The sequence below is a fragment of the Ambystoma mexicanum genome, chromosome 12, assembly GCF_040938575.1.
Source record: "Ambystoma mexicanum isolate Mex_15411 chromosome 12, UKY_AmexF1_1, whole genome shotgun sequence".
In the NCBI taxonomy this organism is placed as follows: domain Eukaryota; kingdom Metazoa; phylum Chordata; class Amphibia; order Caudata; family Ambystomatidae; genus Ambystoma; species Ambystoma mexicanum.
The window spans coordinates 1,208,744,626-1,209,032,983 of NC_090936.1; the positions used below are offsets into that span (position 1 = coordinate 1,208,744,626).

Consider the following 288,358-nt stretch of genomic DNA (forward strand, 5'->3'; position numbering starts at 1 on the left):
GCACTGTAGTGTGTATAAACATCCAGGGACAGCTTGTTGGCTATGTGGCGCTTGGTGGCCAGGGGTTTGAGGCAGTCTGGCTAGATGGGACTCAAGCACTGCAGTGTGTATAGCCATCCGTGTACAGCTTACTGGCTCAGTGGCGTTTGGTGGGCAGGGGTTTGAGGCAGTCTGGCTAGATGGGACTCAAGCACTGCAGTGTGTATAGCCATCCGTGTACAGCTTACTGGCTCAGTGGCGTTTGGTGGGCAGGGGTTTGAGGCAGTCTGGCTAGATGGGACTCAAGCACTGGAGTGTGTATAGCCATCCGTGTACAGCTTACTGGCTCAGTGGCGTTTGGTGGGCAGGGGTTTGAGGCAGTCTGGCTAGATGGGACTCAAGCACTGCAGTGTGTATAGCCATCCGTGTACAGATTACTGGCTCAGTGGCGTTTGGTGGGCAGGGGTTTGAGGCAGTCTGGCTAGATGGGACTCAAGCACTGCAGTGTGTATAGCCTGTGTATACAGTGAGAATGTGCAGAACTTTGCACAACTCTGTTGAGTCAGTTGGGGATGCTGGAGGAGGATCTTATTAGAAACCCATTGAGGGTTAAGAAGAGTCTCTACTTTAGGGACTGGACTCAAAACATTGAAAGATTTCACAGCTATGAATTGATGTATCATCTTAGGAATGACCACAAAAAACGAGGAATAGTAGCCCCGTGTTTGACCACTCATTGCAGTAGACTAATTAGAAAGCACTTTTTGAAGTTTCAATGGAATCTGCTCTTAATAAACACATTTTGGGGAGGTATGGCCTTACCTCCTGGGAGGCTAACGAGTGTAGATTTTGTGATATGCTTGATACTCAAGAATCGCTTAGACATTTAGTGATTGCATGTCCTGCTCTATATGTAGAAAGCCGGTGTCATTGTAGCAAGATTACACATTTACATCACCCCAACAGGGAGAATGATCTTTGGAATGAATGCTTAGCAGGTCAAACTATATCGTTAGTTATTGCAATAGTTGGTTTTATAAAAGATTTACAGCTTGATGAGAATGTCATAAATTAGTGATGGTCGTGCCATTAATTGGACTTGTGAAGATGATGAATTCTCATTACGATATGACTTATGTGTTCGGGTTTTAAATATTGTATGAATTGTAGTAGTTATTAGAATTGCGATGAGATTGATATATTAATGATATAAACACATTTTTTTGGTTTTATGATTGGTTTTACCACTGTTTTGTATTTGTTAAAGGTTATTTGATTAACCATAAAACAATAAAAAAATTTAAAAAATACTGTTCTGCTTATTCACCCATCTTGATGAGAGGAATGTGTTTGTGGATCTTCCACACATATAGGGAGTCCTGTGAAACTGTGGGTAGTGGCCCTACTTACCTATGTACCTCAATGGCCTTATGAACTTTTTCTGTGTGTTCAGTCCCCTGTTACTGCTTCGTGCAAGATGCCATATATGTAGTAGTTGGCCCTTTCTACTTGCCCACTGTCATGTGGGTGGTAGATGGTTGATTGGCTGTGCACTCTGCAGGTGCACTGCTGATACCTATTCATCTCTGTCAAAATTAATTGTACACCCCGGTCAGTAACATCACAGGGTTTTCCTCCCGCCTGAGGTTTTTGCTGAAGAAGACAATGTTTGTTTTAATTGGGATGTCATCTAAGAATTTTATTTGTATCCATTTAGGTGAGTAATCTACAAGGCCGAAACATGTCTGGGGTTGCTTGTGTTTCCGTTCAAAGGGGACCTGGCCTAGAATTTCAGGCTGGGTTTCTACCATTGGTGGCAGTAGTTGATTGATTTGCATATGGATCGACCCCTTGTGCAATGGTGCAGACGGGCTAAATAACTGTGGTGTGGAAGATTGCCCAGAGCAATGCCAGTGGTTGAGATTTATTTAAACCCTTCCACCGATCACCTTTTTGGTTGTAGCTTGTCTCTCTTTGTGAGAGAGGGTATGGCCAGACGTGGGTCTCTTGCCTGCTGCGGCATAGGGAACCAAGCTGCACTACACTGAGGAGGCCCAACGAGGCCGAAATATGTTAGGAGTTGCTTATGTTTCCATGCAGAGGGAACCTGGCCTAGCAGTTCAGGTTGGGCAGCTACCATTGGTGCAGTACCTGACTGATTTGCAAAAGGCTGAACCCCTTTTTCAATGGCACAGACGGGCTAAAAAACAGTGGTGTGGATGGTTGTCCAGAGCATTGCCAGTGGTTCAGATTTATTCAAAACCTTCCACCCATTACTTTGTTGGTTGCAGTTTGTCTCCCTATGTGAGAGAGGATATGCCCAGACGTTGATCCCTTTCCTGCTGCGCCATGGGGGACCAATCTGCACCTCAGTGCAGAGGGGACCTGGCCTAGCAGTTCAGGCTGTGCTGCTCCCATTGGTGGCAGTCCCTGACTGATTTGCATATGGCTGGACCCATTTTGCAATGGCACAGACAAGCTAAACAACAGTGGTGTGGAAGGTCCCCCAGAGCAATGCTAGTGGTTCAGATTTATTCAAATCCTTCCACCCATCACGTTTTTGGTTGTAGTTTCTACTCCCTATGTGGCAGAGGGTATGCCCAGACATGGGTGTCTTGACTTCTGCGCCATAGGGCACCAAGCAGCACCTCACTGAGGAGGCCCAACAAGGCTGAAACATGTGTGGGTTGCATGTGTTTCCATGCAGAGCAGACCTGGCCTAGCAGTTTGGAATGGGTTGCTGCCATTGGTGGCAGTACCTGACTGATTTGCATATGGCTGGACCCCTTTTGCAATGGCACAGACAGGCTAAGAAATGGTGGTGTGAGTGATTGACAACAGCAATGCCAGTGGTTCAGGTTTATTCAAAACCTTCCATCCATCATTTATTTGGTTGTAGTTTGTCTCACAATGTGAGGGAGAGTATGCCCAGACGTGGGTTCCTTTCTCGCTACACCAGAGGGAACCAAGCTGCACCTCACTGAGGAGGCCCAACAAGGCTGAAACAAGCCAGGGGTTGCTTGTGTTTCTGTGCAGAGGGGACTTGGCCTAGCAGATCGGGCAGGACTGCTACCATTGGTGGCAGTACCGGACTGATTTGCATATGGCTGGACCTCTTTTGCAATGGTGCAGACAGGCTAAGAAATGATGGTGTGAGAGATTGCAAAGAGCAATGCCAGTGGTTCAGGTTTATTCACAACCTTCCACCCAACATTTTTTCTGGTTATAATTTGTCTACCTATGTGAAAGAGGGTATGCCCAGACATGGGTCTCTTGCCCACTGCACCATAGGCAACCAAGCTGCACTTCACTGAGGAGGCCCAACAAGGCCGAAACATGTCTGGGGTTGCTTATATTTCCATGCAGAGGGGACCTGGCCTAGCAGTTCGGGCTTGGGCTGCTACAATTTGTGGCAGTACCTGCCTGATTTGCATATGGCTGGACCTCTTTTGCAATGGTGCAGACAGGCTAATAAGTGGCGGTGTGGAAGATTGCCCAGAGCAATGCCAGTGGTTCAGATTTATTCAAAACCTTCCTCCCATCCCTTTGTTGGTTGTAGTTTGTCTCCCTATGTGAGAGAGTGTATGACCAGATGTGGGTCCCTTGCCTGCTGCGCCATTGGGAACCAAGCTATACCTCAGTGCAGAGGGGACCTGGTCTAGCAAGTCGGGCTGGGCTGCTACCGTTGGAGGCAGTACCTGACTGATTTGCATGTGGCTGGACCTCTTTTGCAATGGTGCAGACGGGATAAAAAACTGTGGTGTGGAAGATTGCCCAGAGCAATGCCAGTGGTTGAGATTTATTTAAACCCTTCCACCGATCACTTTTTTGGTTGTAGCTTGTCTCTCTTTGTGAGAGAGGGTATGCCCAGACGTGGGTCTCTTGCCTGCTGCGGCATAGGGAACCAAGCTGCACTACACTGAGGAGGCCCAACGAGGCCGAAATATGTTAGGAGTTGCTTATGTTTCCATGCAGATGGAACCTGGCCTAGCAGTTCAGGTTGGGCAGCTACCATTGGTGCAGTACCTGACTGATTTGCAAAAGGCTGTATATCCTTTTTCAATGGCACAGACAGGCTAAAAAACAGTGGTGTGGATGGTTGTCCAGAGCATTGCCAGTGGTTCAAATTTATTCAAAACCTTCCACCCATTACTTTGTTGGTTGCAGTTTGTCTCCATATGTGAGAGAGGATATGCCCATACATTGATCCCTTTCCTGCTGCGCCATGGGGGACCAATCTGCACCTCAGTGCAGAGGGGACCTGGCCTAGCAGTTCAGGTTGGGCAGCTACCATTGGTGGCAGTCCCTGACTGATTTGCATATGGCTGGACCCCTTTTGCAATGGCACAGACAAGCTAAACAACAGTGTTGTGGAAGGTCCCCCAGAGCAATGCTAGTGGTTCGGATTTATTCAAATCCTTCCACCCATCACGTTTTTGGTTGTAGTTTCTACTCCCTATGTGGCAGAGGGTATGCCCAGACATGGGTCCCTTGACTTCTGCGCCATAGGGCACCAAGCAGCACCTCACTGAGGAGGCCCAACAAGGCTGAAACATGTGTGGGTTGCATGTGTTTCCATGCAGGGCAGGCCTGGCCTAGCAGGTTGGAATGGGTTGCTGCCATTGGTGGCAGTACCTGACTGATTTGCATATGGCTGGACCCCTTTTGCAATGGCACAGACAGGCTAAGAAATGGTGGTGTGAGTGATTGACAACAGCAATGCCAGTGGTTCAGGTTTATTCAAAACCTTCCATCCATCATTTTTTTGGTTGTAGTTTGTCTCACAATGTGAGGGAGAGTATGCCCAGACGTGGGTTCCTTTCTCGCTACACCACAGGGAACCAAGCTGCACCTCACTGAGGAGGCCCAACAAGGCTGAAACAAGTCAGGGGTTGCTTGTGTTTCTGTGCAGAGGGGACTTGGCCTAGCAGATCGGGCAGGACTGCTACCATTGGTGGCAGTACCGGACTGATTTGCATATGGCTGGACCTCTTTTGCAATGGTGCAGACAGGCTAAGAAATGATGGTGTGAGAGATTGCAAAGAGCAATGCCAGTGGTTCAGGTTTATTCACAACCTTCCACCCAACATTTTTTCTGGTTATAATTTGTCTACCTATGTGAAAGAGGGTATGCCCAGACATGGGTCTCTTGCCCACTGCACCATAGGGAACCAAGCTGCACTTCACTGAGGAGGCCCAACAAGGCCGAAACATGTCTGGGGTTGCTTATATTTCCATGCAGAGGGGACCTTGCCTAGCAGTTCGGGCTTGGGCTGCTACAATTTGTGGCAGTACCTGCCTGATTTGCATATGGCTGGACCTCTTTTGCAATGGTGCAGACAGGCTAATAAGTGGCGGTGTGGAAGATTGCCCAGAACAATGCCAGTGGTTCAGATTTATTCAAAACCTTCCTCCAATCCCTTTGTTGGTTGTAGTTTGTCTCCCTATGTGAGAGAGTGTATGACCAGATGTGGGTCCCTTGCCTGCTGCGCCATTGGGAACCAAGCTATACCTCAGTGCAGAGGGGACCTGGTCTAGCAGGTCGGGCTGGGCTGCTACCGTTGGAGGCAATACCTGACTGATTTGCATGTGGCTGGACCTCTTTTGCAATGGTGCAGACGGGCTAAAAACTGTGGTGTGGAAGATTGCCCAGAGCAATGCCAGTGGTTGAGATTTATTTAAACCCTTCCACCGATCACTTTTTTGGTTGTAGCTTGTCTCTCTTTGTGAGAGAGGGTATGCCCAGACGTGGGTCTCTTGCCTGCTGCGGCATAGGGAACCAAGCTGCACTACACTGAGGAGGCCCAACGAGGCCGAAATATGTTAGGAGTTGCTTATGTTTCCATGCAGAGGGAACCTGGCCTAGCAGTTCAGGTTGGGCAGCTACCATTGGTGCAGTACCTGACTGATTTGCAAAAGGCTGAACCCCTTTTTCAATGGCACAGACGGGCTAAAAAACAGTGGTGTGGATGGTTGTCCAGAGCATTGCCAGTGGTTCAGATTTATTCAAAACCTTCCACCCATTACTTTGTTGGTTGCAGTTTGTCTCCCTATGTGAGAGAGGATATGCCCAGACATTGATCCCTTTCCTGCTGCGCCATGGGGGACCAATCTGTGCAGAGGGGACCTGGCCTAGCAGTTCAGGTTGGGCAGCTACCATTGGTGGCAGTCCCTGACTGATTTGCATATGGCTGGACCCCTTTTGCAATGGCACAGACAAGCTAAACAACAGTGTTGTGGAAGGTCCCCCAGAGCAATGTTAGTGGTTCAGATTTATTCAAATCCTTCAACCCATCACGTTTTTGGTTGTAGTTTCTACTCCCTATGTGGCAGAGGGTATGCCCAGACATGGGTCCTTTGACTTCTGCGCCATAGGGCACCAAGCAGCACCTCACTGAGGAGGCCCAACAAGGCTGAAACATGTGTGGGTTGCATGTGTTTCCATGCAGAGCAGACCTGGCCTAGCAGTTTGGAATGGGTTGCTGCCATTGGTGGCAGTACCTGACTGATTTGCATATGGCTGGACCCCTTTTGCAATGGCACAGACAGGCTAAGAAATGGTGGTGTGAGTGATTGACAACAGCAATGCCAGTGGTTCAGGTTTATTCAAAACCTTCCATCCATCATTTTTTTGGTTGTAGTTTGTCTCACAATGTGAGGGAGAGTATGCCCAGACGTGGGTTCCTTTCTCGCTACACCACAGGGAACCAAGCTGCACCTCACTGAGGAGGCCCAACAAGGCTGAAACAAGTCAGGGGTTGCTTGTGTTTCTGTGCAGAGGGGACTTGTCCTAGCAGATCGGGCAGGACTGCTACCATTGGTGGCAGTACCGGACTGATTTGCATATGGCTGGACCTCTTTTGCAATGGTGCAGACAGGCTAAGAAATGATGGTGTGAGAGATTGCAAAGAGCAATGCCAGTGGTTCAGGTTTATTCACAACCTTCCACCCAACATTTTGTCTGGTTATAATTTGTCTACCTATGTGAAAGAGGGTATGCCCAGACATGGGTCTCTTGCCCACTGCACCATAGGGAACCAAGCTGCACTTCACTGAGGAGGCCCAACAAGGCCGAAACATGTCTGGGGTTGCTTATATTTCCATGCAGAGGGGACCTGGCCTAGCAGTTCGGGCTTGGGCTGCTACAATTTGTGGCAGTACCTGCCTGATTTGCATATGGCTGGACCTCTTTTGCAATGGTGCAGACGGGCTAAAAAACTGTGGTGTGGAAGATTGCCCAGAGCAATGCCAGTGGTTGAGATTTATTTAAACCCTTCCACCGATCACTTTTTTGGTTGTAGCTTGTCTCTCTTTGTGAGAGAGGGTATGCCCAGATGTGGGTCTCTTGCCTGCTGCGGCATAGGGAACCAAGCTGCACTACACTGAGGAGGCCCAACGAGGCCGAAATATGTTAGGAATTGCTTATGTTTCCATGCAGAGGGAACCTGGCCTAGCAGTTCAGGTTGGGCAGCTACCATTGGTGCAGTACCTGATTGATTTGCAAAAGGCTGAACCCCTTTTTCAATGGCACAGACGGGCTAAAAAACAGTGGTGTGGATGGTTGTCCAGAGCATTGCCAGTGGTTCAGATTTATTCAAAACCTTCCACCCATTACTTTGTTGGTTGCAGTTTGTCTCCCTATGTGAGAAAGGATATGCCCAGACATTGATCCCTTTCCTGCTGCGCCATGGGGGACCAATCTGCACCTCAGTGCAGAGGGGACCTGGCCTAGCGGTTCAGGCTGTGCTGCTCCCATTGGTGGCAGTCCCTGACTGATTTGCATATGGCTGGACCCCTTTTGCAATGGCACAGACAAGCTAAACAACAGTGGTGTGGAAGGTCCCCCAGAGCAATGCTAGTAGTTCAGATTTATTCAAATCCTTCCACCCATCACGTTTTTGGTTGTAGTTTCTACTCCCTATGTGGCAGAGGGTATGCCCAGACATGGGTCCCTTGACTTCTGCGCCATAGGCACCAAGCAGCACCTCACTGAGGAGGCCCAACAAGGCTGAAACATGTGTGGGTTGCATGTGTTTCCATGCAGAGCAGACCTGGCCTAGCAGTTTGGAATGGGTTGCTGCCATTGGTGGCAGTACCTGACTGATTTGCATATGGCTGGACCCCTTTTACAATGGCACAGACAGGCTAGGAAATGGTGGTGTGAGAGATTGACAACAGGAATGCCAGTGGTTCAGGTTTATTCAAAACCTTCCATCCATCATTTTTTTGGTTGGTTGTAGTTTGTCTCACAATGTGAGGGAGGGTATGCCCAGACGTGGGTTCCTTTCTCGCTACACCACAGGGAACCAAGCTGCACCTCACTGAGGAGGCCCAACAAGGCTGAAACAAGTCAGGGGTTGCTTGTGTTTCTGTGCAGAGGGGACTTGGCCTAGCAGTTCGGGCTTGACTGCTACCATTGGTGGCAGTACCGGACTGATTTGCATATGGCTCGACCTCTTTTGCAATGGTGCAGACAGGCTAAGAAATGATGGTGTGAGAGATTGCAAAGAGCAATGCCAGTGGTTCAGGTTTATTCACAACCTTCCACCCAACATTTTTTCTGGTTATAATTTGTCTACCTATGTGAAAGAGGGTATGCCCAGACATGGGTCTTTTGCCCGCTGCACCATAGGGAACCGAGCTGCACCTCACTGAGGAGGCCCAACAAGGCCGAAACATGTCTGGGGTTGCTTATATTTCCATGCAGAGGGGACCTGGCCTAGCAGTTCGGGCTTGGGCTGCTACAATTTGTGGCAGTACCTGCCTGATTTGCATATGGCTGGACCTCTTTTGCAATGGTGGAGACTGGCTAATAAGTGGTGGTGTGGAAGGTTGCTCAGAGCAATGCCAGTGGTTCAGATTTATTCAAAACCTTCCTCCCATCCCTTTCTTGGTTGTAGTTTGTCTCCCTATGTGAGAGAGTGTATGACAAGACGTGGGTCCCTTGCCTGCTGCGCCATTGGGAACCAAGCTGTACCTCAGTGCAGAGGGGACCTGGCCTAGCAGGTCGGGCTGGGCTGCTACCATTGGAGGCAGTACCTGACTGATTTGCATGTGGCTGGACCTCTTTTGCAATGGTGCAGACGGGCTAAAAAGTGCTGGTGTGGAAGGTCCCACAGAGCAATGCTAGTGATTCAGATTTATTCAAAACCTTCCACGCATCCCGTTTTTGGTTGTAGTTTCTACTCCCTATGTGAGAGAGGGTATGCCCAGACGTGGGTCCTTTGCCTTCTGTGCCATAGAGCACCAAGCAGCACCTCACTGAGGAGGCCCAACAAGGCCGAAACATGCGTGGGTGCATGTGTTTCCATGCAGAGGGGACCTGGCCTAGCAGTTCAGGCTGGGATACTACCATTGGTGGCAGTACCTGACTGATTTGCATATGGCTGGACCCCTTTTGCAATGGCGCAGATGGGCTAAAAAACAGCGTGGAAGGTTGCCCAGAGCAATGCAAATGGTTCAGATTTATTCAAAACCTTCCACCCATCACTTTTTTGGTTGTAGTTTGTCTCTCTATGTGAGAGAGGGTATGCTCAGACGTGGGTCACTTGCCTGCTGCGCCATAGGGAACCAAGCTGCACCTCACTGAGGATGCCCTACAAGGCTTAAAAAATGTCTGGGGTTGCTCGTGTTTCTGTGCAGAGGGGACCTGGCCTAGCAATTCGGGCTGGACTGCTACCACTGGTGGCAGTACCTGACTGATTTGCATATGGCTGGACCCCTTTTGCAATGGCACAGAAGGGCTAAGAAACAGTGGTCTCGAAGGTTGCCCAGAGCAATGCCATTGGTTCAGATGCATTTAAAACCTTCCACTCATTACTTTTTTGGCTGTAAACAATTACAATTGTTCTTTTATAATGGGATTCGAACCTGTGTTGCCCTGCGTTGTCTTGCTTCCAAGACGAGTGTGTTGTCACTGAGCTAAACTACCCATGCTAGTAGTTACAAGTACTATTGCATAACTGTGACCAGGTGCCATATATGCCAGAGGACCGATAAAATGGACTCCCACTGTGTGCCAACTCTCTGGGCCCCATTGCATGGAATATAAGGGTGCATCCTTGGTCTTTTGGTCTTGTGCTGTTTGTCACTTTCTTTACCTGGGACACCAGTATCCTCTCCAGTCCACCACATGGTCAGAATCATGCAGGATCCAGCCCTTATGCCCTAAGTCAATGGGAACCCTGCAGGCAAACCTCTGCACACATCCTCCTGTAACTCTGCAGGTCAGATCCAATATGCCTTTGCTCTGGCCACCTGTTCAATGTGTTGGGCCTCACTCTGTTAAGCATTTGATCTCGTAGTGCCTACTTTTCCCACTCCTATTGCGTGAGAGCTTTTATTTGATAGTCCATCCGGATCGGTTAGTGAAGCAATGATGCACTCGTCCTTGAGGGACATCTCTTCGACACTGATGTCGAAGAGATAGCCAGGCAAGACAAGCAGAGAGCTTTCAGGTTCAGCGTTGAATTGATTAATGATACTCTTGTAAATTTGGCGCTGATTGTGCCTGCTGATTGTGCCTGTGCTGCTTGTGCCCAGAATGCTCACAAGGGTACTTGTGATTTGTCCACAGATATTTCTGGGAGTGATTGATGGCCCACAAGCATGGACCCATCTCACGCTCTATGACGGAGTAGTGCTATTCAGTTTCTGTTCATGCTTTGCAAGCGAAGCCGACATGATTAATTTTGCACTGTGTTTTCTGTAATAGAACTGCCTCTAATCCATATGTTCTGGCTGCAACAACAATCATAGCGTAACTTCTGGGGTAAAAAAAGGTTTCAGAACAGGAGCATCTTGATTTGATCGAATCATTCTGAGCATTGGTCTGACCAAGTATACTCATCTGCCTTCCTCAGCAACATGCATAAGCAGTCGCTCTTTGTTGAGAAGGTTGGGACCAATTTGGAGTAAAAATTAGCAAATTCCATGAAGGCTTTTAGTCCCTGTTTTCAGCTTTATCGGGTTGCGTGTATACATTTGGGGTGCCAGTTGAGGGCTCGAAGACCTTTTGATGCTTGTTTAGAGTGTCTCCTAAACTGGTGCATTTGACTCACGTGAATTATTCGTTATTAGCATAAATGACCTAAAAACATTTGACCTAAAACATTTGATCGAATTTCTTTTACCTTTTTTTAGGTCAAATTTAATTAAATATATATATAGGTCTGGTTAAGGGTATAGATTAGGTTGAGGGGAAGTGGGGGTTTGCGGGTGGTCTCCACCCGCATTTTAGACTGAAAAAAAGGAGAAATAAATTCGATCAAAAGTGATTAGGTCAAACGTTTTAGGTCAAATAGACCCAAACCAATTATTCAGATGTGTTGGGGCTGAGTCTTATATCAAGCTTAGCTTGTTGCGTCCATTCCAGAACTGGGTTGCCTTTTGCTGTCCTATTCAGCTTCCCCGTAGTCATCCTGTCTTTGACCTGGAGTGTGCACCTCATATACCTGAGTGATGGTGCCTTGCCCCACCCCCATGCACTGGGTATTATGCATGGCTAGGAGGGCGAACACTTGCTTTTCCTCTTCTTGTATGTATCCTCCGAGAGTAATAAAGCCACAGTCAGCCATCACTGTCATTTCCTTTCCATCAATTTTAATTAAACATCTGGGCTTATGTTTGAGGCTTTTCCTAGTAGCATCTGTTGAGTCTGTTGGTTGTCTCCATGACCACCAGTCTGGCTTCAGAGCTGCCAGAAGCACAGAAACTGCTCTCCTGAATACCTGTGAAGACCTGCTCTCTAATCTTGACTCTAACCTTCCTTCTGTCCTCATTCTCCTCGATCTATGCTCTGCTTTCGACATGGTGTCATGATTCCTGCCCCTCATGTCCCCAGCCCTCCAAGATATCAGGCTGGAGCCAGGCCACGATCACCTACATGGCCCTCAAGGGCCTCTCCATCCCTCCAAAGACCCACTTGAAGTCAGACTTGGCGCTTGTGGCCCCAGAATCACTGACTCCCATAGAATAACATTGGGGATTGGACTTGTAGTGCATTGATGGGGACAAGATGGATGCCCCCACATATTTCAGTTCCCGGAACTGCATGTGTGGTCTAGTCTTTTGGGTGTGGTTCAGCCCAGAGGCACTTGGGATGCCCAGAGACTATTTAAGCCACGCCCAGGCTGAGAAACATGCTTTGCGTTTTCTGCACCTGCAGCGTGACACTCACCGTGTTCAAATCGGTCTTCAGTAGGCCTGCATCTTTCTTCTGCGCTCAGCTCCTGCAAGAACAAGAACGCCGTTAGGAACAGCCTTACCTTGCGGCACTTCTGCCCATCAGTCATCACTCCTTCTGTTCTGCGGGCATCTTCGGAGCTGTCATTCCCATCCCGGCACGCCGCTTCCTAAGGAAAAGGGAAAAAAACAGAAAAAGGGCATTAGTAAGCGTTCTGCAAATCTTCGCTTATTTTTAAATACTGTACAAGCTTCAAATGCTTACCTGAATCCCAGCCGCTCTGGGGGAAATCTGTCTCTGGAACTTCTCATCCATCTGCAAGAGGGAAAAGACACTCCAGGTTAGCGTGGAAACATCTAGAGGCGCCGCATACCGCGCTTACCCACCGCATTTGTTCTTCATAACCAGCATCCATGCTGAAAACGTCGCGGCACCTAAAAGACACAGAAAAAGAACTCAGTTCAATGCAATACGAAACGGGTGCATCGCGCATCGTGCTCTCACTCACCTTCAGCGCTACTCATCTCAGCAGCACGCCGCCATCCCCGGATGCCGGCCATTATCTAAGGAAGGAAAGGAACGAAGTTAGAGAACTGTTCAAACGACTCATTATACTTACCTGTCGGACTCTTGCCAGTGAAGTAACTAGGCAGCAACGAGCCCGCATCAATCAACACGCCCCTGCGCTGAAGGCAGGACGGAGAGCACACTATCCAAGAAAACAAGGTGAGCTGTGGATCAAAGGGAAGGGTTGGACCCCGGGGAAGAAGGGGTTCAAGCACACAGAGACAATAGGGAGTTAACTCTACCAATCCTGTGTTTCAGGCCCAGTCTCCAGTCGAATAGCCTCCAGGGAAGGGTTCAAGGTCGTAAGAGGTCAGAACAGGCTGAGTGACATCCCCGTGGATACCAGGTGAGCGTTACAGAATGCAAAGACTCACATCAAAATCCACCTGGGCGTCATGCAAACGTCAGAAACCGACCAGTTAGCCCACATGTTGGGGCAGCATCGTTCCAAAGTACATGCAGCCAGGCAGGAGACCAATACCCTGAGGAGAGAGCTGATAGTAGCCAAAGAACGCACTGATGATATAAGCCGGCAACTTCTCCAGTCACAAGCAGGGCATGCACCATTGCCGGGAAGCGTGTCCTCGATGCCAGCGCCATCAGCCAATCCCGTTCAGATAAACCTTCCTGGGGCAGTTCCCTTGGCCCCACCCGAACGATTTACGGGGGATCCCAAGAGGTTTGCAACGTTCATGAACCAGTGCCGCCGGCACTTCCTTTGTAGGCCAGGGGCCTATCCGAATGACCAATCACGGGTCGCTTTTGGGCTATCCTACCTGAGTGGTAGCACTGCGGACTGGTCTGTACCCTTTGTGGCCCAAGACGATCCTTTGCTGCATGACTTCAGGGGCTTTCAGCAGGAGATGGAAAAGCTGTTCGCCCGTCGTATTCATGGGCAGGCATTGGACAACAAACTTCTGTCCCTACACCAAGGGAATCAAGACCTATTAACATACATAGCCACGTTCAATAGACTTGTACTTGAAGCAGAATGGCCAGTGGAGAAGAAAACCACATTATTTCATCAGGGTTTGCGGGGGACTTCAAGGATGTTCTCGCACAAGTAGTGAACCTCCCGAAAGACTGCTCAGAATTCATTGACCTTGTTGTTAAACTGGATCATAGGTTGCAGGACCGAAGAGCAGCTCGAACCAGACCGGACCCTCGCCCTATGTATGTGCGTTCAAAGGACAATACTGCCCAAACAACGGAAGGTTCAGGAGAACTAATGCAAATCGGGGGGGTCAGATCCCCGTTGACTAAAGCGGAAAGGGATAAAAGGAGACAGCAGCAGTTATGTCTGTTCTGAGGAAGGTCAGGTCATTTCCTTAAAGAGTGCCCTGTGAAGCCACTGAGGAGGACGGTAGGGGCCACATACAAGGATGATACCATCAAGGAATCGGAAAACTGCCCAGCCTGGCAAGTGGAGGGGTCCACTTGTCGAGTGAAGAAAGTGAACTAAAGACCTCCCATTTTGCACTATCTGTGGTCTTGATCATTCACCAACAACCATCTCGGACGCACGCAGTAAGAGCGTACATAGACAGTGGAGCCGTTGGCAATTACATTGACCAGGATCTTGCGTTACGTCCTAAATCAACCACCAACAATGTTACCACAGTCGACGGCACGGAAATAACTTCTGGTCCAGTATCCCAATGCACTGCAGCTTTAACCCTTCTGTGCCAGGATGGACATCAAGAATCTATCGTTTTCGACTTCATTAAGACACCACAGTTCTGGTTTATTTTGGGAATGCCATGGTTGGTAGCTCACAATCCTCGAATCGTTTGGCGAGCAAAAGAGTTGGCCTTTCCCGAGACTTGCGCCCACACATGTTATCGCCAAGAGAAACAACCAATGGGCACCAGAACCTCCACGCTTGCGACTGTGGCAATAGGTACCCTACCAAGTGAATACCAGCACTTTCAAGATGTCTTTCAGAAAGAACAGGCTAATACCCTGCCACCGCATAGACCATACGAATTGCCAAATAGACCTGATACTCGGCGCACAAATCCCTTGTGGGCGAATTTATGCACTCACGAAACCAGAAAACCAGCACCTGAAGGCCTATCTTGACCAATACCTGGCCAACGGGTTCATCCGTCCCTCGAAGTCTCCAGCAGCCAGTCCTCTATTTTTTGTATCGAAAAAGGAGGGGAACTTGAGAACGTGCATAGACTAGAACAAGATTACCGTAAAAAATCGCTACCCCCTGCCACTGATCCCTGAATTGCTTGATCAAGTCAAAGATGCCCAAATCAACACAAAACTAGACGTGAGGGGGCATATCACCTTGTTCGCGTAAAACAGGGGGACAAATGGAAAACCGCTTTTCGAACCAAATACGGCTTGTACGAATATCAAGTAATGCCCTTTGGCCTTTGCAACGCGCCTGCTGCATTTTAATACTTCATGAACGATGTCCTACAGGAATTGATTGATGTCTGTGCTCTAGTGTACATCGACGATATCCAAGTATATTCCACATCAAAGCAGGACCACGTTAAACACGTCCGATCTGTATTGGAGAAACTCTGTCAACACCAGCTCAACGCCAAGCTTGAAAAGTGCTCATTCCACGTCTCCGAGGTGGAATTCCTGGGCTTTATTCTCAGCCCGAATGGAATCCGAATGGATGTACACAAGGTAGATGCTATCCTGAACTGGCCATTCCCAAATTCATTCAAGGGGGTTCAAAGTATGCTGGGTTTTGCAAACTCTTACTGCCAGTTCATCCCAGGATTTTCACAAATCGTACATCCCATCACGTCATTTCTAAGGAAAAGCAACAAAAAATTCCAGTGGACGACAGAAGCTGAGGAGGCTTTCCAGGAACTCAAAGCAAGATTCACATCTGCCCCAATCTTACGCCACCCTCGCCCTGATCTCCCATACCTGGTGGAAACGGCCAGCTCAAGCATGGCTATGGGAGCCGTCCTCTCACAAAAGGACCCCGAAACGGGCCAGTTACACCCTGTTGCCTTCTGGTCGTGTAAATTCACACCCCCTGAACTCAATTATCACAGACAAAGAACTCCTGGCCATTAAGTCAGCCTTTAAGGCATGGCGGCACTACCTCTTGGGCGCCAGACACACAATCACTGTGATAACTGACCACCAGAACCTCCAGTACCTAAAAACGGCAAAGGCCCAATCCTCAAGACAACTACGTTGGGCTCTTTTTTTTGCTGAATATGACTACGTGATTACATTTCGACCAGGGGTGAAAAACGGGAAGGCCGATGCCCTTTCCCGTATGGGGGTGGAAGAGCAAGGGTATCAGACCGCTGACCCAATAGCAATCTTCCCGAGTGAGAAGCTCCTAGGAATCACAGCAACCATAACTCAGAAAGAATTACATGAAGAAATCCAAAACCTGATGAGTCTGGAGCAATTACAAGCGTGGAGTGCACAAGGAGAACATTACATGATAAAAGATCAGTTGCCCTACTTCAGGAATTGTTTATTCTTACCAAACCAAGAACTAAAAGATCAAGTCATGTCCGGTTATCGTGATTCCTTGATGGAGGGCCACCCCGGAATCGCTAAAACCCTAGCCAAGGTAAAATGAAATTATTGGTGGCCCACGTGGCGTAAAGACATTATCCAATTAATCCTATCTTGTGGAGTGTGTGCTCAAAACAAGTCATCCAAGCAGAAACCGGCTGGGCTATTACAACCATTGTAAATCCCACCAGCACCCTGGCACACGTTGTCCCTCAATTTTATTACTGACTTACCACCCAGTGAAGGGTTTGACACTACTCTTGTGGTCATGGACCTATTTTCAAAAATGGCACATTTCATTCCTCTTAAGGGGGTCCCAAATGCTTCCACTCTGGCAAAGGTATTTCTTGAAGGCATCGTATGGCTCCATGGGTTTCCTTCAGTTTTGGTCTCAGACCAAGGTACTCAATTTGTATCTAACCTCTGGAGAAAATGCTGCTTTATGGCCCAGATCGACATCCAGCTATCTACCAGTCACCATCACCAAACGGATGGTCAAACTGAGAGGACAAATCAGATGCTCGAGCAGTATCTGCGTTGCATGTTACACCAAGCTGAAGGAAGCTGGTTCAACCTATAATGGATAGCTGAATATGCTTATAATTATTCCCCACACACCACCACTGGGCAGACACCTTTTTATACCATGTATGGCAGGCACCCACGTACTTCTGAGTTAGACGTTCCTACAACCCAGGAAATGCAGCATTCAAAACCTTGCACACAACCATTTTTCAAACCTTTAAAAGGCCAGCTGAACACCTACTTCAAGCTAAGAATCGCCAAAAGAAGTTTGCTGATCAAGACCGAGCAAAGGCCCCCAACTACCAAGTAGGAGACAAAGTATGGCTGGCGTCTAAACACGTGTCCATTAAAGGAGCCCGAACTTTCCGTCCAAGATACCTGGGTCCATTCACCGTCACCTCTGTGATAAATCTTGTGGCGGTCAGATATGCTTTGCCATCAAACATGCAGATTCATCCTGTGTTGCACATGTCTCTCCTTAAACCTGTTCAACCTGGGACCCGGGTAGCAAAGCCACCGCAGCCAGTAGTAGTCACCAGGGAGCCAGAATTCGAAGTCAAGGACATCCTAGAATCAAAGTACGTCAGATCCAAATGATACTACTTAGTAGACTGGAAGCGGTATGGTCCACAAGACAGGACATGGGAGCCTTGTGAGTACAACCATGCACCTCGCTTGCTTAGACGATTTCATCAAAACCATCCAACCAAACCAGGATCAGACAGAAGAGCCACCTTGAGAGGGGCCTTGGGGGGAGTGCTGTCAAGATTCCTGCCCCTCATGTCCCCAGCCCTCCAAGATGTCAGGCTGAAGCCAGGCCACAATCACCTACATGGCCCTCAAGGGCCTCTCCATCCCTCCAAAGACCCACTTGGAGTCAGACTTGGCGCTTGTGGCACCAGACTCACTCACTCCCATAGGATAACATTGGGGATTGGACTTGTAGTGCATTTGTCAAACTGGATATTAAATTATACCTCCTATTGTAACGATTGTATGTATATTGGCCTAAGCCAAGTTGCTTAAAATTGTACGCGAATAACTCTCTACGGCAAGGTCTTGACCTTAGAAATTGATGTAAGCTGCCATCTTGAATCAAACCGCCATTTTAGGTTCTCTTGCTGTGTAAAAGTCACCCTGTAGTCTAAAATGGCTGTCTCGTGTGCTCTTGTTCTTGCCATAACCTCTTCAACCTCTGTAGGGGTGTTAATGTCCAACCTGCCTTCAGGCTACATGTTCGGGTCATGTAGACCTTGTCCTTTGTTGACCTCGGGATCAGGGGATTACTTGAATTAGCAAATGTTAAACAACAAGAACAGTAATGCTATCCAAAATACGATATGCAAAACATTTGTTTAATCTGTATTAAAATGATACGTAAAGAGTAAAACGTTAAATTAAAGAATAATAGAGTGTGTTAGTAAATGTATTCAAAAGTAAAGCACATGCACGAGATATGTAAATTAGGAAAGTGATCCTGGCGCGCCCCTAACCCTATGTATTATTAACTTGTAACAGGCTGGTCATCATTATAACAAATTGTATAAATACTCTGATGTCCAGCTAGGAAATTCTGTTCACTGCTCACATTGAACCCTGCTGGTGGTCTCTGTGGTGTATTGACAGCCAAATAGATATTTGTGTGCTTTGTGCAATACTGTTCAGTTTTGTAATAAAGATTCTGGGAATCTTTGCAGGCCCGTGTCCGTGTATTTTCCTTTGCTTGGTGTAACAGCCGTAATATTGTATTTTTTCTGATTCCACAGATGGCGCCCGAATAGGGACCTTCAAGATTGACTGTGTCTCGTTGAAGGTTGGCTCGGCTATCGGACCGGGATCGGGCGGTGCCAACAGAAACGGCCACTCTAGACGAGAAGCGAATTCCTCGACGAAACTACACGATCTGATCCCTGAACGGTGTGCTGTAGCCTGAGACGACGTCTTGCCGAGGGTCCATATATTTGAGGTGGGTAAATTTGCTGAAAATCACCCGAAACGTGGGTCCTTAGCATTTTCCTTAGTAACCTGATCGGGCCTCCCAGTCCTTTGGTCATGTGAATCGTGTCCCGATTCTTAATTTAACCCTGACAATTTGAATTTGGAGCATTGTATTCGCGAGCAAAATTATTTAACCAGGTAACACCAGAACCTGGTGTTACCTTTGATATGCCTGGGAAATTGTATGCCTGCTTTAGGGCATTATTCCGCAGCGACAGACAATCTTTGGAAGATAGCCATCCCGCACCACAGGAGGGGTCGCCGGCATGTACTATGTACTGTAAGAAAGGCTTTGGCAGTATAGCATTTAATGACATTTGGCACAGACAGACCAGACATAATTCTAATCTTTGGTGGCCAACCAATGGTAGTTCTGAAATCCCTCGTATAGAATATTTAGAGTCTGTATTAGTAAAGAAAAAGGCTAGACCTGCAGCATTTGACGCGTTACATAGTTGGAAAACAGAAGCTTTGCAGCAACAGAAGAGTAGAGAGAAACATATGCGTAGACATATGACAAGTGTCGAAAAGGCACGGTTATATGACCAAAATAAACAATTGGAGTCAGTTAGGAAGACGGACTGGGCGTTTCAATTAGGCATTCAGAAAATCTACCCTTCAAAAGATTTTCATACGTCAGATGAATTGATTAATAAACTTTTGCATGACCGAAGGCCCGATGCCTCCGCGCCACCTCCGTACGTCCCTCCTCCTGGCGCTTTGCCCCTTCCCGTTGTTGTTCCCCCTCCTACAGTTCCTCCGGTCCTCCCTGCTGTTCCTCCTGTTGTTCTTCCAGCCGTCACTCCTTTGCCTGCCCCCTTGCCTTCACCTGTTGATATTCAGAATGTGCCTACTCTTCCTCTTCCAAGTGATTCTGCATCGCTTGTAGTAGACCAGGGAGTGAGACCAAGGGTCGTGACTCGTAATACTGTGTCCCCAGATAAAAAGAGTGAATTGATTGCTTGGGATAAACATTGTATGGAGAAGGGTGAACAAGCCGATGTTTTTTCCACACTCGAAAATTTAAAAGGCATTCCCGAGAAAAATGTTTTTATTGAAGGATAAGGGACTCATTTGAGTATAAAGTGGAATAGATTAAATGATGTAGATTTCCCGCAAGGGTTAAGGGATTTGAACACTTTAGCGCTGTCTAGAGATACTGCGGAGAAGGTATATGAGCATGTTGAGAGGATTTTTGGGTATAGGAAGGAGTTGGAAGAGTTACAGAATGAGGAATCAGATGGTGGTAGTTTTAGGTATTATGTATTTACAGTAACGGTTTTCTCCTCGCCGTGAATTAAAAGGTGAGGAAGCGCGAATTTGTATAAAGGATGCGATAAAATGGATTTCGGATATGTCGATAACTCCAGATGAAGTATATGACACATATAGTCAGTATACATTAGAAATGCCAAAGAAAGTGATACAGGTGATGGTAGCGCACCTGCAGAATGAGTGTGTAAAAAGAAAGATTTGTTGTCCCGCCGAATTGTTGAGTGATAAGAGAGCTTTTTCGATTGATACTTCTTCGATTGCCCTAGCGCTTGATTTGGCTCTGTTGCTTAGTAAGCGTTTGGAGCTGTCTACATTGCCTATGAGAGAGGTCCCTCTGACATTTGTCCCGAAAGTTGAGATTGCGGCCGATGCTGGACGAGGTATAGTCACGGGAGAAATTCCTGCACATTACGTATCACAGTTTGTTCACGTCCCGTTTTCAAGACAGGAAGTGAACACCATAAAACAATCTATTCCCGATATAAGAAAAAATCCGACCGGATTCTATAAAGAAATAGAGTCGGTCTTAAAGTTGTCGTTATTCACTTTAAGTGATATTGACCTATTATTTGCCGTACTCCTACCAGTCGATTTGTAGAAACAGATCAGGACTATAGATGACATACCTGGGTTGGGAGATACATGGGATAACATGGTTAGGCTAGATAGAGAAAGACCAGCTGGCGAACGACCGCCTCAAGTGATATTAACCTTGCCTGATAGAATTATTGTAAAATTGAAAACTATGGTTCCTGAAAAAAGAATCATTTGGTACAAGCTTACCACCTTTGTCCAAGGAAAGTCTGAGGGTGCTACCGATTTCTTCAAACGGTTCGAGCAGCTATTCTCAGATTTCAGTGGACAAGACTTAGGCACAGAGTCAGGGAAAAGGCTGTTTGTCGACAAATTTGCACGTGGATTGCTGCCTGACATCCAGTTACAGATTATGTCTTCTGAACGCGCTTGGCAGGCGAAGTCACAATAAGAAGTACTGCATATGGCTCAGTCCTATGAAAATCGGGTAAATACTGAAAAGGAAAAACTTGAGAAAAAAAAGGGTGACCTGAAAACAAAAGTTTTATTACAACAGATTGTCAGAAACCCTAGAGCGGGTAATCAATTTAGAGGTCAGTACATTCCACAGGGAAGTGCGCCCTTGGCTCCGGTAACCATTAACCAGTGTGACTATTGCCGGCAGGAAGGCCACTGGCCCGCAAATTGTCCGACCTTGCAGCAAAGGTCATTTGGGAACATGGGTAGACGATCCAGAGTGCAGGTGCAGGGGGCCCTGGTAGAGGTCAGTTTGTACCAGAATCACAGCAACCTCCTTCACAGGATAAGCAAGTTTCGAATGTGGATAATAGAAACATTTTTGATCACCCTTCTGCCACGTACCTTTCTGAAGAGCTTCCTTTTGATAATATTCTGTTTCGCTAGGATTGCCCGAAGCAGGATTTGGAACCTACGCCTATTCCCGTTCATCAGAAAGGCCCCTACGTTGAGATGGCAGTGGGAAATAGGAAGCATCTATTTTTAGAAGATACAGGAGCACAGAAATGTTCCATTGATCATTCACGGGTTCCAAATATTCCCATGTCAAGGCAGTCCAACGTTAGGGTTTTCAGGCACACCTGTAGTTTGTCCGGTCTCTTTGCCGGTACCGATAACATTGGGTCCCTTCACGGAACAGTGTCCATTTCTACTTACCACAAACTGTGGGGAGAACTTGCTGGGGCTAAATTTCTTGAAGGCATTGCATGCAGTAATACATTGTTCTCCGGACGGAGTTCGGTTAACAATTTCACCTCAGCAATCACTCGCCTCTCAGTTTTTGACTCGACCTTTACCGCCAGAATTTAGTAATGTTCCAGAATGCTTATGGCCAATTGATGATAATGATGTGGGCATTCTTCAAATTGAACCTGCTAAAATTATTTTGAAACATGGAGTAAAATTGCCTTGCATCCCACAATATAAGATCTCAGTTGAAGGCGAACAGGCTTTGAAATGTATAGTTTCTGATTTTGTGCATCATGGAGTAATTGAGGAGATTACGGGTAGCCTATGTAACAGCCCCATTTTGCCAGTATACAAAAAAGGTGATAATGCGATTCCCTTTTGTTTTATAATTGATTTACATGCTTTTAACAAAATTGTGTGTCCTCAATTTCCTATTGTACCTGATGTTACAACGATACTAACCATGATTCCAGCCTCTGCCACTAATTTTAGCGTTGTTGATCTTAAAAACGCGTTTTTCAGTATTCCCATACACAAGGATAGCAGGTATTTGTTCGCGTTTACCCTAGGTGGACGCTCGTTTACATTCACTCGTGCACCACAAGGGTACACTGAGAGTCCAAGTATTTATAGTAGGGCATTGAAAGAGCAGCTCGATACTCTCGAGCTGCCTACTACTTGCACATTACTACAGTATGTAGATGACCTCCTCTTGGTTGCTGATTCTGAGAGCGCCTGTAAAGAAGGCACCGTGTTGTTGCTTTGTCATCTAGCAAAACATGGCCACAAAGCTTCACTTAAAAAATTCCAATATTGTTGTCAGGAGGTCGCATATTTAGGCTACCTCCTGTCAAAGGAGGGAAGACGGTTAACACCTGAACGAATAAAGACTATATCTGGCATGTCTGTCCCAGATACGCAGAAGGAAGTTAGAGCCTTGATAGGTATGGCTTCTTATTGTAGATTGTGGATCCCTAACTTTTCGTTAACGATTAAACCAATGCTGGCTTTGACAAAGAAGGGCATTTCTTTGCCATTGCCATTGACTTTGGAACACCAGACCGCATTTGATTTGCTCAAATCCGTGCTGTGTTCAGCGCCGGTTTTAGGAACTCCGAATTATGACAAGGCCTTTATATTGTTTGTGCATGAACGTGATGGATGTGCTTTGGCTGTATTAACGCAGGAGCATGGAGGGAATAATAGGCCGTGCGGTTACTATTCCTCCGCCCTTGATCCTGTGGCATGCGCTTTGCCAAGATGTTTGCGCGCTGTTGCTGCTGCTGCTGCGTCTGTAAAAGAGAGTGAGGGAATGGTCCTGGGTCATGCATTAACCCTAATGGTACCACATTCTGTAAATATTTTATTGAATAGAACTCAAACGCAACACCTCACTTCTGTACGATTGACAAGATATGAACTAATCTTGTTTGCCCCCCACATTCAAATTCAGAGGTGTTGTGTATTAAATCCGGCTGAACTTTTACCTGTCTCGCAAGATACTGTTGATGGTGACGATATGTCAGACGATTGCATTTATATGACAGAACAGGAGACTAAAGGCAGAATCGATCTGAAAGACACGCCTTTGAATAGCCCACAAGGAGAGCTATTTTGTGATGGCTCTTGTTTTAAACTTCCAGACGGTACATCCACGGCTGCTTATGCCGTCACTACTTTAAACACGATTGTGGAAACTAAAGGAATTATGCATAATTCTGCGCAGGCCGCAGAAATTATAGCGTTAACTCGAGCTTGTGAGCTTTCTGAAGGGCTTACAGTAAATATATATACCGATAGTCAGTATGCTTTTGGGGTGGCCCACAATTTCAGTAGACTTTGGAAAGAACGAGGTTTCTTGACCTCGCACGGAACAAAAATCCAGCACGGCACTTTAATAATGCGATTACTTTCAGCACTCGCACTCCCTGTTCAGTTAGCTATCATAAAATGTTCAGCACATCAAAATGTTACAGATGATGTAGGAAAAGGGAATGATTTTGCCGATCAGATAACTAAACAAACTGCCACTGATTTCAGGTCAGAAATGTATGCTGTAAAAGAAATTGTAAATGTTTGCACTTTGGGTGAAAGTATCGATGCTGTAAAAGATATTCAAGCAAATGCTACCATAGAGGAAACTAAGAGATGTATTGAGGGTGCAGGGAGATTGGATGACGATGGGCGTTGGGTAGACAATATTGAAGGAAAATGGTTACTCCCTGACTCCTACATTACAATGATGGTTATTATGGCTCATGGTCCGACACATGTTTGTGCGCGAAAATTGACTAAAATTCTACACAATGTATGGGCCAATGATAAGATTTTCAAAACTGCGGAGCGTTTTGTCCAAAGCTGCATGGTCTGTTTGTAACAATCTTAAATATGTCTTGGTTGTCATTTGTGCCTTTAGTAAGTGGGTTGAGGGCTTTCCCGGTTAGAGATGCAACGGCCATAACCACAGCAAAAACTCTGTTGAAAGAGTTTTTTCCTAGGTTCGGGCTGCCGAGAGTCATCTGGTCAGATAATGGGCCACACTTTATCACTACTGTAATCCTACAAATTTGCAAAGGATTACAGATTGACAAACGGTTCCATTCGGCCAGACATGCCCAAAGTGCCGGATTAGTGGAAAGGCATAATGGCATTATAAAGAACAAGCTTGCTAAGGCGTGTGCTGGCACCAAGCTAAAATGGCCAGACACCTTACCCATCGTGTTACTATCAATGAGAACAACCCCTCAAACTAAGACTGGGCTCTCTCCCTTTGAGGTGGTAATGGGGAGACCTGCCAATATTTGGGGTTTGCCAAAAAGCCGCTCACTACGGGATATAGAAAATGTGCTTCTTTCAGATTACTGTAACCAGTTGACTAAAAATCGGTTTTCAATTTATCACCAGGTGCGAGAGGCATTACCTGTACGCTTCGAGGGTCCTGGTCACAGTCTACGACCGGGGGACTGGATCCTCACAAAGGTTTTTGAGAGGTAGTCTTGCCTTGCACCTTGGTAGAGGGGTCCCTACCAAGTCCTGCTAGTCACCCAGACTGCTGTGCGGGTAGCGGGTCGTAAGAACTGGATTCATGCGACGCAAACCGAATGGATCCCACAACATGTGCCATTCGATACAGAAGATACAGAATCCCTTCCCACTGCTGTAACTAGTGGGCCCGAAACAGCAAGAACCAACAAGGGAGAATCGGAGACCGCTTCAGAATCCGCAAGGCCAGACAAAACGGCCATCTTGTCTCCGCACTCGCCAACAGTGGAACTTCCGGATCAGTCCTTTTCTGATCCCATTTCCATTCATTCGCCACTTCCAGGAGGAAGTGACAACACTTTCTCCTCACCAGAAACTGCGAAATATAACGTGCGTCCAAGGAAGTAAACGTACAGCATGGTTTGACTGGGCGATTGAGAAAATCCTTTGAGGGCTTGCCTTTTGGCCCGACTGTACGAGAAGATTCTGTTGGCTAAGGGTTGTGGGAAAGACATTAAGAAGACGTGCGACTGGAGTCGCCAGCAAACAAACAATTGGTGTCTTTTTGGTTGAAAATTACAATGCCTGCACCCGCTACCACTCGTACCGAACTTTTAGATAAACATGTGACTAGCAGAGACAATGATCAAGCGTGTAAGGGGACCCCCAAAGTGTATTGTTGCCTTTTTGTGATAATAACTGGATTTTTAGTAACTGTTGGTTTTGGGTTATGGTATCTGGAGGAAGCATATCCGTTAGTGGACTTTTTACGTATTGAAAATGTATCTGTTATCCCCACTCCTTCCGTGCAATTGCATACTTTGTCGCCTAGAGATTCTTTGCATAGACGGAACTATCAGAATAATACCCTTTTGTTAATCATGAATGCCACTCATGCAATTTTTTATAAAACCGATTGTTGGATTTGTTTGCATTTACTGCAACATGGGGATAAGGGGCTAGGTTGGTATATTCATCCTTTACCTTTGACAAACTGCTTGTTACGCTTCCCTTAGAGCACTATTTTTTGGTCGATGGAATGACAGCATCTCAGGGAACTTTGATGGTACAAATTTAAATAACTTTGAAAAGCATGTTTTGATGCCCCTGGTTTGCTCGCTTTTCGCAAATAGAAGTAAGCCAAACTTTGCTTCTGTTAGGCCCTCTGAAAGATTGTCTCGTCCTTTTCAGTCTTTAATCTCTTTCTAAATGGCTCATACAGGCAATAAGGATGCCACGCCTCCATCTTACTCTGTCAATCATAGCCTCGATTCAGTATCCTTCTGCATACAGAGGAATGGAACACGGTCAATGGGTAATTTTAGAAAGTGCGCCAACATTGCGAACTTGACTAGTGAAAACAGACCTCTGTACGTAGGCGAACCTGTCTATTTTGTTTGCGATAATGTGGCATTTCCATGGTTGCCCAGCGATTGGCAAGGAACCTGCTATTTAGGGATTCTACTACCTGGGGTGTTTATTCCTAGTACTGCAGATGTTTCGAAAACTCGTCCACGACGAGGTGTGAAAGGGGATACTCCAGCGCAAACTCTAGGAGATATCATGAAATCCTTTTTTGCCATTTTTTGGGTAAATTACGAATTCAGAAGATATCAGGGGACTAGCGAGAGTATTGGAGAAAACCATCAATCGGACCACTGACATACTCTATAATATGACGTTAGAACAGCAAGCAATAAGGTTAGTGGCCCTTCAGAACCGGATGGCATTAGATGTCATTCTGGCTGAGCGTGGAGGAGTATGTAAATTAGTGGGGTATGCTTGCTGCGTTTACGTACCAGACTCCTCTCCGACGATCTTTAGGGCTATCCAAAATCTACATGTTCTTAGTTCAGAAGTACATGTTCCTGAGGGAAACTGGGAACTTAGTGCATGGTTTTGGGACCTCCTACGGTCATGGGGATGGAAGTTTTTTTCGGCCCTGCTGATTATCTTGGTAGGTTTTCTGTTTCTTTGCTGTTGTATATAGTGTCTCCCTGGTATATGCTCAGTATTAGGGGGATGTTGCACGCAAGCAACGAGTGTACTAGGGCATAAAATATACGCCCCAGAAAAGGTTTCCAAAGAGTATGTGTTAAAAGAAACTCTGGTGTCAGATCTAATGGCAATAGATATGTCAGACAATGATTCAGGGTGTATGGACGATGACGTATGGAGTTATTGCAAGGAGATCAGAAGTAGTGTTAGCACTTGGCATAGGCCAAATGGAGGGTTTGTCAAACTGGATATTAAATTATACCTCCTATTGTAACGATTGTATGTATATTGGCCTACGCCAAGTTGCTTAAAATTGTACGCGAATAACTCTCCACGGCAAGGTCTTGACCTTAGAAATTGATGTAAGCCGCCATCTTGAATCAAACCGCCATTTTAGGTTCTCTTGCTGTGTAAAAGTCACCCTGTAGTCTAAAATGGCCGTTTCGTGTGCTCTTGTTCTTGCCTTAACCTTTTCAACCTCTGTAGGTGGGTTAATGTCCAACCTGCCTTCAGGCTACATGTTCGGGTCATGTAGACCTTGTCCTTTGTTGACCTCTGGATCAGGGGATTACTTGAATTAGCAAATGTTAAACTGCAAGAACAGTAATGCTACCCAAAATACGATATGCGAAACATTTGTTTAATCTGTATTAAAACAATATGTAAAGAGTGTAATGTTAAATTAAAGAATAATAGAGTGTGTTAGTAAATGTATTCAAAAGTAAACCACATGCACAAGATATGTAAATTAGGAAAGTGAACCTGGCGCGACCCTAGCCCAATGTATTAGTAACTTGTAAGAAGCTGGACATCATTATAACAAATTGTATAAATACTCTGATGTCCAGCTAGGAAATTCTGCTCACTGCTCACATTGAACCCTGCTGGTGGTCTTTGTGATGTATTGACAGCCAAATAGCTATAGCTATTTGTGTGCTTTGTGCAATACTGTTCAGTTTTGTAATAAAGATTCTGGGAATCTTTACAAACCCGTGTCGGTGTATTTTCCTTTGCTTGGTGTAACAGCCGTAATATTATATTTTTTCTGATTCCACACATTGATGGGGACAAGATGGATGCCCCCACATATTTCGGTTCCCAGAACTATATGTGCGGTCTAGTCTTTTGGTTGTGGTTCAGCCCAGAGGCACCTGGGATACTCAGAGACTATTTAAGCCACACCCAGGCTGAGAAACATGCTTTGTGTTTTCTGCACCTGCAGTGTGACACTCACCGTGTTCGGATTGATCTCCAGTAGGCCTGCATCTTTCTTCTGCGCTCAGCTCCTGCAAGAACAAGAACGCCGTTAGGAACAGCCTTACCTTGCGGTACTTCTGCCCATCAGTCATCGCTCCTTCTGTTCTGCTGGCATCTTCGGCGGTGTCATTCCCATCCCGGCACGCCGCTTCCTAAGGAAAAGAACAGCAAAAAAGGCATTAGTAAGCATTCAGCAAATCTTCACTTATTTTTAAATACTGTACAAGCTTCAAACGCTTACCTGAATCCCAGCCGCTCTGGGGGAACTCTGTCTCCGGAACTTCTCATCCATCTGCAAGAGGGAAAAGACACTCCAGGTTAGTGTGGAAACATCTAGAGGCGCTGCATACCACGCTCACCCACCGCATTTGTTCTTCATAACCGGCATGCACGCTGAAAACGTTGCAGCACCTAAAATACACAGAAAGAAAACTCAGTTCAATGCAAATACGAAAGGGGTGCATCGCACATCGCGCTCTCTCTCACCTTCAGCACTACTCATCTCAGCAGCACGCCGCCATCCCCGGACGCTGGCCATCATCTAAGGAAGGAAAGGAACGAAGTTAGAGAACTGTTCAAAAGACTCATTATACTTACCTGTCGGACTCTTGCCAGTGAAGTAACTAGGCAGCAATGAGCCTTGCATCAATCAACGCGCCCCTGCGCTGAAGGCAGGACCGAGAGCACACTATCCAAGAAAACAAGGTGAGCTGTGGATCAAAGGGAACGGTTGGACCCCGGGGAAGAAGGGGTTCAAGCACACAGAGATAATAGGGAGTTAAACTCTACCAATCCTGTGTTTCATGCCCAGGCTCCAGTCAAATAGCATCCAGGGAAGGGTTCGAGGTCGTAAGAGGTCAGAACAGGCTGAGTGACGTCCCCATGGATACCAGGTGAGCGTTTCACATGGCCAACCACTCCATCCTGCTCAATGCCTCCGCAACATCCTGGGTATCACTAGTCAGGCCCTGTCCTGGTTGACTTCTTTTCTCACGGACCGACCCTCCCAGATCCAGCCTGAGCCTTTCCTCTCTTCTATCTCTCTCTCTACTTGTGGTGTTCCCCAGGGGTCTAACCTCTATCCCTGGCTTTTCAACAACTACCTGGCACCTCTTGCCCACTGCATCCCTACTTTCTGCTCTAACTTTCAGTGCAATGCGGATGACACCCAGCTCTCCTTCAGGCTCTTCTCAGCAACCTCTTCTCCTTCTCTCACACCTGACTTTCTGGCCGCAATCCAGGAGTGGTGTGCTGCCAATGATCTCTGCCTTAATACCAGTAGGACTGAGATCCTCCTCATCAGAACAGTTGCTCACTCCTTTCCTCTCTCTCTCTGGTCACCCACACAAGGCCCTCTTCCTGCTCCTTCCTGTAAGACCAAGAATCTTTTTGTCATCTTCGACTCCACCCCCTCCTTCTCTCTTCACATCTCTGACATCTCTAATAAGTCTCACTATCAGCTGCACCTCGTCAGAGGTATTCTTCCTTTTCTCACTTTCCCTCAGAAGCTCGCTGTCTCCAGAGCCCTGGTTCTCTGTAGACTGGATTATTGCAACAACCTCTTTCTAAATCTGCCTGCCTCTACTCTTTTCCCTATACAACTCATCCAGAATAGGGCTGCAAGACTTGTCCTTGGCCTGAAGTCCAGAGATTGTATCTCTCCAGCCCTGAAATCTCTCCACTGGCTCCCTGTGGCTGCAAAGATCAAGTTCAAGACCCTTTGCATCATCCACAAGGCTTTCTGGGGCCAGGAACCGTACAACCTCCAACTTTCTCTTCCTAAACAATGCTCTGAGGGTCAGTCGCTTCTCCAAGCAGAGAGTGGGGGTAGATCTCTTTCCTCAGCGGGGGCCTCCATCTAGGACAACCTCCCTGCCTCTCTAAAACTGAGGAGAACCATCTCTAGTTCCAGAAGAACTCAAGACCTTCCTCTTCACTTCCGCTTACTCTCTTCCTTGCTGATGTCCCCGACTGCTCCGTACACTGGTCACCTGGCCACCCACTGAAATTCGGGCCCAGGCTTCTGCATGCCCAGTTGCCTTTGCACTGCCTCTGGTGTCCCCCAGCACTTAAGGGTCTGTATCTGCAACCAACAGTCCCTGATCTGTCTGCGCCTATGAGCCACCCTCCAGCAGCACTTGGTGAGTTGCCTGCATTTCTCCCCTCACCACCCACCTTGGCACTTCTCCCCTCTCACCCTTCCCCGTACTTGCACGATATGAATGACACAAGGCCTAGTAAGATGGTTGTTTTGTCCTCCTTCTGTCCTCCCTCCTTGTCTTGTCGCACCTAGAAACACCTGTGCACAGACGCATTATGAATGATCCTGTTGTAGGCTTGGTACACTGCAGGCGGGTATTTTCTTGCTTGCATCCAAAGGTGTGCTGTCACTGCTGCGGCGCTCTGCTTCTAGCCTCTATAGTGTTGCACACTCTTATGAAATGCACTACATGTTTGTAGTTTGCTCATGTCTTCTTCTTTGTGTGGCAGTCTCTGGTTATTGTGTCATGGGTGAAGCTCCTGCAGCAGTAGCGTCCCTCTTTGTGCCTGCCGGCGTTTCATCAAGTGTTTCTGTCCTGCAAGGCTTTTGTCGTACTTTCTTTCTACTCTGTGGTTCTCTCTCTGCTGGCCCTCCCCTGAGTTCTTTAATTGTGGGCATTGCCACTTCTTCCGTGCTCTGTCCTGACTTTGCCCGATGTGCAGGGTCAGACTGGGCCGTAAAATTGTCACGGGCACAAAAAACGTTGCACATGGCCATTCATTCCTTTTGTGATGCTGTTTTAATAGTACCCAAGGGAGAGTTTTTTAATAAAATCTAATGCAAATTGTCCATTTTAAAGAATATTTATTCGTCAACACTGTTCATAACTATTAGCCATGTAATGAAGTAGCTCATCAAACTGGGCCAAATTGGCTAAAAAAGTGGCCAGTTTGATCCAAAAACCTGGCCGACACCAGCATTTTGTGTTTTCGCTTCAGCCATGGGCCTATTGCCCTATAGGCCAGTCCGAGCCTGCCGATGTGGGATTCATGTTTTCTCCACCACAAGTTCTTCGCGCAGCATCAGGTCGTCCCACCGAGATTCTGGCTTTGGTTTCCCTTTTATGTTGAATCACTTTTTTACTCTTATCATGGCCTTGTTGTACCTGCCAGCGTTTGTGGTGCACTTTTTTTAGCTTTTCTTCATGGTAAGGCTGTGCTTTAAGTGGTATCCAAAACTGAGCCGAGGCGCTTATGGAGGCGTGGCCAAAAAGGGGACGCAGCAATTAAGAGGCAACACTTCCCTGACCTGAATGCGCCTGATAGGCCACACCCCTTCTCAACCACGGCCCCTTAAGAGCCACGCCTCGATTTCGCATAAGGACAATGCCCTAACAGGCGGCCTCAGGTGAGGTAAGTGTTGACGCTTAATTACGGCTCTGACCTCCTACTTGGCACCCCTTTGCAGTGTGAGGTTGATGATCCATGCATCTCCATCTAAAGGGGTACTTGGCAGAGGTCTACGAAACAAAGGAAGAAAGGGTTGGGCTTATTTCTATTGCCTGAATCTCTCGAGTATACACAAGAGCTTCAGGCTTTAGAAAAAAATACCTTGGCTTACAGTGTGCTGTGGTTCCCAGGGGACTTTAGTGATTCCCAGCAGGTTCCCGTCTCAAACTAAATTCTCTGAGACTGCCAGGGCTCCACCCCAGCTAGCCCCGGCCCGCTTAAAGCCCTCTGTAAGGTAATACATGTCCTCTGGCCGTCCATACCCAGCGCATTGATCCAGATCACAGTTTTCCTGCCGTAGCCTTGTATCATGCAGTCCTTGAGCATCTTGGGCTAGTAACACCTCAAAGTTGTCTCTCTATTGCTGCCCCTGTATTGTTGACGTACCTGGAGTTGGCAGTGATCTGTTGTGTGCACTCGCTTCGCATCGATCTGGTGAGCAGAATGTTTAATCGCATCCTTACTGACATTGTTGCGATGTGAAGATGTTCTGGAATAAAATTACGCTACGCCAAGTTATTGTATTATACTGATTTATTTTTAGTGGAAATCTAGCCAGGGGCAGCACTCAGGTGAATATGGGCAGGACGCTCTGGTAGGCAGCTCCTACTCTTGATCTGCCTGGTTGCGCGCTCCCTGCTCCACACGTGCTGCTGTTCTTTCCTCATGCACAATGGACATTGCATGCTGTGGGCCGGATTCATGGAGTTATTTGCATGGGAAATACTGAACTTGCGCACCAAACTGGCTGCAAAATCCTGTTCGACCGTTCATGGAATCGAATGTGTGGGACTATTCCAGGACTTGCGCGGAGTTTGCGCAGGCTCAGCATGTCTCTGCAAGCCGGCGAGACTTTGGGCGTGGCTTGCACAGGGGGCTGGGAAGGGGACAGAATACAGAAAATGGGGAAGGACACGCAAAAAAGTAGGTGTTACGAGGGACGGCCCACAGGCAGTCACTCGCAAGCCCACAATTGCGCCAAACAACATGTTTTCATGGAACCAACTGTGCAGCATCTCTGCATAGAAATGGTCACACAAATCCCTCAATCTCTACTCCACCAGAAGAATCGCAGCGCGGAGGTGGGTTTGCATGTCAGATTTAGGGGTGCGTGTATTCAACCAGGGTTCCAATCTAACTTAGGTGTTCCCGTACACAGTATAGCAGGGTGAAGGAACGGTTTACGGGAGTTTGCACACAGATTTTCAGAGTTTAACCCAAGTTATGAGGTATCAATCATAGTTACGGGGGAGCTTGTATTGGGTCCCCAGGATGCAGACCTGCTTGCAGGGGACCAAACGCACTTTCTAAAGGGTGCTTGTATTTGTGCCCGGGGGAGCGTGGGGGCGTGTCGGGGGTGTTCCGGGCGAGACTTTCAAATGCGGTTACTTTGTGCAGTAAATTCCATGAATACACAGGGCACGCATTTTTTATTATGCACGCAGGCTCACACAGTGTCGTTCTCGGCACAAGGCAATTGCGGGAGAAATGCAGACTTTTCCATGAATCTGGCCCTCTGCGCTCAAGGGGAGCATAGGGAATTAAAAGGGCCAACACACAAATCCCTTGCCCATTGATAAGCATCCCTGGTGTCTTTACTGTGACATCAATCCACCGACTCGGTACAAGTCACTGGCCTGAGTATTTAAGTGTTACATTACTTCATCCTCACAATCATCACCACAGTTTGCGGTAAAATGATATAATGTAATTGCCACATAGATCCTAACATGGAATTGCTCCTATTCAGCACGGGCATTCACTGCCTTTGGGCTTCTTTTAGCATTTGGCAGTATTTCCTTTAGCGGTACCATACACAGTAAGCATGAGGGGTGTCGGGTGAGATCCCAGGAGGTGCTCGGGTGTCCAAGAGAGCCTGGCTGGTCATTAACAGATTGCTGATTGCAGAGATGCACCCCTCCCAGTGTGAATATAATGGTAGCCAATCATGACTCCAAGTTTTAGAAATGAATGTAAGGGCCACTGGCCGAAAAGTTGTGTATATTTTTTATTAGTACCATGCGAGGGGCAATCAGATTGTAACATGCAATCTGATTGGCCCTTGCCAGGGCTTTACCCGACCGGGAATCCCTCTCCGGACTTTCTTTTCCTTTGTCCCCAGCTGAGGGGGTTGGCAGCCCCTCAGCCAATGAGGAGGCTTGGAACAGGGTAATCCCTGCTCCGAGCCACCACACGGCTGGAGGCTGCCAACCTCCCCCGCTGGGGAGCGAGGTAAGTGTGTTCCCTCCCCCTCTCTCCTCCCCCCAGGCCCCCAATCCCCAGTGAGTCCGCTCCCGATCCGCGACAGGCCGTCATGGAAAGGAAAAAGGGATTACACGTAGTCCCTTCTCGCCTTTCCATGGCAGCCATTTTATTTGATTACCTTTTTCAATACACTTTAAATGGCCCCCATGGAAAGGGAATACGGACCCCGTTTTCCCTTCCCCACAGCCATTTAAAAAAAAAAATGTTTCTGTTCCGAAATGCTGGTGCTTTTCAGAACAAAAAACCAATGCTATTAGAACCCTGGTCCAGCGGGCCGGGGTACTAATAGCAATAAGCCACTCGCCGGGCCTGTAACTATGGGACCCAGCGTTTTACCGGACTCAGGCTCAGGGCCAATGTTATCTCTTCTTGCCTTTACTTCTTCTCTTTCACTTGTTCTAACATTCATATGGTCATTACAGGGGGAGCTCTGTCCCGTTGTTTCTAAACTGTATGTGAAGAGGTTACCGATCTATATCATTAATATTTTCCATCTGGGGAAACGTTTAACAATTAACAGTTCCAACTCATGTTGAGGAATAGTTAAAAATACCAATTGTATTCAAAAACAATTAATCGTTAAATGCAATTCAATGAATAACTTCTAATGTGTTTTTAATACATTTTACACAATTCCTAAAAACAACCACTTCATTCACCAAAAAAAACCTTAAAAACATTTAAAAGTGACTATGTTATCTAACCACTCTAGGATCTGGATACCTGTTGGGTGTCTTGACCCACGTGCAAGTAATCATGCTGCAACATTTGGTGCTGTGGGCTTAGAAAATTCAAGATGGCGGAAAACCCACACGTGCGCCGAAATCCAGGAAAGCTGCGCAGTTTGTGCGCCCACCAAAATGGTTGCCTCACTTGCCACCCACCAGTGCGAGAATGAAAGGCCGGGTTGCCATGAGGGAAATGGGTTGCCAAAGGAAAAACAGTAGCGCCGGTTAGCTTCAAAGCGCTTTAAAACCACCATTGGACTACCCGCACAGTAGTCTGGAACCATTGGGAATGGCAATGCTGATTGCCAAATGCAACTTAGAATTGTAGGGAATTCATTTGTTAAATCCCAAAAATGGGTGCAGTACCAGTACTCACCACTATCCAAAAGCCGGCGTTTTAAAACCACCCTGTGTTTCTCTGAAGGCAGGCTCAAAATGCCTATTTTCAAACATTACAATATGTGCAAAATATTCACTGAACACCAGCAGACATTTGGCAGAATGGAGTTTTGTGTGCCTACAAAATCTGGGAAATGAAGAGCCCAGAACAATGCTTATAACAAAACTGGCTGAGCTATGGAGTCAGCAGTTTAAGTTGCACTGGATTTAAAGACACTAAAATCGAAAATGTTTAGATTAAATGAGTGACCTATGTTTGGTGTCACATGCCTTTGTAACTGTTGAAATGTCATAGTTTTGCACTTAGAATCAGCATTCTAGCTGCATGTGTAAAATTGCAAGTTAATTTAAAAAGCAACAAAAAACATGACAGTTAGCTGAAAGTCTGGCTTAAGGAACTTGATTTTGCTTGACAACTACCCCCATCAGGAGTGAAACTTGAACAAATGCATTCCCAGGCTTAGCTGCCTTCTGATGCCCACACAAAAGGATATACCATCTATCTGATAATTGAATTACCTGTGCTCTGCAGGAGAGTGAACAATGCAACTCCCTTCACCCAGGCAGAGGGTTTATTGAGAGGATCATAAATGGCTTCCTCTTGAACAATAAGCCTTTCAGGACCCAAGCAAATCTTATATTGCAGGGGTCGTAAAAGTGGCTTACTCTTGGCAGAAACTGGGAGGGGGAGAAACTGGAGACAGAAGCTGGCTTGGCAGAACTGGATAAACCAGTATTTCTACCTTGTGCTGAGAGGAAACCACACCCCTTTGGAGCCAGAACATAACTTTAAAAAGATGGATCATTCATAGAGCGGACATGTGAAAATTTTATAAATGATACCATAATTCTTGTGATTTTTCTGCCCACAGTTTAAGAGGTTTTTAGAACCGGTGGTATGTTCAGGGGGGTGTCAGCGGAATAGTGGATATTACTCTAAATGTATGCATGTTAAAAATCTGAAACTTCATCAGTTAATGTCCATACTCCCTTCGCACATGTATGTAAAGTTGGGTCAATGTCAGAAATTGAAAAATCAGTTAAAAAGTCAATTATGTGCCATTTCTGAATGCAAGCTCTTAGAAACAACAGATTTGGACAGAGACATGGCTAAATTCAGCCACACCATGTATATGTAATTTCAAGCAACTGTGTAACTGTGAAATATGTCTTTTGTTATCAAATATAGAATGTGTGCAATCTGACAGAGGAGTGTCCTATCTGCAAGCCATAAAATGACATCACTCTGACACAACTTAGCTTCGCCAATCAAGTGAGGAATGGAAATTTGACCAATGACAAGTGAGAGGGGCAAGTTTAGTTATGACCAACATACCCACCCACTCTCAAAACACATAAAAGCAGACAGACAGGACAGATAGGGACCTTCAATTCCATTTGCTGCAACGCGCTCTGCCGGACCATACAACATCCAGAGATCCAGACTTCAAATTCATCAACCTCCAGAAAGCCAAACTAGAGGCTTCAATCTATCCAGAACTAAGAGACCAGACCAGAGAGCGAGCAGTTCCAGAGACCAGACGCTGTGCCCAGAGAGAGACCAGAGCCCAGTCTAAAACCCTGACCAGATCCGTGATGAGGCCCATTTAATTCAAGAATATAGTGTGAGTACCCAGCAGAACTGTGTAGAACCAATCTCTTAGTTTAAATTCATCTAATTCAATCTATTTAACCTAAGTAGAACTGCCTGATAGCTCCAAATCTGTCACCTGTCATTCTAGCTGCAAAATCTGTCACTTGTCATTTTGAGCTTTTAAAATTTCAAATCTGAAAAACGACCTTCACAAAATCGCTCATATCTCCGCGACCGTTTGTCTTAGAGACTTGCAGTAACTTTCATTTGGAAGCTGAGATCCTAGGCTTTCCTAGGACCCCAAAACGATAGAGATAGTGGTTCCTCTGTAATAGCGCTCGGCGCATCCGTGAATTTTACCGCGATTTGCAAATTTCTCCACATGTAAAATCAGCTGCTGCTTGCCTTCCATTTGCCAGAAATTCGTTTAACCTGCTAATCATTCCTGAATCATTGCAAGAGTGAGCCTGAGCTAATATTAACTAGATACCACTCACCCTGAACCTCTGAAAGGGAATTAAAAGCATTTCCAGCATATTTCTCATCCATTGCTAGCACATATAAAAGCATTTTGCCTGTGTTTTCAACTTCTGTAGTGTAAGCTTGCTGGGGTGAACTGAATTACAGTTGATTGCATTTCTGAGAACTGTGTGCTTCCTTCCATTTCCTTGCATTGCATCAAGGGGGGGAGGGGATTGCCAGAGAAAAGTGATTACATTGTTTTGTTGAAATCATATTGAGTATTTTCTATACTGCATTTCATTCATTCAACCTTGCATTTCCTTGAACCCTATAAAGCATTCTCTACCACATTATACTTCTGTACCTATTTACCAGTGTGCTACCTTATCCATTTCATCTCAACTCATTAGTGATTATAAAGAAGTGTGCTAGTGCCAGATTCTCCGTTGTTAATATTTATCATATCAGATTAAGTGTGATATTCAATTATTAATTTATTATAAGGTGTGATATATATATCTATTGTTTAAATTATCAAATAAACCTTTTAACTTGCAAAACAGAACTACTTCTTGGCTCAGTGGGGTCAGGAGGGTTCCAAGAGAGGGGTGTTATATAGGGGTAGTCATCCAGAACGCATGAACTGGATATAAAGATATATCAATAAGGGTTTTCATTCAGTATTATAGACTAGGCGTTGACTTAGCTGTAGTGTTGAATTGAATACTCTTACATACCAAGATATGGTAGGGGTAGAAACATAGATTAGTAGATTAACTTTCCTCTTTTCATGCTCAACATGTTTCAGTTCTAAAACCCTTTGTGATTAACTTTCTTCAGGAGATTTTCTTTTGGGCGCTTCTACACAAGTTATAATGATTTGTATTCATAAGAGGCTCCTCCTCATCAACTTAAAAATTAAATGGGCCATTCATTAGCACTGAGTGCTAATATGATTTGTTGGGGGTGTAAGGGAACTGCCCTTCCACTCACTTAATTTCCCTCACTGGTGTAATTACCTCTGGGGGGGGCCCTCTGGAATAATGCCCGGACTTTGCACGGCAAAAATACACTTTGCACGGTTCCATGAATCAGTTCCATGAATCAGGGCTTGTGTCGGCAGTACAAAGTCACTTTTCAGCAGTTCAAATTCACTTTGAACCAGGCAAATATTCCATGAATCGTGCCCTATGTGTTCATTTACACAACTCACAATAATACAAATGTTTTAAGGTAAACACCAGAACTCTAAAACCTATATTGTCATTAGCACTTAGCACTGTATAGACCGCAGTAGAGTTCCATACTGCCTGGTATAGTGCCCGTTGTCCGACATGGCCCTCAGCTTCACCTCAGTCCATAACTAAGGGGCGGGTCATTATCCCAAGATAATGACCCCTCGCTCAGTCTAAAAGGTTATATCATTGGTACTAATGGGTGAAGCATCATTATGATTCTGAGTGGTTCAACAGTCTATGATGAGCTTGTAATTTGCACATGATTTTTGGGAAATGTATTGGCTTCTGAAATACACGCATTTCCTACTACTGCCCACACAACTAGCTCTCTTACAAATCAGGTTGACTGATATCACACCCATCACAGCCAGGGTAGGCAGGATAAATGCTTTGAGTACACTAAATTCAGAAAGTGGTGGCATGAGAGGTGATCAAAGGACACTGAAAGGTACCACGTGGACTGGTTCCAGACAAGGCCGCCCTAGGATAATATCGCCTCACACAAGGGTTAGGTTTGCCAATGTCATCAAGCGGACTACGGAAATGCCGAACTCCTTACTATGTGACCACACTTCGATGGGGCGTGCATCTCCATGGCCCTAGGCTGGGCATTCTCAGTCAAGGGTAAGGAAAGCTGGAAGCAATTCATATTCTGGAATAAACTTGAGCCGAAGAAAGACTTCACGCTCTTCTCCTCCAGGAGTTTCTCCAAAGGTGATCGAGATGCAACAGTTATGGTAATCATTTAATTAACACCATGCATATCATTAACGCTTGCAAAACATAGCACTGCAGATATTCATTATATAGAGACTAATTGCTATTCCCCGGGATTTATTTCCAAACATTCAGCTATTTGGGGGAAGTTGTTCTTTCATTATTGCTTATAGTAATCAACACCAGGGAAGAAATGAAATGATATAGTTGAGTTGGTTCTTGACATTTGGTGCCTGTCTCCTTTGGGGAAAGTCTAATGAACTCCAAGTTGCAGCTTCGGGCTCAGGCAGATTCTATTAAAAATGCAGTTTGTCATTTGTCACCTCCACGCTACCCAGAAAAAAATGCAAGCATTTAATTCCCTTTTTTAAAATGAATTCTGAATTTACTGTTCGAAGGAAAGACCATCTATTTTAGAGTGTTACTCTTAAAAGGTGGTTTATGGAAACAGACTTCTCAAAACGGCAACACAACAAAAAATGATAATTCGGAGAAATTGTACATTTATTTATTTTATTTTTGCATTTGTAGGTAGCTCCTTAACCCTGGGGTATCTAGGCGCTGGTTACCATGGCGAAGTCTAGGTGAGAGGGCAATGGGACAGTATGCAGTAGACAATTAAACATGGGGCAAGAGAATCAGGTGATGGACAGAGTGTTTGTAAGTGTTTTCTGGAAGTGGATGTCCAGTAGGAGGGTTCAGAGTGAATAGTAGGTAGGAGGGAGTTCCAGAGTTTAGCTCTGGTGTCTGGGAAGCTAGAGCCTCCAGCTCATGTGCGTTTAAATCTGGGAACCCCAAGGCGGTGGGAGTTGGCTGAGCGTGTTGCTCTTAGTGGGTCAGATTTCCCAAGTCTTTGTGATAGGTAGAATGGGGCCGTGTTGGTGAGACAGTGGTGGGCGATGGAAAAAGTTTTGAGCTTGATGCGTTCCTGAATCGGGAGCCAGTGTAACTATTGGGGAGAACTCCAGGTATGCCAGAGGGACACTGGGAGTTTGCAGACTTGTAGGGCCCAACACCCTCCCCCTGGATACAGGGAGGACTCAGTCAACAGCAAGTTAAAACTATGGTTTATTACAGCCAAAACCAACAGGCATCAGCACAGGAACAGAGAATATTCATGCACATCGCGCTCTTCCTCGGCTCACAGTCCGGGTTTACCCGCAAACCTATCGGGCCAGGTGATTGGGTAGTGAGCATTCTAGAACCTATACAATACACTACATATGTTATTCTACCTGCCCTCGCATGTAAGGTGGCTGGCCTGTTCCATCCCCAATTCACTAACTATAACATTGTTGCAGTGTGGTGGATTTACCGTTGCTTATTGACCGTTGCTACCGACCACTAGGGTACTAAACTGTGATTGGCTAGAGCTGACGTCCCCACTCCTTGGACCCGAAATGGTTCTCAGCCCACTGTGCACCTTTTCAAGGTGATGAGAACGATTATGTTATGATATATTTACTTGTAAAGCGCATGAGCGCCCGATGACATCTTGGTGCTAACTAGCGGAGGGACAGCGGCAACACACAAAAACTCAGAATAACAGGGTTTTCAGAGAGCCAGCGGCAAGTCATTCCAAGACCTCGCAGCCACCACAGAAAAGGTCAGTCCGCCAGTCCATTACCGTCTGAAACGAGGGACAGACAGCAGAAGAGCAGACTGCGAGTGCAAAGAACCAGTGGGAACATACTGTACAAACTTTTTTTGAAGATATTCTGCTCCCAGTTTATAAAAAGCACTGTGGACAATACACATTGGGCCTCATTCCCAGACTGGAGGTAGCCATGGGTGCCTCCAATAACGGTACCGAGTCTGCCCTCATTCAATGGGGACTTACCGGTCTATTCGGACCTTTGCGGGACCGGTAAATCCCCATTGGAAATACCATTCCCCATTCCCATTTGAGCGCCCATAGGGCTCAATGGGAAAGGGGAAGGTGCTAATAACAGTACCGCAATTTGCGGTACCGTTATTTGCTCCCTGGACCCTTTGCGGCTCCTGCTAAGGCCGCCTGGTAAAACCAGGCAGCCTTAGCGGGACCCGCAAAGGGACCTCGGAATAGGGTGCAAAGCGATTACCGGCACTGGTGTCCTTACCGGTAATCCCTTTGTGGCAGCTTCGGAATGAGGCCCATTGATTTAAAAAAGAATCTGCTTCACAACCGGCAGCCAGTGAAGCTGTCTGAGAAGTTCAGACATGGGTGCCTGAGGCGCAGGGTGAATAATTGCTCTGGCAGCCGCGTTCTTGAAGTCGATTAATAAGGTAGCGCGGCTGGCCAAGATAAAGCGGGTTGCAATAGTATGCCGTGCTGAGAACAAGCGCAGAGACTACCGGGGCATGGAAATGACCAGGTATGAATGGAAGAACTTTCTGCAGGAAGCGTGGTTTAAAATGGCCAGATTTACAGACAGTCGCAACCTGTTTTGCCATAGATAAGGAGGGTGAGATCTGTACCCCCACATTTTTTACTGAGGATGATGGTAGAGGAAACGGCCCCAGAGAGGTGGGCCGAAGTTCGGTGTCCAGAGGAAAGAGGACTGGTGGTACCCACCACCAGGACCTCTGTTTTATTTCTGTTCAGTTTAAGAGAGTTGAAAGCCATCCATGAGCCTCGATCCTGCAGGCACCTCCTAAGCCGAGCCGCAGTGTCAGTCCAGGTAAGATCCAGAGGAACCAAAGTCTGCGTATCGACGGGCACAGAAGAATATCTAAAACCATGTGAATGGATTAGAAGAAGAAAAAGTCTAATATATAAATTGAAAAGAATGGGCGAAAGTGAGGATCCCTGAGGGACCCCACATGTCAATGACACAGGTTTAGTCAAAAGGATGGCAGAGAGACAGATTGGGAGCGATCAGCTCAGAAAGGCATAGAACCAGTTCAGAACTTGGCCCAATATACCAGCATTTGACAACCGGGAGATCTGAATGGAATGATCAACCATGTGGAATGCTGCAGACAGATCTAACAAAAGTACACTACCAGCTCTGATCAGCCAGGCAGGCAAGATTGTCAAGTACAGAGTTACAACATCGATTCAGTGCCCCTCCCAGGCCGAAAGCCAGACTGGAAGACATCAAAGAAACCAGAGGATTCAAGATAAGACGAGAGAATAGGAGAGATGAGGGCCTCCAAGACCTTCATCAGAAAAGCATTATGTGTCTGTATTGTAACTTGTGTGCAACACCTGTGCCGTGTGAGAATGCACTTCTGTCCAGCACAACACTTGTTGCATACTTGTTGCAGTCTATGACTGGCTGCCTGGGACTGGCTCTCCTTTCCCACCACCGATCACTGTCCATTGTCTGCTTCGGCGGCCTCACGTGTTCAGAGACCATGAAATTTGAATGTCATCTGAATCTCGACCTTGGTTGCGGGTCCTGTCTCACATGTCTTGCTCTCTGTCGAGCCTGAATCAGCTCAGCTCGACTCTTGCTCAGAGGCCTGAGGCCTGCTGTAATTTTCCTAAACCTTATAATGCGGTTTCTTCAGTGTCCATGCTATATAACATTTTCCATAGGTTAGTCACACTTGGCTCTGCCAGGTCCCATAGGTGCTCCTGTCGTTCCATAGAGCTATTTTCATTTAAGCATCTGCAAGATTTGCTCAGGATCTCTTGTGCCTTGCGGTTTCTGTGTTGCTGCATTTGGCTAATGGCAAAGATAGTAAAAGCAATAAAAGTATGTATATGTATCTGTCACCTAACTATAGAACTTTATCCTTGTGTTCTTCATGTATTTGAGTGTGTGTTTGTGTCCCGCAAGTGCAGATGGAACATGTGCTTCATGTCTAATGCTGCTAAGTTGTGGTGTCTCTATCAACGTCAGTAAAATGGCTTCTTGGTGCCCTAGACCAGACTGTCCATATAGGTGTCCCTGACCATGTCCTGTGACTCTTCATCCACGCATGGATAGATCTGTACTGCTCCTGGTCTGTATGGCTGGCTAAGGGGATACATCTCAATGTACTTATCAATCATTGGCCCGTTAGGGATTCGTCCGAAATAGAATGGATGATGCAGTGTTTTCTGGCTATTCATCTTGTCATGAATTTAGTGGTGGGGGTGGTGGCAGGATCCCGATTCCCTCTTCATAACTTACTTCTGGCCTCTGAAATGTGGTTTGATAAGCCAAGGGCAGCGTGGAAGGCATTGTTTTGGATGACTTGGAGTTTAAGTTCCGTTCGGTGGTGCCGACCAGGAGAATGTTACAGTAGTCTGGTCTGGATCCAATGTTGGTGAGGGCGATGGTGAGGCGGTTGTCAGTGGAGAGAAAATGCCTGCTGGCATTAAAATTGTTCATGGTGTGGGCGGCAGATGACACAATGGTGTTTACTTGCTAAGTCATATTGACGGTGGCGTCTAGGTAGACTACTAAGCTTTTTATAGATGGTGAAACAGGAATTGTGATTCTTGAATGAGGGGTATGCTGGGTCGAATTTGTTGAGAAAGGCTTGGCTGCCGACCAGAAGGATCTCTGTCTTTTCATCATTCAGACAGAGAAGTTGGGATGCCAGCCATTCTTGGATTATTTTGTAGATGGCGGGGAGTGGCGAGGGATCCGGTGTGTTGTCGCCTGAGAGTGGGAGGAGTATTTGTGTGTCATCTGCGTAGCTTGTGTAAGTGATTCTGAGGTAATCTAGGTGACCAAAGAGAGGTTTTGTGTATATGTTGTATAGCCTAGGGGATATGCAGGAGCCTTGTGGGACTCCACAGGTGACTGGAGTAGGTGGTGCTGCATGTTCCCCAGCAAAGACATGAGTTGTCCTGTTGGCGAGGCAGAAAGTAATCCATTTAGCTGCTTCAGGGGAGAAGTTGGCTGTGGTAGACAGATTGTGGCAGAGAGTTTGGTTGTCTAAGAGATCCAAGGCCGCAGGGAGGTATAGTAGAAGAAGAAGGGCTAGCTTGCATGAGTCCGTAATGTCATAAAGCTGTTTTTTGAGGTCTAAAAGAGCTGATTCTGTGCCGTGTTTTGGCAGGAGCCCGAATGTCCGAGGCCAAGGGTATGGTTTTCTTCCAGATAGCCTTAGATCTGCAAGTAGACAGCTTGGTCCATGTTTTTTAAGATAAAAGGGAGAGTGGTGATGGGGCGGTAGTTAGTGGGTATGGTAGGGTCGAGTGAGTTTTTTTTTTTAGTAGCGGGATGATCCAGGCTTCCCTGAGGCTGGTGGGGAAGCAGGAGGTACTCATGTCCTTAATAACTGGTGCTGGACATGTTTTGCTTTTTCAGCAAGAGGGCTTTAGGCCTTTTATGAGGTGGGCAACTTCTAATTCTGATGGGGAGTGAACATCTTTGGTAAAGTTGGCTGGCGCTGTAGCTGGCTTTCAGGTTCACAGAGGATGGTGAAGAGTTTGCACGTGTCAGATTATGTGCTGGCAATTCTGGTGTTATGGGAAGAGGCTTCGACAGTAAATATGGCCTTCTTATATTCTCTGGCTATGGTGGAAAACAGGTGTCTGTTGGGGTCAGATGGAGCTTTTCTCCAGGCTGCTTCTGCAACACTTTTTTTGGAGAGGGCTGCCAAGAGCTTAGGGTTGTTCCACGAGTTTTTGTGTGCGGCGGGATTGGCTCTTTGCTGTTTTTTGGGGGGGAGGGGCTAATGTGTTTATTGATTGTGATATGCTGTTGTAATGATCAACAAATGAGGAATGGTCTGTGGAGTGGACTGAAGTGTGTTGGTGGTCTATGAGCAATTTGAGGAGGCGGTCTTTGGTGAGCATGTTGGTGCAACTTGAGGGTGCTGCTGGTAGGCCGTTTGACCGTGGGGATAGAGAAGCGGATCAAATGGTGGTCAGTCCAGGGGCATGGTGTGTTTGAGACGATTGATATGTCGCAGTTTGTGTCTGCGATCCAGTTTAGAGTGCGTCCTAAGATGTGGGTAGGGGTCAGAATGTGCTGAGTGAGGCTTAGATGACTTAATGCGTTGGCTAGGGAGGCTGCATTTTGGTCTGCAGTATCAGTATCATTAAGACGTAGGTTGATGCTGCCCAAGAGAAGTAGTTTGGTATTTGGTGTGAGATTCAATGTGAGGAGTTGTATAAGGTCTTCTTCGAAGGAGACAGTGGGGCCTGGGGCTTGATAGATAAGGTGTAGTGTGATGGTATCTGTGGGTGATAGAGAGAGTTTAGTGATAAAAGGTTGCAGTTGGGTGGTGGATTGCTGTTAATGGCTCTAATGGGCAGTGTCTCTTTGTTGATTAGGGCGACTCTGCTGCCTTTGCTGCTAATTCTGTCACTGTGGAGGATGAGTAGCCTGAGGGGATAGTGATTGATAGGGCACTGCCGGCTGCCACGTGAAGCAGGATTTCAGAGATGGCGAGTATATCTAGGTTAGTTGTAGTTATGTGGTCGAGGATATCTGGGCCATGGGCAGGGATTGATCTGAGGTTGATCAGTATAAACTTGAGTGGGGGTGATGGTGTGGTGCGGGGGTTGCTAGTAGGTGGGGGTGCTTCTGTTGGGTGTGTGTGGGGGTAGGCAGCGGTGTGGTGTAGTCGCTGTTTATGTATGTTATGGTAGTTCAGGAGTGGAAGAATATGTTCCTTATGGAGGTTGAAGGTGGGAGGGAGCTGGATAGTGATGGCGTTGTAGTGCGGGAAGAGAGACGGTTGAGCCAAGCCAAACGTGGGCATGGTATTAAGGGTGTTGTGGGGTGAGGCAGTTGAGCACAGCCATATTTTGATGAGGCGTTTCAGTAGCAGGAGGTTTGCTGGGGCGAGAGGTTGGGTTCAATTCCTTGGCATGCATGGGCATAGATTGGTTGTGGTGCACAGGTGAGAGAGTGCTTTGGAGAGGGAAATGGTAGTGTAGCATGGTCAGTGCATAGGGAGGAAGCAGGTGACAGGAGGTTAGAGGGAAGATGGCATGCACCTGTTAACTTTGCTCTGGTGTGTAGTGACATCCATGCCCGGAGAGGGCCAGGCAGGCAATGGCCTTACATGGGAGCCAAGAGTGGGGGCCGGCTGTGCCTGCTGGCATATTTTCTCCTCCTTGTTTTGATGAGGAATGGCACGATCAGGCCTCGTGGGAGGCTGGCTCCCTGGAATTCTGGAGCGGTGCTCTGCGTTTCTGCCGGTTTTTGTGTGTCTGGTGAGGGTTCAGGGAGTATGTTGGCGGCATCCATCTTTAAATGGAGCGCAAACGCCAATGCATATTGGAGGGGCATCAATCATCTGTCTTTGTTGGGCTCCACAGTGATCTCCTGATTGCAGGCCTAGCAAGGCAAGCTCCTTACATGGGGGCCTTGAGTGGTGGCCGGCTGTGCCCGCCGGCGTATTTCTTCTTAATTGTGTTGATGAGGAATGGCCCAATCAGGCTTCATGGAAGGCCGGCTCATTGGAACGCTGGAGCGCTGCTCGGCGATTCCATGGTAGGTGAATAATGATATCACTCACTATCCTACCAACATCCACAAAAGCAATTACTTTATAGATTGTATGTTATTTTTTAGGATTGAATGCTTAGAAGGCGGTATTGCCTCCCATATACTATGGCTATACTGTAATGTTCAAGAAACATGTCTGAATTTGTTTCTTTGCAAGACAAATGTAATTTATTTCTGGGTCTTTAAGAGGATTAGGTCTTTTGACAGATTTTATTGTAGAATAAACAAGGTTTATGTTCGTTATAACCGCACCACATGATTGTGTTGCGTGTAATGAGTGGTTAGCGACTTCAAGCAAGTCTGGCTAGATAGCTTGGGTCTGTGGTTATTGTCCTTGATAGGTAGAGAGTAGAGCTCAGTTAGGCGGGTCGAGCCACAGCCCTTGCAGTGTTCATTGGAGTTCCTCCTAGTGGGTCCTCGGTGCACAGTGTATGTCCTGAATTACCAATAGGTTGACCGGCTATTCCACTATCTTTCTTTGCATGTACAGATTTGCTGCATTTTGGCCCGCGTACCCTAAAGAGCAGTCTGAGGATAACTCATTCTTTCGCTGAAGCGGCACACCTACTGGCCCACTGCGGCCCCATCTGCAAAGGATTTGTTTCAGCGGCTATCTCGCTTTGCAACCATGGCGAAAAGAAGCAAGCGATTGGAGGCTTCTTTGTGACTGGCTCATCCTGCATTTGTAGGTGTGCACCTCATTTGCCTTACCTGTGCCTCCGGTCTCCAGAACATTTGGAGCTCCAGAAAATGTTGGGCTACACTTCCCTTCTGCCCTGGCCACCATAGTCAGTGGTGTGGAGTCATGGGAGTTATAGTCTTGCACATCTGCAGAGCCAACCTTTGCAAACCCCTGCTGCACATGTTCACTTTTCCATTAAATGCAGATGTGGATTAGTGAGAGGTCCACCCCTCGTTCCTTCAATTCTGTGCACCTCTGTATCTACATTAAGTGTGCACCAGAGGCACAGTATTCGCAGACACAGTTTGGGTTCAGAACAAACATTATTTATTTTAATATGGCCAACATGTTTGATTTAACAGACCTGGTTTTTCCACATGAAAACCTTGCTTTTTGCCCATGCAAAGCATCTTTATAAATTGTGCCTATGGTACCTGAGCAGCCGGGCTGCATGCTGAGCTTGTATGATTTTTACAAGGCTGGCTGTCTTTAACATGGTTTGATAGTCTTTTAGGATCAATCAGACCTCTAAGTCTTGTCTAACAACCTTCTAAAAACCAGTCACATTCTGGGGTCCAGCTTAGAATGTACAATGGGCCTTTTAAAGCAGCTAAGTAGTTCCTGTTACAGACTCTGAAGGTTTCTCCACAGGACAAGTCTGCAGTTACAATACATTATAGGAATTATAAGAATGTTCTAAGAGCAGCCGGACTGAACACTGGGGAGACAGCATGAGACTTCCTAAACACTGTCATCCTCTGCATAGTTCATAATAATGGTGATGTTTGGTTGTAGCTGGACTTCAGATAATGATGTGCACCAGTCTGCTGTGGCAGAAATCCCAGAGTGCGGTAATGCAGTCCGTAGATGACATATTGATTTGCACTGAACCAGAAGATAAATGCAGACAAGACTCTGTTCGGTTAATGACTATATTGGCAAACAAGGGATACAAGGTGGACAAGGAAAAATGACAGTTTTGTTAGGAAGAGGTGTTGTACATAGGCCAGTTAATTTCACATGAAGGAAAGAAAGTGACACCTGAAAGAGCTGAGGCCATCATGAAAACACAACAGCCAAACACAGTGAGACAAATGCAGACGTTTCTGGGCTTGTGCAATTATTGCAGAGCCTGGGTGTTTGACTACAGCAGATATACCAAGCCACTTTTGCAAACATCAAAGTTGGTAAGGAAATAATAGAATGGACTGAAGAAATGGAGGAAGGATTTGCGGAATTAAAAAGAGCAAATTGTACAGCCCCAGTTTTGAGAATCGCTAGCGAAGAATTGTATTTGTTTTCGCACACCAACGGGTCAGTGATGACAGCAGTACTTACACAAAGGACGCCATTAGGAAATAGACCTTTGGCATATTACAGTGGGATTTTAGATCCAGTTATGAGGGGACATGTCGCAGGCGAACAATGTTTGGCTACAGCCACATTTGCAATTGAGAAGTCCACAAATATGAATCTCTACATGGAGCATGCTTTATTTGCCGTTTTAGAGACACCCAAGGGCACATTAATGTCACAGAGAGCTTCAGTTTATGAGGTAATGATTTACAATCCAGCCAATAAGGTAGTGGGGTGTTCAAAAGTGAACCCAGCCACGTTTGTAGCTGAACCTGTAGAAGAAGGTGAACATGTGCATGACTGTTCAAATTATGTTGAATTTTATGATGATATATCCAGAGTGAAAGAAAATACTCTAGCAGGAGGGGAAATTCTCTTTATTGATGGTTCTTTGAAAATTGACCAAACTAGTGCGGAGAGGCATTCAGGTTCCGCAGTTTTAAGAAACAGATTCAATGCTGAATTTGAGGTAGTGGCGAGTGCACAACCACGTCTAATATTTCATCACAAGTGGCAGAATTGGTAGCGCTTATTGTTGTGCTCGAGAAGCACAAGGACCAGGAGGTGACGTTGTACAGTGCCTCCGCCTATGTGACGTCAACTGTACACGCAGGGCTGTCACGGTGGAAAAGGAGGGGTTACCTCTGCGCAGACAGCACACCAGTGCAACATGTGTCTCCTTTGGGCAGGCTTATTAAGGCACTACAACTCCCAGTATTGATAGTGGTCGTAAATGGGCAGCACAAACTAAACAAATAAACTTTAAAACTTGCTGAAACAAAGCCACAGACATAGAAGCCAAAAGACTTGCATATTCTTCTAAAATGTCAAGTTTTGATACTGAAGATATTAAAGAAAAAAATTGAATATACACATGATAGTATGAGAGGGGTTTAATATGCTGTCAATCACGCAACTAAGAGAGATTCAGGGTAGAGCCCCACAAGAAGAGCAAGAGCTAACGAAATGTAGGGGGTGCTCCTTATCCCCCGCAGAGGCATTATGGAGACAGGAAAGCACTGGAAACCAGTGATGCCAGCAGTATTGTTGAAAGTCACACTTCAGGAGCTGCATTTCCCCGTGCATATAACCAGAGAAAGTCTTGCTGTCACAATTGCAAAAGACTGGTTTGTTCTCAATCTATTTGAACACGTTGCACAGTTTATGGTGAATTGCATCATGTGTGAGAAGTTTACTGCTGGGCATACACTAAGAACAATTAGAGGGGTAATACCACAACCAAATGGTCCTTTCCAACATTTGCATATTGATTATGTTGATATGCTACAGACATGGAATAGGTACAGGTATCTATTAGTGGTAGTGTGCCCTTCTCCAGGTGGATCAAAGCCGGCCCATGTACACACCCTGATGCCACTTGCGCAGCTAAGTTTTTAATGCGCAAATTATTTCCAAGATGGGGTGTGTGTGAAGTGCTAAGATCCGATAACAGACCACGTTGTGTTAATAAGCTATTTCAACAAATAGGACTTCTATTGTGCATAAAGCAGACATTTTCATCTGCTTACCATCCACAAGCAAATGAAATATGTGAGAGACTCAACGGCCTCCACAAAGAGAGGATAAAAAAGATCAAATTAACTCTGAAAAAGGGATGGCTATTGTTACACCTTTTCAGCGATGGCAATTGAGATGACAATGGTCTTAATGCAGTTCCGCCTTTCGCGGATATTTCAAGATGGCGACGTGCTCTGGACACGGGAGAAGTGACGGTCGAGCCTTTGCACATCTTCTTGGTACGCGATCAGAGGATCACATGACTGAATTTAAGGACCGAAACTCCTCTCGCTTGTGCGTCGCTTCTGTTTTCCAAGACGCTTTGTAAGTTCGCTACTTCAATCTTTGCCTCAGACCTTGTTCAATTACCTAGAACTCCACTTTAATCCTTCTTCTGTCCTCCTTCCCATTTAGCAATCCTTTGGAAATTTCCCCTCAAGCGGCGGTTTTTCTACCGGGCTCAGCGGCCTTCAGATCTCTGCCTATGCTGTTGCCCCTTCTCCGACCTAAGTCCCTCTTTGAGCCACCCATCCTTTTTGACCGAGTAAGTCCTGTTTCATGTACCCATCTTCCCTATTTCTCTTTAACCTTCTCTCTCTCATCCGTGTGAAATCCTTGTACATATTTAGGAATCTTTCTCGAATCCATTGGGTGAATCCTCCATGTCGACTAACAAGACCGGCATTCCCTAAACACAGATTCCCGTAGTGACTAGAAGAACTGTAAGTGTAATTCCTCTTCAACTGAATTCTTTCTCTGAGTCAGTCTATCTCTCCTTTACCTGTCCATACCTTGTTATATAGGCACCGTGAATCCTGCAACACCAGCCATCCTGAGACGAGCCAATCCTCCACAAGCACTCTCGAGAACTCCCAGGGTTTTCTTCCCCCCGAGGGTTTCCCTGGGGTTCCTGTCTCTCTCTCTTCGGTTTTCTACAATCTTCGGAGTAGGGGGAGCAGGGATCTCAGGGAGATCTTTACAGTCGTCCATTTCTGCTCCGGAGGATCGCCATCAATTCAGGTTAGTGACAGAAACTCAAATTTTCCCATGCCAATCATCAACTTTATAATAGCTATACTGCCTGCCCTAGCCTTATATTCCCTTCGAAATCAGCCAGGTTCTGAACACCATCTTACCCCCCTATGAGTTTGTGACAGGGAGTTGCATGAGAACGCCTCTTATGCCTCCATCTAGAGTCAGGAGTGATGCCCAGAGTGTGGTGAAAGACTTTAGGTGATGAAATGCATGATTATTTGACATGTATGACTAACAGTGTTTCTTTCATTGCAGATCAAGTCAAGCATTGGAGGGAGGGGTCAAAGAACACAGAAGAGGACAGTCCAGTAACCGATCCGAGCGAACTATTGCCACTGCCAAAATGATATGTTGGTGACCAAATCCTTATTAAGAACTTAACCTGTAACTGGCAGGAGCCTAGCTTCAATGGTCCCTTTTGTGTTGAGGAAGTCTCCCCTTCTGCAGTTAAGGTATGAGGAAGAAGAGCTTGGGTGCATTTAGGAGTTGGGAACATTTACAAAGGTGAGACCCTCCCTCCAACGCCCATTGACCAAGAAGCAAGACAATTAGAAGAATTTCTGCATGTGAAGGCACGATCGAATGCCAAGAACAAGGACGATAAAACAGTGTGTGATTAGCACGTATTTCCTTTTGGACTGGAATTCATTGGACACTCCTTAAACTTGTAGCAGGAAGTGCAAAGACTCGCAGAAAACTCCAGAGGATGAAAACGTACTTTTTAGAAATTCCTTGAAAGAGTAGAAATTGCGTTAGTACTATGCCTAAACGTCATTTTCTGATCAGGAATTGGAAGAGAGATTACATTTTTTGGAGAATATCTGTTTTAATGATAAATATATGATACCCATCGACAGTGACACACATCGGCTTGCATTTGCTATTTTTGTGTTTATTCTTCAGTTCTACCCTGCTTTTGTTAGGAGAAATTGTAACATTCACGCCTTTCTCAAAATCTTAAAAAATGGTCCAGTGATAAAGAGACTCTTGATCATGATTATTGAGCAGATTGTGCAGCTACAAATACAAAATTGAACTCCTGTATTAAAAAATGAATCGAGAAGAGTATAATGTGATTACAGAAAGAGCACAAGTTCAACGAGTATTGGGATGGCCCACCAAATGTTTCTCTAGACTTCTATGCCTGATATATAAATGCATGTGTATTCTCTTCATCTTTCAGTATCTCACATTTTGAAGTCTCTATCACCGTAATGGTGCAATTGAAACAAGGAACTCCTGTGATTTTTCCAAGTATGAGACACATGATGATAACTTCTTTAACCTCTATAGGCCTGTAAGGCGACATAAGAGGGGTGCAGAAGAAGAGAACCAGGGGATAAATACCCATCTTGATAACGCAGCTCAGCTGGGGAATAATATGTGGTATCAGCACATGAACAAAGTGGGGATAGAGCATCTGATGGGAATTGCTATGTCTGCACTCGGATCTACGTGATTTGTCCACATGGGAAATGTTTGCATGGGAAATGTACACATGGGAAATGCACGAATAGTAGTATAGTGAGTGGGATGTTGCGGGGATACCCCGCAGCCCCCGTTATTCTTTTTTGTGTTTTCTTTCATTCTGTCGGGAGAGCTGGGGTTGTTCCTCATAGCCCCCACTCACTGTAGTGAGCGGGGTGTTGCAGTGGGAGGCCTCCCAAACGCAGCCTTTTTCTTTAAAAAAATTCAGACCAACACCACCAAAACATCTAAACACATACCACGAAAAGTTCAAACTTTTGGTAGGTAGAACTTTTCGTGGTGTGTGTTTTAGGTCTTTTGGTGAGGTTGGTCATGATTGTGTATCCTTCTTCAGGAAAAGATGAGATGATTGTTGAAGAAATTAAAAGAATGAACTGTTCTGACATGACAGAAAAGACAGGAATGCTTGGATGCTGGGAACGTTCACAACAGCTTATCTATGGACATGTGAATATAAACAAAGGATGGGTAGATGGAATGATGTCCTGTTGTGATGATTCCTGCCCCTCATGTCCCCAGCCCTCCAAAATGTCAGGCTGGAGCCAGGCCACGATCACCTACATGGCCCTCAAGGGCCTCTCCATCCCTCCAAAGACCCACTTGGAGTCAGCCTTGGCGCTTGTGGCACCAGACTCACTCACTCCCATAGGATAACATTGGGGATTGGACTAGTAGTGCATTGATGGGGACAAGATAGGTGCCCCCACATATTTTGGTTCCCAGAACTGCATGTGCGGTCTAGTCTTTTGGGTGTGGTTCAGCCCAGAGACACCTGGGATACCCAGAGACTATTTAAGCCACACCCAGGCTGAGAAACATGCTTTGCGTTTTCCACGCTGAAAATGTTGCGGCACCTAAAAGACACAGAAAAATAACTCAGTTCAATGCAAATACGAAAGGGGTGCATCGCGCATCGCACTCTCACTCACCTTCAGCGCTACTCATCTCAGCAGCACGCCGCCATCCCCAGACGCCGGACATCATCTAAGGGAGGAAAGGAACGAAGTTAGAGAACTGTTCAAAAGACTCATTATACTTACCTGTCGGACTCTTGCCAGTGAAGTAACTAGGCAGCAACGAGCCCGCCTCAATCAACGCGCCCCTGCGCTGAAAGCAGGACGGCGAGCACACTATCCAAGAAAACAAGGTGAGCTGTGGATCAAAGGGAAGGGTTGGACCCCAGGGAACAAGGGGTTCAAGCACACAGAGACAATAGGGAGTTAAACTCTACCAATCCTCTGTTTCAGGCCCAGTCTCCTGTCGAATAGCCTCCAGGGAAGGGTTCGAGGTCGTAAGAGGTCAGAACAGGCTGAGTGATGTCCCCGTGGATACCAGGTGAGCGTTACAGAATGCAAAGCCTCACATCAAAATCCACCTGGGCGTCATGGAAACGTCAGATACCGACCAGTTAGCCCACATGTTGGGGCAGCTACGTTCCGAAGTACATGCAGCCAGGCAGGAAACCAACACCCTGAGGAGAGAGCTGTTAGTAGCCAAAGAACGCACTGATGATTTAAGCCGGCAACTTCTCCAGTCACAAGCAGGGCATGCACCATTGCCGGAAAGCATGCCCTCGATGCTAGCGCCATCAGCCAATCCCGTTCAGATAACCCTTCCTGCGGCAGTTCCCTTGGCCCCGCCCGAACGATTTATGGGAGATCCCAAGAGGTTTGCAACGTTCATGAACCAGTGCCGCCTGCACTTCCTTTGTAGGCCAGGGGCCTTTCCGAATGACCAATCATGGGTCACTTTTGTGCTATCCTACCTGAATGGTAGCGTGGCAGACTGGTCTGTACCCTTTGTGGCCCAAGACGATCCTTTGCTGCATGACTTCAGGGGCTTTCAGCAGGAGATGGAAAAGCTGTTCGCCCGTCGTACTCATGGGAAGACATTAGACAATGAACTTCTGTCCCTACGCCAAGGGAATCAAGACCTATTAACATACATAGCCACGTTCAATAGACTCGTAGTTGAAGCAGAATGGCCAGTGGAGAAGAGAACCACGTTATTTCATGGGGGTTTGCGGGGGAGCTCAAGGATGTTCTCGCACAAGTAGTGAACCCCCCGAAAGACTGCTCAGAATTCATTGTCCTTGTTGTTCAACTGGATCATAGGTTGCAGGACCGAAGAGCAGATCGAACCAGACCGGACCCTCGCCCTATGTATGTGCATTCAAAGGACAATACTGCCCGAACAACGGAAGGTTCAGGAGAACCAATGCAAATTGGGGGGGTCAGATCCCCCTTGACTAAAGCGGAAAGGGATAAAAGGAGACAGTAGCAGTTATGTCTGTTCTGTGGAAGGTCAGGTTATTTCCTTAAAGAGTGTCCTGTGAAGCCACCGAGGAGGACGGTAGGGGCCACGGACAAGGAAGATACCATCAAGGAATAGGAAAACTCCCCAGCCCCGCAAGTGTAGGGGTCCACTTGTCGAGCGAAGAACGTGAACTACAGACCTCCCATTTTGCACTATATGTGGTCTTGATCAATCACCAACAACCATCTCGGATGCAAGCAGTAAGAGCGTACGTAGACAGTGCAGTCATTGGGAATTACATCTGCCAGGATCTTGCGGCAAAGATCGGGGTTCCGTTGCGCCCTAAATCAACCACTGACACTGTTACCACTGTCAACGGCACGGAAATAGCTTCTGGACCAGTATCCCAATGCACTGCAGCTTTAACCCTTCTGTGCCAGGATGGACACCAAGAATCTATCGTTTTCGACCTCATTAAGGCACCACAGTTCCGGTTGATTTTGGGAATGCCATGGTTGGTAGCTCACAATCCTCGAATCGATTGGCGAGCAAAAGAATTGACCTTTCCCGAGACTTGCGCCCACACATGTTATCGCCAAAAGAAACAACCAATAGACATCAGAACCTCCACGCTTGCGACTGTGGCAATCGGCACCCTACCAAGTGAATACCAGGACTTTCAAGATGTCTTTCAGAAAGAACAGGCTAATACCCTGCCACAGGGGAGTTGCTAGGTCTGGAAATGACCCGGGGCTAAGCTGATGTTGGAACTGTTGGGACTGGGGGCTAGCTAGTCTTTTGGCTGTAGCTCCTGAGATTCTATCCGGGGCTACAACCAAAAGACCAGGGGCTATAGCCCCCTTAGCCCCCCCCTAGCAACGCCCCTGCCCTGCCACCGCATAGACCATACGATTGCCAAATCGACCTGATAACCGGCACACAAATCCCTTGTGGGCAAATTTACGCACTCACGGAACCAGAAAAGTAGCACCTGAAGGCCTATCTTGACCAATACCTGGCCAACGGGTTCATCCGTCCCTCAAAGTCTCCAGCAGCCAGTCCTCTATTCTTCGTACTGAAAAAGGAGGGGGACTTGAGAACGTGCATCGACTCTCGCGCACTGAACCAGATTACCGTAAAAAATCGCTACCCCCTGCCACTGATCCCTGAATTGCTTGATCAAGTCGAAAGATGCCCAAATCTACACAAAACTAGACCTGAGGGGGGCATATCACCTTGTTCATGTAAAACAGGGGAATGAATGGAAAACCTCTTTTCACACCAAATACGGCTTGTACGAATATCAAGTAATGCCCTTTGGCCTTTGCAAGGCACCTGCTGCATTTTAATACTTCATGAATGATGTCCTACGGGAATTGATTGATGTCTGTGCTCTAGTGTACATCGACGATATCCTAGTATATTCCGCATCAAAGCAAGACCACATTAAACACGTCCGATAAATATTGGAGAAACTCTGTCAACACCAGCTCTACGCCAAGCTCGAAAAGTGCTCATTCCACGTCTCCGTGGTGGAATTCCTGGGCTTTATTCTCAGCCCGAATGGAATCCGAATGGATGTACACAAGGTAGATGCTATCCTGAATTGGCCATCCCCAAATTCATTCAAGGGGGTTCAAAGTATGCTGGGTTTTGCAAACTTCTACCGCCGGTTCATCCCAGGATTTTCGCAAATCGTGCATCCCATCACCTCATTACTAAGGAAAAGCAACAAAAAGTTCCAGTGGACAACAGAAGCCGAGGAGGCTTTCCAGGAACTCAAAGCAAGATTCACATCTGCCCCAATCCTACGCCACCCTCACCCTGATCTCTCATACCTGGTGGAAACGGATGCCTCAAGCATGGCTATGGGAGCCGTCCTCTCACAAAAGGACCCCGAAACAAGCCAGTTACACCCTGTTGCCTTCTGGTCGCGTAAATTCACACCCCTGAACTCAATTACGCTATCACAGACAAAGAACTCCTGGCCATTAAGTCAGCCTTTAAGGCATGGCGGCACTGCCTCTTGGGCGCCAGACACACAATCACCATAATAACTGACCACCGCAACCGCCAGTACCTAATAACGGCAAAGGCCCAATCCTCACGACAACTACGTTGGGCTCTTTTTTTTGATGAATATGACTACGTGATTACATTTCGACCAAGGGTGAAAAACGGGAAGGCCGATGCCCTTTCCCGTATGGGGGTGGAAGAGCAAGGGTATCAGACCCCTGACCCAATAGCAATCATCCCGAGTAACAAGCTCCTAGGAATCACAGCAACCATAACTCAGAAAGAATTACATGAAGAAATCCAAAACCTGATGAGTCCGGAGCAATTACAAGCATGGAGTGCACAAGGAGAACATTACATGATAAAAGATCAGTTGCCCTACTTCAGGAATCTTTTATTCTTACCAAACCAAGAGCTACGAGAACAAGTCATGTACGGTTATCATGATTCCTTGATCGAGGGCCACCCCGGAATCGCTAAAACCCTAGCCAAGGTAAAACAAAATTATTGGTGGCCCACGTGGCGTAAAGACATTATCCAATTCATCCTATCTTGTGTGCTCCAAACAAGTCATCCAAGCAGAAACCGGCTGGGCTATTACAACCATTGGAAATCCCACCTGCAACCTGGCACACGTTGTCCCTCGATTTTATTACTGACTTACCACCCAATAAAGGGTTTAACACTATTCTTGTGGTCGAGGACCTATTTTCAAAAATGGCACATTTCATTCCTCTTAAGGGGCTCCCAATGCTTCCACTCTGGCAAAGGTATTTCTTGAAGGCATCGTACGGCTCCATGGGTTTCCTTCAGTTTTGGTCTCAGACTGAGGTACTCAGTTCGTATCTAACTTCTGGAGAAAATGCTGCTCTATGGCCCAAATCGACATCCGGCTATCGACCAATCACCATCCCCAAACGGATGGTCAAACTGAGAGCATAAATCAGACGCTCGAGCAGTATCTGCGTTGCATGTTACATCAAGCTGAAGGAAGCCGGTTCGACCTATTATGGATAGCTGAATATGCATATAATAATTCCCTACACACCAGCACTGGGCAGACACCCTTTTATACCATGTATGGCAGGCACCCACGTACTTCTGAGTTGGACGTTCCTACAACCCTGGAAATGCCAGCAGTCAAAACCTTGCACACAACCATTTCTCAAACCTTTAAAAGGGCAGCTGAACACCTACTTCAAGCTAAGAATCGCCAAAAGAAGTTTGCTGATCGACACCGAGCAAAGGCCCCCAACTACCAAGTGGGAGACAAAGTCTGGCTGGCATCTAAACACGTGTCCATTAAAGGAGCCCAAACTTTCCGCCCAAGATACCTGGGTCCATTCACCGTCACCTCTGTGATAAATCTTGTGGTGGTCAGACTAGCTTTGCCGTCAAACATGCAGATTCATCCTGTGTTCCACATGTCTCTCCTTAAACCTGTTCAACCTGGGACCTGGGTAGCAACGCCACCGCAGCTAGTAGTAGTCACCAGGGAGCCAGAATTTGAAGTCAAGGGCATCCTAGATTCAAAGTACGTCAGATCCAAATTATACTACTTAGTAGACTGGAAGGGGTATGGTCCACAAGACAGGACATGGGAGCCTTGTGAGTACATCCATGCACCTCGCTTGCTTAGACGATTTCATCAAAACCATCCAACCAAACCAGGACCAGACAGAAGAGCCACCTTGAGAGGGGCCTTGGGGGGAGTGCTGTCATGATTCCTGCCCCTCATGTCCCCAGCCCTCCAGGATGTCAGGCTGGAGCCAGGCCACAATCACCTACATGGCCCTCAAGGGCCTCTCCATCCCTCCAAAGACCCACTTGGAGTCAGACTTGGCGCTTGTGGCACCAGACTCACTCCCATAGGATAACATTGGGGATTGGACTTGTAGTGCATTGATGGGGACAAGATGGATGCCCCCACATATTTTGGTTCCCAGAACTGCATGTGCGGTCTAGTCTTTTGGGTGTGGTTCAGCCAAGAGACACCTGGGATACCCAGAAACTATTTAAGCCACACCCAGGCTGAGAAACATGCTTTGCGTTTTCTGCACCTGCAGCGTGACACTCACCATGTTCAGATCGGTCTCCAGTAGGCCTGCATCTTTCTTCTGCGCTCAGCTCCTGCAAGAACAAGAACACAGTTAGGAACAGCCTTACCTTGCGGCACTTCTGCCCATCATTCATTGCTCCTTCTGTTCTGCGGGCATCTTCGGCTGTGTCATTCCGATCCTGGCACGCCGCTTCCTAAGGAAAAGGGAAAAGAACAGAAAAAAGGCATTAGTAAGCGTTCTGCAAATCTTTGCTTATTTTTAAATACTGTACGAGCTTCAAACGCTTACCTGAATCCCAGCCGCTCTGGGGGAACTCTGTCTCCGGAACTTCTCATCCATCTGCAAGAGGTAAAGGACACTCCAGGTTAGCGTGGAAACATCTAGAGGCGCTGCATACTGCGCTTACCCACCGCATTTGTTCTTCATAACCGGCATCCACGCTGAAAACGTTGCGGCACCTAAAAGACACTGAAAAAGAACTGGTTTATAGTCAAAAAGTCGAAAACATAATGTCGAATAGCAAAAATGTCGAAAAAAAAATGTCGAATGTAAAAAAGTCGAAAACACATACATATAATAGGAAAAGTCATAATTTCGAAAAAAAAATGTCGAAAAAAAAATCGAAAACCCAAAACACTTTTTTTTTTTTTTTACCCAGATAGTAACATTTATTATGGGGGGGGTCCCCCCCAACCCCAACCCCCCCCAACCCCAACCCCCCATCCCAAACCCCTACCCCAACCCCCCCCTCCTCCCCATCCCCCCCACCCCCCATAGATATACCTTTAATTATTTAAAAAAAATCTTTAATATAATATTAAATAATTAATTAATTATTAAAAAAAACATCCCAAACCCCTATCCCCATCCTCCCCATCACCCCCACCCCCCATGGAAATACCTTTAATTATTTTAAAAAAAAAGTTTAATAAAATATTTATTATTAACACATAAAATCGAAAAAAATCGAAAAAAAGTCGACATTTTTGTTTTTCGACATTTTTGTTTTTCGACTAAATATTTTCGACATTTTTACTTTCGAAAATATTGTATTCGACATTATGACTGGATACCAAAAGAACTCAGTTCAATGCAAATACGAAAGGGGAGCATCGCGCATCACGCTCTCACTCACCTTCAGCGCTACTCATATCAGCAGCACGCCGCCATCCCCGGACGCCGTCCATCATCTAAGGAAGGAAAGGAACAAAGTTAGAGAACTGTTCAAAAGACTCATTATACTTACCTGTCGGACTCTTGCCAGTGAAGTAACTAGGCAGCAACGAGCCCGCATCAATCAACGCGCCCCTGCACTGAAAGCAGGACGGAGAGCACACTATCCAAGAAAACAAGGTGAGCTGTGGATCAAAGGGAAGGGTTGGACCCCGGGGAAGAAGGGGTTCAAGCATACAGAGACAATAGGGAGTTAAACTCTACCAATCCTGTGTTTCTGGCCCAGTCTCCAGTCGAATAGCCTCCAGGGAAGGGTTTGAGGTCGAAAGGGGTCAGAACAGGCTGAGTGACTTCTCCGTGAATACCAGGTGAGCGTTACACCTGTGCAGCTCATCTGCTGAGAAAGGAAGCAGTGCAAGGGTACAGAAGGTAAAAGACGAGTCTTTCAAGTCTTGGGCTAAGTACTCCAAATTGCTGACATGGGTGGAAGATGAGCCAGACCCGGTGTGTGTAGTCCCACTGATTAATGTGACAATGTGCTTTCCAAGCAAAGGGAAACATTATGTTGGATACAGCAAGAGGTGAAAGAACATCATTGAAGTTCAAGGAATGAGGAGAGGGACGGATCAATATTGGGCTTGAGGATCTAGAGGAAATATGAAACTGCCCAGGAATTGGGGTGGAGTGCGCTCTTTGGTATAGATCCATGTTCGAGCATTGGTGATGCCACAAAGTGACCTAAAGATTGAAGAATTTCCAAAGGAAGACAATCACATGAGAAGAAGTAGGGCCATAGAACTCCGCCGGATGAAGAGATTGAATTATTTCTCACAAAAACAGCTTATGAGGACATTCCTAACAAGAACAAATTTTTCAGCAACGCTGCAGTGGTGTTCACATCTATGTTCATGCCTGGAATCCAAACAGCAGTGAATGCCAGATGACAACAGATCACCAGGTGGGAGCTGCTACAAACAGTCAATGCCACTATGAATGGATTTAATGCCATAAAAGAAGAGCAAAGGACCATAAGACTGATGACCCTCCGGAATAGATATGTCCTCGACATGATTACCGCAATGGAAGGAGGTGCTTGCGCCAAGATTGGGCCATCATGTTGCACATTCACACCATCTCATGATGGCGAGAACAGGACCTTGACAGAGGCCATATCAATGTTGACAGAACTGCATATAAATATGGTGGATGAGGCAGAGGCATTGGAGATGAAAGTTGGTTCGCACTCCTTTTCTCATGGATTCCTATTGGATGGCAAACTTATTCAAGTTCCTTGGAGCAATATATTGGTTATATTTGGATAACCAAAGGTGGGGTTTATAAACGGACTTCTTGCGCCCTAAATTGATTGTCTAAAAATTATGAGTAATATTTGTCGCACTCAGGAATACGCTGAAGGAGAGCCCCCTCCTTCATCTAGAAAAGTGTGTTTGATTATATCCTAATGTGGTGTCAAACATTAATAACACAGATGAAATGGTATCATTCAAAATGTTATTGATTCTGCCCTTATTGGTTGAGACGTGTTTCAGCCATTAGGCCTTTCTCAAAACCGGCCTTTAATAGAGGTCAATCCATGAATTCCACATTGAAATCAAAATAATAAATAATGGAAAAATCAAAATCAAGAGTTAAAAACATTTAAAAAATTAATAGAATAGATAATCATATTAATAACGCCAAACAGATAATATTCAAGACAGAAAATTAGGGTTGGTGATAGGCAGGATTAGTAGGAGAGGAAACACAGTATAATCAATTAATAAATGTTTAACTTATTTCTTTTTTCGAATAAAACACAAATCAGTTGCAACTCATAAGTGACTGAGTTAGATTGAAATGATTTTGCTTCTTAAATTAACCCCGTTATAAAATAAAGGGACCGCTGTATTATTAGTTGCACCAGTTTTTAAACTAATGTGTTATATTAAGTTAATTTCTAACAATCATGCATAGTTTGGTTCCAGTGGTACGTACCTTAATTGGGCTAAGGTCTGAACAATACCCGCAGTGTTCTTAATTGATCATTAAATGTTCTTCAGATGCACTCAAATAACCAGTTAAATCCCTGCAAGAATGTTTTTTGTTTCTGTTTGTACATACGGCCCATATATCATTTAATTCATCACAACTTGTATTTAAGATTGATAATGTAAGTTAAGATTTCTGAGTTCAGGCCTAGTCAGAATAGGGTTGCTATTACAGCTTATATAACACCATAGGTGTTGAGTAACTCATATAGGTAATCATTGTTTTGCCTGGTAGGCTTGCTAATTAGAATTATACGACAGTGTGCACCATTGCCCAAAAGCTCTGCCTCTGTTCTTCTAAGCATGGGGTGTATAGTATGTTCATGATTCTGCTACTAGAATCTTAAATTCAAATAATACAGTCTACGACATCTTACCTTTCAGAGTCCACATCATGACCGCGATAACCAGCGTCTGCTCTCTCACATCGCGGTTGCCATTTTGTGTTCTATTTATATACCGCACTCGCGGTCTTAGTCACGTTAACCGTGTTGTCATTCACACGGCTCAAAAAGCCAGAGGAAGGCATGCCTTTTTTAATTTCACAACTTGAAATCCCAAATCTTCGCCTTCGAGATATGATTAAAGTAATCCTTGGGGTAGGGAAGGCCTTGCTTGCAATTCAATGAGTTTAGTTGAATTTGCATAGAGTCGGTTTTCGGCCTGTATCTGTTGGGCCGCTAATTGGGCAATGACATTGGTTATGTCAGTCATTTCTTCTGAGGGTGTAATGGTTCTTCTGTGGTATCTGAATCAGAGAAGAAACAACTCTCGACTCCTTTGGATAAGGTCTCAAAATCGTCTGAGTCCTCTGATTCTGAGTCTGTCCAGGGAGTGGACATGGATAGATTGATTTGTAAGCCTGATGCTCTCATCACCAATGAAGAATGAATACCCTGAAAAACAAAAAGTCTCAGATGAGGAGGATTCAGTGGACTATGTCTAATGAAAGAGAAGACTGGCTGAACCTTTTGAATTATTTGGTCCCAAGGTTGTATGTTATAATGAGAGCAGGGAAGAGTATCTAACAAGAATAAGTAATTGAGAGAACAACACCTCTTTCAATGTGGATACTGATCAGAGATAAGGAGATCAACTATTTTATTTTCCCCTCAGGTGGCACCACAATTATTAGCATGGGCTTACATTTTTATCAGTTGAATCACATCCCACCTCTGACACCACACGTAAGGAACTCATGGTGGCAACAGTAAAGACTGACACAAGTGATCACAGTTCAAGGTTTAAACGGTATGCAAGTTGGAAAAATGCTTATCTAAACCTAAATCTAAGATGAGAGCAAGTGTCGACCATTAAATGAAAAATAAGGCAGTCCTAGTGGCGTTGTGTCAAAAACAGACAGAACAAAACAAACAACTGAAAGTTATTTTCAACAGGTACTGGGTATGGTGATTCTTCACTCCCGGGTCCCCCTCTTATGGGCGTAGACCACTCTCAATTCTCAGCCTCCCTCCCTGTTCACGGTGTCTTTTCTCCTTCACAAATCTTAATGTCTTTTTAAACAGTTCACGTGGACATCCGTCTTCCGCATTCACATTTGTCAACACACTGTTTCTTGTGACCTTAGACTTTGCCCCTCTTTACTGGCATCCCTCCACCGGGTTCAGTCTTGCCGTTTTATGATCCTCTTTTACACAGTTCAATTTTGATGGGATCCAATTCCATTGTTTTCTCTCAATGCAGGATTCACTTCCCTTGCTTTCTTTCAATGCAAGATTCACTTCCCTTGCTTTCTCTCAATGCGGGTTTCACTTCCCTTGCTTTCTCTTAACAGTTTGTAGATCAAAGACTTTCAACGCTACCGGGATTTTTCTAGACTTCCTGTATGACCACTTTGACCTATCTTGGCAGAGCTTTGTTCCTTCTGGGAGAATGAGGCAACCAGGTGTGCAGGCCCTAGTTTCCACAGAAGAACTTAGAAGGGCCTGATCACTCTCTTCACTGGGGTACTGATCTGTACCTTTAATGTTTCTTCTCTTCGCCTGACCCTCTGTGACTTAATGCCACATATGCGTTCCTCTGTGGGTTCAACTGCTTCTCAATGGGTTCTTCATCCTACTGCCTACCTTGAACAATTCTTGACCTCTTGTTCGCTCGCTCTGCTTAGTAGCTCACTAGTGCTGATTCCTTCTCCTCCCCAGCCTTCTCCTGCTCCTTCTTTCCTGCCACCCTGCGATACTCTCCTCCTGCTAACTCATGATACTCGCCTCCTTCCACCTCGCAATACTCACCACCTGTCACCTCGCGATACTCTCCTCCTGCCACCTTGTGATACTCTCCTCCTGCCACCTCGTGATAGTCTCCTCTTTCCACCTCACAATACTCTCCTCATACCACTTTGTGGTGCTGTCCGCCTGCCACCTTGCGATACTCTCCCCCTGCCAGCTTGTGATACTCTCCTCCTGCTAACTTGTGATAGTCTCCTCCTGCCACCTCGTGATACTCTCCTCCTGCCCCTTTGTGATACTGTCCTCTTGCCACCTTGCAATACTCTCCTCCTGCCACCTTGCGATAATCTCCTCCTGCCACCTCACATTACTCTCCTCCTGCCACTTTTTTATGATGCTCTCCTCCTGCCACCTCGCAATACTCTCCTCCTGCCACCTTGCAATACTCTCCTCCTGCCACTTTGCAGTACTGTCCTCCTGCCACGTCGCTATACTCTCCTTCTGCCACCTCTTAATATTCATCTCCTGCCACCTCATGATACTCTGCTCTTATTGCTTCCTACCCACCTCTTGTCTACAGACTCCTCCATCCCTGCATCTCCCACTCCAACCTCCTTCTCCGCCTCTCTTCTGTATCACCAAGTTGCTACAATCTCTGCACATAACTTCCTTCAAACACCTACACCCCTCAGTTTTGGGCCAGTGCTTATATAACCTGATGGTCCCTCCCCCGGATCAAACTGATAATGAGGGTCTGTAGCTGTGCCACTTGCTTGTGCACCACAAGTATACGCACTTACCAGTATTTAAAAATTTTGCGCTATGAAAAACTAGGCCTTTTCTCCCCTTTCAGGACTCTCAAACTTAGGTGGCTTCTCCCCGGTTCTGTATTTGAGCATTGGGAGCTCTTTAACCCTGAGAGTCTGTCCTACTGTGCAACTTGATTGCCGTTCGCTATCTTGTATGCCTGCTCTCGCCTGTGTCTTCCCCTCTCCCCCACTCCTCTCCCACCTACTCTATGGTGCTCTCTATCTCTCCTATCTTCTCTAACTGCTTCTCTATTGACTATCCTGCTCTCCTCACTAAATCTGGTAGGAAAAAGTTTAAAAAGGTCATCCTGGCCTCCAATCCAGGCCTCCCTATCGCTGACACCTATTCCAGTGCCTCGTTCAAGGAAACTCTCATCGACATCCTCTTTGTCGTGCCTTCACCTGACTTATGGACCTTGCATATGGTCTCTGTGCTCGCTCCTTTCTCCTCTTCTCCCATCAATGGTGGCACCCGTTGGGATGTCCTCTTGGCCTCCTTCCACTCCTCTAAGGTCATCATTAATGTTTACTCTAATGGGACCGTCTTAGCAAAGGCCCTCAGGCCAACCTTCACCTCTTTGATAGACGCTTCTTGCACCTCATCAACTTCCTTTCTTCTCCTGCTGTCCCCCCTCCCCTTTCCTCGGCTACCTTGCCTTCCTTCTCCCTCTCTGCCCCCTCTCGGGCTCCTTCTACACCTCCGCAGGGCATACCTCTGATCTGTACCCTCCCCCGAATTCCTACAAGGATGGCAATCTTCTCCACATTGCCACTCTTAACTCTCGCTCTGCTGTCAAACACTCCACTGATATCTGCCGCCTTTTTGAAGAACTTGACCTCAATGTCCTCGGTCTCACTGAGACATGGTTCACCACCAGATCTGTCACCAGCTTTGACATGCTCCTACCTGACGGCTACAAGATCCTCTCCGTGCCCAGGCCCAACCGCTCTGGTGGGGGTGTAGCCCTTATCTTCCCTGAGTGGATTCCTGCCTCTGCCACTCCTACGCTGACCTACACCTCTTTCGAATGCCTTGTCTGCCGGCTCTCTCTCTCTCCTAGCCATTCCCTTACTGTGGCTACTATCTATCGGCCACCTGGTCAGATTTCTTACTTCCTCTCTGAGTGGGCAGACCTCTCCTCCTCACTCCTGGCTTCGACCACTCAACTCCTCCTTCTTGGAGACTTCAACATCCACCTGGAGGGCTCCTGTCCTCCCTCTGGACTCTTTTGTGACCTCTGCGACTCTCTCTCACTCACCGTTCTCCCCTCCGACCCGACTCATTCTGCAGGGCACACTCTCAATGCTCTGATCTCCTCTGACCTTCCCCTCTCTGTCCCTCTCTCCTCCACTCCTCTCTCCTGGAGTGATCACTTTCTCCTATCCTCCCACCTCACCCTCCCTACCCCTCAGGCCAAGCCACCTTCATCACTGCCACCCACCTTCTCGGTAATCCGACCCATGAAGCGCGTGTCAGTTGAGGCTTTCTCCGCCACCTTCTCCCCCTCCTCCCCCTGTGGCTGACTCTCACCGTGACACAGCCCTCTCCACTCTTCACTCTGCTATATCTGATACTCTTGATATCTTGCCCCTGTCATGAGAATCCGCCTAAAGCCCAAAGACAGGTGTAACTCCTGGTATGACTTAGATCTCGTCACCCTTAAACGCAAGTGCAGGGTGGCCGAGAGGAAATGGCGTGCTTCACGTTCATCCTCTGCCAAACTGGCCTGCCAGCTGCTGCAAAGGCAATACCGGCTCTCCGTTCTCACCAAGAAGAGAGCCCATATCCAAGCCCGCATCTCTGCGTCATCTAACAACCCGGCTGAACTCTTTAAAATCTGCAAGGAACTGGCCAATCTTGCCGCAGTCTCTACCTCTCCTATCCCTTCCCAGGCCCTCTGCACGGCACTGGCTTCTCACTTCATTTAAAAAACTCAGGACATCCTGTCCTCACTCTCCTTCTATCGCCTCCCTCCCTCTGTTCTCTGCTCTTCCTCTGGCCCTTCTGCAGCAACCCCCTCCCTCCTTCTCTGCCTTTGCCCTTTTCTCTGCTGATGAGGTTTCTAGACAAGTCCGATCTATGAAAGTCTTGTTGAAACAGGTTCACCCCTGTTCCTCCAAAAACTATCAAGGACCACATTGACTCCCTGGCTCCTGCCCTGGCAGATTTCTGCAATCACTCCTTTGCCACTGGAGTCTTCCCATCCCACCCGAAGCACTCCCTTGTGCACCCTCTTCTTAAGAAACCCTCTGCCGACCCCTCCTGCCCGGCTAACTATCGCCCAATCTCCATCACTCCCTTCCTGGGCAGCTCCTGGAAAAACTGGCCATCTCCCATCTTAATCTCCAAACCGAATCTGTTGGTTGTCTTCATGACCATCAGTCTGGTTTCAGGGCTGCCAGAAGCACAGAAACTGCTCTCCTAAACATCCGTGATGACCTGCTCTCCAACCTTGACTCCAACACCTCATGTGTCCTCATCTTGATTGATCTCTCTTCTGCCTTTGACACTGTCAACCATGCCATCCTGCTCAACAGTCTCCGTGATAACCTGGGTATCACTGGTCAGGCTTTGGCCTGGCTGACTTCTTTCCTCTCTGACCGACCCTCCCAAGTCCAACTTAGGTCCTTCTTCTCCGTTATCTTTTTCTCTACCTGTGGTGTCCCCCAGGGTTCTAACCTCTCTCCTTGGCTGTTCAACCAATACCTGGCACTCCTTGTCCACCGCATCGCCGCTCTCTGCCAGAATTTATAGTGCTATGCGGATGATACCCAGCTCATTTTCAGGCTACCCTCGGCCTCCTCCTCTCCTTACTTCATCTCTGACTGTCTGTCCGCTATCCAGGAGTGGTGTGCCGCCAATGACCTCTGCCTTTATGCCAGTAAGACTGAGATTCAACTCATCAGTACACCCACTCCCTCCTTCCCTGCAGCTCTCTGGCCAGCCTCTCTTGGCCCTCTTTCTGCTCCCACCTGCAAGGCTAAAAACCTTGGGGTCATCTTCGACTCCACACTCTCCTTCTCTCCTCACATCTCTGACGTCTCCAAGAAGTCACACTACCAGCTCCACCTCCTCAGAGGTATTCTTCCTTTCCTCTCCTTCCCCCAGAAGCTCACCGTCTCCAGAGCCCTGGTTCTCCCTAGGCTGAACTATTGTAATAGCCTCTATCTAAACCTGCCTGCCTCTATTCTCCGCCCTCTGCAACTTATCCAAAACAGGACTGCAAAACTTGTCCTTGGCCTCAAGCCCAGGGATCGTATTTCTCCAGGACTGAAATCTCTGCACTGGCTCCCAGTGGCTGAAAGGATTAAGTTCAAAACCCTCTGCATTGTCCACAAGTCCTTCTGGGGCCTGGGGCCGCAATACCTCCAACTCTCTTTTCCCAAATACCTTCCTTCTCAGGCTCTTCGCTCATCTGCCTCCAACTCCTTCAGGGTCAGTCGCTTCTACAAGCAACGAGCTGGTGGTCGATCTCTCTCTTCGGCATGGGCCTCCCTCTGGTACAGCCTTCCTGCCTCCCTGAAACTTGAGGAGAACCATCTCTGGTTACGGAAACACCTCAAAACCTTCCTCTTTGCTTCTGCTTTCTCTGCATCTCTCCGCTGCTGAAATTCCTGGCTGAAACTGCACTGGTACCTGGCCACCCTTTCTGATCTTAGGGCCAGGCACGGCCTTTTGCACACCTGCGCTGCCTCCCTGGCAATCGTCGCACCTGGGGACTGTTTTCTGTAGTCCCCCTACCAGCACTTATGTCTGCTCTTACCTTGCCACCATCAGACCGTCTTATTTAGCTTACATACTCTTTATCCCATGTACTGAACTTTCCCCTCTCCCATCCCCGAGGCACTTTTCCCTCTCTCCTTAACCTTGCACTTGCGCGATCTGAATGACACCTGGCCTAGTAGTATCGTTGCCTGTCTTCCCACTGTTTCCCCTCCCTTGCCTCGTCGCGCCTTGAAACACTTGGTGTAGGCGCGTTATAAATGCCATAAGATATCATATCATATCACAATGCAATTTGTGTACTGGGATCAGCTGTCAGCAACGGATATAGTGTCTCTAGCAAACACACTCCTAATAACGCAACTCGAACACGTTTATTTTTATTGATTTATTTATCTATTTATTACGTGCCGCAGCCTGAAGGCATCAGGCGCACAAAAAAGAGACAGACACGTCTGACCTGGAACCCTAATCACGACGGAGGATATATGGAGAGACAGGGAGAGAGAGCACAGAGAGAAAGAGAAAGCGGGGGAGGCAGCGCCAGATTGGCATATCATGCGCCAGGTGCAGCTAGCATAACATGCAATGTCACAGGGAGTAAAATGCGAAAAGGCAGACGTCACATGCTTCCTGGCTACAGTACACAGTCTCCTGCTCGCCTAGTCCTTCTGCTAACAGCCAAGCACAACCCAAAGACGACCAGTGATTGAGCTGGGCTTTGCATCAGGCCACCAATCATCCTCAAGGTTTCGCGGGCTGCAATCTGGTTGGCTCTCGTTGGCCAGCGGAAGTCAGGCCTGCATGCTGATTCGCTTGTTCGAGGTTGAGTATTGCTTTGGGCTTCTGGCACATCCCGCAAGGCTGCTTGGTGTGACGTCCTGAGTTATGTATAGCGCGCATGCGCGAGCCTCGTTGTGGCCCGCGCATGCGCGGCGGCAATAAAGTGCGCCCGTGCGGCAGTTCCCGCCGGGACGCGGACGAACCAACATCGCGTCCCGCGTACTCCTTGTGTGCCTGCATGGATGCCTGTGTGTGTGGGTCCCCGGGGCATACATAACAACTGGCGACGAGGCGGGATCACTGCCGCAACGTGCGCCCAGCACGTGGGTGCAGAGGAACAACAAATCCGCGTTGCTACGCAGTGACACGGAGCGGACCCAGCGGCAAAACTCCACGTGGAGTGGCAGTAGCGGCCTGAGAAGGTGCTCGTGCGCTGCCACTTCAAGAAAACACGACGAATTTTTGGAACTCCGACCGCCCCCAATAATCTGGGGACGATCACAACGACGCAGACAGCACAACACGGTTGCGCAGAGACCAAGGACCTGGAAAACAGCAGTCTGAGGTACATGGAACCCCACCCCAGTCAGGTTTGCGGCCTCCAAATTACTGAGAGGTGCCTGTGCGACCTGTGAGGATGGCGGAAAGTGATGGGGAACCAGAAACTGCGACACGAGTGATAAGGACTCAACAGGGGTCGCTACTGCCCATGCAGGAATTTGATACCTCCGGCCCCCCGTCCAAGCTAGGACCCCGGTGGCTACTATGGGTGAAGAAACTGGAAATGTATTTCACAGCCACAGGGACCACCGATGATGACTCGAAAAGAGCGACGCTCCTATATTCGGCGGGACTGGAGGTGATGCGCATATATGAATCACTCAACCTGCGTATAGTCACATACGCAACGGTAAAGACTGCATTGGAGAATCACTTTATTCCCCAGTCAAATGTAGACTATGAAAGATTCCTGTTTTCCAAGGAGAAACAGCGGGAGGAGGAATCCCTTGACCAATTCTGTGCAAGGCTGACACTAATGGCTAGCGCATGTTGCTGGGACAATGAAGAGTCGATGATACGACACCAGGTCATCCAGGGCTGCAGCTCAGGCAAGCTGAGACGGCAAATATTGAGGGAGCCAGGATGGTCACTGCAACAAATCCAAGACAGTGGCCGAACCTATGAGCTGGCAGAGTCCAGAGGGGCGACCATGGACGCAGCAGTTCATCCCAGCACACGGGATGTAGCATATGCCATGAACAAATGGCCCAAGTCAAGAGACAAATGGACCCCAAAGTCATCCGGAAACAACACCCCTACCACTTCTGGATCTTCCTGCAGGTACTGTGGATATGACCTGCCGCATACGGAGGAGTGCCCAGCCAAGGGTAGGTCCTGCGGAAGGTGCAACGAACCAGGTCACTATGCACGCATGTGCCGTGCCCCCGCTCCTGTGCCGGCGCAAAGAGGACCCGCGAGAGTACGAGGTAGCGGCTTCAGGAGACAGCGGAGTATCGCGGTGCTGGAGCTAGAAATCCAAAAGCTACAGCTCGCCGAGGAAGAGGAAGAAGACGAAGAAGAGGAAGACGAGGTCTTCTTCATCTCGAACATTGCATCGGCGAGCAAACGGAAAAGACAGCCCAAGTGCGAAGTGAACATACTGGGGGTGCCAACTCAAATTCTCATCGATACAGGGGCATCAGTGTGCGTCCTCGCGGAGGAACACTACTTGAGACTCCCAGGCCCTCCAACACTGGACAAGTCCATGGCAAAAATGTTCACGTTCGGGGGGGACACCCCGTTGCCTCTCAAAGGGGTATTTGTGTCACCAGTGTCAAAGGGGGAAGTCTCGATCAAGGCCAGATTCTTCGTCACAGATGTCAGCCCACACTCCATACTCAGTTGCGCCGCATCTGAGGCACTAAACCTCGTCCACTTCGCATACGAGGTGTATCAGATAGACATTGAGACGCTGTTGAACAAATTCTCAGGCATCTTCGAGGGAATTGGGAAATTGAATGCGCCCCCGGTGCGTCTCCACATCGACGAATCAATCAGGCCCACAGCCCTGAAACACCGGCGGATACCTTTCCACCTCAGGGAAAAGGTGGAGGAAGAACTCCGGTCTCTCGTCAGCATGGACATCATCGAGAGAATAGAGGGGCCGACGCCATGGGTCTCCCCGATTGTGGTGACGCCCAAACCGAAACAACCCGGGGCGGTCAGAATATGTGTGGACATGTGACTGCCCAATGCAGCGATTAAGAGGGAAAGACATATAACACCGACCCTCGATGACATCATTGGAGAACTACAAGGCGCCAAGGTCTTCTCCAAACTGGACCTGAGAGCAGGGTACCATCAGCTCGAGCTCCACCCTGACTCGAGATATATAACAACATTCACGACGCACGATGGCCTTTACCAATTCAAACGCCTAAGCTTCGGGGTCTCGTCAGCCGCCGAAGTATTTCAAAATACCATCCGAGGGGCCCTAGCAGGTCTCAAAGGCGTGTTGGACATGAGCGACGACATCCTGGTGTTCGCGGCCTCGGAATCGGAACACGTGAAGAGGCTGGAAAGCACTCTCCAAAGGCTGAAAAGTTTAGGCCTCACATTACATCGGCAAAAATGTGAGTTCTTCAAGGACCGTGTAGGTTTCTTTGGCTTCATCTTCCATGCAGCGGGTGTATCCCCCGACCCAGCCAAAATCAAGGACATCAGGAACGCTGCCACCCCACAATCCCCCACCGAGGTGAGAAGTTTCTTGGGGATGGTAACATACTGTGGGCGGTTCATCAAAGGGCTAGCGTCAACGGCAGAGCCGCTCAGGGCGCTGACGAGGAACGACACAGCGTGGAAATGGGGCACCGAGGAGCAAGAGGCATTCCAGACCCTGAAGACCGCCCTGTCCGATGGCGACACCATGGCGTATTTCAACCCTAGGGTGGAATCCGAGGTGGTGGTAGATGCAAGCCCGGTAGGGGTTGGGGCGGTACTACTGCAACCGGACGAGCGTGGCAATATGCGTTCTATTGCATATGCGAGCAAGGCCCTCTCCACCACTGAAATGAAATACTCACAAATCGAAAGGGAAGCGCTAGCCATCCTGTGGGGCTGCCGCCATTTCCGCCTATACATTTTGGGCAAACCTGTTGTGGTCGTGACGGACCACAAGCCGTTGTTACCGATACTAGCCAGTGTGTCATCGAAACCACCATCCAGGATCGAACGGTGGATGCTGGCGCTGATGGAGTATGGGGTGAGACTGATATACAGGCCAGGCACAAACAATCCGGCAGACTATCTATCACGTCACCCCAACAAAGAGGATCCGGATACGGACATTGGCGCGAGCGACTGTCACGGACTGCTGTGTCAAGTGGTGGAAGGATCTCTTCCGACGGCGATATCGAGGGCAGTCGTATCGACGGAATCGACCAACGACGAGGTCTTCGACATCGTCCGAAGGGCAATAAGGAGCGGTGACTGGAAAGAGGTGCTGCGGGACAATTCGCGCCGACAAGAAGCGGCCCAGAGAGATCTCCAAGCGCTCTGGAAGGTGCGAGAGGACCTCTCCATCTCAGACGACGGGCTCATACTGAGAGGCCACCAAATCGTCGTGCCAAGGATGCTGAGGTCTCGGATGTTAGAGCTAGCGCACGTCGGCCACCAGGGAGTGGTCAAAACAAAGGCACGATTAAGAGCCAAAGTATGGTTCCCGGATTTGGAGGCAATGGTAGAGAACTTTGTGAAAAGATGTCTAGCGTGTCAGGCCGCGACCCCCGGCGACAGAGCTCCGCCGATCCAGTCCATGGAACGCAGCCAAAAACCATGGGGGACGGTACATGTAGATTTCGGGTCAACAGGACAGGGCATGTACTTTCTGGTAGCGGTGGACCAATGGTCACGTTACCCCGAGGTTGAGATAGTTGAATCAACGGCGACCGAATTCTCAACTAAGGCACTAGACAAGATGTTTGCTACACACGGGTTCCCAGACCTCATATGCTCGGACAACGGCCCGCCATTCACGGGCAACCAATTCGCCTCCTATCTCAAAGAAAGAGGAATTCAACATCGCAGGGTGTCCCCACTCTGGCCACGGGCCAACGGGGAAGCCGAAAGGATGATGAGGACCCTCAATAAAGTCCTACGAATATCCGCCAGCAGCGGGGCTGACCTGGAGAAAAAGCTTGTGGAATTTCTTAGGGAATACCGCACGACACCTCACCAGTCCACGGGAGTGGCTCCCGCGGAAGCACTATTTGGACGATGCCCAAGAGGACTGCTACCGGAGGAGGAAGGTCGAACACCCGGAGTTATTGACAATGAGAAGGTTCGGGAAGAGCGAATCAGGCGCAACGAAAAAGAAAGTGAACGACGAGGGCTACAGGAAAAAGAAGTGCGGGTAGGGGACACGGTGTTGGTCAGGAATCGACACCCGGAAGGCAAACTGTCCCTCCCATTTGAGCCACGCCCGTGGAAGGTAACACACGTGAAGGGCACGATGGTAACGGCGGCCTGTGATCGGGGGACTGTTACACGCAACCGGTCATTCTTCAAGAGAGTTGAAAACCCCGTCGAGAATGGAGCACCGGAGGAAGACACAAACACGGAAGAACCACACACCGATCAAGGCGAGAGCGGGCACCAAGCCCCAGCGGGAGCCGGGCTCGGCTGTCCCACGCAGCCTGAGACCCCACCGCGATATCCAGTCCGCCGAGAGCGGAGGCTGCCAGGATATCTCAAGGACTATGTCCTGGACTCGGGAGACTAAGCCGAAGGGACCTGATGGGACGTAAGTGTAATTGCCAAAGGCTGTGTTCAAAGCCATCAATTGCATTGGGGACCAGGCACCCCGCAAGGTTATGTTCTATTTTAGTTAAAGTTGAAAAGGGATGTGACGTCCCGAGTTATGTATAGCGCGCATGCGCGAGCCTCGTTGTGGCCCGCGCATGCGCGGCGGCAATAAAGTGCGCCCGTGCGGCAGTTACCGCCGGGACGCGGACGAACCAACATCGCGTCCCGCGTACTCCTTGTGTGCCTGCATGGATGCCTGTGTGTGTGGGTCCCCGGGGCATACATAACACTTGGCATCACCAGAGTCTGAACATGTTAGTCGGCTGGGCCAAGGCAGATGTTTGCCCAGCCTTATTCAGAAACTGCTGGACAACACCATAAAGGAAAAATTCACATGTGCATCAACAACATTGTATATTTATGTGTGTGAAAAGCCTCAGAGCGGCAGGCATGGGAATCACTTTATCATAGGCTGGCAGAGCTTTCTCCGCGACTGACCTGCCGTGTGACTGACATCACCCTATCAGACAGTGCCCCTTCCTCTGCATGTCTCAGTGTGGGGCACAGGTTTCAGCCTGGCCTGGAGTGTCATGACAATGTTTCCGGAAATGACGTCTTCTTGGGCATTCCTTTTCTGGCAGCCGTGTAGCAGGCATGGAGTGCCTGGCCACAAATCCAGTACGTATCATCACTCTCAATCAGCCCACACACGAGCACCCTGGGCGAGAACCCGCAAGCACAAAGAATGCATTGCTGGTTTTATCATAATGGCCTCATTCCAAGTTTTCTGGTATTCCAGCGGTAAATCTGCTGTAATACTTGCAAATGGAATTGCAGTTACCAGCACTTGGTCTGCCGGAATAACTGGCAGATTACAAGTGCCGGTAAGGGCGATAAATCCCCATTCCATGGAGTCCAATAGGACTCCATCGGGGGGATTTTGCTACTATTACCGGCCCTGCTGGTAATGAAGGCAGTTTTTGGCTGGAAGGGTCAGATTTACCTCCAACTATTAGCTGGAGACAATTCCTTAACCCATACCACCAAAACTTTAGTTGACCAGTCTGCAGTGGTGTCTCTAAGAATCAAATTTAGGGGGGCATGGAAGGGGCCACAGACAAAAGTAGTAGGGCCGCTTATAAAAGAGCTATTAGTAGGATTTGCCAAACCGACGCGGGCACCTCACCTGGCATCCTTCCCCCCAGCACCCAGGCCCTATACCTGACATCCTGCCTCCCCTCCACCAGAGCCCTGCCCATGCTTGGCATCCTGCTTCCCCACCACCAGAAGCCAAGCACCATACCTGGCATCCTGCCTCGTTACCACCACAGTCCAGGCCCCTTGCCTGGCACCCTTCTACCCCCACCATGCAGAGCTCAGGGCCCTAGCATCCTGTCTCCCAAGAGCCCAGGCCCCATCCTTGCACCACCACCGCCCAGAGCCCAAGGCTCATATCTGGCATTCTGCATCCCCACCACCCAAAGCCCAGTCCCCATACCTGGCATTCTGCATCCCCACCACCGAGAGCCCAGGCCCCATACCTGGCATCCTTGCACCCCCACCACCCAGAGCCCTGTCCCCATACCTGGCATTCTGCATCCCCACCACCCAGAGCCCAGGCCCCATACCTGGCCTCCTTGCACCCCCACCACCCAGAGCCCTGTCCCCATACCTGCCATTCTGCATCCCCACCACCCAGAGCCCAGGCCCCATACCTGGCATCCTTGCACCCCCATCACCGAGAGCCCAAGCCCCATACCTGGCCTTCTGCATACCCACCACCGAGAGCTCAGGCCCCATACCTGGCATCCCTGCACCCTCACCACCCAGAGCCCAAGCCCCATATCTGGCCTTCTGCATCCCCACCACCCAGAGCGCTGGCCCCATACCTGGCATTCTGCATCCCCACCACCCAGAGCCCAGGCCCCATACCTGGCATCCTTGCACCCCCACCACCGAGAGCCCAAGCCCCATACCTGGCCTTCTGCATACCCACCACCGAGAGCTCAGGCCCCATACCTGGCATCCCTGCACCCTCACCACCCAGAGCCCAAGCCCCATATCTGGCCTTCTGCATCCCCACCACCCAGAGCGCTGGCCCCATACCTGGCATTCTGCATCCCCACCACCCAGAGCCCTGGCCCCATACCTGGCATTCTGCATCCCCACCACCCAGAGCCCTGGCCCCATACCTGGCATTCTGCATTCCCACCACCGAGAGCCCAGGTCCCATACCTGGCATCCTTGCACCCCCACCACCGAGAGCCCAGGCCCCATACCTGGCATCCTTGCACCCCCTCCACCCAGAGCCCAAGCCCCATATCTGGCCTTCTGCATCCCCACCACCCAGTGCCCTGTCCCCATACCTGGCATTCTGCATCCCCACCACCGAGAGCCCTGGCCCCATACCTGGCCTTCTGCATCCCCATCACCCAGGGCCCTGTCCCCATACCTGGCATTCTGCATCCCCACCAGCAGGAGCCCTGGCCCCATTCCTGGCCTTCTGCATCCGCACCACCCAGAGCCCTGTCCCCATACCTGGCATTCTGCATACCCACCACCCAGAGCCCTGGCCCCATATCTGGCCTTCTGCATCCCCAGAGCCCTGGCCCCATACCTGGCATTCTGCATTCCCACCACCGAGAGCCCAGGTCCCATACCTGGCATCCTTGCACCCCCACCACCGAGAGCCCAGGCCCCATACCTGGCATCCTTGCACCCCCTCCACCCAGAGCCCAAGCCCCATATCTGGCCTTCTGCATCCCCACCACCCAGTGCCCTGTCCCCATACCTGGCATTCTGCATCCCCACCACCGAGAGCCCTGGCCCCATACCTGGCCTTCTGCATCCCCATCACTCAGAGCCCTGTCCCCATACCTGGCATTCGGCATCCCCACCACCGAGAGCCCTGGCCCCATTCCTGGCCTTCTGCATCCGCACCACCCAGAGCCCTGTCCCCATACCTGGCATTCTGCATCCCCACCACCCAGAGCCCTGGCCCCATATCTGGCCTTCTGCATCCCCACCACCCAGAGCCCTGGCCCCATACCTGGCATTCTGCATCCCCACCACCGAGAGCCCAAGCCCCATACCTGGTCTATTTCCAACCCCCCATTACCCAGGCACAATCCCAATACCTGTCATTGTGTCTCCCTGCTGCAATAATCCACCCCTCATACATAACAACCTGCCTCCTCAACAGCCAGAGGCTAGAACGCAAGCTGCATACCAAGCATCCTGCCTCCCCGCCACCAGAGACCATGTCCCATACCTCCACACCCCATACCTAGCATCCTGCCTCCCCACCACCAGAGACCATGTCAAATACCTCCACACCGCATACCTAGCATCCTGCCTCCCTACCACCAGAGACCATGTCCCATACTTCCACGTCCCATACCTAGAATCCTGCCTCCCCACCACCAGAGACCATGTCCCATACCTCCACACCGCATACCAAGCATTCTGCCTCCCCACCACCAGAGACCATGTCCCATACCTTCACACTGCATGCCTAGCATCCTGCCTCCCCACCACCAGAGACCATGTCCCATACCTCCACACCCCATACCTAGCATCCTGCCTCCCCACCACCGGAGACCATGTCCCATACCTCCACACCCCATACCTAGCATCCTGCCTCCCCACCACCGGAGACCATGTCCCATACTTCCACGTCCCATACCTAGCATCCTGCCTCCCCACCACAGAGACCATGTCCCATACTTCCACGTCCCATACCTAGCATCCTGCCTCCCCACCACCAGAGACCATGTCCCATACTTCCACGTCCCATACCTAGCATCCTGCCTCCCAACCACCAGAGACCTTGTCCCATATTTCCACGTCCCATACCTAGCATCCTGCCTCCCCACCACCAGAGACCATGTCCCATACCTTCACACTGCATACCTAGCATCCTGCCTCCCCACCACCAGAGACCATGTCCCATACCTCCACACCGCATACCTAGCATCCTGCCTCCCCACCACCAGAGACCATGTCTCATACCTCCACACCGCATACCTAGCATCCTGCCTCCCCACCACCAGAGACCATGTCCCATACCTCCACGTCCCATACCTAGCATCCTGCCTCCCCACCACCAGTGACCATGTCCCATACCTCCACGTCCCATACCTAGCATCCTGCCTCCCCACCACCAGAGACCATGTCCCATACCTCCACGTCCCATACCTAGCATCCTGCCTCCCCACCACCAGAGACCATGTCTCATACCTCCACACCCCATACCTAGCATCCTGCCTCCCCACCACTAGAGACCATGTCCCATACCTCCACACCCCATACCTAGCATCCTGCCTCCCCACCACCAGAGACCATGTCCCATACCTCCACACCGCATACCTAGCATCCTGCCTCCCCACCACCAGAGACCATGTCCCATACCTCCACACCCCATACCTAGCATCCTGCCTCCCCACCACCAGAGACCAGGTCCCATACTTCCACGTCCCATACCTAGCATCCTGCCTCCCCACCACCAGAGACCATGTCCCATACTTCCACGTCCCATACCTAACATCCTGCCTCCCCACCACCAGAGACCATGTCCCATACCTCCACACCCCATACCTAGCATCCTGCCTCCCCACCACCAGTGATCATGTCCCATACCTCCACACCCCATACCTAGCATCCTGCCTCCCCACCACCAGAGACCATGTCCCATATCTCCACGTCCCATACCTAGCATCCTGCCTCCCCACCACCAGTGACCATGTCCCATACCTCCACGTCCCATACCTAGCATCCTGACTCCCCACCACCAGAGACCATGTCCCATACCTCCACACCGCATACCTAGCATCCTGCCTCCCCATCACCAGAGACCATGTCCCATACCTCCACACTGCATACCTAGCATCCTGCCTCCCCACCACTAGAGACCATGTCCCATACCTTCACACCGCATACCTAGCATCCTGCCTCCCCACCACCAGAGACCATGTCCCATACCTCCACGTCCCATACCTAGCATCCTGCCTTCCCACCACCAGAGACCATGTCCCATACCTCCACGTCCCATACCTAGCATCCTGCCTCCCCACCACCAGAGACCATGTCCCATACCTCCACGTCCCATACCTAGCATCCTGCCTCCCCACCACCAGTGACCATGTCCCATACCTCCACACCGCATATCTAGCATCCTGCCTCCCAACCACCAGAGACCATGTCCCATACCTCCACGTCCCATACCTAGCATCCTGCCTCCCCACCTCCAGAGACCATGTCCAATACTTCCAAGTCCCATACCTAGCATCCTGCCTCCCCACCACCAGAGACCATGTCCCATACCTCCACGTCCCATACCTAGCATCCTGCCTCCCCACCACCAGAGACCATGTCCCATACCTCCACACGGCATACCTAGCATCCTGCCTCGTCACCACCAGAGACCATGTCCCATACTTCCACGTCCCATACCGAGCATCCTGCCTCCCCACCACCAGAGACCATGTCTCATACCTCCACACCGCATACCTAGCATCCCGCCTCCCCACCACCAGAGACCATGTCCCATACCTCCACACCGCATACCTAGCATCCTGCCTCCCCACCACCAGAGACCATGTCCCATACTTCCACATCCCATACCTAGCATCCTGCCTCCCCAGCACCAGAGACCATGTCCCATACCTCCACACCGCATACCTAGCATCCTGCCTCCCCACCACCAGAGACCATGTCCCATACCTCCACGTCCCATACCTAGCATCCTGCCTCCCCACCACCAGTGACCATGTCCCATACCTCCACGTCCCATACCTAGCATCCTGCCTCCCCACCACCAGAGACCATGTCCCATGCTTCCACGTCCCATACCTAACATCCTGCCTCCCCACCACCAGAGACCATGTCCCATACCTCCACAACGCATACCTAGCATCCTGCCTCCCCACCACCAGAGACCATGTCCCATACCTCCACAACGCATACCTAGCATCCTGCCTCCCACCACCAGAGACCATGTCCCATACCTCCACAATGCATACCTAGCATCCTGCCTCCCCACCACCAGAGACCATGTCCCATACCTCCACGTCCCATACCTAGCATCCTGCCTCCCCACCACCAGAGACCATGTCCCATACTTCCACGTCCCATACCTAGCATCCTGCCTCCCCACCACCAGAGACCATGTCCCATACCTCCACAACGCATACCTAGCATCCTGCCTCCCCACCACCAGTGACCATGTCCCATACCTCCACGTCCCATACCTAGCATTCTGCCTCCCCACCACCAGAGACCATGTCCCATACTTCCATGTCCCATACCTAGCATCCTGCCTCCCCACCACCAGAGACCATGTCCCATACCTCCACAACGCATACCTAGCATCCTGCCTCCCCACCACCAGAGACCATGTCCCATACCTCCACAACGCATACCTAGCATCCTGCCTCCCCACCACCAGAAACCATATCCCATACCTCCACAACGCATACCTAGCATCCTGCCTCCCCACCACCAGAGACCATGTCCTATACCTCCACACCGCACACCTAGCATCCTGCCTCCCCACCACCAGAGACCATGTCCCATACTTCCACGTCCCATACCTAGCATACTGCCTCCCCACCACCAGAGACCATGTCCCATACCTCCACACTGCATACCTAGCATCCTGCCTCCCCACCACCAGAGACCACGTCCCATACCTTCACACTGCATACCTAGCATCCTGCCTCCCCACCACCAGAGACCATGTCCCATACCTCCACACCGCATACCTAGCATCCTGCCTCCCCACCACCAGAGACCATGTCCCATACCTCCACACCCCATACCTAGCATCCTGCCTCCCCACCACCAGAGACCAGGTCCCATACTTCCACGTCCCATACCTAGCATCCTGCCTCCCCACCACCAGAGACCATGTCCCATACTTCCACGTCCCATACCTAGCATCCTGCCTCCCCACCACCAGAGACCATGTCCCATACCTCCACACCCCATACCTAGCATCCTGCCTCCCCACCACCAGAGACCATGTCCCATACCTCCACACCCCATACCTAGCATCCTGCCTCCCCACCACCAGAGACCATGTCCCATATCTCCACGTCCCATACCTAGCATCCTGCCTCCCCACCACCAGTGACCATGCCCCATACCTCCACGTCCCATACCTAGCATCCTGCCTCCCCACCACCAGAGACCATGTCCCATACCTCCACGTCCCATACCTAGCATTCTGCCTCCCCACCACCAGAGACCATGTCCCATACTTCCATGTCCCATACCTAGCATCCTGCCTCCCCACCACCAGAGACCATGTCCCATACCTCCACAACGCATACCTAGCATCCTGCCTCCCCACCACCAGAGACCATGTCCCATACCTCCACAACGCATACCTAGCATCCTGCCTCCCCACCACCAGAAACCATATCCCATACCTCCACAACGCATACCTAGCATCCTGCCTCCCCACCACCAGAGACCATGTCCTATACCTCCACACCGCACACCTAGCATCCTGCCTCCCCACCACCAGAGACCATGTCCCATACTTCCACGTCCCATACCTAGCATACTGCCTCCCCACCACCAGAGACCATGTCCCATACCTCCACACTGCATACCTAGCATCCTGCCTCCCCACCACCAGAGACCACGTCCCATACCTTCACACTGCATACCTAGCATCCTGCCTCCCCACCACCAGAGACCACGTCCCATACCTCCACACCGCATACCTAGCATCCTGCCTCCCCACCACCAGAGACCACGTCTCATACCTCCACACCGCATACCTAGCATCCTGCCTCCCCACCACCAGTGACCATGTCCCATACCTCCACGTCCCATACCTAGCATCCTGCCTCCCCACCACCAGAGACCATGTCCCATACCTTCACGTCCCATACCTAGCATCCTGCCTCCCCACCACCAGAGACCATGTCTCATACCTCCACACCCATACCTAGCATCCTGCCTCCCCACCACTAGAGACCATGTCCCATACCTCCACACCCCATACCTAGCATCCTGCCTCCCCACCACCAGAGACCATGTCCCATACCTCCACACCGCATACCTAGCATCCTGCCTCCCCACCACCAGAGACCATGTCCCATACCTCCACACCCCATACCTAGCATCCTGCCTCCCCACCACCAGAGACCAGGTCCCATACTTCCACGTCCCATACCTAGCATCCTGCCTCCCCACCACCAGAGACCATGTCCCATACTTCCACGTCCCATACCTAGCATCCTGCCTCCCCACCACCAGAGACCATGTCCCATACCTCCACACCCCATACCTAGCATCCTGCCTCCCCACCACCAGTGATCATGTCCCATACCTCCACACCCCATACCTAGCATCCTGCCTCCCCACCACCAGAGACCATGTCCCATATCTCCACGTCCCATACCTAGCATCCTGCCTCCCCACCACCAGTGACCATGTCCCATACCTCCACGTCCCATACCTAGCATCCTGCCTCCCCACCACCAGAGACCATGTCCCATACCTCCACACCGCATACCTAGCATCCTGCCTCCCCATCACCAGAGACCATGTCCCATACCTCCACACTGCATACCTAGCATCCTGCCTCCCCACCACTAGAGACCATGTCCCATACCTTCACACCGCATACCTAGCATCCTGCCTCCCCACCACCAGAGACCATGTCCCATACTTCCACGTCCCATACCTAGCATCCTGCCTTTCCACCACCAGAGACCATGTCCCATACCTCCACGTCCCATACCTAGCATCCTGCCTCCCCACCACCAGTTACCATGTCCCATACCTCCACGTCCCATACCTAGCATCCTGCCTCCCCACCACCAGAGACCATGTCCCATACCTCCACGTCCCATACCTAGCATACCTAGCATCCTGCCTCCCCACCAGCAGTGACCATGTCCCATACCTCCACACCGCATATCTAGCATCCTGCCTCCCAACCACCAGAGACCATGTCCCATACCTCCACGTCCCATACCTAGCATCCTGCCTCCCCACCTCCAGAGACCATGTCCAATACTTCCAAGTCCCATACCTAGCATCCTGCCTCCCCACCACCAGAGACCATGTCCCATACCTCCACGTCCCATACCTAGCATCCTGCCTCCCCACCACCAGAGACCATGTCCCATACCTCCACACGGCATACCTAGCATCCTGCCTCCCCACCACAAGAGACCATGTCCCATACATCCACGTCCCATACCTAGCATCCTGCCTCCCCACCACCAGAGACCATGTCTCATACCTCCACACCGCATACCTAGCATCCCGCCTCCCCACCACCAGAGACCATGTCCCATACCTCCACACCGCATACCTAGCATCCTGCCTCCCCACCACCAGAGACCATGTCCCATACTTCCACGTCCCATACCTAGCATCCTGCCTCCCCAGCACCAGAGACCATGTCCCATACCTCCACACCGCATACCTAGCATCCTGCCTCCCCACCACCAGAGACCATGTCCCATACCTCCACGTCCCATACCTAGCATCCTGCCTCCCCACCACCAGAGACCATGTCCCATACCTCCACGTCCCATACCTAGCATCCTGCCTCCCCACCACCAGTTACCATGTCCCATACCTCCACGTCCCATACCTAGCATCCTGCCTCCCCACCACCAGAGACCATGTCCCATACCTCCACGTCCCATACCTAGCATCCTGCCTCCCCACCACCAGAGACCATGTCCCATACCTCCACGTCCCATACCTAGCATCCTGCCTCCCCTCCACCAGAGACCATGTCCCATACCTCCACACCGCATACCTAGCATCCTGCCTCCCCACCACCAGAGACCATGTCCCATACTTCCACATCCCATACCTAGCATCCTGCCTCCCCACCACCAGAGACCATGTCCCATACCTCCAGAACGCATACCTAGCATCCTGCCTCCCCACCACCAGTGACCATGTCCCATACCTCCACACCGCATACCTAGCATCCTGCCTCCCCACCACCAGAGACCATGTCCCATACCTTCACACTGCATGCCTAGCATCCTGCCTCCCCACCACCAGAGACCATGTCCCATACCTCCACACCCCATACCTAGCATCCTGCCTCCCCACCACCAGAGACCATGTCCCATACCTCCACAACGCATACCTAGCATCCTGCCTCCCCACCACCAGAGACCATGTCCCATACCTCCACACCGCATACCTAGCATCCTGCCTCCCCACCACCAGAGACCATGTCCCATACTTCCACGTCCCGTTCCTAGCATCCTGCCTCCCCACCACCAGTGACCATGTCCCATACCTCCACACCGCATACCTAGCATCCTGCCTCCCCACCACCAGAGACCATGTCCCATATCTCTACGTCCCATACCTAGCATCCTGCCTCCCCACCACCAGAGACCATGTCCCATACCTCCACGTCCCATACCTAGCATCCTGCCTCCCCACCACCAGAGACCATGTCCCATACCTCCACGTCCCATACCTAGCATCCTGCCTCCCCACCACCAGTTACCATGTCCCATACCTCAACGTCCCATACCTAGCATCCTGCCTCCCCACCACCAGAGACCATGTCCCATACCTCCACGTCCCATACCTAGCATCCTGCCTCCCCACCACCAGAGACCATGTCCCATACCTCCACGTCCCATACCTAGCATCCTGCCTCCCCTCCACCAGAGACCATGTCCCATACCTCCACACGGCATACCTAGCATCCTGCCTCCCCACCACCAGAGACCATGTCCCATACTTCTACGTCCCATACCTAGCATTCTGCCTCCCCACCACCAGAGACCATGTCTCATACCTCCACACCGCATACCTAGCATCCCGCCTCCCCACCACCAGAGACCATGTCCCATACCTCCACACCGCATACCTAGCATCCTGCCTCCCCACCACCAGAGACCATGTCCCATACTTCCACGTCCCATACCTAGCATCCTGCCTCCCCAGCACCAGAGACCATGTCCCATACCTCCACACCGCATACCTAGCATCCTGCCTCCCCACCACCAGAGACCATGTCCCATACCTCCACGTCCCATACCTAGCATCCTGCCTCCCCACCACCAGAGACCATGTCCCATACCTCCACGTCCCATACCTAGCATCCTGCCTCCCCACCACCAGTTACCATGTCCCATACCTCCACGTCCCATACCTAGCATCCTGCCTCCCCACCACCAGAGACCATGTCCCATACCTCCACGTCCCATACCTAGCATCCTGCCTCCCCACCACCAGAGACCATGTCCCATACCTCCACGTCCCATACCTAGCATCCTGCCTCCCCTCCACCAGAGACCATGTCCCATACCTCCACACCGCATACCTAGCATCCTGCCTCCCCACCACCAGAGACCATGTCCCATACTTCCACATCCCATACCTAGCATCCTGCCTCCCCACCACCAGAGACCATGTCCCATACCTCCAGAACGCATACCTAGCATCCTGCCTCCCCACCACCAGTGACCATGTCCCATACCTCCACACCGCATACCTAGCATCCTGCCTCCCCACCACCAGAGACCATGTCCCATACCTTCACACTGCATGCCTAGCATCCTGCCTCCCCACCACCAGAGACCATGTCCCATACCTCCACACCCCATACCTAGCATCCTGCCTCCCCACCACCAGAGACCATGTCCCATACCTCCACAACGCATACCTAGCATCCTGCCTCCCCACCACCAGAGACCATGTCCCATACCTCCACACCGCATACCTAGCATCCTGCCTCCCCACCACCAGAGACCATGTCCCATACTTCCACGTCCCATTCCTAGCATCCTGCCTCCCCACCACCAGTGACCATGTCCCATACCTCCACACCGCATACCTAGCATCCTGCCTCCCCACCACCAGAGACCATGTCCCATACCTCTACGTCCCATACCTAGCATCCTGCCTCCCCACCACCAGAGACCATGTCCCATACCTCCACGTCCCATACCTAGCATCCTGCCTCCCCACCACCAGAGACCATGTCCCATACCTCCACGTCCCATACCTAGCATCCTGCCTCCCCACCACCAGTTACCATGTCCCATACCTCAACGTCCCATACCTAGCATCCTGCCTCCCCACCACCAGAGACCATGTCCCATACCTCCACGTCCCATACCTAGCATCCTGCCTCCCCACCACCAGAGACCATGTCCCATACCTCCACGTCCCATACCTAGCATCCTGCCTCCCCTCCACCAGAGACCATGTCCCATACCTCCACACCGCATACCTAGCATCCTGCCTCCCCACCACCAGAGACCATGTCCCATACTTCCACGTCCCATACCTAGCATCCTGCCTCCCCACCACCAGAGACCATGTCCCATACCTCCACACCGCATACCTAGCATCCTGCCTCCCCACCAGCATAGCCCAGGCCCCATATTTGCTATTCTGCTGTCCCACCACCAGAACCCAAGTCCCATACCTGGAATACTGCCTCCTCAACACCAGAGGCCAGAGCAGAAGCCCCAATCTGTCATCCTTTCCCCCACAAAACCAGAGCCTAACCCCGATAATAAAGTGTTCCTTTGATATTAGCAAACAAATGACTAACCTTGATTTTTCCAAAGTGAAAAAGGTTTGCTCGCAGTTCCTATCAGGTGGTCCGTTCACCAATGTATGATAATAGGATCTACCTGAAAATCATTCTACACCCCCTTAACAAATAACCTATCTTCACATACAACTCCTCACCGAATCAATATGGATTACACAACAGAATGAGTACCACCTTAAGAAATTCCCTACATAGCACAATAACCTACCACAGATACACCAATGCAGCTCCCCACACTCCTTAAACACTACAAGGGCAGACCCAATAATCACATAAGCAAGTTAAGATACCAACCTGGAGCCCACATTAACCACTGCCCCAGACAACTCACCAAATATATAAAACTTGCACACCACAGAGAATCCTACATTTTCAGATCATGCAGAGATCAGCAGTGCAACAAAGCAAACTTGCCTGGCTTCTGCATTAGTCTCCTACCTCAGCTCTTGATGACCCTGAAAACCCAAGAAACCGCAAAAATGGTGTACTGTATACTATACAAACCTCAGTAGCAAAGCATAACCGAGCATAGCTAAATGTTTGACTCATTCTCCTGTGGGGCCCTACTATGGACAACCCACACCATTTTGGTGACTGACAGCAAACGAGGAAGAAATAATTGTTGTCTCTGTTGAGGTCAGTCCACTATACAAGAAGAGGATACATTATTTGCTCAGGATCACACACTTTGGTTAAACAGTAAAACTGGGATGTTCACTGAATCTACATTTTAGGAATTTGAACAAATAACTTTTAAGTTCAACTTGCTACAAATGTGTACATTTTCGATTTCAAAGCCTAAAATAATATTGTCCGATAGAGCAAAGTGCTCACGTTTCCCATGGCTATGTGTGAGAAGGCGACCCAGTCTTGTTTATGCATGTAATTGTGAGCCATGCAGTTTTCCTACATTTTGAATCCAGAAGGGAAAAAACATGACTGGATAACCTTCTCATGCCTGTCCACTGGAAACTTGAAAGTTCATTTGCAAAATACACACATCTCAAATTAAAGTAAGCTTACAATATGTAAATCCTTAGTGAAACATGTTAAGCCAAAATAATGTTGCTGTAGTTTTATTGTCCACATCCTGAAAGGAAAAATAGAAGTCGCAGAATGCAAAATGATGTAAGCTTGAAAAAAGCCTTCCTTTTACACAACTACTTTTCTCACTTTAAGAATCACTAAAAAAAGTTTGTGGTAAATTCACTTTGATAATGATTACATTTGTCACAAACCTCCAGCTTTTTGTGCAACTTTTTAAGAACATGTAACTATCCCTATGAAGCAATCCGATGTTTTCATGTTAAAATAGTAAACTTAATTACTAACTTTGAAAAAGTAAGCTCTCTTGTGTAACTTTAAATATCTTGTAAGTGTACACCCGCTAGGTAAGTCAGCAGTTAGAAATCTCTGAGATGGAATACAGAACCCATCAGATAAGACATAAGACATAGGAGTCATTGAAACACTTGTGTATAGGTGTGTTATAAACGTCATTTCATATCATTGCCGGCCATTGATTTGATTTGATTTGATGTAAACATTTGTATGGCGTATACCCTGAGGGGACCAGGCATCGATTGCATCTAGGCACTGATGTAAATAATTGGGTCAGTGGATTGTAGGTCTGTCGGGTCATTTACGACAATTTATAGAAAGAGATGTGTTTTAACTGTTTCCTGAAAACAGTCAGTGAGTTGATCCTCCGTAGTTCCAATGGAGAGAATTCCAGGGCCAGGGGCCAAATGAGGAAAACCGCCTGTCAGCCTAAGTGGTCATTCTTGTCAATGGGACTTGCAGAAGTTATTGATCCTTATAGTGAGGCTGTTGTTGAGGAGACAGTGCACCTGGATATATGCAGTCAGGTAGGCTGGTGCCAGCCGGAGGATGCATTTAAAGACCAAACAAACTACTTTAAACAGAATTCTCTGCTGAACTGGAAGCCAATCGGGATTCCTCCGATATTGTGAAATTGCTGTCTTTCTGGGTAAAGAAAAAATCAACCTGACAACAGAGTTCTGGGCAACCTGTAGTTTTTTCATTTTAAATGTTTAGCTCCCATAAGAAGAGCATTACAATAATGTAAGCTGGCATTGGTGAGTACACCTATTACCATTGGACGATCCTTCTCAGCAATAAGTGGTACAATAGGTTTTATAAGTCTCAATTGATAATATATAGATTTGGCTATCTGGCTAATCTGGGAGTTACAATACATATTCGACTGCCAGATACAATCCACGTTAGTCACTGTATAAGAAGATTTAGTATTTTACCGTCCAAGTGCACTGGGCAGTATTTTTTACCTGCCTCTTGGGCCAAGTACAATAACCTCTGCCTTGGAGGGATTTAACTGGAGTTTATTTGCCAGCATTCAATCTTTTATTTTATTGGCACATGCCAAGACTCAATTTATTTATTTTATTTATTTATTTGCACCTATAAAGCGTGCATCGGCCCTGGGGCATCGTGGCACTGCATCGATCTATTACTTCCCAAGGTTGCTTGAGTCTTACCTAGATCTGTGTATCGTCAGCAAATGAATGATATGACAGACCAAACTCAGAGAAGATGTTCAACAAAGTGCAGATTTAGATATTGAACAACAGCGGTGAAAGCTAGGACCCCTGAGGCATCCCACATTCTACAGGGATGGTGTTGCATAAAAAGGCTCCCATTTTCACCTGCTGGGTATAGGTGCTCATGAAAGACACATACCATCTCAGAGCTTCATCCGATTCCTGTGCCATTGGAGACAGTCTGGCCAGGAGTATCTCAAAATCGACTGTGTCAAAGGCCGCCGACCGGTCCAGCGTGTCAAGCATGCTGACATCCCCTTCGTCGGTAGCCCCCAGCAAGTCGTCCCAAACTGTCCCCAGGGCTCTTTTGGTGGCACGGCCCAGACTAAAACCTGACTGAAAGGAGTTGAGAATGTTGCATCCACGTAACTCAGTTGGCTCGTCACAACTTTTTCTGAAATCTTGATGGGCCATATCAGACCGGCTATTGGGGGGTAGTTGGATAAAACATTATGATCCAACATCGGCTTTTGTAACAGGGGTGTAAGGTAGGATTTCTTCAGGTCTTGAGGAACACAGCCCTGTCATAATGAGCCATTAACCATTGTTTGTATAGCCGTGCCAAGAGCAGCAGCATGCTGCTTTGTCAAATATCCTGGGATTGGGTCATAATCCAAGTTAGTGGGTTTCAATTTTTACAGCAGAACAATAATTTAATCGGTTCCTACAGGGGAGAAAATGAATTTAGGGCATGGCACTGCCAAGATTCGGGGGCCTGTTTTTTCTGGCACACTATCGATATCAATAGGGCAAATATTCATACTATTTCTAATGGTTTTGATCTTTTCCTGTAAGAAGCAATTAAACTTGTCGGCCATAACAGACTTCAATTGATGGAGTCAGGAATAGTGACGTTTTTTAAGGCAAGAAACAGAGACTTAGGCTTGTTTGCAGCCAACTCAATTTTCTTTTGCAGAGATGCAGACTTAGTGAGCATGATCTCTTGTTTATAGATCTCCAAGGTTCATTTTGCTGCCTGGTGATTGGTTGCGTTTTTGGATTTAAGACATATATTTTCTTTCTTCCTGTATTGGTGTTATAGACTTTTCAGATTTGCATTGTACCACTGATTATTATGCTTACAAATGTTTTTTATATTTTTTAGAGGTGCAGTACGATTGCAAAAAGTTTGCAAACCTAGCATCACTTTGGAATAACATTCAGTGCAGTCAGTGGTAGATTGCATAGAGGGTAAGTCCTGCAGTAAATCAGTACTGGAAATGCGATCGAGGTCCTTTCTATGACGACGCGGTTGCTCCTTAATGGGGATATTTTGTTGCTGAGAGCAATAGGGACTAAAGTTAGAAAAACCCACTATGAAATGATCAGACCAACTCACGGGAATACGTTTGAGTGTGCCTAGCCTTAGGCCTCTGTATATCACAGGGTCTAGACAGTGTCCCCCGGCACAGTGTCCCCCGGCATGAGTGGGTGGGTTAGACAAGAGGTGAAGATCGTGGATCTGCATAACATCAAGTAAGTGCTTGCAGTCAGAGTCTTCAGGCTCATTGCACCAAATATTTAAGTCACTCAGAATAATTTGTTTTCCCTGCTGAAGTGCTTCTCGTCCCATGTAGACATCCAAGATGTCCCAAAACAAAGTAGCCGAGCCAGGGGATTTGTAACAAAGTAACAGATGAATTGCTTCGTTAGGGGATGGGTGATAGGTACAAGCCAGAAACTGGGATGTAGCGTCCCAATCGGGGGAGTGAAAATGAGTGACTTCTAACGAAAGTCTCATCAAAATGGCCACCCTTTTTATCTGGTATTGGTCTGGTACTAACAGATGAAAATGGGCGATACTACTATCTGTAAACCATGATTCTGATATGAAACATATATCAACCTCCACAGTGCATATAATATAATTTAATACAACCACATTTTTTTATAGCTGAATGGGCATTAATTAATGCAACTTTCAATAATGCTGTCATAGGGCGGGTCTGAACCGGCAGTCCATTGAACGCTATATTGTGCAGTGTGGTCTTATTTAGGGTGCGTAGCGTTAGTGTACCAAGTGTAGGTTCCCTGAGGGATCGAATGACATCAGGCGTGTAAGTAATCCGCATAGCTAAGCGCAGCTACATTTACTTGTAAACTTACTTGCAGAGTGTGCCAAGATAAAACAGCCACACACCACCACGTCCGCCACAGACCTACACAGACCGACTGGTCTCTGTCACGCTGGCGCTGTCGCGCCTGGTGGCCAATAAAAGAAGGAAGGGAACTTCCTGGGAGTTGTAGTTCAGCCGTAAACAACACGCTAAATGGTTGAAAAACCTTTGCTTAACGCACTGCGTTTAAAAGGCAAGTAGGAAAGCCTGCTGCTGTTCTGGTCTAACCAAGGCCCAGCACCAACATGTGCAAATTCTGTTATTTTACAAAATTCAAATCTAGATATTTTTAAAAATATGTCTCAGACACTGGTGACTTCTCCCTCCGATCCTCCTCACCTGGGTCTTCAGTTGAACTGTCCTGTGTCTCCGTCTTCTTCTTTCTTCTGGTTTTCTTAGTCTCTTCATCTTTCCATTCCTTTTTCTTCTCGTGGAGGTAAGGGCTGCGTGTTGCTGGGGTATGGTACACCTGGCAATGCGGACCCCAAAGAGCTGACCCCAAACAGGGAAAATGCCTTATGGCTCAAAAAACCCTGGAGAGTTGTTGTAGGTAAAGAAGAGTAGTTGAAGAACTGATTCTTGATGTGTATTCCAGTTAACAGAAAACATGAAAAAACTCCAGGACTCAGCGCCAGTGTAGATTTGGATTCTTTAATGGCACAATCTGTTTGCACAATCTTATGTGCTAGCCCTCTACTCGATTACGCGTTTCGGCTCCCACGAGCCTTTATCAAATCAGGGCCAGTAGTAGAAAAGTCTGTACGAACATTGTCTGAAACAGTTATAGGGACAAATCCCAAGGTAAATATTTGTTCTGCTGTGTAGTCTCTCGCGTCGGCTGCTCGAATGTTAGATGCATTCCAGTTAGCAGTAACCCAGTAGGAATGAATTCCTTCCTGAAGGCGGCAATCCAGTAACCCCAGGAAATGCAACTACAGAACATGTAGGGTAAGTAGGCAGCATTGGTAAGTGTGAAGAATGGAGCTGTAGCCCAAATGTCTTCCAGGAAGGTGGAATGCAAAGAAGGAAGGGAATCAGAGAGGTAAGGAGAATCAGAGCGAGCCAGGCCGAGACCCGGGAAAATGGGAGCCACAGGAGGAGCGATAGCCAAAGGGAACTCAGAGAAGGCTCTGAAGCAGGTAGCGCTACGAGATGGAGAGATAGAGGGTGAACGGGAAACCGAACGCCGGAGTGAAGAGAGAACTGCAGTAGGACAGAGCAGGAGCAAGAGAAGCTCCGAAAAACAAACTAGGGTCTCACCGACTGCTTTTGGTTGCAGCGCATGGAGCTGCAAGCAGGAACCTGGTTAATAGTGGCAGCTGCCATCTTGAAGAATCACTAGACCGCTGGGTGGAATGCGGAACGGAGTGTGGTGAACACTCTAATGGAGTCTCCATCAGTGCCATTGTTTCCAGGGATGAAGCATGACAATAGGTTTGGCCACGATACAGGGAATGGGTGCGTGCAGGCCAGTCAAGGAGCTCTGTTGAGCTGCGAGCTGCAATGGGCTTTGCTGCAAAGTCAACAAACCCACTTTAAGCAGACTTGGTAACACTCCCAGGGCATGTCTTCACCTGTTCCTGGGGAGGTGTGATACACATTTTGGAACAGCATTTTGCAGGAGAGGTCAGTGCCCCCCTGGCCCTACACTAGCGATGCCTCTGCCAGTTTGGTAAAAGTGGCAGTAAACTTTATTACCAGGACTTTTATTATGCACCAGCCAACTTGGAATGAGGCCCCAAATAATTGGTCTGGGGTCGAGCAGAAAACACAAAAAATATAAATTGCACGTTGGGGACCACCAATGTTTGCATTTACATGCAGTTGGCGCCCTGGCATGCAATTTAAAAAATATACAAAACAGTGTTTCAAAGTGAAGTGCACAACCGGGTTAAATCACTTTGGCGCTCATTTTCAAGTTCTCCGTATATTTCGCAGAGAGGACCTGCTTCATTTACACTCTTGCAATTTACAACATTTGCACGGTGGAGTGCAAAAGTGAAGAGCAAAAAGGTGGTGTACACACGCGCAACACTCTTTTGCTCTCTGCCTGCAAAATGAGTATGTGCCACCTGCCATGTACGCATGGCAAGCAGCGTATACAATGGATTCCTATGGAGTTTGGCTGGTTTTGCTGGTGTAAAATGCAGGCGTAATCCACCAGAATCCACAGGATTTGCTCGAGCGTGAAATACATGCTGACGCAAACCCAGTAGTATTTACATGGCAGAGAGGAAGGGGGAGGCAGAATCATAACTGCCTACTTTCTGCCATGCAAACTGTGGAAAATTAGCTGTGGCATAAAATAAAATGCGTAAAGCCTTACACAGGGCTTTTATGCATTTTATTTACGTTCCGGCTCATTCAAAAAGAGCTCCTTTAACTCGCTGTTTTGTAAAAAATGTAAATTGCGGTTGCAAATTCCACTCTACACATAATGAATTGCATAGGAATCCGTTCTTCCAACTCCTGCATGAAAGTCTCGAGCAGGCGTTAAACCATACGCTCTTTGAGTTTGGAGAAGGAATGCAAGGCGAAAATATGAATTCCCTCCCCTGCTCCTTCTCTGCCTACAAATGGCACTTGGATGCCCTGGAATGCAAAAGTGAGGCGTAAATGTGTAACGCCTTGCGGTTACACCACACTCGTTAGAAAATGACCCGAATGTAACATTCTGCCCTACACTGGTTCCGCCAACTCTAGCTCCAGCTTGTCACACCATGCCTGGTAGTCATTAAGCATGTATTGCCCAGCCCGGAGCATGTACACAGTGACACACAGTGACAGTAAGCATAGGGCCCTTGTAGGCATAGGGCCCTTTCCAAGGAGACAGAGTGGATACAAATCTCCACACAGCCAAATGTATATTCTATCCAAGCCAGGCACGAGCATTAATGACTAGCAAGAGGACCATTGGGAGGTTTTAGAAAAGTACGATACAGCCAATGCCAGTGTAATTGCAGAAACTTAAGAAGGCTCACTTTAAGACACGTGCATGTGAGTAGAATTTAGATGGTATCTTGAAAGACTTTATGGTCCTCTATGCTGGGTGCCTGGGTAGATTTATTGGCCAAGTGTGAGATATTCGGACATAATCTTTTCAGGAGGTATAGCTAATCATCTGTGACTTTATTTCCATTCTATACTCTCTCCTCACCAAGCGTCCTCATTTGATGAAGAGAATTTACAATCATAATTTGTTCTTTCTTTTTTTCGTATAGTGTGTTATAGTTTACAAAGACACTTTTTCACACTCATCAAAATATAAAAAAAGCACACAGGGCAAATACATTATTCAAATGACACAATATTTGAAAACATGAAAAATTCATGATAATTCAAACTCAATTTAAAAACATATAATTTACAAAATTTACATTCTTTTCCAATCATAATAAAGGCCTTAAAATATGATGATTTTTTTTAATTTAAAAGTCTATTGACAATTCACTTATATCCCTGATTGTCTATAAAAACATGGGTTGGTTAATGTAAGTTCAGTAAATTCATGGTGTTTAAAAATGTAATCAATGCAATATTTACTGAGACTATTACATGGTACAAATATAGTGTGTATTTAACCATGCAACTTAATATACAAACCTATACAATGTATTACTTCATCATTCATTTATGGCCGGACACCCAATACCCAGGAGATATAACCCTTTTCTTTCTTTTCCTACTTGACAATATTGGCAGTTATCATTTTCTTCGACTTGTAACCATCTTAAAGTATGTATTTCGCCAGTAGGCTTTATATTGAACTTGAAACACATACATTGTGCATGTCAATATGTATGAAGAAATGTGGTTAGATATTTTGGAAAGACATCGGTATCTCTAATGTCCATTGAAAGATCGGTATATACCTTACATTTTAATAGCATTTCTCGTTTTTCACAGCAATTTTGTATAAACAATGATGTCTTTACCTCAGTCAGATTCATAACAGCCGTATTAATATCAGAGTCTATATTCTTCAAAATATTGAAGGCTAGGAGAGGACTGAGGTTGTCCTTTAGCATTTCAAGCTAGATATCTACATGTAGTGATGTATTAAAGGGGATTCATATTTGTCTATAAAGTTGTATTTTTCTCCAATGATGCTAGTCTTCTGGGGAGATCAAATCTAGTTTGTGTCTCATCATTGCTACTGGGACACAATTTGGGAAAAGTAGGCCCTCTCTCCAAATAATGCCTTCAACTTTATTTAGATCAATATTTTTTGCATGGTCATTTATTTCGAGACTGTACACAAGTGCTGGCATCATTTTGATTTTATAAAATGGTATTATCGGCAATATAGAAAATCTGCCATACTTAGAATTAATCGGCTTCATTTGGCTTATATAGGATTTTGCTTTTCCAACAATATGACCCATTGGGCTCCCTTATTTGAGTATGATCTCAATTTGAATCCCAAATATGACAGTTCTTCTGCTATGGTCAGGCAAGAATCACCTATTTTCCATGTGTATCCATGTCCTTTGCACGGCGATGTAGTGAATCACATGACTTTAGTTTTCTTGGTGTTAATATGCAAATCATTTTCAAAAGTGAATGCTCTGAAAGCCTCAATTAGTCTTTGCAGTCCTATTTGGGTATGAAAACCAATAGAGTGGACGGGGGCTGAGATCTATGACCAAGGAAAGGCCAAATAGAGGGATTGAACCTGGAGATTATCCATGACTGATGGTGGATTCTGCCCTGTACCTGTAGATGACCCGAGCTTGATGTCCTTTTTCCTGAGCACCAAAAACAGAGATTCTATGTAAGTAACTTGTCTAACCCAAACCAAATCTTGTGGGGATCCGTGTGATGTCATTTTCTCTTTATTGATTGGGTGGGCCGGTTACAATAAATCCTTAGTATTTCATTAAACAATACTTTAATTAATTCTCATGTAGCCAATCAACACAGGATGACTTTGTTGAACTTCAAAATTAACAACATCACTCCCAGTGTGAATACAAATATAGCCTGTAAAGTAATTGGGTACTCCTATTTCTGATTAACAACCTCAAAAGGCCCTAAACTGAGGGGTGCATTAAAAACGAAATTCCCTACTGCTTTCCATTCCCCTGAACCCTGCCTTAATGCAGACGGGTTCCAAATGATCAACTGAATACTTGTGCTTTTGTGTGCTGAGATAGAACAGTGTCTTCCCAAAGTTTAACAGAGTGAAGGCACTGATTTAAAAAGCACATCTTCTACTGAAAGTGAGAAAGTGGCTCATGAGGGAAGGCCGATTTCGCCGTGCAAACTGGTGGAAGAGAAAGGGGTTCAAATATAAATAAAAAGCGTGCTCTGAAAGGTTTTTTGTGTTATAAAGCCGCCAGCATTGCCAAGAGCGCAGCGCCAGTCCAAATTCTGTTTACATGTGATTCAATTAAACAGAACTGCTAGCATTTCCAAGTGTGCAGGGAGATTAAAAAGACAGAGAGCTGCTTGTGTGTGATTGTTTTGGACTTAATTAAAAGCATGGCATATTATTTAAATTAATCTTTATATAAAGCAGAGTGTCTAACTTAGGATATTGGTATGTTTCAAGGGGCAACATGGTATTAAAAGTGAACCTCCTGCAAAGCATTTTGACTGCACATGTTGTGGGGTTAAAAATAGTTGGTGGTCTGTATTATCCTGAACCGACTAGTGTTTCAATTTGTGTAAAAAATAATTGTTAAGAAGGAAAAACATTTAGCCATTTAGTGACGTGGAATGGTCGATATTCATTTTACTATTCTGTAATAAATATATATTCTTCCTGTACACCGGCATGGTTCTCGGCTTATCTGTGGCACAGTGGGACGGGTCTGTGTGGCTCTACATGAGTCATAGACAGGGCTAGATTGAATCTCATCATTGGTATATTATCTGTGGCACTTTTGATTGTGGTCGGCATTAAATCCCTATTCTAAGGGTGGCACATAAATATATGACTTCACCACTTGGTAATTTTATCTGCAGAACAAACAGAAGGTCATAGAAAATGACTTTGTAAGCCACATTAAGGTATCAGGGTGTTGTTTCCTTTGAATGAACCACACAGATCTATATCTATATCATTATTATTACTACGATATTAATAATAATAATAATGATAATAATAATAATAATAATAATAATAATAATAATAATAATAATAATAGAATATTACAAGCACACCCTTGGCCATCTACCCAAGACAGGAAGGGAAGGCAAGAGGTTTTCAGGGGTCTTCAGGAGATCAGGCGGTCAGGGCTGTTTTGGATCTGGGAGAGAAAGCGTTTCCAGAGTCTAACTGACAAGGGGTACAAAGGCAGGCCGGCTTGAGCACGGTATGGGATAAAAGGCAATACGTAGTTTATCATCGGAATTCTGAGAGGAGGAAGTGCAGTGTATATTGATTGGAATTCTAAGGCACAGCAGTGAGGTTCCAAATATGCACTTCTCTTTACCCCTTATCATATAGCAGAAAGAAAAAGAACAAAGTTTGAAGGTAAACACTACTGTTTCCAAGAGCCCACAGTCCATTCTCCTCCCCTCCACTTTGTCCTCCAATCCCTATTCTCTCTGTCATGTAACAGATTGCTGTCGGTATCCTGTCTTCCTCTGTTCTGTATGTTCCATTGATAAGTATGCATCCTTACTGTGAAACCACATTCTCCTGTGAATGGTTGTCTGTTGACATTTACAGTTTGTTATTGGGGTCGGGTTCCCCACGGGCTCTTGTTATGGGCATGTGAAAGCAAGGCGACAATTCAGCGGTGTGCAGTACACAGAAACATTGAAAGGCTGACCTGCAGCTGAGGTCACCTGTGTGAAGTCTGCGGGGTTTAGGTAAACCCCTCCACTGGTTAGTGTACCACTGACATGACTGCACGGTTCTGTGGCCTTTGCCGGGGACTCTGTCTCTCTGGAGTTCAGTTGTTTATAGCAGAAAGGCCCTCTGCATTGCTTTAGAGTAAAAGACCCAGCGATACAGCGGACTTGGCATTGACACTGAAAAGGGACTACTGTTTAGGTGATTAAGATATTGTTGAAAGGTTAGGCCACGCTGATCCAGTGGAATCCTATAGCAGTGGCTGCAGAATGCCTCTGCGTAAAAATAGGAAGGGTGCCACGCCCCTACCACTAACTCTTGAGACTGGTTTGGGCTATGCAGAATAAGCTACATTTATGAACAATCCTGTGTCTAAACCATGAGAACTCGCTGTACATGGAAATGGCGTAGCAGCCACTAAGGAATCTATGGCATCCAGGGCCATTAGCTTTGGGAAATCGATTGCCACAGCTGTTATGCAGGGTCTGACAGACAACCCCAATGAGGGAATGGAGGTTAGGTTTGATGACGTGGCATTTCTGCAGTGCAAAAAGCTGGCAGACTCCAGAAGAATTCCCAGCATCTGTCCATGTCAGCGCAAATTCTGGAGTATTTGTTGTATGATGGAGAGAAGGGTGCAGCAGAAACGTAAGGCAATACAGACTTTCCATCCCCACCAAGAAAAGGGCCCACATCCAGGCTTGCATCTCTGGTGCATCCAACTGCACGGCTGAACTCTTTGAAATCTGCAGGGAACTAGCCAACCCTCCCGCAGTCACCTCCTCACCTCTCCCTTCCTAGGCCCTCTGCAACGCATTGGCCATGCACTTCACTGCAAAAACTCAGGACATCCTGAGCACCATTGCGTCCCTCTCCCCCTCACCTCCTCCACCCCACAACATCCTTTGGCCTCCCATCCCCCCTCTGCCTTTCTCTCCTCCTTCTCTCCTACCACACCTGAGGAGTTCACCAGAGTTGTCCACTCCATGAAGGTCTCCTCCAAACAAGTTTCCTCCTGCTCCTCCAGAACCATTAAGGACAATATTGTCTCTCCTGCCGCTGCTCTTGCTAATTTCTACAACTACTCTTTTGCTACTGGTTCTTTCCCCTCCTCCCTTAAGCACTCCCTTGTGCACCCCCTTCTGAAAAAACCTTCTGCAAACCCTTCTTGTCCAGCCAACTACCCTTCCATATCTTTCACCCCTTTCCTTGGGAAAATCTTGAAGAACTGGTCTCCCCCCAACTGACCCAGCACACGGAACATGCTGGTTGCCTCCACAACCATCAATCAGGATTCCAAGCATCCAGAGGCACGGAAACTGCTCTTCTGAACACCCCTGAGGAACTGTTTGCATATCTTGATTCTAACTTTCCAGCTGTTCTCATTCTATTTGACCTCTTCTCTGCTTTTGATATGATCAACCACTCTATCCTCATAAAACGGCTCCACGATACCCTAGGTATCTCGGAGCGGGCACTGGACTGGCTGACCTCCTACCTCAATGACCGACCAACCCAGGTTATTCTGGGCTCTTTCTCCTCCCCAACCTCTATTTCCACCTGCGGTGTCCCACAAGGCTCCAACCTTCCAACCTCTCTCCCTGGCTCTTTACACCTATCTTGATCCACTTGCACACCTCATTTCCACCTTTTCCCCTAACTTCCAGTGTTACCCAGATGATACACAACTGTTCTCCTTACTTTCCACCATTATTCCTGACTGCCTATCTGCCATCCAGTCCTGGTGTACTTCCAATGATCTCTGCCTCAATCCCTGCAAGACTGAGATCCTTCCTATTGGGACTCCTGCTCTCTCCTTCTCCCCTCACTCTGGCCATCTTCTATGTGCATTCCCCTTTCTCCTTCTTCTGAAGCCAGAAACCTTGGATTCATCTTCGACTCCTCTCTGTCCTTCCTCCCTCCCATTCGGGACCTTGCCAAGAAGTCCAACTTTCAACTCCACCTCCTCAAAGGAATTGTTCTGATCCTCACTTTCCTCCAGAGGCTCAATGTCTCTAGAGCTCTGGTTCTCTCTAGGCTAGACTTCTCCAATAACCCTTTCCTTAATCTACCCTCTTCTTCTCTACTACCCCTACAGCTAATGCAGAGTAGGGCTGCAAGACTCATTCTTGGCCTCAAGCCCATGGACCACATCTCTCCAGCCCTAAAAACTCTCCACTGGCTCCCGGTTGCTGCAAGGATCATCATCCATAAGGCTGTCTGGGGGACCACGCTATCTGCAACATGCTCTCACTAAATACTCTCCCTCCAGATTTGTACTTTCCTTCGGCACAAACACTCTCTGTGTTAAGCGCTTCACTAAACAGCGAGCTGGTGGCTGATCTCGTTCCTCAGCAGGCTCCCTCCTACCAGCCTCCCTCTTCCTCTTCATCTTGAGCCGGATCTCCTCAAATTTCGGAAGCTCCTCAAGACTTTTCTTTTCACCTCCTCCTTCCCTTTCTTCCTCCTCTGCTAAACCCACAGTTGCTGAGATTGGTGACCAGGGCGCTTATGTGCATTCTTGGGCCCTGGCCTCCCACACCCAATCGCCTCCAGCCTCCGCCTGCTCCCAGCGCTTGCGTGGCACACACTACCCTGTGTCATCACATGCCTGCTCTTACTTATTTACTGGTAGATGACCACTCACCCTGGCACTTACAGCTGCTTACTCCCTAGCACTTTCCTCCTGGTATGCCTAGCACTTTCCCCCACTTTCTCATCCCTTCTCTCTCTCTCTGCACTTGCAGGTTCTGAATGCTCACAACGCCTAGTCGGACCGGCTCTATCTCACATTGTTATATGTTTTCATCCAATGTTCCCTCCCCGTGGTGCTTTGAAACACAACTTACTTGATGTATAAGCGCCTTACAAATGCACAATAAATAAAATAAATGATACCCTTGGCCATACAGATACATGTAAATGAGCGATACTGTAAACAAAATGAATAGAAGCCTTACGCAAGGCGTGTACGCATTTTGCTTACGGTGCCACTCAACAAACATGAGCTCCTATAAGCTTACCACTGTTTGTAAATTACAACTTAACTTGGGGTTAAAATGTCCAAAATATGCGTAAATTAGCCATATTTGAAATTACCTCCATAAACGGTAAATATGCACAAAGAAAGAGCACGTTATTGATTTTTTTCTTTCATTGAGCATTTGTAAGGCGCTTTATACAACAGAATTGTGTTTCAAAGCACCCACATGGCTACAGGGAGGGAACAGGTGAGAGAATAACATTGGCAAGACAGTAAATATACTGTCATGGTCCTGCTAGGCCTTGTGGCATTCGTTTTCTTTTTTTTCTTTTTTTTGCATTTATATAGCACTAAAAAACCCTCAGGCATCTGAGCGCTGCTTACCCACAGTGTGTGGTGCTCATTTATCGACCTCGGAAAGATGAAAGGCTGAGTTTGGCACTGGCTGGATTCGAACCTGCATCGGCAGGCTCTGCACGAATGTCAAAGCAAGTGCTCTACTCGCTGCACTATCTGACCGGCAAGGGCAGTGAAGTACGTGCAAGTGCAGTGAAAAGAAATGCAGGAGATAGGGATGGGTGGGGGGGCAAGGAATCGACAAGTGCTGGTGGGGGGACCGGGAGGGAAGTGCCAAGGGGGGGCCAAGGAGGAGGCCTCAGACTAAGTGCTAGTGCGGGCGACTCCCAAGGCTGAGATGTAGAGATGCCAAGCATAAAGCAGAATCCCGCAGAGTCAGTGCTGTGGTGGTGGTGGGGGGAGAGGGTCTGTGATAGAAGTGTACCAGAAAAGTAGTGGAACTGTGACTCCGGTGGAGGACAGTGTAGGAAAGAAGGGAGCACCGTGCAACACACATTTCAAGGGTTGTAGTCAGGCTGGTTCACAACCGATTGAGTTGAAATACATTTCAGTTTAGCTGTAACTGATGTCCGGTGGTAAGGTGGAGAAGTGTGCCTTAACTTCATAAAGAACAGTCCCGGAATGGTGAAAATGGTTGCAAACGTAGTGGAGCTGTTAAAAGTAGTGGAACCCCGATCCTGACCATTCCCGCTCACTACGACCACTGTGGGAGGTGCTAGTATCAACTGTGTAGAATGGCCTGGTATCCTGTGAGATTAAGGAGGACTAGAAAATGGAGCCGAGGTGGGCACTACTTTTTAATTCCGTTAATTTCCAATTCAATTAATACGCTAAATTCTGCTTATGCTTGTATATGGAGCTACCCGGTTGAAAAAGAGGCCCACTGACACACGGGCTCTATTGCAACACTAACAGAAAGAAAAACAGAGTGGGAACCACCCTGTAAAACCTTGTGCTCCTCCTTGCTCCTTGTTAGGAGCTCAATTCGTTTCTCAATGTTTCATGGACTTGTGCTAATATCCTTAATTAGGTATTTCACTCAATCTTGTAAGGTTAGAAATTCTTCAAACACTTCTTAAATTATGAAAAATATTCTTGTGTTTTATTCACACAATGTTTAAGGCGAAATAAGCAATTCCTCAATTCGAAGTGTAAGCTATTTTAGCCGATGCATTTTGGTGCAGTGCATTAACTTCAGGGCTTAGTTTATTTTCACAACAGGTGTCGCTTTACACTTGTGCACGTGTATGGGGATAGCTTCCCTCAGCGGAGCCTCCGTCTGTTCGTCTGTAGCCAAATGAGGACCAGACCACCGGTCACAGCGGCAGTGGGGTGATTACCAGGGAAGGGAAAGGGGGAGAGAAAAGCAGAGTTCTGAGCAGTTTCCGGAGCTTAAGGAGGTCCAGCTCAAGTCTGAGAGGGGCAGGGAGGCTGTTCCAAAGGGAGGCGCCAGCCGAGGAGAGAGACCTTCTCCCCACTCTCTGCTTGGAGAAGCGTTTGACAAAGAGTTAGAAGTTAGATGAGCAGAGGGCTCTAGCGGGAGAGTATTTAGGGAGGGGAAGATGGAGATAGCTGGTCCCAGGCCCCCGAGCAAGCATGAGAATAATTAAAACAAATGAGCTCAACCTCAGTAACTTTGATTTTTTCTGTTTTTCTACTGGCTAAACATATTTTGTCCATGACTGTGGCAGTTCCTCCACCGATGCCGGCTATTTGCAGCCAGATGCTGGCTATCCTCACGCTACCTGCACGACATACGCCGGCATCGCTCTGGCGTTCATGCAGACATGCGCTAGGTATTATTTAGAAACTTTCTGAATACACAAGAGGGGGGAAACTGTGAGGGCGATAAGCAACATTTGCAAGCCCCTCTATTTCGCCCCACTTAAAATACTCATTTCAAAGATCCTCCAGTGACTATGTTGGCATTATGAATGCATAAATGTGCACATTACACACGCATTACTGTAAGTTACACTCACGCAGGTGGGACTTGCACTGGGAGCTGCATTTGGTCAATTACCTGTACATTTCCCAGGCTTTCCAAAATATCTGACGTGGGGTGGTTTGTAATTCAATTACTTGTGTATTTTGCATGACGTGCCGCAGCTTTTCTGCCACTAGGTCCTGAGTATCTGCTTACAGGTTTGATTTCTCTTCTGGGCAGGTCTGAGCGCCTGCGTGCAGCCCAGGGTTTGTAAATGAGACTGCGCGGTAATTAGATATTCGCTATGCAGAATGCGCCATTGATTAGTAATCCCACTTTTGATTCTGACTGCCCTCATTAGTAAGCGCTGAGGGGTGCAAGGAGCGGAGAGCGTGTGCTCGGCACGCAGACGCCCTCGCTTTGATGGCGCGCGTTGGGCTGGTGGTGCCCCGGGGCTAGTGCGTACATTAAAGGGCATGCGAGGCTGGCTGACGCTAGCAGATCGGATCCCTTATCTACTGTGTCGTCAAGGGCGCCTGCACCCTTAATTAGCAAAATGAACCTTAATAATGAATTATAAGACCCCCAAGGTCCTTGATTTATGATAACTTTCCAAACATAATTGGCCATGGTGGAGCAAGGACAGCATCCAGTGGTCGAAGTGAGGGCGAACGGTCGGGATCGGAGTTCCACTACTTTTATTTTTTACTGTTAACAGTTCTGCTACTTTTTGCAACCATTTTCAGCATTGCGGAACTGTTCTTTGTGAAGTTAAAGCACACTTCTCCACTTAACTACTCATGGCAGTTACAGCTAAACTGAAATCTGTTTCAACTCAATTAAATCAGCATGCCTGCAAGCCTTGAAAAATGTGTTGCACAGCGCTTCCTTCTGCCTAATATGTGCCCCGCCGGGGTCACAGTTCCGCTACTTACTTTGGTATGCTCCGAACACGGACCACATCTATACAGCTTGCATCGGGGACCAGTCTCATTCACATACACATCTCAGGCATGACACATGTGCATCACTGGGTGAACACCTATTGTTACCACTTGGCCTTGTGGAACAGGTGACAATCCTGCCAGCATTATCCTTTCCATTGGGGAGATGGCAGGCCAGTCCTAGTTTGCATTCTGTGCGTTGTGTCCTTGGTTTATAATGGGGAAAATCAGAACTACAAGTCCCAGAATGCAAAGTCAAAATCAGGACTGGACTAGTGTCTCCAAATGGAATGGATAATGTTGTCAATATAATGTAACTCCACACAGTAACGTGGAATGTCGGTCCGTGGTAGTCTTTTCCAGGATTCTGGCAGGTCTATATAATCGGAACTCTATAGATGCCACCAAGGGCTTGCAATTATTGGCACTAATTAAAATGAAGGGCACTGGTTAACCTTCTAACTGATGACTCCCGGGCACCCAGTCACTGTTAAGAACTTGCTGGGAGATGTCTTCTTGTTGGGTGGGTGACACAGAACTATTCCCCCACCAATAGGATTTGGAGAAATATGTAAATCCTAAGTACAACATTGCCTTATGGTTGTAGGACATGGTTATAAATACCCATAGGGCAGGAAAGGCTTATTGTTCCACCCTATATAAGATGGGACTGCCTCCCCCCCTTTGTAAAGCATCTATGCTTGCTGCAGGTTGAGTACCCAGTGGAGTTTGGGATCTCACTGTTTGATTTTGTGTGCCCATCCAGATATGCATTGACCCCTCAAAAAGGCCTTAAGCGCATCCCAGCACGCGTACGTTTGGGATCTCGTACATTACTTACTGAGCACTGCTTTGCAAATGTAATTCAGCCGGATTAGTGAGAACCGATGGGAATGATGTCCCTTAATATAATAAGGCGAGTTTCAGCATAGAACCAATTGCAGTCCGGGGAGCAGATCTGTGGCGTGTGCCTCCAGCTAGCCTGCAGCATGGTTCACCATCATAAAAATGGAATGCTTCAAGTGGGAAATCAACTTCTTTCAGTTCAGATCTCTGACTATCCTGGGGTAATGGCATGCCCCCCGGATTCCTACGGCATTCTTATGCCCATGGGAGAAGCCTGTGGCGCCTGTCCTGGCAATTACATCAACGCCGGCATCATCGCCGGTAAATACTACATTTCCTGATTGGTCTTGAGCGTGGCAGGAATCCTTGGAACGCTTTTTCCTTTGCATGCGTTCCACGCCTCTTTTTCCTTACTTCCTATATCTAGCCACGCCCCCAGAAAGCTGGTGCTCCTAAACCGTTGTGTTACGCGAGCAGCGCTTCTCGGAAGAAGTTTTCCTACTTATTGTATACCTGGTTACTGACTTCTGTTTACCCTCTTTGACCTCGTTACCTGGTTTCTGATTCTGTTTTGGCGCCTATCTGATTTGTCCTCCCCTGCTCAACCACGGAACTCGTACCGGACTGTCTTGGGATTCCGCTTCTCATGTCTGGCTCCCGGCTACTTCACTGATCCCTAACGCTGTATCCCTTACCCGCTCCTGGTTACCCGCTCTTCCAACGAACAAGAAAATACCCTGCATTCCGGTGTTTGAGAAAGGAAACACCACGTCTTTTTCTTCCTGAATCCTGTTTTTCTGCACTGGGAAGAACAGTGCGGACCGCTTACACCTGGTGACATTCTAGCTTGGTTTGTTTTTGGATTTTGGGACGCTCTGCTGTTTGCATCACTTTCCTTTGGATTTTTGGGACGCTCTGCTGTTTGCATCACTTTCCTTTGGATTTTGGGACGCTCTGCTGTTTGCATCACTTTCTTTTGGACTTTGGGACATCAGCGACACTAACCTTGGCACTCTCTGTAAGTCGCCGTCTGACCCTTGCCCACATCTGGTCTTGTGTGTTATCACAAGTAGGTATTCCGCAGGAAAAAAGGAATACACAGGTAAGCTTGTGGGTCTCGGAGGGAGTAGAGGGGTTGGTTTTTGCCATCAACGAACGGTATGTAATATTTACCTTGTTTGTTTCTTCCCTCTAGCTCAGCTGTGCGTTCCGCCTTTTTGCCTGAGCCCTTGGCCTGACAGGTTTTATTACCCTGAAAGCTGTGCTCTCAGGAAGGAAGTCTGAATTACTTCAGTGGCATCTGGTCCAAGTGGTTTACCAGACTTACGGTGGAACATACGGAGTACGACAGGTAAACTTCCCAAGCCCTAACGCATATCAATCTCATATAGTTAAGGTTGGACTACGTATGAAAGAAGCCTGCAACGGAGCGTAACGCTTTGAAGGCAATATGGAGGCAGGGTCGTTCTGCCAGCCATAAAAGCTTATCAAGCTAGATCTTGGGGTATTGTGCACGAGATGAAGGTTCCTAATCGAAGTGTCAAAGAAGCTGCAATGCCCCAGTCGCCTCCAAATCCCCTCTTAGATGTGTCCACTTACTCCATGAATGATGGAATGGATGACCCCGCCAAAGTGTCTGTGGACCATCTACATAATGTGGTAGAGCAAGATGTCGGCTTACCTACTAGTCTTTACACTGGCCCTGACTCAGATGCACCGTTCTTAACGCTAGCAGAAAAAAGAGAACCAATGACCACTAAACTCAGATTCTCGGAAAAGGAAAGTGAAGATAAAAGGGAGCTGATTAGATGTAACAAACGTGAACCCCCCACAAGAGACCAAAGTACCTCGCCGATCAAGAAACAAAAACTAAATACAGATAGAGGGGGCTATTCTGGTCTCAAAAAGACGACGGGCAGACCAGTAAATTCTAATTCAAAGCATTGCACTGTCGAAAAAGGCTCTATCCGAGAAGACGACTGCACGTTTGATCCTCCATCCAGGCCAAGACAGGAGAAAATGCAAGGAGTAAACCTGAAATATAAAGAATCACGAGAGAAAGACTTCCCAAGATGCCTTAGACTGGAAAGAGTTGTGGACACAGAAGGAGACTTTATTCTTAACAGATACAATGTGCTGAGATTGTGCCATTGTATACCCCAATTACATGAAATCAATACAGATGATTTTACCATAGTTGAATTTAGGAGAGAAAACCGTATGGACCTTGTCCATTTGCATCTGAGGTCAATGGTGGTAAAACATCTACTGTTATCCTCGGTGGCAAACTTTTTCCTACTAGGCTTTGACTTGACTAACCTTTCAGAGCAGGCCTGGGAGGAGGGTCCTGAAACTGAGGCCCCAGAGAATAAAAGAGCTTAATTGAAAAATGTGGAGTGTGAGGGACTGCTTCTTGAACATACAGAGGAAACAGAGTGGTACTTCTCTTAGAAAGATCTAGGGACGAACAAGAGACAGAAGAACTAACTCAAAGCAACTGGTGGCCAAACCTAAAGTTAACAATAAACTACAAGAGAGAAAAAAGACAGGCGGGGATGGTGGAATTTACACGCAAATTCCTCGATAGGTCTTTGAAGAAAGACTCTTGGTCTTGGCTCCCATCAGTACTAGCACCCAATGTGCCCCAGTAGCTGAGCCCTAAGACGCCAAAAACAAATTGCCTATCCCTCGCCTCTTGGAATAAGAGGGGCTTCCTACATTTACTGGAGGAGGGAGAGCTACCTTGGGCTGACTTGGACTTTATTTGCCTCCAGGAAACCTGGCCAAGATCAGAGCCGTGCTTAGACGGCTTTGAAACCCTCATGAATCCAGCACTCTTGGGAGAGGATGGCCGCTCTAGGGCCGGGCTCCTAACCTGAATCAATAAAGAATCCGACTATGAAATAGCCAGCTACAAAAACAAAAGCCCATATATCCAGCAAGCCACTCTAGTAAAGGAAATTAAAAAGGCAAACTAAAGGAGGAGCAAGAAAAAGCCTCCTAACTCTGATAATCATCTATTGGAACCCCACAGGCCTAGGCACAAAGGAGATGATCAAATCATTTGCAGAAACAAATGATGAAGCATACAACTTGGATGATCCCTCTATCATTTTATAGCGGGATCTAAATCTGACCTGCATGACGGCGAACAGAAAATTGATAGAAGAAATCCTGGGACCCAGAAACTCTCGGGCACAGCGCAGATTGTTGTGGCTTGAGTTAATGGAAAGCCGAAATCTTCATATCTTGAATGGGTTTTATGAAGCAAACAACCGACGCCACCCGACTTTTAAAAGAAGAACCCAATCGTCGGTGTTGGACTACATTTTCGTGTCTAGAGACATGATAGAGGCTATAGACTCCTTCAAAATAATGTCAGCGAAATCCAGCGACCACAATTGGTTAAGACTATCACGGTTCACAGAGATACGTCGCCCACAGACAGACGCCCAACACAGGTAGAGGTGACAAACAATGGATGCAGACTAAAGTTGTCTAAGAGAGTGGTGGAACAAACAGTTGCCATTTATTCAGCGATTACAGGACAGCAAGACCTGTCGTCCAGGACTTAGTATCGACTATACTCCAATCCTTGCGCTCCTTCGTACTAAAAAGCGAACCTTCAATCCGCATCTTGCAGAAACACACGAACATGCCTTTGATTGTCAACTGGTAGAAAAACGATGCAAAATGGGGAGAGTCCTGCGGGCCCTAGGAAAATCAACAGACGTATACACTATTAAGGAGATAAAAGGGGTCAAAAACAAATACAAGTCCCAGCTTACTAACTATAAAAGCGTTCTAATCCAACAAGATGCGGAAAAAATGATGAAACCAATAATGAAGAAATCTTCAGCGGAAATCTGGGGTCTTATTAAGTTAACTGGTCAGACCTAACATCAATTACAGATAAACAGAGTGACCAAGGCCAAATGGACTACCTTGTTAGGAAACCTATTCAGGGAAATACCACTCAAGGCTCAATCTATATCGATGCCAACAAATCCCTGGACCCTTTTGAATGACCATGAAGACCTGGAGAATATGATTAAACAAGCTACCACATCACAGGCTCCAGGTCTCGATGGGTTATCCAACATGACCCTTAAATAAAATCCTGAGCAATGGGCGTTTTTGCTGGGTTTGATCTTGGACAATGTGCTATCATCCAGAACAATACCAGCATCATGGAGGACAGCTCACGTTTTCCCGATATTTAAAAATGGCAACAGAAACGACCCTCAACATTATCATCCCACTGCCTTACTGGACATGATGGGAAAACTGTACGCATCTCGGCTAATGAAAAGGTTAAGCAACTTGGCTAAGACGGAAAACAGAAATGACATCTTCCCATCAGGATTTGTAAAAGGCTTAGGCCCCCCACCCCCGGCCCTTCTGTTGGCTATTTTGAAAGCCAAAGCTCTGAAGACGAAGACCAAGATCCACCTGGCCTTCATTGATTTCTCAAAGGCATTCGAAAGCATAAGCAGGCAACAACTTTGGGAAAAATGAGCATATCAGAACTGCCCTGCAGACCTTGTGGAACACCTTAGAGGCCTACACATGAGCACCTCTATAAGAGTATGCCTTAATCCATCAGGGCTACTGAGAAAAGTGATACTAATGGGCAGGCGTGTCAAACAAGGATGCCCCTAGCTCCTTCACTTTTTAATCTATACATTGCAGACCAAGGGAAGTTTATGTCAGAAGTCAGATGCTTTCCACCAAAGATAGGTGGAGAGAAAATCAATCACAAACTCTACGTGGACGATCTAGTTCTTCTTGACTACACTGCGATTGGTCTGCAAAGGCAGTTGAACAGAGTACCTGAATATGCCAAGGAAAATAACATGCAAATCAATACAGAGAAAACCAAGATCTTAACCATAAAAAATGGCCCAAGAATAAGGAAAAATGTATTCAAGTGGATATCGGGGAGCACAGAAATTGCCTCAGTTGACTCCTTTAAATACCTGGGGATGCAAATTGCAAACAGAACATTGGAGACAAACACTGTCGTCTCCCTAGGAGGGAAAGCTTTGGCCCTTGCCAATCAAGCGATTATTATAAAACATAAGTTATGCCACTACTCAATGCTACCCATTATCGAATACTATAAAGTCGAGGTGGTCCCCGCCTTGACATATGGAGCTGACGCTCTATTGGTGTTGCCCCAAAAGAACTGGGGCAGACTGGAAGGACTATTTTGGAAAAAGATTCTGAGCCTACCAAAATCAGTTACGATACAGATCATCAGAAAGGAGCTGGGCTTAACATCACTAAAAGCTTCAGCTGAGTGGAAATCGTTGACCCTTTGGGGGAAATGCATGTGTAGATATACACCCCCGATGCTGGACCTCATAAAATCAGAACCAGAAGGGGAGGGGGTTCAACACCATTCTGGCAAGCGAGGCTGATGACTGCAGGTCTCTGCTAATGGAGATGGGCTTGACGGTTGCTAAATTACTATGGAACCCAAATGAAGCTAAGAATAAATTCTGGACGCATGACTGGAAACCACCATTGAGGAAGCCAACACATACAAACTACACTATTCCCTGTCACACGAGGTAAGAAACCATAGAAAGCCCTAGTATTAGAACACAATTGTTGAGGATAAGACTGACCTTGTGCAAAACAAAGTAGGTGACATCACTCACAACTGGACAAGGTCTAGACAACAGTACCTGCAGATTCTGGAAAATTGAAGGTTCGGTGGAAACCTTACCACACCTATATTTGAACTGCACTGGTCTGACCCTGGAGAGGACACTTTATTTGGGCCGTTTCCTGGAGGGATATAAAGCAATGTCAACAGAAAACTGGTGGCATGTACTGCTGAGAGGGTAGAGAACCTTGCTGATTATACCAGTGGTTAAATATTTTAGGACATGTTTGACCCTCGTTTATATGTAGGATGAATGCAAATGAACATAAATGAAGCTGATTGGTCAATTCGAGGGTGAGCAAACGGGGACATATTTGTCTTGATGTTATGCTAAAAGTTTACATGTTAAATTGAAATGCATTTTAATAAAAAATGAAAAAATAGTGAAGTTTGGGTCCACATTCCAATACTATCCTTAGACTTGATTGAGAGTCTCTTTAAAAGGTACTTATTTGTGGTCCGAACATTAATAGCCCAGGAACTCTTGCACAATTAGACTCACTGATTTCGCCAATTTCTCAGAAGCTTTATCTGTTCCCTCATTTTTGTGGTTGTTTATTTGGTAGAAGGAGAAGGCTATTTTAAATTTGGAGATTTTAATTGGTGGTGTTCTTAGTTTGGACAATTGTATTAAATAATGATATGATATGATATTTTATTTATTGCGTGCCTATACACAAGTGTTTCAAGGCACGATGAGGCAAGGGGGGGATACAAGGGAGGACAAGACAACAATCTTACTAGGCCCAGTCACTGTGAGATCGCGGAAGTGCAGGGGAGAGGGGAGGGCAAAAGTGCAGGAGGGAGGAATGGAAAGGGCTGAACACGGGATCAAACAACAAGTGGTGCGGCCAGCAGGTGGCAGTGCAAGAGTTAAGCGCAGACAACGGGTGTCAATAAGTGCAGGTAAGGGGATTGTAGGGTTGCAGATACAACACAGGCTTCAATTCAATCTTCTATATTAGCACCCGGGGCGGGGTCGCAGCCAATCTGGTTCGGAGGATTGTGGGCTGAAACCTCAGATCTCAGCCCGAGTTCCACTGAACCCGCCGACTGCCACCCTGACCACTCAGCGACATCTCCCCCACACCTGTTTATTTTTAGAAATGTGTTTCTACTATTTCCAAACCCCCTTACCGTGCCCCACTTATCTGATTGTTGCAGGGGAGGCCATCTTAGCAAAGTATTTTCATTCATTGAACAGGACACTCGCAGCGTCCTGTTTAATGATTGAAAATCCTTTTAACACCCCAGTTGGAATGGGGTGCAAACGCCATATTGAAATCCGGAAGTAATAGAAGCCCAGGCTCAGAGATTCCAACTTTACACTCTTCTGCTCTCCCTCAACTTTTGAAGCTATAGTTTCCAATTCCCCTCTGGAATTCTCTCATTAAGAAACATGTCTGAGGAAGAGGAATGAAAGAATGAGAGGTGTAGAGATGGGGAACAGGCTAGAGAAATAAGAGACAGACCTGGAGGAAGAGGACTGACAGAATGAGAGGTGTAGAGATGGGCGCGGGGCTGGAAAAATAAGAGACAGACCTGGAGGAAGAGGAATGACAGAATGAGAGGTGTAGAGATGGGCGCGGGGCTGGAGAAATAAGAGACAGACCTGGAGGAAGAGGAATGACAGAATGAGAGGTGTAGAGATGGGCGCGGGGCTGGAGAAATAAGAGACAGACCTGGAGGAAGAGGAATGACAGAATGAGAGGTGTAGAGATGGGCGCCAGGCAAGAGACAGACCTGGAGGAAGAGCAATGACAGAATGAGAGGTGTAGAGATGGGCGCCGGGCTGGAGAAATAAGAGACAGACCTGGAGGAAGAGGAATGACAGAATGAGAGGTGTAGAGATGGGCGCGGGCTGGAGAAATAAGAGACAGACCTGGAGGAAGAGGAATGACAGAATGAGAGGTGTAGAGATGGGCGCGGGGCTGGAGAAATACGAGACAGACCTGGAGGAAGAGGAATGACAGAATGAGAGGTGTAGAGATGGGCGCGGGGCTGGAGAAATAAGAGACAGACCTGGAGGAAGAGGAATGACAGAATGAGAGGTGTAGAGATGGGCGCCAGGCAAGAGACAGACCTGGAGGAAGAGCAGTGACAGAATGAGAGGTGTAGAGATGGGCACAGGGCTAGAGAAATAAGAGACAGGCCTGGAGGAAGAGCAATGACAGAATGAGAGGTGTAGAGATGGGCGCCGGGCTGGAGAAATAAGAGACAGACCTGGAGGAAGAGGAATGACAGAATGAGAGGTGTAGAGATGGGCGCGGGCTGGAGAAATAAGAGACAGACCTGGAGGAAGAGGAATGACAGAATGAGAGGTGTAGAGATGGGCGCGGGGCTGGAGAAATACGAGACAGACCTGGAGGAAGAGGAATGACAGAATGAAAGGTGTAGAGATGGGCGCCGGGCTAGAGAAATAAGAGACAGACCTGGAGGAAGAGGCATGACAGAATGAGAGGTGTAGAGATGGGCACGGGGCTAGAGAAATAAGAGACAGACTTGGAGGAAGAGGAATGACAGAATGAGAGGTGTAGAGATGGGCGCCAGGCTAGAGAAATAAGAGACAGACCTGAGGAAGAGCAATGACAGAATGAGAGGTGTAGAGATGGGCGCGGGCTGGAGAAATAAGAGACAGACCTGGAGGAAGAGGAATGACAGAATGAGAGGTGTAGAGATGGGCGCGGGGCTGGAGAAATACGAGACAGACCTGGAGGAAGAGGAATGACAGAATGAGAGGTGTAGAGATGGGCACGGGGCTGGAGAAATAAGAGACAGACCTGGAGGAAGAGTAATGACAGAATGAGAGGTGTAGAGATGGGCGCCGGGCTAGAGAAATAAGAGACAGACCTGGAGGAAGAGGCATGACAGAATGAGAGGTGTAGAGATGGGCGCGGGGCTGGAGAAATAAGAGACAGACCTGGAGGAAGAGTAATGACAGAATGAGAGGTGTAGAGATGGGCGCGGGGCTGGAGAAATAAGAGACAGACCTGGAGGAAGAGGAATGACAGAATGAGAGGTGTAGAGATGGGCGCGGGCTGGAGAAATAAGAGACAAACCTGGAGGAAGAGCAATGACAGAATGAGAGGTGTAGAGATGGGCGCAGGACTGGTGAAATAAGAGACAGACCTGGAGGAAGAGGAATGACAGAATGAGAGGTGTAGAGATGGGCGCGGGCTGGAGAAATAAGAGACAGACCTGGAGGAAGAGCAGTGACATAATGAGAGGTGTAGAGATGGGCGCAGGACTGGTGAAATAAGAGACAGACCTGGAGGAAGAGGAATGACAGAATGAGAGGTGTAGAGATGGGCGCGGGGCTGGAGAAATAAGAGACAGACCTGGAGGAAGAGGAATGACAGAATGAGAGGTGTAGAGATGGGTGCGGGGCTGGAGAAATAAGAGACAGACCTGGAGGAAGAGGAATGACAGAATGAGAGGTGTAGAGATGGGCGCCAGGCAAGAGACAGACCTGGAGGAAGAGCAGTGACAGAATGAGAGGTGTAGAGATGGGCACAGGGCTAGAGAAATAAGAGACAGACCTGGAGGAAGAGCAATGACAGAATGAGAGGTGTAGAGATGGCGCGGGCTGGAGAAATAAGAGACAGACCTGGAGGAAGAGCAGTGACAGAATGAGAGGTGTAGAGATGGACACGGGCTGGAGAAATAAGAGACAGACCTGGAGGAAGAGGAATGACAGAATGAGAGGTGTAGAGATGGGCGCGGGCTGGAGAAATAAGAGACAGACCTGGAGGAAGAGGAATGACAGAATGAGAGGTGTAGAGATGGGCGCGGGGCTGGAGAAATACGAGACAGACCTGGAGGAAGAGGAATGACAGAATGAGAGGTGTAGAGATGGGTGCGGGGCTGGAGAAGTAAGAGACAGACCTGGAGGAAGAGGAATGACAGAATGAGAGGTGTAGAGATGGGCGCGGGGCTGGAGAAATAAGAGACAGACCTGGAGGAAGAGGAATGACAGAATGAGAGGTGTAGAGATGGGCACGGGGCTGGAGAAATACGAGACAGACCTGGAGGAAGAGGAATGACAGAATGAGAGGTGTAGAGATGGGCACGGGGCTGGAGAAATAAGAGACAGACCTGGAGGAAGAGTAATGACAGAATGAGAGGTGTAGAGATGGGCGCCGGGCTAGAGAAATAAGAGACAGACCTGGAGGAAGAGGCATGACAGAATGAGAGGTGTAGAGATGGGCACGGGGCTAGAGAAATAAGAGACAGACTTGGAGGAAGAGGAATGACAGAATGAGAGGTGTAGAGATGGGCGCCAGGCTAGAGAAATAAGAGACAGACCTGAGGAAGAGCAATGACAGAATGAGAGGTGTAGAGATGGGCGCGGGCTGGAGAAATAAGAGACAGACCTGGAGGAAGAGGAATGACAGAATGAGAGGTGTAGAGATGGGCGTGGGGCTGGAGAAATACGAGACAGACCTGGAGGAAGAGGAATGACAGAATGAGAGGTGTAGAGATGGGCACGGGGCTGGAGAAATAAGAGACAGACCTGGAGGAAGAGTAATGACAGAATGAGAGGTGTAGAGATGGGCGCCGTGCTAGAGAAATAAGAGACAGACCTGGAGGAAGAGGCATGACAGAATGAGAGGTGTAGAGATGGGCGCGGGGCTGGAGAAATAAGAGACAGACCTGGAGGAAGAGTAATGACAGAATGAGAGGTGTAGAGATGGGCGCGGGGCTGGAGAAATAAGAGACAGACCTGGAGGAAGAGGAATGACAGAATGAGAGGTGTAGAGATGGGCGCGGGCTGGAGAAATAAGAGACAAACCTGGAGGAAGAGCAACGACAGAATGAGAGGTGTAGAGATGGGCGCAGGACTGGTGAAATAAGAGACAGACCTGGAGGAAGAGGAATGACAGAATGAGAGGTGTAGAGATGGGCGCGGGCTGGAGAAATAAGAGACAGACCTGGAGGAAGAGCAGTGACATAATGAGAGGTGTAGAGATGGGCGCAGGACTGGTGAAATAAGAGACAGACCTGGAGGAAGAGGAATGACAGAATGAGAGGTGTAGAGATGGGCGCGGGGCTGGAGAAATAAGAGACAGACCTGGAGGAAGAGGAATGACAGAATGAGAGGTGTAGAGATGGGCGCGGGCTGGAGAAATAAGAGACAGACCTGGAGGAAGAGGAATGACAGAATGAGAGGTGTAGAGATGGGCGCCGGGCTGGAGAAATAAGAGACAGACCTGGAGGACGAGGAATGACAGAATGAGAGGTGTAGAGATGGACACGGGGCTGGAGAAATAAGAGAGAGACCTGGAGGAAGAGGAATGACAGAATGAGAGGTGTAGAGATGGGCGCGGGGCTGGAGAAATAAGAGACAGACCTGGAGGACGAGGAATGACAGAATGAGAGGTGTAGAGATGAGCGCGGGGCTGGAGAAGTAAGAGACAGACCTGGAGGAAGAGGAATGACAGAATGAGAGGTGTAGAGATGGTGTCAAAACTGGATTCCTCTACCCCTTTCTCCTCCTCACCTGGGTCTTCTTGTATCTCCTCCAACCTTAATGCTTCTGTCTTCTTCCTAGTTCTTACGCTTTCTCCTGACTTCTTCTCCTTTTTCTGACGTAAGTAAGGACGCGCTCCCTCGGTGGCCACCTTGATCTGGGTGTTTTACAGATCTTGGGGAAACCCGAGGAGCACGCCCTTCGTGCTGGGAAAAAAGCCCAAAGGCAAAAAACCCTGAGAGATCGTAACTGTCCGTCTGTAGATGCGGTGAGTGCTTGTTTGAACGTATCTTTCAATTGTTCTTGGAAACAGTACACAAATTCTCCAACAATTCCTCCGATGGAGTTAATGATGGGTTAAATATAGAAATCAGAGTCCAGTAGTTTCCACAAAAGAAAGAAATAGGTAAGAAAAAGATAACGGGGAAGAAATAGAATAAGGTAAGACTTCCGATACAGTGGACGTCGGTAAAGTAAAGAGAAAAGGCTGAGAGAGATAGCCGATGTAGACACATATAGGGAAATAGCGGCAGACCCAAAGGGAGGTTAGCGCTATGTGTATGAACGAATAGAGAAACAGAACCAACCGCTACCTTACCTTAACCTGAAAACACCCACGTGAGGGAATAAGGGTGAAATACATACAGAGAAGGGAGACAGGGAGAGAATTAGCTCTGAACTGCAAGTCGCCTCTGGAAACGAAACTGGCAGCGAACGTAACGAAGTCGATACAACGCGCTAAGCGCCAGTTTGCATCGTTGTTTATAGTTCCCGGCGGCCATGTTGGAAAAACACTAGACCTTCAACCTGGAACAATCAGAACCATGTTAGTGGTATTTCCACCTATACATGAATTTCCAGGGCTGGTGCATGACAGTATGCCCCCTTCTATACCTGCTTCCTCCAGGCTTCCCCGGATTCCGTCGGTGGAACTGTTGAACCAGTCGAGGGGCATGTACATGTGATCTGGGTTCCCATGTTCTTTCAGCAATCGGATATCCCTTCCAATGTATCAGGTATTGAAGAGTTCCCCTTCTATAACGGGAATCAACCAATCTGGCCACTTCATACTCCTTTGGTTCTTCGGGAGGGGCAGTAATCGGGCTTCTTCTTGTCCTCTTGTAAGGATCGTCCTTATAAGCTTTTAGAAGAGAGGAATGAAAGACCGGATGAATTCTTCTTAAGGCGCTGGGTAGTTGTAACTTGAATGCAACTGGATTGATCCTGGATAGAATGCGATATGGACCTATAAATCTGGCTGCAAATTTACCCATATGGATCCAACGAGGTAAATACCGAGTAGAGAGCCAGACTCGATCTCCTGGTTTCCATAATGGATTGGGGCTTCTTTTTGTGTCGGCTGACACCTTGTACTTCCTCCTACTGTCTTCCAATGCTCGCAATGCTTCTTTGTGTGAGACCCTGAGATCCATTAACATCTCTTCAATGGCTGGTGTGGATATCTTAGATCCTGGAGCTATGATTCCTGGTAAGTGATGAGGATGGTACCCGTAGGTACATTTGAAGGGACTCATCTTGATAGCTGTATGATAAGTGTTATTATAGGCAAATTCTGCCATGGGTAGCAAAGAAGCCCAGTTGTCTTGCTCTCTATTGCAATAGCAACGGAGGTACTGTTCTAAATTGGCGTTCAGTCTCTCCGTCTGTCCGTTTGATTGAGGATGATACCCCGAGGAGAGAGCTCGTTGTACTCCAAGTTGATGACAAAGGGAGTCCCAAAATTTTGAGGTAAATTGGGTTCCTCTGTCCGAAATTATGGTTTGGGGTAAGCCGTGTAGTCTTATAACCTCCTTGAGGAATATGGTAGCCGTTTCGGAGGCAGAGGGTACTCCTTGTAACGCTACAAAGTGGGCTAGCTTTGTGTAAGAATCAATTGTTACCAAAATTGCTGTTTTACCATTTGAAGTTGGTAGCTCTACTACAAAATCCATCGAAAGGTCTTCCCAAGGACGTGTCGGTGCCTTGGCTTGATGTAAGAGCCCTAATGGTCTTTGACGAGGGGTCTTATTGATAGCACAGATGGGGCAAGTAGAAACATAGGAGGTGATATCTTTTCGCATAGATGGCCACCAAAAACTTCTGGATATCAGTTCATAAGTTGCCTTTTCCCCCTTATGTCCTGCCAAGGGTAGATCGTGACAAAAGTGGATGGCTTGGTTCTGAAGAGTTGAGGTGGGTAGAAATAGTGCAGACTGGCGGAACCATAATCCGTCAATGTCTTGCAATTGATAGGTTTCTCTTACTTCTTGTGTGAATTCTTCCAATCCACTATGAACTTCTTGTAGAAAAAGATTTGCGATCATATAAAAATGCTGCTTCGGTAGGATTCTTTCCCTCTGTAATCCTGGCTTCTCATTCTCCCAGCTTCGGGATAATGCGTCCGCAACACTGTTCTGAGATCCAGGGATGTAGGTGATTTGGAAGTCGAAATTAGAAAAGTAATATGCCCAGCGAGCATGTCTCGAATTTCTACACTCCATCTGTTGGAGTACCTTCAAGTTTCTATGATCTGTGCGGATCGTGAACTGTTGCGCTGCCCCTTGCAAAAGGTGTCTCCATTCTTGACAGGCAGCTCGCATAGCTAATAGCTCTCTCTCGAGCACAGAATAATTCCTTTCGCTTCCCGTCAGGGTGCGGGAGTAGTAAGCTATGGGGTGTTCTTCCCCTTCTTGATTCTCCTGTAATAATACTGCCCCCAAGGCACCTCCGGAGGCGTCTGTCTCCAGGACAAATGGTTTAGTCTGATCAGGTTGTAACAAAACTGGAGCCGAAGTGAAGCGTTTCTTGAGGTTCTGGAATGCCTCCTGTGCTTCTGTATCCCAGTGAAAAACTACTCCCTTTTTAAGGAGTGAGGTTAAGGGCAAAACCAGGTCTGAAAAATTAGGAATAAACCGACGATAAAAATTTGCCAGACCAAGGAAGCGTTGAATTTCCTTAACAGAAGAAGGATCTGGCCATCGGTCTATTGCCCGGATCTTGTTAGGATCCATTCGTACCCCATTGGCGGCCAATATAAAACCGAGGTATGAGACTTCGGAAGCGTCGAAGACGCACTTCTCTGGTTTAGCAAAGAGGTGATTCTCTAGTAGTCTCTGTAGAACCCTATTAACCTGAATTCGATGTTCTTCCAAGGATGGTGAGAAGATCAGTATATCATCCAGATATACTACGACAGATGTATATAGAAGATCTGCAAAGATCTTGTCCACAAATCTCTGAAATATCGCCGGGGCGTTCACTAATCCAAATGGCATCACGCAGTATTCGAATAACCCCATTGGTGTTCTGAATGCAGTCTTCCACTCATCCCCTTTTTTAATCCTTAACAAATGGTAGGCCCCTCTTAGGTCGATCTTGGTGAATACTCTGGAATTCTGGACCGCCTCGAGAATATCTCGGATAAGGGGCATTGGGTATCTGTCACGGATAGTCAGGCTATTTAAACCCCTGTAATCGATACATGGGCGTAACTCCTTTGAGTCCTTTTTAGATATAAAGAACAATGATGCTCCTCCTGAAGACCTTGATGGTCGGATCAGTCCGTTCTCCAAGTTGGTATCTAAATACTCTTTCAGAGTAGCCTTTTCTGCTAAGGACAAAGGGTACATCCGTCCAAATGGAAGAGAGACCTCCTCCTTGAGGTCTATGCTACAATCTTCTCTTCGGTGAGGTGGGAGGAGTCTAGGGTTTATATCTTCAAACACCTTAGAAAAAGTCTGGTACTGTACGGGGATAGAGGAAACAGAAATGTGGGACAGTCCTTTGGAAACGCTAGCTTGGACTTCAACCTGGAGTCCCTTCATGCAATGTTCTCCGCAATATTCAGAATCAAAGCTGAGTTTGTTAGCTGTCCAATCTATTGTGGGGTTATGACGTCGTAACCAGGAGATACCTAGTATCAGAGGGAAACGTGCCGCTCTGATGACATCAAAGCTAAGGTTCTCCGTGTGGTGTCCCATTCCCAATGAGATAGGAACCGTTTCCATCGTAATAACTCCGGAAGATAAAGGACGTCCATCTACACCTTCAACTGGGAGAGGGGTTGTCTTCTTTTGGAGTGGAATTTGGTTTTCTTGGGCCCAGTTGACATCAATGAAATTTCCCGCAGCTCCACAATCTAGCATGGCTAGTACAGGGATATTCTGTTTCAAGTTGTAGGAAAACAAGACCTGAAATACCATTAAACGGTTGTCTTCTATTCCTTCCTGACTGAATCTGGTAAGATTGCAAGGGTTTGAGCCGTTGTCCCCATGATCTCCCTTGCATAGACCTGGGGTCTGTCGTTTCCCTGTCTTCTGGAGGGAATTTCAGAACAGTCCTTGAGGCTGTGTCTAGAGGATCCACAGTACATACAGAGGTTCAGTTCTTGTCTTCTCTTCCTTTCAATCCTGGTTAAGGGTCCTCTGGTAGATCCTATCTGCATCGGTTCCTCTAGGGCTGGGCGCTCTCTTCTTCCTTGTGGAGGACTATACCTTTGGACATAGCCTCTTCCTCTCCTTCTCTCCAAACGTCGCTCTTGGATCCGAAATTCGATCTGGAGGGAGAGGGTAACTAGTTCACGAAAGCTGTTGGGACGAGCTACGCGGGCCAATTCGTCCTTCATTTCTTCGTTCAATCCCCTTCTGAAGATTGTTTGTTGTGCTGTATCTGGCCAACCAGCGGATACTGCTAGACTCTGGAATTGCGCAATGTAAGCTTGAAGGTCCTGATTTCCCTGCCTTACATCGAGGAAAGCTTCGTATTTGGTATACTGGACCTCCGGACGTTCAAAACGGTCTTTGAAGCCCTGTATGAATACAGCGTAATCATTGACCAAAGGATCCTGGTTAGTGACCAGGGGGGTCGCCCAGGCCAGAGCACTACCCGCTAAGTTAGCAATGATAAATCCTATCCGAGCCCTTTCAGACTCGAAAGCTCTAGGTCTGAAGGAAAAATATACTGCACAGGCATCTAGGAACTCCTTTATTGTCTTAGGGTTTCCTTCATATTTACCATATGAGAATGGCATAGGTGGTAGATCATCTCTACTCTCTGTTCTAGCTGCAGCCTGTTGACGAAGTAGAAGGTTCTCAGCATGTAGGGTTTGCATCTCCACTCTGAGTCCTTGTATGGCGTTGCACATCTCCTGTATCTGTTCCGGAGACGCCATAGGTTTGATTGGCGTTGTATACTGTCAAAACTGGATTCCTCTACCCCTTTCTCCTCCTCACCTGGGTCTTCTTGTATCTCCTCCAACCTTAATGCTTCTGTCTTCTTCCTAGTTCTTACGCTTTCTCCTGACTTCTTCTCCTTTTTCTGACGTAAGTAAGGACGCGCTCCCTCGGTGGCCACCTTGATCTGGGTGTTTTACAGATCTTGGGGAAACCCGAGGAGCACGCCCTTCGTGCTGGGAAAAAAGCCCAAAGGCAAAAAACCCTGAGAGATCGTAACTGTCCGTCTGTAGATGCGGTGAGTGCTTGTTTGAACGTATCTTTCAATTGTTCTTGGAAACAGTACACAAATTCTCCAACAATTCCTCCGATGGAGTTAATGATGGGTTAAATATAGAAATCAGAGTCCAGTAGTTTCCACAAAAGAAAGAAATAGGTAAGAAAAAGATAACGGGGAAGAAATAGAATAAGGTAAGACTTCCGATACAGTGGACGTCGGTAAAGTAAAGAGAAAAGGCTGAGAGAGATAGCCGATGTAGACACATATAGGGAAATAGCGGCAGACCCAAAGGGAGGTTAGCGCTATGTGTATGAACGAATAGAGAAACAGAACCAACCGCTACCTTACCTTAACCTGAAAACACCCACGTGAGGGAATAAGGGTGAAATACATACAGAGAAGGGAGACAGGGAGAGAATTAGCTCTGAACTGCAAGTCGCCTCTGGAAACGAAACTGGCAGCGAACGTAACGAAGTCGATACAACGCGCTAAGCGCCAGTTTGCATCGTTGTTTATAGTTCCCGGCGGCCATGTTGGAAAAACACTAGACCTTCAACCTGGAACAATCAGAACCATGTTAGTGGTATTTCCACCTATACATGAATTTCCAGGGCTGGTGCATGACAGTTGGGCGCGGGGCTGGAGAATGGGCGCGGGCTGGAGAAATAAGAGACAGACCTGGAGGAAGAGCAGTGACATAATGAGAGGTGTAGAGATGGGCGCAGGACTGGTGAAATAAGAGACAGACCTGGAGGAAGAGGAATGACAGAATGAGAGGTGTAGAGATGGGCGCGGGGCTGGAGAAATAAGAGACAGACCTGGAGGAAGAGGAATGACAGAATGAGAGGTGTAGAGATGGGCGCGGGCTGGAGAAATAAGAGACAGACCTGGAGGAAGAGGAATGACAGAATGAGAGGTGTAGAGATGGGCGCCGGGCTGGAGAAATAAGAGACAGACCTGGAGGACGAGGAATGACAGAATGAGAGGTGTAGAGATGGACACGGGGCTGGAGAAATAAGAGAGAGACCTGGAGGAAGAGGAATGACAGAATGAGAGGTGTAGAGATGGGCGCGGGGCTGGAGAAATAAGAGACAGACCTGGAGGACGAGGAATGACAGAATGAGAGGTGTAGAGATGAGCACGGGGCTGGAGAAGTAAGAGACAGACCTGGAGGAAGAGGAATGACAGAATGAGAGGTGTAGAGATGGGCGCGGGGCTGGAGAAATAAGAGACAGACCTGGAGGAAGAGGAATGACAGAATGAGAGGTGTAGAGATGGGCACGGGGCTGGAGAAATAAGAGACAGACCTGGAGGAAGAGCAGTGACAGAATGAGAGGTGTAGAGATGGGCGCGCCTGGAGAAATAAGAGACAGACCTGGAGGAAGAGGAATGACAGAATGAGAGGTGTAGAGATGGGCGCGCCTGGAGAAATAAGAGACAGACCTGGAGGAAGAGGAATGACAGAATGAGAGGTGTAGAGATGGGCGCGGGGCTAGAGAAATAAGAGACAGACCTGGAGGAAGAGGAATGACAGAATGAGAGGTGTAGAGATGGGCGCGGGGCTAGAGAAATAAGAGACAGACCTGGAGGAAGAGGAATGACAGAATGAGAGGTGTAGAGATGGGCGCGGGCTGGAGAAATAAGAGACAGACCTGGAGGAAGAGGCATGACAGAATGAGAGGTGTAGAGATGGGCGCGGGGCTGGAGAAATAAGAGACAGACCTGGAGGAAGAGGAAGGACAGAATGAGAGGTGCAGAGATGGGCACGGGGCTGGAGAAAGAAGAGACAGACCTGGAGGAAGAGGAATGACAGAATGAGAGGTGTAGAGATGGGTGCGGAACTGGAGAAATAAGAGACAGACCTGGAGGAAGAGCAGTGACAGAATGAGAGGTGTAGAGATGGACACGGGCTGGAGAAATAAGAGACAGACCTGGAGGAAGAGGAATGACAGAATGAGAGGTTTAGAGATGGGCAGGGGCTAGAGAAATAAGAGACAGACTTGGAGGAAGAGGAATGACAGAATGAGAGGTGTAGAGATGGGCGCCAGGCTAGAGAAATAAGAGACAGACCTGAGGAAGAGCAATGACAGAATGAGAGGTGTAGAGATGGGCGCGGGCTGGAGAAATAAGAGACAGACCTGGAGGAAGAGGAATGACAGAATGAGAGGTGTAGAGATGGGCACGGGGCTGGATAAATAAGAGACAGACCTGGAGGAAGAGCAGTGACAGAATGAGAGGTGTAGAGATGGGCGCAGGCTGGAGAAATAAGAGACAGACCTGGAGGAAGAGGAATGGCAGAATGAGAGGTGTAGAGATGGGCGCGGGGCTGGAGAAATAAGAGACAGACCTGGAGGAAGAGCAGTGACAGAATGAGAGGTGTAGAGATGGGCGCGGGGCTGGAGAAATAAGAGACAGACCTGGAGGAAGAGGAATGACAGAATGAGAGGTGTAGAGATTGCGCGGGCTGGAGAAATAAGAGACAGACCTGGAGGAAGAGGAATGACAGAATGAGAGGTGTAGAGATGGCGCGGGCTGGAGAAATAAGAGACAGACCTGGAGGAAGAGGAATGACAGAATGAGAGGTGTAGAGATGGCGCGAGCTGGAGAAATAAGAGACAGACCTGGAGGAAGAGCAGTGACAGAATGAGAGGTGTAGAGATGGACACGGGCTGGAGAAATAAGGGACAGACCTGGAGGAAGAGGAATGACAGAATGAGAGGTGTAGAGATGGGCACGGGGCTAGAGAAATAAGAGACAGACTTGGAGGAAGAGGAATGACAGAATGAGAGGTGTAGAGATGGGCGCGGGCTGGAGAAATAAGAGACAGACCTGGAGGAAGAGCAGTGACATAATGAGAGGTGTAGAGATGGGCGCAGGACTGGTGAAATAAGAGACAGACCTGGAGGAAGAGGAATGACAGAATGAGAGGTGTAGAGATGGGCGCGGGCTGGAGAAATAAGAGACAGACCTGGAGGAAGAGGAATGACAGAATGAGAGGTGTAGAGATGGGCACAGGGCTGGAGAAATAAGAGACAGACCTGGAGGAAGAGCAGTGACAGAATGAGAGGTGTAGAGATGGGCGCAGGCTGGAGAAATAAGAGACAGACCTGGAGGAAGAGGAATGGCAGAATGAGAGGTGTAGAGATGGGCGCAGGGCTAGAGAAATAAGAGACAGACCTGGAGGAAGAGCTGTGACAGAATGAGAGGTGTAGAGATGGGCGCGGGGCTGGAGAAATAAGAGACAGACCTGGAGGAAGAGGAATGACAGAATGAGAGGTGTAGAGATGGCGCGGGCTGGAGAAATAAGAGACAGACCTGGAGGAAGAGGAATGACAGAATGAGAGGTGTAGAGATGGCGCGGGCTGGAGAAATAAGAGACAGACCTGGAGGAAGAGGAATGACAGAATGAGAGGTGTAGAGATGGCGCGGGCTGGAGAAATAAGAGACAGACCTGGAGGAAGAGCAGTGACAGAATGAGAGGTGTAGAGATGGACACGGGCTGGAGAAATAAGAGACAGACCTGGAGGAAGAGGAATGACAGAATGAGAGGTGTAGAGATGGGCACGGGGCTAGAGAAATAAGAGACAGACCTGGAGGAAGAGCAGTGACAGAATGAGAGGCGTAGAGATGGGCGCGGGCTAGAGAAATAAGAGACAGACCTGGAGGAAGAGCAGTGACAGAATGAGAGGTGTAGAGATGGGCGCGGGGCTGGAGAAATAAGAGACAGACCTGGAGGAAGGGGAATGACAGAATGAGAGGTGTAGAGATGGGCGCGGGGCTGGAGAAATAAGAGACAGACCTGGAGGAAGAGGAATGACAGAATGAGAGGTGTAGAGATGGACACGGGCTAGAGAAATAGGAGACAGACCTGGAGGAAGAGGAATGACAGAATGAGAGGTGTAGCGATGGGCGCGGGCTGGAGAAATAAGAGACATGCCTGGAGGAAGAGCAGTGACAGAATGAGAGGTGTAGAGATGGGTGCGGGGCTGGAGAAATAAGAGACAGACCTGGAGGAAGAGGAATGACAGAATGAGAGGTGTAGAGATGGGCGCGGGGCTAGAGAAATAAGAGACAGACCTGGAGGAAGAGCAGTGACAGAATGAGAGGTGTAGAGATGGCGCGGGCTGGAGAAATAAGAGACAGACCTGGAGGAAGAGGAATGACAGAATGAGAGGTGTAGAGATGGGCGCCAGGCAAGAGACAGACCTGGAGGAAGAGGAATGACAGAATGAGAGGTGTAGAGATGGCGCGGGCTGGAGAAATAAGAGACAGACCTGGAGGAAGAGGAATGACAGAATGAGAGGTGTAGAGATGGACACGGGCTAGAGAAATAATAGACAGACCTGGAGGAAGAGGAATGACAGAATGAGAGGTGTAGAGATGGACACGGGCTAGAGAAATAAGACACAGACCTGGAGGAAGAGGAATGACAGAATGAGAGGTGTAGAGATGGGCGCCGGGCTGGAGAAATAAGAGACAGACCTGGAGGAAGAGGAATGACAGAATGAGAGGTGTAGAGATGGGCGCCGGGTTGGAGAAATAAGAGACAGACCTGGAGGAAGAGCAGTGACAGAATGAAAGGTGTAGAGATGAGCGCGGGGCTGGAGAAATAAGAGACAGACCTGGAGGAAGAGGAATGACAGAATGAGAGGTGTAGAGATGAGCGCGGGGCTAAAGAAATAAGAGACAGACCTGGAGGAAAAGGAGTGACAGAATGAGAGGTGTAGAGATGGGCGTGGGCTGGAGAAATAAGAGACAGACCTGGAGGAAAAGGAATGACAGAATGAGAGGTGTAGAGATGGGCCCAGGACTGGAGAAATAAGAGACAGACCTGGAGGAAAAGGAATGACAGAATGAGAGGTGCAGAGATGGGCGCGGGCTGGAGAAATAAGAGACAGACCTGGAGGAAAAGGAATGACAGAATGAGAGGTGTAGAGATGGGCGCCGGGCCGGAGAAATAAGAGACAGACCTGGAGGAAAAGGAATGACAGAATGAGAGGTGTAGAGATGGCGCGGGCTGGAGAAATAAGAGACAGATCTGGAGGAAAAGGAATGACAGAATGAGAGGTGTAGAGATGGGGGCGGGCTGGAGAAATAAGCGACAGACCTGGAGGAAGAGGAATGACAGAATGAGAGGTGTAGAGATGGGCGCCGGGCTAGAGAAATAAGAGACAGACCTGGAGGAAGAGCAGTGACAGAATGAGAGGTGCAGAGATGGGCGCGGTGCTGGAGAAATAAGAGACAGACCTGGAGGAAGAGGAATGACAGAATGAGAGGTGTAGAGATGGGCGCGGGCTAGAGAAATAGGAGACAGACCTGGAGGACGAGGAATGACAGAATGAGAGGTGTAGAGATGGGCGCGGGCTGGAGAAATAAGCGACAGACCTGGAGGAAGAGGAATGACAGAATGAGAGGTGTAGAGATGGGCGCCGGGCTAGAGAAATAAGAGACAGACCTGGAGGAAGAGCAGTGACAGAATGAGAGGTGCAGAGATGGGCGCGGTGCTGGAGAAATAAGAGACAGACCTGGAGGAAGAGGAATGACAGAATGAGAGGTGTAGAGATGAGCGCCAGGCAAGAGACAGACCTGGAGGAAGAGGAATGACAGAATGAGAGGTGTAGAGATGAGCGCCAGGCAAGAGACAGACCTGGAGGAAGAGGAATGACAGAATGAGAGGTGTAGAGATGAGCGCCAGGCAAGAGACAGACCTGGAGGAAGAGGAATGACAGAATGAGAGGTGTAGAGATGAGCGCCAGGCAAGAGACAGACCTGGAGGAAGAGGAATGACAGAATGAGAGGTGTAGAGATGAGCGCCAGGCAAGAGACAGACCTGGAGGAAGAGGAATGACAGAATGAGAGGTGTAGAGATGAGCGCCAGGCAAGAGACAGACCTGGAGGAAGAGGAATGACAGAATGAGAGGTGTAGAGATGGGCGCCGGGCTAGAGAAATAAGAGACAGACCTGGAGGAAGAGCAGTGACAGAATGAGAGGTGCAGAGATGGGCGCGGTGCTGGAGAAATAAGAGACAGACCTGGAGGAAGAGGAATGACAGAATGAGAGGTGTAGAGATGAGCGCCAGGCAAGAGACAGACCTGGAGGAAGAGGAATGACAGAATGAGAGGTGTAGAGATGAGCGCCAGGCAAGAGACAGACCTGGAGGAAGAGGAATGACAGAATGAGAGGTGTAGAGATGAGCGCCAGGCAAGAGACAGACCTGGAGGAAGAGGAATGACAGAATGAGAGGTGTAGAGATGAGCGCCAGGCAAGAGACAGACCTGGAGGAAGAGGAATGACAGAATGAGAGGTGTAGAGATGAGCGCCAGGCAAGAGACAGACCTGGAGGAAGAGGAATGACAGAATGAGAGGTGTAGAGATGAGCGCCAGGCAAGAGACAGACCTGGAGGAAGAGGAATGACAGAATGAGAGGTGTAGAGATGAGCGCCAGGCAAGAGACAGACCTGGAGGAAGAGGAATGACAGAATGAGAGGTGTAGAGATGGGCGCGGGGCTAATAAGAGACAGACCTGCGGGACGAAGGGGAGGGGGATAGGGGGATGGGAAGTGCGTAAGCAGGAGCAATGAGAGACTACACTTGAGGGGGTGAGTAGGAAAGGGACATTACAAGTGGCAATTCGAGAGAACAAGGGAATGTTAGTGAAGCTCAGAGAGGAAGAGGAGAGACAGAACAGGTGCAGTAGAGAAGGAAGAGAGAAAACAGCAGAGGGTCAAGGAAGAGAGGGGCCGTATAAGGAACACGAGTGAGACAGAAGAGACTTCCAGAGAAGGAGGCAGTGGCAAGGAGTTTATAAACGTGACACGGATGCGAGGCAGTGTCCTGCTGAGCTATGCCCTCTATATCCCACCCAGAGCAGCTGAATTTGTTACGCTGCCAATGGCCTCAGTGGCCGGGGGGCGGAGGGAGTGAGGGATGGGATTTGAAAACAGTCCCGTAAATGGGATTGGGATAGAAAGGTTTGGACGCGTTAGGAAGAGCTTTCGCTCCCTGGCAGAACTCGGGCAGCTATATATTTTAGAAGAGCTGTGGTGCCCAGCCGCTGCTGGTGATGCAGAGCGATTGCACCCTGGTGCAAGCAGTTACAGCGGTGGGCATTTGTAGTGGGCGTGAGTGGATCACTCTTAGGTGGGCAGATATGTGCATGAAGCGTTTAACATCATGTTTTGTTTCCTTGCAGCTTGGCACAAGAATGTGCGACACGTTATTTTTGCTGTTGATTTTAAAAAAAGACTTCTCTGCACCATAGGGCAAATAACACGTGCGTTTGTAAAGCCAGTACTATTGGCTGTGGCAATGCTTGTAGAGTGTGCCCCTCTGACCACCACAGAAGAGAGGCCGCTCAGGTTTACTTACCATATCAAAGCCTTACAGAGCCAGGAAGCCCCAGGAGAATTTCCACTAATGATACGATGTGTTAATTATATAGCGCCTTAACCCAAAGCGCTTTACAGAGCACATATTTACATACAATATCACCCAGCCGAAATTGGTACTCATTTATAGACCTCGGAAGGATCAAAGGCTGAGTGGGCCTTGCCGGGATTCGAACCTGCGACCAGATCACACTCAGATTGCAGCAGCAACGCTCAACCCGCTGAGCGATCTTACCGGTCGCTGTATATATCCGTTTGGCCTCCTGCTCTCTAAACATGGCTCCATACCGTACGTTGGCATTCTCCCATGGAGTCGCCTTCCGTTACAGTACCCCACCAGGCCCCCATGGGCCCATCACACAGCCCGCAAGCCATCGCATGCACCTGGTGCCAGCGTGTCCCTTCGCCACGGAGCCAAGCACAGCCGCGAGTCCCTCCCGCCTCTCCCCTCGAGTCTCTGAATAATGCAGTCTCCGGCTCTGCGGCGGTCTTCAGCCAACTGAACGCTCTCTGATGGGGCGAACTGAGGCGCAAATTCCCCCAGCCCTTAAAAAATCATGTTCTCTCAGATTGGAGCTGTGATGGCATTGCAGTCACATTACTTAACAATGTCCTCGTTTGCTGAACAAACTCTTTTGAATTGTGCATTCGTGTCCAAACAGCACACAGCGCGGGATTAATGAGACGTCGCTGGGCGTTCGTGGCCCATCGCCATTATGGCGCAGCTCGCCTGGCAGGAGGCGGCCTATTTTAAGATGGCACCTTAATATTATAGTCCACGTTTACTCAGGATGGATCGGGACGGCTTTCCTTTTCATTCCTGTAATATTTCAACTCCATTTCTCTAATGTATTTCAGATGGCCTCCACAATGGTGGGATCAAAACTGTCATTAGCGCAAACCTTTTTCCTTTTAAAAAACAAACGTAAGTGCGTCTGACGTACACTCGCTGCACTATCTGAAGGTTTAATGGGAGTGCATTAAATTGTCATCCTAAGCACAGAAATATTCAGAGGTGAGTGGGAGGTGAGTGGGACATGAAGGAGATGAACTGGCCAATCATTAGAAACCGCTTGTTCTAAAGTGTAATGCTCTCAGTTTGGCCTTTGGAGAGTAGAGGTAGAAAGTAGCATCTACTCAACGGTTCATATCGGTGTCGCCCAAAAGCGCATGGACTGCCATTGAAGGAGGTTAGTAGGGAAACCTCTGCCATGTCAAGACACCACCTAAAGCTGCAAAGACGGGAGCACATCACCCCGGCACTGAAGTAACGCCGCTGGCTCACAGTCAAAGGCAGAATTCAGGTAAATACCCTGTGTATCACCCACTATGCCTCCCACGGCTTCCACGAGGACCAACAATACACCACAAATAAGAACACCCAATGCGCAGCGGTCAGAACGCTTAGATCCAGCAACTCAGCTCTCGTAACAGCTCCGTACTTAATCTAGAAAATCCAAGGGGGGTCCTCTTTCTCAGGGAGCTCTGGAAAACCCTCCTCGAGTGACTCGCATCTTGAAAGACATAATGACCTGCGGACCTGCAGGTCTTATCAGAAGGGGAATCTCTCCTAACATTGGGATACCAAGTGGTGCAGACCTTTATGATCCCTAATTCTGCACCGAATTAGCACTTAGTATCCCAGCCATCTCGATCTCCTCTTGGCTCTGTTCAAGAATTGATCTCCTCAAACCCACTCTCCATAGTTATAAACTCTCAAACCCACGAAAAGCGAAGAACTATCGAGGGTAATCCAGAGAGACCAGCGACTGAGTATAACTGGTCCATGATCATGTCCGCATTACATGGAGGGGAACACGCACAAGCCATTGGAAGATAGATGATCAGCGGCACTCTCTCTGGCTTCGTGGAACTGTAGAGGTAACACATTCTTGCAGTCTGATTTTTCTAAACTACCTGAATGTGCTTTACTATGTTTACAGAAGTCTTGGTTGACATCATGTCCCATTATAGATGGCTACGTGGTTCAAACAGTAGATGCTATTCAAGGAGCACGGGGTCGCCCAGAAGGGGGTATCTTGTGTGCTGTAAAAAATGGCATAGGTTTGTCAATGTCCAAAGTTGAAACACATAGGAGAGACATTCAAATGCAAAACAATGATGGGTGACCAAAGAACCTTGTCAAACCGAACGTGTAACGTCTGCAATATATATTTTAACCCTAAATTAGAAAGGATTGAAATATTTATGGAAGCACTCTCAGCTCTAATTGCAAACGCTCTGAAAAAAGAGGATGCTGAGATTATTGTATTGAGTGACTTCAATAGTGAATGCCTGAACCCCAAATGTTATTCTGAAGGAACCAGGAGGGGGGGCTTCTGAAAACGCGAAGAAACAAGGGAGATTAATAAAAGCTGGATTGAACTTTTGGGACTTAACTACAGCAAATGGAAATTTAAAGGATGATAATCCTCCCGAATTAACGTGGGAAACTGGCCCTTTGAGATCCACTTCAGATTATATAATTTTGTCAGAATCTTTGTTCCAGAAACGTGATAGCCTTAGAGTAAAGCCGCTAAAATCTAGTGACCATCAGATGTTAGTGCTAAATATGCAGTAATCGGTGAACTATACTGTAAATAATAACTGTAAAGTAGTGGTGGAGGCTACCATAGGGAAAAATGCATTAGTGGGGAAGCCGGCCCTATCGCACTCGTTCAATGATCACATCGTTCATATGGGTTCAAATAATGAAGGTGATTTGTATTACCCAACCACTTATGATAAAGCAATCCAACGGGTTCTGGGGAATTTATACCGACCAAGCGTGCAGAGTGGAAAGCATGTTAAAAAGAAGCAGGAATATACCCAGTGTCGGATTGGCCCGTCGGCCGATCGGCCCATGGCCGATATGAAATTCTTAGAGGCTGGTGAGGGCTGGTTTTCAAGCCCATTCCTGGGCCGGTCTCGTGCTGGCTCAGGGCTGCCTGCAGTGCTGATCTTCTCTGCATGATCAGGGCCTGCGGGCAGCAAGTCAGCGCGAGACTGACACCACCGCGCTAGGTGATTGTGAAGGAAGTGTTACTTTTTTACAAAACACTGGTAGTGGGTCAGGCTGGACTCAGCCCGGCCCTCTACCAGTGTTTTGTAAAAAAGTAACATATTCCTGCAACTGCTCACCCTTGAAGGACCTGGGGCAGCAGCAGGCAGTCTGATGGAGGAGCCCGGAGGCCGCCTAGGGCTGGGCTTGGCCAGAGGTGCGAAAAGTTGCTTTCAACTTTGCAGGAAGCAAGCAACACATTTGTTGCACGCCACTTTGCAAAGTTGAAAGCAACCAATATTGGCCATGGCCAATGAAAATGCGGCGAGACTCCGTGCCGCCACCAGCCCTCACTCCAAGCCCCAGGTCAGGATTGGAGCTGCAGCCTGCAGGAAGCCGCGCACAAAGGAGGACCTGACCAGTGCCATGGGCGAGGTCAACGAGGCCCTTGTCTCGACACCGCAGCAAGTCCATCGACTCGTCTCCAGCAGTGGAGCAGAGGCCAGCACAGGAGGGCACACAGGCACTCGGGCATGGGCGAGCCCCGCCCCCTACCCACACAGTCACCAGCCCACAGTGGCAGCGGAGATGGAGAGACGCCCTTGGCTGAGCTGAGGAGGTAAGAGTCACCGGCCGTAAATGCGGTTATGGCCGGTAAGATAGCTCAGCGGGTTGAGCGCTCGCTGCTGCGATCTGAGCGTGATCTGCGGCGTTGGCTGGATGTCCCTGGTATTCCGTGCAAGGAAATATCTCATTCACCAGGGATTTACATGCAGGTGGAGCACTTGCTGCGAGTGCCTGTGACCCACAAGAAGCCCACCTATGCAATCCCATGATGTGTCATATCCATTCCTGGCACCTAAGTATGCGGAGGCTTGCTGCCCCCATCTGCGTGTGAGCAGGTGTCAACCTGCAACCATGTGGTTTCAGGAAGTACATTTGCAGTGATGGGTTTTAAAGAGCTTGTGGATTTACGGTGGATTTACTTTTTATATTTCCTCAAGTTAGACTGAAGTTAATGTGAAAAATAATTAGAAATGCTCATGCCAACCATGGACATGTCTGTTTTGGTCAGACAGTTCAGATTCCTGTTATCGAAAACGACCTCTAGCAGAGTTGCATGTTCCCATGAGTCTTCCCACAGTGCGGATGAGCCACATGGAGGGAGGCACCGAGATGCCCCGATCAAAGCGCCTTCCCATTTCAGCCCAGGATGCACTTTGATCTTCAGCTGCAGCTCCTACGGCATCCCACCTGCACGCATTCTTTGGGTAGACTGACTCAAATATGTCTATGCGGCCGTACAAAGACTTTGCTTGTGCACTTTTGGACCACCTGAATTTGACCACTACCCTCGCACCGACCACCCCACCCTCATACCCCCTGCCCCCACATACACATATATGTGTATATGTAATTGGTCGATTCAACCAAAAGTGCACAACCAAACTGAGACTTGTAAAAGGTAATTTAAAACATGGGAGACATTTTGCATACACTTTTCTGAATCAGCAGGTCGCAGGTTTGAATGCCGGCAAGGCCAACTCAGCCTTTCATACTTCCGAGGTCGATAAATGAGTACCAATTTCGGTTGGGTGATATTGTATGTAAATATGTGCTCTGTAGCGCTTTGGATTAAGGCGCTTTATAAATGAGACATCATTATCATTAATGTCCCCCCCACCTGTCTCACTTTGTCTCTCTTAGCTCCACACCCTGATAACCAAAGCTCCATTCTTTGTTGCCCTTCCATTTTCTCCCACTGCCTCCCCTTCACCCTTTTTGCTCACTACTCTTACAACTCCCTCTCCACCAGTGCCCACCACAGCATCATTAGATCCCAGGAGCAGCAAGCTATGCTGTTGGGGTGAAAGAGGAACATTCCTGCCATGCATGTGGGGCAAAAACATGAGATAGCGATCCCGCTCCTACTCACTGCTTGCCAGTGGCAAGCTAGTGGCTGGCTTGCCACAGCAATTGGGCGTTGCTGTGGAGAGTTGTGACTGGCAGCTAGGAGCAAGGAAAGACTACTATGGTTGGCCTCTAAATCTGGTTAATGGACAATGCAGATGAAATCGGATGTTTTTTTGTTGTTGATGATTTAGGCACATTGAAGTCTATGGAGGGGTCTTGGGTTTCACGTGAGGGTGTAGATTGTCCAGGGCTGGTGACACCCACCCAAAGAGAGTGAATTGAGGTATGCACCACAGGGCATCGCAACTTTACGTGATAAGTAGAGCGACAGACTGTGGCATGTTTTCCACAATGCATTCCACACTGCGCTCCGCATGATTGAGGAGACGGGCACTTCCTTGTTTTATGCTCAGACTAGAGCCCCATGTATCTGCAGTGCTGGATGGCAGTAGCTGCCGGTCTACGAGTTGGTTCAAAAACTTTGCAGACCCCTCCACTTGATGATGGCCTGCAATGGAAAAACATCTAGCGTGGTCTACATCATACACACGAGGGAATGCTTGGGATAATTAGCAGTGGACTGGGGTGGGGCCATTTACATCTCAAAGCAAATGTTCCACGTTGCTTTGGCACACCTTTGCTTGCTCATGTTGACTGTTTAGTAGTTTATGAAAAAATACTCTTATCACAAATTTCGCCGCATTTGGAAAGCGCCTGTGTGTGAACTCATTTCCAGAAAATGTTTTGGGTCATTGGCTGTCAGACTGTCCCATAAAAGGCCGAAGCTGACAGGACCACTGTGGTCACATGCATTCATGTTTGTTCGACAAATCGACGGGGCGGATGAGCACTGTGCAGGCACAAAGGGGGCCTGTGTGTTGCTGTTGGGTGAAGGAGGGGGCTGCCCTACGCTCTAGTCTGAGTGTAACATTAGGAGACACTCCTGGATTTTCCTTACTGGGGGTTGTTGTGTTCGAAGCCTAAGGTGTCCTTCATTGTTAGCTCTGCCTTCTTCGGTGTTCGTTCGCTCGCCGGGGTGGTCGGTCAGTGGGTTAGTGTGTGTCATCCATAAAAAGCGTGATTTATTACAAAGGCTCCTGAGTCCTCACCCTTTCTCCTCCCTGTTGCTTAGACAGACGAGCTCCAGTTTCCTGATTTTTACATCCACTTAACACTAACACGAGACGCACAGAGGAGTTGCTGAATGAATCATTGAGGACACACATGTGTAAATAGTAAACACACACCAGTATAATTGGGCCCAAGCAAGAAACATACCTTGGAAAAACGGCTCACATTTTTGCAAAAAACATGCATTTTACATATTTTAAATTAGCGAATGTAATGATAACTGATGACATACAGTATACACCATACGGACTACATGAGGGCCTGCTGCAGTCTTACGGATTGCTGCCCAACTGCCACTGCTAAAATGTGCCGATTTTTCAGAAATCATGCCCTGTGTAGCTATTAGCTAACCAACAAAAGTTCCATCCCAGTCAGTGTGGGGGATGGGAATGGAAGTAGCACATCCTATTATTTAGAATAATGCACAGTCAGATTTGTAATGCAGTATTACCACAAACCATATTCCCCGGAATGGAATATGAGGGGAATACCTGATGCTCGGTAATCAAGCAGTCCACTGCCTCTTTAGCTGTCGTCCCATGAAGCCAGGATGCCCGAGTTCATACTCCAGTTTACATGTCAGTGTGATTGAACCTATGCAAAACACTTTGCTTCCATTGCCCCATTACAGAAAGAATTTAAAAAAAGGTGCAACGGATGCACCTTCTTCAAATGCTGCCTGCCTCTTGGAAATGTGGAAATCCTTGTGCCTAAAAGCTTGTGCTCAGTGTAGAAATATTTGACCATGCACATCAAGTGGCCATTGACTAGTCTTCATTGTGCTGCAATGAATGCCTTGTTGTAATGTGTCTATTTTTCCCCATCTCACTGGCATGCTGTTCAGGATGTTTGTTTGCATGTATGAGGTAACGAGTGCTCAGAGTATGGGATGTCCTGTGAGTGTGCTGCTTTCCCTATTTTGCCAACCTCTGATCCGAAGCCTGAAAAGTAGATGCACGCAGTCTTGAAATGAGGCCAAATTTGCACAGACCTGCAGATGAACTTAACTGGTCTGCTGTTAAATCTCAGTTACCAGTTTAATGGTATCCACTACATAATAATTGCTCAGTTTACTATTGCTGATTTGATAGCTCAGTGGGTTGAGCACTTGCTACTGCGATGTAGGCCATCTCAGCCTTTCATCCTTCTGAGGTAAATAAATGAATACCAACACAGGTTGGGTGATATTGTATGCATATTTGTTCTTCAAAAATGAGCTTAAGAGTAAGTGCTATACAATAACATATTATCATTTGGCCTTGGACGTCTGCTTGCATTGACGATGACGATGGTTTGAGAGCCACTTTTCTTGATGCAAAGGGTGGGCCACTTTTTGACGTGATCTTGAAGGCTGGGCACTTTTTTGAGGTGAGGGTGGGCCACTTTTTTTTGGGTGTCCGGGCCTATTTCTTGTCCCAGTCCGACCCTGAATATACCCACAAATATGACACAATGTTGGTAGAGCGAAACTCAATAAAGCGTTGAGACAGCTAAGAAAAAGTTCCTCCAATTATTAAGATAGAGCTAGACTCTTGAGACTTGGATATAAATCCTGGGCAAGGTGCCACCGGTTCCAACTCTATATAAATGATTCGGAGGCAATGCTGTTCTCAATCACTACCAAAAACTCAGCCTCCTTTTGGAGACTGATTAAAGACCCAATAAACCAGTGTTCTCTATAATGATATGATATGATAGATTATTTAAAATGTGCTTAATACCCAGAGGTTTCTAAGCGTGGACCCATGGATCGAGCCTGTGTGCTCTGTGTCGTCTTGCTTCTAAGGCAAGCACCTTGCCCCTGAGCTATCCTCCCGAGACAATGTCAACCGATATCATCAGCTGTATGGGAAACCCACTTTCGCACTCTGTACTGCTCAAACGAGGTGAAATAGGGAATGCCTGCTCTAACCAGTAATTGTTCGGACGTTGTAAAAATTGATCTAAAGGATATAATGAAAGCCATCAAGAAAAGTAAGAATTCAAATGCCCCGGGCAAGGATGGTTTGGCAAGTGCCACATTTAAATCCAACCCTAACCTTTGGGCCGCCGCCTTTTTGTATTTCCTATTCTCTGAAATTGTTGATACAAAAATGTTGCCTCCATCTTGGAAAAAGGAAAATATCACTGTAATTCACAAGACGGGAGATAGAGCATTACAGTCTAACTATCGCCCTATCTCACTCCCAGACCTTCTAGATGCTTCAAGTAAAATCTTTGGGGCTATTATCCTGGAGCATTTACAGAAGTGGGCAAATAAAAAAAAATCTGTGATAAACTTCAATCAGGTTTTTGGCCAAGGTCTAAGCACTGCCCATGACTGTTTCATAATCAATCCTCTCCAGGTTCAGGCCAAAAACATTTATTGCGCTTTTTTGGATATCTCACAGGCTTTTGATCGAGTAAATTGACATCGCCTGTGGGAAAAGCTCAGTGAGATGGAATGTCCGGAGGCCCTGGTGGAAATCCTGGTGGCCTGACATGCAGCCACCAAGGTTAGGGTGTGCCAGATCAACAAGGTAACTACACAAAGTGGGTGCCCAGCTGCTGTGGGCTGAGGCAGGGGTGTGTGTTGGCCCCCTTTTTATATAGTTTGTACACCTGCGATTTGGAAAAACATTTAAAGAATTTTTGAAACTTCCCTCCCGAGCCTAGCAATAGATTATTTGGCATATGCCGATGATATCGTTTTGTTCGATTTGACACCCATAGGCCTCCAAAGGGCTTTGACAGCAACCAACGAATATTTTGCGGCACTCGATCTGCAATTGTACGGTAAAAAATTCAAAATTCTGGTCCTAAATTACGGAAAGAAAAACAAGCCAAAATTTAAGTGGGCCATAGCAAAAGAAGGTTTGGAAATTGTCCAATGCTTTAAATATCTAGGGGGCGAAATCAACTCAAGGAGATTGAAACAAAACAATATTGATCGGATGATGAAAAAAACTAAATTGAACATCTCTGAAAACTTGGTATTTGACAGGAAATTTGGTAGATTTTCAGCAATCTCAATGATCAAATATTATCATCAAAAAATAATTTCACGTCTTTTGTATGGAGTGGAATCGGGTGTACTCTTGGATTGCTGGAGTAAAATAGAGACTTTGATATGGAAAAGATTACTCACTCTCCCTAGGGGGACGCCCATATCAGTGATCAGTCATGAGATGGGCCTAATTTCACTACAAGCACGGGTAGATTGGAAATATTTGCATTTGTCAAGATCTCTTTTCCTCCCTCCTGTGGACAGTAAACTAGCGGAATTACGTTCAGTGCTTTTCTGTAACTCTTCGAGAGTTTTAGCAGAGTGGTTTGATTTAGCAATAAAACTATTAGCTAATTATGACCTGAATCTTAATAAATTGGTAGCAGTGTATATTGACAAAAATAATAGAGAACTGGCATTGGGCTATCATTTGTTTAAAATATGGAACTAGAGCATTTCATGTTATGCTGTTCCATTTGAAAAATCACCCGTCAAGAAAGAATTGTGGTGACATGCTATGGTTTCAACTGAATGAAATTTCAACTATAGAAGGCATTGGCTCGAGACAAGGTATTGAGTGTTCATTGAGGGTATGTAGCCAATGTTTTCAACACATCGAAACAAGCCGACATCTTTTGCTAGAAAGCTCGGTCCTCACTGAAATTCGCTGTAAGCTTTTCCTCTGCATTGTCCCTGATATAGCTCTAATCAACACTGAGTGGTTCGGGAGAAAGATATTGAATAGCTACGAATTATTTTTAGACGTGTTGTCAAACCGGATATTAAATTATGCCTCCTATTATAACAATTTGTATGTATATTGGCCTACGCCAAGTTGCTTAAAATTGTATGCGAATAACTCTCTACGGCAAGGTCTTGACCTTAGAAATTGATGTAAGCCGCCATCATGAATCAAGCCTCCATTTTAGGTTAGAACCGCCATTTTGGGGTTTTTGTACAAAGTCACCCTGTAATCTAATATTGGCTGTCTAGTGTGCCCTTGTTCTTGCCTTAACCTCTCCAAATCTGTAGGAGAGTTAATGTCCAACCTGCCTTCAGGCTACATGTTAGATTCATGTAGACCTTGTCCTTTGTTAACCTCGGGAGCAGGGGATTACTTGAATTAGCAAAGTTAAACTACAAGTATACAAGAACAGTAATGCTATCCAAATATAATAGGTGAAACATTTGTTTGGTCTGTATTAAACCAGCATGTAAAGAGTGTAAATGTTAAATTAAAAATATAATGGAGTGTGTTAGTAAATGTATTCAAAAGTAAACCGCATGCACGAGATATGTAAATCAGGAAAGTGAACCTGGCGAGACCCAAGCCCAGTGTATGATTAACCTGTAAGAGGGCTGGACATCATTTTACAAATTGTATAAATGCGTCGATGTCCAGCTAGGAAATTCTGTTCACTGTTCACATTGAACCCTACTGGTGGTCTCTGTGATGTATTGACGGCCAAATAGCTTTTTGTGTACCTTGTTGAATACTGTTCAGTTTTGTAATAAAGATTCTGGGAATCTTTACAAGCCTGTGTCGGTGTATTTTCCTTTGCTTGGTGTAACAGCCGTAATATTGTATTTTTTCTGATTCCACAGATGGCACCCGAATAGGAACCCTCAAGATTGACTTTGTCTAGTTAAAGGTTGGCTCGGCTATCGGACCGGGATCGGACAGTGCCAACAGAACCGGCCACTCTAGACGAGAAGCGAATTCCTCGACGAAACTGCACGATACGATCCCTGGACGGTGAGCTGTAGCCCGAGACGACGTCTTGACGAGGGTCCATATATTTGAGATGGGTAAATTTGCCAAAAATCACCAGACACGTGGGTCCTTAGCATTGTCCTTAGTAACCCGATCGGGCCTCCCAGTCCTTTGGTCAGGTGAATCGTGCCCCAATTCTTAATCTAATCCTGACAAATTTGAATTTGGAGCATTGTACTTGCGAGCACAATTATTTAACCAGGTAACACCAGAACTTTGATATGCCTGGGAAATCGTCTGCCTGCTTTAGGGCATTTTTCCGCAGCGACAGACAATCTTTGGAAGATAGCCGTCCCGCACAACAGGAGGGGTCGCCGGCATGTACTATGTACTGTAAGAAAGGCTTTGGTAGTATAGCATTTAATGACATTTGGCATAGACAAACCAGACATAATTCTAATCGCTGGTGGCCAACCAATGGTAGTTTTGAAATCCCTCGTATAGAATATTTAGAGTCTGTATTAGTAAAGAAAAAGGCTAGACCTGCAGCATTTGATGCGTTGCACAGTTGGAAAACAGAAGCTTTGCAGCAACAAAAGAGTAGAGAGAAAAACATGCGTAGACATATGACAAGTGTCGAAAAGGCACGGTTATATGATCAAAATAAACAATTGGAGTCAGTTAGGAACACGGACAGGGCATTTCAATTAGGCATTCAGAAAATCTGCCCTTCAAAAGATTTTCATACGTCAGATGAATTGATTAATAAACTTTTGCATGAACGAAGGCCCGATGCCTCCGCGCCACCTCCATACGTCCCTCCTCCTGGCGCTTTGCCCCTTCCTGTTGTAGTTCCCCCTCCTATAGTTCCTCCGGTCCTCCCTGCTGTTCCTCCTGTTGTTCTTCCAGCCGTCGCCCCTTTGTCTGCCCCCTTGCCTTCACCTGTTGTTATTCAGAATGTGCCTACTCTTCCTCTTCCAAGTGATCCTGCATCGCTTGTAGTAGACCAGGGAGCGAGACCAAGGGTTGTGACTGATAATACTGTGTCCCCAGACAAAAGGAGTGAATTGACTGCTTGGCTAAACATTGTATGGAGAAGGGTGAACAAGCTGATGTTTTTTCCACACTCGAAAATTTAAAAGATATTCCTGAGAAAAATGTTTTTATCAGAGGATTAGGGACTCATTTAAGTATAATGTGGAATAGTCTAAATGATGTAGATTTCCCACAAGGGTTACGGAATTTGAACGCCTTAGCGTTGTCCAGAGATACTGCGGAGAAGGTATATGAGCATGTTGAGAGGATTTTTGAGTATAGGAAGGAGTTGGAAGAGTTACAGAACGAGGAAGTAGATGGTGATAGTTTAGGTATTATGTACTTACAGAAACGGTTTTCTCCTCATCGAGAATTAAAAGGTGAGGAAGCACGAATTTGTACAAAGGACGCGATAAGATGGATTTCGGACATGTCAATAACTCCAGATGAAGTATATGACACATATAGTCAGTATACGTTAGAAATGCAAAGGAAAGTGATACAGGTGATGGTAGAGCACCTGCAGAACGAGTGTGTAAGACGATAGATTTGTTGTCCCGCAGAATTGTTGAGTGTTTATAAGAGGGCTTTTTCGATTGATACTTCTTCGACTGCCTTAGCGCTTGATTTGGCTCTGTTGCTTAGTAAGCGTTCGGAGCTGCCTACTTCTCAGTTGCCTATGAGAGAGGTCCCTCCGACATTTGTCCCGAAAGTTGAGATGGTGGCTGATGCTGCACGAAGTATAGTCGCCGGAGAAATTCCTGCACATTACGTTTCACAGTTTGTTCACGTCCCGTTTTCAAGACAGGAAGTGAATACCATAAAGCAATCTATTCCCGATATAAGAAAGAATCCAACCGGATTCTATAAAGAAATAGAGTCGGTCTTACAGTCGTCGGTATTCACTTTAAGTGATATTGACCTATTATTTACCGTACTCCTGCCAGTTGATTTGTGGAAGCAGATTAGGATTATAGATGACGTACCTGGGTTGGGAGATACATGGGATAACATGACTAGGCTAGACAGAGAAAGACCAGCTGGCGAACGACCACCTCAAGTGATATTAACCTTGCCTGATAGAATTATTGTAAAATTGAAAACTATGGTTCCAGAAAAAAGAATCATTTGGGACAAGCTTACGGCCTGTGTCCAAGGAAAGTCTGAGGGTGCTACCGATTTTTTCTATCGGTTCGAGCAGGTATTCTCAGATTTCAGTGGACAAGACTTGGGCACAGAGTCAGGGAAAAGGTTGTTTGTCGAAAAATTTGTACATGGATTGCTGCCTGACATCCAGTTACAGATTATGTCTTCTTAAAGCGCTTGGCAGGCGAAGTCCAATCAGAAGTATTGCATATGGCTCAGTACTATGAAAATCGTGTAAATACTGAAAAAGAGAAACTTGAGAAAAAAAAGGGTGACTTGAAAATTAAAGTTTTTTTACAGCAGATTGTTAGAAACCCTAGAGGGGGTAATCAATTTAGAGGTCAGTACATTCCAGAGGGAAGTGCGCCCTTGTCTCCCATAACCAATAACCAGTGTGCCTATTGCCGGCAGGAAGGCCACTGGCGCGCACAATGTCCGACCTTACAGCAAAGGTCATTTGGGAACATGGGTAGACGATCTAGAGGTCACCCAGGTGCAGGCAGCCCTGGCAGAGGTCAGTTTACACCAGAATCACAGCAACCTCCTTCACAAGATAAGCAAGTTTCGAATGTGGATAATAGAAACATTTTTTATCACCCTTCTGCCGCGTACCTCTCTGAAGAGCTTCCTTTTGATAATATTCTATTCCGCTAGGATTGCCCGAAGCAGGATTTGGAACCTCCGCCTATTCCCGTTCATCAGAAAGGCCCCTATTTTGAGATGGCAGTGGGAAATAGGAAGCATCTATTTTTAGTAGATACGGGAGCACAGAAATGTTCCATTGATCATTCACGGGTTTCAAATATTCACCTGTCAGGGCAATCCAACATTTCCGTAGGGTTTTCAGGCACACCTGTAGTTTGTCCGGTCTCTTTGCCGGTACCGATAACACTGGGTCCCTTCACGGAACAGTGTCCATTTCTACTTACCACAAACTGTGGGGAGAACTTGCTGGGGCTAAATTTGTTGAAGGCATTACATACAGTAATTCATTGTTCTCCAGATGGAATTCGGCTAACAATTTCACCTCAGCAATCACTCGCCTCTCAGTTTTTGACTCGGCCTTTACCGCCAGAATTTAGTAATGTTCCAGAATGCTTATGGGCAATTGATGATAATGATGTGGGCATTCTCCAAATTGAAACTGTTAAAATTATTTTGAAACATTGAGTAAAATTGCCTCGCATCCCGCAATATAAGATCTCAGTTGAAGGCGAACAGGTTTTGAAATGTATAGTTTCTGATTTTGTACATTGTGGAGTAATTGAGGAGATTACGGGTAGCATATGTAACAGCCCCATTTGGCCAGTATACAAAAAAGGTGATAATGCGATTCCCTTTCGTGATTTCAGCTTCTGCCACTCATTTTAGCATTGTTGATCTTAAAAGCACGTTTTTCAGTATTCCCATACACAAGGATAGCAGGTATTTGTTTGCGTTTACCCTAAGTGGACGCTCGTTTACATTCACTCGTGCACCACAATGGTACACTGAGAGTTCAAGTATTTATAGTAGGGCATTGAAAGAGCAGCTTGATACCCTCGAGTTGCCTACTACTTGCACGTTACTGCAGTACGTAGATGACCTCCTCTTGGCTGCTGATTCTGAGAGCGCCTGTAAAAAAGGCACTGTGTTGTTGCTTTGTCATCTAGCAAAACATGGCCATAAAGCTTCACTTAAAAAATTCCAATATTGTTGCCAGGAGATCGCCTATTTAGGCTATTTCCTGTCAAAGGAGGGAAGACGGTTGACACCTGAACGAATAAAGACCATTTCTGGTATGACTGTCCCAAATACGCAAAAGTAAGTTACAGCCTTGATAGGTATGGCTTCTTATTGTAGATTGTGGATCCTAATTTTTCCTTTACGATTAAACCAATGCTGGCTTTAACAAAGAAGTGCATTTCTTTGCCATTGCCATGGACTTTGGAACGCCAGACAGCATTTGATTTGCTCAAATCCACGCTTTGTTCAGCGCCAGTTTTAGGAACTCCGAATTATGATAAGGCCTTTGTATTATTTGTGCATGAACATGATGGATGTGCTTTGGCTGTGTTAACGCAGGAACACGGAGGGAAGAATAGGCCGTGCGGCTACTATTCCTCTGCCCTTGATCCTGTAGCATGCGCTTTGCCAAGATGTTTGCGTGCTGTTGCTGCTACTGCTGCGTCTGTAAAACAGAGTGAGGGAATGGTCCTGGGTCATGTGTTAACCCTAATGGTACCTCACTCTGTAGATATTCTATTGAATAGAACTCAAACGCAACACCTCACTTCTGCACGATTGACAAGATATGAACTGATCTTGTTTGCCCCCCACATTCAAATTCAGAGGTGTTGTGTATTAAATCCGGCTGAACTTTTACCTGCCTCGCAAGATACTGTTGATGGTGATGATACATCACACGATTGCCTTTATATGACAGAACAAGAGACTAAAGGCAGAATCTATTTGAAAGACACGCCTTTGAATAGCCCTCAAGGAGAGCTATTTGGTGATGGCTCTTGTTTTAAACTTCCAGACGGTACATCCACGGCTGCTTATGCTGTTACTACTTTAAGCAGGGTTGTGGAAACTAAAAGAATTGTGCATAACTCTGCGCAGGCCGCAGAAATTATAGCGTTAACTCGAGCTTGTGAGCTTTCTGAAGGGCATACAGTGAATATATATACTGACAGTCAGTATGTCTTTAGGGTGGCCCACAATTTCGGTAGACTTTGGAAAGAACAAGGTTTCTTGAGCTCGCACGGAACGAAAATCCAGCACAGCACTTTAATAGTGCGATTGCTTTCAGCACTTGCACTCCCTGTTCAGTTAGCTATCATAAAATGTTCAGCACATCAAAAAGTTACAGATGATGTAGGAAAAGGGAATGCCTTCGCCGATCAGATAGCTAAACAGACTGCCACTGATTTCAGTTCAGAAATGTACGCTGTAAAAGAAATTGTAAATGTTTGCACTTTGGGTGAAAGTATCGATGCTGTAAAAGATATTCAAGCAGATGCTACCATAGAGGAAACTAAGAGATGGATCAAGGGTGCAGGGAGATTGGATGACGATGGGTGTTGGGTAGACAATATTGAAGGGAAATGGTTACTCCCTGACGCCTACATTACAATGATGGTTATTATGGCTCATGGTCCAACACATGTTTGTGCGCGAAAATTGACAAAAATGCAACACAGTGTATGGGCCAATGATAAGATTTTCAAAACTGTGGAGAGTTTTGTCCAGAACTGCATGGTTTGCGTGCAGCACAATGTAGGAAAAGGTACCTCGACTCCCAGAGGAAGTTTCGCTCCACCTTCTGTCCCGTTTGAGGTTATTCAGTTTGATTTTATTGAAATGGAACGGTGTAACAATCTTAAATGTGTATTGGTTGTTATTTGTGCCTTTAGTAAGTGGGTTGAGGCTTTCCCGGTCAGAGATGCAATGGCCATAACCATGGCAAAAACTCTGTTGAAAGAGTTTTTTCCTAGGTTCGGGCTGGCGAGAGTCATCTGGTCAGATAATGGGCCACACTTTATTGCCACTGTAATCCTACAAATCTGCAAAGGATTACAGATTGACAAGCGGTTCCATTCAGCTAGACAGGCCCAAAGTGCCGGATTAGTGGAAAGGCACAACGGCATTATAAAGAACAAACTCGCTAAGACGTGTGCTGGTACCAAGCTAAAATGGCCGGACGCCTTACCGATCGTGTTACTGTCGATGAGAACAACCCCTCAAACTAAGACTGGGCTCTTTCCCTTTGAGGTGGTAATGGGGAGACCTGCTAATATTTGGGGTATGCCAAAAAAGTTGCTCATTACGGGATATAGAAATTGTGCTTCTTTCAGGCTACTGTAACCAGTTGACTAAAAATCTGTTTTCAATTTATCACCAGGTGCGAGAGGCATTACCTGTGCACTACGAGGGTCCTGGTCACAGTCTACGACTGGGGGACTGGATCCTCACGAAGGTTTTTGAGAGGTCCACTTGCCTTGCACCTCGGTGGAGGGGTCCCTACCAAGTCCTGCTAGTCACCCAGACTGCCGTGCGGGTAGCAGGTCGTAAACACTGGATCCATGCGACGCACACCAAGCGGATCCCACAGCCCGTGCCTTACGATACAGAAGACACAGAATCCCTTCCCACTGCTGTAACTAGCGTGCCTGAAACAGCAACAACCAACAAGGGAGAATCGGAGACCGCTTCAGAATCCGCAAGGCTGGACAAAGCGGCCATCTTGTCTCCGCACTCCCCAACAGTGGAACCTCCGGATCAATCCTTTCTTGATCTCATTTCCGTCAGTTCGCCACTTCCAGGAGGAAGTGACGACACTCTGTTCTCACCAGAAACTGCAAAATATAATTTGCACCCAAGGAAGTAAACATACAGCATGGTCTGACTGTGCGATTGAGAAAATCATTTGAGGGCTTGCCTTTTGGCCCTACTGTGCGGGAAGATTCTGTCGGCTAAGGGTTGTGGGAGACATTAAGAAGACACGCGACTGGAGTCGCCAGCAAACAAACAATTGGTATTTTTTCGGTTGAAGGCTACAATGCCTGCACCCGCTACCGCTCGTACTGAACTTTTAGATAGCAGAGACAATGATCAAGCATGTAAGGGGACCCCCAAAGTGTATTGTTGCCTTTTCGTGATAATTACTGGATTTTTAATAACTGTTGGGTTTGAGTTATGGTATCTGGAAGAAGCATATCCGTTAGAGGACTTTTTATCTATTGAAAATGTATCTGTGATTCCCACTCCTTCTGTGCAATTGCATACTTTATCGCCTAGGGATTCTTTGCATAGACGGAACTATAAGAATAATACCCTTTTGTTAATAATGAATGCCACTCATGCAATTTTTAATTAGACCAACTGCTGGATCTGTACACATCTACCGCAACATGGGGATAAGGGGCTAGGTTGATATATTTATCCCTTACCTTTGACAACAGCCTGTTACGCTTCTCTTAGAGCACTATGTTTTGGTCGATGGAATGACAGCATCTCAGGGAACTTTGATGGTACAAATTTAAATAGTTTTGAAAAAAATGTTTTGATGCCCCTGGGATGCTCGCTTTTTGCAAATAGAAGTAAGCCAAACGTTGCTTCTGTTAGGCCCTCTGATCAATTGTCCCGTCCCTTTCAGTCTTTAATCTCTTTCAAAATGGCTCCTATAGGCTATAAGGATGCCACGCCTCCATCTTATTCTGTTAATCATAGCCCCGATTCAGTATCCTTCTGCATACAGAAGAATGGAACACGGTCAATGGGTAATTTTAGAAAGGGCGCCAACGTTGCGAATTTGACTAGTGAAAACAGACCTCTGTACGTAGGCGAACCTGTCTATTTTGTTTGCGGTAATGTGGCATTTCCATGGTTGCCCAGGGATTGGCAAGGGACCTGTTATTTAGGGATTCTATTACCTGGGGTATTTATTGCCAGTACTGCAGAAATTTCGAAAACTCGTCCACGACGAGGTGTAAAAGGGGATACTCCAGCGCAAACTCTGGGAGATATTATGAAATCCTTTGTGCCATTTTTTGGACAAATTACGAATTCAGAAGATATCAGGAGACTAGCGAAAGTATTGGAGAGAACCATCAATTGGACCACTGACATACTCTATAATATGACGTTAGAACTGCAACTGTACATTAACCATGCTTGTATGTGTTTCTATGTGTAACTAAGTTCATGCGCTCTCTCGGTAACCAGCGCCACGATGCTCCCGGGCTGATGCGCGCTTAACAAATCCGAATAAATAAATAAATAGTAAGAATTATGTCTTTTGCCCCATTTTCTTTCAAACATTGTGCACTCAGATGTGCCTTTTCAACCTATTGCTACACTTGGTTGGTATTTCTAATTTGGGGAGATGGTAATGCCACTCAAGTGAAATTACTCACTAGCCGCCACTAACTTAGATTAATTCAGAATGTCACTGCCTCTCCAGGAACCACCTGCTACACCCACACAAAAAGCTGTCCCAGCCTCTGGTAGAGGCGCTTGGGCACTTTTAAACAACATTCTAGCCTCTGTCTGCCCATGGCCCAGCCAGGCTCAATGGCAGAGGTGAAAGACAGGGTCCTGTAAAAGATGCCTCCCACCCATCCTGGCCACACGCGTATACACAAAGGTAAGGACTAGGGTTAGAGTGGGCATTCAAGGACTGAGGGAGGCAGTACATGGAAACCCACGGCATCTGTGACATATCTGTCAGCTAGAGTGGTGAAGATTGATGGTCAGATGCCTGAAGTGCAGGCTGTGCTCAAATCTTAGCTTCACCTCATAACTAAATTGTGTGATCTTATACACATTTATTCTCAATGTACCATATCTGTTAACATTGGCATGTCTGATATCTGCCTCATTTTGTGAGGGTGTGGGGGGGATTTGCTTTAAAAGGCACTTTTTCGAGCCATTATTTAGGTCAATGGTGTGCTGGAGGTGTGGGTCGGACTACCTTGCCACGCTTGCTCTGTGCAAAACGGGGGCCATTTTGGAAATAATTTTCAGGACCACTTTTGGTGCCCAATCCACCCCTGCTTGACGTATTAATCAAAAATCCTGCCACTGTCCCAATTCAACCCAGATGGTGAGCCGGGAGGGGGAAGGATTCTTCAATCAGGACAGGTCATCACCATGATTCATTTATCACCTTGGATGTATACTAGTGCAGTCCCTTAGAACAGTGGAAAACAGGGATAACGATGAGTGGCCATTTTCTCCTTTTTGCCTGCAGTAGCTGAACATGACTAACGGGTAAATATTATCATTGATGGGATGCATAATTGTGCCCAAGGCAAAATGTTACAAGGGTTTTTAGTTCGACACTGCCCACTGCTTTGGTTAAAAGCCACATCAACAATATAATATTACTTAATTTCAGAGAATATCTTCATTAAATCCTGTCCTGCCTTCCTCATCACAATCCTGGGTGACTGCCGTCCCAGACAACACCACAATCATTCAGGACGTTATAGACGGTCCTGCAAGGGAGTATAATAGCCCTGCCCTCCCCTGCTGCTCGTGTTTTTTGTCTCCAGGTGGCAACGCCATAAGAAAGCTGTCTCTGGGCAAGGGTCAGGAGGAAGGAAACGGTAAGTATGTTAGTTGCTGGTGGCACTGTTGCGGACTAGTAGACCTTTTAATTAGAACTATTGTTAAAACGGTATTACCCACTTTTGCCGAATGACAATTTCGGACAAAAAAGGTTGCCGCATTTTTTGCTGCTTATTGTTACCACAGAAATATTGATGGTAAGTTTGGGTGTAGTTTATAGAAGGAGGGGGGTCTCCCCCCATTTTTTATGGTAACATCGGCCCAACAAAATGTGGTGAAAATTGACATTCAGCAAAAGAAATGCAAAAAATTTTCATAGATCCGTTAAAATAGGAGTGGAGCTTTGCTGCCACATGTGCCATTTCCTGGCTCCTTGCAGCTACACTCTTTCAGTGGAGGGGTGCATATACTAAAGGCAGGGGTGAACTGGATTATAGGGAACGCTGGAGATTTCCCGGTAGGCCTCTGCACCCTGTGATACTTTTGTGTGGTTACCTATTTTATTTCCAAATGTTCTCATAAGAAAAGGGTTGGGCTTGCTGAAAATATATAATATGGGGCCACTTTGAAAATTATTTCCAGGGCCTCTTTTGTTTCCCAGTCCAGCCCTGACAGTAACTGGTCATATTCCATTTGAGTGCTGTGTTTACAGTAAGCGGTAGACAGCTGGGCCACCTCATGTTCCTCGAAGCGTAGTCTGACCCTATTTGCTTCGCTCAGAACCTTGTATTGCCACCTCGCTGTTGTCTCCTTCAGTGACGTTACAAACTCAGTTGTTAACATATTGTGGTCACTATTCGGGTTCTTCTTGATCCTAAAGGATTTAATTTGGGCGTGCAGGTTATGAGACACAAACACATAGTCAATTGTGGTTGCTGAGTTAGCGCGGTGCCAAGTTGTTGCCGGTGGCATGTCGCCAAGTGTATTCCCATTCAGCAACAACAATTGCCTTGAGTGCATTTCTTCAAGCCATTCTTTGGCTAGCGGCTTTTTAGCTGACCCCACAGGTTTAAAAAGGTCAATATTTAGATTTCCACAGATCATAATATTCACCATAGGTGATCTATTAGTACTGTAATCTGCTCCAAAAATTCGATTTTGCCTGCCATCAGATGATTCCAATACACGTTTAAAAGTGTTATTTCGTCGGCATCCTCATCACATTGGGGGATCCTTATAATCGTTGTTACTTGAATAAAAGGGGAGTGGTTAACAGACTTTGCAATCCTTAAGCCTGAGGCCCTACTGACTAATGTTAACAGACCCGCCATTGGGCGCCCTTTCTCCAGTTTTATTGCAGGTTTCATAGTTGCATGAGATTGGTACTTCCGTTAGCCATGTTTCCTGCAAACAGACAATGGTCAGGCCACTCATCCAGTTCAGATTGAACAGGTGCATAAAGCTGCGCGTATTCCAAGAGGGGACTGTACATACGCCTGACGTCTGCTTTCCTAGCGTTATGGTTGAGCGTTCTTATTGAGTGATGCAGCTAACCATCCCCATTCTCCCTGGAATTCTTTTGCGTTTGAGCAACGCGTGCCACTGACTAGAGGCCCTTCTGAGCTTTTGTCTCGGCATATGGTGATTCTTATATCCCTATTGTTGGCATCTGATGAGCTCCCCTCCTTTTGTGTCTCTAGAGGTTTTTTTTTTCTGGCAGTCTGTGCGTTTTCACCCTTAATACTCGTGAAGAATCCTGTTCCAGCCTTCCTTGTCTCAGTGAATTGAGGGCGGGCTTTCTCCTCTTTATTTTGAACACGTAAAACCGTGTTCTGTTGTAGGCAGCTTAGCGTGTCATGGTTTGCCCCATCACCCAGAGGTAGTTGGTACATACGCAGTGCTTCCAACTTATATGCTTCGAACCCCAGTGAAAATAACGCTACGTTGGCATCAAGAATTGCAGTAGCTATCAGCGATGACGACACGTGAAGAATTACTTTATCGTTACGTCTTTCATTTGGAAATTCCACAATCCTTAATTAGAAGTTATTGCACGTAGACTAGGAATGAGATCAAATAGTCTGATGATGTTTGCAAGATTAAGAATCAACTTATCTTTAGAGTCAAGACGCCCAATCATTACCTTAATGTTAGGCGTCTTGTCATGCTCATTCCTGGCTTGACTTCCTTTGGTTGCTGGAGCTTTCTCGTAGATGTCTCTTTGATCACCTGTTTGGTTCTTAATCAAATTCTTACTGTTAACATCGCCTACCGCCTTACGAGCAGTGTGGATGCCGAGATCGTTAGCCTCCACTTTTCCATTCACATACGTTCAAAGGGTATCACCTCCTTCCGGCTGGACACTTTTTAGAGTGGAACATAGCTTTAGCCTTTTTTCGTGCATTGTCATAAAGGGTGGACTTGTAGGGACAGCCAGTCGAGTCTCCCGGCTTGCGATTTCATTAGCAAAGTGACAAATTCTCACTCTTTTGTGCCCGACAGCCGCTTGTAGCGCAACCCTATCTGCTTGACATGCTGATGTGACCTCTGTTTCAGGAGAGCACCCTTTCATACAGACATGGTCTTCAGTACTGAAGTGTTCAGGTGCAATTGTGGGGTTAACAAGCTCTTTTGTGTTTTTTGCATGTACCGTCAGTAGAGCAATATCTATAGACTCATATTGCTCCTTGTTATCATATGTAGACATGTTTAGGAGATCTGCTGATATATCATTGCTTGGTTTTTCGGCATCCACCACATCTCGAGGAGGGACCACTTCCTTTGTCAAGTCCACATGTTGTGTACTTTCTACTTGTTGGGGTTTAGTGGCCTCCTTAGTCACAGTATGCGCTAGTTTTATGTTCCTCAGGAACTTCCTTTCTCCTATGTTTTTATTGTTTTTTCGTGCAGGTAGGTTTTTCGATTTTTTACTGAGGTTCATAGATTTGGTTTTTGAGTCTGGTGGTTTCGCGATGGCCTGAGTACCACCTCCGAAAATGGTGAACACGTTAGGCTTTTCAACGCCTTGGCTCGCAATTGGTCAGTATTTCTCACCAGTAGACTGTGGTGCCGTATTGGAAGTTGTTGCTATTTGATCATCGTTAATCATTTGCCTCTTGCATGCTCTAGCCTGCTCAAAGGCAGTGTTAAATGAGATCTGGGCAGTTTTCCCGTACGTCGATGAAGTACTGTGGTCCCGGCCTTGGGTGGATGTGCGAAAGTTGTCCTCGGGTGTTTGAGTCTTAGTAGAGTACACATCGCACTCAAGTACTGTCACACTGGTCTCACAGCGTTGCGGGGTTGTCGTTGATGATACGTCAGCTTGGGAGGCAATCTCTACTTCGCTGTGTTCGCCCACAGGAGCTCCACCAGGAAGACGTGGTGTCGCCCCAGCACGTTCGGCTGAGGGCAACTTTGTGCCCCTTCTTACCATTTTCGCATCACTGAGGTCGTTACATTTGGGGTGTCCTGTTTGTCCATGTCCGTCGTGCTTAAATAGGGAAAGTGCTTCTCGTGCCACTTCTGCCAAAACGTTTTTTGTCGGTAGAGTCATTTTTCCTCTGATCACACAAGGATTTATTGGCTGCATCTAGACCTTTCAGCACTTCAATGTGATTGGGGGACGACTGACTACATATTTGTTCTAAGTAGCCCACTTTGGTGTTCATGAGAGCCATCAAAGTTGTAAGGTCCTTCATTGAGACGTTCAGGTTTTCATATAATTTCATGAAGGGGCTAAAGAGATTGCCAGGGAGGATATTATCGTGGCTTGTAACTCGGGTAGTAGCCTAGACTCATTAGGCTCAGAGATACAGGCCTGCAAGCCCCTCTTCATCCCATTCCTCTCTCTAAGGACTCTTCCCCGCCTTATTTTCGAAAAAGGCTGTTCTAAAAAGGAAGAGTCAGAAAGTGGACGAATGTCTGGAGCATTCGTGTCAGAGGAATGCAAATTATGTCCACTCTGATTCTTAGGTTCCTTATATATCCTTTTGGAAGTCAGTATTCACTTTTGTGAGTGCGGTTGGTTAAACGATGAGTCATTATGCAAGGTCTCGCTAGAGTTCCCCTCTGGTGCTTTTTCTGCCGGCTTCAAGCGTTTATAGCTTACGTTAGCCCATATGTCCTCATTAGGATCATTCAATTCAGCATTATGACGTTTCAATGGTATTTTATGTGTTTGATTACATTGTGGCAATGTGTTTTTCGCTAATTTGTTGGCGCGTGCCTTGTTCATAGAAATCAAACTATGCAGGACCTTATTAGCAACCTCTAGGGAATCACGACAGACATTACACCCATAATCAGTCGTCCCACCCTTAGATAACTCATTTGGCGTTCCTTGGGGTATACAAAATACATCGTCATTAAGTTCTTTGTTGGGTTGCCGTTCCGACAACATACCTGCTAGGTGAGTCGGCGAGCTTGTGCTTGGAAGCTTACCTAGATTTGGTTCCGTGCCCACAAATTCAATGAACTCATCTTCATCAGCTTCAGCATCTCCAACCACTTTAAACGATGTGGGTGCGGGAGCAGGGGTAGGAAACCATGTGTTTGGTGTAGAAATAGAATATGCTTCATGGGTGGGACTAGCCACGGGAGGCACGCCCCCAACACACCCTATGCAGCGGTCCGGCAGAACCTCCTCAATCACATGATCTGCCGCGGCAGCCGCCGGGAAGCCACGCCCCACGCCCACAAGCTCAGCCTCTGAAGCCGACCGCAACTGCATAGCCCCGGCAGCCGCCCCCGTACCGGGTAAGGTTATGTCCGACTCTATGCTAATGTACTTTGCATTCGGTGACGTTTGTTTGTCCCCTGTGTCGCCGCATGGTCTCCCAGGGATCAGTTGGTGCACAAGTGGCGCAAGAGTGTTATCGCTTATGAAAGTGTTGCCGTGAATGATACTCAGGTTGATGCTAGCGCCGATAGGACGCATAGCCAAATCAGCGCAGGAGTCTGGCTCGACACACACACTCTGCTCAATTCTGAAAGGCAGTCGCCATGAGAGACATCCTCCATGGCGAATTCGCTTCTTGGGGGGTTAGGTTCTTCACTCGTCGAATTACATGAGTAAAAGCGACTTACTTTCTCAGATGTTTTCCGCTGCATCGCACAGCTTTCTCCCTTGTCTCCAGGACGCTCACGTTTCTTCTGTGCTCGTGTTCTGAGCATAGGTGTTTCCTGGGCAGCATGCGCAAGCATTGTTTCAGAGCTTCACGCTCAGCGCAAGGCGCCACTCGCCAAACAGCCCAACAGCAATGAATCCAGCCCTTTCTCCACAGGGCTTATGCCACAAGGGCGCGGGAGGCGGCCTTTTAAGGTCAGCTGGTCAAAAACCTTAAAGGCACACGCACCTCAGCTTGCTGTACTGGATACCGGAGCTTAATTGACACAGTCCACTCGCCACAGCTCAACAGCAATGAATCCAGCCCTTTCTCCACTGAACCATGATTTGGAATATTCTTTTAAAACATCTGTTTAACTTGTTAGTATGTATTGAAAATAAAATGAAGTGTAAAAATAAATTATGTTTTTTATGTATTTGAAATGTTTTTAAAGGTCTTAGAAATGTATTGTTTAACAATTGATTATGGACTGATTATGAACTGTAATATTATGTGGAAAAATGTTTGAATTCATATGTATTTTTTGCAAAGGTTTGCATTAACCAAATGCAAATAAATACATTTTAAAAAAAACATAATGACCCGCGGAATGTTCCTTTAAAACACAGCTGTTCACGAGATACCAATAAACCAAATTGCCAGCGTATGCACTCTGCAGTGGCCAGACCAACTCTGCACAATTTCCACTGCGGATTCTGGACTCCAAGAGCTCCCCTTTAGCATGAGGGCACCAGCATGATTGCCGGTCTGTGCCATGTGTCCTCCTTTACAGGGCACCAACTACGATCACATGCACAGGCCACTGCTAGGAAAAACATTCCACAGACTCCGTTCCAATGGACTCACCCTGAATCACGCAAGCTCCTCCGTGGATACAGAATCTGAAGTCTTCTCTTGCACCTCAATGTCACTGTTCCTCCTTTCTGAGGTCTGACGCCTATTAGGTCACCCTTGCCAATCAACCATGGACATTGGATGTCAAGACTTTCTCCATAATTACTTGACACATGAAGACAAGGTAATTGGAACATGTCTGAATTACCCCACTCCAAAATATCATCATAAGATCAAAACCAACCACAGTCAGGGATCTCTGGTTTGATCAATAAAATTGGTCCAGCACGCCACTGCCACCTTTTACACAGATCCATGTACACATGGTAGCGTACAACCCTCATGACACGGATTTGTTCCAAACCAAACAAAAATTCTACCCCCTCAACTCTCATGTATCCTCTTAACCCACCTCTCATCTGCCTGCTAGCTAACATGTTCCCCGCACCTCTAACCTGCCTCTGTCCCTCACTTCCTCTGCCTCCACTCTGGCACTGCACCCATCATGGTCACATCTCGAGCACCGCTGCCCGTACCACCTACCTGCACTTAAACATTTCCAATGCTGGTTGTTGTTAATCTATGTATGTCCACTTATGTATTTTCCCCAGTGACTGTTCCCTTTCCTCACCTCTACAACCTGGGCAGAATGTCCCTCAAACTCACCCCATTGTAAGACGCTCACTGCTTCCCGTCAAATCTGATTTCTTATCTATTGTACGTTCTTTTGTGATCAAAAGAACATTGTTCCTCCTGTATATAAATAAATAAATGTCATGATTAGCCTCAGTGGAGCGAGGGAGAGCTCTCTTTGCACGAATTTACAACACTTCTGCAGCCTACCACACATAACCCCCTCATCTTCTAATCCAGTGGTTCTAACCGGATACCTTTTGATAGTAGCGAATCAAGCAGGCCAAGGTCACTGTGGATCTCCTCTTTGGATATGCAGATCACCACCACAAACCACCTAGAAATATCCTGGCACACGGGAACCAGGTCTTTTTGACTTGCACCCATCAATCCCTCAGGATAGGTACCTCTTCTCCCACCAACCTTCCTCTCTCCTTCTCTTTCACATCCAGCACCATCTACCAAGGGGTGACCAAAATTGAAGAAGTGCAATATATTACCTCTTTTAGTTACATTACATTAAATCCATTCAGATGTGGAGTTGTGCATCGCTTGTAACATTTGGTTGCAAATATGGTACTGCTTAATGAATTGCACCAAGGGTGCATGCATTCATTGACGAAGAAATGTTGCTGCGATACTCTGCTAGTTCTCTTTTTGATACTGGAGTTCAATTAATCTAACACATCCTGTTTTTTGTACTTATAAAATTCAGTCATCCATAACAGTGGTAGGCCAGAAATATCCAATCAACCATGTCAACCGTTGTAGAGAATGTGTTTGTTAACTTAATTAGATGCACTTTTGAGGTGAAAGAGCCTCAGACTATTTCTTGTGCAGGGGGTTAATGATGTTCCCTTGGACTGGGGGCCTGAACCCTGACTGTCGATCATGGAGTATGCCAATGTTCTCCCGCAGTTCACCTCACCATCTTGGGATACCATGGCAGCATTGAAGGGAAGAGGGCATCATCACTGCATCTTGAGTGTAGAGCCTAAATGAGGAAGTGCTCAGCTGAACTCTTGCACTGCTGCACCATAGCATAGAATCTGTAAAGTAGACAAGCAACTTTCCATGAGATCATTGGTGTGGCCATGCCCAGCCCCGGAAAACTAAAACTGAACATCTGCAGACGACGGTGCCAGATTCACAAATACGAGTGATGTGGATGCCCCTAGGACCTCAGGGTGATCCCACCAACAGCCTTCAGCTCTCACTGGCTGCTTGAAGCATTGAATTGATGATAGTTATAATGGATGTACGTGGCGCGGGTGAGCATGTGTGTTGTGTTCACCTGTTGTGAGAGGTATTGCATATGTGTATGCTGCCTCGTTCCACCATCCCCGGTATGATTGGGTATGAATGTACATGGTGATTGCAAGATGTTAGACTGTTTTTTGAGGTGATGAGTGATGGTGCATGAGCTGGGTTGAAGTTGGTTGGAAGTTGTGTTGAAATTGTTGGTTGAGATTGATGATTGTGATGGGGCCCCGGCTGATCTTTGTCCTGCAACCAGGGAGAGCAGGACTGTCATGAAACTAATTTAGGATTCACCAGTGGTCCAATGGGAGGTTCCCATTGCCTAATCCTCAGTTTTCCATTTTTCCTTCTTTAGTGCAGGTGTCTACGAGTTCAGGGGTACTGTGGCAGGTAGACTGTAGATCTAAATCATGGCTCAATTATTTGTATATTATTATTATTATTATTATTATTATTATTATTATTATTATTATTATTATTATTATTATTATTATTATTATTATTTCTATTTTTTTATTTATTTAGGGTATTTGGAAGGGGAAGGCTGGAAAGAGGTCTCCAAGCAATCAGGGGAGGAAACAGTGAGGAGCAGATCACCCAGTCACAGGTTGGATGCAGAGTGGAGGGTGCGTGGAGCTAGTTGTTAGCTTGGTAGATTTATAAATCAGGCCACGGCTATCCTCAAGGTTGAGGATATTTTAATGGGGGAGGGGGAGCATGCAACAAATTAGAGTAAAAGACCACGCGCATGATGCCACACAGGGATTCTTTAAAAAACAGAAAAGGTTTGCAGCATAAGCAGAGCGCCTCGGGGACAGTTGGTCTCAACCTTCACTGAGGAGGGTTGAGCAACACTCCTCACTGCACCTTTGCTGGTTATTTTTCACCTCTGCAGGCCCGAGCTGAAAGAGTGATTCTCCCCATACCAACGATTTGACCATCAGCGGTCGTTGGTCTCCATCGCAGTCCAAACTACATATCAACCTTTTAGAGCTGAGGGCAATCAGACTAGAGATGAAGGCCTTTCTGCCCTCTGTATGGGGAAGGAATGTCCTGATAATGACAGACAACAGTGTGGCCATGTACTACCTCAAAGAGAGAGGAGGTGTAGGGTCACTATCACTGTGCAGAGAGGCAATGCAGCTCGGGTGTTGGGCAAAACAAGAGGGAATCTCTCTATCAGCAGTTCACCTAGCCGGAGAGAAGAACACAACGGCAGACGCTCTGAGCAGGCAGAGCCAGTGGTCGAAGTGAGCGGGAGCGGTCGGGAGCGGTGCTCCTCTACTTTTTTAAATTACGTTTTATAGTTCCTATACTTATATTTTAAAAAGAAACCGTTCCGGAATGGTTTAGTTTTAAAATAAAAATGTAGGAAGACGTTGCAGCTTGCACTTTCAGTGAACTACACTGAACATTCCCTTAAATAGCAGGTGCAAGTGTTTGGGGGTTTGTATTGTGTATGGGAGGGAGAGTGGTGATGGGGTTCGTGGGGAGTGGCTGCAGGCCAGCAGGGAACATAGTTCCACTACTTCTTTTTGTACACTTCGACCACTGGGCAGAGCACAGTCTCCCACAAGTGGGAACTAACTCAGGAAGTCCTTTAGGAGATCTTCACCCGTTGGGGAAGAGGATCTGTTCACGGCCAGTGCCAACAGGAAGTGCAAACTTTACTGCTCAAGGGAATTTCCCCATAGAAGAGCTCTAGGAGACGCGTTCATGGCGGACTGGGAGTTTCCACTCCTATGCGCCGTTTCCTCCAATCCCCATCATTCCTCATGTAATCAGGAGGTTCAGAAGGTTCAGGAAATCCATGATCCTAGTTGCCCCAGACTGTGCCAGGAGGACGTGGTACCCGAACCTTCTGGACATGTCCATCTGCCCTCTGATTCGTCTTCACAATGAGATGATCTTCTCTTGCGAGAGGAGGTTCGGGTTCTCCATCCGGATATCAGGACTCTCAGCCTTCACGCATGGTTTCCGAGAGGCTGAGATACAAGTATTGGGACCTCCCGGATGACGTAATGGCGATTTTGCTTTTAGCCAGAAAGCCAGCAGCCAAATCTTTATACCGCTGCCGCTGGAGTATGTTCTGCAGCTGGTGTAGAGATAATAATGTTGACTCTTTCTCATGTATAACACCAATGGTGTTATTCTTTATATCACATCTGGCAAATCTGGGGCTCCAGATTGGTACCATCAAGGGATATTTGGCATTGCTTTCTGTATTTAAGCGCACCTCAGGGGAAGTCTCCTACATTAAGATTCCTCTAGTAGTACAATTTCTAAAGCGACTAACTCATCTTTACCCTCCAGTCCCATTTCAAGTCCAACTATGGGCTCTCAACTAGGTATTAAACTACTTGATGGGAGCTCCTTTCGAGCCTCTGCATTCTTGTTCATTAAAATCTCTAACTCTGAAAGCTGTCTTTTTAGTGGCAATTACATCAGCCTGAAGGGTGAGTGAGCTACAGGTTTTATCCTGCAAGCCTCCTCATACTGTCTTTCATAAAGACGGAGTGGTAATAAAAGTGAAGCCTACTCTTCTCCCCAAAATTGTTTCTGAGTTTCATATTACTCAGAAGATAACATTGCCATCTTTTTATCCTCCACCTCATCCGGGGATTGACCCTAGACGTGCACTGATCCTTTACATCTCTAGATTGGCAAAATTGCAGCAGAATGACCAATTATTTGTGAGCTATTCAGGTAACAAATTGGTACTGGCCATCACCGAGCAAACCATTTCCAGATGCATTATTCAAACTATATCGGAATATTACAAGCTGGCAGGTAAAGACCCTCCAGAACATCTAAGAGCTCATTCGACCAGGGGTGTTGCAACTTCATCTGTGTTGCAGAGGGGAGTTCAGAAAAAGGATATATGTGCAGCTGCCACATGGTCGTCTGTGCACACCTTTACTAAATACTACAGTTTAGACTCTTCCACGAGCCAAGATTCTGCTTTTGGAAAAGCAGTGTTGCACTCTGTGCATACATAACCACATTAATGTCGACTCCCTCATCTAAATTATGTAAACTGCTTTGGATTTGTATCAAACATAAAGAATATGTGGAAGGACAGAATCCATTCGAAGAACAAGTTACTTACCCACTGTAACGTTCTTTCGACTGGATGTTCCTTATCGCCCCTCCCAAACTACCCCGCAGTAGACCATCCCTTGCGGTTGCAATCTATGCTCTCTCAGGGGGAGTAACCGTTGAACACAAGGTAAAGCTCCACTCGTCAAAACGGAACTGGGCCCAACGGGTGCTGCGCATGCTATATATTTACCTGGGGTGACGTTGAGACGGAGGTCTCCGAGGGACATCGACTCGACCAGGCATCGACGCACAGCGCCTCCTGCTGAAAATAATTTTCTGAGGCAGCAAGCTGGATATTGAAAATATCTAAAATAAAGAATACGTGGCAGGAACATCCAGTCAAAAGAACGTTACCGTGGGTAAGTAACTTGTCATCTGTTCTGTGAGCCACCCCATGTTGCATTGCCACAATTAAACATGTTCATAAGATGAATCCTGTTAGTATTTCACGGAACAACACACCTATGGCCCATATGTTAACACAAAACCCTCATGTCCAACTCACTATGTATCTTACCAGCTCACAGAAAGCAAAGCATGTACATCCACATCTGTACTTATTAACACTTCAGGATTCACAGATCACATTTGCTCTGCTCCCACCTATCCCCACCTTCCTCTATTTCAGCACATAATGCCAAGAAGCCACCAAAATAGCTTAAGCCACATCATACAAGATCCATTTACCACACATTGTTATATCAAATCTATGACTTTAAAATTGTCGCACATCATCTCCGTGCAGATGGTATCATCATTATTATCCCACTCTACCACAAGACTTTAATAGCACTCTTATCAAACAAAGGATATGTGTGAGGACTAAAACATCAATATAATCAAACACCATCTCCGTGGGGTCTTCAAACTCATTTTTATCACACACCATCTCTGTGGTGTCTTGAGCATCCTTATAAACACACACCGTTGCTGGGGATACTTGAACATCACTATATTCAAACACCATCTCTGTGGGGTCTTCAACCTCACTTTTATCACACACCATGTCTAAGGGGAGTTTTACAGCATTATCCTCACACACCATCTATGTGGGGACTTAATCATCAACATCATCGCACACAATCTCTGTGAGAACCTTAAAGCCATTATAATCACATGCCATCTCTATGGGCCTTCAACATCATTTTCACACTCAATACATGAACTGAACGGTGGTCTTCCAGGGTGAACCTTTTGCATTTTGGTGCATACACATTTTCTAGAAAACTGGTGGGGTTGGGGTCTTAGTCGGTCAGAGTTAGAATCCTATTCAAAACCAGCATTGTTGATGTGTGGAGGCAAGAGGCAGTGCCTGAGGCCTCAATGCCAGTATGGTTCCGTGTGGTTTCTGACAGTGGCACTTGGATTTCTCTTTTATCCAGACGGGAGAACCCAACATCTAATATATGACAGCACTGTGATACTTGTTTTTCCTCTGCCTTAGGGGGTAAGTCAAATAAATACAGATGAGAGCTTTGGCAAGTCTGCATCAGGTTAATTTGGTATTAATAGACATAAGGCTGCCATGTGTGGGGTGGAATGTGTGTGTGTGGTGTAAGGTAGCAGGAGAAAGAGGGGTACATCATTTTAGAAGGGATGGTGATTGATTAGGAATACCACTGTGGAGTTGAATACTAGACTCAAATGTTTCTGTTCCAGTTGTTTGCTGACCTCTGTGTTGCCCCTGGGCAGACTGTAACAATATTTTTATCACACACCATCTATGTGGGGACTTTAGTGTTATCATTATCGCATACCATCTCTGTGGAAACCTTATTTTGTACTGGTCATTTTTTAGTATTTTATAAAGAACTCTACAGCGGCTAATGCCAAAGTGTTTAACATCATCATAATTACACACTGTCTCTGTGGGGACTTGAGTATATTCCTAATCACACACCATCTCTGTGGGGACCTTATTATCATTGTAATCACACACCATCTGTGTTGGGGCTTTAGTGTTATCATAATCACTTGCCATATCTGTGGGGACCATATTTGATATTTGTATTTCTTGTATTATATTTAGATTTATAGAGCGGCTAATGCCCAAGTGCTTATTAGCATCATAATTACACACTTGGCCTCATTACAAGAGTGGCGGAATGGGTTAACGGGTGCCGCAAAAGGATGCGGACCCGTTAACACCATTCCGCCACATTACGAAGTCCCCTCGCGGGACTCGCTATGCACGTCTGGTTTCACCAGATGTGCAGAGCGTGTCCCGCGAGGGGAAGAGGGAGCTAACAACGGGCCGTTGTTAGCTCCCTCCCCCATTCCCATTCAGCCCTCTGGGGGCTGAAATGGGAATGGGGAAGGTCCGGGCCCGGGTTCCTGGAGGGAGGAATTACCGGGTCCTCCGAACTCAGAATAGCCCGGTAATTCCCCATTCTGGAAACCCGGACCCGATTTTGGCGGCAGCCATGCTGCCAAAATCGTAATGAAGCCCCACTGTCTCTGTGGGGATTGGAGTATAGTCCTAATCACAAGCTATCTCTATGGGGACCTTATTGTAATCACAAACCATCTCTATGGGGATCTTATCATTGCAATCATACACCATCTTTGTGGGGACTTGAGTATAGTCCTAATCACACACGGTCTCTATAGGGATCTTACCATCATTGTAATCACACACCATCTCTGTGGGAACTTGAGTATAGGCCTAATCACACACCATCTCTATGAGGATCTTACCATCATTGTAATTACACACCATCTCTGTGGGGACATCAACATGAATGCAAATACACACTGGGCCTCATAAGGAGAATGGTGGTAAGGCAACAACGGTGTTGGTATCGCTACCGGCACTGTTGCTACCGTACCGCAATACTAGGACTTCTGCTCATGGGTGCCCTTGCAGCCACCCGCTCTGACCAGGTGGCCGTACCGGCACCCGCGAGCAGAACATGATGGTAGCAACCGTTATGAACGGTACCGCTGCTACCATCCTCCCCATTCCCATTTAGTCCTATGGGGGCTCAAATGGGAATGGGAACGTACCGGCTGCGGCACCCGTGCAAGGGGAATTACCGGGTACGCCGAGGTCGGAATGGCCTGGTGATTCCCCTTTCGCGGGTGCCGGAGCCGGATGCGAATTTGTGGGTAGCCATGCCGGTAAAACCGCCAAGGCTACCTCCAACATCGTAATTGGACCCACTGTCTCTGTGGGGACTGTTTCATGATTACCACACACAATCTCTGCGGAAAATGTAACTTTTCCATAATCCAACATGAGTCCTATAGGCAAGTTAATTCCACTATTATTATACACATTCCAAAAGACAAAAGCAACATCATTTCCATTCCACCATTTCTAAAGAGAGGATATGAATTTGCTAGGAAGATGATGTCTGTGAAAGAATGAAATCTGAATTTGAATTATTTATTTCTTTTTGCCCACAGTGTGCCAGCCTGGATCAATCAAGTCATGTCATGTGTCGGTTATCTTTTCTGGAACATTTTGAGCGTTTAATGCCAGAAAATAAGTGCCCTTTTAAGTTTCACATGAAAATTAAACATCTTGTGGGAAATGCCAAACCATCAAAATCCATCTGTGGTGATAGCCATAATGCAGGCAGGTACACACATGTATAAATACAATTGTATAATGTATAATGAGTACTATAAAGTAAGCATTTTTCCATTTGCTCATGGTGCAATCATCCCAAATACGAATAATAAAGTAAGTCCCCACAAGGATGGTAACACGCGTTCAAGTCCCTGCAAAGATAGTACCGAACATGCAAGTAAAAATACGCATTTTTGCAAATATGAAGTCGGATCCTGTATTATGAATTCTTTCTGGATATAGTTTTGCTATTAGCATGTGTGTGTGTGTGTGTGTGTGTGTGTAAGGCCCTGGGAGACTGGGGATCACTCGAGCATTTTTGACACATCCTTTATTGACTTTGCATGTTTTATGGTATTTTCCGACAAAGTCAAGTTTGTGTGTGTCATTACCTGACTAGATATGCATTTTGGTACTGCCAGTCTAGCCATTTCTTACTGTGGCATGACATGTATTACTCAGCATCTTTGATAAAGCAGGCATGATAAGTAGTATCATCTCGCTAGACTGACGCGTTGTTGTAGCGGGCTGTATATTTCTTACTGTAGCGAGACTTTTTATTAATTGAGCATCTATGATTAAGCAAGCATGATGTGTGTTCTTATGTGTCTAGACTGGCTTACATTGGGACCAGCGCCTTGGTGTAAGGCGCTCTATAAATAAATAAATAAATCAATCAATATGTTTTCTTATTATGGCATGTCACTTTTAATGGCCAAACCAAAAGGAGAATTTTTCTTTCATAGGTGTACTGGCATATATTGGCAGAGCCAGCTGTGTACCTAGTGCCAGTAATAATACTATAAAAACATCTCAAAGCGAACAGGAGTATGTTCTTATATGGGAATACTGGCATATGTTGGTGGAGCCAGCATGGAAATGTATTGGCATAGCCAGCATGAACATGTTTTTCATACTGGCATATACTGGCATATACTGAAAGGACCGGCATGACAATGCGCTGGGAAATGCGCCTGTGCACTTTTGGTGATTTGCATTTATTGTACTTTTTTTTCCTGAGTTTCCCTACACCCTACAAAGCAGATTGCAAGCTGGCTGGCCTTTTACCCAAATGTTCACAGAAAGGGTGCTGTGTAATGCACCATTGTAGCCCATTATTCTAAACATTTTCTCATGGGAGGGGGAAGAATCCCCCTGACATGCCCAAACCCTTTTTCGTTAGGCCCTCTTGCTATTTTCGTTGGTAATCGCATACTTGTGGCAAATATTTACACCTTCCAATAAAACAACTCACCAGCCACCACTGGTGGCTGCTATATTTGGGGACCAAGCAATGCCCCCTTCTTTCTACACTAGGTGAAACATTTAAGCTTTGATTAAAAAACAGATTTACTTCTTTCACTTGGAGTAGTGCATGCCCCTGAAGTGGCAAAATCATCATGGACATTGCGCAAACGTTTTGGTCCGGGCCGGCCCAGGGTGTGGTGTGCCCTGTGCTTTGTTAAGGAGCTTCAGGGGTTGGGGGCTCTGTATTGCTCACAGGAGGACCCCCACATTCTGTGCTACGTGACTCTTTGGGTTCTGCTCACCTTGAACGCATTCAAGTGTGATGTGAATGGTTGAGAGGGGGCTGCAAACTCGACCAGGACCCTGCTCTAGTGCAACACTGTTTAAGAAAATAAGGGCTGGACACAGAGTCTCAGAGGTGAGAGAGCCATGGAGTTACATATCCCTTCCCAATCAAACTCCCTCTTGGAAAGGGCTTTGTGGAAGCTTCATTTATGGGCCAGTCCTGGGGGTGTCATTGGATAACACACCCCGCATATAGAGCTCTGAAATTCGTAGATACATTGGCCCCACTTTTTAGTGAAGTGCAGACACTCTCCCCACACCTCACCCTGTTAAAAAAAGATTGAAGAAGAGTCATGTATCAAAGTCTAGGACATTAAGGTGTTACCTTTAGCTCTGAGTTTTGGGGTACAACATGTGGTTGCTTGTCACATAACTTAAAGTTAAATGCACACAGAGAGAGATGGCCTCAGCAGACACCAACACAATAGGTTTCTTTTATCGTAGTGTAGGGACTCCCCCTCGCAAGATCACAGCAGCGTGTGATCTGCCAAGAGTGAACGCGCGCGAAGAGCGGGAAGAGCGCGATGACAGGAGAGCGGCAGAACCTGGCTGGAAGCTGACCTAGTCAGTCAGCCCCGACGCTCCTCCTGAGTAGGACCTTGAGATTGTGACTGGGCCCACCTGACAGAGGCCCCAAGCAGCAGAGCGTAATTCCAAGGCCTCCTGGGTGCTCTTGCTGCTTAAGTGTGTCAGCTCCCCAGGCACCTCGTATGCAGTGAAGTCACTGCACACGTGGACAGAGCAACTTGGAAGAGAATCATGCCTAGGTCTATGCCTTCCACCCCAATATAGTTATGTGTCTGGTGTCTAAATAAAGACCCACTCAACTATACAGTGTTCTGTCAATCTTCCAGGCCACCACACGTAGTGGTAGCTGATTCATAGATACATTTATAATCAGGGAATTATGTTGATACTTAATCCTGGTCAATTATTAACATGTTCAGCCTTGCTCATGCAGCACCTAGCTCCTGGGTAAACAGACGGCGCAAGCCTCCCCAAGTCAGTGCTTTTCTGCTTGCTTAGCACATCAATGCCACAGATAACGAGTACTTCTGTGTCCATTGATCTATATATGTTTCATACACTAGCTGTAGCCTGCGTTAGAGATTTCACTTACCCTGATATAAGTACTGCATTATGTATGTATTACATATAGGCCCCACGTCAAATCTGCAAAATGGCATTCCCCAAATGTCTGATCATGAACAAATCACTCCTGCCACTGTGCCTCGGTTCTTATATCTGGCTGAAATAAGAGCGCCTGGAAACACGGGTGTTAGACTCATCTGAAGGTCATGTGCCATCACTTCCCGTGATGTTGCATGGGACGGGATCAAATGACATTACTTCCTGTGATGTCATCAGAGGTCAAGGGTCATATGATGTCACTTCTGCTACCCATGATATTTTGGTGAAATGACGTCCATGCTTCCAATCTTAAAACATCTACATCCTCAGATGAAGTGCCATCCTCCTTTGAAAGGGCCTCTGCATACTCTTCCACTAGACATGCCACAAAATCCCACTCCTCCTTTTCGGAAGGCTTCGTGCTCCTATAAGATAGGATGTTCCAGCAGTCCATCTACCGAAAAAAGAAAAATCACATCAGGGAATAGGTGAAAAGCAAAAGTCATTTTTGAGAAGGGATAAGGAAAAGGTGTCGCAAATTGTATTTATTTATTTTTTTATTCATGGACTAGGTAATGAAAAGTTTTTTTCTAAATGATTTCAGTAATGAGTTTATTTGTTTTTGTCCATTAAAGTTGTAGGAGCAAAGCCAAGGAAAAGGGTTTAAAAACAATCCAGAAAGGGAGTTACACATGATAAAGGGATTCTTTGTTGCTTTTTATGTGTGGCAAAAGGAACGTTAAGGACAATGGATGGAAATAAATGCTAAGGCTTTCACTAAGGTTTTCTTAAGGGTTTCTCAAAGGAGGAGTAAACATTTAAGAAACTTCACAAAACTTGCACTATAAAGACACATCCAAATGGTAAAAACAGGAAACTAATTGTTTGAAATACATTTTAAAAATCTGAAGTGGCTGAAGACCAAGCTCTTCTGTGTTCTCCTAGTGGGGTTCAGCCCTGCTCCTCACACTAACATCCACGCGCTGCTCCCAGAGAAACACAAAATGGTATTTATTTATTTAGTAGTGATTTGTACAGTCGCTTCACAGTGTATCCAAAGCCATGGTAGAGGGGTGCAGGACAGCTGATCTTTAAAAAGCCTTGGGGTTATTCAGAGCGTGTAGATGCCAAGCGCAGTGGCAAAAGGCACTATAAGTAACAGTAAAGTGGCACGTGCATAGGAACCAAGGGAACAATCAAGTCAAGGTGGTCCGATTAGACAAGTGATATGAGACTGTTGTAATATGGGTCTATTATAAGAACACCTCGCTAGAGAATTTAGAGGTCTGACTGGAAAACACATTTCTTTGGGGGGGTTTGGCAGTTTTGATGAGCCGGTCGAACATATTCCCCTCTTCAAGCTTGAACATGAGTCTGAGCAAGATGCCGGGCTACCGGCGCATCTTGTGTAGGCTCACGAGTCCACCGAATCCCTAATAGGGGAGTTGTTTTGACTCATGGGTTTGCTGGAAATAAGGAAAAAAGAAACGTCAACCAAAGTATGCAGTGCGCATCAACAGTACAGACAGCCCTGATCTCATCGACATGAGTGCATTGGTTAATGTGATGGCCGACTCTTATTACAGAGCTCTGTGCAAACCCCATTCACTGAACAGCACAAAAGTTGGCGCTAGAAAGAATGTTCATAATCTCCATACCACATGAAGGGGAGAGAATAAAGGCTCAATTCTACGTTACCAAGGTGACCGAAGAAACGCTGCTGGGCTGTTCAGCGGCCGAAGCCCTCAAAGTTGTGAATTTTGTGATTGGAGTTTACATTGAAGATGTGCAGTCACTAATTGAGCAAATCAATGACAAATTCTCAGGAATTGGAATGATGAAAGGAGTACCTATCCAGCTACATATTGATCAGACGGTTCAGCCTGTGGCCCTTAAACATCGAAGCATACCATTTCACCTGAGGAACAGGTGAAACAAAAGCTAGAAACATTGGTGCAAATGGACATCATTGAGCAAGTCGATGGTCCCACCCTTTGGGTGTCCCTGATTGTGGTAGCATGCAAGCCCAAACACCCAAACTCTGTCAGAATCTGTGTGGACATGCGTCTCCCAATCAAAGCCATCAAAAAGGAGAGGCACATCACACCAACAATTGATGAAGTTGTATCTGACCTGCAGGGAGCAGTGTTTTTCTCAAAACTAGACCTTCAAGCTGGCTATCACCAGTTGGTTCTTCACCCTGCCTCATGGTACATTACAATATTCATGACTCACAAGGGTCTCTACCGCTACAAGCAGTTGATTTTTGAAATATCCTCGGCCACCCAGGTGTGCCAGAATTCGGTAAGGGGCGCTTGCTGGTATACCAGGGCAATAAGCATTAGTGATGACACTCTATTACTTGCCCTTTCAGAGGTGGAGCACCTTGAACAATTAGAAAAGGTACTGGAGAGAGTGTGATCATTAGGCCTGACTTTGCACAAAGAGAAATGTGTGTTTCTACATAGAAGGCTAGAGTTCTTTGGATTTGTGTTTCTGGATGGAGACATCTCACTGGATCCAGCTGAAGTAAAGGACATCCTGAGTGCTAAATCGCCAGAAAATGTATCAGAGGTACAAAGTCTTCTGGGGATGTTTACATATTGTGGGAGATTCACCAAGGATCTTCCCACACTGTCTGAGCCCCTTTGTAATTTGACAAAAGAAGATTGTTGATTGCAGTGGACAACACTGGATTAAGCATCCTTTGATGACATCACAAGTGCGCTCACTGCAGAAAGCACCATAGTGTTTTTTGACCCTGACCAGAGGTCAGAGATGGTCATAGAGATGCAAGTCTGTTTGACCTGGGGACCTTGTTAACACAAACAAATGAGGAGAGGTTAAACGTGTGGCATATGCAAGCAGGGCATTGTCAGCTACACAGCAAAGGTACTCACTGATTGAGCGTGAAATGCTTGTAGTGCTAGGGGGCTGCAGGCATGTCCTTTGTGTACAGAAAACCGGTGAAAGCGATCACCGACCACAAACCTCTCATACCCATTTTGGCAAGCTTGTCTTCAAAGCCAACAGCACAAATTGAGAAGTGGATGCTGGCTCTTCAGGTATATGACTTGATGTTAGTGTATCGCCCTTGGAGTGAAAACAAAGCTGATTATTTGTCCAGACACCCTTCTCCTCATGAAATCAGGTCAATTGACAAAGAATGCATGGCCAAGGAGGAGTACGTCTGAATGGTTACAGAATCGTCCATTCCAAGCTCTATGTCTGTTGGCAAAATCAGAGAGGAATTAGGGGGCAATTTTCAGATTATGTGAGATGTGGTCACAAAGGGTGAGTGGAAAGGAGTACTATCCAACCTTGATAAGAGCACAAACAGTGCCAAAGTGGCGCTGGAACAATTGTGGTGAGTGAAGAATGAGTTTGCGTTTCCAACAGAAGGGTTGCTGTTGAGGGGATCACGGAATTCCCAAAAAGCTCATACAAAAGGTGATTGCATTGGCACATCATGGACAGCCACAACGTAGGCTCGCCGGAGGCTGAAGGTGTGCTTGCCAGGAACTAGTAGATGAGTTTGTGAAGGTCTGTGTCTGGTGTCAAGTGGCTGCCCCCGCACAGAAGGAGCCTCGCATTGAGCCATTGGAGAGAAACTGCAGCCCATGGAAGAACGTATGCACTGATTTTGGGTCTACGAGCAGAGATATCCATATCCTAGTAGTAATTGACCAGTGGTCAAGATACCCAGAGGTTGAGTTTGTGGCGCCTACAGCCCTAATGGATGTGGTTGCAGTCATGGAGAAAACCTTTGCAACTCATGGTTTCCCAGAGGAAGTATGCTCTGAGGAAGGACGAAGATATCCCCTACGAGAATCGGGAGGTCAGCCAGGATACCTACAGGACTATGTACTGGATGGCTGAACATTCCTTTCGAACCAGTACCATGATAATTATTAGTATGTCAGACGTTATACAGTTAATTGCTATTTGTTGTTAAATGTTATCAAAAAGGAGGAGTGTTATGGTCTCTTTAAGAGATGTTGCACTGTGACGTCAGTGTTTTCATCCAATAAAAGGATCCTCACGTTCAGCACGCAGTTATTTAATTTATTTAATTGTATATTTATAACATGCTTTATACCATACCTGACTTCTGTTTCTAAGAGGTGGATCCGAGTTTCAAACCTTTGTTGCTCTGCGTGGTTGTGATTCAAAGACCAGCGTGTTGCCCCTGTGCTATCCTCCGTACTATCCTCCATTCATATGAATGAGCGGAGCCCGAAAGCATAAGCACTGTGTGTGTGGGTTACTTTGTATGCCCAAGGTCCTGGCATGGAGCCTGTGCGCATAAGGACCCAACACGCTTCTGTGTGTTTGACCAAAATGTAAAATAAATATTAGTCACTGTTTCCAAAATTATTTTGAGTCTCCTGTAACAGAGGATAGTATCTTGCAGAGCTTAAAGGCATTTATTTTATTTTTCAAAATTGTGTTAACACACCTCCACGGTTTCATTATTCAGAGTATTTTTTCTATGTCTAATGGTATTGGGGTGGCCCATTAGAAAAAGAGAAAACATGCCTACATGCCAACAGACTCTATCCTTCCCTCCAGGAGTCCTGCATACATTTTAGAAGTGCTGATTAACTTTTCTATTAAGGCAACCAAAATGTGAAATACATTTTAATCAGCATTTCTAAAATTCTAGAATTGCTTTGAGGCCCACCATGCGCTCCCTATAACATTCATGGAGAATGAAGAGCCACTTGCAGAATGGTACTCTCCCAGTATAATTCCGGCTACTTCCCCGTCATATGTTATGTTACGCTATTGAGATTTATACTGCACACCGCCGCCATTTGCATGGTCTCCAGGTGCTCCGGCGTATCTGAAAATAAGATACGGGTTGGGTTTCTTAGTGGGAGGAGAAGGAGATCACAGGAGTGCTTTTGCTGTTGTGTTGGTAGTTTCTGTTTGTGTAAACCTGTTACTTCACTGTGTGGGTTTGCTTCTTGGTGGTACGGGTTGTCGGCGTGCGGGAGCCTGCATCGATAAGGGCACCCTTGTGTGCCCATGGCATATGTATGCATTGGCCTTCTTGATATCATGTAAGTTATTGGAAGCAGTGCGGAGATTTGCTGTTTGGTTTCAGTGGGGGCGGTGTTATAGACGCTGTGTACGCGTGATATGATATGGCATTTATAACGCACCTATACACAAGTGTTTCAAGGCGCAACGAGGCAAGGGAGGGGGAATGTAGGGAAGACAGGCAACGATCCTACTAGGCCAGGTGTCATTCAGATCGCGCAAGTGCATGGGAAGGGGGAAGGATGAAAGTGTGGTGGAGGTCAGGGGGAGGGGACAGTGCAGCACATGGGATAATAGAATAAATAAGCAATAAGTAAAAAGTACGGCCAGCAGGTGACGCGTGGCGTGTTTGGTTTGCATGCAGTGTATTTTCAGGACTATAGAGTGTTTCAGTTTGAATTAATGGGGAAAAGAGGGCGATCTCATGGCATATAGGTTGAGTAACAGTCAAGCATGTAGCTTGTAGAGTAACTGAAGCACAGCATGCCGTGGTCAACCATGTTGGGCCTCTCCTCATAGGACTGCGAGTAGAGCGCTGGCTTAATGTCTGTGCAGAGCATACTGAGCAGTTTCGAATCCAGGCAAGGCCAAACTCAGCCTTTCGTCCTTCCAAGGTCGACAAATGAGCACCACACACCGTGGGTAATAATAAGCAGCGCTTCGTTGCGCTATATAAATGCAAAATTATTGTTATTAATGACCTATGGCTTGGCGATTAAGCTCAGCATAACAAAGAGACATGTTTATTTCCACGGTCGTTTTAATAGCCCCTGGACACCATGAGACACCCAGCAGGCCTCCCTCTGCCCCATTTGTAGACAGATGAGGAATGTGCCCTCCCCATCAGATAGAAGGTTGCCTAATGACTCCAAGTCATGGGGACACACATTACTCCGCTCCAGGGCTTACTTTGAACTTTAGATTTACTCGAGTCTCCTTTATTCAAATTGAAGTGAGTGAACACTACAACTCCCAGAATGTAATTGAAGAAATGAAATCGCAACAGTGGGCGAGATGGCGGCCATTATGGCATGGAGTCTGAGTCCTCTGTTATGCTTAATACAAGTCCCATAAACATTTCAAATTATTTGAATTGTCGGTATGGTTCCAAAGACATAGGGCCTCATTACGACCCTGGCGGTAAGGGGTTTACGCCAGCGTTAGCTGCGCCGACCCCTTACCGCCAATTACGAGGTCCCCTAGCGCCATGGTGCTTTTAACACCTGCTTTTAGCAGGTGTTAAAATCCATGGCGCTAAGGGACCATGGAGTTAATTACGCCACCGTAATTTACGGTGGCGTAATTAACGCCTTCCCCACTCCCATTATGCCCTATGGGGCAAAAATGGGAATGGGGAAGGGTAAATGGGGATTGGGGACTTACCGCCCCACCAAGGTCGGAATGGGGCGGTAAGTCCGCCAACCACCATGGCGTAAACATAGTTTACGCCATGGTGGTAAAGTCACGGCCCAGGCGGTAACTTACCGCCTGGGTCGTAATGAGGCCCATAGGGGGTCATTACGACCAGGGCGCAAAGGGATACCGGGCACCGGTAATGACACCGGTGCCGGTAATCCCTTTGCGCGCTATTCCGAGGTCCCTTTGCGGGTCCCTTCCTTAACGCTTGGTTTTAGCAGGCGTTAAGGACGGGACCCGCAAAGGGGTACCGGGGTCAATAACGGTACCGCAATTTGCAGTACCGTTATTGCCGCCTTCCCCCTTCCCATTGAGCCTTATGGGGGCTCGAATGGGAATGGGCAATGGCATTTCAAATGGGGACTTACCGGTCCCACAAAGGGCGGAATGGACCGGTAAGTCCCCATAACACCACGTCGGTGACGGTACCGGTATTGGTGCTAGTCATGCCACTAATAGCGCTATGAGTAGCACCAACCTCGGAATGAGGGCCATACTCCTTAAAGTGTACGCTAACCATTTTGCATCCACCCCAGAATGGAACTCTTAGAAATCTTACTTTTCTGCGAATACCATATTATAATGGGAAGAAGCGAAATACATTTTGAGTGAACCTTAGCAGAAATTAAGATAATGAACAAGTCAGGACTCAATAAATACAGCAGATTGCCCTCCGTTCTGACAGGAGCGAAGCCATTTTGGTGATTAGTTTCACACAGGTTGCTACGTTTGTTCCTTTAAAATGGCCGCGCATGACATTGCATCAGCGCGGCAGCAATAATTACGGTGCAAAGACAATCAAAGGGCCATTTAAATCTTTTTTTAAATAAGCTTATTATATTTCTGTGACACCAAATCTTGCAGTAGTTACCGGATTGTAATTAAATATGCAGAACTTTCATTACTACAAATGACGCTGTAATTGTGCGTGGAGCCTGGTTGGCATAAAAACGATTCCTTATCATGTGCAGAAAATTGATACATATTCATTTCTTGAGTTTTTTGGCATCGATTTTTGGCTGAATAAAATCGAAATGCTTTTTTTTTATTTGCGTGGTTTTCCCCAATCTACCAATTCCTCACCCCTCTATCACTTATACCCCACTCCCCCACATATGTTTCTATTAGTTTTTTTTAGCAAAAAATTTGCGCCGGTGGCCATTATCTTGACATGTATAAGGCAATCAGCAAGCAGCAATTGCTCAATTTGCTGACCTTTGTTTTTAAAAGTCCATAACAGCAGTGCAAAGTGGGGGATAACTGATCTATTCAAACGTATTTAATAGCAAACAAGGTATTCCCTACTATTGGTCCTATCCTTTAGCAAGGGCCTATAACTAAGGGGTGGGCCATAATACAGATATATATGCCCTGAGGGAGGCCCACAGAGTGTTAAGGGCCTGAGCATAACAAGGGCGTTTAACAAGGTCTCACAATGTCCCTGGTGATTTATAAACTTTTTAGTCCACTCAGTTTAGGCTGCATGTGCCTTTGGGTACAAAATGAGGGGCTTGTAGGTGGGAGCCAAAGGTGGAAGGGGCGGAGCAGTAAATCAAAAAAGCTCTGCGCACTCAGCCTTACCTCTAGCATTACAAAATGTGTTAACTCCTCCTTCAATTTATGCAAAATACCACTTCTATTAAAGCAGCCTGGGTCAAAAACTCTCTGGACCCGCCAGTACCTACCAACTACAGGTCCATTACCACAGTACCCTTCCTGCTCAAAATCCTAGACTGCATTGCTTACTTACAATGACAGCAATTCCTAGAAAAACACTCTCTCCTTGGAGTCAGGCAATCTGGTTTCCGACCGGAACACAGTACTGAAATGGCCCTTATCGATCTAAAAAAGCAACTTTAACAGCATTAGAGATGCTGGCGATGCTGCCATCCTACTCTTTCTAGACCTCTCTGCTGCTCTCATGGAACATGACCTACTCTGCCAAAACCTTTCCGGAATCTTTCACTTCTTATCCGAGGCAGTCCAATGGATCAAATTCTTCCTACGTGACCGTACCTCCAGAGTCTTCATTGACAAGCACTCAGCCGACCCCATCCCTGACCCGCTTGGTGTCCCACAAGGCTCTTGCCTTTCTCTGACCCTCTACAACACCGACACTAAACCCCTTTTTGACATATTTGACACCATAGGCATCACCTACACCAACTTTGCGGACGACATGCAAATTCTCATCCCCTCTCCAGCAACTACACTAATGACGCTAACACCATTAACAAAGTCTTCTGCATCATTCAGTCTTGAATGGCTACCCATAACCTTTGCCTAAATTATGCGAAGACAGAGTAACTCACTGGAGGCTCTCCTGCTCGCCTCAAAGCTTTCAACCTCTTCTATGCCTCCTTCACCATTGACGGCTCTACCATCCCTGTCCCTCTAACATGCCAAATCCCTGGGAGTGTACCTCGATGTGGAATTAACCATGATGAGGCGTGACAATGCTCTGGCAACCTCAACCTCCCACACCGCCAAATTTATCTCATTAAGCAGACAATTCCTGCGCCCCAACAACTGCCTCACACTCTCCAGAGCCATTATCCTGAGCAAACTAGACTATTGTAATGCCCTACTCAAAGGCACATCTGCGTCCAGTCTAGCTAAGCTACAGCTGCTTCAAAACAAAGCCCTCTGGGCAGCTCTGGGCCTCCGCAAATCGGACTACATTTCAGAAACTCGACGAGAAGCCTATTGTCTACCAATAAAAGCATGGATTGACTTCAAAACTTTGACTATAACGCACTGATACATTTGCAATGAAGCCCCCCATGTACACGTACCATTGCATCACAAAGAAACAGCACTGTCGCGCACACCGCTCCTCTGATCTGCTCACCCTAGCTGTTCCACACTTTAAACTAGCCAGAACAGGAGGGGGTAATTTCAGCACCGCAGCCCCCTCTCGGTGGAACTGCTTACCTCCACACTTAAGAAATGAGTCCTCCTACCCAGCATTCAAGTGACTGTTGAAAACTTGGCTGTTCAATAAGTTTGACCAACACTCTAAGCATGAACTGTCACCTACTTTGCCTGCACTAATTCCTACTAACGCAATGATCTGTGAAGTTTTTACTCTGTCATTTACTATGTTATTTCCCTGTACAAACGCTGTGATACAGGTGGGTCTAGGCGTTACACAAATGTTAAAATAAAATAAAATAGTGTGTGGCCAGCGTGATGCAGGGTGCTGGTGCCGGGAGTGAGAAGTGGCAGGCCGGAGGAATTGAGACATGCTAGTGTAGCAAACCGAGCCAAGGCAGGGGCAGAGAAAGCTCTGTTAGGGGCAGCTGGTGTGTGGGCCGTGCCGGAGGAGCAGAACTGAGGGCAGGCAGAAATGGCTCTAAAGGGAAAGTGAAAATGAGTGGAAGTAATGCGCAAAGCAACCTGTGGGCATTACCAACTATTAGCACATGAAGTTCTTATCTACCTCCTCTCGTCCAATTAAAATGTTTAGAGTGCAGTCAATAACTACTGGCATTCAGTGCTTAATTTGTGCAAGTGGTTTCCGGAACTTATTTTGAAGGCGGGGCTGACCGGCACTTGCGACTTTCGCCATTCGGGACTGGGCTCCCGGGCCTATGATGAAGTTGATCCATGCAGGTGGGTGGGTGTGGAGTGTCCTCCTATTTGTGCAAGCGACAGGTCGCTATGTTCTGTGGGCGGCTACCTTTTTTCTCTCCAGTCTGGCAGGGATTGGCGTTACACCCATCTGTCAGTCAGATGGGTGGAGCTTGGTGAGGCCTGCTGTTTGCTCCTCACGTGCCCTGAGCCCTCGCTACAACGTGCCCCTTCTGAATCCTGATGCCGCATTTTACCCGAGGCCTGGTGGCATGTATTGATTCTGCAGCCTGTGGTCATGGCTGACCTCAACAGCTCCCCTGAAATCCTGCCATTTCGGGATCCAGTGAATCCGGGTCAGGAGTCACCATCTTACGTTCATCGAATCGCGCTGCTCTGCCTCTCTGTGCAGCGCTGGCTCTGAAAGTCTGCGACCTGCTCCCTCTCTCAAGTAAGCAGTGTGCCGCAGTGATTGTGTATATTTGAATAAACAAAGTCATAGGAAAAATATGAATGTAGTAAAAACCTGGCTCGCCCTTACCTGGAGGCACCCTTTGAATCCTCATGTGTGGTTTATCCTGGGCAGATGTTGCTGTTACCATCTCCGGAGGATGCATATTTCCGCCTAGTGTGCACTGGTAGATAACTGACCGGGACTGTGTTCCGCCATTTTGCGTCCCATGTCTGTGTGTCTCAATGGCTCAATGTTCAGAGCATAAAGAATATTTTCAACTGTGCACCTGTTCTTCAAGACCCCCGACCTACATTTGCATGTATGTTGCGACCCCGTGCTATTGCTTGGGCATTCCAGGGATAAAGCAGTGCATGGGGGGTTTTGAACAGGTCATGCTGGCAGTGCAGAGAAACATATTGGACTGCACACCTAATTGTGCTGGTTTCATTGTCTCTGACTCGTGCTCTTGCAGGGAAGGACTTGTTTGGGGTACTTGTGCTGGCACAACGTCCTTTCTTCGCGGGATGTGTTTTACTGCAATCTTTTTGCCGAAAAAACTCATCGAATATTTTGGGGGTTGGAAAAATATATATATTCGGTGTGGGTGTTCGGGGATACATAAAAAATGAAAGGGGGTGAGGGGTGTGGGGGGGGAACCTACCAAAAATAAAAAAAATATAAAATATAAAATTCGATTTGTTTTTTTCGTTAAAAAAATGTGCGGTAAAAAAGCCAGCGAAAAAAACATCCTGCGATGAAATGACATGGAACTCTCGAGGCTTAGGTGGTGTGGTGTTTATGATATTGTCTACAGGGTCATCTGCGGCAATTAGGGTCATTAATGCCATATTGTTGGTGCAATTCAGCCTAGGCATCGCATGATGTTGTGTCAAACTTTGTTAACAAGCCTATTATCCCAATCGAGATCCATAAATCTGCTGGAGAAGCAATAGCCAGAGAGAAATGTCTTAGGAGAAGAAAGCACATGAAATCCAGGTCCTGGTCCCTCTGATTTACCATTGATAAGGACAGACATCGTCATGTACCTTAACATACAGGTTTGTCATACACTGCTTAGTTTGGGGGTGGGGGGGTTTCGCCTGGGCTCAGTCCTGGCACTTATTGTCTCAGACTCATATTGATTATGAAGTGATGATGGCCAGAGCATCCATCCACCCCAATGAGCAGCTGTGAGCTGTAGCTTAAAGGCATGGTCTAGTAAAAATGTTTATTGTCCCTACGTGTCGGCCATGTTTTTTTAAGCCTAAGTGGCTCGATTTTAGAAAACTTTCCTATGGACCTTACCCGAGTTTTCATCCATTAAACGCACGCGAAAACAAGCACCAGGGAGCCGCCATTTTCTGATAATCCTATCTTTTCCCCGATCGCCCTGGCTGACCTGCTTTTGCAGCACTAAATCAATTCCCCCGCCCCTGAGCCTGACATTATCAAAACATTCATATTCCCCGCCTCTCCCCGTGACGTTACTGTGCTGCGTAGGCAAACGCGCCCAGTCGTCTTCTACGCGACTCCACACAGAACCCGGAAACCAACACAGATCAACTCACAACACAGCGCGCCACAATTCGGAATATGAACTGTACTTTAAAATGAAACAGCAACACGGTACATTTGGTAAAGTACATTTATTTGACATTAAATGTTTAGAGAATATTCAGCAATTGACATATGAACTCCGGAAGCCATTTATTTTCTTTTATCTGTATCCGCAATAACTGTTCCGTTTCATCTTGAGTCACGCGCTGTTCCTTTATGTTCCTTTCGTAAAAAGAATCACTTTGGAAGCACGGTGAACCGCAAGGCTGTTCCATCAACTAGGCACTAGTCCAGCCAAAAGGTTGATATGTTGCTTCTAGCCACTAGTACAGCGTAAGGGCATGTGGGCCCTTGGCGATCGTCCCATAATATGGTGATCGTGCTCCAGTTGTTGACACAAAGCTGCAGGTGTCTGCTGAAGAATCCATCCGCCGGTGTCTCAAACAGATGGCAGCGGCAGAAAGGGATCAAATACCTGTTATGAAAACAAAAAAATGATAATTAGTCTCGCTAGCCGAACTTCATTAATATTACTCATTTTATTTATTACGGCCGATCAAAAACTATTTGCTTGCAAGGATAGTTCAATGGAGTATGTTCGTCTCTAAAATCAATGTGAAAAGTAACGAGATAAATCGAGGCCAACACACAATGATAAACGACAGTCTACATGCGTGAGGAATGATATGATATATGATATGGCATGTGTAACGCGCCTATACTCAAGTGTTTCTAGGCGTGACGAGGCAGGTGGGGAACAAGGGCAGACAGACAACGATCCTACTAGGCCAGGTGTCTTTCTGATCGCGCATGGGGAAGGGCTGTATATGGTTGGTTGAATACAAATGAAATAATAGGGCCAGCTGGTGGCAAGTGCAAGGTAAATGCCGGGAGAAGGGGCTGAAGGATACAGAGACAGTCCCGTAGTGCAGGTAGGCAGTGCAGGGAAAAGTGGCTGGGCCAAGGACCGAGATCGGTGAGACCAGTGGACCTGCATGCCCATGTGCCCACTACGAACAGTTTTACTTGCTTTTCCTAGCTCTTCATTCATTCATTTATTCATGCATCCATTCATTAAATCTTCATTCCGGTATAAAAGCGTGTAAGGATTTACTTACATTATATTTGAAATTTCCATTGTGTCTCTTCGTAATGCAGTCTTTAAAACGGACCGTGCTCTTGACAACGATTTTTCGTATACTGACCTAAAATGAAACTCGGTCTAGTTTCTGAATTTTCTGCCTTATCGTCTCTTACGTTATTGCGCACTCCCTTCAAATGAAGTTCTTTCGGCATTGTCCCTGTCTCAAGGTCAAAAAACAATAGACCCTTATACTTCCAGTGCGACTTGTGGGCCTCATCTGGGCGCTGTCCTTCGCATTCTTTATTTGCAACATCACGTAGTATAGGCATCTGTGAGAACTTGAAGTTTAGAATCCGTCTATGTAGTGCGCCTCAATGTGCAAATGCGAACTGGCTTCTCTCCCAAATGCCACGGCCCGCTTGGCTGGCACGTTCTAAGTGCCCCAATTTTGTCCCCGTTGTCTGCGAGCTTTGCAGCCCAAATTGAGACATTTAATTTTTGGCAGAAGGTCAGGGAAAGTATAAAGTACCACAGAAGTTGAGTTAAAAGTGAGATTTATTGTTTGTATGTTTGTTTTATTATTTGCAATACGCAAGCCTCCCCTCCGTTAACAGTGCGAAGCATTTACATGAGATGAGACATGAGAAAAATATATACATACACATATGTGAGGTGAATAGAGAGAATTCAAAGACGACACCCACCTTGTTCGCCACCCATGATGGTGAAGGTAGGGGTTAGGTTTACAGGTACACTGTACAATAACATTTATTTACAAAAAGACAATCGTATTGCAATTATTTAAACCGGGATTTGTACTTCACAATCAGCTGTGCTTCGGGTGGGCATGGCACAGTCGCAATGTTCGGTGGCAATGGATCACTGCTCTGCACAGAAACGTCCAAAATTCCATATCTGTGCTTCTCTAACACAGCAACAATAAGGCCTTTCACAAAGTCGAACTGCATTTCATCATAGACTGGTTTGATCACCCATTGCTTACTTCGTTTTGAAAACACCTTAGTGTAGCGAGGCAACCTTACTTTACCCCTAGTACTAGATTGTTCACGTTCGACATTGCTGTTATGGGCCAAGACCGCTAGTAGAGTCCTATGTCTCATGCCCCGAAAGCTAAAATGCAAGCGCTTTGGCCTGTACTTTAGACACATATTGTGGAACACCTCCAAATCTCCTGTGTGACAGAATTCTGTCAGTCCTCTCAAATCTCTTGATAGAGTTTTGTCGAAAACAATCTTCTCAATGGCTTTGTGTGTCGGTGAAGATGGAATCAACCACTTCTTCTTCCGTGCCTCCTCTGGGGACAAAGGGCCATGTTCACATTGGTGGAAATGTTCATTTGCTGTCCAGCGGTGAACGTTGGTACAGTGGTGCATCAGTGACCGCATTTTTCAAGTAGTATTTCCACTGACCCCTCACAAGTTTTTGAGCTCCACCAAAGATGGTTGGTGATAGAATGTGACCACTGCAAAATACTTTCAAAACCTTTTTTTTTCCCTGCAGTCGAGATTTTCTTATTGATTGATTTAGCAAGCTGCCATACGTCAAATTGATGTTTAATATGTGGGAACTGCTCTCTCATTGTTTTGGCAATTGAAACGTGTCTTTCCGTGGCTATGAGGTCGATGTGCATTCCCCTCGATTGTAGATATTCCACTGATTTTATAAAACCTAGTTTCTCCATGGCCACTGAGTATGTACATTGTGTTACCTGCACGACCACCGAACTCACAATTTTCTTACTATCCATGTCCTGAAAGTGGTAGGTGCAGTACTTGGCAGAAAATCCAGGGCTGTCGCACTGTCCATCGCCGGCTAGCCTGAAACCTTTGCCTTCGAATGTACTTGCTAGAGACAATTGTTCAATTTTCCAAGCATCACTAATGGCCGGAAACAGATAATCACGTTGGTATGTGTAGTACAGCGCTTTAGAAATGAAATGGAGTCCCACAAACTGAAAGAAAGCCTCTAACTTTTTAAAACTGGAGCCACTAAAAAGTGATGCAGCTGCACACAGTAGATTGCCTGCTGGCAGTTTCCCCAGCATCGGTTGTGCAGACCATGAGAACCTATGATTTAATCTACAGGCGTCATTTATTTTGACGTTACTGCCTTTTATTTGACGAGTCACATTAATCAATGGCTTCCCACATACTTTCCCTCTAATGGAATGCACACATTTCAGCATACTTATAATTTCCATCAAACAACTGTCGAATACAATGTATTTGCTCTCTTTCATTAGACTGTCATCCTGCGTCAACGTTGTTTCGGCCTTTGAAGTTGTGGAGATTTCAACACATTGGAAAGTAATATCGCTGATATCAAGTTCTGATGCGTCTATGGATGCTGCGGCTGGTTCATTCTCTGTCATTTCAACATCTATTACTTCAACATTGATGGGAGAACACAACAATGTCGACAGGTTTCTTGGTGGCAAATTTTTGGCGGGTGTAGATTGTGTAAATTGATCTGCAACTACTTCAGAGCCATCTTCAATACATTCAATAACATCTTCTTGTGGTGGTGCGGTCGCACTGTAGCTATGGTCCAATGCAACTTTGCTGTAGTCTCCAAACACAATTAATTCATGTTCTGGCCATGGACATGAGCATCTCGAGCCTGAACACGCCTCGCCTCAATTAATAGTTCCTCCATAGTGTACACGGTCTGGCAAGCCACATCTCTCATTCGCTTCACTGTCTGTGTGTGTATAGTTCTGACACTGAAGGCAAGCGTCCCCAAACAGCACGATCCTCCCCGCAATGAGAGACAATGAAGGACTCTCCCAAAATGGGAATAAGGCCAAGACAGAGTGCGGGTGAGCGTAAATGGGAGTTTATCAATCAGAATTGGGCATGCAAAGAACTCTGCAAACTCCGAGAGCGTTCTGTCTGACAATAGCAAAGACAGGCGTATATATTTACAAAAAACGTCATCAAAACCTACATACTATAGGGGGCACAAGTTCATTGGGATTGGGTGGCGACGACTAACTATAGGTGCTGCTGCGGCGTGGTTGGTCTTGGCTGAAGGACGTCACTGGTCGCCCTCGTGGGTTGGGCTGGGCCTGGCCGGGTGGCGGAGTTCATCCAGGCGGTGTTGTGGGGCCATCGTGACCAGTGGCAGAGATGAATGTCTCTTCCTGACTTATTAGCCCTATGCCATGCACACCGCAATCATTCAAACATTTCTAGTACTATCTTCTTCAGTAAATCTTACAATAGGTTATGCAACAGGTTAATGCAACACAGGAAGAATGCACCTTGTGAGGGGACTGGAGGCAATACGTCAGGGCATAGTTACCAGTGTCCTGTTGACCGGGGCCATAGGTCGAGGGGCTAAGCTTCAGGGCCTGGCACGGGCGGTATATGTCTTTCTGCCTTGTTAGAAGTTGTTATGGATGTTCCGCTGTGTGTTGTCAACGTGTTGGGCGTCTTTATTGCACAGGGCCATAAGTCTAAGGTGGTCTGGTGGGCTGTGAGGTTTACGAGGGGGCGCGTACGTTCAGGCAGAGCTTTACTGCTGTGCTGTAAATAATGCAGGTGGCGGGTGGTGGCCTTGGGTGCTACAGTGGGGGTTACAAGTCTTTGAAGCTCCAGGCTAGTTTGGGGGAGGTAAAGCAGCGCGGCGCGGTCTCTGCTCTCATGCCTTTGGCAGTCTTCACAGGGTGGGAGGGGGAATGGCCTTGCAAGTATTTCACAAAGGTATCTCCCTCGTGCGTTGCTGAATACAAGTAAAAGACATTGCAAATATTTGAACACTTTCTATAATACTTATTTTAAACTCACGACAAAACATGCTTTTAACCTTTGCTGGATGCGTTTTGATTATACCTAGATCGAGCATCATATTTGTACATTACACTCTAGCAGCTACAGTGTTTCAGTTACATGCATATACATTTGCGGTAAATGAGGTAGTGGTTAGATCAGTGGGGTACACAAAAAACAATCCGCCGCCGTTTGTGACGGTGGCGGCATATGAGAGGCTCAAACATTCACACATGATACGTGCACTCTCGCGCATTCTGTAATGAGTTCATAGTATAGTTGCATCCGCTTTCTCGTGTACCCTAGCAGCATTAGCTTTAGTTATAGCGTGAGCCCATGGGGTGTAAGTATCTCAGCAATACGTGTAACACATAGTTTCTTGGTGTGCTTCTTTGTTATTAGCACTCAACTGCAATGGTGTGTGTTCATTGTTGTATACATCGTGGGGGCATGATCTCTTTTAGTTATACATCTTACAGGCTTATATACTGTAAGGGATTATATTAAAGGGAAGCATCCCTTGCAAGTAGTTTAAACATGAATATACGAAGATTGTCGGGCCTGTGACGACCATTTTTATTGTTCATTTCATCTTGCCTAAGCCTGCTGGCCGGGTCATGCTGGGAGCGAGGATACGATACACTACGGAAGGTGACTGTTACAATGTTGGTACATTACACTGGCTCATGTCCTTCTGGTTCGTGGGAACGGGCTCGCAGCGGATCTACCAGGGTGCTGCGGCAACAGAGATGTTCTCCAAGGGTGGGGGCCGCGCTACAGCGCGCTGAGCTCACACCATTTTTACTGGGCAGAGAATGGTTTCTGGGCCTAACTAAATTTGTGTTGTGATCAATAGATGTGGGCATTCGATACGTACGAGAAATTAATACGTGCGGGCAATGTCTCCAGTGGGCGCGCCCTCCACCACCTGGGCCCGGGTGGCATGAGGAGACGCCCAAGAGAGCCACAGTCCTCACCTGGGGAGAAAGTGCAGGCGAGGGGGGGTCGTCTTGGACCAGTCCTCCCCTACATTTCCCCCCTTTCGTTACTTAAGTAACGAATTCTTTAAATCTTCTATTCTCCTACATTCTGCCTCGTCCATCACTGCCTCATCCCATGCCGGAGTTCCTTTGATGGGCATCCATGCTCTGCACACTGCTCTTAAGCTCTCACCTCTCCGGGCATATTCATCTGGAGTACATGTTAGATATATGCACCCACCATCTGCTTCTAAATCTACCCAAACCTCCTCATACCATTCTAGTATACGAGGCTCTTTGATGGTGGTGTGCCACAACTTATCTACAATATCTTTATCGTGGTATATGGGCACCAGTTGGTACCTGGGCGAATCATCTACCCCTGTTTGTACTTGTGCTTCTTGCATTGTTTTCATTGTACCGTGTGAATTGCCCATTGTCACCATCATCATTGCACCGTTTGGTACTGCGTTAGCACAGACTCGAAGACCCACCTGGCACAGGCAAAAAAGTAGAAGGAGGAACACAACAGCTGGTATTAAAAATTTCACAGTTGTTCCAAGCCATGAGGGAACCCAGGAGAAGATGTTGTCGAACCAGGTGCTTGCTTCTGCTCCACCTTCCATTTTCATTTTTTCTCCTAGGTTGTGGACTGCTTCGATTACATGGGACAGGGAGCCGTTCTCTGCGTCTTCGGAAGGTACGAAAGTGCAGCAGGCACTTCCTATTTTTCGGCAAACACCACCGTCCATCGCTGTCAACAGGTCCAGGACATACCTGTTCTGCATTGTCATTAGTCGTAAAGCTCTTAGTTCGACTCTGATGATATTGAATCCTTCTTCAGTGTCGTTTGCCAGCTGAATCAGTTCCCAGCGTGTTATCTGAAGCCATTTTGCATTTGCCCTTGCTTGGACACTTGAGACTAGTGAGGCAAAGAATGTTTCTGCTGAGCTGAATAATCGATATTTGTCTGGGATCTGGGCCAATAGTTCTGATGATGCTTTTGATATGTAATTTGATGCTCGTCTTTTACGGGTCAGCACTTCTCCCTTGCTTCCAGACGACAGGACATATATTTGTGACTCTGCAGTGGGTTGAGCCACACTCTGCATGCGTTCCGGTGTCCTTTTGCTCCCATCGATGTGGCTTTCTGGTATCACCATTAGTGCTGAATGTAGAGTGGCCATTGAGCAGCTGCCACTCCATGACTGGGGGAGGTGTAGGTATGCTTGTTTGCCGCACACCCAGTACGTGTCCATGAGGGCCGCAGTCCCTTTCTTTAAGTCTGGGATGGTGAGGGTCTTGTTGCAATTCTTGTTTGCTCCCATGGGGGTTCTCCCTTCCCCTTTAAAGCACAGGTTATAGTCCATTTCGCTCTGTAGTTTGAATGGCTTTTCAATGGCAGTTACCCAAGTTAGCTTCGAGATGTGTTCTCTCCATACCGGTGTACACGTTTCCTCTATCCACTGTAATTTATCCGGCGCCACACCTCTTAGTGCTTCCGCTTTGCACAGCACTTCTTCATCCTTCTGCTTGTTGTCAGAAAAAAGTGTCCCTTTTATCACAAAAAATGGTTCTTTCAAACATACCACTCCTGTCGTTTTTGGGTAGCAGGTCTTCTCGTTCTGCAGCATTCGAAAAGTCACTTCATGTGCCTGGAAGGTGTTCTTAATCCTGCACAGCGTGAGATGAAGGAGACATTGGGCATCCACGATAGGCAACTCTTTGGGTAACAATACTTTGGGTGTACCTGATGCATGGGGGATGAGGGAGCAGACATAACAGCTTTCGTTTGTAGTCTGTTTAGCCGTGGCACTCATGTCTGCATACCACTTATTTGTTTGGTGGGGGTGTCGTGGGTCTTCCATCTTATCTAGACCTAGCCCATAATACTCATCGTACTTCTTCCTCCCTGTTTCTCTCTTTCGTCTGATGTTCTTGTTACTTATGTACTTCCCACCCCCCGGAGCAGCGGGCAAACTAGACCCCCCTTTGTCAATCCCGCCCCCCTGGGCCCATTCATCATATAGTATTTCGTGCATTTCTAGTAGTTCTTCGTTTTCTTTCCTGACGCTATCTGGCAGATTGTTTTTTGGAATGTGGGCAAGTTTGCTGGTGGGGGTGTCATACAACCATGATATAGCAGACGGGTTTCGATCATTGAGACTATGGGCATTGTAACTGGATACCCCTGGTGGAGGTACTGTGTTGTTCTGCATTTCACCATGTGGTTTTTCTCTTGGTGTGGTTACAATACTTGATGGTGTGGTATGATACCCCCAGACAAGTTTAGTTCCGTCCCATATCAAAAAATCACCTTCCCTGGTACTGACATCTGCAGTTGTGTTGGGTCCAGTGGTACTGTTAATTGGTCCAGTAATGTTATTACTCCCTCCCCCCTCGTACATCTCGATAGAGATGAACGCTATAAACCAATATGTAACCAAGCCAAACATCATCATAAAAAACAATATTATGCATACTGATAATCCACACTCATACGAATATCTACATCTTTCATATACTAATTCTCTCATTCTACTAATTCTATCCGTTGCAGGCTGCCCGTTAGATGCCATGGAAGCTCCTGTTTGAAATATAAAAGTGCATTAAGTGCATGTATGTAAACGTTTTGCTGGCACCATCTGTGCCAATACATTTGACGGGGAATGGAAGCGGGTGGGGGTGCGGGGGAGGGGTATTCACAGACAAGGGTATACACAAGTTATAATATTACTATTTCACTAATTATACATCACTCACCTAGATAAAAAAAAAGAAATCTCACGTACACACCCTTCTTTTTTTTTTTTTTTTGATATTCTTGTCAGGCATTATTTTCATTCAATCTCAGTGCTGACATTATTCCATTCAGGTCCAGCGGTAATACACACTCATACTCATGCAAGCAGATATTTAGACATCTTACTCATTTGCATTGTTTGCTGTTGTCTGTGCCTCCTCGTCTATTTCCTCGTGTACATTGCTGTATGCTTTGCGGACATCGGTTAAGTGCACCCAATATTTCAAACCCTTCACCTTTACGGCTGTGGGTGTGCAAAATATTACTTCGTATGGGCCATGAAATCGTGGTGCATTCCACCGACGCACGAAGCTTCTGACATAAATTGAATCACCTGGCATTAACTGTAGCTGTTGCTCTTGCTCCGTGACAGATCCTGTTACATTTCCCTCTTCTCTAGTGAAGGGTGGGGAGAGCTGCTTTGATATTGCGCGCGCTGCCCTTGTTAATTTTCTTAGGTAGTCTGTGAACTCATCCCCCAATATTGCGGCACTTCTGTGAGCATCTGAGTGTTCACGCAGTGGAGAGTGTGCTGTGTTCATTCGTCTCCCAGTCACGATCTCGTGTGGTGACAAGTGGTGGTCTTTACTTGGTTGATTTCTCAACTCAAATAGAGCCAGGGGTAGACAGTAAATCCAATTTTTCTTTAATGAGAAGCATAGTTTTGATAATCTGCCCTTTAACAGGCCGTTCATCTTTTCCACTACGCCATTACTTTGTGGATGATAAATCGAACATAATTTATGTTTGATACCCAATAACGTGGTAACTTCCTTGAAAAGTTCATTCACAAAGTGAGAGCCGTTGTCTGAGCGTATTACGTCACAAATTCCCAAGCGTGGGAACACTTCCCTTACTAGGAACTTGGCGGCGCTTTTGGCATCAGGTCGCGCACATGGTCCCGCTTCCACCCACCTTGAAAATGGGCACACTACCATGATCATGTACCGCGAGCCATTACACCTTTCCCCCATGTCTGCATAATCTATATGCAGTTCTCTAAAGGGGCCAATGGGTTTGGGAATTGTTCCCCGGAGTGTTCGTAATGTCATTCCTGAGTTGTATATTTGGCATGTTGTACATTCCATTGTCAATCGAGACACATGCTCCTGGAGACAGGGCACAAACCATTCTTCCTGTATCTCTGCTGCGATGTGCTGCTTGGTGTTGTGTGCAGGGAAGTGTAACTGTTGAAATGCAACTTCTAGTAACTGCAGTGGCATTACCACTTTCCCTGAGTTATTTTGCCGCCATAGTAGATCTGTACCTGATTGGCTGCATCCCCGTTTTGTCCATGTTAGTTTTTCATCTGCACTAGCTCCTTCCTGTAATTCTAGTATTTGTGATAGGGACATCATGTTGTACCCTTCGGACAGTTCTTTGGTTGTTGTGTTCTTGATCATGAACTCACCGGTGTCATATTTCTGGAAATAGGAAGCCTCCTTGGCGGCAGCGTCTGCTGCCGCGTTCCCTAAAGACACAACATCTGAGTTGGAGGTATGGGCCTGGCACTTCACTATTGCTACGGCAGTAGGGTTTTGTAGGGCCTCTATTAATTCTTTTAACAATTCTGCATGCTGTACTGGTGTTCCATCTGCCCTTCTGAAACCCCTATGGCCCCATCTTGCTAGACCTCCATGCACGGTTGTTGTCATGTAAGCTGAGTCTGTGTATATTGTGACTGCACAGCCCTTTGCTGCGTGTAGTGCTTCTATGAGCGCAACCAGTTCTGCTGCCTGTGCAGAGTAATGCGACGGGAGGCGGTACTGTACTAATGTCTCAAACTCACCTTCCTCTAATCTCACTACTGCCATGCCAACGTGTTTTTCTCCGGTGTCCGTATCAATTGATGCGGACCCATCCACAAAGTACACCTCCCCTTCGCTGAGCGCATTTTCACACACCACTGTGCCCTCTCCTCCTTCTCCTGTGTAGGTTGCGCAGTCGTGATTTTGCATATCTTCTACTGTGCATGCTTTTGTAATGAATGTGGCGGGGTTCACTGTTTTACATCTCACTATGTGAATGTTGGCGCTGGACAATATAATCTCGTATGCTGTTGCCCGCTGTGTGGTCAGTGTGCTTTTTGATCTTTCAAGTATTGCAAATAATGAGTGCTCCACAAACAATGTCACAGGGCATCCCATTACTATTGTGGCACTTTTTTCAATCGCAAATGCGGCTGCTGCGAGCGATTGTTCGCACGCGAAATGACCCTGCATCACGGCATCTAAAGTACCACTATAGTAAGCTAGAGGCTTGTGTCCTAAGGATGTCTTTTGTGTCAACACCGCTGTCATAAGTGTTCCTTTGCAATGGGAAAATAGGTAAAATTCGTGTCCATAATCAGGGTTTGCTAGTACTGGAGCACTTGATATTAGTTCTTTCAGTGTTTTGAACGATGTGCGCATTTCTTCTGACCACTTTATTTTTACATTCTCCTGTTGTGCTTCTTTCAGTGCTTGTAGGAGGGGCCGGGTGTATGCTGCATAGTCTAGTATCCATGCTCGGCAGTAATTGCACATCCCCAAAAATTTCTGCATATCTTTTACTGTTGTGGGTTCTCCTACCGATCTTATTGCCTCTACCCTGTCGGGAATTATTCTTTTTCCATCTTTCGATATGAGCTGTCCCAGGTATAGGACCTCAGGCAGACAATACTGTAGCTTCTCCTTGTCTACTTTGTATCCTTTGTTGGCCAGTAAAGTCAGGAGCGTTGTTGAATCTTTTCTACACGTTTCTTTGTCTTGTGCACACACCAATAAATCGTCCACATACTGAATAATCGTACTCTCTACTGATAGGTTCCCCAAATCTTCATGCAATATGCGATTGAATATGCTTGGGCTTTCACAGTATCCCTGTGGCAGTCTGCAATGTTCATATCTTTTTCCCCCCAGTGTGAACGCTGTAAGGTATCTGCTCTCTTCAGCCAGAGGTATTGAGAAAAATGCGTTTTTCAAGTCCACCACTGTAAAATGTGATGCTGTTTTTGGGATACTGCATAGTATGGATGCAGGGTTCGGGACTAGAGGGAACTCTTTTTGTATTACATCATTGAGGGGGCGTAAATCCTGTATCATCCGCCAAGATCCCCCCTTTGCTTTTTAGATTGGTACATGTGTTACATGGGGAGTTTGAAGGCACTATTATTCCTTGTGCTAGTAGTGCATTTATCGTCTCTTTTATCCCTTCTTCAGCTTCACGGGACAATGGATACTGTTTAACTCTTGGTAAGATAGCTCCTTGTTTTAGGGTTATTCTCACAGGTTGTATTCCATGCAACAGTCCTACATCATGTGGGCCTGTTGTCCATAAATTGTTTGGTACTAGCCTCATGTCGTCATCAAAAAACGACGGTGGTGCTCCTACCACTGCCATCAATTGGACGGGGATCTCTCTAGCTTGGATCAAAATATCACAGGGCATCGCTATTTCCATTACTATCTCACCATCTACTTCTGTGTCTGAAAAGAGATCCTCATCTGTTACCTCGCGTAGGGCAAGGTTGGCGTTTGTACACAGTACGGTGCGCCACTCACATCCTTCTCTGTCCATTCCAATCACAGCGATCCGTTTCGTTGATACCTGCACTGCGTGCAAATCCAACGACACCACTGATCCTGGTGTTGCATTCGGACACACTATGGGGCGGAAGAGGAATTCTGCTGGAATCCTCCAATCCATGTTTTTTAGCTCTGGGACTATGAGGGCCAAAGTCTTTAGCCCTGCAATAAACATCTCTTCTTTTTGTGGCAGCCCTCGTATTTCCTGTGTGGTTGTGTAGGCTTGCACTACCAACATTGCACGCAAGGGACATATCCCGGGTGTAGAACACACTATTCCTCCTTCGGTAAATGATATGGTCATGTTAAGTTTACTCATAAGATCCCTCCCCAGCAAATTTATCGGGGACTGTTCATAATACAGTAAGGGTGCCTTTACGGTCTTGCCCCCTACGGTTACATCCAAAACTTCTGTGTAAGGAACTTCAATTACAGCCCCAGAGAACCCCTGCGTCTCTAACTTCCTGTTAGATAACGGGAATCGGCCCTCTCTGACACATGATTTCTCCGCTCCCGAATCAACCATGAATATAAATTGCCTGTCTCCTATCTGCGCCCCCACCAATGGTTCCTCTGCTGCACTGTGGGTGGTAGATAGAACTGGACACGCAAGTGTTCTCTGTGGGCTGTCCTATGCGGGGTGTCTCATGGTCCCCCCGTCATTAAATACGTTACCTGAGACTACTGACATGCCGTTATAAGGTGCTGGTGTGGGGGCCCCGTTGGCTGCTGTCGCGAAAGGGTTGCCTGGTGTATATTGCATGCTGTCGTTGTTAGGCATGTTTTGTGGGTGGTTCTGTGTTCTGTATTGGGGTCCCTGGTGCTGGCTCGTATTACCCTGGCTTGGGTCTCTCAGCTGCTGCTGTCCCATCGGAAGGCCATATGGGCTTCCCGGATGGGGATGGCCGTACTGTTCTACCTCCTGGAACCCGTTGTTTTGTCTACTTCTGCACTCCCTGGAGTAATGTCCCCATCGCCCACAGTTCCAGCAACTCCCCTGGGGGCCCCGGGGACCTTGCCATCCATTTCCTCCCATTCCTCCATACCCCTGTGGTCCACCTCCTCTTCTGTTCCTGTACCCACCTCGTCCCCCTCGAGGGGTCCACTCTTGCCACTGCGGACCTCCACCCTGCTCCTGCTCGTTCCACTGCCGCTGTCCTGTTCCCGCCCAATTAGTTGCCATCCTTCCTTGTATTGCTATCAGCCCCTCCTCTTCCTCATCTCCCTCCCTACTGTGTGGGAGCGCGGCTACTGCTGCTGCAACCTTCACTAACTTTGACTGTACTAGCTTCGCCTCGTCTGCCAATCTTTTCTGCGCCACCTCCTTCTCCCTCTCCTTTATTCTTTTACAATGGTGTACTATTATGCTTTGAATTTCTGGCCATCCCTTTGCTTCAATACCTGCTATCTTGTCAAGTGCCTTCTGTACTTCCTTCGGGAGCCCTCTTTTTATAATGAAGTAAAATAAAGATGTCGATTGATACCAGGGCGTGCCCGTTTCTGCTCTCCACATCTCTTGGACCCGAAAAATGTAATCCATAGCCTCTTCCCCATCATTCATTGCACACTGCATCACCGACTGTAAGTCCGGCGTGTCTGGGAATGTTTCGCGTAAGGCGTCCCACACCCTGGCACGCACCGTGTTAAAGGATGCCCCATCATGGCGGTCGCAGTCTAACGTTACTCCCGGGAAACCGGCTTTAACCCATACCCTCTCAGCCTGGTCACCTACCGCTGATACCAGTAGGCTTTTCACATCTCCTATGGCTAGGGGTACCCCGGCAGTATGTTTCTCGAAGGCATATATCCACTTACTTGCCCCTCCTGACAACGGGGGCAGTAACTTCAATAAATTTGCCTTATCCATCTGTGCCCACGGGATATAGTTAGGCCTCCCTCCTCCCCTGTGTATTAATGGGAGCTGTAGTTTTCCTTTTGTCGTCCCGTCCGGACCTGGTTGATCTGTTGCTGTCCCTAGTGATGCCATTTTTCCCACTCTGTTCCTTAGTCGCCCCGTCCACTCATCGTCCAGGGTTCTCAGTGAACACGTCCCTTCCCCTCCTTCGCTTCCCCCTCCTATCGCCATACTCAACCTGTCACTTTCTTCTACCTCGTCCCTTATGTCACACAGCAATTCCTCTCTAATTCCCCCCCGCCTTTCTTCGCTCGCGCTATCTCCCTCTCCGGGTCCTACTTCTATTATTCGCGTCGGTTCTTCCTCAATTCTGAACAAAATCTCGCCTTTTTTCCAACCCTCTTCGGGCTTTCTATTTTCGCCTAGAGCTCTCGACGTGCGCCCTGATCTGGGTGCATCTAGTGCTGTCCGTTCACATATATCTTTTATCCTCGAGAGCTCATCCTTTGCTATCGTCAGTCTTGATTCTAAATCATCTGTGAGCTTCTCTATGTCCACCCTTTGTGTACCCGCCTGTCCTCGTTCCCTTGTACTCTCATAAGGTGGGGGTGCGGTGGGCCGGTGGGGTGTGGTAGTTGTCGGGGGAGGCACATACGGTGGGTCACTGTATCCTTCTGCGGGTACAGGTTTCTTTAATATCGGGTATAAACTTATTACCTCCACTGGTGGTGTGACACCTGGCAATTCTTTGGTCTCTTTCTGCAATATCAGTGGATTGTCTGTGGTAGACGGGAGATCAGGATTTGGTGCTGGCGCTTTAGGCGGTGGCACCTCTTCGAATAACCGCCAAAGATCTAATATTTCCCTCCTATTCTGCAGCTGTTTCCCTCGGTATTTCAAGAAAATGCATGTCATCACCATATCTAGAACGCTTTTGTCAAATGACCCTCCCTCTGGCCATATCTGGGGTAGCCCCTCTCCTTTCAGCTCGGTTACCCATTGGTCGTGGTATTTCTTGATCCGCTCTGCGTGCCCTGGAAGGCTGTTACAAATATGTAATAATGGTGTTTCAGGCCCCATCTTTTGTGTGCTCCCCTGGTGCTTAGGTGTCTCTGTATCTTTACACTCTAATGGTACTACAGTATAGATATTACTTTTTGTATTCTACCCCACTTCCAGTGTTATGCTCGCTTGGGCTTTCCCTCCCTTAATTATTCGATACAAAAACTGTCTGTACACAATTTCTACTTTGTTCTCTTCGGGGGACACATACAAGAGCAATCCATCAATGATTTTGACACTATTAACCCAGAAATCAAAGGGTACCCACTCACGTCACTTTCTCAGCGTTGCTTCAAAAAGAATTTTTATCCGGTCACACTTACCATGACCATTTGACAATTACACATTCATGGCCGTTTTACACATTCGCAATGACAAAGTTATCCCTTAACTCATACGAGGTGCACACACCTCTTGGTAACACTCCGTACACCAATCACGCTGCCCTCCCTTTCCTCCCTAGCCGGCTGTCCCTGTCTATCTTGCTTAGCACATGTGCATCTATTTATAGGTTTTAACCTTCTCTCCCCCCTTTAGTAGGACCCTTGTTCTCTTATTTTTCTCCCAAGTTTGTGCTAATTCCGTTTTTATTCTCCCCCTACCCCTAAAGAAAAAGAAAAAGAAGTAGTAGCGATCACTAATATATTCTCAGTGCCCCCTTTTGCTGAACACTTTTATCTTATATTTCACTTCGTCATATATTCCCAGCACTAGTCAATATAGCACTATGCGGCGCCGCCTTCCACCCCCTTTCGGAGCTAGGTTCCCGTCACTTCTATCTCTTATTTCACCTCGTAATCCTAATGGCCATATGCAAAGAAAAAGAAAGGAAATTGTAGAGTAATCCTTAGTATATCTTCGTACCCCCTTCACGTTCCCTGTCCTACCCTTCTCTCCCCACTCCCTTTACAATCGCTCACACTCAGTACTCACGTGCCCGTCTTGAACCGATAGTCTCCGAAACTGGGTCCGTCCAGGCAGTGTCACCGGTAACTCAACGGTCAGCGAGCGGCACTCAAAGGCGATTTTTTTCCAATCGGGATCCCGTACCCTTTCTCATTGAGTGCGCACTTCTTAGTGTGCCGGTCGCCGTTGGCGGGCAGCCTCCCGGAGCCGGCTCACCGTGCGTATCCCTTTTCGACCGGAGATTCTCGTGCCAAACGGGGACGGTTATAAGGAGTTTAGGAATAAAATCACGCTATCGGGGTCACCACTGAAGGCAAGCGTCCCCAAACAGCACGATCCTCCCCGCAATGAGAGACAATGAAGGACTCTTCCAAAATGGGAATAAGGCCAAGACAGAGTGCGGGTGAGCGTAAATGGGAGTTTATCAATCAGAATTGGGCATGCAAAGAACTCTGCAAACTCCGAGAGCGCTCTGTCTGACAATAGCAAAGACAGGCGTATATATTTACAAAAAACGTCATCAAAACCTACATACTATAGGGGGCACAAGTTCATTGGGATTGGGTGGCGACGACTAACTATAGGTGCTGCTGCGGCGTGGTTGGTCTTGGCTGAAGGACGTCACTGGTCGCCCTCGTGGGTTGGGCTGGGCCTGGCCGGGTGGCGGAGTTCATCCAGGCGGTGTTGTGGGGCCATCGTGACCAGTGGCAGAGATGAATGCCTCTTCCTGACTTATTAGCCCTATGCCATGCACACCGCAATCATTCAAACATTTCTAGTACTATCTTCTTCAGTAAATCTTACAATAGGTTATGCAACAGGTTAATGCAACACAGGAAGAATGCACCTTGTGAGGGGACTGGAGGCAATACGTCAGGGCATGGTTACCAGTGTCCTGTTGACCGGGGCCATAGGTCGAGGGGCTAAGCTTCAGGGCCTGGCACGGGCGGTATATGTCTTTCTGCCTTGTTAGAAGTTGTTATGGATGTTCCGCTGTGTGTTGTCAACGTGTTGGGCGTCTTTATTGCACAGGGCCATAAGTCTAAGGTGGTCTGGTGGGCTGTGAGGTTTACGAGGGGGCGCGTACGTTCAGGCAGAGCTTTACTGCTGTGCTGTAAATAATGCAGGTGGCGGGTGGTGGCCTTGGGTGCTACAGTGGGGGTTACAAGTCTTTGAAGCTCCAGGCTAGTTTGGGGGAGGTAAAGCAGCGCGGCGCGGTCTCTGCTCTCATGCCTTTGGCAGTCTTCACAGGGTGGGAGGGGGAATGGCCTTGCAAGTATTTCACAAAGGTATCTCCCTCGTGCGTTGCTGAATACAAGTAAAAGACATTGCAAATATTTGAACACTTTCTATAATACTTATTTTAAACTCACGACAAAACATGCTTTTAACCTTTGCTGGATGCGTTTTGATTATACCTAGATCGAGCATCATATTTGTACATTACACTCTAGCAGCTACAGTGTTTCAGTTACATGCATATACATTTGCGGTAAATGAGGTAGTGGTTAGATCAGTGGGGTACACAAAAAACAATCCGCCGCCGTTTGTGACGGTGGCGGCATATGAGAGGCTCAAACATTCACACATGATACGTGCACTCTCGCGCATTCTGTAATGAGTTCATAGTATAGTTGCATCCGCTTTCTCGTGTACCCTAGCAGCATTAGCTTTAGTTATAGCGTGAGCCCATGGGGTGTAAGTATCTCAGCAATACGTGTAACACATAGTTTCTTGGTGTGCTTCTTTGTTATTAGCACTCAACTGCAATGGTGTGTGTTCATTGTTGTATACATCGTGGGGGCATGATCTCTTTTAGTTATACATCTTACAGGCTTATATACTGTAAGGGATTATATTAAAGGGAAGCATCCCTTGCAAGTAGTTTAAACATGAATATACGAAGATTGTCGGGCCTGTGACGACCATTTTTATTGTTCATTTCATCTTGCCTAAGCCTGCTGGCCGGGTCATGCTGGGAGCGAGGATACGATACACTACGGAAGGTGACTGTTACAATGTTGGTACATTACACTGGCTCATGTCCTTCTGGTTCGTGGGAACGGGCTCGCAGCGGATCTACCAGGGTGCTGCGGCAACAGAGATGTTCTCCAAGGGTGGGGGCCGCGCTACAGCGCGCTGAGCTCACACCATTTTTACTGGGCAGAGAATGGTTTCTGGGCCTAACTAAATTTGTGTTGTGATCAATAGATGTGGGCATTCGATACGTACGAGCAATTAATACGTGCGGGCAATGTCTCCAGTGGGCGCGCCCTCCACCACCTGGGCCCGGGTGGCATGAGGAGACGCCCAAGAGAGCCACAGTCCTCACCTGGGGAGAAAGTGCAGGCGAGGGGGGGTCGTCTTGGACCAGTCCTCCCCTACAACACCCACGGGTAACTGGAGGAGAGATTGGAAAAGGGATGTTCAGTTTAAATACAAGATGGAGTGTAGTAGAATTGACTGGAAAAAAAACATAAAATAGTCCCCAGCACAAACATTTTTTTAAAGTTATGAACTGTTTGTAACTAACCTTTTTTTGTTTTTTTTCTTTGCAACTTTTTTGACTCGACCTTCAACATCTGCACGCTGTAGCTCCGAATCGTTTCCGCATGTCCTCCCTTCCTCTTGCGCTGCAACGACTATATTTTCTGTATCCGCATAGACAGCACGGAATGAGGCTCTATCGTCTCCCTGAAACATAGTACTTTCATTACTATTTATCAAAATATTGTTAGCATAAAACACGTGAGGACGAACACACAGGTACATCTCAATAGCCAAATATGATTTAAACATTGTGTGCAACAATCAAACGACAAGTATTCGACCAGTGATGATCTATTTCGATGGAACTGTCAGTATCCATACCTCTGGCTCTGCATGGACTGCCATGAATGGTTGTATTGGAGAGGAGGCATCCGTATCTCCCTGAAACACAGTACTTGCATTAGTATGCTTTTCAATATTGGAAACATAACACACACTTGGGGTCGAACGCATAGGTACACATAAAGAGATAACCGCGAAAGATGCATTGTCCAAAAGAATCAAGGAAAATCCAAATATGATCACATTTCATCGACTTATTTCAACGATTCCTTTACATCTGCATCATCTAAATGAGATGTTGTGATTGTGGTGGAAGCTCCGTCGTCTCCCTGAAACACAGCACTTGGATTAGTATGGTTTTCAATATTGGAAACATAACACACACTTGGGGTCGAACGCATAGGTACATATAAAGAGATAACCGCGAAAGATGCATTGTCCAAAAAAATCAAGGAAAATCCAAATATGATCACATTTCATCGACTTATTTCAACGATTCCTTTACATCTGCATCATCTAAATGAGATGTGATTGTGGTGGAAGCTTCGTCGTCTCCCTGAAACACAGCACTAGCGTTAATAGGGAAGAAAGTATAGCAAATGGAATCACGTTATATGATCACGCATGATGGAGCTGTCATTATCCATACCTCGTGCTGCTGAAGAATATCTATGGATGTTGCAAATGTAGTGCGCACTTCCGAAAGCTGTTGCGCCGATTCGTATACTTGAATGTCAGGCTCTGCATCAAGTGCAGGGGTTGACGCTCCATCAACTGCCTGAAACATAGTACTTGCATTAGTGAGGATTACAATTGTGAAAACATAACACACACCTGGGGTCGACAGCACAGGTACATATCAACGGCTAACCACGAATGAAACATTGTGTAGAACAATCAAATGACAAGAATTCCAGCTCTGATGATGATGCTCGATGGAGCTGTCAGTATCCATACCTCCTGATGTTGAAAAACATCTAGAAATGTTGTAGATGTGGCGGACGCTTCAGCATCTCTCTGAAAGACAGTACTTGCATTAGTATGGATAACACTAATTATAACTGAAAACAAACACCAGTGGACGATAACTAAGGTGTATATCAATTGGAAAGCACTAACCAATCATTCGGTAAAATAATTACACGATAGAATAAAACTATTACTTGACATGCATAAAACAAGTCTGTAGCGGATTAGCCAAGTAAGATTACCTGATACGCGCTAGAAGTGGTTGATAACTGCGACCACGTCAAGGATGTAGAATGTTCTTGCTTCAGATTCAAGGGATAGTCAAGAAGTTGTAAAGGTCAATTAATGATTGATAATGAAATGCCAATATTAAAAATGGCCATGTAAGCCGACAGAATACTTGAAAAATGCTCAATACAGCACAGTTCCCTGTCCCCATATATATATACATTGCATTTGTGGGTTGTGAAATCGAAAAAGAATATATTGATAAATGTCATTATTCAAAAAACTATACACTCATATCAATATCGAAATTATTACAAGGGATAGAACACCTACAATATCAATTAATCCATTCGGCTACCTACACTCTACCGCAAGGCCTAAAGCTAAATCCGGACACTTGACTCACCGGTGGCGGAATGTGGACGAATAGAGTGGGAATAGCGTTTTCGCGCAATTTCCGTGTCGTTCGCCGTTTATTCTTCTTTGTTACCCAAGAAGTTATGTACATGTCCAAGGAAAAGTGCCGGCTGCAGATGCGGTATCGATCACCCCTCTTGTCCTCTAAGATTTGTTGGACTCTACTTTCCAGCTCATCCAGTGGATATCCGCAATGTCTGACCCATTCTCTTATTCGATCAACAGTTTTCGGAAATACATGCATTGTAGTTCCTTCAGATTTCGCATGGGTCTTCGAAGGGCAACCGCTAATCGAACAGGCAGGCATTGTTGATAAATCTGAAAAGTAAATATCGACATTATTATACAATCTTCAAGAGTAAAGATTTGATACAAAAGTAAATGAATCATACAATGATCAATGCAAGGTTTGTTTTGGTCGCAGGAACTATACCAGTTCATTATGTGCTGCTTAGTATTTGCATAAGTTGCAGAAATGTATAATTGATGTGACTGAAATCTGAACATGTGACTCGTCCCTTGGATGTTCTGTCTTGCACGAGAAGGAAACATGCTTACATTATAGACTGGACCCCCGAAGGATGCAATTCAATGACAATAGACACAGATGAAAATAAATAGATCTATTGATAGCATAGCAATGGAAACTCAAGTCAATACCAATGAGACCAATGAACATAGCACTATTGTGTACTCTACTCGAAAATAGATAGAAATTTAAAAATCTGCAAAATATGACCAGGATACATGGCCTTACCTTGACCAACAAACAGTTGGATTCAGCAGGCCGAGCAGTATGTTGCGGGAGAATAGGTGGATGGCCACAGGTAGCGCACTGATGGGTATGCTCGAAGCGGTCACAGAAGTTCACGGATAGCACGACGACGAGCAGATTAGCGTAGATCTCAGTGGTTGCCAGGTAGCACGTTCAGGAGTTGACTTGCAAAGCACAAAGATGTTCTCATGAGACATATCGAGTGGTTTTTAAAGTATTAGAAACTGGGGTGTGTTTGTGAATGAATGACGTGTGTATGTCGTGGTATTAGGGGGGCGGCCTGCTTGAAGGGGAGGCCTGCCTGGAGACACGGGGTCTGAGGAGGCCATGTGACCGATGGCCCCTTGGCGTGGGACACCTTTTGAAGTGTACATGTAGTTTGGCACCTTGGCCTTTCGCGCCCCTGACAGCCCCCATGCCAGCGCTCATCCCCGGGTGCGAACCGCCTTTGATAGAGGGGGTGGGATGGATGGGCCTGTGGCATGCTGATAAGGCACAGGGAGACTGCTGAATGGAGACACACTTATGTGGATAGCAGGGGGGCGGCCTGCTTCAAGGGGAGGTCTGCCTGGAGACACGGGGTCTGAGGAGGCCATGTGACCGATGGCCCCTTGGCGTGGGACACCTTTTGAAGTGTACATGTAGTTTGGCACCTTGGCCTTTAGTGCCCCTGACAGCCCCCCATGCCAGCGCTCATCCCCAGGTGTGAACCGCCTTTGATAGAGGGGGGTGGGATGGATGGCCCTGGGGCGTGCAGATAAGGCACAGGAAGACTGCTGAATGGAGACACACTTATGTGGATAGCAGGGGGGCGGCCTGCCTCAGGGGAGGCCTGCCTGGAGACACGGGGTCTGAGGAGGCCATGTGACCGATGGCCCCTTGGCGTGGGACACCTTTTGAAGTGTACATGTAGTTTGGCACCTTGGCCTTTCGCGCCCCTGACAGCCCCCCATGCCAGCGCTCATCCCCGGGTGTGAACCGCCTTTGATAGAGGGGGTGGGATGGATGGGCCTGGGGCGTGCAGATAAGGCACAGGAAGACTGCTGAATGGAGACACACTTATGTGGATAGCAGGGGGGTGGCCTGCTTCAAGGGGAGGCCTGGCTGGAGACACGGGGTCTGAGGAGGCCATGTGACCGATGGCCCCTTGGCGTGGGACTCCTTTTGAAGTGTACATGTAGTTTGGCACCTTGGCCTTTCGCGCCCCTGACAGCCCCCCATGTCAGCGCGCATCCACCGGCGCGAACCGCCTTTATATCAATATACAGTATATCGCCTTTATATCAATGATAGTATATCGTTGCTTATCAATAACAAATGCCACATACCGGAGATTCTCGTGAGCACAGACCCACACTTCAACCGGTGTATTATAGTGGTCAAGACTTTATAATCCAATGGTAAATGTTAGTATAGATATATGTGTGACTTTTATAGAGACATAACCTACTGAAAGACTTTGAACAAGTGTGTTTTAGTACATGCATTATCGAGAATATGTTATGTTAGCTTAAATAGATAGTGACCACCCTGCTTCACAGCAACCAGACCTTCACCCATTCGGAGCACAGATGTCTCGCGTCCATCCTTGAATGGAGAGACACTTGATTCATTTAAAAAATCGAGACAACCGTTGTTAAAATATATGTGGTGTTTTATTTTGTATCTTATTTTCATGACACAAAAATACAAGACTTTAAAGATTATACAGGTCAGGTTGCAGCACAGCGAGAGAAAATCCCCTGTACTGACCGCTGTCACTCGGGAACGTTTCTGCACGAACGGCACAGGCGGGTATCACTCTTCGAACGCAGTGTCCAAGCCTCCCGTGAATCCACCATGTAAAGGAACGATAGGCCATCAGCCTGTACCACCTGTGAAAAGGAATGAAACAAACTGTTTTTAAATTACCAAGATAAGTTTAATAAACGTTTGTTGTCAATGACAATTCTTGTAACTAATGGCATTTTACACGGACAAATGCTATCTAGACAATGCACACTATTCAACGACTTACATGCGTTACAATGATATGTAGATGTAATTTTGGATATAGTAGAAGACCATGAAATAGGAGTGGCATGACAAGCAGAGTATACTTACTCGTTACTCAGATTACGAGGACGAACAGTTGCTCGAAGTTCGTGCATAAGCACCATCATTATTCTCAACACGGCCCGTGTGAGGCAGGCTGCCCTGAAGTCTGGCAGCTCGGTGATGCATTGCGGTCGTGGCTCGCCTTCCGAAATGTAGGCCAGGCATCCCGATTTTTCTCAGCAGCAGCAGTTCTCGTCCTCAGTTGGCATTAGCTCGCACCGATTGCATGTGCACCAGGTGGAGACGCCGTCCATTCGACTAGGCCCAGGCTCTTCATCTGTTGATTCGTCCTGCCAACTGCCGTCCGAATCCACATCGTTTTCGCGTGCTTCCCTTTCCAATAGTTCCTCCTCGGTATACTCGGGCTCGTACATGTAGGGCATTATTGTAGCCATTGTGTGTTAAACAAACTAAAATAATTGATAGCGGTGGTACTGGTATCTGTCCACACGGGCTACAAGCAATGAAGGTAGCTGACCAGAGCACAGAAACGAGTCACAGAATACTCAAAGTAACACAGAGAGAGGAATGGAATCGAAAATCTGCTGCTGTGTGTTGGGAAACGGTCTGTTTATACTTATTGAGGAAAGAGGCATCCTGCCATTTCCATGGCGACACGTCATTAGCTGAAGCGCAGCGAATGTTGACATGAGACGTGCTTTGGCGTTGGGAAATGGGCGGTACGAGTCTGCTGATGACAGGCTCAGGGGCGGGGGAATTGATTTAGTGCCGCAAAAGCAGGTCAGCCAGGGCGATCGGGGAAAAGATAGGATTATCAGAAAATGGCGGCTACCTGGTGCTTGTTTTCGCATGCGTTTAATGGACGAAAACTCGGGTAAGGTCCATAGGAAAGTTTTCTAAAATCGAGCCGCTTAGGCTTAAAAAAACATGGCCGACCCGTAGGGACAATAAAAATTTTTACTAGACCATGCCTTTAACCCCAAATGTGTCAACTCTGTGGCGACCAGCTGTGGGTGGCTGCAGCAATTGCAGGGAACTGCCTGCCCGTCAGTGTCACAAGTGTGCTGGAAAATATTTGGGTCCAGGCACTTATTTTCTTATAAATTAAGCACTGCTGCAATTGACTACATTCTGGGAAATGTCTTTCTTCGAAAGCAAACAAGAATATAGCGATGCAATTTCCAGACAAGAATTCTTTCAACAAGCCACGTCCTCTCTAGGAGGCCCTTTATTTGCTGCAACGTCATATTTAACCAACCAAAGAAAAAGCCAAAACGTGGCAAAATGTTATCACTTTATTATGGAGAACACGCTTTGGCATGAGGAATGAGGTAGGTACCACCCACTGGTAACATCCAGATATGGATCCCCGTACCAACAAACCATCTTGGATTCGGGAACATTTTGGAAACTTTCATCCACACCCAAAGATCCTCCTTCCCAATAGGATCGAATTCTGTCAGAAGAAAATTCAAGGGCTCTTCAATATGTTGATAACATTTCCCAATAATTGGGTCCTCATTGTGTGCAGTAATCAAATCGGCATCGGGTCTAGGCAGTGGAGAGTTCATTATTGGCATGGGTTTGGGACCTGGTGACAGCAGCACCCGGCAACCTGGATTTGCCCCAACAGGGATTCTGTTTCCATGAGATCCCCGTGAATGGCTCGGGCCAACTGGCCAGCCAAGTCATTTCCAGTTTTGTCTGTTCCCTTTATTTTGGAGTGGCCTCTGATCTTTTTTCCAAAAAATGGTCATCTCATGAGAGGTCACTAGATCATCAATTGATTGGATGAGGGGAAATGACAGATCCATCTTGGTAGAGGCAGACATTCCTACTTTCTGGGGTCATATGAACTGTTGGTTACTTAAACAAAAAGACACCTTGGGCATCTCTCTTTGATGTGGGTGTCACATCCTTACAGTAACTTCAAATAGGACACACATTCACCCACAAACCCTTTTTTCTTCAACCTCTAAAACCTGGGAGCAGAATGAGGGTGAATATTCTGTTTCTGCAATCCAAAACACAGAGGCTACCCCTTCTTCCTATACAGCACAGGTTTCCATACATTTCTGAAGTTAATGACTACAAAACTGAAAATATAAGGCTTTTTTCTTTCAGTTCATACTCACTGCTTTCTACTTTATGACCTGGAGCAACAAAAAAACATGAGACTAACTAAGTCTGCTGGATGCTAGAAATCTATGGTTTCGGAATGCATTTGTTCAAACACTCGTTCTCTCTTCTTGCGCCAATTGCATGGAATTCTCTTCCCCTGAACATCCAAGAAACAGTCCACCTGGATTTGTTCAAAACCAAACTAAATGCCTAGCTCATCGCCTCTGAGTTACCCTCTTAAATTACCTCTTATCTGCCTCCAGCTAACATTTTCCCTTGCCTCGAACCTGCCTCTGTCCCTCACTTCCTCTGCCTCCACTCTAGCACTTCAGCCGTTTTGGTCATATCCTGAGCACAGCTGGCCGTACCGTCTACCTGCACTTAAGAAATGTGCAATGATGGTTGCCCTTAATCTATGTAAATCCACTTATGTGTTGTCCAGGAGGACTGTTACATTTACTCACCTCTACAACCAGGACAGAATAGCCCTCAAACTCACCCCATGGTAAGAAGCTCTCTGCTTCGCGTCAAATCTGTTTCCTTATCTTACGTACGTATTTGGCTAAAGGTGTATGCCAGACCGCAGACAATGGGCATTGTTTGTACAATTAGACAGAACGTGATTGCTCAAAATAGATATGTGTGGAGATTCAGATCAGAAAGCCAGGCACAATGGGTACCAGGGAGAAACCTTCTGTCCAATGTAGTAAGCAAATCCAGAAAATGGACCAGACAGCAAGAGGATACCACACCCAACTGCAGGAGGATGCCAAATGTTTAATAAGCACCGTGTGTAAGTCAGAGAAGACCATAGAGGTAACAGTCACATAAGAACGTAAATAACTCCCAATACCTATGTAAGGTCCAAGAATGTCTGTGATGGAAAGTTCACGCAATGTCGTTGATCCCCGCCGACATCAGGCCAATTCACATGAGTTGTCGGATGAGAAAAGATGGGGCAATGTTCTTGGCAAAACAGGGGAAAGATCCAAGAATGTCCATTATGGAAAGTTCATGCAATGCCGTTGATCCCTGCAGATATGCGGCCAATTCACGTGAGTAGTCGGAGGAGAAAAGATGTGGGCAATGCTGGTGGTGAAACTGCGGAAAGATCCAAGAATGTCCATGATTCAAAGCTCACGCAATGTCATTGATCCCTGAAAAAGCCAGGCTAATTGACATCAGTGGCCAGAGGAGAAAGGATGGGGTCAATGCTGACAGTGAAACGGGGTACAGGAAGTCCAAATCCAGACACAGAAAATCAGCTTGACTAAACCATGGCAGCAACCATGGCAGATTGAAAGCATGCCAAAGCGGTGAGGAGCACCACAGTTTAGAGGAAAGATATCCCACAGAGTGGATCACATACCCGCAGGGGCACTGGGAAACGTAGTCCTAGCGTGAATGGGAAAGTCTCCATTCCTGAGGCCCATACACTGTGTGGTGGATAGACATCGCAGGCGGGTGCCTAACATTTGACAAGAAGAAAGTATTGAAGCTAGGTTAAGACGGGCCTCATTACAGGATTGGCAGTAATCTGCAGGCATTCATGTAGTCTGGTGGTCCAGAAAGGGTGCCCGTACCTAGCTACCACCACCCTTATATCCAGACGACCAGACTTGGAATGAGGCACATGGGGCCGTCACTGATGTCTAATAAAGGAATTAATTTAAAATGCTTTTATGGGTTGCTTTCGACACCCTAGTCACTGCATTGCATCCCCCTTTACTCAAAAATTATGACTACTCATGTTTTAGAAAATGATATCCGTATATGGCACGAGTGAAGGGATAGAGTTTCATTCCAACTCTTCTGCTTTTAGTGTATGTGATAAGTGAAAGGGCTGAGTTGCGTTCCAACTCTTCTGCATTCCGTATATGGGACGAGTGAAAGGATTGAGTTAGATTCCAACTCTTCTGCTTTCAGGATATGGAATGAGTGAAAGGATCAATTTGTGTTCCAACTCTTCTGCTTTCCGTACATGGGACGAGTGAAAGGATCGAGTTGCGTTCCAACTCTTCTGCTTTCCGTATATGGAATGAGTAAAAGGATCAAGTTGTGTTCCAACTCTTCTGCATTCCGTATATGGGACGAGTGAAAGGATTGAGTTAGATTCCAACTCTTCTGCTTTCAGGATATGGAATGAGTGAAAGGATCAATTTGTGTTCCAACTCTTCTGCATTCCGTATATGGGACGAGTGAAAGGATTGAGTTAGATTCCAACTCTTCTGCTTTCCGTACATGGGACGAGTGAAAGGATCGAGTTGTGTTCCAACTCTTCTGCTTTCCGTACATGGGACGAGTGAAAGGATCGAGTTGCGTTCCAACTCTTCTGCTTTCCGTATATGGAATGAGTAAAAGGATCAAGTTGTGTTCCAACTCTTCTGCTTTCCGTACATGGGACGAGTGAAAGGATCGAGTTGTGTTCCAACTCTTCTGCTTTCCGTACATGGGATGAGTGAAATGATCGAGTTGCGTTCAAACTCTTCTGCTTTCAGGATATGTAATGAGTAAAAGGATCAAGTTGTGTTCCAACTCTTCTGCTTTCCGCACATGGCACGAGTGAAAGGATCGAGTTGTGTTCCAACTCTTCTGCTTTCTGTACATGGGACGAGTGAAAGCATCTAGTTGCTTTCCAACTCTTCTGCTTTCAGGATATGCGATGAGTGAAAGGATGGAGTTGCATTCCAAATCTTCTGATATCCGTATATGGGATGAGTGAAAGGATTGAGTTGTGTTCCAACTCTTCTGCTTTCCGTATTTGGGATGAGTGAAAGGATTGAGTTGCTTTCCAACTCTTCTGCTTTCAGGATATGGGATGAGTGAAAGGATGGAGTTTTGTTCCAACTCTTCTGCTTTCCATATACGGGACGAGTGAAAGGACTCAGTTGGGTTCTAACTCTCTGCTTTCCATATACTGGACGAGTGAAAGGTCCTAGTTGCGTTCCAACTCTTCTGCTTTCCATATACGGGACCAGTGAAAGGACTCAGTTGGGTTCTAACTCTCTGCTTTCCGTATATTGGACGAGTGAAAGGTCCTAGTTGCGTTCCAACTCTTCTGCTTTCCGTACATTGGATGAGTGAAAGAATCAAGTTGTGTTCCAACTCTTCTGCTTTCAGGATATGGAATGAGTGAAAGGATGGAGTTGTGTTCCAATTCTCCTGCTTTCAGGATATGGGATGAGTGAAAGGATCGCGTTGTCTTCCAACTATTCTGCTTTCCGTACATGGGACGAGTGAGAGGCTCGAGTTGTGTTCCAACTCTTCTGCTTTCCGTACATGGGACGAATGAGAGGCTCGAGTTGTCTTCCAAATCTTCTGCTTCCCATATAAGTGACGAGTGAAGGATCGAGTTGCGTTCCAACTCTTCTGTGTTCAAAATGACCCCATCTTTGTGCCATGGGCCTCCAAATCCCTTTGCCTCTTTAGACACTGGATCTTCCCAGGGATGTTGTTCTGCTTTGAGGCCTTTTCCCCTTTAGTGGGAATCCTCGTCACCTCTCTATGCAGCTGCTGCGCTAGAGCTGTCCCTTTTTCCTGAGGAACAAGGAAGGGATAAAACCGCAGCGATAAAGTCTTGACAAAACTCCATATCACCAACATTGTTGAGTGATTTTGATATGTTTGAACAAACTAAACAATTGGGTGATTGCAAGAAAAAGTTCCTCCCAAGCCCTACATAGTAAGGCATGATGCCACAGATGAGTGCTCCATTTTATAAGGATCTGCTGGGGAGGGCGTGCCCAAAATATCAGTGCAGTGTTATTGTTTTCTTTTACAACCCTCCAAGACTACTTCCTGCTCTCTAAGCTATAGACAAAGCAGAAGGTAACTAGCGGAGAAAGCATGGTGCAGAAAAACAGCTGCAAGGTTCTCTGTGCGCAGCAAAAGAGTTGACTTCTGTTCTGTCTGTGCCTTAGAAAGCCTGAGCCGAAGACAGTCCATCTTCTCTGTCTACTGCGTTGGGCGGGAGTTCTTCTTTGAAAATAAAACACAGGGCCATGAATGGATTGCAGTCTTCCAGGGGACAAATGAATATGCATGCGTCACCCTGGATTTACTGGGCAGATCGGCAAAAATGTGCAGGTCACTTCTGAAAATGTTGATTCAGTCTTAATCGCCAACGTACTAGAAACTCCTCTCATCACATCCTGCCTTCAAAGCCCAGTGTGCCTGAGAAATTGCAATATTTGGTTGAGCACAACATTACCAGCTCAATGACTCTGCACATGCTCCCATTGCATCACCCTCAAGACACAGGTCAGCAATAAGGAGAAGATCTTTCAAGCACAGTGTGGGGACAGATAGTTCATTGAAAATGAGTGGCATTAGCGAGGCGCTCAACAAAGAATGTTGTATTTGCTCCTAAAATTGCCTTTTTGTACCACCATGGATGATTACAATATAATTCTCTAACTTCTGGATCATAAGCAATACACCAACATCATTCAAATACTCAATAACATATCATTTTCATTCAGAAAATGCTTTGTTCGCTTAAGCCATTAGCAAACATACAAAACATAGACGCGTCAATTCAGAGTAGAAATAATACTTGATTACCTGTTTCATAGTCTGACGCTCAGAAGTAAAGCGATGTGTAGAAAGTTGCTTATATACAGTTTCAAACATGATGGGAACCATGCGATTAACGATATCGGAGATCCATCTATAATACTCCATACGGGCTATTGAGAGGTGTGAATCGTAGCTGATGGGTATATCCTTCCCTAAGGGATTTGCAAAAGAAACCTTATCATACTTCTTCCACTGCTCTTTGGACTCCTCTTCATCTGGTCCCCTTGCACTTGGATCTTTTCCCAAACCTGTTTCCGTTGTGAAGGATCTAGGTTTTAAAATGTCTCCTTCTCTCTCAACAGAAGCCCAGGTCAGTTCTATGTATCAACTGCTTATTTCCAACTCGGGCTACTTCAGAGGTTTTGCCGTATATCCCCCTACAGTTACATGCCCCAGTTGCTACTTCTCTTGTTTTAAGTAGCATTGACTACTTTAACTCCTCATTCCTAGCCCAGCCCTTCTATCTTACATGCCGTCTTCAGCTTCTTCAGAATCCTGCGGCGGAAGTGGCCACAGGTTCTCCTTTTGGTTCTCTTATTTCCCCTGTTATTCGCTCTTTACATTGGGCCTCATTACACGGACAGCGGTAAGGGTTTACCGGTACCAGTAAGGGTACCAGTGCCGGTAAACCCTTACCGCCTTACTACGAGGTCCCTTTGTGTGATTGGTTTTACTGGTTTTACCAGCCGTTAAGGACGGGACCCGCAAAGGGACCTAGGAGGTAATTACGGTACCGCAGTTTGCAGTACCGTAATTACCGCCTTCCCCATTCCCATTGAGCCCTATGGGGGCAAAAATGGGAATGGGGAAGGGCCATGGTGAATGGGGAATTACCACCCCCACACACCTTGGAATAGGGCGGTAATTCCACCATTCACCATGGCGGACTCGGTAAAACACTGGCGGCAACTATGGTGCTACCGCCGTCCGTGTAATGAGGCCCATTGTCTTTCTGTTGCAAAACCCATCGAATGTAGGTCCTTATGTATAGTGCATCTAGCCTTTCATGGTCAGGGTGCCAAATACTTGCAGCTTAGGTTTCGGTCCTATATTCCGAGGCGTGCTGTTCGCTCTCGAGAAACACTCCTTGTTTCAGTTCCACGTTTCAGACTCTCGAGGACTGGTGGCCGTGCGTTCTCAGTGGCCGCGGTGAAGCTTTTCAACTCTTTGCCTCTTTCACTTACGGCCACTGAGAACCATCTGCTGTTTAGGCGTCTTCTAAAAACGTTTCTCTTATAGCAGGTTATGCTGCATTGGACGACCTCCCTTCTGTATATCTAGCGCCAAGATGCCTTCAGGTGGATGTGTGTTTATAAATACTTTTAACATAACAGAACATAACACTTGTATCCAATTTAACAGCAGGACTTCTGACTGGTTTGTAGCTGGTGGCCTTAAAATTAAACCAAGAATGGTTAGTCCATACTATATGAAGAATGTCCTTAATAGACAACAACAAGAGATTAGACACATTTGAGTCTGGTGCCTGCTTGTTGGGTTGGACCCAGCACCAACTGATGAAAATCTAGAACAGCCAAGGCTTCAAATAAAATGAACGAGATATTTGTTATGTCCTCTCCCCAAATAAAAAATAAAAAATTAAGAATTAAAGAAAGGTATACCAAATAAGAAAGGTTTAGCAACAAAATCAATATACTGTAGAGCAACTGGTGTCAGAAGTAGGATAGCGGTACACTAGCAAGACGGTAAGAGAAACAAGGGGGAGAAGGATATCTGAATCACGCTCCATTTCCCCTGCAGTGAAGTGGAATGGGCCAAATAAAGAGAAGCACAAAGAGTTCTGAATAATTCAAGCTACTTCTGCAGCAGGAGGTTTAGGGCACTTTGGATAGCTTGTAGGTATGGCTGCAGCCAAGCTGGGCCCGATGTATCCGTGAGCCAACTTTCTGTAACAGAAAAAATATCATGAATCTGGGAATCAATTAAATCACATTTCTCTAGTTAAAGTTTTACCAATGACTCTGTATTTACCTGGGCGCAGTCAAAAGCCAACGAGTCAAGTTCAGTGTTATTTACAAGGTATACCCAGTCCCACTTGAAAAGACTATATTATCTGTTTTCGAATTGATATTTAAGAGACTAATATTGTTAAAGGTCACTGTATCGAATGGAGGGTGTAGTTTAACCTAAGGCGGGTTTGCCTTAAGCAAAGCAATTCCATCTATGAATTATTTAAATAATCCTTGGGCAGCCTTACCCGGAAAAATGTAGAAAGATACAAAAATTCAGTGTGCAAAGTGTAAAAAAAGAGCGAACTGCGTATTCCACAAGCTGGGAAGTACCACCAGAGTACTGTCGCCCACAGCATACGACCCTAAATGCTGCAGCCCGGCCACGAGATGCACGTATGTAAAGGAAGGCAGGGGACATGGCATCTTGTGGTAGACGAAAGAAAAAAGAGGACTCGCGTACAGGCCCGCAGGAGGAAACACAAGTACGGACACATAAGTGAACCCCAACCAATTGCACGGCAAGCTGGGGCAGTCTCACTGCAAAAAGTAAACGGGATACACATAATCAGCGGCACGCTGTAAAATAAGAGTGCACTGCTGTATTCCACGGACAACTCCATAAAACGGATATGCAACCTCAGAAATGCCCCCAGTGTGCAGTCACTCACAACATACAATCCTCCAGTTTCCATCCTTCAGCAAACGCGTGCCTCTTGCTCCTGCAACCCACACTCAGTAACTGGATTCCTAGCCTGCTCCTTCCCCCTCTGAGGGCCTTTCCACAGAGGGTCTGCGCCAGAGAGGGTAACTTGTCGGCACCCTTCGGTTCAGTGACTAGCCTGTTGCATGCTTGAGGAAGTTGTAGCATTGTATCCTCTGCACGTGGTTTTTGTGCAGCTAGACAATGCTTTTCTAACTTGAAATAACTAAACTGATGCTCCAAACAAAGCATTAACAATATTTCATGCACACTTGCAATGTCTGGTGAAGGGAAAAATGTTCCCTTAAAGAGAAGTACACTTTTGTCTTCATTGGTGGAGGGGGTCTGTTTGCAATGTGATGCGGGCCCTCTTAGTTGGCCCTTCTTCATTACCCTACGGGGTCCGTCTGGGATGCAGGCTGGAGTAGGGTGCATAGGGTTAAGCTGCTCTGGTGGTCTGATGTCGTGAGGAGTGTCCAGACTCCCAGGACTGGTCCAGGCTGAGGCACTGTAACTGACCGCTGCCTAGCGACGCAGACCCTGGTATAGTGGGTAGAAGATCCACCGTACACATCCTCAAGCCGAACATCGACAGGCTCAAGGGTGCTGCCCGCAGCTTGTGCCACTTCCCCAGCAGTCCACAGAGTGAGGCAGGGGTCTTTGCCACAAAACACAGAAAAGAGGAGCAGACAAGTCTTCGCCACCTCTGCCCCCCCCCCAAGACCATGGCAATTCTCCCTCATTACCTGGAACATTGCTTCGGCTCGCTCTACCTTCCTGAAATGTAGACTGGCTGTCTTCTTTCAATGGTATCTCCCCGACTAAACCCCCAGCCAGTAAATTCACCTCCCTACTCTACATGTCTCTGCACCCAAAGGATTCTTGCACTGACCGCTCCAAAACCACCCTGAGATCCACATTTGATCAATTATATATTCTCATACGATCTTCATAAGGATGTACATCGGACTGCTCTGCGCGACGATTGGTCGATTCCTAAATCCAAGACCTCACTTAACAAAAACTTGATATACATTAAAAAAAACTTTTGTATTTGATTATTGTCCTTATTGACGTTCCTGAAAAACAGGTTTGGTGCAAGCACATTTGTTTGGTGTTTCGAATTAAAGACATAGGGCCTCATTATAAGACAGGCGGTAAGGGGTTAACAGCACCGGTAAAGGTGCCGGCGCCGTCAAACCCGTAACGCCTGATTACGAGGTCCCCTTGCGGGACCCACTCTGCATGTCTGGCTTTATCAGACGTGCAGAGCGTGTCCCGCGAGGGGAAGAGGGAGCAAACAACGGAACGCTCGTAATCGGCACGTTGTTTGCTCCCTCTCCCATTCCCATTCAGCCCTATGGGGGCTGAAATGGGAATGGGGAAGGTCCGGGCCCGAGTTCCTGAAGGGAGGAATTACCGGGCCCTCCGAACTGGGAAAAGCCTGGTAATTCCCCATTCTGGGAACCCGGACCCGATTTTGGCGGCAGCCATGCCGCCAATAGCGGCATGGCTACCACCAAAGTCGTAATGACGGCCATAGAGCCCGATTCATGGATTTATCTGCATGTAAAATCGGGACTTTGCGCATCAACTGCATGTAAAATCACGCTTGTTGATTCATGGAATCGACTGCGCTGTACTTTTTCACACTTTGTGTGCACCTCACGCAGGCTCCGCATGTCCCTGCGAGAGGCAGAGTGAACCTCAGGGGCATCAAAGTGGGAGGTGAATAAACCACCAGGATTCACTCCTGTAAGTTAATTTGTGTGGCTAATCACACCCTCTCCATTGCCACCTTGACAGTGTGAAGATGCAGATGAAGTAAATGTAAGAAGAAGTAAATGCATAAAGAAGTAAATGCCGGAGGAAGTGAATGTGGGTAAGTGTAGAAGAGGGTTTTTTAGGTGACATAAAGAAGTAGGACACAGATTATTGATTCTGGTTACCACCATTGGTACATTTCCATCTGGAAGTCTCCACAATATCTGACTTGAGCATTCGATTCCTGAGCAAGTGGTGCTTATATGAATCTTATTTATTTCAACAAAGAGTATGCATACAACATGCAGAAATTGAGAATATACAATCATAACAGGAAATACATATGAATACAGTTTAGCAGAATAGGTAGTAACTGCAATTTACAAATAGTAGAGGGTCTGGTCTGACATGCACATATCAAAATATTCATCACCAATTAGTTAGATCACAATTTGTGATTCAGTTCTTATACATAAAACAATAACTCCTTCAATGTCGCTCATCAATGAAGTGCAAAAGAAGAGAGGTGACCTTTTCCTTTTACTGAGTGTCAATATATATGGGGCACAATTACAGGAATTAAATCCTTACAAAAGCATTAGTTGACCATTTTGAAATTGTAACTGCTATTGGTGGATCTCCCAGCTGCATTTATGCAAATAAAAATGCATCTCTTTATATGCATGCGTGCATGCCCATGCTTCGTGCACATGCATAATCTGATGTGGAGAAGATTTAGATATTAGCACAAGTGAACACATGTATTTAATTTAAAGTTCTCTTAATATGTACCAGGCACTTTGATCTATGAGCCAAGTGGAATTTAGACAATTCTGAGAAAGGCACTTGCCTTTTGCTGGGGTGGAATGGGGGAACCATTCCTCTGTAAGATTATATGCCCAGTTATTTTCCTACTGGCCCGCCTACTTTCAATGAGATTGTTCTTGCTATTTGCAATAATGGTTGTGTCCTCTCTTTTGGGTGCAGCCCTAGTCATGTGTATTCATTTTGGTAGAGCCTACCTGCAGGAAGGGGGGCTGGAGATACTCCTGGTGGACTTCCACAGGCCACATGGTTAGGCATGCTGGTGCTTTCTGTAACTCAACCTGCAGGAAGGGGGCTTGGAGATACTTCTGCTGGACTTCCACAGGCCACATGGTTAGGCATGCTGGTGCTACCTGTAACTCAACCTGCAGGAAGGGGGCTTGGAGATACTCCTCCTGGACCTCCACAGGCCACATGGTTAGGCATGCTGGTGCTACCTGTAACTCAACCTGCAGGAAGGGGGCTTGGAGATACTCCTCCTGGACTTCCACAGGCCACATGGTTAGGCATGCTGGTGCTAGCTGTAACTCAACCTGCAGGAAGGGGGCTTGGAGATACTCCTCCTGGACTTCCACAGGACACTTGGTTAGGCATGCTGGTGCTAGCTGTAACTCAACCTGCAGGAAGGGGGGCTTGGAGTTACTCCTCCTGGATTTCCACGGGCCACGTGGTTAGGCATGCTGGTGCTAGCTGTAATCCAACCTGCAGGAAGGGGGGCTTGGAGATACTCCTCCTGGACTTCCACAGGCCACATGGTTAGGCATTCTGGTGCTAGCGGTAACCCAACCTGCAGGAAGAGGGCTTGGAGATACTCCTGGTGGACTTCCACAGGCCACATGGTTAGGCATGCTGGTGCTAGCTGTAACCCAACCTGCAGGAAGGGGGGCTTGGAGATACTCCTCCTGGACTTCCACAGGCCACATGGTTAGGCATGCTGGTGCTAGCTGTAACCCAACCTGCGGGAAGGGGGCTTGGAGATACTCCTGGTGGACTTCCACAGGCCACATGGTTAGGCATGCTGGTGCTAGCTGTAACCCAACCTGCGGGAAGGGGGGCTTGGAGATACTCCTCCTGGACTTCCACAGGCCACATGGTTAGGCATGCTGGTGCTAGCTGTAACTCAACGTGCGGGAAGGGGGCTTGGAGATACTCCTCCTGGACTTCCACAGGCCACATGGTTAGGCATGCTGGTGCTAGCTGTAACCCAACCTGCAGGAAGAGGGCTTGGAGATACTCCTGATGGACTTCCACAGGCCACATGGTTAGGCATGCTGGTGCTAGCTGCAACCCAACCTGCAGGAAGGGGGGCTTGGAGATACTCCTCCTGGACTTCCACAGGCCACATGGTTAGGCATGCTGGTGCTAGCTGCAACCCAACCTGAAGGAAGGGGGGCTTGGAGATACTCCTGGTGGACTTCCACAGGCCACATGGTTAGGCATGCTGGTGCTTGCTGTAACCCAACCTGCAGGAAGCGGAGCTTGGAGATACTCCTCCTGGACATCCACTGGCCACATGGTTAGGCATGCTGGTGCTAGCTGTAACTCAACCTGCAGGAAGGGGGCTTGGAGATACTCCTCCTGGACTTCCACAGGCCACATGGTTAGGCATGCTGGTGCTAGCTGTAACCCAACTTGCAGGAAGGGGGGCTTGGAGATACTCCTGGTGGACATCCACAGGCCACGTGGTTAGGCATGCTGGTGCTAGCTGTAACTCAACCTGCAGGAAGGGGGGCTTGGAGATACTCCTCCTGGACTTCCACAGGCCACATGGTTAGGCATGCTGGTGCTAGCTGTAACTCAACCTGCAGGTAGTGGGCCTGGAGATACTCCCCCTGGACTTCCACAGGCCACATGGTTAGGCATGCTGGTGCTTGCTGTAACTCAACCTGCAGGAAGGGGGGCTTGGAGATACTCCTCCTGGACTTCCACAGGCGACATGGTTAGGCATGCTGGTGCTAGCTGTAACTCAACCTGCAGGAAGTGGGGCTTGGAGATACTCCTCCTGGACTTCCACATGCCACATGGTTAGGCATGCTGGTGCTAGCTGTAACTCAACCTGCAGGAAGGGGGGCTTGGAGATACTCCTGGTGGACTTCCACAGGCCACATGGTTAAGCATGCTGCTGCTAGCTGTAACTCAACCTGCAGGAAGGGGGCTTGGAGATACTCCTCCTGGACTTCCACAGGCCACATGGTAAGGCATGCTGGTGCTAGCTGTAACCCAACCTGCACGAAGGGGGGCTTGGAGATACTCCTCCTGGACTTCCACAGGCCACATGGTTAGGCATGCTGGTGCTAGCTGTAACCCAACCTGCAGGAAGGGGGGCTTGGAGATATTCCTCCTGGACTTCCACAGGCCACATGGTTAGGCATGCTGGTGCTAGCTGTAACCCAACCTGCAGGAAGGGGGGCTTGGAGAGACTCCTCCTGGACTTCCACAGGCCACATGGTTAGGCATGCTGGTGCTAGCTGTAACCCAACCTGCAGGAAGGGGGGCTTGGAGATACTCCTCCTGGACTTCCACAGGCCACATGGTTAGGCATGCTGGTGCTAGCTGTAACTCAACCTGCAGGAAGGGGGGCTTGGAGATACTCCTCCTGGACTTCCACAGGCCACATGGTTAGGCATGCTGGTGCTAGCTGTAACTCAACCTGCAGGAAGGGGGGCTTGGAGATACTCCTGGTGGACTTCCACAGGCCACATGGTTAGGCATGCTGGTGCTAGCTGTAACCCAACATGCAGGAAGGGGGGCTTGGAGATACTCCTGGTGGACTTCCACAGGCCACATGGTTAGGCATGCTGGTGCTAGCTGTAACCCAACCTGCAGGAAGGGGGGCTTGGAGATTCTCCTGGTGGACTTCCACAGGCCACATGGTTAGGCATGCTGGTGCTAGCTGTAACCCAACCTGCAGGAAGAGGGGCTTGGAGATACTCATGGTGGACTTCCACAGGCCACATGGTTAGGCATGCTGGTGCTAGCTGTAACCCAACCTGCAGGAAGGGGGTTTGGAGCTACTCCTGGTGGACTTCCACAGCCCACATGGTTAGGCATGCTGGTCCTAGCTGTAACCCAACCTGCAGGAAGGGGGGCTTGGAGATACTCCTGGTGGACTTCCACAGGCCACATGGTTAGGCATGCTGGTGCTTGCTGTAACTCAACCTGCAGGAAGTGGGGCTTGGAGATACCCCTGGTGGACTTCCACAGGCCACATGGTTAGGCATGCTGGTGCTAGCTGTAACCCAACCTGCAGGAAGGGGGGCTTGGAGAAACTCCTGATGGACTTCCACAGGCCACATGGTTAGGCATGCTGGTGCTAGCTGTAACTCAACCTGCAGGAATGGGGGCTTGGAGATACTCCTCCTGGACTTCCACAGGCCACATGGTTAGGCATGCTGGTGCTAGCTGTAACTCAACCTGCAGGAAGGGGGGCTTGGAGATACTCCTGGTGGACTTCCACAGGCCACATGGTTAGGCATGCTGGTGCTAGCTGTAACTCAACCTGCAGGGAGGGGGGCTTGGAGATACTCCTGGTGGACTTCCACAGGCCACATGGTTAGGCATGCTGGTGCTAGCTGTAACCCTACCTGCAGGAAGGGGGGCTGGAGATACTCCTGGTGGACTTCCACAGGCCACATGGTTAGGCATGCTGGTGCTTTCTGTAACTCAACCTGCAGGAAGGGGGCTTGGAGATACTTCTGCTGGACTTCCACAGGCCACATGGTTAGGCATGCTGGTGCTACCTGTAACTCAACCTGCAGGAAGGGGGCTTGGAGATACTCCTCCTGGACTTCCACAGGCCACATGGTTAGGCATGCTGGTGCTACCTGTAACTCAACCTGCAGGAAGGGGGCTTGGAGATACTCCTCCTGGACTTCCACAGGCCACATGATTAGGCATGCTGGTGCTAGCTGTAACTCAACCTGCAGGAAGGGGGCTTGGAGATACTCCTCCTGGACTTCCACAGGACACTTGGTTAGGCATGCTGGTGCTAGCTGTAACTCAACCTGCAGGAAGGGGGGCTTGGAGTTACTCCTCAGGGATTTCCACGGGCCACGTGGTTAGGCATGCTGGTGCTAGCTGTAATCCAACCTGCAGGAAGGGGGGCTTGGAGATACTCCTCCTGGACTTCGACAGGCCACATGGTTAGGCATTCTGGTGCTAACTGTAACCCAACCTGCGGGAAGGGGGGCTTGGAGATACTCCTCCTGGACTTCCACAGGCCACATGGTTAGGCATGCTGGTGCTAGCTGTAACCCAACCTGCAGGAAGAGGGCTTGGGGATACTCCTGGTGGACTTCCACAGGCCACATGGTTAGGCATGCTGGTGCTAGCTGTAACCCAACCTGCAGGAAGGGGGGCTTGGAGATACTCCTCCTGGACTTCCACAGGCCACATGGTTAGGCATGCTGGTGCTAGCTGTAACCCAACCTGCGGGAAGGGGGCTTGGAGATACTCCTGGTGGACTTCCACAGGCCACATGGTTAGGCATGCTGGTGCTAGCTGTAACCCAACCTGCGGGAAGGGGGGCTTGGAGATACTCCTCCTGGACTTCCACAGGCCACATGGTTAGGCATGCTGGTGCTAGCTGTAACTCAAGGTGCGGGAAGGGGGCTTGGAGATACTCCTCCTGGACTTCCACAGGCCACATGGTTAGGCATGCTGGTGCTAGCTGTAACCCAACCTGCAGGAAGAGGGCTTGGAGATACTCCTGATGGACTTCCACAGGCCACATGGTTAGGCATGCTGGTGCTAGCTGCAACCCAACCTGCAGGAAGGGGGGCTTGGAGATACTCCTCCTGGACTTCCACAGGCCACATGGTTAGGCATGCTGGTGCTAGCTGCAACCCAACCTGAAGGAAGGGGGGCTTGGAGATACTCCTGGTGGACTTCCACAGGCCACATGGTTAGGCATGCTGGTGCTTGCTGTAACCCAACCTGCAGGAAGCGGAGCTTGGAGATACTCCTCCTGGACATCCACTGGCCACATGGTTAGGCATGCTGGTGCTAGCTGTAACTCAACCTGCAGGAAGGGGGCTTGGAGATACTCCTCCTGGACTTCCACAGGCCACATGGTTAGGCATGCTGGTGCTAGCTGTAACCCAACTTGCAGGAAGGGGGGCTTGGAGATACTCCTGGTGGACATCCACAGGCCACGTGGTTAGGCATGCTGGTGCTAGCTGTAACTCAACCTGCAGGAAGGGGGGCTTGGAGATACTCCTCCTGGACTTCCACAGGCCACATGGTTAGGCATGCTGGTGCTAGCTGTAACTCAACCTGCAGGTAGTGGGCCTGGAGATACTCCTCCTGGACTTCCACAGGCCACATGGTTAGGCATGCTGGTGCTTGCTGTAACTCAACCTGCAGGAAGGAGGGCTTGGAGATACTCCTCCTGGACTTCCACAGGCGACATGGTTAGGCATGCTGGTGCTAGCTGTAACTCAACCTGCAGGAAGTGGGGCTTGGAGATACTCCTCCTGGACTTCCACATGCCACATGGTTAGGCATGCTGGTGCTAGCTGTAACTCAACCTGCAGGAAGGGGGGCTTGGAGATACTCCTGGTGGACTTCCACAGGCCACATGGTTAGGCATGCTGCTGCTAGCTGTAACTCAACCTGCAGGAAGGGGGCTTGGAGATACTCCTCCTGGACTTCCACAGGCCACATGGTAAGGCATGCTGGTGCTAGCTGTAACCCAACCTGCACGAAGGGGGGCTTGGAGATACTCCTCCTGGACTTCCACAGGCCACATGGTTAGGCATGCTGGTGCTAGCTGTAACCCAACCTGCAGGAAGGGGGGCTTGGAGATATTCCTCCTGGACTTCCACAGGCCACATGGTTAGGCATGCTGGTGCTAGCTGTAACCCAACCTGCAGGAAGGGGGGCTTGGAGAGACTCCTCCTGGACTTCCACAGGCCACATGGTTAGGCATGCTGGTGCTAGCTGTAACCCAACCTGCAGGAAGGGGGGCTTGGAGATACTCCTCCTGGACTTCCACAGGCCACATGGTTAGGCATGCTGGTGCTAGCTGTAACTCAACCTGCAGGAAGGGGGGCTTGGAGATACTCCTCCTGGACTTCCACAGGCCACATGGTTAGGCATGCTGGTGCTAGCTGTAACTCAACCTGCAGGAAGGGGGGCTTGGAGATACTCCTGGTGGACTTCCACTGGCCACATGGTTAGGCATGCTGGTGCTAGCTGTAACCCAACATGCAGGAAGGGGGGCTTGGAGATACTCCTGGTGGACTTCCACAGGCCACATGGTTAGGCATGCTGGTGCTAGCTGTAACCCAACCTGCAGGAAGGGGGGCTTGGAGATTCTCCTGGTGGACTTCCACAGGCCACATGGTTAGGCATGCTGGTGCTAGCTGTAACCCAACCTGCAGGAAGAGGGGCTTGGAGATACTCATGGTGGACTTCCACAGGCCACATGGTTAGGCATGCTGGTGCTAGCTGTAACCCAACCTGCAGGGAGGGGGTTTGGAGCTACTCCTGGTGGACTTCCACAGCCCACATGGTTAGGCATGCTGGTCCTAGCTGTAACCCAACCTGCAGGAAGGGGGGCTTGGAGATACTCCTGGTGGACTTCCACAGGCCACATGGTTAGGCATGCTGGTGCTAGCTGTAACCCAACCTGCAGGAAGGGGGGCTTGGAGATACTCCTGGTGGACTTCCACAGGCCACAAGGTTAGGCATGCTGGTGCTATCTGTAACCCAACCTGCAGGAAGGGTGGCTTGGAGAAACTCCTGATGGACTTCCACAGGCCACATGGTTAGGCATGCTGATGCTAACTGTAACCCAACCTGCAGGAAGGGGGGCTTGGAGATACTCCTCCTGGACTTCCAAGGGCCACATGGTTAGGCATGGTGGTGTTAGCTGTAACCCAACCTGCAGGAAGGGGGCTTGGAGATACTCCTCCTGGACTTCCACAGGCCACATGGTTAGGCATGGTGGTGCTAGCTGTAACCCAACCTGCAGGAAGGGGGGCTTGGAGATACTCCTGGTGGACTTCCACAGGCCACATGGTTAGGCATGCTGGTGCTTGCCGTAACCCAACCTGCAGGAAGCGGGGCTTGGAGATACTCCTCCTGGACTTCCACAGGCCACATGGTTAGGCATGCTGGTGCTAGCTGTAACTCAACCTGCAGGAAGGGGGCTTGGAGATACTCCTCCTGGACCTCCACAGGCCACATGGTTAGGCATGCTGGTGCTAGCTGTAACTCAACCTGAAGGAAGGGGGACTTGGAGATACTCTTGGTGGACTTCCACAGGCCACATGGTTAGGCATGCTGGTGCTAGCTGTAACTCAACCTGCAGGAAGGGGCTTGGAGATACTCCTCCGGAACGTCCACAGGCCACATGGTTAGGCATGCTGGTGCTAGCTGTAACCCAACCTGCAGGAAGGGGGGCTTGGAGATACTCCTCCTGGACTTCCACAGGCCACATGGTTAGGCATGCTGGTGCTAGCTGTAACCCAACCTGCAGGAAGGGGGGCTTGGAGATACTCCTGGTGGACTTCCACAGGCCACATGGTTAGGCATGCTGGTGCTAGCTCTAACCCAACCTGCCGGAAGGGGGGCTTGGAGATACTCCTCCTGGACTTCCACAGGCCACATGGTCAGGCATGCCGGTGCTAGCTGTAACCCAACCTGCAGGAAGGGGGCCTTAGAGATAGTCCTCCTGGACTTCCACAGGCCACATGGTCAGGCATGCCGGTGCTAGCTGTAACTCAACTTGCAGGAAGGGGGGCTTGGAGATACTAGTCCAGGCCACATGGTCAGGCATGCCGGTGCTAGCTGTAACTCAACTTGCAGGAAGGGGGGCTTGGAGATACTCCTGATGGACTTCCACAGGCCACATGGTCAGGCATGCTGGTGCTGGCTGTAACCCAACCTGCAGGAAGGGGGCTTGAAGATACTCCTCCTGGACTTCCACAGGCCACATGGTTAGGCATGCTGGTGCTAGCTGTAACCCAACCTGCAAGAAGGGGGCTTGGAGATACTCCTGGTGGACTTCCACAGGCCACATGGTTAGGCATGTTGGTGCTTGCTGTGACCCAACCTGCAGGAAGGGGGCTTGGAGATACTCCTGGTGGACTTCCACAGGCCACATGGTTAGGCATGCTGGTGCTAGCTGTAACTCAACCTGCAGGAAGGGGGGCTTGGAGATACTCCTGGTGGACTTTCACAGGCCACATAGTTAGGCATGCTGGTGCTAGCTGTAACTCAACCTGCAGGAAGGGGGGCTTGGAGATACTCCTGGTGGACTTCCACAGGCCACATGGTTAGGCATGCTGGTGCTAGCTGTAACTCAACCTGCAGGGAGGGGGGGCTTGGAGATACTCCTCATGGACTTCCACAGGCCACATGGTTAGGCATGCTGGTGCTAGCTGTAACCCAACCTGCAGGAAGGGGGGCTTGAGATACTCCTGGTGGACTTCCACAGGCCACGTGGTTAGGCATGCTGGTGCTAGCTGTAACTCAACCTGCAGGAAGGGAGCTTGGAGATACTCCTCCTGGACTTCCACAGGCCACGTGGTTAGGCATGCTGGTGCTAGCTGTAACTCAAACTGCAGGAAGTGGGGCTTGGAGATACTCCTCCTGGACTTCCACAGGCCACATGGTTAGGCATGCTGGTGCTAGCTGTAACCCAACCTGCAGGAAGGGGGGCTTGGAGATACTCCTGGTGGACTTCCACAGGCCACATGGTTAGGCATGCTGGTGCTAGCTCTAACCCAACCTGCCGGAAGGGGGGCTTGGAGATACTCCTCCTGGACTTCCACAGGCCACATGGTCAGGCATGCCGGTGCTAGCTGTAACCCAACCTGCAGGAAGGGGGCCTTAGAGATAGTCCTCCTGGACTTCCACAGGCCACATGGTCAGGCATGCCGGTGCTAGCTGTAACTCAACTTGCAGGAAGGGGGGCTTGGAGATACTAGTCCAGGCCACATGGTCAGGCATGCCGGTGCTAGCTGCAACTCAACTTGCAGGAAGGGGGGCTTGGAGATACTCCTGGTGGACTTCCACAGGCCACATGGTCAGGCATGCTGGTGCTGGCTGTAACCCAACCTGCAGGAAGGGGGCTTGAAGATACTACTCCTGGACTTCCACAGGCCACATGGTTAGGCATGCTGGTGCTAGCTGTAACCCAACCTGCAAGAAGGGGGCTTGGAGATGCTCCTGGTGGACTTCCACAGGCCACATGGTTAGGCATGTTGGTGCTTGCTGTAACCCAACCTGCAGGAAGGGGGCTTGGAGATACTCCTGGTGGACTTCCACAGGCCACATGGTTAGGCATGCTGGTGCTAGCTGTAACTCAACCTGCAGGAAGGGGGGCTTGGAGATACTCCTGGTGGACTTTCACAGGCCACATAGTTAGGCATGCTGGTGCTAGCTGTAACTCAACCTGCAGGAAGGGGGGCTTGGAGATACTCCTGGTGGACTTCCACAGGCCACATGGTTAGGCATGCTGGTGCTAGCTGTAACTCAACCTGCAGGGAGGGGGGGCTTGGAGATACTCCTCATGGACTTCCACAGGCCACATGGTTAGGCATGCTGGTGCTAGCTGTAACCCAACCTGCAGGAAGGGGGGCTTGAGATACTCCTGGTGGACTTCCACAGGCCACGTGGTTAGGCATGCTGGTGCTAGCTGTAACTCAACCTGCAGGAAGGGGGCTTGGAGATACTCCTCCTGGACTTCCACAGGCCACGTGGTTAGGCATGCTGGTGCTAGCTGTAACTCAAACTGCAGGAAGGGGGCTTGGAGATACTCCTCCTGGACTTCCACAGGACACTTGGTTAGGCATGCTGGTGCTAGCTGTAACTCAACCTGCAGGAAGGGCGGCTTGGAGATACTCCTCCTGGACTTCCACAGGCCATGTGGCTAGGCATGCTGGTGCTAGCTGTAATCCAACCTGAAGGAAAGGGGGCTTGGAGATACTCCTCCTGGACTTCCACAGGCCACATGGTTAGGCATTCTGGTGCTAGCTGTAACCCAACCTGCAGGAAGGGGGCTTGGAGATACTCCTGGTGGACTTCCACAGGCCACATGGTTAGGCATGCTGGTGCTAGCTGTAACCCAACCTGCAGGAGGGGGGCTTGGAGATACTCCTGGACTTCCACAGGCCACATGGTTAGGCATACTGGTGCTAGCTGTAACCCAACCTGCAGGAAGGGGGCTTGGAGATACTCCTGGTGGACTTCCACAGGCCACATGGTTAGGCATGCTGGTGCTAGCTGTAACCCAATCTGCAGGAAGGGGGCTTGGAGATACTCCTGGTGGACTTCTACAGGCCACATGGTTAGGCATGCTGGTGCTAGCTGTAACTCAACCTGCGGGAAGGGGGGCTTGGAGATACTCCTCCTGGACTTCCACAGGCCACATGGTTAGGTATGCTGGTGCTAGCTGTAACTCAACGTGCGGGAAGGGGGCTTGGAGATACTCCTCCTGGACTTCCACAGGCCACATGGTTAGGCATGCTGGTGCTAGTTGTAACCCAACCTGTAGGAAGGGGGGCTTGGAGATACTCCTGGTGGACTTCCACAGGCCACATGGTTAGGCATGCTGGTGCTAGCTGTAACCCAACCTGCAGGAAGAGGGCTTGGAGATACTCCTGATGGACTTCCACAGGCCACATGGTTATGCATGCTGGTGCTAGCTGTAACCCTACCTGCAGGAAGGGGGGCTTGGAGATACTCCTGATGGACTTCCACAGGCCACATGGTTAGGCATGCTGGTGCTTGCTGTAACCCAACTTGCAGGAAGCGGTGCTTGGAGATGCTCCTCCTGGACTTCCACAGGCCACATGGTTAGGCATGCTGGTGCTAGCTGTAACCCAACCTGCAGGAAGGGGGCTTGGAGATACTCCTCCTGGACTTCCACAGGCCACATGGTTAGGCATGCTGGTGCTAGCTGTAACTCAACCTGCAGGAAGGGGGCTTGGAGATACTCCTCCTGGACTTCCTGGACTTCCACAGGCCACATGGTTAGGCATGCTGGTGCTAGCTGTAACTCAACCTGAAGGAAGGGGGACTTGGAGATACTCCTCCTGGACTTCCACAGGCCACATGGTTAGGCATGCTGATGCTAACTGTAACCCAACCTGCAGGAAGGGGGGCTTGGAGATACTCCTCCTGGACTTCCAAGGGCCACATGGTTAGGCATGGTGGTGTTAGCTGTAACCCAACCTGCAGGAAGGGGGCTTGGAGATACTCCTCCTGGACTTCCACAGGCCACATGGTTAGGCATGGTGGTGCTAGCTGTAACCCAACCTGCAGGAAGGGGGGCTTGGAGATACTCCTGGTGGACTTCCACAGGCCACATGGTTAGGCATGCTGGTGCTTGCCGTAACCCAACCTGCAGGAAGCGGGGCTTGGAGATACTCCTCCTGGACTTCCACAGGCCACATGGTTAGGCATGCTGGTGCTAGCTGTAACTCAACCTGCAGGAAGGGGGCTTGGAGATACTCCTCCTGGACCTCCACAGGCCACATGGTTAGGCATGCTGGTGCTAGCTGTAACTCAACCTGAAGGAAGGGGGACTTGGAGATACTCTTGGTGGACTTCCACAGGCCACATGGTTAGGCATGCTGGTGCTAGCTGTAACTCAACCTGCAGGAAGGGGCTTGGAGATACTCCTCCGGAACGTCCACAGGCCACATGGTTAGGCATGCTGGTGCTAGCTGTAACCCAACCTGCAGGAAGGGGGGCTTGGAGATACTCCTCCTGGACTTCCACAGGCCACATGGTTAGGCATGCTGGTGCTAGCTGTAACCCAACCTGCAGGAAGGGGGGCTTGGAGATACTCCTGGTGGACTTCCACAGGCCACATGGTTAGGCATGCTGGTGCTAGCTCTAACCCAACCTGCCGGAAGGGGGGCTTGGAGATACTCCTCCTGGACTTCCACAGGCCACATGGTCAGGCATGCCGGTGCTAGCTGTAACCCAACCTGCAGGAAGGGGGCCTTAGAGATAGTCCTCCTGGACTTCCACAGGCCACATGGTCAGGCATGCCGGTGCTAGCTGTAACTCAACTTGCAGGAAGGGGGGCTTGGAGATACTAGTCCAGGCCACATGGTCAGGCATGCCGGTGCTAGCTGTAACTCAACTTGCAGGAAGGGGGGCTTGGAGATACTCCTGATGGACTTCCACAGGCCACATGGTCAGGCATGCTGGTGCTGGCTGTAACCCAACCTGCAGGAAGGGGGCTTGAAGATACTCCTCCTGGACTTCCACAGGCCACATGGTTAGGCATGCTGGTGCTAGCTGTAACCCAACCTGCAAGAAGGGGGCTTGGAGATACTCCTGGTGGACTTCCACAGGCCACATGGTTAGGCATGTTGGTGCTTGCTGTGACCCAACCTGCAGGAAGGGGGCTTGGAGATACTCCTGGTGGACTTCCACAGGCCACATGGTTAGGCATGCTGGTGCTAGCTGTAACTCAACCTGCAGGAAGGGGGGCTTGGAGATACTCCTGGTGGACTTTCACAGGCCACATAGTTAGGCATGCTGGTGCTAGCTGTAACTCAACCTGCAGGAAGGGGGGCTTGGAGATACTCCTGGTGGACTTCCACAGGCCACATGGTTAGGCATGCTGGTGCTAGCTGTAACTCAACCTGCAGGGAGGGGGGGCTTGGAGATACTCCTCATGGACTTCCACAGGCCACATGGTTAGGCATGCTGGTGCTAGCTGTAACCCAACCTGCAGGAAGGGGGGCTTGAGATACTCCTGGTGGACTTCCACAGGCCACGTGGTTAGGCATGCTGGTGCTAGCTGTAACTCAACCTGCAGGAAGGGAGCTTGGAGATACTCCTCCTGGACTTCCACAGGCCACGTGGTTAGGCATGCTGGTGCTAGCTGTAACTCAAACTGCAGGAAGTGGGGCTTGGAGATACTCCTCCTGGACTTCCACAGGCCACATGGTTAGGCATGCTGGTGCTAGCTGTAACCCAACCTGCAGGAAGGGGGGCTTGGAGATACTCCTGGTGGACTTCCACAGGCCACATGGTTAGGCATGCTGGTGCTAGCTCTAACCCAACCTGCCGGAAGGGGGGCTTGGAGATACTCCTCCTGGACTTCCACAGGCCACATGGTCAGGCATGCCGGTGCTAGCTGTAACCCAACCTGCAGGAAGGGGGCCTTAGAGATAGTCCTCCTGGACTTCCACAGGCCACATGGTCAGGCATGCCGGTGCTAGCTGTAACTCAACTTGCAGGAAGGGGGGCTTGGAGATACTAGTCCAGGCCACATGGTCAGGCATGCCGGTGCTAGCTGCAACTCAACTTGCAGGAAGGGGGGCTTGGAGATACTCCTGGTGGACTTCCACAGGCCACATGGTCAGGCATGCTGGTGCTGGCTGTAACCCAACCTGCAGGAAGGGGGCTTGAAGATACTACTCCTGGACTTCCACAGGCCACATGGTTAGGCATGCTGGTGCTAGCTGTAACCCAACCTGCAAGAAGGGGGCTTGGAGATGCTCCTGGTGGACTTCCACAGGCCACATGGTTAGGCATGTTGGTGCTTGCTGTAACCCAACCTGCAGGAAGGGGGCTTGGAGATACTCCTGGTGGACTTCCACAGGCCACATGGTTAGGCATGCTGGTGCTAGCTGTAACTCAACCTGCAGGAAGGGGGGCTTGGAGATACTCCTGGTGGACTTTCACAGGCCACATAGTTAGGCATGCTGGTGCTAGCTGTAACTCAACCTGCAGGAAGGGGGGCTTGGAGATACTCCTGGTGGACTTCCACAGGCCACATGGTTAGGCATGCTGGTGCTAGCTGTAACTCAACCTGCAGGGAGGGGGGGCTTGGAGATACTCCTCATGGACTTCCACAGGCCACATGGTTAGGCATGCTGGTGCTAGCTGTAACCCAACCTGCAGGAAGGGGGGCTTGAGATACTCCTGGTGGACTTCCACAGGCCACGTGGTTAGGCATGCTGGTGCTAGCTGTAACTCAACCTGCAGGAAGGGGGCTTGGAGATACTCCTCCTGGACTTCCACAGGCCACGTGGTTAGGCATGCTGGTGCTAGCTGTAACTCAAACTGCAGGAAGGGGGCTTGGAGATACTCCTCCTGGACTTCCACAGGACACTTGGTTAGGCATGCTGGTGCTAGCTGTAACTCAACCTGCAGGAAGGGCGGCTTGGAGATACTCCTGGTGGACTTCCACAGGCCACATGGTTAGGCATGCTGGTGCTAGCTGTAACCCAACCTGCCGGAAGGGGGGCTTGGAGATACTCCTCCTGGACTTCCACAGGCCACATGGTCAGGCATGCTGGTGCTAGCTGTAACTCAAACTGCAGGAAGGGGGCTTGGAGATACTCCTCCTGGACTTCCACAGGCCACATGGTTAGGCATTCTGGTGCTAGCTGTAACCCAACCTGCAGGAAGGGGGCTTGGAGATACTCCTGGTGGACTTCCACAGGCCACATGGTTAGGCATGCTGGTGCTAGCTGTAACCCAACCTGCAGGAGGGGGGCTTGGAGATACTCCTGGACTTCCACAGGCCACATGGTTAGGCATACTGGTGCTAGCTGTAACCCAACCTGCAGGAAGGGGGCTTGGAGATACTCCTGGTGGACTTCCACAGGCCACATGGTTAGGCATGCTGGTGCTAGCTGTAACCCAATCTGCAGGAAGGGGGCTTGGAGATACTCCTGGTGGACTTCTACAGGCCACATGGTTAGGCATGCTGGTGCTAGCTGTAACTCAACCTGCGGGAAGGGGGGCTTGGAGATACTCCTCCTGGACTTCCACAGGCCACATGGTTAGGTATGCTGGTGCTAGCTGTAACTCAACGTGCGGGAAGGGGGCTTGGAGATACTCCTCCTGGACTTCCACAGGCCACATGGTTAGGCATGCTGGTGCTAGTTGTAACCCAACCTGTAGGAAGGGGGGCTTGGAGATACTCCTGGTGGACTTCCACAGGCCACATGGTTAGGCATGCTGGTGCTAGCTGTAACCCAACCTGCAGGAAGAGGGCTTGGAGATACTCCTGATGGACTTCCACAGGCCACATGGTTATGCATGCTGGTGCTAGCTGTAACCCTACCTGCAGGAAGGGGGGCTTGGAGATACTCCTGATGGACTTCCACAGGCCACATGGTTAGGCATGCTGGTGCTTGCTGTAACCCAACTTGCAGGAAGCGGTGCTTGGAGATGCTCCTCCTGGACTTCCACAGGCCACATGGTTAGGCATGCTGGTGCTAGCTGTAACCCAACCTGCAGGAAGGGGGCTTGGAGATACTCCTCCTGGACTTCCACAGGCCACATGGTTAGGCATGCTGGTGCTAGCTGTAACTCAACCTGCAGGAAGGGGGCTTGGAGATACTCCTCCTGGACTTCCTGGACTTCCACAGGCCACATGGTTAGGCATGCTGGTGCTAGCTGTAACTCAACCTGAAGGAAGGGGGACTTGGAGATACTCCTCCTGGACTTCCACAGGCCACATGGTTAGGCATGCTGGTGCTAGCTGTAACCCAACCAGCAGGAAGGTGCTTGGAGTTACTCCTCCTGGACTTCCACAGGCCACATGGTCAGGCATGCTGGTGCTAGCTGTAACCCAACCTGCAGGAAGGGGGGCTTGGAGATACTCCTCCTGGAATTCCACAGGCCACATGGTTAGGCATGCTGGTGCTAGCTGTAACCCAACCAGCAGGAAGGGGGGCTTGGAGATACTCCTCCTGGACTTCCACAGGCCACATGGTTAGGCATGCTGGTGCTAGCTGTAACTCAACCTGCAGGAAGGGGGGCTTGGAGATACTCCTCCTGGACTTCCACAGGCCACATGGTTAGGCATGCTGGTGCTAGCTGTAACTCAACCTGCAAGAAGGGGGGCTTGGAGATACTCCTGGTGGACTTCCACAGGCCACATGGTTAGGCATACTGGTGCTAGCTTTAACCCAACCTGCAGGAAGGGGGGCTTGGAGATACTCCTCCTGGACTTCCACAGGCCACATGGTTAGGCATGCTGGTGCTAGCTTTAACCCAACCTGCAGGAAGGGGGGCTTGGAGATACTCCTCCTGGACTTCCACAGGCCACATGGTCAGGCATGCTGGTGCTAGCTGTAACCCAACCTGCAGGAAGGGGACCTTGGAGATAGTCCTCCTGGACTTCCACCGGCCACATGGTCAGGCATGCTGGTGCTAGCTGTAACCCAACCTGCAGGAAGGGGGGCTTGGAGATACTCCTCCTGGACTTCCACATGCCACATGGTTAGGCATGCTGGTGCTAGCTGTAACCCAACCTGCAGGAAGGGGGGCTTGGAGATACTCCTCCTGGACTTCCACAGGCCACATGGCTAGGCATGCTGGTGCTAGCTGTAACCCAACCTGCAGGAAGGGGAGCTTGGAGATACTCCTCCTGGACATCCACTGGCCACATGGTTAGGCATGCTGGTGCTAGCTGTAACCCAACCTGCAGGAAGGGGGGCTTGGAGATACTCCTCCTGGACTTCCACAGGCCACATGGTTAGGCATGCTGGTGCTAGCTGTAACTCAACCTGCAGGAAGTGGGCCTGGAGATACTCCTCCTGGACTTCCACAGGCCACATGGTTAGGCATGCTGGTGCTAGCTGTAACCCAACCTGCAGGAAGGGGGCTTGGAGATACTCCTCCTGGACTTCCACAGGCCACATGGTTAGGCATGCTGGTGCTAGCTGTAACCCAACCTGCAGGAAGGGGGGCTTGGAGATACTCCTCCTGGACTTCCACAGTCCACATGGTTAGGCATGCTGGTGCTAGCTGTAACCCAACTTGCAGGAAGGGGGGCTTGGAGATACTCCTCCTGGACTTCCACAGGCCACATGGTTAGGCATGCTGGTGCTAGCTGTAACCCAACCTGCAGGAAGGGGGGCTTGGAGATACTCCTCCTGGACTTCCACAGACAGGCCACATGGTTAGGCATGCTGGTGCTAGCTGTAACCTAACCTGCAGGAAGGGGGGCTTGGAGATACTCCTGGTGGACTTCCACAGGCCACATGGTTAGGCATGCTGCTGCTAGCTGTAACTCAACCTGCAGGAAGGGGGCTTGGCGATACTCCTCCTGGACTTCCACAGGCCACATGGTAAGGCATTCTGGTGCTAGCTGTAACTCAACCTGCAGGAAGGGGGGCTTGGAGATACTCCTCCTGGACTTCCACAGGCCACATGGTTAGGCATGCTGGTGCTAGCTGTAACTCAACCTGCAGGAAGGGGGGCTTGGAAATACTCCTCCTGGACTTCCACAGGCCACATGGTTAGGCATGCTGGTGCTAGCTGTAACTCAACCTGCAGGAAGGGGGGCTTGGAGATACTCCTCCTGGACTTCCACAGGCCACATGGTTAGGCATGCTGGTGCTAGCTGTAACTCAACCTGCAGGAAGGGGGACTTGGAGATACTCCTGGTGGACTTCCACAGGCCACATGGTTAGGCATGCTGGTGCTAGCTGTAACCCAACCAGCAGGAAGGTGCTTGGAGATACTCCTCCTGGACTTCCACAGGCCACATGGTTTGGCATGCTGGTGCTAGCTGTAACCCAACCAGCAGGAAGGGGGGCTTGGAGATACTCCTCCTGGACTTCCACAGGCCACATGGTTAGGCATGCTGGTGCTAGCTGTAACTCAACCTGCAGGAAGGGGGGCTTGGAGATACTCCTCCTGGACTTCCACAGGCCACATGGTTAGGCATGCTGGTGCTAGCTGTAACTCAACCTGCAAGAAGGGGGGCTTGGAGATACTCCTGGTGGACTTCCACAGGCCACATGGTTAGGCATACTGGTGCTAGCTTTAACCCAACCTGCAGGAAGGGGGGCTTGGAGATACTCCTCCTGGACTTCCACAGGCCACATGGTCAGGCATGCTGGTGCTAGCTGTAACCCAACCTGCAGGAAGGGGACCTTGGAGATAGTCCTCCTGGACTTCCACAGGCCACATGGTCAGGCATGCTGGTGCTAGCTGTAACCCAACCTGCAGGAAGGGGGGCTTGGAGATACTCCTCCTGGACTTCCACAGGCCACATGGTTAGGCATGCTGGTGCTAGCTGTAACCCAACCTGCAGGAAGGGGGGCTTGGAGATACTCCTCCTGGACTTCCACAGGCCACATGGTTAGGCATGCTGGTGCTAGCTGTAACCCAACCTGCAGGAAGGGGGGCTCGGAGATACTCCTCCTGGACTTCCACAGGCCACATGGTTAGGCATGCTGGTGCTAGCTGTAACCCAACCTGCACGAAGGGGGGCTTGGAGATACTCCTGGTGGACTTCCACAGGCCACATGGTTAGGCATGCTGCTGCTAGCTGTAACTCAACCTGCAGGAAGGGGGCTTGGAGATACTCCTCCTGGACTTCCACAGGCCACATGGTAAGGCATTCTGGTGCTAGCTGTAAACCAACCTGCAGGAAGGGGGGCTTGGAAATACTCCTCCTGGACTTCCACAGGTCACATGGTTAGGCATGCTGGTGCTAGCTTTAACCCAACCTGCAGGAAGGGGGGCTTGGAGATACTCCTCCTGGACTTCCACAGGCCACATGGTCAGGCATGCTGGTGCTAGCTGTAACCCAACCTGCAGGAAGGGGACCTTGGAGATAGTCCTCCTGGACTTCCACAGGCCACATGGTTAGGCATGCTGGTGCTAGCTGTAACCCAACCTGCAGGAAGGGGGGCTTGGAGATACTCCTCCTGGACTTCCACAGGCCACATGGTTAGGCATGCTGGTGCTAGCTGTAACCCAACCTGCAGGAAGGGGGGCTTGGAGATACTCCTCCTGGACTTCCACAGGCCACATGGTTAGGCATGCTGGTGCTAGCTGTAACCCAACCTGCAGGAAGGGGGGCTTGGAGATACTCCTGGTGGACTTCCACAGGCCACATGGTTAGGCATGCTGCTGCTAGCTGTAACTCAACCTGCAGGAAGGGGGCTTGGAGATACTCCTCCTGGACTTCCACAGGCCACATGGTAAGGCATTCTGGTGCTAGCTGTAAGCCAACCTGCAGGAAGGGGGGCTTGGAAATACTCCTCCTGGACTTCCACAGGTCACATGGTTAGGCATGCTGGTGCTAGCTGTAACTCAACCTGCAGGAAGGGGGGCTTGGAGATACTCCTCCTGGACTTCCACAGGCCACATGGTTAGGTATGCTGGTGCTAGCTGTAACTCAACCTGCAGGAAGGGGGACTTGGAGATACTCCTGGTGGACTTCCACAGGCCACATGGTTAGGCATGCTGGTGCTAGCTGTAACCCAACCAGCAGGAAGGTGCTTGGAGATACTCCTCCTGGACTTCCACAGGCCACATGGTTAGGCATGCTGGTGCTAGCTGTAACCCAACCAGCAGGAAGGGGGGCTTGGAGATACTCGTCCTGGACTTCCACAGGCCACATGGTTAGGCATGCTGGTGCTAGCTGTAACTCAACCTGCAAGAAGGGGGGCTTGGAGATACTCCTGGTGGACTTCCACAGGCCACATGGTTAGGCATGCTGGTGCTAGCTTTAACCCAACCTGCAGGAAGGGGGGCTTGGAGATACTCCTCCTGGACTTCCACAGGCCACATTGTCAGGCATGCTGGTGCTAGCTGTAACCCAACCTGCAGGAAGGGGACCTTGGAGATAGTCCTCCTGGACTTCCACAGGCCACATGGTTAGGCATGCTGGTGCTAGCTGTAACCCAACCTGCAGGAAGGGGGGCTTGGAGATACTCCTCCTGGACTTCCACAGGCCACATGGTTAGGCATGCTGGTGCTAGCTGTAACCCAACCTGCAGGAAGGGGGGCTTGGAGATACTCCTCCTGGACTTCCACAGGCCACATGGTTAGGCATGCTGGTGCTAGCTGTAACCCAACCTGCAGGAAGGGGGGCTTGGAGATACTCCTCCTGGACTTCCACAGGCCACATGGTTAGGCATGCTGGTGCTAGCTGTAACCCAACCTGCAGGAAGGGGAGCTTGGAGATACTCCTCCTGGACATCCACTGGCCACATGGTTAGGCATGCTGGTGCTAGCTGTAACCCAACCTGTAGGAAGGGGGGCTTGGAGATACTCCTCCTGGACTTCCACAGGCCACATGGTTAGGCATGCTGGTGCTAGCTGTAACTCAACCTGCAGAAAGTGGGCCTGGAGATACTCCTCCTGGACTTCCACAGGCCACATGGTTAGGCATGCTGGTAGCTGTAACCAAACCTGCAGGAAGGGGGCTTGGAGATACTCCTCCTGGACTTCCACAGGCCACATGGTTAGGCATGCTGGTGCTAGCTGTAACCCAACCTGCAGGAAGGGGGGCTTGGAGATACTCCTCCTGGACTTCCACAGTCCACATGGTTAGGCATGCTGGTGCTAGCTGTAACCCAACTTGCAGGAAGGGGGGCTTGGAGATACTCCTCCTGGACTTCCACAGGCCACATGGTTAGGCATGCTGGTGCTAGCTGTAACCCGACCTGCAGGAAGGGGGGCTTGGATATACTCCTCCTGGACTTCCACAGGCCACATGGTTAGGCATGCTGGTGCTAGCTGTAACCCAACCTGCAGGAAGGGGGGCTTGGAGATACTCCTGGTGGACTTCCACAGGCCACATGGTTAGGCATGTTGCTGCTAGCTGTAACTCAACCTGCAGGAAGGGGGCTTGGAGATACTCCTCCTGGACTTCCACAGGCCACATGGTAAGGCATTCTGGTGCTAGCTGTAACCCAACCTGCAGGAAGTGGGGCTTGGAGATACTCCTCCTGGACTTCGACAGGCCACATGGTTAGGCATGCTGGTGCTAGCTGTAACTCAACCTGCAGGAAGGGGGGCTTGGAGATACTCCTCCTGGACTTCCACAGGCCACATGGTTAGGCATGCTGGTGCTAGCTGTAACCCAACCTGCAGGAAGGGGGGCTTGGAGATACTCCTGGTGGACTTCCACAGGCCACATGGTTAGGCATGCTGCTGCTAGCTGTAACTCAACCTGCAGGAAGGGGGCTTGGAGATACTCCTCCTGGACTTCCACAGGCCACATGGTAAGGCATTCTGGTGCTAGCTGTAAGCCAACATGCAGGAAGGGGGGCTTGGAAATACTCCTCCTGGACTTCCACAGGTCACATGGTTAGGCATGCTGGTGCTAGCTGTAACTCAACCTGCAGGAAGGGGGGCTTGGAGATACTCCTCCTGGACTTCCACAGGCCACATGGTTAGGTATGCTGGTGCTAGCTGTAACTCAACCTGCAGGAAGGGGGACTTGGAGATACTCCTGGTGGACTTCCACAGGCCACATGGTTAGGCATGCTGGTGCTAGCTGTAACCCAACCAGCAGGAAGGTGCTTGGAGATACTCCTCCTGGACTTCCACAGGCCACATGGTTAGGCATGCTGGTGCTAGCTGTAACCCAACCAGCAGGAAGGGGGGCTTGGAGATACTCCTCCTGGACTTCCACAGGCCACATGGTTAGGCATGCTGGTGCTAGCTGTAACTCAACCTGCAAGAAGGGGGGCTTGGAGATACTCCTGGTGGACTTCCACAGGCCACATGGTTAGGCATGCTGGTGCTAGCTTTAACCCAACCTGCAGGAAGGGGGGCTTGGAGATACTCCTCCTGGACTTCCACAGGCCACATTGTCAGGCATGCTGGTGCTAGCTGTAACCCAACCTGCAGGAAGGGGACCTTGGAGATAGTCCTCCTGGACTTCCACAGGCCACATGGTTAGGCATGCTGGTGCTAGCTGTAACCCAACCTGCAGGAAGGGGGGCTTGGAGATACTCCTCCTGGACTTCCACAGGCCACATGGTTAGGCATGCTGGTGCTAGCTGTAACCCAACCTGCAGGAAGGGGGGCTTGGAGATACTCCTCCTGGACTTCCACAGGCCACATGGTTAGGCATGCTGGTGCCAGCTGTAACCCAACCTGCAGGAAGGGGAGCTTGGAGATACTCCTCCTGGACATCCACTGGCCACATGGTTAGGCATGCTGGTGCTAGCTGTAACCCAACCTGTAGGAAGGGGGGCTTGGAGATACTCCTCCTGGACTTCCACAGGCCACATGGTTAGGCATGCTGGTGCTAGCTGTAACTCAACCTGCAGGAAGTGGGCCTGGAGATACTCCTCCTGGACTTCCACAGGCCACATGGTTAGGCATGCTGGTGCTAGCTGTAATCCAACCTGCAGGAAGGGGGGCTTGGAGATACTCCTCCTGGACTTCCACAGTCCACATGGTTAGGCATGCTGGTGCTAGCTGTAACCCAACCTGCAGGAAGGGGTGCTTGGAGATACTCCTGGTGGACTTCCACAGGCCACATGGTTAGGCATGCTGGTGCTAGCTGTAACCCAACCTGTAGGAAGGGGGGCTTGGAGATACTCCTGGTGGACTTCCACAGGCCACATGGTTAGGCATGCTGGTGCTAGCTGTAACCCAACCTGCAGGAAGGGGGGCTTGGAGATACTCCTGGTGGACTTCCACAGGCCACATGGTTAGGCATGCTGGTGCTAGCTGTAACCCAACCTGCATGAAGGGGGGCTTGGAGATACTCATGGTGGACTTCCACAGGCCACATGGTTAGTCATGCTGGTGCTAGCTGTAACCCAACCTGCAGGAAGGGGGGCTTGGAGATACTCATGGTGGACTTCCACAGGCCACATGGTTAGGCATGCTGGTGCTAGCTGTAACCCAACCTGCAGGAAGGGGGGCTTGGAGCTACTCATGGTGGACTTCCACAGCCCACATGGTTAGGCATGCTGGTGCTAGCTGTAACCCAACCTGCAGGAAGGGGGGCTTGGAGATACTCCTGGTGGACTTCCACAGGCCACATGGTTAGGCATGCTGGTGCTAGCTGTAACCCAACCTGCATGAAGGGGGGCTTGGAGATACTCCTGGTGGACTTCCACAGGCCACATGGTTAGGCATGCTGGTGCTAGCTGTAACCCAACCTGCAGGAAGGGGGGCTTGGAGATACTCCTGGTGGACTTCCACAGGCCACATGGTTAGGCATGCTGGTGCTAGCTGTAACCCAACCTGCAGGAAGGGGGGCTTGGAGAAACTTCTGATGGACTTCCACAGGCCACATGGTTAGGCATGCTGGTGCTAGCTGTAACCCAACCTGCAGGAAGGGGGGCATGGAGATACTCCTCCTGGACTTCCACAGGCCACATAGTTAGGCATGCTGGTGCTAGCTGTAACTCAACCTGCTGGAAGGAGGCTTGGAGATACTCCTCCTGGACTTCCACAGGTCACATGGTTAGTCATGCTGGTGCTAGCTGTAACCCAACCTGCAGGAAGGGGGGCTTGGAGATACTCATGGTGGACTTCCACAGGCCACATGGTTAGGCATGCTGGTGCTAGCTGTAACCCAACCTGCAGGAAGGGGGGCTTGGAGCTACTCATGGTGGACTTCCACAGCCCACATGGTTAGGCATGCTGGTGCTAGCTGTAACCCAACCTGCAGGAAGGGGGGCTTGGAGATACTCCTGGTGGACTTCCACAGGCCACATGGTTAGGCATGCTGGTGCTAGCTGTAACCCAACCTGCATGAAGGGGGGCTTGGAGATACTCCTGGTGGACTTCCACAGGCCACATGGTTAGGCATGCTGGTGCTAGCTGTAACCCAACCTGCAGGAAGGGGGGCTTGGAGATACTCCTGGTGGACTTCCACAGGCCACATGGTTAGGCATGCTGGTGCTAGCTGTAACCCAACCTGCAGGAAGGGGGGCTTGGAGAAACTTCTGATGGACTTCCACAGGCCACATGGTTAGGCATGCTGGTGCTAGCTGTAACCCAACCTGCAGGAAGGGGGGCATGGAGATACTCCTCCTGGACTTCCACAGGCCACATAGTTAGGCATGCTGGTGCTAGCTGTAACTCAACCTGCTGGAAGGAGGCTTGGAGATACTCCTCCTGGACTTCCACAGGTCACATGGTTAGGCATGCTGGTGCTAGCTGTAACTCAACCTGCAGGAAGGGGGGCTTGGAGATACTCCTGATGGACTTCCACAAGCCACATGGTAAGGCATGCTGGTGCTAGCTGTAACCCAACCTGCAGGAAGGGGGGCTTGGAGATACTCCTCCTGGACTTCCACAGGCCACATGGTTAGGCATGCTGGTGCTAGCTGTAACTCAACCTGCAGGAAGGAGGGCTTGGAGATACTCCTCCTGGACTTCCACAGGCCACATGGTTAGGCATGCTGGTGCTAGCTGTAACCCAACCTGCAGGAAGGGGGCTTGGAGATACTCCTCCTGGTGGACTTCCACAGGCAACATGGTTAGGCATGCTGGTGCTAGCTGTAACTCAACCTGCAGGAAGGGGGGCTTGGAGATACTCCTCCTGGACTTCCACAGGCCACATGGCTAGGCATGCTGGTGCTAGCTGTAACTCAACCTGCAGGAAGGGGGGCTTGGAGATACTCCTGGTGGACTTCCACAGGCCACATGGTTAGGCATGCTGGTGCTAGCTGTAACCCAACCTGCAGGAAGGGGGGCTTGGAGATACTCCTCCTGGACTTCCACAGGCCACATGGTCAGGCATGCTGGTGCTAGCTGTAACCCAACCTGCAGGAAGGGGGCCTTGGAGATTGTCCTCCTGGACTTCCACAGGCCACATGGTTAGGCATGCTGGTGCTAGCTGTAACCCAACCTGCAGGAAGCGGGGCTTGGAGATACTCCTCCTGGACTTCCACAGGCTACATGGTTAGGCATGCTGGTGCTAGCTGTAACTCAACCTGCAGGAAGGGGGCTTGGAGATACTCCTCCTGGACTTCCACAGGCCACATGGTTAGGCATGCTTGTGCTAGCTGTAACTCAACCTGAAGGAAGGGGGACTTGGAGATACTCCTGGTGGACTTCCACAGGCCACATGGTTAGGCATGCTGCTGCTAGCTGTAACTCAACCTGCAGGAAGGGGGCTTGGCGATACTCCTCCTGGACTTCCACAGGCCACATGGTAAGGCATTCTGGTGCTAGCTGTAAGCCAACCTGCAGGAAGGGGGGCTTGGAAATACTCCTCCTGGACTTCCACAGGCCACATGGTTAGGCATGCTGGTGCTAGCTGTAACTCAACCTGCAGGAAGGGGGGCTTGGAGATACTCCTCCTGGACTTCCACAGGCCACATGGTTAGGCATGCTGGTGCTAGCTGTAACTCAACCTGCAAGAAGGGGGGCTTGGAGATACTCCTGGTGGACTTCCACAGGCCACATGGTTAGGCATACTGGTGCTAGCTTTAACCCAACCTGCAGGAAGGGGGGCTTGGAGATACTCCTCCTGGACTTCCACAGGCCACATGGTTAGGCATGCTGGTGCTAGCTTTAACCCAACCTGCAGGAAGGGGGGCTTGGAGATACTCCTCCTGGACTTCCACAGGCCACATGGTCAGGCATGCTGGTGCTAGCTGTAACCCAACCTGCAGGAAGGGGACCTTGGAGATAGTCCTCCTGGACTTCCACCGGCCACATGGTCAGGCATGCTGGTGCTAGCTGTAACCCAACCTGCAGGAAGGGGGGCTTGGAGATACTCCTCCTGGACTTCCACATGCCACATGGTTAGGCATGCTGGTGCTAGCTGTAACCCAACCTGCAGGAAGGGGGGCTTGGAGATACTCCTCCTGGACTTCCACAGGCCACATGGCTAGGCATGCTGGTGCTAGCTGTAACCCAACCTGCAGGAAGGGGAGCTTGGAGATACTCCTCCTGGACATCCACTGGCCACATGGTTAGGCATGCTGGTGCTAGCTGTAACCCAACCTGCAGGAAGGGGGGCTTGGAGATACTCCTCCTGGACTTCCACAGGCCACATGGTTAGGCATGCTGGTGCTAGCTGTAACTCAACCTGCAGGAAGTGGGCCTGGAGATACTCCTCCTGGACTTCCACAGGCCACATGGTTAGGCATGCTGGTGCTAGCTGTAACCCAACCTGCAGGAAGGGGGCTTGGAGATACTCCTCCTGGACTTCCACAGGCCACATGGTTAGGCATGCTGGTGCTAGCTGTAACCCAACCTGCAGGAAGGGGGGCTTGGAGATACTCCTCCTGGACTTCCACAGTCCACATGGTTAGGCATGCTGGTGCTAGCTGTAACCCAACTTGCAGGAAGGGGGGCTTGGAGATACTCCTCCTGGACTTCCACAGGCCACATGGTTAGGCATGCTGGTGCTAGCTGTAACCCAACCTGCAGGAAGGGGGGCTTGGAGATACTCCTCCTGGACTTCCACAGACAGGCCACATGGTTAGGCATGCTGGTGCTAGCTGTAACCTAACCTGCAGGAAGGGGGGCTTGGAGATACTCCTGGTGGACTTCCACAGGCCACATGGTTAGGCATGCTGCTGCTAGCTGTAACTCAACCTGCAGGAAGGGGGCTTGGCGATACTCCTCCTGGACTTCCACAGGCCACATGGTAAGGCATTCTGGTGCTAGCTGTAACTCAACCTGCAGGAAGGGGGGCTTGGAGATACTCCTCCTGGACTTCCACAGGCCACATGGTTAGGCATGCTGGTGCTAGCTGTAACTCAACCTGCAGGAAGGGGGGCTTGGAAATACTCCTCCTGGACTTCCACAGGCCACATGGTTAGGCATGCTGGTGCTAGCTGTAACTCAACCTGCAGGAAGGGGGGCTTGGAGATACTCCTCCTGGACTTCCACAGGCCACATGGTTAGGCATGCTGGTGCTAGCTGTAACTCAACCTGCAGGAAGGGGGACTTGGAGATACTCCTGGTGGACTTCCACAGGCCACATGGTTAGGCATGCTGGTGCTAGCTGTAACCCAACCAGCAGGAAGGTGCTTGGAGATACTCCTCCTGGACTTCCACAGGCCACATGGTTAGGCATGCTGGTGCTAGCTGTAACCCAACCAGCAGGAAGGGGGGCTTGGAGATACTCCTCCTGGACTTCCACAGGCCACATGGTTAGGCATGCTGGTGCTAGCTGTAACTCAACCTGCAGGAAGGGGGGCTTGGAGATACTCCTCCTGGACTTCCACAGGCCACATGGTTAGGCATGCTGGTGCTAGCTGTAACTCAACCTGCAAGAAGGGGGGCTTGGAGATACTCCTGGTGGACTTCCACAGGCCACATGGTTAGGCATACTGGTGCTAGCTTTAACCCAACCTGCAGGAAGGGGGGCTTGGAGATACTCCTCCTGGACTTCCACAGGCCACATGGTCAGGCATGCTGGTGCTAGCTGTAACCCAACCTGCAGGAAGGGGACCTTGGAGATAGTCCTCCTGGACTTCCACAGGCCACATGGTTAGGCATGCTGGTGCTAGCTGTAACCCAACCTGCAGGAAGGGGGGCTTGGAGATACTCCTCCTGGACTTCCACAGGCCACATGGTTAGGCATGCTGGTGCTAGCTGTAACCCAACCTGCAGGAAGGGGGGCTTGGAGATACTCCTCCTGGACTTCCACAGGCCACATGGTTAGGCATGCTGGTGCTAGCTGTAACCCAACCTGCAGGAAGGGGGGCTTGGAGATACTCCTGGTGGACTTCCACAGGCCACATGGTTAGGCATGCTGCTGCTAGCTGTAACTCAACCTGCAGGAAGGGGGCTTGGAGATACTCCTCCTGGACTTCCACAGGCCACATGGTAAGGCATTCTGGTGCTAGCTGTAAGCCAACCTGCAGGAAGGGGGGCTTGGAAATACTCCTCCTGGACTTCCACAGGTCACATGGTTAGGCATGCTGGTGCTAGCTTTAACCCAACCTGCAGGAAGGGGGGCTTGGAGATACTCCTCCTGGACTTCCACAGGCCACATGGTCAGGCATGCTGGTGCTAGCTGTAACCCAACCTGCAGGAAGGGGACCTTGGAGATAGTCCTCCTGGACTTCCACAGGCCACATGGTTAGGCATGCTGGTGCTAGCTGTAACCCAACCTGCAGGAAGGGGGGCTTGGAGATACTCCTCCTGGACTTCCACAGGCCACATGGTTAGGCATGCTGGTGCTAGCTGTAACCCAACCTTCAGGAAGGGGGGCTTGGAGATACTCCTCCTGGACTTCCACAGGCCACATGGTTAGGCATGCTGGTGCTAGCTGTAACCCAACCTGCAGGAAGGGGGGCTTGGAGATACTCCTGGTGGACTTCCACAGGCCACATGGTTAGGCATGCTGCTGCTAGCTGTAACTCAACCTGCAGGAAGGGGGCTTGGAGATACTCCTCCTGGACTTCCACAGGCCACATGGTAAGGCATTCTGGTGCTAGCTGTAAGCCAACCTGCAGGAAGGGGGGCTTGGAAATACTCCTCCTGGACTTCCACAGGTCACATGGTTAGGCATGCTGGTGCTAGCTGTAACTCAACCTGCAGGAAGGGGGGCTTGGAGATACTCCTCCTGGACTTCCACAGGCCACATGGTTAGGTATGCTGGTGCTAGCTGTAACTCAACCTGCAGGAAGGGGGACTTGGAGATACTCCTGGTGGACTTCCACAGGCCACATGGTTAGGCATGCTGGTGCTAGCTGTAACCCAACCAGCAGGAAGGTGCTTGGAGATACTCCTCCTGGACTTCCACAGGCCACATGGTTAGGCATGCTGGTGCTAGCTGTAACCCAACCAGCAGGAAGGGGGGCTTGGAGATACTCCTCCTGGACTTCCACAGGCCACATGGTTAGGCATGCTGGTGCTAGCTGTAACTCAACCTGCAAGAAGGGGGGCTTGGAGATACTCCTGGTGGACTTCCACAGGCCACATGGTTAGGCATGCTGGTGCTAGCTTTAACCCAACCTGCAGGAAGGGGGGGTTGGAGATACTCCTCCTGGACTTCCACAGGCCACATTGTCAGGCATGCTGGTGCTAGCTGTAACCCAACCTGCAGGAAGGGGACCTTGGAGATAGTCCTCCTGGACTTCCACAGGCCACATGGTTAGGCATGCTGGTGCTAGCTGTAACCCAACCTGCAGGAAGGGGGGCTTGGAGATACTCCTCCTGGACTTCCACAGGCCACATGGTTAGGCATGCTGGTGCTAGCTGTAACCCAACCTGCAGGAAGGGGGGCTTGGAGATACTCCTCCTGGACTTCCACAGGCCACATGGTTAGGCATGCTGGTGCTAGCTGTAACCCAACCTGCAGGAAGGGGGGCTTGGAGATACTCCTCCTGGACTTCCACAGGCCACATGGTTAGGCATGCTGGTGCTAGCTGTAACCCAACCTGCAGGAAGGGGAGCTTGGAGATACTCCTCCTGGACATCCACTGGCCACATGGTTAGGCATGCTGGTGCTAGCTGTAACCCAACCTGTAGGAAGGGGGGCTTGGAGATACTCCTCCTGGACTTCCACAGGCCACATGGTTAGGCATGCTGGTGCTAGCTGTAACTCAACCTGCAGGAAGTGGGCCTGGAGATACTCCTCCTGGACTTCCACAGGCCACATGGTTAGGCATGCTGGTAGCTGTAACCAAACCTGCAGGAAGGGGGCTTGGAGATACTCCTCCTGGACTTCCACAGGCCACATGGTTAGGCATGCTGGTGCTAGCTGTAACCCAACCTGCAGGAAGGGGGGCTTGGAGATACTCCTCCTGGACTTCCACAGTCCACATGGTTAGGCATGCTGGTGCTAGCTGTAACCCAACTTGCAGGAAGGGGGGCTTGGAGATACTCCTCCTGGACTTCCACAGGCCACATGGTTAGGCATGCTGGTGCTAGCTGTAACCCGACCTGCAGGAAGGGGGGCTTGGATATACTCCTCCTGGACTTCCACAGGCCACATGGTTAGGCATGCTGGTGCTAGCTGTAACCCAACCTGCAGGAAGGGGGGCTTGGAGATACTCCTGGTGGACTTCCACAGGCCACATGGTTAGGCATGTTGCTGCTAGCTGTAACTCAACCTGCAGGAAGGGGGCTTGGAGATACTCCTCCTGGACTTCCACAGGCCACATGGTAAGGCATTCTGGTGCTAGCTGTAACCCAACCTGCAGGAAGGGGGGCTTGGAGATACTCCTCCTGGACTTCGACAGGCCACATGGTTAGGCATGCTGGTGCTAGCTGTAACTCAACCTGCAGGAAGGGGGGCTTGGAGATACTCCTCCTGGACTTCCACAGGCCACATGGTTAGGCATGCTGGTGCTAGCTGTAACCCAACCTGCAGGAAGGGGGGCTTGGAGATACTCCTGGTGGACTTCCACAGGCCACATGGTTAGGCATGCTGCTGCTAGCTGTAACTCAACCTGCAGGAAGGGGGCTTGGAGATACTCCTCCTGGACTTCCACAGGCCACATGGTAAGGCATTCTGGTGCTAGCTGTAAGCCAACCTGCAGGAAGGGGGGCTTGGAAATACTCCTCCTGGACTTCCACAGGTCACATGGTTAGGCATGCTGGTGCTAGCTGTAACTCAACCTGCAGGAAGGGGGGCTTGGAGATACTCCTCCTGGACTTCCACAGGCCACATGGTTAGGTATGCTGGTGCTAGCTGTAACTCAACCTGCAGGAAGGGGGACTTGGAGATACTCCTGGTGGACTTCCACAGGCCACATGGTTAGGCATGCTGGTGCTAGCTGTAACCCAACCAGCAGGAAGGTGCTTGGAGATACTCCTCCTGGACTTCCACAGGCCACATGGTTAGGCATGCTGGTGCTAGCTGTAACCCAACCAGCAGGAAGGGGGGCTTGGAGATACTCCTCCTGGACTTCCACAGGCCACATGGTTAGGCATGCTGGTGCTAGCTGTAACTCAACCTGCAAGAAGGGGGGCTTGGAGATACTCCTGGTGGACTTCCACAGGCCACATGGTTAGGCATGCTGGTGCTAGCTTTAACCCAACCTGCAGGAAGGGGGGCTTGGAGATACTCCTCCTGGACTTCCACAGGCCACATTGTCAGGCATGCTGGTGCTAGCTGTAACCCAACCTGCAGGAAGGGGACCTTGGAGATAGTCCTCCTGGACTTCCACAGGCCACATGGTTAGGCATGCTGGTGCTAGCTGTAACCCAACCTGCAGGAAGGGGGGCTTGGAGATACTCCTCCTGGACTTCCACAGGCCACATGGTTAGGCATGCTGGTGCTAGCTGTAACCCAACCTGCAGGAAGGGGGGCTTGGAGATACTCCTCCTGGACTTCCACAGGCCACATGGTTAGGCATGCTGGTGCTAGCTGTAACCCAACCTGCAGGAAGGGGGGCTTGGAGATACTCCTCCTGGACTTCCACAGGCCACATGGTTAGGCATGCTGGTGCCAGCTGTAACCCAACCTGCAGGAAGGGGAGCTTGGAGATACTCCTCCTGGACATCCACTGGCCACATGGTTAGGCATGCTGGTGCTAGCTGTAACCCAACCTGTAGGAAGGGGGGCTTGGAGATACTCCTCCTGGACTTCCACAGGCCACATGGTTAGGCATGCTGGTGCTAGCTGTAACTCAACCTGCAGGAAGTGGGCCTGGAGATACTCCTCCTGGACTTCCACAGGCCACATGGTTAGGCATGCTGGTGCTAGCTGTAACCCAACCTGCAGGAAGGGGGGCTTGGAGATACTCCTCCTGGACTTCCACAGTCCACATGGTTAGGCATGCTGGTGCTAGCTGTAACCCAACCTGCAGGAAGGGGTGCTTGGAGATACTCCTGGTGGACTTCCACAGGCCACATGGTTAGGCATGCTGGTGCTAGCTGTAACCCAACCTGTAGGAAGGGGGGCTTGGAGATACTCCTGGTGGACTTCCACAGGCCACATGGTTAGGCATGCTGGTGCTAGCTGTAACCCAACCTGCAGGAAGGGGGGCTTGGAGATACTCATGGTGGACTTCCACAGGCCACATGGTTAGTCATGCTGGTGCTAGCTGTAACCCAACCTGCAGGAAGGGGGGCTTGGAGATACTCATGGTGGACTTCCACAGGCCACATGGTTAGGCATGCTGGTGCTAGCTGTAACCCAACCTGCAGGAAGGGGGGCTTGGAGCTACTCATGGTGGACTTCCACAGCCCACATGGTTAGGCATGCTGGTGCTAGCTGTAACCCAACCTGCAGGAAGGGGGGCTTGGAGATACTCCTGGTGGACTTCCACAGGCCACATGGTTAGGCATGCTGGTGCTAGCTGTAACCCAACCTGCATGAAGGGGGGCTTGGAGATACTCCTGGTGGACTTCCACAGGCCACATGGTTAGGCATGCTGGTGCTAGCTGTAACCCAACCTGCAGGAAGGGGGGCTTGGAGATACTCCTGGTGGACTTCCACAGGCCACATGGTTAGGCATGCTGGTGCTAGCTGTAACCCAACCTGCAGGAAGGGGGGCTTGGAGAAACTTCTGATGGACTTCCACAGGCCACATGGTTAGGCATGCTGGTGCTAGCTGTAACCCAACCTGCAGGAAGGGGGGCATGGAGATACTCCTCCTGGACTTCCACAGGCCACATAGTTAGGCATGCTGGTGCTAGCTGTAACTCAACCTGCTGGAAGGAGGCTTGGAGATACTCCTCCTGGACTTCCACAGGTCACATGGTTAGGCATGCTGGTGCTAGCTGTAACTCAACCTGCAGGAAGGGGGGCTTGGAGATACTCCTGATGGACTTCCACAAGCCACATGGTAAGGCATGCTGGTGCTAGCTGTAACCCAACCTGCAGGAAGGGGGGCTTGGAGATACTCCTCCTGGACTTCCACAGGCCACATGGTTAGGCATGCTGGTGTTAGCTGTAACTCAACCTGCAGGAAGGAGGGCTTGGAGATACTCCTCCTGGACTTCCACAGGCCACATGGTTAGGCATGCTGGTGCTAGCTGTAACCCAACCTGCAGGAAGGGGGCTTGGAGATACTCCTCCTGGTGGACTTCCACAGGCAACATGGTTAGGCATGCTGGTGCTAGCTGTAACTCAACCTGCAGGAAGGGGGGCTTGGAGATACTCCTCCTGGACTTCCACAGGCCACATGGTTAGGCATGCTGGTGCTAGCTGTAACTCAACCTGCAGTAAGGGGGGCTTGGAGATACTCCTGGTGGACTTCCACAGGCCACATGGTTAGGCATGCTGGTGCTAGCTGTAACCCAACCTGCAGGAAGGGGGGCTTGGAGATACTCCTCCTGGACTTCCACAGGCCACATGGTCAGGCATGCTGGTGCTAGCTGTAACCCAACCTGCAGGAAGGGGGCCTTGGAGATTGTCCTCCTGGACTTCCACAGGCCACATGGTTAGGCATGCTGGTGCTAGCTGTAACCCAACCTGCAGGAAGCGGGGCTTGGAGATACTCCTCCTGGACTTCCACAGGCTACATGGTTAGGCATGCTGGTGCTAGCTGTAACTCAACCTGCAGGAAGGGGGCTTGGAGATACTCCTCCTGGACTTCCACAGGCCACATGGTTAGGCATGCTGGTGCTAGCTGTAACTCAACCTGAAGGAAGGGGGACTTGGAGATACTCCTGGTGGACTTCCACAGGCCACATGGTTAGGCATGCTGCTGCTAGCTGTAACTCAACCTGCAGGAAGGGGGCTTGGCGATACTCCTCCTGGACTTCCACAGGCCACATGGTAAGGCATTCTGGTGCTAGCTGTAAGCCAACCTGCAGGAAGGGGGGCTTGGAAATACTCCTCCTGGACTTCCACAGGCCACATGGTTAGGCATGCTGGTGCTAGCTGTAACTCAACCTGCAGGAAGGGGGGCTTGGAGATACTCCTCCTGGACTTCCACAGGCCACATGGTTAGGCATGCTGGTGTTAGCTGTAACTCAACCTGCAGGAAGGAGGACTTGGAGATACTCCTGGTGGACTTCCACAGGCCACATGGTTAGGCATGCTGGTGCTAGCTGTAACCCAACCAGCAGGAAGGTGCTTGGAGATACTCCTCCTGGACTTCCACAGGCCACATGGTTAGGCATGCTGGTGCTAGCTGTAACCCAACCAGCAGGAAGGGGGGCTTGGAGATACTCCTCCTAAACTTCCACAGGCCACATGGTTAGGCATGCTGGTGCTAGCTGTAACTCAACCTGCAGGAAGGGGGGCTTGGAGATACTCCTCCTGGACTTCCACAGGCCACATGGTTAGGCATGCTGGTGCTAGCTGTAACTCAACCTGCAAGAAGGGGGGCTTGGAGATACTCCTGGTGGACTTCCACAGGCCACATGGTTAGGCATACTGGTGCTAGCTTTAACCCAACCTGCAGGAAGGGGGGCTTGGAGATACTCCTCCTGGACTTCCACAGGCCACATGGTCAGGCATGCTGGTGCTAGCTGTAACCCAACCTGCAGGAAGGGGACCTTGGAGATAGTCCTCCTGGACTCCCACAGGCCACATGGTTAGGCATGCTGGTGCTAGCTGTAACCCAACCTGCAGGAAGGGGGGCTTGGAGATACTCCTCCTGGACTTCCACAGGCCACATGGTTAGGCATGCTGGTGCTAGCTGTAACCCAACCTGCAGGAAGGGGGGCTTGGAGATACTCCTCCTGGACTTCCACAGGCCACATGGTTAGGCATGCTGGTGCTAGCTGTAACCCAACCTGCAGGAAGGGGGGCTTGGAGATACTCCTGGTGGACTTCCACAGGCCACATGGTTAGGCATGCTGCTGCTAGCTGTAACTCAACCTGCAGGAAGGGGGCTTGGAGATACTCCCCCTGGACTTCCACAGGTCACATGGTTAGGCATGCTGGTGCTAGCTGTAACTCAACCTGCAGGAAGGGGGGCTTGGAGATACTCCTCCTGGACTTCCACAGGCCACATGGTTAGGTATGCTGGTGCTAGCTGTAACTCAACCTGCAGGAAGGGGGACTTGGAGATACTCCTGGTGGACTTCCACAGGCCACATGGTTAGGCATGCTGGTGCTAGCTGTAACCCAACCAGCAGGAAGGTGCTTGGAGATACTCCTCCTGGACTTCCACAGGCCACATGGTTAGGCATGCTGGTGCTAGCTGTAACCCAACCAGCAGGAAGGGGGGCTTGGAGATACTCCTCCTGGACTTCCACAGGCCACATGGTTAGGCATGCTGGTGCTAGCTGTAACTCAACCTGCAAGAAGGGGGGCTTGGAGATACTCCTGGTGGACTTCCACAGGCCACATGGTTAGGCATGCTGGTGCTAGCTTTAACCCAACCTACAGGAAGGGGGGCTTGGAGATACTCCTCCTGGACTTCCACAGGCCACATTGTCAGGCATGCTGGTGCTAGCTGTAACCCAACCTGCAGGAAGGGGACCTTGGAGATAGTCCTCCTGGACTTCCACAGGCCACATGGTTAGGCATGCTGGTGCTAGCTGTAACCCAACCTGCAGGAAGGGGGGCTTGGAGATACTCCTCCTGGACTTCCACAGGCCACATGGTTAGGCATGCTGGTGCTAGCTGTAACCCAACCTGCAGGAAGGGGGGCTTGGAGATACTCCTCCTGGACTTCCACAGGCCACAGGGTTAGGCATGCTGGTGCTAGCTGTAACCCAACCTGCAGGAAGGGGGGCTTGGAGATACTCCTCCTGGACTTCCACAGGCCACATGGTTAGGCATGCTGGTGCTAGCTGTAACCCAACCTGCAGGAAGGGGAGCTTGGAGATACTCCTCCTGGACATCCACTGGCCACATGGTTAGGCATGCTGGTGCTAGCTGTAACCCAACCTGTAGGAAGGGGGGCTTGGAGATACTCCTCCTGGACTTCCACAGGCCACATGGTTAGGCATGCTGGTGCTAGCTGTAACTCAACCTGCAGGAAGTGGGCCTGGAGATACTCCTCCTGGACTTCCACAGGCCACATGGTTAGGCATGCTGGTAGCTGTAACCAAACCTGCAGGAAGGGGGCTTGGAGTTACTCCTCCTGGACTTCCACAGGCCACATGGTTAGGCATGCTGGTGCTAGCTGTAACCCAACCTGCAGGAAGGGGGGCTTGGAGATACTCCTCCTGGACTTCCACAGTCCACATGGTTAGGCATGCTGGTGCTAGCTGTAACCCAACTTGCAGGAAGGGGGGCTTGGAGATACTCCTCCTGGACTTCCACAGGCCACATGGTTAGGCATGCTGGTGCTAGCTGTAACCCGACCTGCATGAAGGGGGGCTTGGATATACTCCTCCTGGACTTCCACAGGCCACATGGTTAGGCATGCTGGTGCTAGCTGTAACCCAACCTGCAGGAAGGGGGGCTTGGAGATACTCCTGGTGGACTTCCACAGGCCACATGGTTAGGCATGTTGCTGCTAGCTGTAACTCAACCTGCAGGAAGGGGGCTTGGAGATACTCCTCCTGGACTTCCACAGGCCACATGGTAAGGCATTCTGGTGCTAGCTGTAACCCAACCTGCAGGAAGGGGGGCTTGGAGATACTCCTCCTGGACTTCGACAGGCCACATGGTTAGGCATGCTGGTGCTAGCTGTAACTCAACCTGCAGGAAGGGGGGCTTGGAGATACTCCTCCTGGACTTCCACAGGCCACATGGTTAGGCATGCTGGTGCTAGCTGTAACCCAACCTGCAGGAAGGGGGGCTTGGAGATACTCCTGGTGGACTTCCACAGGCCACATGGTTAGGCATGCTGCTGCTAGCTGTAACTCAACCTGCAGGAAGGGGGCTTGGAGATACTCCTCCTGGACTTCCACAGGCCACATGGTAAGGCATTCTGGTGCTAGCTGTAAGCCAACCTGCAGGAAGGGGGGCTTGGAAATACTCCTCCTGGACTTCCACAGGTCACATGGTTAGGCATGCTGGTGCTAGCTGTAACTCAACCTGCAGGAAGGGGGGCTTGGAGATACTCCTCCTGGACTTCCACAGGCCACATGGTTAGGTATGCTGGTGCTAGCTGTAACTCAACCTGCAGGAAGGGGGACTTGGAGATACTCCTGGTGGACTTCCACAGGCCACATGGTTAGGCATGCTGGTGCTAGCTGTAACCCAACCAGCAGGAAGGTGCTTGGAGATACTCCTCCTGGACTTCCACAGGCCACATGGTTAGGCATGCTGGTGCTAGCTGTAACCCAACCAGCAGGAAGGGGGGCTTGGAGATACTCCTCCTGGACTTCCACAGGCCACATTGTTAGGCATGCTGGTGCTAGCTGTAACTCAACCTGCAAGAAGGGGGGCTTGGAGATACTCCTGGTGGACTTCCACAGGCCACATGGTTAGGCATGCTGGCGCTAGCTTTAACCCAACCTGCAGGAAGGGGGGCTTGGAGATACTCCTCCTGGACTTCCACAGGCCACATTGTCAGGCATGCTGGTGCTAGCTGTAACCCAACCTGCAGGAAGGGGACCTTGGAGATAGTCCTCCTGGACTTCCACAGGCCACATGGTTAGGCATGCTGGTGCTAGCTGTAACCCAACCTGCAGGAAGGGGGGCTTGGAGATACTCCTCCTGGACTTCCACAGGCCACATGGTTAGGCATGCTGGTGCTAGCTGTAACCCAACCTGCAGGAAGGGGGGCTTGGAGATACTCCTCCTGGACTTCCACAGGCCACATGGTTAGGCATGCTGGTGCTAGCTGTAACCCAACCTGCAGGAAGGGGGGCTTGGAGATACTCCTCCTGGACTTCCACAGGCCACATGGTTAGGCATGCTGGTGCTAGCTGTAACCCAACCTGCAGGAAGGGGAGCTTGGAGATACTCCTCCTGGACATCCACTGGCCACATGGTTAGGCATGCTGGTGCTAGCTGTAACCCAACCTGTAGGAAGGGGGGCTTGGAGATACTCCTCCTGGACTTCCACAGGCCACATGGTTAGGCATGCTGGTGCTAGCTGTAACTCAACCTGCAGGAAGTGGGCCTGGAGATACTCCTCCTGGACTTCCACAGGCCACATGGTTAGGCATGCTGGTAGCTGTAACCAAACCTGCAGGAAGGGGGCTTGGAGATACTCCTCCTGGACTTCCACAGGCCACATGGTTAGGCATGCTGGTGCTAGCTGTAACCCAACCTGCAGGAAGGGGGGCTTGGAGATACTCCTCCTGGACTTCCACAGTCCACATGGTTAGGCATGCTGGTGCTAGCTGTAACCCAACTTGCAGGAAGGGGGGCTTGGAGATACTCCTCCTGGACTTCCACAGGCCACATGTTTAGGCATGCTGGTGCTAGCTGTAACCCAACCTGCAAGAAGGGGGGCTTGGAGATACTCCTGGTGGACTTCCACAGGCCACGTGGTTAGGCATGTTGCTGCTAGCTGTAACTCAACCTGCAGGAAGGGGGCTTGGAGATACTCCTCCTGGACTTCCACAGGCCACATGGTAAGGCATTCTGGTGCTAGCTGTAACCCAACCTGCAGGAAGGGGGGCTTGGAGATACTCCTCCTGGACTTCGACAGGCCACATGGTTAGGCATCCTGGTGCTAGCTGTAACTCAACCTGCAGGAAGGGGGACTTGGAGATACTCCTGGTGGACTTCCACAGGCCACATGGTTAGGCATGCTGGTGCTAGCTGTAACCCAACCTGCAGGAAGGGGGGCTTGGAGATACTCCTGGTGGACTTCCACAGGCCACATGGTTAGGCATGCTGATGCTAGCTGTAACCCAACCTGCAGGAATGTGGGCTTGGAGATTCTCCTGGTGGACTTCCACAGGCCACATGGTTAGGCATGCTGGTGCTAGCTGTAACCCAACCTGCAGGAAGGGGGGCTTGGAGAGTCTCCTGGTGGACTTCCAAAGGCCACATGGTTAGGCATGCTGGTGCTAGCTGTAACCCAACCTGCAGGAAGGGGGGCTTGGAGATACTCATGGTGGACTTCCACAGGCCACATGGTTAGGCATGCTGGTGCTAGCTGTAACTCAACCTGCTGGAAGGAGGCTTGGAGATACTCCTCCTGGACTTCCACAGGTCACATGGTTAGGCATGCTGGTGCTAGCTGTAACTCAACCTGCAGGAAGGGGGGCTTGGAGATACTCCTGATGGACTTCCACAAGCCACATGGTAAGGCATGCTGGTGCTAGCTGTAACCCAACCTGCAGGAAGGGGGGCTTGGAGATACTCCTCCTGGACTTCCACAGGCCACATGGTTAGGCATGCTGGTGCTAGCTGTAACTCAACCTGCAGGAAGGAGGGCTTGGAGATACTCCTCCTGGACTTCCACAGGCCACATGGTTAGGCATGCTGGTGCTAGCTGTAACCCAACCTGCAGGAAGGGGGCTTGGAGATACTCCTCCTGGTGGACTTCCACAGGCAACATGGTTAGGCATGCTGGTGCTAGCTGTAACTCAACCTGCAGGAAGGGGGGCTTGGAGATACTCCTCCTGGACTTCCACAGGCCACATGGTTAGGCATGCTGGTGCTAGCTGTAACTCAACCTGCAGGAAGGGGGGCTTGGAGATACTCCTGGTGGACTTCCACAGGCCACATGGTTAGGCATGCTGGTGCTAGCTGTAACCCAACCTGCAGGAAGGGGGGCTTGGAGATACTCCTCCTGGACTTCCACAGGCCACATGGTCAGGCATGCTGGTGCTAGCTGTAACCCAACCTGCAGGAAGGGAGCCTTGGAGATTGTCCTCCTGGACTTCCACAGGCCACATGGTTAGGCATGCTGGTGCTAGCTGTAACCCAACCTGCAGGAAGCGGGGCTTGGAGATACTCCTCCTGGACTTCCACAGGCTACATGGTTAGGCATGCTGGTGCTAGCTGTAACTCAACCTGCAGGAAGGGGGCTTGGAGATACTCCTCCTGGACTTCCACAGGCCACATGGTTAGGCATGCTGGTGCTAGCTGTAACTCAACCTGAAGGAAGGGGGACTTGGAGATACTCCTGGTGGACTTCCACAGGCCACATGGTTAGGCATGCTGGTGCTAGCTGTAACTCAACCTGCAGGAAGGGGGCTTGGAGATACTCCTCCTGAACTTCCACAGGCCACATGGTTAGGCATGCTGGTGCTAGCTGTAACCCAACCTGCAGGAAGGGGGGCTTGGAGATTCTCCTCCTGGACTTCCACAGGCCACATGGTTAGGCATGCTGGTGCTAGCTGTAACTCAACCTGCAGGAAGGGGGGCTTGGAGATACTCCTGGTGGACTTCCACAGGCCACATGGTTAGGCATGCTGGTGCTAGCTGTAACCCAACCTGCAGGAAGGAGGGCTTGGAGATACTCCTCCTGGACTTCCACAGGCCACAAGGTCAGGCATGCTGGTGCTAGCTGTAACCCAACTTGCAGGAAGGGGGCCTTGGAGATAGTCCTCCTGGACTTCCACAGGCCACATGGTTAGGCATGCTGGTGCTAGCTGCAACTCAACCTGCAGGAAGGGGGGCTTGGAGATACTCCTGGTGGACTTCCACAGGCCACATGGTTAGGCATGTTGGTGCTAGCTGTAACCCAACCTGCAGGAAGGGGGCTTGAAGATACTCCTCCTGGACTTCCACAGGCCACATGGTTAGGCATGCCGGTGCTAGCTGTAACCCAACCTGCAGGAAGGGGGCTTGGAGATACTCCTCCTGGACTTCCACAGGCCACATGGTTAGGCATGTTGGTGCTTGCTGTATCCCAACCTGCAGGAAGGGGGCTTGGAGATACTCCTAGTGGACTTCCACAGGCCACATGGTTAGGCATGCTGGTGCTAGCTGTAACCCAACCTGCAGGAAGGGGGGCTTGGAGATACTCCTCCTGGACTTCCACAGGCCACATGGTTAGGCATGCTGGAGCTAGCTGTAACTCAACCTGCAGGAAGGGGGGCTTGGAGATACTCCTCCTGGACTTCCACAGGCCACATGGTTAGGCATGCTGGTGCTAGCTGTAACTCAACCTGCAGGAAGGGGGGCTTGGAGATACTCCTCCTGGACTTCCACATGCCACATGGTTAGGCATGCTGGTGCTAGCTGTAACCCAACCTGCAGGAAGGGGGGCTTGGAGATACTCCTGGTGGACTTCCACAGGCCACATGGTTAGGCATGCTGGTGCTAGCTGTAACCCAACCTGCAGGAAGGGGGGCTTGGAGATACTCCTCCTGGACTTCCACAGGCCACATGGTCAGGCATGCTGGTGCTAGCTGTAACCCAACCTGCAGGAAGGGGGCCTTGGAGATAGTCCTCCTGGACTTCCACAGGCCACATGGTCAGGCATGCTGGTGCTAGCTGTAACTCAACCTGCAGGAAGGGGGGCTTGGAGATACTCCTGGTTGACTTCCCCAGGCCACATGGTTAGGCATGCTGGTGCTAGCTGTAACCCAACCTGCAGGAAGGGGGATTGGAGACACTCCTCCTGGACTTCCACAGGCCACATGGTTAGGCATGCTGGTGCTAGCTGTAACCCAACCTGCAGGAAGGGGGCTTGGAGATACTCCTGGTGGACTTCCACAGGCTACATGGTTAGGCATGGTGGTGCTAGCTGTAACTCAACCTGCAGGAAGGGGGCTTGGAGATACTCCTCCTGGACTTCCACAGGCCACATGGTCAGGCATGCTGGTGCTAGCTGTAACCCAACCTGCAGGAAGGGGGGCTTGGAGATACTCCTGGTGGACTTCCACAGGCCACATGGTTAGGCATGCTGGTGCTAGCTGTAACCCAACCTGCAGGAAGGGGGGCTTGGAGATACTCCTGGTGGACTTCCACAGGCCACATGGTTAGGCATGCTGGTGCTAGCTGTAACCCAACCTGCAGGAAGGAGGGCTTGGAGATACTCCTCCTGGACTTCCACAGGCCACATGGTCAGGCAGGCTGGTGCTAGCTGTAACCCAACCTGCAGGAAGGGGGCCTTGGAGATAGTCCTCCTGGACTTCCACAGGCCACATGGTTATGCATGCTGGTGCTAGCTGTAACTCAACCTGCAGGAAGGGGGGCTTGGAGATACTCCTGGTGGACTTCCACAGGCCACATGGTTAGGCATGCTGGTGCTAGCTGTAACCCAACCTGCAGGAAGGGGGCTTGGAGATACTCCTCCTGGACTTCCACAGGCCACATGGTTAGGCATGCTGGTGCTAGCTGTAACCCAACCTGCAGGAAGGGGGCTTGGAGATACTCCTGGTGGACTTCCACAGGCCACATGGTTAGGCATGTTGGTGCTTGCTGTATCCCAACCTGCAGGAAGGGGGCTTGGAGATACTCCTGGTGGACTTCCACAGGCCACATGGTTAGGCATGCTGGTGCTAGCTGTAACCCAACCTGCAGGAAGGGGGGCTTGGAGATACTCCTGGTGGACTTCCACAGGCCACATGGTTAGGCATGCTGGTGCTAGCTGTAACCCAACCTGCAGGAAGGGGGGCTTGGAGATACTCCTCCTGGACTTCCACAGGCCACATGGTCAGGCATGCTGGTGCTAGCTGTAACCCAACCTGCAGGAAGGGGGCCTTGGAGATAGTCCTCCTGGACTTCCACAGGCCACATGGTCAGGCATGCTGGTGCTAGCTGTAACTCAACCTGCAGGAAGGGGGGCTTGGAGATACTCCTGGTTGACTTCCCCAGGCCACATGGTTAGGCATGCTGGTGCTAGCTGTAACCCAACCTGCAGGAAGGGGGATTGGAGACACTCCTCCTGGACTTCCACAGGCCACATGGTTAGGCATGCTGGTGCTAGCTGTAACCCAACCTGCAGGAAGGGGGCTTGGAGATACTCCTGGTGGACTTCCACAGGCTACATGGTTAGGCATGGTGGTGCTAGCTGTAACTCAACCTGCAGGAAGGGGGCTTGGAGATACTCCTCCTGGACTTCCACAGGCCACATGGTCAGGCATGCTGGTGCTAGCTGTAACCCAACCTGCAGGAAGGGGGGCTTGGAGATACTCCTGGTGGACTTCCACAGGCCACATGGTTAGGCATGCTGGTGCTAGCTGTAACCCAACCTGCAGGAAGGGGGCTTGGAGATACTCCTGGTGGACTTCCACAGGCCACATGGTTAGGCATGCTGGTGCTAGCTGTAACCCAACCTGCAGGAAGGGGGGCATGGAGATACTCCTCCTGGACTTCCACAGGCCACATAGTTAGGCATGCTGGTGCTAGCTGTAACTCAACCTGCTGGAAGGAGACTTGGAGATACTCCTCCTGGACTTCCACAGGTCACATGGTTAGGCATGCTGGTGCTAGCTGTAACTCAACCTGCAGGAAGGGGGGCTTGGAGATACTCCTGATGGACTTCCACAAGCCACATGGTAAGGCATGCTGGTGCTAGCTGTAACCCAACCTGCAGGAAGGGGGGCTTGGAGATACTCCTCCTGGACTTCCACAGGCCACATGGTTAGGCATGCTGGTGCTAGCTGTAACTCAACCTGCAGGAAGTTGGGCTTGGAGATACTCCTCCTGGACTTCCACAGGCCACATGGTTAGGCATGCTGGTGCTAGCTGTAACCCAACCTGCAGGAAGGGGGCTTGGAGATACTCCTCCTGGTGGACTTCCACAGGCAACATGGTTAGGCATGCTGGTGCTAGCTGTAACTCAACCTGCAGGAAGGGGGGCTTGGAGATACTCCTCCTGGACTTCCACAGGCCACATGGTTAGGCATGCTGGTGCTAGCTGTAACTCAACCTGCAGGAAGGGGGGCTTGGAGATACTCCTGGTGGACTTCCACAGGCCACATGGTTAGGCATGCTGGTGCTAGCTGTAACCCAACCTGCAGGAAGGGGGGCTTGGAGATACTCCTCCTGGACTTCCACAGGCCACATGGTCAGGCATGCTGGTGCTAGCTGTAACCCAACCTGCAGGAAGGGGGCCTTGGAGATTGTCCTCCTGGACTTCCACAGGCCACGTGGTTAGGCATGCTGGTGCTAGCTGTAACCCAACCTGCAGGAAGGGGGCTTGGAGATACTCCTGGTGGACATCCACAGGCCACATGGTTAGGCATGTTGGTGCTTGCTGTATCCCAACCTTCAGGAAGGGGGCTTGGAGATACTCCTGGTAGACTTCCAAAGGCCACATGGTTAGGCATGCTGGTGCTAGCTGTAACCCAACCTGCAGGAAGGGGGGCTTGGAGATACTCCTCTTGGACTTCCACAGGCCATATGGTTAGGCATGCTGGTGCTAGCTGTAACTCATCCTGCTGGAAGGAGGCTTGGAGATACTCCTCCTGGACTTCCACAGGTCACATGGTTAGGCATGCTGGTGCTAGCTGTAACTCAACCTGCAGGAAGGGGGGCTTGGAGATTCTCCTCCTGGACTTCCACAGGCCACATGGTTAGGCATGCTGGTGCTAGCTGTAACCCAACCTGCAGGAAGGGGGTTTGGAGATACTCCTCCTGGACTTCCACAGGCCACATGGTTAGGCATGCTGGTGCTAGCTGTAACCCAACCTGCAGGAAGGGGGCTTGGAGATACTCCTGGCTGACATCCACAGGACACATGGTTAGGCATGTTGGTTCTTGCTGTATCCCAACCTGCAGGAAGGGGGCTTGGAGATACTCCTGGTGGGCTTCCACAGGCCACATGGTTAGGCGGGCTGGTGCTAGCTGTAACCCAACCTGCAGGAAGGGGGGCTTGGAGATACTCCTCTTGGACTTCCACAGGCCATATGGTTAGGCATGCTGGTGCTAGCTGTAACTCAACCTGCTGGAAGGAGGCTTGGAGATACTCCTCCTGGACTTCCACAGGTCACATGGTTAGGCATGCTGGTGCTAGCTGTAACTCAACCTGCAGGAAGGGGGGCTTGGAGATTCTCCTCCTGGACTTCCACAGGCCACATGGTTAGGCATGCTGGTGCTGGCTGTAACTCAACCTGCAGGACGGGGGGTTTGGAGATACTCCTGTTGGACTTCCACATGCCACATGGTTAGGCATGCTGGTGCTGGCTGTAACCCAACCTGCAGGAAGGGGGGCTTGGAGATACTCCTCCTGGACTTCCACAGGCCACATGGTCAGGCATGCTGGTGCTAGCTGTAACCCAACCTGCAGGAAGGGGGGCTTGGAGATACTCCTCCTGGACTTCCACAGGCCACATGGTTAGGCATGCTGGTGCTAGCTGTAACTCAACCTGCAGGAAGGGGGCTTGGAGATACTCCTCCTGGACTTCCACAGGCCACATGGTTAGGCATGTTGGTGCTTGCTGTAACCCAACCTGCAGGAAGGGGGCTTGGAGATACTCCTGGTGGACTTCCACAGGCCACATGGTTAGGCATGCTGGTGCTAGCTGTAACCCAACCTGCAGGAAGGGGGGCTTGGAGATACTCCTCCTGGACTTCCACAGGCCACATAGTTAGGCATGCTGGTGCTAGCTGTAACTCAACCTGCTGGAAGGAGGCTTGGAGATACTCCTCCTGGACTTCCACAGGTCACATGGTTAGGCATGCTGGTGCTAGCTGTAACTCAACCTGCAGGAATGAGGGCTTGGAGATACTCCTGATGGACTTCCACAAGCCACATGGTTAGGCATGCTGGTGCTAGCTGTAACCCAACCTGCAGGAAGGGGGGCTTGGAGATACTCCTCCTGGACTTCCACAGGCCACATGGTTAGGCATGCTGGTGCTAGCTGTAACCCAACCTGCAGGAAGGGGGCTTGGAGATACTCCTGGTGGACATCCACAGGCCACATGGTTAGGCATGTTGGTGCTTGCTGTATCCCAACCTGCAGGAAGGGGGGCTTGGAGATACTCCTCTTGGACTTCCACAGGCCATATGGTTAGGCATGCTGGTGCTAGCTGTAACTCAACCTGCTGGAAGGAGGCTTGGAGATACTCCCCCTGGACTTCCACAGGTCACATGGTTAGGCATGCTGGTGCTAGCTGTAACTCAACCTGCAGGAAGGGGGGCTTGGAGATTCTCCTCCTGGACTTCCACAGGCCACATGGTTAGGCATGCTGGTGCTAGCTGTAACTCAACCTGCAGGACGGGGGGTTTGGAGATACTCCTGTTGGACTTCCACATGCCACATGGTTAGGCATGCTGGTGCTGGCTGTAACCCAACCTGCAGGAAGGGGGGCTTGGAGATACTCCTCCTGGACTTCCACAGGCCACATGGTCAGGCATGCTGGTGCTAGCTGTAACCTAACCTGCAGGAAGGGGGCTTGAAGATACTCCTCCTGGACTTCCACAGGCCACATGGTTAGGCATGCTGGTGCTAGCTGTAACCCAACCTGCAGGAAGGGGGCTTGGAGATACTCCTCGTGGACTTCCACAGGCCACATGGTTAGGCATGCTGGTGCTTGCTGTAACCCAACCTGCAGGAAGGGGGCTTGGAGATACTCCTGGTGGACTTCCAAAGGCTACATGGTTAGGCATGCTGGTGCTAGCTGTAACCCAACCTGCAGGAAGGGGGGCTTGGAGATACTCCTCCTGGACTTCCACAGGCCACATAGTTAGGCATGCTGGTGCTAGCTGTAACTCAACCTGCTGGAAGGAGGCTTGGAGATACTCCTCCTGGACTTCCACAGGTCACATGGTTAGGCATGCTGGTGCTAGCTGTAACTCAACCTGCAGGAAGGGGGGCTTGGAGATACTCCTCCTGGACTTCCACAAGCCACATGGTAAGGCATGCTGGTGCTAGCTGTAACTCAACCTGCAGGAAGGGGGGCTTGGAGATACTCCTGATGGACTTCCACAAGCCACATGGTAAGGCATGCCGGTGCTAGCTGTAACCCAACCTGCAGGAAGGGGGGCTTGGAGATACTCCTCCTGGACTTCCACAGGCCACATGGTTAGGCATGCTGGTGCTAGCTGTAACTCAACCTGCAGGAAGGGGGCTTGGAGATACTCCTCCTGGACTTCCACAGGCCACATGGTTAGGCATGCTGGTGCTAGCTGTAACCCAGCCTGCAGGAAGGGGGGCTTGGAGATACTCCTGCTGGACTTCCACAGGCCACATGGTTAGGCATGCTGGTGCTAGCTGTAACCCAACCACAAGGAAGGTGCTTGGAGATACTCCTCCTGGACTTCCATGTGCCACATGGTTAGGCATGCTGGTGCTAGCTGTAACCCAACCTGCAGGAACGGGGGCTTGGAGATACTCCTCCTGGACTTCCACAGGCCACATGGTTAGGCATGCTGGTGCTACCTGTAACTCAACCAGCAGGAAGGGGGGCTTGGAGATACTCCTCCTGGACTTCCACAGGCCACATGGTTAGGCATGCTGGTGCTAGCTGTAACTCAACCTGCAGGAAGGGGGGCTTGGAGATACTCCCGGTGGACTTCCACAGGCCACATGGTTAGGCATGCTGGTGCTAGCTGTAACCCAACCTGCAGGAAGGGGGGCTTGGAGATACTCCTCCTGGACTTCCACAGGCCACATGGTCAGGCATGCTGGTGCTAGCTGTAACCCAACCTGCAGGAAGGGGGCCTTGGAGATAGTCCTTCTGGACTTCCACAGGCCACATGGTCAGGCATGCTGGTGCTAGCTGTAACCCAACCTGCAGGAAGGGGGCTTGAAGATACTCCTCCTGGACTTCCACAGGCCGCATGGTTAGGGATGCTGGTGCAGGCTGTAACCCAACCTGCAGGAAGGGGGCTTGGAGATACTCCTGGTGGACTTCCACAGGCCACATGGTCAGGCATGCTGGTGCTAGCTGTAACCCAACCTGCAGGAAGGGGGCTTGAAGATACTCTTCCTGGACTTCCACAGGCCACATGGTTAGGCATGCTGGTGCTAGCTGTAACCCAACCTGCAGGAAGTGGGCTTGGAGATACTCCTGGTGGACTTCCACAGGCCACATGGTTAGGCATGTTGGTGCTTGCTGTATCCCAACCTGCAGGAAGGGGGCTTGGAGATACTCCTGGTGGACTTCCACAGGCCACATGGTTAGGCATGCTGGTGCTAGCTGTAACCCAACCTGCAGGAAGGGGGGCTTGGAGATACTCCTCCTGGACTTCCACAGGCCACATGGTTAGGCATGCTGGTGCTAGCTGTAACTCAACCTGCTGGAAGGAGGCTTGGAGATACTCCTCCTGGACTTCCACAGGTCACATGGTTAGGCATGCTGGTGCTAGCTGTAACTCAACCTGCAGGAAGGGGGGCTTGGAGATACTCCTCCTGGACCTCCACAGGCCACATGGTTAGGCATGCTGGTGCTAGCTGTAACTCAAGCTGCAGGAAGGGGTGCTTGGAGATACTCCTGGTGGACTTCCACAGGCCACATGGTTAGGCATGCTGGTGCTAGCTGTAACCCAACCTGCAGGAAGGGGGGCTTGGAGATACTCCTCCTGGACTTCCGCAGGCCACATGGTCAGGCATGCTGGTGCTAGCTGTAACCCAACCTGCAGGAAGGGGGCCTTGGAGATAGTCCTCCTGGCCTTCCACAGGCCACATGGTTAGGCATGCTGGTGCTAGCTGTAACTCAACCTGCAGGAAGGGGGGCTTGGAGATACTCCTGGTAGACTTCCACAGGCCACATGGTTAGGCATGCTGGTGCTAGCTGTAACCCAACCTGCAGGAAGGGGGCTTGAAGATACTCCTCCTGGACTTCCACAGGCCACATGGTTAGGCATGCTGGTGCTAGCTGTAACCCAACCTGCAGGAAAGGGGCTTGGAGATACTCCTGGTGGACTTCCACAGGCCACATGGTTAGGCATGTTGGTGCTTGCTGTAACCCAACCTGCAGGAAGGGGGCTTGGAGATACTCCTGGTGGACTTCCACAGGCCACATGGTTAGGCATGCTGGTGCTAGCTCTAACCCAACCTGCAGGAAGGGGGGCTTGGAGATACTCCTCCTGGACTTCCACAGGCCACATAGTTAGGCATGCTGGTGCTAGCTGTAACTCAACCTGCTGGAAGGAGGCTTGGAGATACTCCTCCTGGACTTCCACAGGTCACATGGTTAGGCATGCTGGTGCTAGCTGTAACTCAACCTGCAGGAAGGGGGGCTTGGAGATAGTCCTGATGGACTTCCACAAGCCACATGGTAAGGCATGCTGGTGCTAGCTGTAACTCAACCTGCAGGAAGGGGGGCTTGGAGATACTCCTCCTGGACTTCCACAGGCCACATGGTTAGGCATGCTGGTGCTAGCTGTAACCCAACCTGCAGGAAGGGGGCTTGGAGATACACCTCCTGGTGGACTTCCACAGGCCACATGGTTAGGCATGCTGGTGCTAGCTGTAACCCAACCTGCAGGAAGGGGGGCTTGGAGATACTCCTCCTGGACTTCCACAGGCCACATGGTTAGGCATGCTGGTGCTAGCTGTAACCCAACCAGCAGGAAGGTGCTTGAAGATACTCCTTCTGGACTTCCACAGGCCACATGGTTAGGCATGCTGGTGCTAGCTGTAACCCAACCTGCAGGAAGGGGGACTTGGAGATACTCCTCCTGGACTTCCACAGGCCACATGGTTAGGCATGCTGGTGCTAGCTTTAACTCAACCTGCAGGATGGGGGGCTTGGAGATACTCCTCCTGGTCTTCCACAGGCCACATGGTTAGGCATGCTGGTGCTAGCTGTAACTCAACCTGCAGGAAGGGGGGCTTGGAAATACTCCTGGTGGACTTCCACAGGCCACATGGTTAGGCATACTGGTGCTAGCTGTAACCCAACCTGCAGGAAGGGGGGCTTGGAGATACTCCTCCTGGACTTCCACAGGCCACATGGTCAGGCATGCTGGTGCTAGCTGTAACCCAACCTGCAGGAAGGGGGCCTTGGAGATACTCCTCCTGGACTTCCACAGGCCACATGGTTAGGCATGCTGGTGCTAGCTGTAACCCAACCTGCAGGAAGGGGGGCTTGGAGATACTCCTCCTGGACTTCCACAGGCCACATGGTTAGGCATGCTGGTGCTAGCTGTAACCCAACCTGCAGGAAGGGGAGCTTGGAGATACTCCTCCTGGACTTCCACAGGCCACATGGTTAGGCATGCTGGTGCTAGCTGTAACCCAACTTGCAGGAAGGGGGGCTTGGAGATACTCCTGGTGGACTTCCACAGGCCACGTGGTTAGGCATGCTGGTGCTAGCTGTAACTCAACCTGCAGGAAGGGGGGCTTGGAGATACTCCTGGTGGACTTCCACAGGCCACATGGTTAGGCATGCCGGTGCTAGCTGTCTCTCAACCTGCAGGAAGGGGGGCTTGGAGAAACTTCTGGTGGACTTCCACAGGCCACATGGTTAGGTATGATGGTGCTAGCTGTAACCCAACCTGCAGGAAGGGGGCCTTGGAGATAGTCCTCCTGGCCTTCCACAGGCCACATGGTTAGGCATGCTGGTGCTAGCTGTAACTCAACCTGCAGGAAGGGCGGCTTGGAGATACTCCTGGTGGACTTCCACAGGCCACATGGTTAGGCATGCTGGTGCTAGCTGTAACCCAACCTGCAGGAAGGGGGCTTGAAGATACTCCTCCTGGACTTCCACAGGCCACATGGTTAGGCATGCTGGTGCTAGCTGTAACCCAACCTGCAGGAAGGGGGCTTGGAGATACTCCTGGTGGACTTCCACAGGCCACATGGTTAGGCATGTTGGTGCTTGCTGTAACCCAACCTGCAGGAAGGGGGCTTGGAGATACTCCTGGTGGACTTCCACAGGCCACATGGTTAGGCATGCTGGTCCTAGCTCTAACCCAACCTGCAGGAAGGGGGGCTTGGAGATACTCCTCCTGGACTTCCACAGGCCACATAGTTAGGCATGCTGGTGCTAGCTGTAACTCAACCTGCTGGAAGGAGGCTTGGAGATACTCCTCCTGGACTTCCACAGGTCACATGGTTAGGCATGTTGGTGCTTGCTGTAACCCAACCTGCAGGAAGGGGGCTTGGAGATACTCCTCCTGGACTTCCACAGGCCACATGGTTAGGCATGCTGGTGCTAGCTGTAACCCAACCTGCAGGAAGGGGGGCTTGGAGATACTCCTCCTGGACTTCCACAGGCCACATGGTTAGGCATGCTGGTGCTAGCTGTAACCCAACCTGCAGGAAGGGGGGCTTGGAGATACTCCTCCTGGACTTCCACAGGCCACATGGTTAGGCATGCTGGTGCTAGCTGTAACCCAACCTGGAGGAAGGGGAGCTTGGAGATACTCCTCCTTGACTTCCACAGGCCACATGGTTAGGCATGCTGGTGCTAGCTGTAACCCAACTTGCAGGAAGGGGGGCTTGGAGATACTCCTGGTGGACTTCCACAGGCCACATGGTTAGGCATGCTGGTGCTAGCTGTAACTCAACCTGCAGGAAGGGGGGCTTGGAGATACTCCTGGTGGACTTCCACAGGCCACATGGTTAGGCATGCCGGTGCTAGCTGTAACTCAACCTGCAGGAAGGGGGGCTTGGAGAAACTTCTGGTGGACTTCCACAGGCCACATGGTTAGGTATGATGGTGCTAGCTGTAACCCAACCTGCAGGAAGGGGGGCTTGGAGATACTCCTCCTGGACTTCCACAGGCCACATGGTTAGGCATGCTGGTGCTAGCTGTAACTCAACCTGCAGGAAGGGCGGCTTGGAGATACTCCTGGTGGACTTCCACAGGCCACGTGGTTAGGCATGCTGGTGCTAGCTGTAACTCAACCTGCAGGAAGGGGGGCTTGGAGATACTCCTGGTGGACTTCCACAGGCCACATGGTTAGGCATGCCGGTGCTAGCTGTCTCTCAACCTGCAGGAAGGGGGGCTTGGAGAAACTTCTGGTGGACTTCCACAGGCCACATGGTTAGGTATGATGGTGCTAGCTGTAACCCAACCTGCAGGAAGGGGGCCTTGGAGATAGTCCTCCTGGCCTTCCACAGGCCACATGGTTAGGCATGCTGGTGCTAGCTGTAACTCAACCTGCAGGAAGGGCGGCTTGGAGATACTCCTGGTGGACTTCCACAGGCCACATGGTTAGGCATGCTGGTGCTAGCTGTAACCCAACCTGCAGGAAGGGGGCTTGAAGATACTCCTCCTGGACTTCCACAGGCCACATGGTTAGGCATGCTGGTGCTAGCTGTAACCCAACCTGCAGGAAGGGGGCTTGGAGATACTCCTGGTGGACTTCCACAGGCCACATGGTTAGGCATGTTGGTGCTTGCTGTAACCCAACCTGCAGGAAGGGGGCTTGGAGATACTCCTCCTGGACTTCCACAGGCCACATAGTTAGGCATGCTGGTGCTAGCTGTAACTCAACCTGCTGGAAGGAGGCTTGGAGATACTCCTCCTGGACTTCCACAGGTCACATGGTTAGGCATGTTGGTGCTTGCTGTAACCCAACCTGCAGGAAGGGGGCTTGGAGATACTCCTCCTGGACTTCCACAGGCCACATGGTTAGGCATGCTGGTGCTAGCTGTAACCCAACCTGCAGGAAGGGGGGCTTGGAGATACTCCTCCTGGACTTCCACAGGCCACATGGTTAGGCATGCTGGTGCTAGCTGTAACCCAACCTGCAGGAAGGGGGGCTTGGAGATACTCCTCCTGGACTTCCACAGGCCACATGGTTAGGCATGCTGGTGCTAGCTGTAACCCAACCTGCAGGAAGGGGAGCTTGGAGATACTCCTCCTGGACTTCCACAGGCCACATGGTTAGGCATGCTGGTGCTAGCTGTAACCCAACTTGCAGGAAGGGGGGCTTGGAGATACTCCTGGTGGACTTCCACAGGCCACATGGTTAGGCATGCTGGTGCTAGCTGTAACTCAACCTGCAGGAAGGGGGGCTTGGAGATACTCCTGGTGGACTTCCACAGGCCACATGGTTAGGCATGCCGGTGCTAGCTGTAACTCAACCTGCAGGAAGGGGGGCTTGGAGAAACTTCTGGTGGACTTCCACAGGCCACATGGTTAGGTATGATGGTGCTAGCTGTAACCCAACCTGCAGGAAGGGGGGCTTGGAGATACTCCTCCTGGACTTCCACAGGCCACATGGTCAGGCATGCTGGTGCTAGCTGTAACCCAACCTGCAGGAAGGGGGCCTTGGAGATAGTCCTCCTGGCCTTCCACAGGCCACATGGTTAGGCATGCTGGTGCTAGCTGTAACTCAACCTGCAGGAAGGGGGGCTTGGAGATACTCCTGGTGGACTTCCACAGGCCACATGGTTAGGCATGCTGGTGCTAGCTGTAACCCAACCTGCAGGAAGGGGGCTTGAAGATACTCCTCCTGGACTTCCACAGGCCACATGGTTAGGCATGCTGGTGCTAGCTGTAACCCAACCTGCAGGAAGGGGGCTTGGAGATACTCCTGGTGGACTTCCACAGGCCACATGGTTAGGCATGTTGGTGCTTGCTGTAACCCAACCTGCAGGAAGGGGGCTTGGAGATACTCCTGGTGGACTTCCACAGGCCACATGGTTAGGCATGCTGGTGCTAGCTCTAACCCAACCTGCAGGAAGGGCGGCTTGGAGATACTCCTCCTGGACTTCCACAGGCCACATAGTTAGGCATGCTGGTGCTAGCTGTAACTCAACCTGCTGGAAGGAGGCTTGGAGATACTCCTCCTGGACTTCCACAGGTCACATGGTTAGGCATGTTGGTGCTTGCTGTAACCCAACCTGCAGGAAGGGGGGCTTGGAGATAGTCCTGATGGACTTCCACAAGCCACATGGTAAGGCATGCTGGTGCTAGCTGTAACCCAACCTGCAGGAAGGGGGGCTTGTAGATACTCCTCCTGGACTTCCACAGGCCACATGGTTAGGCATGCTGGTGCTAGCTGTAACTCAACCTGCAGGAAGGGGGGCTTGGAGATACTCCTCCTGGACTTCCACAGGCCACATGGTTAGGCATGCTGGTGCTAGCTGTAACCCAACCTGCAGGAAGGGGGCTTGGAGATACTCCTCCTGGTGGACTTCCACAGGCCACATGGTTAGGCATGCTGGTGCTAGCTGTAACCCAACCTGCAGGAAGGAGGGCTTGGAGATACTCCTCCTGGACTTCCACAGGCCACATGGTTAGGCATGCTGGTGCTAGCTGTAACCCAACCAGCAGGAAGGTGCTTGGAGATACTCCTCCTGGACTTCCACAGGCCACATGGTTAGGCATGCTGGTGCTAGCTGTAACCCAACCTGCAGGAAGGGGGACTTGGAGATACTCCTCCTGGACTTCCACAGGCCACATGGTTAGTCATGCTGGTGCTAGCTGTAACTCAACCTGCAGGAAGGGGGGCTTGGAGATACTCCTCCTGGACTTCCACAGGCCACATGGTTAGGCTTGCTGGTTCTAGCTGTAACTCAACCTCCAGGAAGGGGGGCTTGGAGATACTCCTGGTGGACTTCCACAGGCCACATGGTTAGGCATACTGGTGCTAGCTGTAACCCAACCTGCAGGAAGGGGGGCTTGGAGATACTCCTCCTGGACTTCCACAGGCCACATGGTCAGGCATGCTGGTGCTAGCTGTAACCCAACCTGCAGGAAGGGGGCCTTGGAGATAGTCCTCCTGGACTTCCACAGGCCACATGGTCAGGCATGCTGGTGCTAGCTGTAACCCAACCTGCAGGAAGGGGGGCTTGGAGATACTCCTCCTGGACTTCCACAGGCCACATGGTCAGGCATGCTGGTGCTAGCTGTAACCCAACCTGCAGGAAGGGGGGCTTGGAGATACTCCTCCTGGACTTCCACAGGCCACATGGTCAGGCATGCTGGTGCTAGCTGTAACCCAACCTGCAGGAAGGGGAGCTTGGAGATACTCCTCCTGGACTTCCACAGGCCACATGGTTAGGCATGCTGGTGCTAGCTGTAACCCAACTTGCAGGAAGGGGGGCTTGGAGATACTCCTGGTGGACTTCCACAGGCCACGTGGTTAGGCATGCTGGTGCTAGCTGTAACCCAACCTGCAGGAAGGGGGGCTTGGAGATACTCCTCCTGGACTTCCACAGGCCACATGGTTAGGCATGCTGGTGCTAGCTGTAACCCAACCTGCAGGAAGTGGGCCTGGAGATACTCCTCCTGGACTTCCACAGGCCACATGGTTAGGCATGCTGGTGCTAGCTGTAACCCAACCTGCAGGAAGGGGGCTTGGAGATACTCCTCCTGGACTTCCACAGGCCACATGGTTAGGCATGCTGGTGCTAGCTGTAACCCAACCTGCAGGAAGGGGGGCTTGGAGATACTCCTCCTGGACTTCCACAGGCCACATGGTTAGGCATGCTGGTGCTAGCTGTAACCCAACCTGCAGGAAGGGGGCTTGGAGATACTCCTCCTGGACTTCGACAGGCCACATGGTTAGGCATGCTGGTGCTTGCTGTAACTCAACCTGCAGAAAGGGGGGCTTGGAGATACTCCTCCTGGACTTCCACAGGCCACATGGTTAGGCATGCTGGTGCTGGCTGTAACACAACCTGCAGGAAGGGGGGGCTTGGAGATACTCCTGGTGGACTTCCACAGGCCACATGGTTAGGCATGCTGCTGCTAGCTGTAACTCAACCTGCAGGAAGGGGGCTTGGAGATACTCCTCCTGGACTTCCACAGGCCACATGGTAAGGCATGCTGGTGCTAGCTGTAACCCAACCTGCAGGAAGGGGGGCTTGGAGATACTCCTCCTGGACTTCCACAGGCCGCATGGTTAGGCATGCTGGTGCTAGCTGTAACTCAACCTGCAGGAAGGGGGGCTTGGAGATACTCCTCCTGGACTTCCACAGGCCGCATGGTTAGGCATGCTGGTGCTAGCTGTAACTCAACTTGCAGGAAGGGGAACTTGGAGATACTCCTGGTGGACTTCCACAGGCCACATGGTTAGGCATGCTGGTGCTAGCTGTAACTCAACCTGCAGGAAGGGGGGGTGTAGATACTCCTGGTGGACTTCCACAGGCCACATGGTTAGGCATGCTGGTGCTAGCTGTAACCCAACCTGCAGGAAGGGGGGCTTGGAGATACTCCTGGTGGACTTCCACAGGCCACATGGTTAGGCATGCTGGTGCTAGCTGTAACCCAACCTGCAGGAAGGGGGGCTTGGAGATACTCCTGGTGGACTTCCACAGGCCACATGGTTAGGCATGCTGGTGCTAGCTGTAACCCAACCTGCAGGAAGGGGGGCTTGGATATTCTCCTGGTGGACTTCCACAGGCCACATGGTTAGGCATGCTGGTGCTAGCTGTAACCCAACCTGCAGGAAGGGGGGCTTGGAGCTACTCCTGGTGGACTTCCACAGCCCACATGGTTAGGCATGCTGGTGCTAGCTGTAACCCAACCTGCAGGAAGGGGGGCTTGGAGATACTCCTGGTGGACTTCCACAGGCCACATGGTTAGGCATGCTGGTGCTAGCTGTAACCCAACCTGCATGAAAGGGGGCTTGGAGATACTCCTGGTGGACTTCCACAGGCCACATGGTTAGGCATGCTGGTGCTAGCTGTAACCCAACCTGCATGAAGGGGGCTTGTAGATACTCCTTGTGGACTTCCACAGGCCACATGGTTAGGCATGCTGGTGCTAGCTGTAACCCAACCTGCAGGAAGGGGGGCTTGGAGATACTCCTGGTGGACTTCCACAGGCCACATGGTTAGGCATGCTGGTGCTAGCTGTAACCCAACCTGCAGGAAGGGGGGCTTGGAGAAACTCCTGATGGACTTCCACAGACCACATGGTTAGGCATGCTGATGCTAGCTGTAACCCAACCTGCAGGAAGGGGGGCTTGGAGATACTCCTCCTGGACTTCCACGGGCCACATAGTTAGGCATGCTGGTGCTAGCTGTAACCCAACCTGCAGGAAGGGGGCTTGGAGATACTCCTCCTGGACTTCCACAGGCCACATGGTTAGGCATGCTGGTGCTAGCTGTAACCCAACCTGCAGGAACGGGGGCTTGGAGATACTCCTGGTGGACTTCCACAGGCCACATGGTTAGGCATGCTGGTGCTTGCTGTAACCCAACTTGCAGCAAGCGGGGCTTGGAGATACTCCTCCTGGACTTCCACAGGCCACATGGTTAGGCATGCTGGTGCTAGCTGTAACTCAACCTGCAGGAAGGGGGCTTGGAGATACTCCTCCTGGACTTCCACAGGCCACATGGTTAGGCATGCTGGTGCTAGCTGTAACTCAACCTGAAGGAAGGGGGACTTGGAGATACTCCTGGTGGACTTCCACAGGCCACATGGTTAGGCATGCTGGTGCTAGCTGTAACTCAACCTACAGGAAGGGGGGCTTGGAGATACTCCTGATGGACTTCCACAGGCCACATGGTAAGGCATGCTGGTGCTAGCTGTAACTCAACCTGCAGGAAGTGGGCCTGGAGATACTCCTCCTGGACTTCCACAGGCCACATGGTTAGGCATGCTGGTGCTAGCTGTAACCCAACCTGCAGGAAGGGGGCTTGGAGATACTCCTCCTGGACTTCCACAGGCCACATGGTTAGGCATGCTGGTGCTAGCTGTAACCCAACCTGCAGGAAGGGGGGCTTGGAGATACTCATTCTGGACTTCCACAGGCCACATGGTTAGGCATGCTGGTGCTAGCTGTAACCCAACCTGCAGGAAGGGGGCTTGGAGATACTCCTCCTGGACTTCCACAGGCCACATGGTTAGGCATGCTAGTGCTAGCTGTAACCCATCCTGCAGGAAGGGGGCTTGGAGATACTCTTACTGGACTTTCACAGGCCACATGGTTAGGCATGCTGGTGCTTGCTGTAACTCAACCTGCAGGAAGGGGGGCTTGGAGATACTCCTCCTGGACTTCCACAGGCCACATGGTTAGGCATGCTGCTGCTAGCTGTAACTCAACCTGCAGGAAGGGGGCTTGGAGATACTCCTCCTGGACTTCCACAGGCCACATGGTAAGGCATGCTGGTGCTAGCTGTAACCCAACCTGCAGGAAGGGGGGCTTGGAGATACTCCTCCTGGACTTACACAGGCCACATGGTTAGGCATGCTGGTGCTAGCTGTAACTCAACCTGCAGGAAGGGGGGCTTGGAGATACTCCTCCTGGACTTCCACAGGCCACATGGTTAGGCATGCTGGTGCTAGCTGTAACTCAACCTGCAGGAAGGGGGACTTGGAGATACTCCTGGTGGACTTCCACAGGCCACATGGTTAGGCATGCTGGTGCTAGCTGTAACTCAACCTGCAGGAAGGGGGGCTTGGAGATACTCCTGGTGGACTTCCACAGGCCACATGGTTAGGCATGCTGGTGCTAGCTGTAACCCAACCTGCAGGAAGGGGGGCTTGGAGATACTCCTGGTGGACTTCCACAGGCCACATGGTTAGGCATGCTGATGCTAGCTGTAACCCAACCTGCAGGAAGGGGGGCTTGGATATTCTCCTGGTGGACTTCCACAGGCCACATGGTTAGGCATGCTGGTGCTAGCTGTAACCCAACCTGCAGGAAGGGGGGCTTGGGCTACTCCTGGTGGACTTCCACAGCCCACATGGTTAGGCATGCTGGTGCTAGCTGTAACCCAACCAGCAGGAAGGGGGGCTTGGAGATACTCCTCCTGGACTTCCACAGGCCACATGGTTAGGCATGCTGGTGCTAGCTGTAACTCAACCTGCAAGAAGGGGGGCTTGGAGATACTCCTGGTGGACTTCCACAGGCCACATGGTTAGGCATGCTGGTGCTAGCTTTAACCCAACCTGCAGGAAGGGGGGCTTGGAGATACTCCTCCTGGACTTCCACAGGCCACATTGTCAGGCATGCTGGTGCTAGCTGTAACCCAACCTGCAGGAAGGGGACCTTGGAGATAGTCCTCCTGGACTTCCACAGGCCACATGGTTAGGCATGCTGGTGCTAGCTGTAACGAAACCTGCAGGAAGGGGGGCTTGGAGATACTCCTCCTGGACTTCCACAGGCCACATGGTTAGGCATGCTGGTGCTAGCTGTAACCCAACCTGCAGGAAGGGGGGCTTGGAGATACTCCTCCTGGACTTCCACAGACCACATGGTTAGGCATGCTGGTGCTAGCTGTAACCCAACCTGCAGGAAGGGGGGCTTGGAGATACTCCTCCTGGACTTCCACAGGCCACATGGTTAGGCATGCTGGTGCTAGCTGTAACCCAACCTGCAGGAAGGGGAGCTTGGAGATACTCCTCCTGGACATCCACTGGCCACATGGTTAGGCATGCTGGTGCTAGCTGTAACCCAACCTGTAGGAAGGGGGGCTTGGAGATACTCCTCCTGGACTTCCACAGGCCACATGGTTAGGCATGCTGGTGCTAGCTGTAACTCAACCTGCAGGAAGTGGGCCTGGAGATACTCCTCCTGGACTTCCACAGGCCACATGGTTAGGCATGCTGGTAGCTGTAACCAAACCTGCAGGAAGGGGGCTTGGAGATACTCCTCCTGGACTTCCACAGGCCACATGGTTAGGCATGCTGGTGCTAGCTGTAACCCAACCTGCAGGAAGGGGGGCTTGGAGATACTCCTCCTGGACTTCCACAGTCCACATGGTTAGGCATGCTGGTGCTAGCTGTAACCCAACTTGCAGGAAGGGGGGCTTGGAGATACTCCTCCTGGACTTCCACAGGCCACATGGTTAGGCATGCTGGTGCTAGCTGTAACCCGACCTGCAGGAAGGGGGGCTTGGATATACTCCTCCTGGACTTCCACAGGCCACATGGTTAGGCATGCTGGTGCTAGCTGTAACCCAACCTGCAGGAAGGGGGCTTGGAGATACTCCTGGTGGACTTCCACAGGCCACATGGTTAGGCATGTTGCTGCTAGCTGTAACTCAACCTGCAGGAAGGGGGCTTGGAGATACTCCTCCTGGACTTCCACAGGCCACATGGTAAGGCATTCTGGTGCTAGCTGTAACCCAACCTGCAGGAAGGGGGGCTTGGAGATACTCCTCCTGGACTTCGACAGGCCACATGGTTAGGCATGCTGGTGCTAGCTGTAACTCAACCTGCAGGAAGGGGGGCTTGGAGATACTCCTCCTGGACTTCCACAGGCCACATGGTTAGGCATGCTGGTGCTAGCTGTAACCCAACCTGCAGGAAGGGGGGCTTGGAGATACTCCTGGTGGACTTCCACAGGCCACATGGTTAGGCATGCTGCTGCTAGCTGTAACTCAACCTGCAGGAAGGGGGCTTGGAGATACTCCTCCTGGACTTCCACAGGCCACATGGTAAGGCATTCTGGTGCTAGCTGTAAGCCAACCTGCAGGAAGGGGGTCTTGGAAATACTCCTCCTGGACTTCCACAGGTCACATGGTTAGGCATGCTGGTGCTAGCTGTAACTCAACCTGCAGGAAGGGGGGCTTGGAGATACTCCTCCTGGACTTCCACAGGCCACATGGTTAGGTATGCTGGTGCTAGCTGTAACTCAACCTGCAGGAAGGGGGACTTGGAGATACTCCTGGTGGACTTCCACAGGCCACATGGTTAGGCATGCTGGTGCTAGCTGTAACCCAACCAGCAGGAAGGTGCTTGGAGATACTCCTCCTGGACTTCCACAGGCCACATGGTTAGGCATGCTGGTGCTAGCTGTAACCCAACCAGCAGGAAGGGGGGCTTGGAGATACTCCACCTGGACTTCCACAGGCCACATGGTTAGGCAAGCTGGTGCTAGCTGTAACTCAACCTGCAAGAAGGGGGGCTTGGAGATACTCCTGGTGGACTTCCACAGGCCACATGGTTAGGCATGCTGGTGCTAGCTTTAACCCAACCTGCAGGAAGGGGGGCTTGGAGATACTCCTCCTGGACTTCCACAGGCCACATTGTCAGGCATGCTGGTGCTAGCTGTAACCCAACCTGCAGGAAGGGGACCTTGGAGATAGTCCTCCTGGACTTCCACAGGCCACATGGTTGGGCATGCTGGTGCTAGCTGTAACCCAACCTGCAGGAAGGGGGGCTTGGAGATACTCCTCCTGGACTTCCACAGGCCACATGGTTAGGCACGCTGGTGCTAGCTGTAACCCAACCTGCAGGAAGGGGGGCTTGGAGATACTCCTCCTGGACTTCCACAGGCCACATGGTTAGGCATGCTGGTGCTAGCTGGAACCCAACCTGCAGGAAGGGGGGCTTGGAGATACTCCTCCTGGACTTCCACAGGCCACATGGTTAGGCATGCTGGTGCTAGCTGTAACCCAACCTGCAGGAAGGGGAGCTTGGAGATACTCCTCCTGGACATCCACTGGCCACATGGTTAGGCATGCTGGTGCTAGCTGTAACCCAACCTGTAGGAAGGGGGGCTTGGAGATACTCCTCCTGGACTTCCACAGGCCACATGGTTAGGCATGCTGGTGCTAGCTGTAACTCAACCTGCAGGAAGTGGGCCTGGAGATACTCCTCCTGGACTTCCACAGGCCACATGGTTAGGCATGCTGGTAGCTGTAACCAAACCTGCAGGAAGGGGGCTTGGAGATACTCCTCCTGGACTTCCACAGGCCACATGGTTAGGCATGCTGGTGCTAGCTGTAACCCAACCTGCAGGAAGGGGGGCTTGGAGATACTCCTCCTGGACTTCCACAGTCCACATGGTTAGGCATGCTGGTGCTAGCTGTAACCCAACTTGCAGGAAGGGGGGCTTGGAGATACTCCTCCTGGACTTCCACAGGCCACATGGTTAGGCATGCTGGTGCTAGCTGTAACCCGACCTGCAGGAAGGGGGGCTTGGATATACTCCTCCTGGACTTCCACAGGCCACATGGTTAGGCATGCTGGTGCTAGCTGTAACCCAACCTGCAGGAAGGGGGCTTGGAGATACTCCTGGTGGACTTCCACAGGCCACATGGTTAGGCATGTTGCTGCTAGCTGTAACTCAACCTGCAGGAAGGGGGCTTGGAGATACTCCTCCCGGACTTCCACAGGCCACATGGTAAGGCATTCTGGTGCTAGCTGTAACCCAACCTGCAGGAAGGGGGGCTTGGAGATACTCCTCCTGGACTTCGACAGGCCACATGGTTAGGCATGCTGGTGCTAGCTGTAACTCAACCTGCAGGAAGGGGGGCTTGGAGATACTCCTCCTGGACTTCCACAGGCCACATGGTTAGGCATGCTGGTGCTAGCTGTAACCCAACCTGCAGGAAGGGGGGCTTGGAGATACTCCTGGTGGACTTCCACAGGCCACATGGTTAGGCATGCTGCTGCTAGCTGTAACTCAACCTGCAGGAAGGGGGCTTGGAGATACTCCTCCTGGACTTCCACAGGCCACATGGTAAGGCATTCTGGTGCTAGCTGTAAGCCAACCTGCAGGAAGGGGGGCTTGGAAATACTCCTCCTGGACTTCCACAGGTCACATGGTTAGGCATGCTGGTGCTAGCTGTAACTCAACCTGCAGGAAGGGGGGCTTGGAGATACTCCTCCTGGACTTCCACAGGCCACATGGTTAGGTATGCTGGTGCTAGCTGTAACTCAACCTGCAGGAAGGGGGACTTGGAGATACTCCTGGTGGACTTCCACAGGCCACATGGTTAGGCATGCTGGTGCTAGCTGTAACCCAACCAGCAGGAAGGTGCTTGGAGATACTCCTCCTGGACTTCCACAGGCCACATGGTTAGGCATGCTGGTGCTAGCTGTAACCCAACCAGCAGGAAGGGGGGCTTGGAGATACTCCACCTGGACTTCCACAGGCCACATGGTTAGGCAAGCTGGTGCTAGCTGTAACTCAACCTGCAAGAAGGGGGGCTTGGAGATACTCCTGGTGGACTTCCACAGGCCACATGGTTAGGCATGCTGGTGCTAGCTTTAACCCAACCTGCAGGAAGGGGGGCTTGGAGATACTCCTCCTGGACTTCCACAGGCCACATTGTCAGGCATGCTGGTGCTAGCTGTAACCCAACCTGCAGGAAGGGGACCTTGGAGATAGTCCTCCTGGACTTCCACAGGCCACATGGTTAGGCATGCTGGTGCTAGCTGTAACCCAACCTGCAGGAAGGGGGGCTTGGAGATACTCCTCCTGGACTTCCACAGGCCACATGGTTAGGCATGCTGGTGCTAGCTGTAACCCAACCTGCAGGAAGGGGGGCTTGGAGATACTCCTCCTGGACTTCCACAGGCCACATGGTTAGGCATGCTGGTGCTAGCTGGAACCCAACCTGCAGGAAGGGGGGCTTGGAGATACTCCTCCTGGACTTCCACATGCCACATGGTTAGGCATGCTGGTGCTAGCTGTAACCCAACCTGCAGGAAGGGGAGCTTGGAGATACTCCTCCTGGACATCCACTGGCCACATGGTTAGGCATGCTGGTGCTAGCTGTAACCCAACCTGTAGGAAGGGGGGCTTGGAGATACTCCTCCTGGACTTCCACAGGCCACATGGTTAGGCATGCTGGTGCTAGCTGTAACTCAACCTGCAGGAAGTGGGCCTGGAGATACTCCTCCTGGACTTCCACAGGCCACATGGTTAGGCATGCTGGTAGCTGTAACCAAACCTGCAGGAAGGGGGCTTGGAGATACTCCTCCTGGACTTCCACAGGCCACATGGTTAGGCATGCTGGTGCTAGCTGTAACCCAACCTGCAGGAAGGGGGGCTTGGAGATACTCCTTCTGGACTTCCACAGTCCACATGGTTAGGCATGCTGGTGCTAGCTGTAACCCAACTTGCAGGAAGGGGGGCTTGGAGATACTCCTCCTGGACTTCCACAGGCCACATGTTTAGGCATGCTGGTGCTAGCTGTAACCCAACCTGCAAGAAGGGGGGCTTGGAGATACTCCTGGTGGACTTCCACAGGCCACATGGTTAGGCATGTTGCTGCTAGCTGTAACTCAACCTGCAGGAAGGGGGCTTGGAGATACTCCTCCTGGACTTCCACAGGCCACATGGTAAGGCATTCTGGTGCTAGCTGTAACCCAACCTGCAGGAAGGGGGGCTTGGAGATACTCCTCCTGGACTTCGACAGGCCACATGGTTAGGCATGCTGGTGCTAGCTGTAACTCAACCTGCAGGAAGGGGGACTTGGAGATACTCCTGGTGGACTTCCACAGGCCACATGGTTAGGCATGCTGGTGCTAGCTGTAACCCAACCTGCAGGAAGGGGGGCTTGGAGATACTCCTGGTGGACTTCCACAGGCCACATGGTTAGGCATGCTGATGCTAGCTGTAACCCAACCTGCAGGAATGTGGGCTTGGAGATTCTCCTGGTGGACTTCCACAGGCCACATGGTTAGGCATGCTGGTGCTAGCTGTAACCCAACCTGCAGGAAGGGGGGCTTGGAGAGTCTCCTGGTGGACTTCCAAAGGCCACATGGTTAGGCATGCTGGTGCTAGCTGTAACCCAACCTGCAGGAAGGGGGGCTTGGAGATACTCATGGTGGACTTCCACAGGCCACATGGTTAGGCATGCTGGTGCTAGCTGTAACTCAACCTGCTGGAAGGAGGCTTGGAGATACTCCTCCTGGACTTCCACAGGTCACATGGTTAGGCATGCTGGTGCTAGCTGTAACTCAACCTGCAGGAAGGGGGGCTTGGAGATACTCCTGATGGACTTCCACAAGCCACATGGTAAGGCATGCTGGTGCTAGCTGTAACCCAAACTGCAGGAAGGGGGGCTTGGAGATACTCCTCCTGGACTTCCACAGGCCACATGGTTAGGCATGCTGGTGCTAGCTGTAACTCAACCTGCAGGAAGAAGGGCTTGGAGATACTCCTCCTGGACTTCCACAGGCCACATGGTTAGGCATGCTGGTGCTAGCTGTAACCCAACCTGCAGGAAGGGGGCTTGGAGATACTCCTCCTGGTGGACTTCCACAGGCAACATGGTTAGGCATGCTGGTGCTAGCTGTAACTCAACCTGCAGGAAGGGGGGCTTGGAGATACTCCTCCTGGACTTCCACAGGCCACATGGTTAGGCATGCTGGTGCTAGCTGTAACCCAACCGGCAGGAAGGCGGGCTTGGAGATACTCCTGGTGGACTTCCACAGGCCACATGGTTAGGCATGCTGGTGCTAGCTGTAACCCAACCTGCAGGAAGGGGGGCGTGGAGATACTCCTCCTGGACTTCCACAGGCCACATGGTCAGGCATGCTGGTGCTAGCTGTAACCCAACCTGCAGGAAGTGGGCTTGGAGATACTCCTGGTGGACTTCCACAGGCCACATGGTTAGGCATGTTGGTGCTTGCTGTATCCCAACCTGCAGGAAGGGGGCTTGGAGATACTCCTGGTGGACTTCCACAGGCCACATGGTTAGGCATGCTGGTGCTAGCTGTAACCCAACCTGCAGGAAGGGGGGCTTGGAGATACTCCTCCTGGACTTCCACAGGCCACATGGTTAGGCATGCTGGTGCTAGCTGTAACTCAACCTGCTGGAAGGAGGCTTGGAGATACTCCTCCTGGACTTCCACAGGTCACATGGTTAGGCATGCTGGTGCTAGCTGTAACCCAACCTGCAGGAAGGGGGGCTTGGAGATACTCCTCCTGGACTTCCACAGGCCACATGGTCAGGCATGCTGGTGCTAGCTGTAACCCAACCTGCAGGAAGGGAGCCTTGGAGATTGTCCTCCTGGACTTCCACAGGCCACATGGTTAGGCATGCTGGTGCTAGCTGTAACCCAACCTGCAGGAAGCGGGGCTTGGAGATACTCCTCCTGGACTTCCACAGGCTACATGGTTAGGCATGCTGGTGCTAGCTGTAACTCAACCTGCAGGAAGGGGGCTTGAAGATACTCCTCCTGGACTTCCACAGGCCACATGGTTAGGCATGCTGGTGCTAGCTGTAACCCAACCTGCAGGAAGGGGGCTTGGAGATACTCCTGGTGGACTTCCACAGGCCACATGGTTAGGCATGCTGGTGCTAGCTGTAACCCAACCTGCAGGAAGGGGGGCTTGGAGATACTCCTCCTGGACTTCCACAGGCCACATAGTTAGGCATGCTGGTGCTAGCTGTAACCCAACCTGCAGGAAGGGGGGCTTGGAGATTCTCCTCCTGGACTTCCACAGGCCACATGGTCAGGCATGCTGGTGCTAGCTGTAACTCAACCTGCAGGAAGGGGGGCTTGGAGATACTCCTGGTGGACTTCCGCAGGCCACATGGTTAGGCATGCTGGTGCTAGCTGTAACCCAACCTGCAGGAAGGGGGCTTGGAGATACTCCTCCTGGACTTCCACAGGCCACATGGTTAGGCATGCTGGTGCTAGCTGTAACCCAACCTGCAGGAAGGGGGCTTGGAGATACTCCTGGTGGACTTCCACAGGCCACATGGTTAGGCATGTTTGTGCTTGCTGTAACCCAACCTGCAGGAAGGGGGCTTGGAGATACTCCTGGTGGACTTCCACAGGCCACATGGTTAGGCATGCTGGTGCTAGCTGTAACCCAACCTGCAGGAAGGGGGGCATGGAGATACTCCTCCTGGACTTCCACAGGCCACATAGTTAGGCATGCTGGTGCTAGCTGTAACTCAACCTGCTGGAAGGAGGCTTGGAGATACTCCTCCTGGACTTCCACAGGTCACATGGTTAGGCATGCTGGTGCTAGCTGTAACTCAACCTGCAGGAAGGGGGGCTTGGAGATACTCCTGATGGACTTCCACAAGCCACATGGTAAGGCATGCTGGTGCTAGCTGTAACCCAACCTGCTGGAAGGAGGCTTGGAGATACTCCTCCTGGACTTCCACAGGTCACATGGTTAGGCATGCTGGTGCTAGCTGTAACTCAACCTGCAGGAAGGAGGGCTTGGAGATACTCCTGATGGACTTCCACAAGCCACATGGTAAGGCATGCTGGTGCTAGCTGTAACCCAACCTGCAGGAAGGGGGGCTTGGAGATACTCCTCCTGGACTTCCACAGGCCACATGGTTAGGCATGCTGGTGCTAGCTGTAACCCAACCTGCAGGAAGGGGGCTTGGAGATACTCCTGGCTGACATCCACAGGCCACATGGTTAGGCATGTTGGTTCTTGCTGTATCCCAACCTGCAGGAAGGGGGCTTGGAGATACTCCTGGTGGGCTTCCACAGGCCACATGGTTAGGCAGGCTGGTGCTAGCTGTAACCCAACCTGCAGGAAGGGGGGCTTGGAGATACTCCTCTTGGACTTCCACAGGCCATATGGTTAGGCATGCTGGTGCTAGCTGTAACTCAACCTGCAGGAAGGGGGGCTTGGAGATTCTCCTCCTGGACTTCCACAGGCCACATGGTTAGGCATGCTGGTGCTGGCTGTAACTCAACCTGCAGGACGGGGGGTTTGGAGATACTCCTGTTGGACTTCCACATGCCACATGGTTAGGCATGCTGGTGCTGGCTGTAACCCAACCTGCAGGAAGGGGGGCTTGGAGATACTCCTCCTGGACTTCCACAGGCCACATGGTCAGGCATGCTGGTGCTAGCTGTAACCCAACCTGCAGGAAGGGGGCTTGGAGATACTCCTCCTGGACTTCCACAGGCCACATGGTTAGGCATGCTGGTGCTAGCTGTAACCCAACCTGCAGGAAGGGGGCTTGGAGATACTCCTGGTGGACTTCCACAGGCCACATGGTTAGGCATGCTGGTGCTTGCTGTAACCCAACCTGCAGGAAGGGGGCTTGGAGATACTCCTGGTGGACTTCCAAAGGCCACATGGTTAGGCATGCTGGTGCTAGCATTAACCCAACCTGCAGGAAGGGGGGCTTGGAGATACTCCTCCTGGACTTCCACAGGCCACATAGTTAGGCATGCTGGTGCTAGCTGTAACTCAACCTGCTGGAAGGAGGCTTGGAGATACTCCTGCTGGACTTCGACAGGCCACATGGTTAGGCATGCTGGTGCTAGCTGTAACTCAACCTGCAGGAAGGGGGGCTTGGAGATACTCCTCCTGGACTTCCACAGGCCACATGGTTAGGCATGCTGGTGTTAGCTGTAACCCAACCTGCAGGAAGGGGGGCTTGGAGATACTCCTGGTAGACTTCCACAGGCCACATGGTTAGGCATGCTGCTGCTAGCTGTAACTCAACCTGCAGGAAGGGGGCTTGGAGATACTCCTCCTGGACTTCCACAGGCCACATGGTAAGGCATTCTGGTGCTAGCTGTAAGCCAACCTGCAGGAAGGGGGGCTTGGAAATACTCCTCCTGGACTTCCACAGGTCACATGGTTAGGCATGCTGGTGCTAGCTGTAACTCAACCTGCAGGAAGGGGGGCTTGGAGATACTCCTCCTGGACTTCCACAGGCCACATGGTTAGGTATGCTGGTGCTAGCTGTAACTCAACCTGCAGGAAGGGGGACTTGGAGATACTCCTGGTGGACTTCCACAGGCCACATGGTTAGGCATGCTGGTGCTAGCTGTAACCCAACCAGCAGGAAGGTGCTTGGAGATACTCCTCCTGGACTTCCACAGGCCACATGGTTAGGCATGCTGGTGCTAGCTGTAACCCAACCAGCAGGAAGGGGGGCTTGGAGATACTCCACCTGGACTTCCACAGGCCACATGGTTAGGCAAGCTGGTGCTAGCTGTAACTCAACCTGCAAGAAGGGGGGCTTGGAGATACTCCTGGTGGACTTCCACAGGCCACATGGTTAGGCATGCTGGTGCTAGCTTTAACCCAACCTGCAGGAAGGGGGGCTTGGAGATACTCCTCCTGGACTTCCACAGGCCACATTGTCAGGCATGCTGGTGCTAGCTGTAACCCAACCTGCAGGAAGGGGACCTTGGAGATAGTCCTCCTGGACTTCCACAGGCCACATGGTTAGGCATGCTGGTGCTAGCTGTAACCCAACCTGCAGGAAGGGGGGCTTGGAGATACTCCTCCTGGACTTCCACAGGCCACATGGTTAGGCATGCTGGTGCTAGCTGTAACCCAACCTGCAGGAAGGGGGGCTTGGAGATACTCCTCCTGGACTTCCACAGGCCACATGGTTAGGCATGCTGGTGCTAGCTGTAACCCAACCTGCAGGAAGGGGGGCTTGGAGATACTCCTCCTGGACTTCCACAGGCCACATGGTTAGGCATGCTGGTGCTAGCTGTAACCCAACCTGCAGGAAGGGGAGCTTGGAGATACTCCTCCTGGACATCCACTGGCCACATGGTTAGGCATGCTGGTGCTAGCTGTAACCCAACCTGTAGGAAGGGGGGCTTGGAGATACTCCTCCTGGACTTCCACAGGCCACATGGTTAGGCATGCTGGTGCTAGCTGTAACTCAACCTGCAGGAAGTGGGCCTGGAGATACTCCTCCTGGACTTCCACAGGCCACATGGTTAGGCATGCTGGTAGCTGTAACCAAACCTGCAGGAAGGGGGCTTGGAGATACTCCTCCTGGACTTCCACAGGCCACATGGTTAGGCATGCTGGTGCTAGCTGTAACCCAACCTGCAGGAAGGGGGGCTTGGAGATACTCCTCCTGGACTTCCACAGTCCACATGGTTAGGCATGCTGGTGCTAGCTGTAACCCAACTTGCAGGAAGGGGGGCTTGGAGATACTCCTCCTGGACTTCCACAGGCCACATGTTTAGGCATGCTGGTGCTAGCTGTAACCCAACCTGCAAGAAGGGGGGCTTGGAGATACTCCTGGTGGACTTCCACAGGCCACATGGTTAGGCATGTTGCTGCTAGCTGTAACTCAACCTGCAGGAAGGGGGCTTGGAGATACTCCTCCTGGACTTCCACAGGCCACATGGTAAGGCATTCTGGTGCTAGCTGTAACCCAACCTGCAGGAAGGGGGGCTTGGAGATACTCCTCCTGGACTTCGACAGGCCACATGGTTAGGCATGCTGGTGCTAGCTGTAACTCAACCTGCAGGAAGGGGGACTTGGAGATACTCCTGGTGGACTTCCACAGGCCACATGGTTAGGCATGCTGGTGCTAGCTGTAACCCAACCTGCAGGAAGGGGGGCTTGGAGATACTCCTGGTGGACTTCCACAGGCCACATGGTTAGGCATGCTGATGCTAGCTGTAACCCAACCTGCAGGAATGTGGGCTTGGAGATTCTCCTGGTGGACTTCCACAGGCCACATGGTTAGGCATGCTGGTGCTAGCTGTAACCCACCCTGCAGGAAGGGGGGCTTGGAGAGTCTCCTGGTGGACTTCCAAAGGCCACATGGTTAGGCATGCTGGTGCTAGCTGTAACCCAACCTGCAGGAAGGGGGGCTTGGAGATACTCATGGTGGACTTCCACAGGCCACATGGTTAGGCATGCTGGTGCTAGCTGTAACTCAACCTGCTGGAAGGAGGCTTGGAGATACTCCTCCTGGACTTCCACAGGTCACATGGTTAGGCATGCTGGTGCTAGCTGTAACTCAACCTGCAGGAAGGGGGGCTTGGAGATACTCCTGATGGACTTCCACAAGCCACATGGTAAGGCATGCTGGTGCTAGCTGTAACCCAACCTGCAGGAAGGGGGGCTTGGAGATACTCCTCCTGGACTTCCACAGGCCACATGGTTAGGCATGCTGGTGCTAGCTGTAACTCAACCTGCAGGAAGAAGGGCTTGGAGATACTCCTCCTGGACTTCCACAGGCCACATGGTTAGGCATGCTGGTGCTAGCTGTAACCCAACCTGCAGGAAGGGGGCTTGGAGATACTCCTCCTGGTGGACTTCCACAGGCAACATGGTTAGGCATGCTGGTGCTAGCTGTAACTCAACCTGCAGGAAGGGGGGCTTGGAGATACTCCTCCTGGACTTCCACAGGCCACATGGTTAGGCATGCTGGTGCTAGCTGTAACTCAACCTGCAGGAAGGGGGGCTTGGAGATACTCCTGGTGGACTTCCACAGGCCACATGGTTAGGCATGCTGGTGCTAGCTGTAACCCAACCTGCAGGAAGGGGGGCTTGGAGATACTCCTCCTGGACTTCCACAGGCCACATGGTCAGGCATGCTGGTGCTAGCTGTAACCCAACCTGCAGGAAGGGAGCCTTGGAGATTGTCCTCCTGGACTTCCACAGGCCACATGGTTAGGCATGCTGGTGCTAGCTGTAACCCAACATGCAGGAAGCGGGGCTTGGAGATACTCCTCCTGGACTTCCACAGGCTACATGGTTAGGCATGCTGGTGCTAGCTGTAACTCAACCTGCAGGAAGGGGGCTTGGAGATACTCCTCCTGGACTTCCACAGGCCACATGGTTAGGCATGCTGGTGCTAGCTGTAACTCAACCTGAAGGAAGGGGGACTTGGAGATACTCCTGGTGGACTTCCACAGGCCACATGGTTAGGCATGCTGGTGCTAGCTGTAACTCAACCTGCAGTAAGGGGGCTTGGAGATACTCCTCCTGAACTTCCACAGGCCACATGGTTAGGCATGCTGGTGCTAGCTGTAACCCAACCTGCAGGAAGGGGGGCTTGGAGATTCTCCTCCTGGACTTCCACAGGCCACATGGTTAGGCATGCTGGTGCTAGCTGTAACTCAACCTGCAGGAAGGGGGGCTTGAAGATACTCCTGGTGGACTTCCACAGGCCACATGGTTAGGCATGCTGGTGCTAGCTGTAACCCAACCTGCAGGAAGGAGGGCTTGGAGATACTCCTCCTGGACTTCCACAGGCCACATGGTCAGGCATGCTGGTGCTAGCTGTAACCCAACTTGCAGGAAGGGGGCCTTGGAGATAGTCCTCCTGGACTTCCACAGGCCACATGGTTAGGCATGCTGGTGCTAGCTGTAACTCAACCTGCAGGAAGGGGGGCTTGGAGATACTCCTGGTGGACTTCCACAGGCCACATGGTTAGGCATGCTGGTGCTAGCTGTAACCCAACCTGCAGGAAGGGGGCTTGAAGATACTCCTCCTGGACTTCCACAGGCCACATGGTTAGGCATGCCGGTGCTAGCTGTAACCCAACCTGCAGGAAGGGGGCTTGGAGATACTCCTCCTGGACTTCCACAGGCCACATGGTTAGGCATGTTGGTGCTTGCTGTATCCCAACCTGCAGGAAGGGGGCTTGGAGATACTCCTAGTGGACTTCCACAGGCCACATGGTTAGGCATGCTGGTGCTAGCTGTAACCCAACCTGCAGGAAGGGGGGCTTGGAGATACTCCTCCTGGACTTCCACAGGCCACATGGTTAGGCATGCTGGAGCTAGCTGTAACTCAACCTGCAGGAAGGGGGGCTTGGAGATACTCCTCCTGGACTTCCACAGGCCACATGGTTAGGCATGCTGGTGCTAGCTGTAACTCAACCTGCAGGAAGGGGGGCTTGGAGATACTCCTCCTGGACTTCCACAGGCCACATGGTTAGGCATGCTGGTGCTAGCTGTAACCCAACCTGCAGGAAGGGGGGCTTGGAGATACTCCTGGTGGACTTCCACAGGCCACATGGTTAGGCATGCTGGTGCTAGCTGTAACCCAACCTGCAGGAAGGGGGGCTTGGAGATACTCCTCCTGGACTTCCACAGGCCACATGGTCAGGCATGCTGGTGCTAGCTGTAACCCAACCTGCAGGAAGGGGGCCTTGGAGATAGTCCTCCTGGACTTCCACAGGCCACATGGTTAGGCATGCTGGTGCTAGCTGTAACTCAACCTGCAGGAAGGGGGGCTTGGAGATACTCCTGGTTGACTTCCCCAGGCCACATGGTTAGGCATGCTGGTGCTAGCTGTAACCCAACCTGCAGGAAGGGGGATTGGAGACACTCCTCCTGGACTTCCACAGGCCACATGGTTAGGCATGCTGGTGCTAGCTGTAACCCAACCTGCAGGAAGGGGGCTTGGAGATACTCCTGGTGGACTTCCACAGGCTACATGGTTAGGCATGGTGGTGCTAGCTGTAACTCAACCTGCAGGAAGGGGGCTTGGAGATACTCCTCCTGGACTTCCACAGGCCACATGGTCAGGCATGCTGGTGCTAGCTGTAACCCAACCTGCAGGAAGGGGGGCTTGGAGATACTCCTGGTGGACTTCCACAGGCCACATGGTTAGGCATGCTGGTGCTAGCTGTAACCCAACCTGCAGGAAGGGGGGCTTGGAGATACTCCTGGTGGACTTCCACAGGCCACAAGGTTAGGCATGCTGGTGCTAGCTGTAACCCAACCTGCAGGAAGGAGGGCTTGGAGATACTCCTCCTGGACTTCCACAGGCCACATGGTCAGGCATGCTGGTGCTAGCTGTAACCCAACCTGCAGGAAGGGGGCCTTGGAGATAGTCCTCCTGGACTTCCACAGGCCACATGGTTATGCATGCTGGTGCTAGCTGTAACTCAACCTGCAGGAAGGGGGGCTTGGAGATACTCCTGGTGGACTTCCACAGGCCACATGGTTAGGCATGCTGGTGCTAGCTGTAACCCAACCTGCAGGAAGGGGGCTTGGAGATACTCCTCCTGGACTTCCACAGGCCACATGGTTAGGCATGCTGGTGCTAGCTGTAACCCAACCTGCAGGAAGGGGGCTTGGAGATACTCCTGGTGGACTTCCACAGGCCACATGGTTAGGCATGTTGGTGCTTGCTGTATCCCAACCTGCAGGAAGGGGGCTTGGAGATACTCCTGGTGGACTTCCACAGGCCACATGGTTAGGCATGCTGGTGCTAGCTGTAACCCAACCTGCAGGAAGGGGGGCTTGGAGATACTCCTCCTGGACTTCCACAGGCCACATGGTTAGGCATGCTGGTGCTAGCTGTAACTCAACCTGCTGGAAGGAGGTTTGGAGATACTCCTCCTAGACTTCCACAGGCCACATGGTTAGGCATGCTGGTGCTAGCTGTAACTCAACCTGCAGGAAGGGGGGCTTGGAGATACTCCTGGTGGACTTCCACAGGCCACATGGTTAGGCATGCTGGTGCTAGCTGTAACCCAACCTGCAGGAAGGGGGGCTTGGAGATACTCCTCCTGGACTTCCACAGGCCACATGGTCAGGCATGCTGGTGCTAGCTGTAACCCAACCTGCAGGAAGGGGGCCTTGGAGATAGTCCTCCTGGACTTCCACAGGCCACATGGTCAGGCATGCTGGTGCTAGCTGTAACTCAACCTGCAGGAAGGGGGGCTTGGAGATACTCCTGGTGGACTTCCGCAGGCCACATGGTTAGGCATGCTGGTGCTAGCTGTAACCCAACCTGCAGGAAGGGGGCTTGGAGATACTCCTCCTGGACTTCCACAGGCCACATGGTTAGGCATGCTGGTGCTAGCTGTAACCCAACCTGCAGGAAGGGGGCTTGGAGATACTCCTGGTGGACTTCCACAGGCCACATGGTTAGGCATGTTTGTGCTTGCTGTAACCCAACCTGCAGGAAGGGGGCTTGGAGATACTCCTGGTGGACTTCCACAGGCCACATGGTTAGGCATGCTGGTGCTAGCTGTAACCCAACCTGCAGGAAGGGGGGCATGGAGATACTCCTCCTGGACTTCCACAGGCCACATAGTTAGGCATGCTGGTGCTAGCTGTAACTCAACCTGCTGGAAGGAGGCTTGGAGATACTCCTCCTGGACTTCCACAGGTCACATGGTTAGGCATGCTGGTGCTAGCTGTAACTCAACCTGCAGGAAGGGGGGCTTGGAGATACTCCTGATGGACTTCCACAAGCCACATGGTAAGGCATGCTGGTGCTAGCTGTAACCCAACCTGCAGGAAGGGGGGCTTGGAGATACTCCTCCTGGACTTCCAAAGGCCACATGGTTAGGCATGCTGGTGCTAGCTGTAACTCAACCTGCAGGAAGGAGGGCTTGGAGATACTCCTCCTGGACTTCCACAGGCCACATGGTTAGGCATGCTGGTGCTAGCTGTAACCCAACCTGCAGGAAGGGGGCTTGGAGATACTCCTCCTGGTGGACTTCCACAGGCAACATGGTTAGGCATGCTGGTGCTAGCTGTAACTCAACCTGCAGGAAGGGGGGCTTGGAGATACTCCTCCTGGACTTCCACAGGCCACATGGTTAGGCATGCTGGTGCTAGCTGTAACTCAACCTGCAGGAAGGGGGGCTTGGAGATACTCCTGGTGGACTTCCACAGGCCACATGGTTAGGCATGCTGGTGCTAGCTGTAACCCAACCTGCAGGAAGGGGGGCTTGGAGATACTCCTCCTGGACTTCCACAGGCCACATGGTCAGGCATGCTGGTGCTAGCTGTAACCCAACCTGCAGGAAGGGGGCCTTGGAGATTGTCCTCCTGGACTTCCACAGGCCACATGGTTAGGCATGCTGGTGCTAGCTGTAACCCAACCTGCAGGAAGGGGGCTTGGAGATACTCCTGGTGGACATCCACAGGCCACATGGTTAGGCATGTTGGTGCTTGCTGTATCCCAACCTTCAGGAAGGGGGCTTGGAGATACTCCTGGTGGACTTCCACAGGC

At 49.4% G+C, this 288,358-nt stretch overlaps 1 long non-coding RNA gene across 1 annotated transcript; it reads left to right on the forward strand.

Moving 5' to 3' along the window:
- Nucleotides 1-18,540: 18,540 nt before the first annotated feature.
- LOC138514385 (uncharacterized) lies at nucleotides 18,541-148,050 on the forward strand. The gene is made up of 3 exons (XR_011281923.1): nucleotides 18,541-18,734; nucleotides 139,988-140,191; nucleotides 146,164-148,050. It is a non-coding gene; the product is annotated as an uncharacterized lncRNA (long non-coding RNA).
- Nucleotides 148,051-288,358: the final 140,308 nt, after the last annotated feature.